The sequence below is a fragment of the Cyprinodon tularosa genome, unplaced genomic scaffold (genome assembly GCF_016077235.1).
Source record: "Cyprinodon tularosa strain WSP-4 unplaced genomic scaffold, ASM1607723v1 ctg17, whole genome shotgun sequence".
Lineage (NCBI taxonomy): Eukaryota > Metazoa > Chordata > Actinopteri > Cyprinodontiformes > Cyprinodontidae > Cyprinodon > Cyprinodon tularosa.
In genome coordinates this window covers 4,800,680-5,089,037 of record NW_024038531.1, presented here as the reverse complement: position 1 = coordinate 5,089,037, position 288,358 = coordinate 4,800,680, and the positions used below count along the sequence as shown (strand labels likewise).

Here is a 288,358-nt window from a genome sequence, read left to right as displayed (position 1 = left end):
CACAAATAAAAGGGAATCCTACAGCAACTTCAGACGCGCCTCAGACTTTATTTCCATCTAATTTGTCTCTAATTAGACGTCCAGGATTCGTCCTGCTGAGTGATTAATTACTCACAAAAGAAGATGAGAGCCCTTGCACTCTACAACTCTGCCCACAAGGCAGTAACCATGGTAACGAGAATAGAGCAAGCACTCATCTAAACGAGAAGATGTTGCATATAACCCTGCACTCTAAATCAAACGAACATCTGATCCTCTTCATCTGATGCAAAGAATAGGAAAAACAAGATACCCGTTCAGACTTATTTTGGTTATACTGTTTTTAACACTTCAAAACAAATATCAAAACAGTGGAAAGGTAAAGTTATATTTTGAAGTTCTGACAGCAGTTGAATCAGATAGCTTTGTTATATCAAAGAAACAGTTTCAAGTATTTAAAAACCTGTTGAATAGAAAAGAATATCTAAAGATAGACAAGCCCACATAAATGCATGACTTTTCTTAATATAATGCAATATATTGGCAATAAACATACCAAGGAGGCTTTATTATTCATACTTGGACAAAAGGTCTGAGGTCATATTAGCTATGCGACGCTCAGATTCTTCTTATAGACAGAACAACAAATTAAAAGAAACAAAAGAGAAAAAGCATGAAGGAAGGAAGAAGCATAATGACTAAAAGTTTTTTCCATTAAACCCAGGTAACGGTTATTCCACAATAAAAGCTACAAATGTTTATGGTAGCACCTTATGCTGAGATTATTGCGCATATTTAGTACAATCAGAGATCTAATGACAGCATTACAGTACTGAGCGCCGTCGGAGTGTCTGATATCTAGTGAGTTAAAGGTTTGACATTAGTCTAACTTTAGCAGAGAAGAAGAAAAAAAACACATGGGTAGAATAATAACATCTTAAACTGTTATTTTTTTCCCCCCAGTTTGCTTTTATTCCTTCAAATTTCATTGATATTATTCATTCTGTCACAGATTTTATTAAGAATTCTGAAATTTCATAAATTTTTTTCGTAATAATTAAGGCAAAGGCTATAGAAATAAACAATATGAAGCCACAGCAACAAAAAAAAAAAAAAAAAAAAAACATCAAAAGCCAAATATATAAAGAATTCACAGGAGACGCAAGAATCTGTGACAAACTCCAGCGAGTGCATGTTGGAAACTTCCTTTCTCCAATGTGGAGCAGCAGGTCACTAATGTCATATTTCCAGTGATAATATAATTAAATGTTAGTTTTTGTTGTTTTTCTTTTTAAGGAAACTTTGGGTTTAGGAGTAATACAGTGGCTCAGTTTATCTACTTATGAAACATTGTCTTTGTATTATTGAATTTTATGGGGCCCTAAGTTCCTGGGGCCCCATAACATACAATGTATGGTTAATACAGCTATTAATTACTTGTGCACATTAATTATTTTGCTAAAATCCCATCAGAACACTTATAATATTAAGTGTCTCAGCCCCCCCTCCTTCAGTGTCCACCATATTGGATCAGTCCATTTGCTGAACATGTTCAGAAAGGTCCAAACAGACAGCAGCAAACCATTTAAAAATAAACGATGCAAAGAGCAGTGTTGTTAACTTAGCGCTTTTGGCGCTATATTTAGCAACTTTTCAGACCCCTCTACCACTTTGATTTAAAAAAAAAGAACCCAGTGCCAAATCTAGTCAATTTTTTCTGCTACTGGAGACTTTGGCATCAACATATATAAGCAGAGAACTCTGCTCTCCAGAGCAAGTAGATTTTTAACCCCGCCCCCTGCTCTCCTCTATCTTGTCTGCTGTCATGATTCATGCAGCTATTATTTCATCCAAAGGAAAAATGGAGAACAGATAAGCAGATCATGGCTTGTCTACAGTGAAAAGAAGGACTGGGTTATTTACTTTTGCCGTCGCCTTTTTGGAAACAGGAAGGAGCAATCAGCTAAGTGAGCTTAGTGCTTGGAAAACATTTTTTATTCCTTTTGAGACAGCATGAAAAGTCAGCTGAGTACAAAACAGAGAGGAAAACAAAAAAAGGGACAAGACGAGAGGGACAAAAGGTAGAACAACTAATTTATGTCTATTCTATTAAAATTTCTCTATCTGTAGAATGGGTCTGTTTTATTTGTTGTCTTCTCAATTAAGAGGGCCCCCTGCCTGTCTTTGCTTAGGGCCCCAAATTTCCTAAAGTTAATCAAACTTACTTTTTGTACACTAATTTTCATCTGCATGGTCTTACTTGATTCAAAGATTATTGTAAAGTAAAATGTTAAATTTGTCACTCAAATCCCCCCAAAAAGATTTTTTTAATGTGTATGCAAATGAAAACATCTGGAGAACTCCGACGTCTTACAAACCGATAACAGTCCGACATATTTGAGAGGCAACTTGTCACAACACTGCAGGAAATGGCTTATGCAGTTAAGAAGTGTCTTATCACTTCTAACCCCTCGCAGCTTGAACAGATAAAGTGCAGATAGATACACAGACATGCTGACACCCAGAAGCCTGAAGATTATGGAAATGAATGGGTAGGGCTGACCATGCTGTACGCACAGGCAGAGCGTTAAACATTATACATTCAGATTGGAAAGCTTCAGGGGAGCCCACACTGTTAAAAAAGTAAATGGCAATTGTTGTTCTAACACACAATTGTATTGTAATCCGACTCAGAAATATAAATTTGACATCTAACAAATAAATACACGTTTGCCCAACTCAAATTCTCAGAAGTTGGTTTAACAAGGAGTTTTAAATCGCCTATACAAGATTTTTTGAGTTCCCTCAACTGTAAACTCATGGGCATGCGCACTGCTTATGTTCATGGACACGCCCACTACGGTACGGGGTTTCCTATCCCTTTCTTCAAGTGCACAGCCTTTTTCCCTCGTGTTTGAGAAGATTGGCGGACATTGTGATTTTATGCATCTGGAGAACCACGGAGGAACGACCCTGGGACCTACCAGTTTTCTGAATCTTTTCTTTTCCCGGTGAGTGCTGCAAAGTACAGACAGTTAGCGGTTAGCTCCGTGAGTTAGCATTCCCTTGTGGTGTATTGCCACCGAGTTGAAGCATGAGTTTGCCTGTTATTTTCATGGATTCTGGATTCTCTCCTTAAATGGAGATGGCGAGCCAACCGTGCGAACATCTGGATTTGGACTGAAGAGAAGGATTTGGACTGAAGAGGACTTTCTTTTTTTGCATTCATCGTCCTGTCGGAGTGGTAGGACTAAAAAGAAAAACTCAGAGATAAAAAGGGAAAACCTTTTTCTTTTTCCGTTGGGAAACAAGACATTTTATTTCATTTTATTTTTTTTAAAGGATGCACCCAATTTAAAGAGACTACAATTGAAAAAAACAAACTGAAGGCCGTCCAAATTTGTAAAACTGTTATTTTTTCATATATGTTAATACACTTACTTCACAAAAAATTACCTGTGTGTTTTCCTCTTACTAAATCGGGGTCTTACTGTTTTTTCCCTCATCATCACTCCCTCTTACGACTCTAGAACATTCTGGTCCAGTGTCAGGTTACTTTGATCTGTGCAGTTAAGATTATGTTGTTGAACATGGTTTTATACTGTATCTATTGATGCAATGTTTGGCTTGAAGCAATAAAAATGTTGTATTAACATAATTTTTTGTGTGTTGAATGATTGGTAGTGAAGACGATTGGTAGGACTAAAAAAACTGAGTTGATAGAACTCAACTTGCAGATAACACTACAAAATCTGAGTTTGTAGAACTCAAAATCTATATGTCAAACTCATAAAACAAAGTTGATAGAACTCAGAACTTAAAGGTGAAATTCAAAAACCTAAGTTGGTAGAACTCAAAATTTCTATGTAACACTCCAAAAACCTAAGTTGGCAGAACTCAAAAATCTTTGTAAACTCAACCACAGTGAATTTAAGTAAGGAAAACTCAAAAAACCAAATGCATCACGTTGCCTAGAAAATTTAAGTTCTGTCAACCTCTATTTTTTTTTCAGTGCAGGGGAGCAGTTACTGACTGAGTGCAAAGTAAATATTGAAGAGTTGGGTTGGCAACAAAATATTACATCTGATTTCATAGCATTTAACAGATGAACATCCTTATGAGTGGCTGGTTTGAAATTCTGATGGAGGAATAGCTTCAAGCAAACAAGCTTTTAGTGGGGAACGTCAATACTAGGCTTGTTCTCTCCACTGCACCTAAACACTGGATCTGGGATGGAGGTGAGCGCTCATGAATAACCAGAAGAAAGTGCTGAAGGACTTTGACTGGGAAAGAAAAGTTCTGCCCATTACATTTGATCCAAAAGCTCAACCAAACACAAAGAGAATCAAATTAATAATTATGAATGAAGCAGGTATGGAAGGAAAAAAGGGGCCATCAATTATATGGAATTAATATTTTGTTGTTTTCGCAATAAAATAAACTATATTGTATACATAAACAATAATTAAACTATCAGGGAATTGTAATATATATATTTTACTATGTGTTAAAATTGTTAACAATATATATTTTTTTCTCTTCCATACATATCAAAGTGATTTTGCTACAGGTCAGTCATAATGATTCCGATTTATACAGAATACACTTCAGTCTTTTCTTATAGTGTGCTTTAGCACAGTAAGCAAGAAATTCATTTATAAACATACATTTTTTATAAATCTTTGCCATATATCATGTTTAGATTTTGATGTGATTGCCTGATTTATTTACTGCATTGATTAATGAATAAAGATCATAAAAAAACATTGAAATGAAATGTGAAATGATTCGATAGATATTTCAAATTAAATCAAAGTCACGGTCTACAACACTTCTATGTGCAGATTATCAAGCTAATCTAACAAAATGCAGATTAATTGGCAACAGATTTTTCCTTAAAAAATTCTTTAAAAAAAAGGTTAAATAAACCTCCGAAACAGAAAGTCAACACAGAAGGTTCTGCAGGGAAAAGATTGCTGTATAAAATAAAATAGAAAAAGTAAAAAAATGCAACTTGTTTAATGTTCCAGATGAACAAAATAATTATTTTGCTATTTTTATTCACATTACACCAAGAGTCTGCTGAGAAAAGAGTGCCTTGAAAAAGATGGTGAAGGGAGCCAAGAAGAGTTTTTATACCCTCCCTCAGACAGGGGCTACAGCAGCACAGACAGGAAGCAGTTCCAGGTCAGACTGAAACGGAGCGAACTCAATAGTAAATGTGAAATCTGATCTAATCACAGCTAACATGTAGAATAAATTAAATCGCAGCTGGTAGAAATTCATGAGGGACCTCTAAGGCAGAGTTGCAAACCGTGCTCATGTGTTTGCCAACTGCTTTCTGCCACACAGCAATCTAACAGGCTCCTGAAGAATGAGAAAGTTAGTAATGCTTCTTTTACAGTACAGCATTAACCATGTAATAACATAGCAAGTTACACATTACTTGGTAATGATAAACATTATGGAGAATTTTGGTCAGACTTCTTAGATTTCAAACTGTTGTTACCAGCTAACTCTTATTCATTTCACCAACAGCTACAAATAAATATATTATCATCTAGTAAAATGCAGTTTATTACTTGACAAATAACAGAAAACAAAACCTAGAAGACAACAAGCCAATTTTCTTACACCTGCTTGCTTCTGATGATTTCCTTTAGCTAACCAATGAGTGTTTGCGTTATATGACTCATCCAATTACGTTCGTTTTCACTAGATGTGGATGGAGAAAATGATTTGCATTGGATGGAGCACATGATGTGAAATAAATAGTGATGCACGATATTGGGATTTTGGCCGATATCCGATATGCCGATATTTTCAAACTCATGTAGCCGATAACCGATATCGATACTGATGTTAAAGCTGGACAAAAATAAGCACTCATTGAAAATAGCAGTTTTGTTATCCATTTCTGACACTTTGAAAAATAAAATACTCAAATATATTTTCATATGCTGATATCAAATTGATTTTTAAAAACGCGGTATCGATCTATTTTACTTTCAAAATCTTGTGAAATGTCATCGGTCTGTTACAAACTCTCGTGATATTTTGCAAATTCTTGTGAGATTTTGTTAGTAAAATAGATCGATATCGCGTCAATATATCAACATATAAAAATATGGAAAAATTTCGTGAATTTTCGGGGGATTTCGTAGCATAACGATGACATATAGCAATATTTCATTAGTAAAAGAGATTGATATGGTGTTTTTAAATGGCAATATATCAGCATATGAAGATATTGGGATATTTTAATGTATCAATATTTTTTCCCTCGTCTTTAGAAGTTTATAAGTCTGTAAAAAAGAAGTTTTTGAGGAAGAAGAAGAAGTATTTTTTTTTTAGACTTTAGAAACTCAGAAGCTGATCAAATATCGGGTTAAATATCGGTGGGGTGGCCGATGTCCGATATTCAGTTTTAAGGCCGATACCGATAGGGGGGCGATTATATCGTGCATCCCTAAAAAATAAAAATTTATAAACATTAAACCGAAGCCAAGAGTAACCAGTAACGTTTGTTTTAAAAATGTAAGGAATAGAAAGTACAGACACTTGTGTGAAAATGTAATGAGAAATCAGAAATAGGAAGAAAAATAAGTAATGGAGTCAAGTATAGATAGTATCAGCATATATAGCATTAATCCTGCAAAGGATTAAATGCAATTAACAATGGCTAGCTAGTATATTCCAAACAGCATAGGTTCATGCTTTTCTTGCCAATATTATATTCTGCAGGGTAGATTGAGTCCAATCATTAAAAAAAAGTGATATTTTTGTGGTAGAGCTGCCAAAGTTCCATTTTTTAAGAACTACTATGCCTCTTTAACACACCTGAATGAAATGCTCCCTTATAAAAGCTCACGTTTTTAACCTCACTACTGTGCTTTCTTGTAAAAACTGGACACTAACAGAAGTTCATGATGTGTGAACAAGCGTGGCTGAGATTCTCATGGGGTCTGCATGTTTTTTTACCTAACGGTAGTGAAAGCAAAGCAGTGTGTCCCCATCTTAAGACATAACATGAAATCCAATGGTATCAACAACAATAGAAGTATTTAAAGTGCTCTTTCTAAAGTATATCTAACCCTTATTGGTTTATCTAAGCATTTATAGTTATTGTGACCTTTCTTAATTGTCCGGTCTGGCACATCTTGGAACTTTACTAATAAATATTTTGCACAAATTTGTTTTGAAACATTGAGCTGTGGCTCTCAGTAAGGCTCCTTTTATCATGAAAAGCAAATGATGCATATGAACATTCATACAGAAACAAGGTTCATCAAAACGTTTTCTGTTTATGCAAATTAATGTACAAACAACCAAGTGAGAAAACACATCTGTGTCTCGGTTTAACCAGAGATTTGGCTTCAAGAAAATATGTTCCTAAATCTTGGCAAATGATTTTCATTAACATAACATTTTTTAGAAAGTAAAATGCCATGCTGATGGACTATTAAGGAAATTAGCATGCTGTTAATTTCTAATTAGCATTAAGACAAGCTAAATGAGAGGCGGAGAACTACTATATAAACATGCCTCATCGCACTTAATTTCTGCTGCAGACTCTTAATGCAAGATTCACTGTTTTTCTAGTTCAGCTACAGTAATTTTCTCTATGGCTCCCCTGTCAATGCAGTGCTTTGGCAGCATGTAGAGATTGTGTAAAAACCTGCTGATATCAGCATAAAATTTAAATTTCTCCCACAGCCTTAATAAGTGTAAAGATAAGGAAAAGAAGAAAAGATTGAGATGACAGGAGAACATGCAGCACCAGAAAACCAAGAGCTCTTCTGGGAACACTCCTGATTTAAAGCAGAAAATAAAATCCCAGAGCTCTTACTGCTTAGCAGCATTGCAATTAGCTCTGCTAAGCATGCTGCAAGGTGAAGGAAAAGTAAAATACTTTTAGGCAACGCTCAAATGGTAAGTCATGAAATTTGAAGATGACAAACTTCAAAAGAAATCTTAATTTTACTTTTTTTTTTGGTTGCAAATGTTAAATAAGTGATGAAAGAGTAGAAGTTTAAATAAGGAAAGCAGTTCATATAAATAAATAAGAGGACAACAAGAAAACAGATAAAAAATAAACCTATCCCACATTATTTTTACTCCCAGGAGTTCCAATGTCAACATTTCTGCACATTGCTGGGCAGTTAGAGCCATTTTCTGCTTTCTGTCGATATAACAGACATATGCTGGTGAAGATTTTCAGTCCTCCAGGTCACAGTCATTTCAAAGAAGTTTAAAAACAACCCACTGGACTTGGTTTTCAAATTGAAAGACGTTTCACTTCCCATCCAGGAAGCTTTTTCAATTAAAAATCTCAGAATTAGCATCAACTGGCTCCTCTCGATGTGGAGGAGCAGCGGCTCTACTCTGAGTCCTACCCGGATGACTGAGCTCCTCACCCTATCTCTAAGGGAGAGCGCGGACACACTATGGAGAAAACTCATTTCAGCCGCTTGTATCCGGGATCTCATTCTTTCAGTACTCTTACTAGTACTTGTACTCTCGTACTCGTCGTCTCCGTCTTTATCCGGAACCGGGTCGCGGGGGCAGTAGACTAAGCAGAGACTCCCAGACTTCCCTCTCCGCAGACACCTCCTCCAGCTCTGTTGGGGTAAGCCCTAGGCGCTCCCAGGCCAGTCGAGAGACATAGTCTCTCCAGCGTGTCCTCGGTCGTCCCCTAGGCCTCCTCCCGGTGGGACATGCCTGGAACACCTCCCAAGGGAGGCGTCCAGTGGGAATCCGAAGAAGATGTCCGAGCCACCTCAACTGACTCCTCTCGATGTGGAGGAGAACTGGCTCTACACTGAGCCTCTCCTGAATGACCGAGCTCCTCACCCTTCATTCTTTCAGTCGTGACCCAGAGCACATGAAGATAGATGAGAGTAGAAACGTGGATTGACCAGCTTTTTGGCTAAGCTCTCTCTTCACCACAACAGACCAATACAGCGCCCGCTTCACAGCAGACGCCGCACCAATCCGCCTATCGATCTCCCGCTCCATCTTCCCCTCATTCGTGAACAAGCTCCTCCACTAGGGGCAGTACATCCTCCCCAACCCAGATAAGGTATTGTACCCTTTTCTAGCTCAAGACCATGGTCTCTGATTTGGAGGCACTGATCTTCATCCCGGCCGCTTCACACTCTGCTGTGGACATTATACACCAATCTTTTGCTTTGGCAGCATTTTATCATTTTGTGTTAAGTCAAACAAATTGTTCACTTCACTGTAACAGGACTTAATTCCTTCCCTTTAAAACTATTTGATCAATGAAAAGTCAGGGATGAGGTTAGAGGCATCATAAGACTTGCGACCTGTGACTCTAAAGCAGTGGTCCCCAACCAACGCGCCGTGGACCGGTACGTCGGTCATTTGGTACCGGGCCGCGCAGAGAAAAGTGTATATATATATAATTTATCGACGATCAGAGTCTGACTGATGTTTTATTTTGAAAAATATAAAAAAATAGCAGTATTCTCTCCCATTACATCAGTCGGTGCATCTGTGCCTCTTAACTACAGTAAAAAAAAAAATCTGACTTACTAGATGTCAGCATTGTTTATCCCAACCTTTAAAGAGTTAATAGATAAATTGATTTGCTAAATCGTAAAGAACAAATAGAACAAATACATCTTCAGTCTGACTTTGTTGCCACTTTATTGCAACTGTGAGCCCATCTGGGCCAAAGGAAAACTCAACCATACCAAAAGTTGAGCCTACATGGCCACCTTCATCATTCTCTAACTTCTGTCGCCATCAGTGAGGTCTAATGGGTTATTTTGGCTATGCTGACTGGATACAATGACTAAATACATGCGTTTAAAACTGCTAGCATAGATTCAAATAATTCCAACAAGAATAGAAAAACTAAAACTCACTAAACATTTGTCTAAACCACACAGAACAATGTTTTGCACTTGAAAACTCAGAATTGGTTTATGATCATTATCATAGATGAGGCAACGATCGTCTCCAACACCTGATTTCAAAGTTTTAAATCAGCTGCAGGAGCAGAAAGGATAAACTTCCTCTTTTGTCTGAACAGATCCTTTCTTCAAATACTGAACAATCGCCGTTTAACCTCAAGAAATCTTTGCTTCCAGCACTTGCAGCTCCAGTGCTCAGATGTAAACGCTTGTGTGACCAGTTCTTTGAAAAGATGAGAAACGGTTCACAGCATGAGTGGTTCACTGGATGGTTTCAGAGGAGGTTGCAAATCTGTCATAAGCACTTACTTTCTATTGTTGTTGTTTCAGTCGCATTCTTTACATTCCACCAACCGTTACTCCCTCCAACTCCACTGAGGACAGAGGAGTAGAAACACTTTTGCTAAGATTATTTTAAATGGCAGTCCAGCTACCACAATACTGTGAGATGAGATTTTAAGAAAAACATTTCTTTGTTGTATTATAAGAGTTTATTCCTAATCATAAAAAAGTTTGAATAGAAGAAATGTTTTTTCAATTCCATTGCAGAATTTTCCTTCAAAGTTTGCAGGTGATACAAAAAAAGTCAAATGCACTCAATTAGAGTAAATGCATCAAATACAAGCAGCTTCAGTTTTAAACTGTGAGGGAAAGTCTTTGCCTGATAACTACACAAAATGTTTTCATCTCAGAAATCCCAAAAAAAAAAGAAATCCCAAAAATGACAGTCAGCTCTATACAAACAACACTTCTGGTTGGAAGTTTAGATAAACTGATCAGCTTCACTCAACATCATCATTTTTTTATTATTTAACTGTTCTTTTTCAAGTAATTTAGATTTAATGAAATATAAATCTAAAAGAGAAAATAAAGTTTTTTTTTTAACTCTTATGCATTTCTTCAACAAGTTGTTGCTAATAGTTGTAGGGAGGTTCTACAATAAAATTCTGCCTTAAACTCAGTTTTTTGAATCCTTAGACTGAAGACAACGTTGTTGCACAACAGTTCAAAACAACTTGAAATACAAATTTAAGACCAAATTCACAAGAAACAAGAAAAACCTGCTTGCGACAACTTAACCCAAAGGTTTATTTTGACATAAACCACTGCACTAATGTTTCAAATTTTGAAAAACTTCCCATACAGGAAGAAAGCTAAAAACACACAAATGACAGATATATTTTAACAATTATTTAACTGAATTCACAAACTTTGTTTTAGCACAAAACAAATGAGTTTTAAAGCCACAACATAACCAGTGCTAAGTCTTTTTTGCAGCTTTTTTTCTTTGTATGGTTTTCTTAGTATGTTTGATTTGGTGATAAGTGGAGGCGTTGCAGAGACAAGGGTGGAACTAAACTGAGAAATACCAGCTGTTTCTCGGTAACTCCATTTTGACGCTTTGTGTTTCGTGCTTCGCATGTGCGACTCCACTGCCTTAATTCCCATCGTTCTGAGCTTGAGTGACTTCTTGCACAAAATCCACTGAGCCTCATGTATGTTCCCTGGTTTTAGCCATGGAGAAAACTCTTGGCTGGAGACAATTTTGGTTACATTTACACTTGCTCATATTTTCCAGACAAAAAGTAAAAGGCGCATCTCCCAAATGTTGGCCACAACAACGCTTTTATTGGTTCCGCTATCGGGACGGAACCAATAATGGCGAGCCGTTATTTAAAAAAGGTCAATTTTAATGTTTTTTTTAGATTACAAAAATAAATCATAATAAAAATAATCCTTTTTATGAGGTTTTAAAAATTAAGACCTACGAAAGACTGATTTAAGACATTTTAATACCAATTAAGGCCTTAGTTTTATTTTGAAGAATTCAATGCCTTTTAAGACTTTTTAAGGACCCGCAGGAACCCTGCAAGTACAGAGCAACAAAAGAAACTCTCTGAGGCACCCAGGGAGCAGTGTGGGAATTAAGGGTCTTTGCTCAGGGACCCAGAGTAGCAGTCCGTGGGAGTGGGGCTTGAACTCATAGAATCAGGATTCCAATCACGATGCACTAACCACTAGGCCGCCACTCCCCACAGCAGGCATTAGTGTGAAGGGTCTTACTTAAAGGCTAGTTTATACTCAGAAAACCAGGTTGTCTGCGTGTGTCGTAGTGAATGCAAACATGTCCCCGCCCCTTCTGTAGTTGTAGGTGACCGACAACTACAGACAGTACTGCAGACAGGAGGCCTCTAATCGGTCAAATCTACATCCGCTCTACACTATGCATATTTCCTCTTCGGTACCTTACCTGCTTTTTTTGGTTTGTATGATCGCCATTGTGGAAAATGACTTTTGAAGTTTGACAAGCTAGTAGAGCGAGGTGCGCGAGAACACTGGGACCCTTTTTCCACCTGGATCCCTCTCTTGTCGCGCAAACTTGCCCCCACTTCCTCACCACCTGGGCCGTATCCAGACCCACAGCTAGTTCCTGATTGTCCCCCTTGCATTGTAATGTGGAATAACAATGCTCACCATGCTTCAATATTGGGCATAAATCTAAAATATCTGCTACAAGCTCACTGTGACACACTGCTGCTGGAGGATAACCAGCCCTTAAGGACCCACACTGGCAGCTAATCCCCCCCCCCAGCTGGGATATGAACTCAGGCTTCCAGGTGACTTAAAACTTGAGAAGAGATCAACAGACCTTTAGATATATGGCATCTTGCTGCAAACACTGATGAAACAAAACTCCTGCAAAAAATAAGGTCTGTTCAGTCCCTTCTTATAGACAGCTTCTCCGCTGCATCTCAAGTCGTCTGTTGTCCAGTTAAATGCCAGGGTGATCATAGTCTACCACCTCCCTAATGCTGCTCCTAATATGGTAACCGCCATGGTCATCCGCTTTTAAGTCCATACAACCAATTACAAGTATTTCTGCCAATCTTGTCTTGTTCTAATATGGGGTGTAATGACAGAAAAGTAATGGTATGTGTACTGCTCCCTGTGGTGTTCCTGTGCTCTGAAACAGCAACACTACAAGCTTTACATTTTTCTGCGGTTAAAGAACTGTTCATTAAGAAAGTGGTATTAATCTGGTATGGTAATTTTTACTCACTTAGGGTAGCAAGACTACGTCTTAAATGTTAAAAGCCAATTAAAGAAAGTCTTTACTGCAACAATGTCAAAAGGAGAAATATCTCTACATGCCTTAAGCCAAGCGGCTATGATTATTTGCTGAACCACAGTAAACAGCTTCCTCCAACAAACAAATGTCTGCAGGCTGTGGAGAAGCTTCAGTGGAATGCTTTGGACAGCTCTTCTTTGGGAGCTCTGAATATCTGTTTGACCTCATTAGTGCAAAGGCCAGGGAAGTACAGTCCACCGCCAAGTACGCACCATCCTCCCTCCTTTATACACACACAAAAGAACAAACCTTTGCTGCACAAAGTAGTAAGAGAGAGGGGGGATTTGTGTTGTGTTCATTTATGCAGAGAAATGGTGTGATACCTGGTTGGAACATGAGGATTCTCCTTAATGTTGTAATAATATCAACTGTAGCCGTTTTTCATTTGTTGTACATATGATAAAGTACCTGCTATGCTATGTTCAGTCCGCACCCGCTAGAGGCAGCAGAAGCAGCTAGTTTGCATGCAAAGTCAACGGTTGACGTGCATGTTGGGTTCAAAAATGTAGGTTTTGTAAAAGAAGAACTGAAATACACAGTAAGGGCTTTTCATACAGCTCCTGCAGGAGGAGAGACAGTTGAACCCCAGACTCAAACACACTGTCTCCCACCAGACCTCTTCTGCAGAGTGTTTTATTAACAGAACATAACACATGGTTACAAACAGAGTATTGTTCTGACAGAACGATTGATCAGTTCATAAAGACAGGATGCTCCACTACAATGACAAGACAAGATGGTCTCACGCACAAATGTTTCATAAGCATACCTACATTCATTTTATAATCATCATTAAATAAACCTAACAGTGCATCAAGGTCATGAAGCGCATCATGAGCTTCTGAGCATCTGATGCACCGCGAAAGCAGCAGCTGCTGGAGTTGGAAAAATTTAACTTTTGCTGCTCGACGCGCCACATCAACCAATCAGCTGGCAGGGAGACGGACACAGCACCGCTGATGCAGAGAGCTATCATCACTCCTCTGAAACAGTTTAATAACGCCTACATTAACTTAGAATTTAGAAAACTGCTGGCAAAATATGTTCGACTTTATTATACTGGTGCCTGCAGTTTAGATTTAGCCTCGTGAGACCATCCTGATCTCGCGAGCTTTCAAGGTTTCACTCGCAAATCAGTCTGGCTACTTTCCTTTAAAGAAAATTTGGAGCCGTTCACCAAACGAACGTCCAATCAGCGTTGGCTTTGAGGTGGGTTGAGGTGTGACGCAACGAGAAGCGCGACAGTTCAGTCTAAAGAACATGGCGGCTTCAGCCGATGAAACTAGCGTTAGCGTGGCTATTGAGCAAGTTTTATCGGAATTACAGAGTATTTCTTCACTGAAAGAAGAGCAAAACACTGCTCTGGAGGCTTTTCTCAGAGGAAAAGATATTTTTGCTCTTCTCCCGACTGGTTTCGGCAAGAGTTTGATCTATCAATTGGCTTGTGTCTGGCTTGTGGTTGTGTTTTCGTCGTCGCTCTGTTAGTACGTCATATGCTTCGTTGATCTGATTGGTTTATTTGGCCCGTCTATCACCAACATAGGCCAATCAGCTAAACAGTATTTTCGCCCCTTCCCAAAATTACTTCAACGGAAGGTTTACAGATGGATATGCAGAGCAAATCCAGCAAATCCATCTGGCGGAGTCAGGTTAGTTTGGTTTACGTAAGTGAAAAATGCCTTCTAGTCGTGAACAGTAGCGGAACACTCCGGGCCAGAGGCTGCTCTTTAATAGGGTGTCCAGGGACAGAGCACCACTGGTGTACGGGGGTCTGAGCAGCTCCGACAGGGAAGTAATATTCAAAGGCAGGATCGTAATGCTGATGAATTGACTGCAGAGATGATGTTTTAGGTGGACGTATTTAACTTACTTTTTACCAATTAATCACAGCAAATATAGTAAAAGCCGTTCTCTGGCATTGAACCCAGGAGCAGCAGAAGCATCAGATGCATCTGGACACACGTTACTGGAGGTGCTTTAGGAGCGTCAAAGATGCTCTTGACACACGTCTGACATTAAAGTGTACAAGCATAAAAAATAAAGCTTTTTTGCAGCACTTGCTGTCTGAAGGTTGCATAAGACATGAAATATGCGAAAATATCTCAAATTCATAACATTATAAAATTATATGACAGAAAGGTCATGAAGAAGAGTCTCTTCTGGTTGACAACCGAACAGAGGAAGAGGAAGTTTTTTTTATCTGTGTGATGCATCTCCTCACCTCCCCTGTTAGCTGCTTTGCACCTTCAGTCAGCTGTCCCCTCATCTTTCAATTATTGTAAAAAGATGCAAATGTTATTCATTATTATTTTTTATTTTTTTTGTAACATAGTCCACTTTTGGTGTTGCTAGGTTACCAGATGTGGGGAAAAACTGAACATTTTCCCACTAGGAACACCACGTGTCTTTTTTTAAGGTAAGTGTGCAGAAAAGTGAAAAGCCGGTTTGTTTAAGAGTAAAGACGTTCATAAGGCTGTTATGGAAAGTTACCAACAGTATATAAATATGCATATTCTTTGTCATAAAGATGGTTTCCTGACAAAAAAGGAACAAAATAATCAGATTATCCTAAGTTATGCATCACATCAAATATCCCTAACAGTTACTTAATACCAATTTTTTCATTATTTAACCTTAAGATTAGCAATTATATATTTTTGGAATTTTGTCTGCCAATCAGCAGCAGATGTGTAATAAAGGATGTTTGAGACTAATTGATATACCAATTACACCAAAATAAAACAAAGCTTTTTAAACCGCTTAAGATGGAGGGTAATGTTTTACATGCCCTGGGATTGCTCTAGTAAATACGCTTCATTCTCGAAATCCAGACTTTGAAGATTTGTACCTACTGCGTCATGCACTTCTCTAAATCACATTCACCTCAAATCCCTAGTATCTTAGTAGTGGCAGAAACTATTACAAAGTACATTTATTTGATTACTGTACTTTAGTTTTTTTTTCAGTATCTTTACTTGAGTATTTTTTTGGGTTGTAGTTATAACTTTCACTTTACTACATTTCAAAGTCAAATATTTACTTTTTTTTTATCCTACTCCATTTCCAGGAATCTACTAAATGTTCTGTTTGTCTCAGCTTAGTCTTGCAAACTGCTCTTGCTGTTTTCTTAAAAAATTTTATTTCAACATGGCAGATAGTGGCGTCCAGATTCAGTCCTAAAGGCTGCTTTTTTAGAGATTTTAATAATATTCCACAAATGTGAGAAACTCAGTGCTGATATTATTTGTAGTTTATACTTTAAATTAGGGCGTCAGTTGTTTTTCATGTGACCAAGTTGTTCAATAGGATGAGTTGCAGTTTCCTTGGGGTACAGTAGCAACCATTCAAAATGGCCCTTCCCAGTCAAAAGCCAGCCAAATGGCAGCAAAATCCCCTCCAAATTCCAGCTAATGGCCTTCTCCTGGGCGTGCATATTTTTTCTGACTCCATCCTCACTGAATTACAGGGTCTGACCAGGAGATGATGCTTCTCTTTAGATCATAATGCCCACAAGTCATGAAATAATATATTAGATGTTCAAAAAAGGAATTGTAGGGGACCAGCCAAGGGCCAATCAGGGAAAGTAGGGACATTTAGAATGACTACTACTGTAATATATTCAACCAAAAACCTAATTTCATAATAAAAGTATGAATCAAGTAAATCCTGTTTTGTTTTGTTTTGCTTTAATTTTTAACCCCTTAAGCCCGGAGGGCCCGTTCTATTCATAAAAATAGCCAAAACACAGTCACATGGTGTTTCATCCACACACCTTTCAAATGGGACTTTAAAATTTCCAAAACAGGTTTCAAAATAATTTTTTTCACAAATACTTTTTTCCTTAGCTTTGTAAACAAATAAAATCAGAGTTAAAATTCCACCTGACATGAGTGACTCTGCGGGAGTAATACAACACCAGGTATTTATTTTTAGCCACACCCCCTAATGTAATTGTCCGACCATGTCAGGTGATGTGACTGGCATGCATAACAGAAGGATGCTCTGTGATTCTTATTTTCTATTCAATTCGGGGATATTATTGTGTGTTCAATGGTAAATTTCATGACACAACAGCTAAAGGCTTGTCTTGTGCATACGGTCTTCAATAATGTAAATCTGCATATTTGTCTTAACAGATTCAGTTTCATGAGTGAAAAAAATGCATTTTTGCATAATTTTGCCACTATTGGCAAATTGTTTTGCAGTGTTTATTTTTTTATTTTATTTTTTGGCGAGGCTTATTATTCTTTTTATTTCTTTGATTGATCACCTATAAATCAGACATAGTGACATTTAATGCTTTTCTGTTATACAAATACAAACAATTGTATTTTCAATTTATAGTTTGGAAGCTGTACTTGCTTTAATTCACATATGTAATTTAAGGCAGAACTTGCTCCTTAGACCCTCTGGGCTTAAATAATAACCATAAATAGTTTTCCTGAATTTTCTGTGGCATTTTGATGCTGAAGTTCTTTAGAAGTTTTTTTTAGAATCTGTATTAGATTGGTTCTAAGCATCAATAGATCAGGTAGTTTCTGAAAGTTACAGTCTAGTGTTTTCAAAAGTGAGTACTTCAATGCTTTAACTTGAGTAGATTTTTGACCACGTAATGGGCGGATTATACTTCCGCCCATTACGGAAGTATAATCCGTAATGGATTATAAACACATCAAATTTCGCTTGCGTCTGGTCGCGCACCAGTTTTGCTTGTATGCTTCTGCAATGTCAGTCTGGAATTTCAAAGGACGCACAGCAGATTCCCGCCAAAAGCGCTAGGGGGAGCCTATTCGAGAACCTGCAAGAACGTCAGCAGATGATCACGAGAACTTATTCCGCAGCGCCAGTAGGAGTGTTTACTTTCCGAAAAACAACATGTCTGAGGCATCGTACAAGTTGTTGTACTTCCGAACCTCCTCGATCAACCTTTCATTGTAGTTATCCATTGTTATTACTCCTCTGTTTTTAAAAATGGCGTGCCCCGGCACCAAATTGAGAAGGACGACAACACAGACAGCCGGAAAGGCAAACCAAGGACCAGTCACAGCTGATTTTTGTCTGCGCACTTCCGCTTGAGGTCTGCGTGGGTTTGGGACCGTCTGACGTGTAGTCAGGATTTTTTTTTGAGGTGCGCGGCAAAGGTTGAAGAGCCTTTGCACGAGGGCATGGTCGTGCACAGAGACAGATTTGACAGTTGCAGAGGCTATGCGTCAGAAGTTTAAATTGGCCTTAACTTTTTGTTGTAGTTGGGAAAGATTTGAATGAGTATTAATAGTTTTACTCAAGTACTACTGTTGAGTACTTTACACACTGTATCTCAGTGACTTTTATATATATGAGCAATTACAACTACCCATGTGCACAGGAAGCTTTTAGAAAGGGTTCCCTCTTCAAAATGTCCTTCGAATTCAATTAAATTTTAATGACCGGTTTCAGCTGCAGTTCTAACCTAAACTAACCAAGTAACAAAGAGTACTAGCTAAAAAAAAAAAAAAAAAAAAAAAAAAAAAAAAACACCCCACAAATGCTGAAACTCAAATACTTAAAAAGAAAAATGCAGATTGGGATCAGTTTTGCTCCATGACGTTCTGTCGCAATATTCTACATAGATTGAAGGAAAGCTGCCAGTTTAAATATGTCTAAACACTTTTAATATTAATGTTACCCTATAGAAGATCTTCCCCATCAACACCAATGAATACATGTTCTCGTGATTTCAAGCCGAAGCGCCACTGTACACCATTCAAAGGTACACTATATTGCCAAAAGTATTTGCTCACCTGCCTTGACTCACATATGAGCTTAAGTGACATCCCGTTCCTAATCCATAGGGTTCAATATGACGTCGGTCCACCCTTTGCAGCTAGAACAGCTTCAACTCTTCTGGGAAGGCTGTCCACAAGGTTTAGGAGTGTGTTTATGGGAATTTTTGACCATTCTTCCAGAAGCGCATTTGTGAGGTCGCACACTGATGTTGGACGAGAAGGCCTGGCTCTCAGTCTCCGCTCTAATTCATCCCAAAGGTGTTCTATCGGGTTGAGGTCAGGACTCTGTGCAGGCCAGTCAAGTTCATCCACACCAGACTCTGTCATCCATGTCTTTATGGACCTTGCTTTGTGCACTGGTGCACAGTCATGTTGGAAGAGGAAGGGGCCAGCTCCAAACTGTTCCCACAAAGTTGGGAGCATGGAATTGTCCAAAATGTCTTGGTATGCTGAAGCATTCAGAGTTCCTTTCACTGGAACTAAGGGGCCAAGCCCAGCTCCTGAAAAACAACCCCACACCATAATCCCCCCTCCACCAAACTTTACACTTGGCACAATGCAGTCAGACAAGTACCGTTCTCCTGGCAACCGCCAAACCCAGACCCGTCCATCAGATTGCCAGATGGAGAAGCGCGATTCGTCACTCCAGAGAACGCGTCTCCACTGCTCTAGAGTCCAGTGGCGGCGTGCTTTACACCACCGCATCCGACGCTTTGCATTGCACTTGGTGATGTATGGCTTGGATGCAGCTGCTCGACCATGGAAACCCATTCCATGAAGCTCTCTGCGCACTGTTCTTGAGCTAATCTGAAGGCCACATGAAGTTTGGAGGTCTGTAGTGATTGACTCTGCAGAAAGTTGGCGACCTCTTCGCACTATGCGCGTCAGCATCCGCTGACCCCGCTCCGTCAGTTTACGTGGCCTACCACTTCGTGGCTGAGTTGCTGTCGTTCCCAAACACTTCCATTTTCTTATAATACAGCTGACAGTTGACTGTGGAATATTTAGGAGCGAGGAAATTTCACGACTGGATTTGTTGCACAGGTGGCATCCTATCACAGTTCCACGCTGGAATTCACTGAGCTCCTGAGAGCGACCCATTCTTTCACAAATGTTTGTAAAAACAGTCTGCATGCCTAGGTGCTTGAATTTATACACCTGTGGCCATGGAAGTGATTGGAACACCTGATTCCAATAATTTGGATGGGTGAGCAAATACTTTTGGCAATATAGTGTATGTAAAAAACAACTACTGTCTGCATGGGGTCTGGGTGTTGTAGCCAAAGGACAACATTTAGATACAGACTGGCACAGGAATTGAGGCGAGGAAGGAAATGAGTGGGTAGGGAAGCAGAGGGGAGATTAGGTGGAAACAACGGGTGGAGATAGAAAGGAAGCTTAGCAATGCAGCCCTCATTGGCTACGCCTAATTAGAATAACAACTGAAGCTTTCATGTTGGAATAACTGGGACACATTTCTCACCATGATGGCAAAAAAAAAAAAAAACTGGACTGGGCAGAGCTAAACTCAAACAATCTGCCCTAAGAACCAAGGGAGGTTTACAGATAGGCCAGCCAATGGATTAAAGAAATGCCTCGTAGCATTGATCCCATCCAGATTACGAAAACTCATGTCAACTGGGCAATCTACAAAAGATAACATTAGGGTTAAGAACGAAGGTTTAAAAGACAGGGATCATGAGCAATTAAGACTAATAGATAAATGAAATGCACCTAAAGACATTTTAAAGGATTCTTGGTATACGTACCAAATATGGCTTAGAAAATCTCAGCCATTCACCATGTTTAACAGGTTAAAGGGAATCGTTGATTCTCATAACACCATTTTCAAGCTGCTTTAACTTTAGTATATAGGGAGCAAAACTCATAACTGCTGAAAGACTAAGCTTTACCAAAAGGGCAGTGTCAATGTCAGCTTTATTTACATAGCACATTAATAAAGACACTAATGTTGTACTGTATACACAAAAATATGTATAAAATATTGATAAAAGAATCTGCTCATCATGGGCCAGTGCCAACAGGGGGGATTTTAACAAGACTTAATAGGGTGTTTATATTAAGACTAGTTTTCAGCCGTGATCTTTGCACAAAAGTTACCCGAGTAGCTAACCTTGATCGAACTGGAACACGGACAGTTTGAAAAGATGGAACGGAGCCAACCTATTCAGGCATTTAAAAACCGTCATCATAATCTTAAAACAGATCGTCTGGCTAACTGGGAGCCAGAGCAGGGAAGCCAACAAAGCCACACTTTTTGCACGAAAGAAAAGAAGCTGCAGGGTTCTGAACCAAGGTCTGATCAAGCCCACATTATAAGGAGCTACAAGAATCAAAGCAACACATAATGAAGACATGAATGGCCCACCCTAGAGTATGAATCAATCTGTCTTTATTGTCAACTACACTTTGCATTGTAATCAATTTCAGTTTCAGTACAACTGTCGTCACATACATGGGGGGCTCTCTGGACAGGGGAATGATTGACTGAGGCCAAAATGTGCCAAAGAACGCTGCTGTTAGGCGTATTCTTTTGGCTGCCAGTTTTAGGAATCCAGTTTGTGTGGGTTGTTTTTGTGTTTTCTTTTTCCACCACTAGATGGTGCCCTGTCCTCGTTTTGGCCTCCTCGCACACCTGCGGCCCGTTGAGTCATCACCAGAGGAGTATTTGAGCAGTGGGCTGTCACTACCTCGACACCAGAGTGTTTGCCAGTATTAGGTACTCTAGCCAAACTGAGATTAGCTGAGTCTAACCTTTAGCCTTGTCTTTCTTAGTCTAAGCTTGCTTTGTCTTTGTTCTCTTGCAGGAAGCCTTCCTGATCCACTGGATAAGCCTGGATAAGCCCCCCCCCCCCGGAAGGATAAACTGAGTCACAATTGAGCAAGGGGAAACCTCCACATGATCCGTTCAAGTCCACTTCAGGAAAACCCGGTGACAGTCTGCTCCATTGCTCCTCTTGACCCAACGTTAGTCTGCCTGTCCGCCCTTCAACAAGTTCTTTCATCTCTGGATAAGACCCCACAAACTGGATCCAAAGATTAACCAAGAGTTCCCCAAACATGAGTGCCTCTCCTGCAAATTACAAGCCTCAGTCATTTTTCCTACGGTCCCTGAACTGATCATTGTGATCTCCCCTTCAGAGGTTCCGGTTCAGCAGTCCACTGAGGTCCAACAGTGTTACCTAGCTGTATATCTCTAAGTCTGTGTTTTTTTTAAACCACAATAAACCTGTTAACTTTTTCCCTTGGCTTCTGATTGTGTTTAGGTGGCCAACTAGCTGGAGTAGAGCTCCAACTAAAGTTTGATTTGCAAATCAATTCTCTTGACTGTTTTTTTTTTTTTTGATTAATCAATTAATAACTGGACAGCAAAAGTTCCTGAAAGATTTTTTTACAGAATAAAACCAAGTGGAACTGAAACTTTTCCACTTGTGGAGTTCCCGACAGAGCATATTGACAGACAAAAACCTTTTTTCCATTTTAAATGGTATAATTACTGCTCTAAATGGGTCGCTCTGTTAGCTGAAGGCATGTGTTAGAATCTCTATATTCCAGTTAACATTTAGCTTATTTGCCTATTAAATTTAAGAGCAACGACAGGTACATACTCAGAACGCCAAAGGCAGCAACGTCAAAAGGATTTTGAAACACTGCAATTTTTGTTTTAGAGTTCAGTCCTTTATTTTTGTAAGACATTCAAACAAAATAGGCACATCACCTGTATTTAAATGCAGATAAATATCCAGATTATCTGACGAACAATAAAACAAAATGTTGTAGTTTCTAGAAATTGACACGAGGGCAGCATATACGGTAAAGGGCCCTAGATTGAACCCTGTGGTTCCCCTCAACCGAGTTGAGCAAGTTCAGAGTTGAAGCGAACAAGATGCACAGAAAAAGACCAACCTGAAAAACATAACTTAAACCAACATGGTTCTCAATATGTGAATGCAATAATTTGTATTTGACTGTATTAAAAGATGTTCTTAAACCTAAGATTGGACTAAACAATAGATCAGCCAGAATCGACAGTTAAAAGAAGATGATTAATAGCTCTTAAAGTGTGTTTCAGTGTTTTGACGCAGCTTCAAACCAGAGGCAATGCCTGTCCCTTAACATTCATTTCTCTTCCTCTCCATCTGTTTCTGTCTTTTTTACAGTACGAGAACACGATGAACGGTCGATGGAAAGAACAGGCTGAGACAGACATAAAAAATTTATATTGTTCATGATTAAAAGCAAACGTTAAAGCAGCAGAGAATTGACCGAAGAACCAGGGTGTTTTTGTAAATGTTGGGGGGGTGGGGGTGTCTGGCAACACTTGACATCCAACTCCTTCAAATATGTTGCTTTAGAAAGCAGATAGGTGGCACATACTCCCCTGACCTCATTCTTAATTACTGCATTCCTTCTGGGAAATACCTGCAACTGTACGCAGTCTGTTGAAGAAGTAAAGAGGATGAGATGCCAGACGGCTGCCTTATTCCCTTCAGACCTCCCTGTGGTTCAAAAACAGCTTTGCTGCCTTTGGGCAATGAGAACTTGAGCTGTATGCATCTGCAAGAAAGTTTGCCAGCCAGTGTTACACTCTCCAAAGATCCTAATTATTCCTTAAAAAAAAAGGTTCTTTTCCTCCAGAAATATACACAAGGTATAAAAAGAAGAGATTTTTATGACTGAATATCAAATGTACAAGATTCTATTTTAATGACTGTAAGTCAACACGCAATTTAATATTTATTAAGACAACCAAGTCCTCATTAGAAGCTCTTATACCAAGTGCGCCCTTTAGAATCTGCTTTTAATCTCTACCCTGAGACATTTGCTGTATCCTCCTTTAAAGTTTGCAGTATTGGCTGAAATGTACAACCGCCATAAAATAAATAAGCTATGGCTTTTGTCTAATATATCTTCTTCTCTAGGAGGAAATGGGTTTGCATTAATCAAATATTTACGGTTTTTGATCGTTTGCCTAATTGTTAATGGAAATATCTGAAGGTGACCTTTTCTTTATGACAGACTGCATATGGCGGCAAGTTGCCGGTTAAATACTTTAAAGCGTTTGTGAGGACTATAAGTCACAGGTGTGGTAGCTGAAGCACTGGTGCTGAAGGGGAGCATGCAGCTGCAGCCATTTGCCTACCGAATCCGAAAAGAAACCTTCATTGCCGACTTTGGATTACTTCAAATGGAGAAATGTTTCAGATTTCATAACTTTAAGGAGAGTGGTGCTTGTAGCCCCAGTCTCTCAGAGCCCGGATTACACCTCCAGGACTAAATCAAAACAGACAGAACAACAATCGAGCATTTGGGGCTGGAGGTCAATAGCATTCAGCTAATAATTTGGCATTTTCTGTCTCTTATTTCGTTGTCGGTTTCAAGTTTGGTTTAAACTTGACCCATTGAACATAAAAATAAGGGTTTGCCATTAGTGACACAATTCAATCTACCAGTTTTTGTAACTTGGTACAAACTGCGCATTCTGCTCCACAGTGGACAGATTTGAGCGTGGTCTGGAAAATCAGATTTGTATGTACTAATATTTTTAATGCCGGTGACATAAAGTTTTTCTTTTTTAAACTAGAGTGGAACAATTTTACTGAACTAACGTCGGCGTCAAGTTCAACTAAAAGTGATCTTTATCTCCATTTGGAAGCTTTTCGGTTATAAAGAGATTAAAATACTGCAGAGTGGTGGAGTTACTACTGCATTGTATATCTAACATGGATTTTCTTCAGTTCTGTCTTTAAAAGTGTTTCAACAAGTGAGCTTACTGGAGCTTGTTGCTCATCTCAATAGAAAAAACAAACAAAACAATAAAAAAGATCAAACTGAATGATTTCTGAACGAGAACACAAGTTCCCATTAATCCAAGTTGTCCAATAATGCAGTTGATTTTATTATAGATGGATTATTCAAGTTTTCCGAAATTGCATTAAGTCATTGACTTAGCACAAATAGCTCCTCCTGGAGAAGCATTCTGTAAGAATGCAAGGCTGCATGCATTATGTTGCGACTTTGTAGCAATCCCTCATACCAAGCATGCATGCAAGCAACAGCAGGAAGGAAAACTCAACAGAAAAAAGAACAACCATGCTGGGTGTGAATGACCATATGAGAAGATAGAGAAAACAATAAAAATACCAGAAGAACTAATCCAGAAGTACTTCCTACATTAGAGAAAGAAAAAACAAGCTACTTGCAGTCGTAACTCCTACAGCTGCTACATCAGAAAGATGTTTAAGCAGATACGTTTAGAAATAGCGTTCATGTCCATCGGATAAAAGCACAGACAGTCAGGCACAGCAAAAACTCAGCAAAAAGCTACATCTATGAAAGTTAGGGCCCACTGCATCAAGGTCAGAGTTCCATAAAAAATGCATTAATTCCTCCCATTGATGGCAATATAATCTCATAAATATGGCTGAATCAATTAGTCGTGATTAATTGATGATTGAAATAATTGTAAAGCAATTTAATAATCCATTCATCCTTAGCTGGAGTATAGAGACTCTAAAATATACTTTTAGCCGACAGAACGACTCACTTAGAGCTCAAATTATATCAAAACTGTAAAAAAAAATTATGAACATTTTGCATTTATGATTAAAAAAAACATTGCCTGTCAATATGCTCTATCCAGAACCCCTCAAGTGGAAAAGCTCTATTTTCACATGGTTTAATTTTGTAAAAAATCTACTTTAAGGAACCTTTTACTATCCACTTAATCAAAAAAAATAATTGATTGCAAAATAATCATTAGTTGCAGCGCTAGTGTTAAATATGCCAAAATACATGATAAAAAACATGATAGCAAATTAAAAACGGTGCTTGAAAAAGCTCACATACAGTACACATACGTTTAAGATTAATCTCAGTTCTAGAGATCCACCAACAGTACAGATTATCTGAAAATCTGTCTAAATGATCCCTGATATTTGCTGCAGATTTTTTGGGACCAATTTTCTCAGCCAATTAAACTTTTCTTACATCATTTATATGATGATATGAATGGAGGAAGATCAATTATGATAAATTACATTATGGTAACTGTTGAAATAATTATATATAAGATGCTTAATTTTTGTTCTTATGATGTATAATGTGTGACATATTACTGTTCCAGAGAGGTGCTGCACAAGCAGTATAGGTCAACTCTCAGGAAGTATTGCTCCAGCTTAACGAAACCAGGAGTTTCTCGGACCATTTGACCACAAGATATTTAAATGCACATTGACCTTCTCACTGAGGCTGCAAATTGAATTTTATTTCTTGTTTTCTTATTCCTTTAGCGCAACCTCAGCTTGTGTAACTAGGGACCCCCCCTCTGACTTTAATAAATAACGAGGAGAAAGCTGAAGACCGGCAGAGTGGGGTGGAGATGTACCTGCACGTCTCTTCCAACTCTCCTCGCGAGTAAAAGGAATTCTGACTCTGTGCCTTTCTTTCCTTGTTTTAAAGTGTTTTAGGTGTTAGACCTGACAGTAACATGTTAAAAAAAAGTCTTAATATAAGCATAAAATAATGTTTTGCTTGACATGTTAATACATTTTAACAATTTATAACAGAGGGGGCGGCTATGCATTAGCTTTACATGTCAAGACATGGCTGCTGAATGCACAAATCAGGGAACACAGATGCAAAAAAGAAAATAAAGACGCAGCAGTCCATCTCTAGTCAATACTGTCATCGATCAATCCATCTATCATCCGTCTGTCCTTCCATTTACTCATCCTTTCAGTTTTGCAATTTCAATTTAGTCCAATTGTGTCAGAAACCTCTGCAAGAAAAGTTCAATTTTGAAAAGAAGAAAAGAAAATTACATTCTAGGAAATTGTCATCTTAAAAAAGCCCTCACAGCCGAGACTCTGCAACATTATCAGTGCCTGCAGAATCTGGTTTTAGTATGAATAAACACTATAATCTTATTTTGGAGTAGATCTTGCTTAAGCTTGCTTACTTGAATTAACTCTACAAAACCTTTCTAGAAAGAAACTTTCACTTTACTGAGCTAAATAACATTCATCTTACCTGCCATTAATCTACAATTAGGGATGACCGACAAAATCAAATATATTAACCATTCAGTACCAATTATTAAACAATTCTTCCTTGATAAACACAAAAAAAAAACCTTTTTTAAATATGGGGTCATTATTGTCACATTATATAAAAATCCAACAAGGTGTTCTACATAAATACAGAAAACTACTGAAGTCTATTAGACTAAGAGTAGGAGAAAATCACTTGTTTTCAATCAGACCTCCGAGTTTTCTGTTCCTCCATCGAGCATCAGGTGTTTCTCTCTCAGGGGCAGCCTGGCTTTCAAAAGGACCCCCTCTCTTTTGCTGACAGTCAGACAGGTTGAAAAATGCCTACAGGCACAGGCCAAGGTGCGCAGCCCGTCTCTTCATCTACCAAACTTATTTAAAACCTGCATCTATTTCAGCTCCCACCAGGCAGAGGGATCAAATGAAAGTGTGCACAGAGTGGAGGGAAAGCGGGTTAGAAAAGCAAGAAAGTGTTGTATATGTTAAAATCTCCCAGGAGTGATTATGTGAGCTGATTTAAAGCAGCTGGAGGTGACCTCGCCCTCGGGTAAGCCAACACGCTCAGACGCAGAGAGAACTCTGCTGAAACACTGGCCTACGATCACCAATCAGTACAACAAGACGGATATGCACAGTGCATAAAGCTGTTATTGCATGAATTGTTACAAAGAGACAGTTATTGAATGCACATGCTAATGATGCGTCTAGTAGCTCCCTGTAGAATCTATACAGCTGGGCGGAAAATCGATGCCCTTTTTACGATCTTATTGCACACCCTTTAAGTTGTCTGAAAATGCTGCTTGGTCAGTTCTGGACTGCACAGTGAACACACTATCAATCGATAAATCAGGTTAACGTCATCCTTCTGCTCTCTGTGTGTTGCATGTAATCCACTGCTCCTCTAATTGCCAGAGCATGAGCTGCTGACCAGTCGCCAGCAATCAATAATCTCAATTTCAAGGAGTTTGAAGATCTTAATTCTCTGTAGAGGTATTTATTTTTGTTAATGATTCTATTAGGGGGATTATTAAACATTTGTTTCTTTTTTTTTCTATATTTACATGCCTAAAAATACCTGTATTTGTCATTTGTAGAAGTTAGAAGCAGCGAAAAGGCAGCTACCACCAGCTTTCACCAGAGTTCAATTATCTTGTATTTTTTATTTCCTTATATACACACTCCTGTTTAACATAAAAACCCATTTCCTTTACAATCAGAATTTTTCTAGCTCAGTTATGATTACCGATTTATCCACATCCACATCACAAAATAATTTAATGTTCCCAACTTTTTCCTTATTGCTGACAGCCAGTCCTAATATTTTACTACGTTCTTCCTAATCCAGACTATAACAGATTAGGCTGTATAAGAAGGAACATTATCATTGTTCGATATTTCTATGGTGTTTCTACTTATGTGTATTGTTTTTTTATATATAAATGGGGTCCTTTTAGGCATATGGAAGGATGAGATTGAGGATTTATGTAACAATTGTAATAGTGGATTTGTTTTGCAATAATTTACTTGGTTGATTGGTTATGATGATTTATTTATGATCTTAATCCTCATTTTCTGCCATTAAAACTGATAAACACTGATTGTTTGTACAAATATTTCAACACCTGTTCTGGTCTATATACCCGTGAATGTACCTCAATTACCTCCTATTACCACTATGCTTTATTAAAGAGTTTATATAAACTTAAATTCAATAAATAAATCTGAACTATAACTCGATGCATTGCTAACGAATAAGCAAAATTATTCAAACAATCTTTGGATCTCATCTGATGAGTTATTTCCGTAGCTTCCTTCACGCGGTGGTGAAAGGCACTGGGATTTTGGGACGACTAGATCACCAGTCAGCATGTCGTTTTACAACAATGCAATTACAAACACACATACCCCATTTACACTACCCTTGAAAAACCGTGCCGAGACCAGTCCGAGCTCAGTAACTGCGATGGCTTATCGTGTGTAAATGGAAAGCAAACTGAAGTGAACCGAGCTAGACACAACCGAACCGAGCTAACTAGAACAGTTCCAGAGGTGGGCTCGGCTCGGTTTTTCCCTGGCTCGGTTCTCTGATAACAAGGGCGCATGAGCAGAACGCGTCATCTCCGTCTGGCTGCACATCGCGATTCACACTCCATTCCAGTAGTTGGCGGTAATGCCCCTCCGGAAGTTGCTTGCCAACTAACACAAAACGGAAGAACAACAACTATAAGTAACAATAGAAATCTTCTTCTTGTGTTTTATGGCGGTTGGCAAACAACTTTTGGTGCATTACCGCCACCAACTGCTTGATTTCCTCCTTCAATACTGGCAGTAATACCGCAGATCGTCACTAGGAGGCGAGGAACAGAGATAGCGTGATGTGTAAACGGTCGTCAGAACCGAGCTCGGCCTGGATAACTGATCCGAGCTCGGACCGGTCTCGGCATGGATCGGTTTTTCAAGGGTAGTGTAAAAAATACCAAGCAGGTATTTCAGGTTTACACAGCTACATTCTTACGAAAAAAAAAAAAAATTATTATTTATATATATAGATATTTTTTTTCCAAAGTGAACTTTGTGTCAAAAAAAGGGAACTTGTCGTGCTCTTCTTTCAACCATTATGGCTATATATCGCAATAAACCCTGGGAAGGGGTGGGCAAGGTTCACCAGGCATGCGGAAGCTGTACTGCCCTCTGCAGCCACCATGGTGAACTGCATGTGAAACAAAGGGCCTACCACCAAATGAAAATATAAGGGCGCAGTAATATTCAAGCTTATTTAAATTAGGGCTGCAACTAATGATTATTTTGCAAATCAATTAAAATGAAATGATTATTAATCTGATAGCAAAAGAAGATCTTTATCTTTAATGGAAAATATTTTCTGAAATTAAACCAGCTAAAACTAAAACCTTTCCATTTGAGGAGTTCTGGATAGAGCATATTAACAGAATTTTTTTTTTAATCTTAAATGCAAAATGTTTATATATTTTTTTTCTATTGTGGTAGAATTACTGCTATAATTGAGTTGCTCTGTCAGCTAAAAGCATGTTTTACAGTCTCTACACTCCAGTTTACGATCCATCGATTACTTTATTAGCTGATGATTAGTTGATCAAAAGATTAATCTTGATTAATCTGATTAATCGTTTCAGCCATACTTAAAATAATGTGTCAATGAATTAAATTTTGTGTAACCATGTTAACGTAACATGTATGTATGTGTGCGATCGTTGCAGGCCTCGTTTAAAAGCCTATTTTTTTCGGTTTCCAAACATTTTACAGAACAAAAAATGCACAATCTAAACATGAACATTTTGACACCTAATCAGATTTAAACACTTAAAATGAAAATGTTCTGCTTGATAAAAGGCGAGTAAAGAAAGACACCGATCCTACAGTTTCAGTCACAACATATTGATCTTTGCCTTTCTGGTGAGTCAGCAAAAACTACTGTCGGGTGTATAGCTCATTTTCCCTTCTGCCTGCAAGCAAGGCGACCAATTTCACCTTCACCAATGCCTTCCCTCTAAAAACTCCATTTACAGCTCATTTTTATTCATACCACAAGGAGCTGGAGGCCATTTAAGTTGACGATCTTCACCAAAAAAAAAAAAGAAGGTAAAACAGGCTCACCACAGCTGGTTCAGAATCTACCAGCATGTTAAATAACAAACCCTCATGTAAATAATTTTGACGGCAGGGATTTGTTGCTTATGTGAGAGCAGGCAACTTATTTCTGAAGTAAAGCGATTACTAAGATCTGACAGCTAGGAAGGAGGCTGGATGGCAAACAAGTGTTCTTGTTCAACAAATGGCCTAAATAGCGACAGTCAGCGCAACATTACCTGCATATGGAGCATGATATGAAAGAGTCTGTCACTGTCTAAATCTCAAAATAGAATAAGAGTTGCTCCGACCGCTTAAGTGTCAAAAAATCTGCTAACAGGAAACTGTACGAGCTCAACCTTAAAGGTTTTGCTAGTATTCATTAAAACTCAGACTCTTACTGCAAAAATGACCCGGAAACATTACGAATGTCAGCTTTAATAGTTTTCTGGTATCAAGAAATGGATGCATACGTTTTACCAAAAATACTTTTTTTTATGCAAAGACTGAATGAGAAAAAATAAAGTGGAAATAGCTCATTTTATGATGATCAAATGCTTTTTGGTGTTTTTTGTGTAGGCATAAAATGCACCTTTCAAACTCAATGCTCTGACTAATGTTTCTTCTTTGCATCCTGTTATGCTCAAAACTGAGCATACTGAGTTTATTGGTCAAGGTTGAAATACTGCAGTAGCTGACTTATGCACCCTTTAATCATGAAATATTGTACTTTTCAACTACAGCTACCATCAGATAGGAGATCATTGACTTCAGGAAGAACCGGCCTAACCACGCTCCACTGGTCATCAACAGCTCAGCTTTAGAGGTGGTCAACAGCACCAACTTCCTGGGTGTGCACATCATAGAAACCCTCACCTGGACTGTAAACGTCACCTCATTGGTGAAAAGGGATCAGAAGCGCATGAACTTCCTGCAGAGGATGAGGAGAGCCCACCCGCCCTTACCCATTCTCATCACCTTCTCCAGAAGCACCACAGAGAGCGTTCTGACCAGCTGTCTCACTGTGTGATGTGGAGGCTGCAGCGCCTCAGACTGGAAGAAGGTGAGAACAGCAGAGAGGATCATGGGGGCTCCTCTTCCCTCCTTAAAAGACATTTCATCGCAGCGCTGCATGTCCCGGGCCCGTAACATTATTATGAGCCTATTAGGGGTGGGAATTGCCAAAGAAGTCCCGATTCGATTAGAATTAAGGTTCACATGCCACAATGCCATTCTATCACGATGCATCATGATACTTAAAATATTGCGATGCATCGCAATATTTTCACTGAACACGGTTAGAATAAATACAGCCATTACCAGTGGCTGACTGGCTGGGTGTGATCTGGATTGTGTCTTCAATTGATACATAACTGAAAGCAACTGAATTCATACATAGTTGTATTTATTGAAACAACTTTTGGAGGTGTTGCCATGAAAACAAATACTGGACACAACTATTACTATAACTGGAGTGGACACACTGACAAAAAGTGCTTAGGATTTATAAAACTTGAAATACAAAATAAGGATAATCAGTGCTGTTTACATGGCCTCAGTGGTCCTTTAAACCACTTAAATGAAAAAATGTAAATGTATGACATTTCCCCCTTTTTAAATTCAAATTACGTGCATCATATCAAATCCGTTTTTACCTTCTTTGTTTTTAAAGCCAAAATACACCCAAACATCTGGCTTGAAATGTGATGGAGCCGGGCCAATTTTCTCTGTCTCCTCCATGTTTTGTTTATGAATGACTCATCGAAGTATCCCTCTGACTGAAATGCTTGTGACACAAAGCAGCGGGCATCAACACATCCGCAGCGACATCTGCTAACTGGAAGCTGTATTCCACTTGTTTTTGGCGGATGTGCACCAACCGTTTATGTGTTTTATTTATTCCTTTTTTTAAATTAAGAATCGATACTTCGCGTCAAGAATCGATGCAGTAGATCACAACAATTAGAATTGCGATGCATCGTCATGACTAGGGATGCACGATATTGGGATTTTGGCCGATATCCGATATGCCGATATTTTAAAACTCATGTAGCCGATAACCGATATCAATACTGATGTTAAAGCTGGAAAAAATAAGTAGTCATTGAAAATAGCAGTTTTGTTATCCATTTCTGACACTTTGAAAAATAATATACTCAAATATATTTTCATATGCTGATATCAAATACATTTTTAAAAACGCGGTATCGATCTATTTTACTTTCAAAATCTTGTGAAATTTCATAGTTCTGTTACAAACTCTTGTGATATTTTGCAAATTATTGTGAGATTTTGTTAGTAAAATAGATCGATACCGCGTCAATATATCAACATATAAAAATATGGCAAAATGTCGTGAATTTTCGGGGGATTTCGTAGCATAACGATGACATATAGCAATATTTCATTAGTAAAAGAGATTGATATGGTGTTTTTAAATGGCAATATATCAGCATATGAAGATATTGGGATATTTTAATGTATCAATATTTTTTCCCTCGTCTTTAGAAGTTTTTAAGTTTGTAAAAAAGAAGTTTTTGAGTTTTTTTTTTTTTTTTTTTTTAGACTTTAGAAACTCAGAAGCTGATCAAATATCGGGTTAAATATCGGTGGGGTGGCCGATGTCCGATATTCAGTTTTAAGGCGTGAGGGGCGCATCCCTAGTCATGACGATTGTTTTGCAAACGCCTAGACCCTATACAACCCCACCATGGACTGTTCTCCCTTATGCTTCGAAGCATCCGATGCAGGTCCTGCAGATTCCAGAACAGCTTCTTCCCCATTGCAATTAGACTGCTGAATGTTGTATAAAATGGGGTTTAAAAAAAAATATTTTTTAAAAAGCGCTGAATGTTGGAAACTGTAAATCATATTGCCATGTTTACATTTTATTACTGCTGCACTTTAGAAATGGAAATGTCTTGAACGTACTGAACTGAACGAACGAGTCTGTTTAAGTCTAAAGGAGGACAATCACGAACTAGCTGTAGGTCTAGATACGGCCGAGGCGGTGAAGAAGTGAAAAAACACAAGCAGCATGTTTGTGTGACAACGGAGGGATATGAGGGTGAAAAAGAGCGGGGATCCAGGTGGAAAAGGACACCTCGCTCTTCTAGTTGGTCCAACTTCACAAGTCGTTTTCCACAATGGCGGTCATGCAAACCAAACAAGCCAGTAGGGTTCCAAACATGAAATACGCATAGTGTAGAGCGGATGTAGATTTGACCAATCAGAGGCCTCCTGTCTGCAGTCATTTACAATTTGGGAGAGGTGCAGCAGAGTGTCTGGGGAAGGGGCATCTTTACTTTCACTGCGCCACACACAGACGACTTGGTTTCTGAGTTTAAACAAGCCTAAGATTTTAGTCCATTTTCATATAACTTTTAATGGAAATGTAGAAAATGTTTTCATCATCATAAGGATCTACTTTAATCAGTGAGATATAAAGATGGACAAACAGTGTAAAATGTCTGCAACATGCCGAGAAAAGTTTACAACCTCTGACAGCTTAGTCTGCTGTAGACTTCAGCTCTGCTAAAACAGCTGGTTGATGTTGACAAGAGAAGAAAAACTGTTCCATGTGTGCAAGCTGGTGGGTACTGTATGTGCATACCTGTCCCCAGAGGTCAGCCTGGTGGAGAGACAACCACCAAATCTCTGTCAAGCATGATTGAACAGGATGTGGTAAGTGGAACGATGGCTCCAGGGATGCAAACACACCAACACGCAAACACACACCTGAGGACAGCCTCTTTGTGTGTCTTCGTCTGTGTAACACTGCGAGTTGCACTCGATGGTGCAACTTTACACCCTCGGTGGGACCACGACAAGATGACAGATGAGTCTGACTGCAGGAATCATTACTGCAACTGCCGACAGCAGCACGTGTGTCAAACTCCACACAACTTTTCAGGGATTACCCCGTCCCATGTTTCAAATGGCCGGTCCGAACCCATCATCACCCACATCAATCAAGGCATTACTTGGACACACGTTATTAAACACCACTGTCCCCCCCCCCTCCCAGCGTGTCATGTGCCTTGTTGTCATGGTGAAGAGTCTGGTCTCATGAACAACTTCATCTGAGCTTAAACTGAGCTGCTTCAACACAGTGATTTCTATTGGAGATTTGACTCTCCATTATGCCAAATAATGAACTAGTAGTCTTTGAGATGTACACAACCACAGCAAGCAAGGAAATATAAAAAAATATATATGAAACAATTATGTATATATTTAACTAAAGAACATTTGCTCAATCAGACCATCGTGAGCAGAGATTTATTTTACCAGCTGAGTGTTTCCGTTTTAACCAAATTCAAACAAGGACAATATTTTGCTCAAATGAGGCACAAAACTGACCGAGGGCATGTTTTTCATTGCTGTAAGTAAATTCTATTAGTGCAAGTGACTGTATCAGGCTGTGAGTCATACCAAAACACTTGTGCTGCAACATAATCATAGTTGCTCAGCAGAGTATCAGCTAGAGAGTGGAAAGCCTGGGGTGCACATTTATAAAGCTGGCTGTGCACTCAAGCTCAGGCTCAAGAAGATACATCCAGTTTATTTTTATAGAAAAATGTGCTAAATAAAGAAAGTTACACTTGTATAGAAACCAGTCATTCAACATCTTCCTCAAAAGCAAAAAAAACAAAACATTTACTGATCAGAAATGAGGTTTCGTCCATCTTTTAAAGTTATAGGGAAGTCATATTCAATTTTCAAATCATTCTGACTTAAACATGTATATAAATGTACTCTTTATCAGACCATATTGTCCCAAAAGTCAGAAAATTTCTATTTTTAAAATCTGTGGGGTTTTTTTTTTTATTTTATTCAGGCCAGTTAATTCTACGTCAGCCTGAACACCTAAATTTGTCCAATCATATATCAATGGTCATCTGTCAATCAATTTTTTTTCGGTCATAGCATCTTGATTCATATGTCGCAGCTAAAATACGCAACGGTTGAAATGAGAATCCTTTCCTTTCCCATTGAGTTGCGTCCCAGTGTTCACGGGGATGGACGTCTGTGTCTTCAGCAGGCGTAGAGCTAACAGAACTGGCAGCGTTGCGAGGCAAGGGCTCAAACATGTACGGCTGGAAGCCTTCTACACCAAACCAAGCTTCTGCCGCCCTGGCGTCCTCTTCCACAACATCTTCGTCCCCGCTTTCCTCCTCTAAATAAAAAATGATGGAGGAGACTCATCCACGACCTCCGACACTAAACTCTCCTCCTCTTGCATGTTTCCTCTGTCCATAGCGTTCCTTGACAGCGTAGTTTCTAAGTCACCAATTTAGTGCTACTTGGTCCCAATGGAATTTCACATTGGGAACCTACTACCACTAACTTGCTAACTGGTTAGCAAGATGCTTCCAAGACACCGGCCACAACCAAACTTGCTTGCGAACATTCCGCCACAACAATCCCGCCCCTTGATAATCAACCAATCACAATCACTTTATTCACTTGTGTAAAGTCGGGCACCACTCGAAAGAGTTCGGAAATTCAACGGGTGGAACAGCAGCTTCCCTACGACTTTAAGCATGGAGTTCCACAGGGTTCTGTTCTTGGTCCTTTTATAGTTATGCTTTATATCATATTTTACAATCGATAAATTTCGTTCGTAATCAGCATTGTTGATGATGTTCAGCTCTTTGTCGTTTCTAAATTAGATTTGGTTTATTTCTAAAATGCCATCTTCTAACACATTTCTTTAAGGAATATTCTAACAAATGCTTAACATTAATGAATGCAAGTTCATCCAAAGCTTCAATAAAATTTCTGTGCTGAATAACTCCAACCCAGATTGAGTAGATGGCTTCAACTCCTACATAAAACTATTAAAGCTAAAGCAAGTTTTAGAGTTTCTACACTCCAGTTAACAAATAATGGATTAATAAATTAGTTGGTGATTATTTCAGTAAGCGTTTAATGACGATTAATCCAATCGTTTAATTCCTAGACGCAGCACAACACAGGTAGCCTCGTGAGACCATCCTGATCTTGCGAGCTTTCAAGGTTTCACTCGCAGATCAGTCTGGACACTCTCCGTTAAAGAACATTTGGAGCCGTTCACCAAACGAACGTCCAATCAGCATTGGCTTTGAGGCGGGTTGAGGTGTGACGCAACGAGAAGCGCGACAGTTCAGTCTAGAGAACATGGTGGCTTCGGTCGATGAAACTATTGTTAGCGTGGCTATCGAGCAAGTTTTATCGGATGTTTTTGCTCTTTTCCCGACTGGTTTCGGCAAGAGTAGCCTGGCTTGTGGTTGTGTTTTCGTCGTCGCTCTGTTAGTACGTCATATGATTCGTTGATCTGGTTGGTTTATTTGGCCCGTCTATCACCAATATAGGCCAATCAGCTAACCAGTATTTTTGCCCCTTCCCAAAATTACTTCAACGGAAGTTTTCCAGATGGATATGCGGAGAAAATCCATCTGGCAGAGTCAGGTTACAACAAAGGTGCTGGCCTTCCATGACATGGCAATCCAACAGGTCAGGCCAGAACATCATTCTTTTAGAAAAAACACACAGGAGGCCAATGCTAACTGAATGAATCCAGGATCTGCACAGCCTTGTTGGAAAAATCTACCAAGATAAAGAGCCTTGTACAACCTAAATACACAAACCCAAAGGTAACGCATGGGTGTAGCAGCATCAAGCTGTAGGATCCCTTTATTCAAGAAGAAGGGGATCTGGTCAGAGGATGCATGGATCTAAAAACATGGCCGTTCCATTACTATTAGATAGTGGCAATGACACTAAAGGACTTTCTGCTCCATCATTGTCTTTGCTTTGAGAACAAATTTGTTGTTATCTACTTTTGTGGCAACATTTTCTTCCCAAATATATTCCACAGAGAACGCCAAGTACAGAGCAGTGACCAGGAAGGCTGTCAGTTAGCTGGAAAACAGGCTTTTAAAACTCAAGAGGTGCTGCCATTCCTGGCTACCGCTGCTCAGGCAGCTGTAATGACTTTCTCCCAACTCCTGCCAAACACTGAGTGGGCATCCAGCAAGCACACCGATTGCCTTCGGCCAACCTGGAAACGTCTGCTCTTACCTGCTGCACTCTAACACCACTTAGCGAGAAGCTTCAATGGAGACATGGGTCTGAGCCATACAGCAGAGAGCGGCAACGCTGAGAGCTTCTCAGTGGAGTACTGCTCAAAGATGCGGCGACAGCCTCCACAGCTGGCTGCGTTAATCCACAGCTGAATTATAATAATAAAACATTTATTAAAAAACAGGGACATTTTTTAGACGATTGAGGAAAAACGTACAGTATTTGGAATGGAACAGAAACGTCTTTATCTGATGTTTTAGTAGCTGCATTTTTAATTGCCAATGAGGTTTTTTTATAAAAAAATTTTATGTCAAAGATTACTCAAGGGAAAAAAAGATGTTCCATGTTATAAAAGACTTCCTTTTTTTTTATTCTGTAGCATGCTGTGCCGGTCTTTACTGTCGTGCTGGTTGGTTTGTGAAAACCTGGGAAGAATGGAGGCATCATCAGGAGAAAAATTGATCGGTGGAATATTCCTTTCATGTCATCCGTTATAATTTTAATGCAAACGGACTTTAAGTGAAATATTAAGGATTTACTTTAAAAGATTAGATTATTCAGAACCTATTTTCAGAAAGCATGACAGTATGCAGGGTTCCTACAGCATAAGGCAAGACTTTTTAATGCCAGTTGAAATAAAAATTTAAGACCAAATTCACAAGAAACAAGAAAAACCTGCTTGCGACAACTTAACCCAAAGGTTTATTTCAACATAAACCACTGCACTAATGTTTCAAATTTTGAAAAGCTTTTATCAGGGAACAAAACAAATCAGTTTTAAAGCCACAACATAACCAGTGCTAAGTCTTTTTGCAGCTATTTTTCTTTGTATGGTTTTCTTAGCATGTTTGATTTGGTGATAAGTGGAGGCGTTGCAGAGAAAAGGGTGGAACAAAACTGAGAAATACCGGCTGTTTCTCGGTAACTCCATTTTGACGCTTTGTGTTTCGTGCTTCCCGTGTGACTCCACTGCCTTAATTCCCATCGTTCCGAGCTTGAATCGCTTCTTGCACAAAATCCACTGAGCCTCATGTATGTTCCCTGGTTTTAGCCATGGAGAAAACTCTTGGCTGGAGACAATTTTGGTTACATTTACACTTGCTCATATTTTCCAAACAAAAAGTTAATGGTGCATCTCCCAAATGTCCCGGCCGCAACAACGCTTTTATTGGTTTCGCTATCGGGACGGAACCAATAATGGCGAGCCATTTTTTTTTTTTTTTTTTTATAAAAAGAAAAAATTGTCAATTTTAATGTTTTATTTAGATTACAAAAATAAATCGTAATAAAAATAATCCTATTTATGATCTTTTAAAAATTAAGACCTACGAAAGACTGATTTAAGACATTTTAAAACCAATTAAGGCCTTAATCTTATTTTGAAGAATTCAATGCTTTTTAAGACTTTTTAAGCACCTGCGGGAACCCTGTGTATGATAATTTATCACTGTGGTTTTCTTGAGAAAACTAGTTAATTTTCTCATTATCTAAACATAGCATAAACCGCCGTCATAACGAGATGATTGGTGTGTGTTAAAACTGATTACATCTTTCAATACCACACCAACGTGAGAGGATTTAGAAGTAAAAGTCATGGCAGACTATGTGTTCTTCTGTAAATAATCCAGTACTGTGGTACCTTGACTGAAAAACTATGGGCACCACAGGCATGGATGGACTGGGAATCCAGAAAAATCAAACAGTTTTTTCATAATAACGAAAAAATTGTCTTGTTATCCCAAGAATATTGGGCATATCTTGGGTTTTAAGTGCTTTTTTTTAAGTGTTATTTTCCCAGGTGGTTTGGTTACACAGTAAACAACCTCAAATCTTTGTACTAATTAATAATCGGATAGCAAAAGGTGCCTTAAAGAAGACTTTTTACTAAATTAAACCAGGGAATACTAAAAACTTTTCCACTTGAGTTCTTGATAAGGCATATTGACAGCAGAAAAAGTTTTCTTATCTTAAGTGCAAAATGTGTATAGATTTTTTTTAGTATTTTGTTATAATTGCTGCTCAAGGTGGGTCGCTCTGTCAGCTAAATGCATGTTTTAGAGTCTCTATATTCCAGTTAAAGATTCATTGATTACTAAATTACCAGACAATGATTTTTTATTAATCATGCTTAATCCGATTAATTGTCGGATTAAGCAACCAATCTAAATGAATTCCATTGGTTCGCAGAAGACGAGTGAAAAATATGCATCCAGAATTGATTACAAAGTTCTATGATGATTGTTACAAAACCTAGTTAAGCTGCAAATAGCTAAAGACATTTTTCAGAAAAAATAAAAAGGAGTCACTGCATCCAAGCTGGGATGAGAAACTTTCATTTTTACAAGAAGCTTTATGGTTACTACTTTTTCTCTCTTATCATGTTTACTGGATGTACTTAACAGCCTGACAAATGAACATCAGCAGAGATGCAGGAGAACATCTTACTTCTGTAGCTGTTGGAATATGCAACTATTTTATGGAAGGAAAACATTTGATATGGGCTTCGGCTGCATTTTAAATAAATCTAAACACCCACACAAGCTGACACTCTGATCCAAAACCTCTTAGAGGGCTTTGAAAGATTTTCGCCCCAAAATGAGATCCCTCAGATGCTCCTGGCTGCAGCACACAATGCAAGTATCATCAGCAGCTGAGATCAAAGTCACAGCTTAACCTCACGTCCAGGTTAATGTCGGCCATTCCAGAGTTACATGAGGGGGAGAATCAGGAATCTGTGGAAAACCCAAATTTACCAGGTCTTCCCCTTTACGCAGTGGATTCAAAACCCAGCCTGGGTGAAACTCAGTCATCCTTTATGGTGTTTATTTTTCTGTACCACCGCCATAATGGAGAAAAAACAACAAACAGATTTCCTCCGATATTCAGACAACATCCCTCCAAATCTAATTTCTAGCACCCAGTGCAGCGTAAATTGGATTATGGGTATTGCACACTTCGGTTCCCGCTCTGCAAAGAATTACACGAAGGTTAAACCGAAAACGCGGTGCAGTTTCATGATAATTCAATAAAAATTCTACTCCTTGGAATTATTGACTATGACAGCCTCCTTCAAGATTCTTCTGCAAAGTCTGTTTCAGATGGAGAAAAGGAACTTACCGGAACCCGACTTTTTTTTTACACCCCATTTATGGACTTTTAATCAAAATAATCCTTTTCTGCTTTAGATCAGTAGATTACCAAATTAATTTCGAAAAAAAAAAACAGAAGAAAAGCGCAACGAGAGACAGCATAGCAATACTCAGCTTTTATAGATTTACCCCAAAGTACTAAATGCTCCTTTAGAAAAAGATTAATTTTCCAGATTATCAACTTAAGGAGAATTAAAGCTGAGTTCTTGCAAGATTTGCAAGAGTTGAAATAGAATCGGTAATAATGTGCAAACATCTCAGCATAACAGGAAAACACTGCAAATTACTATTCAGAGTAACTGAAGCAAGTTGATCAGAATTTATCATGACTGCATGAATCTATCCTCCCTTGGTCCGATAGAGAGCGGATATTTTCTATTTACACTTATTTGGATTTTATTGCGATTCTTTTTTTCTCTTTGGGTTTTATTTTGCTGTATAGTATGTGCAGTTTTACGGAGGATTAGGGCCACTGGAAAAAAATAAAAAATAAAATGATTTTTAAATTTTATTTTAGTTTAGTATGGGAGAATTCTCAGAATTCGGACTTTAATCTCAGAATTCAGACTTTAATCTCAGAATTCAGACTTTAATCTCAGAATTCAGACTTTAATCTCAGAATTCAGACTTTAATCTCAGAATTCAGACTTTAATCTCAGAATTCAGACTTTAATCTCAGAATTCAGACTTTAATCTCAGAATTCAGACTTTAATCTCAGAATTCTGACTTTAATCTCAGAATTCTGACTTTAATCTCAGAATTCTGACTTTAATCTCAGAATTCTGACTTTTTTCTCAGAATTCTGACTTTTTTCTCAGAATTCTGACTTTAATCTCAGAATTCTGACTTTAATCTCAGAATTCTGACTTTTTTCTCAGAATTCTGAATTTTTTCTCAGAATTCTGACTTTAATCTCAGAATTCTGACTTTAATCTCAGAATTCTGATTTTTTTTCAGAATTCTGACAGCTAACAAACATGTTAGCATCAAGCCATAGTCATGTCTGTTTTAGAGACTAGCTCTCTTGTTTTAATGACCTTCTGCTCCTCCATTAATGAGGGAACCCCTCGGACACGTAAAAAGTTGCCTAATTCTGTCATTTTCCACCAATGTGTCACTGGCCACCTCAAACAACTCACATCTTTGTCAGGGAAGCTGAGTGCTCCACATCTCTTCCTTCATGGTGCCCATCTACATTAAAATCCAAAATTCTGATTTTAAAGTCCGAATTCTGAGATTAAAGTCCGAATTCTGAGGAAAAAAGTCCGAATTCTAAGAAAAAAGTCAAAATTCTGACTTTTTTCCCATACTAAATTGAAATAAAATTTTAAAATCAGTAAACTTTTTTTTTTTTCCCTGTGGCCCTAATCCTCTTCCGTACAGTTTTAAATGCTACTATACTGAATAGTTTTGGTTCTTTGTATGAAGTTTATTTCAAATCCATTCGAACTTTCAGACTGGTTTAAAGGTATTGTTGAGGATTTTTGCAAATATTTTAGAAGCCCGAGAGCGTGCACGATCCCATTTCTCCTCTTACACGCTCTGTTTAAAAGTTGCTGTTCTCATAGCAATCCCATAATGCTTTGCAAGGAGAGCTCTCCATGCAAAGCATTCTGGGATATATCTGCCTCTTCTGAGGCCTTTCTTTTCCCCTCATGCACTTCGTAGCCATTTCTTCTCGTACGACCCTAGTTTATTTTCAAAGAACCACTGTGAGAAAGGTGAGCTTCAATGACTGTCTGAACCCGTAGCTCACCAAAGACATATGCCTGAACGTGCGCAGAAAAATATAGCTAACGGGGCGGGCACATAGGACGCCCTTACGTAAAAATATCACCAGTATATTTTGACAATTAGGAGGACCATTTATTGAGCTGATCCATCTGGATCTAAAAGATTGTCCTCTAATGTCAGTCACTTGTTTAGATGTGGGTGGGGCTAATTGGCACCAAACTGTCAGGCAATGAAAGCTAGTGGAGCAGTTCTAAAGGTGCAACCCCCTCAAAACGTAAAAAAAAAAACACTTACTCAGATATTTTTTTCATTTTTACAGAATACATGTCAGGTTAAATAATACTACTTATACTTCAGCTATAGTATCAAGGTGTTACTTTATTGTATCTCTTATACTATATCCATTGGTTGTGCTGTTCCTTTTTACATCTCTTTACATGTAATGAAGCAGACTGAAGACTTTATCATCGTCTCCCTTTTATCTCCTCTTTCTTTCATCTTTTCTCCTATTTCCTGTTTTTCCTTTCCTGTTCTACTTACATTGCAGTTTCCATATAATCTGTAATAATCCCTGCATAAATTATAATAAAGCTATGGCGAAAGCCGTACTGCTCCACTTTTGAAAGTAAAATCTGTTGGGCTCCTTTTGGCATCAAGACAATTCTTCTTATTGCCACATCACCAGACAGGACACTGTAAAAAGATAAATAAAAATAAAACATTTTTGAAAAATGCAACGAAAATACAAAGTAGTCGGAGCAAAGAGCCTCAGAGGGGCAGGACTGAGGGAGGGGATGTGCAGTGGAGGTTTAATGAGTCAGGAGGCTGCAGGAAGCATGAGGAAACTGGGATTTACGCCATGAATGGATCATTTTCAAGATCCTTCAAATGGCCTGTATGGGTGGCGTAGGTGTTTAACAGCAAGAACAGTTTGAACCAATCAGGGTCGGAGGTCTCAGAACCTGAGCTCTGTTTCCAGTCTTCGAGAACCTCCATCTTTGTCTCATTTTGTCAGGCGTAAACAAATTGTATCTAGGATGGTTTGAGATGTTAAAAAAAAAAATTTAATAAAGAAAAATTAAATATTAGTAGCAGCAATGATAACACAAAACGTAACTCTCCTGCAGACGTACATCACACTGCATGTGAATTAAAAACGTCAGTGATCAGAGCACGGCTGGATCGAGCCATCTCTGACTTAAAATGTTATTGCCCAAATTGACCATGAAATATGGGAATCTTTTACAATACTCTGGCATTCAGTTCTTTATTACTTAGATCACACCTGCTGTCTCATGACTGAACACTCAGTTTTAAAAGTTATTAAAAACGCTTCTGAAAAGCATTAAGAGCATCAAGAAAAAGGTAAAAATCCCCGGGCAACATTTATAGCGCCTAATTTACTTCTACCTTTGGGCAAATGTGATACTCTAGGTTAATAATGGACAAGTAATTATTTAATTCAGTAGGAGGCATTTAACACATCAGCCAACGATATGAAACAGCTAATGAACAAGTTTAGGAAGCCAAAAACATAAATTCTGTCTTTTTCTTTGCTGGTTTCGGGTCATAATGCTTGTGAGATTAAATATTTCCACATGGCTTCTGTAAACGATGATTTTGAGGTTATTTTTGAGCAGTAAGCTTTGCGGTATCCATGGTTATGTGTTATGAGGACACAAAGTATAGCAAAAAGTTGAGAAAAACCAGCTTGCACTTTTACAGCTCGCACCAAGTCAGATATTTAGCAGTAATACTGGCAATAACTCATTCTTCTAGAGCGGGAGGTCACCAATTAAAATCAGCGGGATCCGAATAAAGTAAAGGACCGGGGAAATTTTTAATTATAATCTCTTACTTTAAACAGCATTTAACACTGAAATAAAATGCAGTTGTTTATGCATCAATGTTATACGCTGAATTTTTAAATTAAAAAAAAAAAGGGTTCAAGGTGCTCATTTTAAGCCTGGATCCAGATTTATTGTTGATTCTGTTCATGGTGGAGAATCCTGCTTCACAGCAGCAGGTTGAGCCAAACATCCTCTAAATGTGCAGGGTCATCTTTGAGCACGCCATTTCACTTTTCTTTCACCAGTTCACCTCAGTTCTTCCAGCAGTCCACACTTTCTCTGCTCTCTTTTTCTCATGGTCTTCTCCTTCTTTCCCATCGCCCGGCTTGCCACAGGTTTGCCTGCTGTGTCTAAAAGTAGCAGCAGCAGCAACCCAGACTGACAGCTCATTGGCTCATTTGGATCACGTGCAGCCTGGAGCCGGACGCTCCCCAGGGCTTTACCGTATTAACAGGAGAAGCGGCGCAAGTGAAATTAGACACTGCCGTCAGAAAAAAGGCGGTAATTTATAAATGTTTTAAATCAGGTGGGTCCGAATACGGACCGCGGTCCCCAAATCCATGACCTCTGATCTAGTTAGGTAAAAATATAACCTTTAAAAATTAAATATAAACAAAGATTTATTATTTATACTGTTTTCTAAAATTCATTATTTAAATACTGTGCAAAGAAAAGCAATAAAGTGTAGAGAATGTGTTGCTTTTTTTTTTACTTAAAAAGTTTAAATTTATTAGTTTAATGAAAGAAAGTAGTTTTAATAGAGGAAATAACCGTTGTTCCGGTTATTTTGCATTTTAAAGTGAAATAATTCATCTTGGTCTTTGTCTTCACTTCATTCCTGAGGATAATTTTACTGCAACAGCCACCATTTAGCCACTCTGAGAAGGATTTAAGACCAGTTAGAGAGACAACTGCTGCAGACTCTGGATGCTTCCCCTTTTTTTTTATATTGTCTTTGATTATTTTATCTTTTCTTTTATTTCTCATGCTATCCATGTAAGGCTTTTTATTTAGCACTTACCTGTTTTACTATGTAGCACTTTGGGATTTGTTTAAATATAAAGTACATTACAAGTCCAAAGTAGTATTATTATTATTATTATCTGCCAAATCAAACATTAAAATAGAAAAAAAAGGGGGGTAACCTTGAAATAGCCCCCCCATAGGCCTTCTTTATATGCAAAAGGTGGATTTAGGGGCAAGTTACACTTTAAATATGCAAGACTGTAGAAGGAAGAAGCAGAAAGCAAAGGGGGAATGTAAGGAGGACCCAGAGGCCCAGCAGAAGGAACGACAGCATGTTCCAGCAGCAAAGTGGCTTATGTGACGTGGTGTCCATCCCCAACACTGAATCAGCAAAGCGTGGAAAGCAATGAGTGCTGACCACCGCAGGGCAGGAGTCTGCTGCGAAGCTCGAACGGAGACGGCTAGATTTCACTTTACACACTTTTACCAATCAGCAGTTCAGACCGGTAGTGGTGCATTAGTATGGGGGATATATTCATGGCATATTTTTGGCCCCTTTGCATCAATTTTAAATGGGAAAAACCAACTGAAGACTTAGACTCAACTTTATTTATCCCTTTGGGATTACTCCTTCCGGAAAATTCTGGTTCCAGTCGCTTATATAGAGTAAAAAGAGTTAAAGCAAGATGCCACTAAAGTTAAAAATACAACAAACAATATAAAAAGAGTGTATATAGTACAAAAAACATAAGTTGTAATGTCCTGGAATATGTTTCCTTTAGGTATAAAAATATCTGTGCAGTAGAGAGCTAAGGGAAGACTACTGGTTAGGTCACCGAGCTTGGATGCCTGAGGGTCTGAGTTATAGCCCCACTCCCACAGACTGCCACTCTGGGTCCCTGAGCAAAGACCCTTAACCCCCAAAACAGTCCCAGGGCGCCACACAATGGCAGCCCAATGCTCCCTAGGGGGACAGCAGTGTCAAGTAACGAAGCACAAATACCTTGTTACTAGGGGTGTAAATAATGATCGTTTTGTACCGATGCATCGATCCAACAGCCGACCATCCGATGCATCGACACGTCGCAAGAGTATTGAATCATGTTTTTCTTTTTCCTCCGGTCTATTTTTATCCATTTGCTCCTGGATGTAATTCCCCTCCCGTGCTGCGGTGGCGCTAAACCTATTTTGCCCTCCTACCTGCAGCGGAGCATCTGTGGAGGGGGCGGGGACGAATGGAGCCGAGGTATTGCATTGAACTCATTGCACTGATTTTGTGCAGTATTGTATTTTTTCATGCAAGGCCTTTCAGAATCTATAATGCAGGGGTATTATTATTTTTCAGTGAATGAGGTTTTAATAGGAATAAGTGGAATGCAACTTCTCTACTTCTGTTACGGAACAAGATGGGTAGCCTGGTCAGCAAGGACCTGAGGAAGAGCGGCTGCTGACGTCACTCTGCTACGCCCGCCGCTCAGAATGCGTTATCGCTTTTCAGTTATGGACAGTTTGCAGGCAGACAACGAAAACGAAAAAGCAATGTCCGCTGTGTTTTCTCTTTGATTATGGCATTATATGTGCATTCTTAAAGAAGAAAATGCAAATAGGATGATTGATTACTAAGTTTATTTATGAGTAAGTAAGTAAGTCATGCAGCCACATTCCTAAAATGAAAACGCATTTGTGAAAATGCGTTTTCATTTTAAATATGATAATGATTTGCTTCTATACTTTTCAGAATTAGTGTTCTATGGGGTAAAGAGAAAAATATGTGTCTCTGCAAATCATCTGGGAGTCTTCAGTGAAATCATAGATTAATAACTATTTAAATAAAACTTATCAAATAATCAATGTATGTAGTTATCAGTGCTTGTAAATATCAAATTTATGCAGAATGTTTATTGATACAAGTAGGTAAAACTGAGTTTTATCCTCAATACCTTTTATCCAGAAATTACGGATGTTTAAATATATGCGTCTATTTGTTAGCAAAGGCTGTAGGAAAGTACAGTTTGTCTTTATTTAGAAAATATGGATGTTTTTCCTGTTAATTTTCCTGTTGGAACAGAGTAGATTAACCCTGAATTTCTGGTGCCAATCCGCTTTCGCCCCCCCCCTGCCTGGCCACCATTATAAGAAAATTCTAGCTACGCCTCTGGGGAAGAGTTTCCTTTCTAGAAATGATGCAAAATGAGAAAAGTCTGCAGGAGTTACAGTTTTTAGGGGAAACAATAAGAGAGCTGTCAAGGGAAGCAAAGACTCACCTAAAGTTGGAGAGAAAGAATGGAAATAAATTAAATTAAAAAAATAAAAACCTCACCTTGTTTGACACACTTGAGCCGAACTGGGTCTCTACTGTGTTTGATCACAGCGTGGACATCCCTGGTGGTCAATCCAGCCACGGGAGTGTCGTTGACTTCCAGCAGCAGGTCCTCCGGGAGGAGTTTACCGCTGTGGCAGACGGATCTGCCCGGGAGGAGCGCGCCGATGACCGGGAACTGTCCGCGCTCCGCGCCGCCCTGCAGCTCCAGCCCCAGCGCCCCCTCCTCATTCCTGCAAAGGAAACTCTCATGGACTCTGTTGGTCCAGTGGTTCTTCCTCTTCTTCAGGCTCTTAGACATGGTGAGTTTACATGAGTGCAGCCGTGCAAGAAAACAACAACAACAAGCAGAAGTTTTCCAGTGGCCGTTTAGCGTCCCCGCGGTGCCACGGTCCACGCAGGAATGCGCCGCGCTTCAGTGGAAAGGCGCAGTTGTTTCCATGTCAGCGCGCAGCAGCTGGATCATCAGGCCGGAGCTGCTCAACTTCAGAGGCGTTCACTGTCATCCGGAAATCTCAGAGACGATAAGAACACGACGCGCTGTCCAATTATCTTAGAGATAAACAAGATAATTGCAAAGCGGTGACATTTTTCCAGGCTTCCATGAACTGATGTTACTAAAAACTATTTATTTTACATTTAATAGATAATCTACTGTAAATGATTATAAATATGCATCCAAAAATATCCGTTACTCTTGAATAGCTTTGAGTTTATTTATATTTTAATCATTGTCTGCTATAATTTGAGCATAAAGTTTAGAGTTAAGAACTTTTAATTAATTAATGATGTTAAAATGACGAAATACCAACTTTAAAATAACAAAAATACCAGGTTACGCTGGCACTTGAATGCAGCATCAAACTCCAACCAACGCAACTAACCCGGATGTCGAGGCTTGGGTAGGAGGAGAGAAGAAAGGGTTTTCCCAAATCCAGATTTCCATTGGAAAAAAGAAAAAAGAAAAAAAGCAAGTAGGAAGTTGGTCCATACTAGCTCAGCTTAAATATGCATTTTCCACACAAACAAATTCCCTTTGTTTCCCCAAATATATATTTAGTCAATTGGGTATTGCAGACATCCCAAGTTATCAAAACTCATTTTAGGAAAATTATGCTTACCCCCCACCCAAAAAATAAAAAATAAAAATCCCCCAAAGCCTCCCAAATTCCAATGATGATCTGCGCTGGAACAGACATGGTTACTGATAGGTCTTTTGGATGTATTTTATTCTTTTTCTTTACAAATTCTATTTTGCTAATTATTCAAAAACAAATTAAAAAATGCTCTAATTTTTACAGATGAATTTAACAGTTTTTCTTGAGTTCTAATTCAAATTTTATTGAAAACCGTAATTTTAACTTAAATTAAGTCAATAATATGTAAAATTCCTAAATTATAAATGTATATTGACCTCATAATATAATTTTTACTGAACCTAATTGAAAATAAATTTCACTTCATGCAGCTCTCTTAATATATTTGAATCCCTTGCCCTGATTATTTCATGCTTTTCTGGGCCCCCATGAAAACACACTGGCCCCCTCCTGGCCCCCTGGTACATTTGGTCTAGATCCGCCACTGTTCCTCCCCTTCACTAGACATGGATATACTTTAGTATATTGTGCTGTAAAATTACTCCTATATTTTTGTTTTTTCAACCTCTGCCGTTTCACAGGATGCACAGCTTTGAGTGGTGCCTGCCAGAGAGGAACCCCAAACTTATTGGGCTGATCCAATCAGCTTTCCAATAACCAGTCGCCTGGAACGCTGGTTGAACAGAGCATCACTTTGGACAGATACGCTGCACAGGTTTCATAAGCAACCTCCTCCCCACACCCCACTCTTATTGTGTTTGCGCAATCGAAGTAGTTCTAATCCGCACATGATGCACAAGTTATTATATTGCCTGCCCGATCTCACTCGCATTAAAAAAACACCACCTGGCATAGTCTAAAATCTGGGATAATTTATCCGATCGCGGGCATCCGTGAACAACTATCTATATTAGGGAGATTCCCAGAACTTCCAGGAGACTTGGGATGTCTGGTATTTGTTGTAACAAGGCTCATTGAAAATAAATCATATCCCATAGGAATGCTGTTTAAATTCAAACTGTACCACAGTAGTGGTAAGACTGCATTGTTGTGATGCACCCATTAAAAACCTGCTTAATCCTCCATCAAATAGGGTTTGGTGTAGGGAGTGTGATGTTGTGGGGTGGCTTAGCTTAGTTGTGGGGTGGCGATGGGACCCCTATTTCATCGTTCTATCTCTATTCTCCTACTCTGCAGAATCTGTTAGTTCAATCTCTAACGTTCTGCTCTCTCTGCTTTTTCTCATAGTAGCTTCATCTGGTCTGTTCCTGTTTGGCTGTGACTCCATCCTGGAGAGAAATATCAGCTGTGCTGCTGCCATCAACACCTTTGTTTCTAGATGTTCGAGATCTGCCTTTTTTCCAGTGTAGTCCTGTTTCTCTGACTGTGACTGGTTGGATGTGCTCTCTCCATCCTCTGCCTGGCTGTGTGTTTCCTGGACTGGGCCGCCTTTTACAGTTGTTTTTTGTATCTCTGCTTCTGTCTCCTTGAACCCCAGTCGGCCTCTGCAGATGGCCGCTCACACTGAGCCTGGTTCTGCTGGAGGTTTCTTCCTGTTAAAAGGGAGTTTTTCCTCTCCACTGTCACTACAAGCATGCTTGGTGTGAGGGATTCCATTCGAGACAATGAGTCGATGCGATCATCTCATTTTCCTTAGATAGAAAACTTTGAATCAATTTGACTCTATGATCTGGTTGAACTGTAAAGTGCCTTTAGATGACATGTGTTGTGAATTGGTGCTATAGACATAAATGAATTAAATTGGCGTCAGGTGTAGGAGTTTGCCCTGAATTCGAAGGGTTGACGGTTCAAGCCCTGGCCTCGGCTTTCAGTGTCGTTCTGTCCTTGGGTAAGACATTTCACCTACATTTTCTACTGATGGTGGTCAGAGGGCCCAGTGGTGCCAAAGTATGGAACCCTCGCATCTATCAGCGAGCCCCAGGACAGCTGTGGGTACAATGTAGCCTACAACCATCAGTGTGTGAGTGAATAACTGAATATGGTTTAAAGAGCTTTGGTTAAGTCAACTGATTTGAAAAAGCGCTATATAAGTACAGTCCATTTACAATTTAGATTGCTTACTTTGCTCTCCTTATGGCTGCAGTGCATGAATGTCTAATGTTATGGATTATTTGATTCTGAAGATTTCGATCCCAATGAAAGGATGTTTAAAATGCGGACGAGTCAACATTAAGCTTCCATATTAAGCTGCTCTGCATCTCCAAGGATTTAGAATCTCAGTTTGGAACCTTTTAGGGGAGATGCAATTTAAGGGGACATAACCGTCTAAACAACGTTATACAAGTTCTTACAAAAAACAACATGTTTCATCAGAGAATTAATTTACCAATCACACATATCCTGACTTATTAACTACATTTAATGGGTCGACAAAAATCCATTTTTTATAGCATCACCCATATGCTAGTTACTGCAACAGTAGCTTTGGAGGAGTTGCAGAGAACCAGAGCTCAAGTAGGAGGATATGTTTTCAAAGAATGAGAAAAAAAAGCATAAAAAGTGTATTTATGTGCAAAACTGAGACACATACTCAAAAAGTGCTGCAGCTGTAATTACAGTGAAGGTGGTTCTAAAAAGAGTTGAATCGGGGAAGCTGAATACGATTTGTTTATGATTAAGAAAAATAAATACTTTCCATAGGCTTGTTCATTACACATTAAGCATTGCTCAAATGCTTGATTGCTTAATGATAATATAGGAAAGTCAACAGGAATGCACAGCTTAGCTAAGGCAATAGAAACCCATTTCAAACAGCTTTACAAAGGTACCCGCTTTTGCAGGAATATTTTAATTGATTCTCCGGGGATTCAACCCAATTCAAAGCATCAGACTTTCAGCGAGAGCTTTATTAAGTGCCAAAAAAGTGGTTCTGAAGATGCAACTCCACAGTGTTTATCTCAGACCAGACAGGAGCAACATGAAGCACATTCTGAACATGATCCTCCTTCAAACAAGTGTGAGTTCTGGGTTTTTCCTCCAATTTTATGTCTTGTAAAATGTGCTCTAAAATCTGTAACGGCTGCCAAGTTTGTTTTTACGATAAATTCAGCAGACAGAGCTGTAGATGCAGAGCAATAGTCTCCCAAATCACGATGTATAACCTTAACACTGACTCCTGGCCTGTATGTGCATCCTCAGAGTGGAAGTCATGGCATCCATTGTGCTACTTTGTGCTCTCACACCACAATTATGCTTATGTTGGTTTTCTTATTAAAAGAATAATGTTTACTGCCCTGATTTTTTTTAAGTATCTTGTAATGCATTACAGTTTTGTCCCCAGTTTTCTTCTCTTCCTACTTCCTATAGAGCGGAGGTCTTCAACAGGAGGTCCGCAACCCCTAGGGGGTCCACAGAGGTACTGCATGGAGGTCACAAAAGTTTTGGTTGATTAGACTTTTTTTTTATATTCCCCCCTGCAATTTTTTCTATTTAAAATGTCTTTAAATCCACATTAACATGAATTTACCAGACTGTGGTAAACAGATAAATGGAGGCAGAAGATGTCTTTCAGTCATCAATGCACACATTCAGCGATGCACAGGAGCTCCTTCAAGCTGGGCACCCTTTCATTCACAACACCTGTCCTATTAACCAAGAATCAGAATCGGAAATACTTTAATAGTCCCAGGGAGAAATTACTTTAGTTACATTACTCCATCTGTAACAGAGTGACTATAGGACCAGTTTGATATAACACTATTTCATACCATTTATATAATTATAGGGTCCCCGCTCCATCTCGCCATCAGTTTGGGGGTCCTTGGATTGGAAAACATTGAAGACCCCTGCTATAGAGCTCTACTCTATGGGCCTGCTTGACGTTAAGGAATGTAAATGTATTTATATTTCTAAAGCCATAAATTACCATGTGAATTTCTAGAATTAAAATAAAATTTTTTTGAAGTTATAGTGCAAGTAGTCCAGTCAGATGGTTTGCCTCTGGAAAACAGTATGATTCCTGAATTTGATTGATTAAATGCAGGGGGGAAAGGAGTATTATTGCAGAGGAGTCCTTGGTAAAGTTTCCTTTTAAAGCATGATCTCATCCAGACAGTCGTAGCCAGAAAATATTTTTATGGATGGCCAGGCAATAACCACTGTACACTGAGGGGTGGCAGAAAGTGGATAGGCGCCAGAACCTCAGGGTCAATCTATTCTGTTCCAACAGCAAAATTAACGAGCAAAACATCCATATTTTCTAAATAAAGACAAACTATACTTTCCTGCAGCCTTTCCTAACAAATAGATGCATATATTTCAACATCCGTGCTTTCTAGATTAAAGGTATATTGGAAATAATTCTTTAAGGGTTTGAGTTTTGGGCGAACATCTTTTCCTTTGTCATTACTTAACTACCTTTATCAATAATCATTATGCATAAAATTGATATTTACAAGTACTAATATCTACATAAATTTAATATATTAATGAATATGTATAATATATAGAATTAATACATTACTAAAATAGTTATTTATCTATGATTTTACTGAAGACTCTTAAATGACTTGCAGAGACACATCATTTTCTCTTTACCCCATATAACAAAAAATCGAGTTCTGAAAAGAGCATGAATTCTGTACTTATCTTTAATATTAGTACATTCATGTGCATAATTTATAATATAATTGTTAATGTATGATAAATTAAAATGTTTTGACTATACCACCTAAGAGTATTACTGCTGCCAACATCCGTATTAGAAGGGGAAAAATGGTAGGGGTGGCCACAGGGGGGGCCAATGATTAACCCATCTAGCTCCGCCCCTGCATCCAGAATCAACTTGGTATAAATGACACGAGCTGTCACCATCCAGTAAGTCGTTCACCATTATGGCACACATGATAAACCAATAAAGGTGTTAAAAGAAACAGAGGTAATAAGAACAAATCATGAGTTTCGGGGATCTGGTCTGAAATGGATGAAAAAATGCTATTAAAGCCATAATATGTAGAAAATATTCAGACATCCACAGCAGCAAAGGATGAAGCAAAACAATCTTAATGTTTTTCAAAAATTATCCACATGGAGTTTGATTTTTAAAGTTGATATGAGAAAAAATAAACTAGTTACTTGCATAAACTATGAAAAATGCAGCCAGTTCAGCATTGAATCTGAAAAACAACATTTTGTAGTTCATTTTTAATGACCACATTTTACACATTTAGCTTATTTCTGTGTTGTTAATACTTCCACATCATCTTCATTCCCTATGTTCCCATTTATTTGAAGTGCAACAGTACTGCATTACAAATGCGTGTCTAACTATGTCATTAATTTTGTGATTCTGAAGATTAAAATTTTTGCAATTGCAGTATTTTCATTAAATTAGAAAAATAATCAAAATTTTCACATGAATTTTTGCTCATGCTATAACTCCAACATGGTAGCAGTAGCTATAAACTTGGAACTAAATGTATTCATCCTGTTGCTACTTCTGCTCTTCTGTGTGTTTCTACAAGGCAACAACGTCCAGCTTTGGATCTTATGACTCGTGTGACACGAAAAGTGTTTCTGTTGCAGTTTTGCACAATATATTAATTTTAATTGGACTGAAAAACATTTTAATTGAAAAACATCTGTTTGTTTGAAACTGTGTTTCCACTTAGCACATTTATACTCTTATGTTAGGAATGCAGTTTGTGTGGATTGTGTTTTTGTATTTTCTCCCAACACCACCAGGTGGCACCCGGTTCTCGTTGGCCCTTGCACATACCTGCGGATGGTTGCCTCATTACCTGGGGACTCTTAAGCTGCTGACTGCCACTGCCTCGACGCCAGAGTGTTTGCCAGTTTTGGGTACTCTAGCCAAACTGAGTTTTTTTGTCTCCCCAAGTCTTAACCTTGTTGTTTTTGTCTTTGCCTCTCGGCAGGTAGTAATCCTGCAAAGTGGATATTTGGGCCTTCTCCCCCTGGAAGGATCGTCTTGAGCTTCATACTGAGCAGGGGATGCAAACAGGAGGTTTGGACCTTCTCCTCCCCGAAAGGATTGTTTGAGCTTCACACTGAGCAGGGGATTCATCTCCACACGAACCGTTCAAGTACCTCAGGAAATCTAAGTAGCAGTCAGCTCCACCGCTCCTCTAGGAACCAACTTAACTTGGGTAAACCCTGTCCGCCCTCCAACGAGTCAACCAATTTCTGGAACAACCCACACTGACTGGATTCTTGGAAAGACACCTTTTCTGGAAACGTGAGTCCAGTTGCCGTTACTTCTTTTGCAAATCGTAGCTCAAATTTCCCACTGAGCCTGAACTAAACACTGAACTTGTCTTCTCACTTCCAGTGCCGGTTCACCAGCGTTCAGAGTAACACTGGACCCATCTCAACTTGTTTTCAATAAAACCTTTTAAACCTTCCCCTGGTTTCTCTGAGTGGTTTCCTGCATGTGGGTCAGATCGCTGAAAAAGATTGTGACAAATTACAATTTGACGGTTAATGAAAAAGCAGCTAGTTTTGAAAGATGCTGTTAAACCCGTCCTTCACAGTTCAGATTTCGTTTGTTGCTAACAAACTTGTTCCATTCTTCCAAATACAGCGTTATCCTCCAACACTTGAGTTTTGGTTTATTTACAACATAGTATAGACATATTTTTCAAACACTGCAATCTTTTTTTTTATACTGTTCAAGTCACAGCTTATTCCTCTCTGAGCGGCTTTTTAGCGGAATCCATTCACTGTTACAGAAAGTGTAATATAAATAGATTTGCCTTGTGGAAACTTTCCAATTTGGGGTCAGGAGACAGATCCAACGTCGAAAGATGGCAGAATCCAGCAAGAGTCCGGAGACAGGTCAGGGAAACAGATCAGAACAGGGACAGGCAAGCTCAGAGGTCCAAGGGCAGAAACTAGTCAGGATCAGGTTATCAGAACAAACAAACTGGGTATGCTAGGGTACGCTCACCTACAGCTCAAATAATCTGGCACTGATGGCTGGGAGCAAACAGCTTAAATAGAGGCTGGAACAGGTGAATATGATGAGTGGTAATAAGAAACTCGGCAGAGCTAGGCAGGTGGATGTAATGAACCATTAGTCCAACCTTCAGTACCAAGATCGTGACAATTTCAGGCATCTGCGAATTACTTATGTCACATAATAAATGAATATGTGAGGAGCTGCCTTAATTTTTCATCAATAATTGTGGAATATTGCAAATGAGTAAATGTTTAAATTCTTCTCTCAGACCAGAAATGTAAAGTTTTTAGTCTAATGCAATGCAACGTTTATATAGTGCAAGTAAATATATGAATTGTAAAAGTATTTATTAATTTATTAAGCCTCCTCCTCTTTAACCTTGGTAAGGTTGGAGGAAAAAAGACGAACTGCTGCTGTACTTCCATCCTTTTCTTGGAAAAAGAGAAACAGGACAAAAGTGAGAATGGGAGTATATTCACGAAGGGTAGGAATTCAGGAGGCAGTGTTTGAACAAGAAGAGGAATGCTTTGCACACAGCAGAATAAGTGTTGAGGAGGAGAGAAAAACAAAGCAGCAGCAGCTCAGAATGAAAAAGCCTGAACGACTGTTGGCTTAATCTCTGAGATGTGATGGGTGGACCACAGTGAGGCTTGAGAAGAGTGGGTCTCACAATAAACAACCGTCTTAAAAATCCTCCCTAAGAAACAGAACTCTGAATATAGTAGCCATTGTTTTTTTTTGTTTTTTTTTGTTTTTTTTTTACATTTCACATTTGAAATAATCAGGCAGGATCTAAATGAGCAGATGGGAAATCGCTGGCTCAGTCTGTGGTGCTGCTTCTGGGAGTGCAACATCTCTCCACTACATAATGTAATAGTTATGACAGAGCTCTTTAAAACCTAATTAAACTTGGTCTGGAATAAAAGAATATTGCTTCATGATGGCTTGCAGTGCCAGTGAAAAAGTAATATTCAGTCTGTTTGAGTGATTTATGCCAGTCCAGCTCCAGCAGAGTCATTTTTTGGCTATTTGGCTGCTTTTTTTTTTTAACACTTTCACGCCTCATATACAAGATTAAATGACTGAATGGAAAGCTGTTCTTTCTGAGCCACTGGTGTGGGCTGGTTAGTCTTATTCAGACAGATTGCATCTGACCCGTTTGTTCAGCTACCATCTGTTTAATGTCGCAGCTCAGCACAGGCTCGGCCCAAACGTGCCCGCTGTCCAGGTGCTTGATCCGTAGAGATCGAGAGATGTGCAGGACGATCTCCGGCAGTGAGATCGCTGGCAAAGAAACGGGGGAGAAGCGGTGAACTTTGTCAAGTGAAATGATCTGAGGGAAAGAGAAATCCTGCATTAAAACATGTATGACATCTGTAATAGAACCATCACAGGGTTCAACGAGATGGGGACATGGCAGCATGGATATATTTAGCCAAACAACACCAGAGTGTCACTGTCCGGCAGCTTTTGCATGCATCCCTTCTTCAACACATCTGAAACAAATTAATTGTTACTAACCTGGCCTCTACTAAACCTAATGACATACCAATAAAGGTGATTTGGCTTTTTGTTTCAGGTGTGTTGGATAGATAAAACATCCTGAGCTGATGAAACCACAATGAGAAAAATTTGGCCAAACATGGTGGTTGCAGCAACATGATGGGTGACTGGTTTGAGTAAAGGTTCATCATATTTTTAAGAGTGTATTCTGTGACTCAGACTGGCACTGATTCATCTTCCAAGATGACTCGAAAGCAGTCAGTCCAGATAACAAGAACGCGCCTTCAGAAACAGTCAGTGTCCTTGAGCAGCTGAGCCATAGCCAGGCCTAAAACCCGATCGACTCCCTTCGAAAAAAGAAACAGATGCTGCCAATCCAGTCTGAGTTTTAGAGGATCTGGAAGGTCAGAAGCCAAGAAACATAACCCCAAAACAGATGTGCAAAGCTTGGAGCGACATTCCATAGAGGCTGTAATTGATTCCGAAGGTGTTTCGCCAAAACATTAAACCTTCTAAAAAGCTTTTTGATTCAGTTACTGGTTAGTGTAGATCTTTAAGACAGGACACATGGCCCCCATGTAACATGCCAGAGAATAAAAAGCTGGACTGACCACATTTTCCAAATTAGGGATAGGCTTGCAGACTGAAAGTAAATTGAGCCAAAGTGTAAAAAGTACTTATTACACCATAAAACAAGAAGCATCGACATCATTGCTTCTAATGAGGAGCAGGATGAGGAAAACCACAAGCAACAGCTGAGGTTTGAGCCTGGATGTGATTGTTTCACAGTCATTAAAATAAACACAGATTTTCTGGTTTGTGTGGCTGATTCACTCCAACTGCAGTTATTAGGGTTAAATTTACAGGACCTCAGTGGTCGTCTGCAACTCAGACTTGTTGCTTCTAATACCTCCTTATCAGAGGAAGAAAAGGATCAAGTTTTGTGTTATTTTAGTGTGATTTATAGTGCAAACGTCTATGGAGATCATGGAAAGCAATATTCCTTCTTTTATTCGTGTCTTTTTCTCCTGAAAATCCTAGCAGGCTACCGCTCAATTATGGAGGATTTTGCCTGTCAAAATACAAGAGCGTACAGTTTCAATTTGAGAGCAGGATTTCACTCTGCTTGCACACCAACTCCTTTTTCTTTTAAATATACCCTCTCTTCCTTAATACGAAAGAGGATTAGGGCCACTGGAAAAAAGAAATCGCAGAATTCTGACTGGATTCTGACAATAGAAAAGTCAGAATTCTGAGAAAAAAGTCAGAATTCTGAGATTAAAGTCAGAATTCTGAGAAAAATGTCAGAATTCTGAGAAAAATGTCAGAATTCTGAGATTAAAGTCAGAATTCTGAGATTAAAGTCAGAATTCTGAGAAAAAAGTCAGAATTCTGAGAAAAAAGTCAGAATTCTGAGATTAAAGTCAGAATTCTGAGATTAAAGTCAGAATTCTGAGAAAAAAGTCAGAATTCTGAGATTAAAGTCAGAATTCTGAGAAAAAAGTCAGAATTCTGAGATTAAAGTCAGAATTCTGAGATTAAAGTCAGAATTCTGAGAAAAAAGTCAGAATTCTGAGATTAAAGTCAGAATTCTGAGATTAAAGTCAGAATTCTGAGAAAAAAGTCAGAATTCTGAGAAAAAAGTCAGAATTCTGAGATTAAAGTCAGAATTCTGAGATTAAAGTCAGAATTCCGAGATTAAAGTCAGAATTCTGAGATTAAAGTCAGAATTCTGAGAAAAAAGTCAGAATTCTGAGAAAAAAGTCAGGATTCTGAGATTAAAGTCAGAATTCTGAGAGAAAAGTCAGAATTCTGAGATTAAAGTCAGAATTCTGAGATTAAAGTCAGAATTCTGAGAAAAAAGTCAGAAGTCTGAGAAAAAAGTCAGAATTCTGAGATTAAAGTCAGAATTCTGAGAAAAAAGTCAGAATTCTGAGATTAAAGCCAGAATTCTGAGATTAAAGTCAGAATTCTGAGAAAAAAGTCAGAATTCTGAGATTAAAGTCAGAATTCTGAGATTAAAGTCAGAATTCTGAGAAAAAAGTCAGAATTCTGAGATTAAAGTCAGAATTCTGAGATTAAAGTCAGAATTCTGAGAAAAAAGTCAGAATTCTGAGAAAAAAGTCAGAATTCTGAGATTAAAGTCAGAATTCTGAGATTAAAGTCAGAATTCTGAGATTAAAGTCAGAATTCTGAGAAAAAAGTCAGAATTCTGAGATTAAAGTCAGAATTCTGAGATTAAAGTCAGAATTCTGAGAAAAAAGTCAGAACTCTGAGATTAAAGTCAGAACTCTGAGAGAAAAGTCAGCATTCTGAGAAAAAAGTCAGAATTCTGAGATTAAAGTCAGAATTCTTAGAAAAAAGTCAGAATTCTGAGAAAAAAAAGTCAGAATTCTGAGATTAAAGTCAGAATTCTGAGAAAAAAGTCAGAACTCTGAGATTAAAGTCAGAATTTTGACTTTTTTCTTAGAATTTTGACTTTTTTCTCAGAATTCTGATTTTAATCTCAGAATTCTGACTGAATTCTGACAATAAAAAAAGTCTGAATTCTGAGATTAAAGTCAGAATTCTGAGATTAAAGTCAGAATTCTGAGATTAAAGTCAGAATTCTGACTTTTTTCCCCCCATACTAAACTGAAATAAAATGTAAAAATCAATTAACTTTTTTTTTTTCCCACTGGCCCTAATCCTCTTCCGTACCTTAATGTCTTTGTTTCCTAACCCAGATTTAATGCACCTTTAACTTGTTTTTTTCTCTGCAGCCGTTTGTCTCCTCCTTGCATGCTTTTTCTCAGAATTAGAAATGCATTTGCAAAACTGTTGTCCTTGCTTGTGTTTTTTTTTTTATTTCCTTTTTATCCGACTTGGTCTGGTTTAGTCTTAGTTCTACTTGGTCAAATCCTTGCCTAGCAACAGTCCCAGCCAATAGAACGACTGCGTTGGACTGTGAGGAGAATGTGCTCCCTAACTTTCTTTCCCCGTTTGCAAACTGTTTACTCTCTCTCTCAGATTGGATTGCATCATTGTCTAGCAACCATTCCAGCCAATAAAACGTCAGTAGAAAGGAACAAGCGCTTCCTTTCTAAAGTTGGGTCTGTTATTAAAACAGACGTTTTAAATGCAGGCACAACCATTTTTGAGTGCTACTCAAATTGAAAATATGGAGCGAAAAATTCTCTATACAAATCTTCCATTCTGAAGTCCATTCCTAATTTATGCAATTATAATCTAAGTAACTTTAATCCAAACAAAACTTTCATTTTCATCAACTGTTACTCCACACTGCTGTATTTATTCTACACAACATGCAGACAAAACGTGAAAAGAAGAAAATTAGAAAGCCTATGTGGTTCTATTTCAGCATTCAGAGCTGTGGAATCAGTTTAAAAGTTGCATTTGAAAACCACCAAATCCAAAGTAATGATTACGCCAAGATCAATAACCAACTCCAAAATAAAAGATTTTAATGAGATATACAGGTGCTGGTCATAAAATTAGAATATCAGGAAAAAGTAGATTGATTTCAGTAATTCCATTTAAAAAGTGAAACTTGTATATTATATTCATACATTACATACAAACTCATATATTTCAGATGTTTATTTTGTTTAATTTTGATGATTACAAATGACAACAAATGAAAATCTCAAATTCATCACATCAGAAAATTAGAATATTGTGAAAAGGTTCAAAATTGATGGCCCCTGGTGCCACACTCTAATCAGCTAATTAACTCAAACCAACTGCAAAAGCCTTTAAATGGTCTTTCAGTCTAGTTCTATAGGCTACACAATCATGGGGAAGACTGCTGACTTGACAGTTGTCCAAAAGACGACCATCGACACCTTGCACAAGGAGGGCAAGACACAAAAGGTCATCGCTAAAGAGGCTGGCTGTTCACAGAGCTCAGTGTCCAAGCACATTTATAGAGAGGCGAAGGGAAGGAAAAGATGTGGTCGAAAAAAGTGTACAAGCAAGAGAGATAACCGCACCCTGGAGAGGATTGTGAAACAAAACCCATTCAAAAATGTGGGGGAGATTCACAAAGAGTGGACTGCAGCTGGAGTGAGTGCTTCAAGAACCACCACACACAGACGTATGAAAGACATGGGTTTCTGCTGTCGCATTCCTTGTGTCAAGCCACTCTTGAACCACAGACAGCGTCAGAAGCGTCTAAAGAGAAACAGGACTGGACTGCTGGTGAGTGGTCCAAAGTCATGTTCTCTGATGAAAGTAAATTTTGCATTTCCTTTGGAAATCAAGGTCCCAGAGTCTGGAGGAAAAGAAGAGAGGCACTTCATCCACGTTGCTTGAAGTCCAGTGTAAAGTTTCCACAGTCAGTGATGGTTTGGGGTGCCATGTCATCTGCTGGTGTTGGTCCATTGTGTTTTCTGAGGTCCAGGGTCAACGCAGCCACATACCAGGAAGTTTTAGAGCACTTCATGCTTCCTGCAGCTGACCAACTTTTTGGAGATGCAGATTTCATTTTCCAACAGGACTTGGCACCTGCACACAGTGCCAAAGCTACCAGTACCTGGTTGAAGGACCATGGTATCCCTGTTCTTAATTGGCCAGCAAACTCTCCTGACCTTAACCCCATAGAAAATCTATGGGGTATTGTGAAGAAGAAGATGCAATACACCAGACCCAACAATTCAGAAGAGCTAAAAGCCACTATTAGAGCAACCTGGGCTATCATAACACCTGAGCAGTGCCACAGACTGATCGACTCCATGCCACGCCGCATTGCTGCAGTAATACAGGCCAAAGGAGGCCCAACTAAATACTGAGTGCTGTACATGCTCATACTTTTCATGTTCATACTTTTCAGTTGGCCAACATTTCTATAAATCCTTTGTTTTTATTGGTCTTCAGTAATATTCTAATTTTCTGATATGATGAATTTGAGATTTTCATTTGTTGTCATTTGTAATCATCAAAATTAAACAAAATAAACATCTGAAATATATGAGTTTGTATGTAATGTATGAATATAATATACAAGTTTCACTTTTTAAATGGAATTACTGAAATCAATCTACTTTTTCATGATATTCTAATTTTATGACCAGCACCTGTATTTAGCAGTATTTCTTAACATGTTAAAATACACAGTACAGTAACTATTTGTTGATACCTTCCTTGGATATGCTCACGGAGTTCTTGTTTACCATGCAAACAGAAGACCATTAAACATCTTTTCTGCTGCTGAAACATTAAGTATTAAAGTTGGTGCACTTTAACACGGGGTCACTTTTCACCTGCAGGCAAAGGCACCGGAGCAAACAGAAGCATCTCTTCTGAAAACAAGAGAGGCAAAGTGCTGAAAATGCCCACATAGCTATTCAGAAGGTCTGCTGGCGCTTAGATTGCACTCATTTATATTCAGACCTTTTAGCAATACAAGTCAGAGTCCTATTTGTCCAGTTTTTGCCTACAGATGATTTTTTTTTTTCCGCCTGTGGCTAACTGACTCACAGATCTTGCCAATGACTGACTCGATGACCCCGAGTTGAGCTTTCCCCAGCGGCCTTTTCGGTATTCAAGTCACAAAAACCCTGTTTAAAGACCTTCATTGATCAGGGGTTGCTTAAAGATCCTTCCTCTGGTGTAGTGAGGAGTAACTGTTACATCACTGTCAGAGAAAATGGATAAGGGCTTTCTGATTTACGAGGCAGCGCTCACATCGTGTATTCTCATCTCTCTGTATTGGGGAAGATTTTGAAAAAGGTAGTGAGGAAAAAACAGGAATACTTTCTGCGAGTAAAGCTCACAGTTGCCTTTGCTTTTTCTCCTATTTCTTTAGCTGCGTTTGTTTAAATCAAGCCACATACTGTGAAGTTTAGTTTGATTTTGTTTCAAACAAATACAAAACTTTGCATATTATTAGGGATTTTATGTTGGAATATCTAGAAAAGGGAAAAAAGCTTTTAGGTCAGCTTGGATGGAGTGTCTAATCAGCAGTTTTAAAGCTCAAAGCTACAACTTTTTAATAAAAATTATTCATCTACAGAACGTTTAGACTAGCGCAGAATAGAAAAATTATTTAACATTTAAAAAAAACTTATAAAAATGTTTTTAAAATGTATGGTTATGCCAATGTAGATACCAAATGATTCTGCACCAACAGCAATAGAGGGTTAAAGTCATATTAGATGGAGCTCAGATCATAGTAGCTCTGAGGATAGCTGGCATTTTCTACTATTTACATTTCTCTGATTTATGCCAAATAATAAATAAAACAAATCTGAATATTTATGAATTTTTGGAGCATTTGTGTCGAATTAGGCTGGAATAAAGGGACTCAGAGGAGCTAGGAAGAGGTTGCAGCTTTTCTTCAGTCCAAACAAGTTAAATGTTGGTTTACGCAAACCCAATTTTAGCCTTAGTTGGCCTGGCAACGTATATGAGAAGAGCAGGCAGGCAAAGTGAGCAATTGTTTGACCCTAAATATTAAACCTAAAGTCTATATTGTTGACAGAGATTCTCATTAATTGGGCCGAGACTTTAGGAAATTAAGCATGAACTTAAACTAAACTAAAGCATGAACTTAAAGAAAACATCTGGTCAAATTCGGAATACAAACTTCTGAAAGTACTTTAAGTATGAAATTATTACATACTGTTCTATAAATAAGTGTTTTAAATTAAGAGTAATTTTTATTTGAATGTGCTTTACTGGAGGCATCCATGTTTGTCAAAGAACACTACTGCCACCTACTGGTTAGTGACGTCACGGTGCGGTATCGGCTGTTGATCAAGTCCCAGTGCTGTATCTGGTGTTTGTCACAACGCGCTTTTATCCAAGTCATCTTGAAAACAGTCTTCTTCCAAATGTTGGCTACATATTACGGGGTTTTTCTCTGGCCAGAAGTTCGATGGCAAATCCTCCCTCTTCAAGTTGGCGATCCAACGACAAAAAGGTGAAGTTATTTTTAGTTTTGTTTACTCTTACCCGATGTATTCCAACATCCAGCTGCCATGCACATGGGCATTGTCAGTTTCACTATAGCTCTGGTGAATTATTATTCTTATTTTTTTACTGATTAAGGCTAAATTCATTAAATCAGAGCGAACGTATTCGTTTTTGGTATAAATAATCATCCATTGACCATTCCTTGCTGACCGGACTTTTGTTTTAAAAACAATGGTTTAAAAAAGTGCTCTGAGGAAAGTTCAAAGCTTGGCGGGTTATTTTTCAATCCAACGCTGTTTTAAGCTCCTTGGTCTTCATGATGTTTTGTTCACTAGTGTTCTCTACCTGGCTACTAACAGAACAGCTAGATTTATACTCTGGTAAACTTGACCTAAGGTGATTGTACTAAATTGTATTTGGAGCACCAGAGTAAAGGCTGTATGCAAATAGATTAACTTTTCAGATCGGTATTATTTCTTTAAAAAAAATCAATGTTAACCCATGTATTATTTTCCATCCAGTTCACATTTATACTCCACATTGTTTGTCTATTTAAAATGCTGATTAAAAAGAGCAAATAATTTAATGAGTGGCTAAAATTTGCCTTAAAGGGCACCAGCTACATGTCTTCATGCTTCTTCTACAGTTTTCCAGTCCAATTTCCTAGAAAGATGAATGGATAGATTCTATTTAAATTTCATGAACAAAATAATCCCGCATTACTATGCAGAAAGAAAATCTTTCAGGATTGCACCTGAGGCCGTTTCTTTTACATGAATGAAATTTTAAGCTTTAAATCAGAGCCCATGCGTGGCTAAACGCCAAACTAAAGCATCCCTCAGGCATGTCTCATTTAAGCAAAGGAGATATATATTTATTTTTTTATCAATCTTGTTTCTCTTATTGCTTAGTGTTTTACAGAACAAAACCTCAGTCTCTGCTTTGTTGTTGCGCCCTGCTGAACAAACTCGACCAAAATTTGAATTGCTGATCCCAGTTGAACGGATACCTCTAACTTGCAACGACGGCTCTAGTAAGATGAACCAATTTTTCACGAGATACAAAAACCAGGTCATTTTTGCACCTTTGTTGTGCAGATTTTTCAAATGCAGTGGAAAGAGGTGATGCTGGGAGACTGGCCGTCTAACCGACTGCTTCAGTTGAACAGTGACCCCTGCTGTAGAAAGCCCATCACATTTCTTTCCTTCCTATTCTCTCAAGCCAAAACAAATCCTGAAGTATAATAAGTATGAGTTTCTGCAGACTTTTAATAAAAAGGTTAAGTCATATTTTACAGAGTAGCTGAATAAAAAAATGTGTAAAAACCAAAAGCTTGTGACTCCAGTATGATCTGTAAGTCTTATTTGGATTCCTTTGAATGAAGCAATTTATTTTAATGAAAAAGATTAACAAAAATGTCAATTTTATTTAGACAGATTTATAATCAACTATTATGTTTTTAGTAAATGTATCGGCTAGCTGCATGTTCAATAATGTGCTTTGTTTTTAAGTGAAAATAAAACTAAAACCTTTCCACATTTTCTCATGTTTAGAATTTACCAAACTCTACGGCCTAAAGTTGAAACGCTGTATTGCAAAAAAAAAAAAAAAACGAACAGTGAACATCAGTAAAAGACACGATCATCTTAGAGTGAAACTGTCAGGTATCCAGTTTGTGTGGTCTGTTTTGTGTCTGTCCCTCCCTCCACCACCAGGCGGCGCCCTGTCCTTGTTAGTCCTCCCTGCACACCTGCGGCTCTTTGGATCATTTACTGGAGGAGTATATAAGCTGTGGACTGTCACTACCTTGACTTGTGACGAGTGTTTGCCAGTTTCGGGTACTCTAGCTATGCTTAGATTAGCTGAGTCTAACCTGAGCCTTTGTCTCTCTGAGTCTAACCTTGTTTTTTGTCTTTGCCTTTGGCAGAAAGTCCTCCTGCAAACTGGATGTTTGGCCTTCTTCTCCTGGAAGGATTGTTTTTCTGAGTTCACACTGAGCAGGGGAGAAACCTCCACATGTGCCGTTCAAGTCCCTCATAAAAATCCAAGTGACAGTCCGCTCCAGTGCTCCTCCTAATCCAAAGAAAGTCTACCTGTCCACTCTTCAACAATCATCCAAATAAACCTGTTAAACATTTTTTCTGAGTGGTTCTCTGCAGCTTTGGATCAGACCTTTAAAACACAAGAAACAAGGCAGTGCTGCAGATGCCGTTTCTTTTAATTCAGGGAAAGCAACAGAGCTACTGCATCCTGTAGATATTTAATGCTTCTGTTGTTCACCTCTACTAGCTTTTCAGCTATAATTGCATTAAAATAAACCCATCACAAATTTGGACATACTTTTGTAATGTAATATAGTTACACCCCCCTCAAAATACCTAACAAGTCTTCAAGTAGTAGTCGAAAGTTTGAAATAACCTTACTATTTAAATGCCCATAAGACAGCCTCCCTCATTGCTACAAGGTAACCAGTCTGTAACATTGAGCTGAATTCTGCTTCTTGCCAAGTAACAGAGCAAATAATACATTTACAATATTTAAAGAAATAAAAATAACATGAAGAGAGACATTTATATTAATATCCCTGTGATTATTCCTGCATTCTTACTCTGACTGCATCAGCTAAACTTCCTAATCCAAGGCACTTTGCGCTTGGCCACCTTTTCAGAGGGACAGGTCTAATGTTTGGATGAACATGAGGAAATCAACGGACCAAGCCTGTTTGTCTGCGATCATGTCGATGTGAACACTGCATTTCATCCCCTTCTCCCGTAGGCAGAAATGCTGCAGCAATGAAAACATAGCTGTTGTCAAACTGTAAGCCTGAGCAGTCAGTAAGTAAGTAAAGCAGCTGCTGGGAGGTTGTCACTGCTAACATCCCGTTATGCTGCCAACCAACTGTCATGTTTTCTATATTAAATCAGAGAATGTAAGGAAGGCGTTTATTGAAAGCAATTAAAACATGTCTAGATTTTCATTTTAGAAAGAGATAAAAAAAACAATTCTCATTACAATATATATGTTTTGATAGAGGTACATTGATTCACTTCTAAAGATTTTAGCTTAAAGACACCTGCAGGGCTTCTAGGCAGACATGGTTGCAGGTGAAAGCTGAAATGAGCTAAATAATTCACCAACTGCTGCAGGCTACATCTTGTTAAAACGCAAACATTGATAAGACTCTCATAACTGAAAGATAACGCACCCAACTCAGTTTATAAAATAAATTGAACTCCCAACCCCCAGAATGGTCTAATTATATGATGATAACTGAAAAACAGTTAAAAGCTCAAGAAATTGTTCATTATTAGCGAATTAATTCAATGGAGATGATTATACAGTCTTCATAAATAAAAGGCAGATGAATACAATGCCTTGACCATTGTGATAAAACAGCTGTACATGTATAAAGGATAAATAAAAATGCTTGTTCTTCTGCTGTAGCTGGTGTAAATATTTACACCTGCAAAGTTCATTCTTAGATGTTTATGTGAGAATGCTGGAAACCAGCCATCTTTGGTAAGTCATGCTTTAGTTTCATTTATGAAAAAAAAGTTGTGAGAATCCATAGAGAAAAAAAAAATGAAAACAATCTGATATTCAGACCTAATGAGAAAAAGAGATTCTGTATCTTTCAGCAGTTCATGTGCATACAGATGTGCTTGGAAGTTTACATAACCCTCCATTAAAGAAAAAAAAAAAGAATTTGCCTGTGAAAAATATTAATATTAACAAAAGTAATAAATAAAAATGAGAAAAATGAACACCATGACATGGATTTTGAACATGTATATAAGAAAATTCTTTTTTTGTTTTTTCCCCTCCAAGCTGTGGTCCTCTTCCAGAGGCCTGGGAACTTGAGGGTTCTGCCAGTATCTAGAACTGCACTCTTCTGGACCGAGATGTCTGATGTGTTTCCAGAGATCTTCTGTAACTCCTCCTCCAGTTTCGGGGTCACTTCCCCCGAATGTCCCAATGACCACGGGTACCACTGATGCTTTGACCTTCCCGGTTTCCTCCAGCTCTTCTCTGAGCCCCTGGTATTTCTCAAGTTTCTCATGTTCCTTTTCCCTGATGTTGGAGTCATTTGGTATTGCCATGTCAACCATTATGGCTTTCCTCTGTTTTTTGTCCACCAACACAATGTCCGGTTGGTTTGCCAATACCATTCGGTTCCTCTGTATCTGGAAGTCCCACAGGATGTTGGCTCGGTCATTCTCTAACATCTTTGTAGTTGTTTCCCACTTTGACCTTGGGGTTTCCAGCCCAAGGTCTCTCTCTAACATGAAAAACTAGAGAAATACCAGGGGCTCAGAGGGAATAGGCATCAGCGGTACCCATGGTCATTGGGGCTGCTGGGGCAGTGACCCCCCCAGTTCACAGTGAGGCAGTAGGTAGCACTGGTGCCTTGCAGCAACAGCACAGGGTTTTTCTGCATGGAGTTTGCATGTTCTCCCTGTGCATGCACGAGTTCTCTCCAGGTGCTCCAGCTTCCTTCCGCAGTTCAAAAACACAACTGTTAGGTTAATTCTGTAAATTGTCTCTCTAAATTGTCCTTAGGTGTGTGTGTGTGCACGGTTGTGTGTTGCCCAGCGACTGACTGCCGACCTGTCCAGGGTGTACCCCGTGCCTCTCCCATAGACTCATGGCATAGGAGGACCTTTCATTTACCTAAATTCATTCTATATGGCTTAATTTAGACCCTATTACCAACACATACCTAACCCTAACCTAAACTGAAGTCACACCTTAGTCCTAAACCTAACTAGCCTCGTGAGACCATCCTGATCTCACGAGCTTTCAAGGTTTCACTCGCAGATCAGTCTGGCTACTTTCCATTAAAGAAAATTTGGAGCCGTTCACCAAACGAACGTCCAATCAGCGTTGGCTTTGAGGCGGGTTGAGGTGTGACGCAACGAGAAGCGCGACTGTTCAGTCCAAAGAACATGGCGGCTTCAGCCGATGAAACTAGCGTGGCTATCGAGCAAGTTTTATCGGAATTACAGAGTATTTCTTCACTGGAAGAAGAGCAAAACACTGCTCTGGAGGCTTTTCTCAGAGGAAAAGATGTTTTTGCTCTTCTCCCGACTGGTTTCGGCAAGAGTTTGATCTATCAATTGGCTTGTGCCTGGCTTGTGGTTGTGTTTTTGTCGTCGCTCTGTTAGTACGTCATATGCTTCGTTGATCTGATTGGTTTATTTGGCCCGTATATCATCAACATAGGCCAATCAGCTAACCAGTATTTTTGACCCTTCCTAAAATTACTTCAACGGAAAGTTTCCAGATAGATATGCGGAGCAAATCCAGCAAATCCATCTGGCAGAGTCAAGTTAAAACCTAACCCATCCTCAAAGTACAGAACTTTACCAAATAGGGACCAGTTAAATGTCTCCATATGCACCTGTACGTCTCTACATGTAGGATATTTTACAAAACACTGCCCCCACATTGTAGGTGAAACAAGACCACAACCATGTGCACACACACACACTGAACACTGAAGTCAGGTGTTTGCTATAATGTTCAGAAAATGTTCAGACTTCTGCACCCTCTGATGGATATGTTGGGTCACATTAGTTTACATTAGTTTGTTTCATAGATTAATTTTTTTAAACAACAAAATATATTTTCTTTTACTGAATTGTAATATTACCAATTTTGTGTTATTTGAATTTATAATTTTCTTATATGGGAAGGTATGTAAACTTTAAAACACAACTGTATCTGGTTTATACCACAAATGCAGCCTATTTAAAGCAGGTTGCACATTTTAATAAAAAACATTCCCAGCCCTAAAATAAAGTACATTGTCCAATTTCATGCCATCAATTTTAGGCTTAAAAGATTAAAATTTAATTCAGTGAAGAATCAAAGTTATTGAGGCTTACTAACAGTGATTACATAATGTGTTTTGGTCTCCAAAGCGTATTTAACAGAAGGCGCTGTATTCCAGCTGAATAAAAATCAGCTTTGAAACTTTTTCTTTCAGCTATGACTGTTCATTTTCATAAAAACATCTATGGCTGAAGCTTTAGGGTGAATTCGCAGTTTGTCCAAAATTCTTAGATGTCAAAATGTGTTCCTGCTCCGTCAGGATCCGCTTTTATTCAGCGGCCATGTTCTTCCATAGAAAACATAGACAGCCTCTCGCATTTCCTTTGAGCTGCTGTCGGTCCTTTGCTGGATAACAATGATGGTGTCAGTCACGGCTTGGAGAAATGGGATTTCAGCTAGAAGCCTCTCAACTTGATTCTTTGTCCTTTTTTCTACTGTCAAGAACCTTGAAGACACCCCAAGATTAGAACCAGTTGCTTTTTTTCCCCCTCCTTATTTTCAACCATTCATCTGGACGGCCATTTTGACTCAGAGCCCACATAAGGCAGGATAATACTGCTGTTCTGTTTGCCTCTCAGTTATGTTAGGGAGCAATAATGGACAAATGGGAACAAATGGGAAGACATTTAATGCAGGGTTGGGTTATACAAACTACAACTCAAAAATTTGAAATAAGAAATTACTTTTACCTGAAGTGAAGGACTCAGCAAGGAGATAATTATTCTGTGACTTTAGAGGAACTGCAGAGATCCACAACTCAGGTGGATGAATCAGTCCATCCTGTAGTGGAGTCTGGGAAAAACTACCAGAAGCCTAAAACTACCCTCAGTAGACCATTATATTACTGACTGCATTTAAAAGAAACAATCTAAATGTTTTATTTGATATCAGTTTTCCTAAGAAGAGTCAATCTGGAACAATTTTAACAGCCAGGAGCTTTAATTCTTGGCTCCAATCGGGGCCCAAATAAACTCTAATCCTGTCAAAAGCCAACTACCTGAAATCTAGGAGCATCTAGGACATGACAGAGCAGTAAAACAGTTCAAGCAAGATCCAAATTTCAGTAAAATCTAATAGGATTGCACTTTTAAACAAAAAGAATACATGTCGACTAAAGCAATAACGAAATGATGGATCATTTTAAGTTTTTTTTAAATCAGCAAATCAAGCAGCTCAGGAACCAGAGATGGCAAAAGTACTCACTTTCCGTACTTGAGTAAAAGTACAGATACTTGTGTTAAAAAAATACTCTGGTAAAAGTGGAAGTAATGATTAAACTTCTTTACTCAAGTAAAAGTAACAAAGTACAGGCTTGTAAATTTACTTAAAGTATAAAAGTAAAAGTAGAAACCACTTTTTTCATGCCGTTGCCTACATTTTAAATGGATGTCTGCCAATAGGACTAGATCTCCGTTGTGTTCATTTTCAATCATCTAGTCGTCCATGCTACTATGCTAACGCCACCGCCACCAAGCTGCAATGATTTGCCGCGAATGAATAACACCGAATCTGTCGATTCATCTTGTAGTGGTGCGTCAAATGCAACGTAGATTCCCATCCAATTAGATTGAATTTGGTATTGATGAGGTGAAAAATAATAACGGTAACTCCATTGAAATGATTCAAAACTAAAGTAACGAGCCAATTTTTTAAAATGTAAGGAGTAGAAAGTACAGATATTTGTGTAAAAATGTAAGGAGTAGAAGTAAAAAGTAAAAAAATAAGTAGTAAAGTAAAGTAAAAATATCAGAAAAATCTACTTGAGTACAGTAACGAAGTATTTGTACTTCGTTACTTCCCATCTCTGTCTGGAACCATTTGAGTTTTGTATGCAGGGAGAACCTTACAGTTGAATTCCTGTGTATTTGTGTTAAACAGAATAATATAAGACATGAGATTTCATAGCTATTTAAAGTTATGACCGGTTAAATAAAGTTTTCTGTATTTCTAAATAATTAAAATAGGTTCATTCATGGGGCAGATGTATTTACAAGCATCCAAATAAATTATGGTTATGACTGCATAGCAAGCTCTTAAATTAGATTAACAAAATCCCTTCATTAAACCTTCCTGGATGCTCTCTATGTACGATTGTTTATTTTTCAGGTAGTGGCAGAAGATCCCCAGAAGATTCCTAAGGCATAAAATGGAAAAGATGACCGGCATCTTTGTTTTTGTTGATCATAATTGTTTTTCAGCCTCCATCTGTCATCTTTGATTTCTAATAAGTGTTTTTTCTCTTTTGTTTTATTGCTCATTTTAAATGAGTCCATTTGGAGGTTTTCCTGGATGCCTTCCATAGTAGGAGACCCTGGAGCTGAATTAAAATATGACAAAGGGAATATATTGACTCAATAGCCACTTTAATATGTGGATCTAATAAAAAGAGGCCGATCTCAATTCCTGGTATCATAGATTCAAAGGGTTCTGCCTAGAATCTGAGATTTAGGTCAATATCAACAACAAGATTTTAGCATATAAACACTCATCTTGATATTTGATAATTGATGGATAGATGGCTGGATGGAAGGAGGGATGGATGGAGGGAGGAATTGAAGGAGCAATGGATGGATGGAAGGAGGGAGGGGTGGACGGATGGATGGAAGGAGGGATGGATGGATAGTTGCATGGAAGGAAGGAAGGAAGGAAGGAATTGAAGGAGCAATGGATGGATGGAAGGAGGGAGGGATGGACGGATGGATGGAAGGAGGGATGGATGGATAGTTGCATGGAAGGAAGGAAGGAAGGAAGGAGGGATGCATGGATAGTTGCATGGAAGGAAGGAAGGAAGGAAGGAAGGAGGGATGGAAGGAGGGATGCATGGATAGTTGCATGGAAGGAAGGAAGGAAGGAAGGAAGGAAGGATGGAAGGAGGGATGGAAGGAGGGATGCATGGATAGTTGCATGGAAGGAAGGAAGGAAGGAAGGAAGGAAGGAAGGAAGGAAGGAAGGAAGGAAGGAAGGAAGGAAGGAAGGAGGGATGGATGGAGGGATGGATGGATGGATGGATGGATGGATGGATGGATGGATGGAAGGACGGACGGACGGAAGGACGGATGGAGGGATGGATGGATAGTTGCATGGAAGGAAGGAAGGAAGGAGAGATGGAAGGAGGGATGGAAGGAGGGATGCATGGATAGTTGCATGGAAGGAAGGAAGGAAGGAAGGAAGGAGAGATGGAAGGAGGGATGGAAGGAGGGATGGAAGGATACTTGCATGGAAGGAAGGAAGGAAGGAAGGAAGGAAGGAAGGAAGGAAGGAAGGAAGGAAGGAAGGAGAGATGGAAGGAGGGATGGAAGGAGGGATGGAAGGATACTTGCATGGAAGGAAGGAAGGAAGGAAGGAAGGAAGGAAGGATGGATGGAAGGAGGGAAGGACGGATGGATGGAAGGAGGGATGGATGGATAGTTGCATGGAAGGAAGGAAGGAAGGAAGGAAGGAGAGATGGAAGGAGGGATGGTGTGAACAGTACCCCCCCCTCAAGGGCGGATACCAGACGCCCAAAAACAAATAACCAGAAAACAAAAACAACCCACCCAGGGCGAGCGGAGGGGGAAACAGGCAAGGAGGGCCAGGCACAGAAACAAAAACAGGGTCTAGAACTCAAAACAACCCACCCAGGGTGGGCGAGGACAGGGAAAGTCTCAGGTGGCCTGCCGTGGGGCCGGCAGCAAGGCAGGGTTCCAGGTGGCCGGCCGTGGGGCCGGCAGCAGGGCAGAGTTTCAGGTGGCCGGCCATGGGACCGTAGTCTCAGAAGCTGCAGGGGCCTTGGAGGAGGACGCCACCTCCACTTCAGCAGGAAGCACCGAGGAAGACGCCGTCTCTGCTGCTGCAGGGAGCTCCGAGGAGGACGCCGTCTCTGCTGCTGCAGGGAGCTCCGAGGAGGACGCCATCTCTGCTGCTGCAGGGAGCTCCGAGGAGGATGCCGTCTCTGCTGCTGCAGCTCAGCAACAGGCTCAGACTGGGTCACCCACTGTGGCTCTGGATCAGGAACTGAGGAGGCCGTCGATTGCGGCTCCGCATCAGAAACTGAGGAGGCCGTCGGTTGCGGCTCCGCATCAGGAACTGAGGAGGCCGTCGGTTGCGGCTCCGCATCAGGAACTGAGGAGGCCGTCGGTTGCGGCTCCGCATCAGGAACTGAGGAGGCCGTCGGTTGCGGCTCTGCATCAGGAACTGAGGAGGCCGTCGGTTGCGGCTCCGCATCAGGAACACCGGAAGCCACCGACTGTGGCTCCAAATCAGGAGGACCGGAAGCCGCCGACTGCAGTTCCGAATCTGGAGCACCGGAAGCCACCGACTGTGGCTCCGAATCAGGAGCACCGGAAGCCGCCGATTGCGGTTCCGAATCACACGAATTCACACCAGGAACAGAGGAAACCACCGATTGTGGCTCCACAGGGACAGAGGAGACCACCGATTGTGGCTCCACAGGAACACAGGAGGCCGCCGATTGCGGCTCCGGATCAGGAAGTGAAGAGGCTGCCGATTCAGGAGTCTCTGGATGACACAGAGCAGGCTCAGGGGTCCCCCAACGGTTCCAACCGGGCCAAGGGGTCCTTAGACGGCTAAGAGTTTCCTGCCATTTGCGATCCAACTCCTCATTTTGTCGAAGCCGCTCCATCTCCCATTGGCGATTCCGCTCCTCATTACGCCGGCGCCACTCCTCCCACCAGGATGATGGAGGACGACTCTGAGCGGGCTTAGAGGTCTCCAGACGGCTCAGAGCGGACGGAAAGGTCTCTAGACGGCTCAGAGCGGCCTCAGGGGTCTCTAGACGGCTCAGAGCGGCCTCAGGGGTCTCTAGACGGCTCAGAGCGGCCTCAGGGGTCTCTAGACGGCTCAGAGCGGCCTCAGGGGTCTCTAGACGGCTCAGAGCGGCCTCAGGGGTCTCTAGACGGCTCAGAGCGGCCTCAGGGGTCTCTAGACGGCTCAGAGCGGCCTCAGGGGTCTCTAGACGGCTCAGAGCGGGCTCAGGAGCTAAGGAGGCCACTAACTCATCATAATGTCGACTCCATGCCACCTGCCAGGGTGGTGGCGGACGTTTAAGAGCGGGCCTCTCCAGGAGCGCGTAGAAGGAGTCTGCTGGGCTAGTCTGTCGGCCGGATTGTTCTGTCATGATGTGGGAGGTTTGCTAGCCCAAATGCAGAACTCACAGAGACACAGGCAGGATTAAAGTCCAATATTTATTTGAGAAACACAGGGTTCTGCCCTGGAAGGCAGAGAGGACAAACAGGTTAGGTTCAGGTTACAGGTTACAGGCTCAAACTCACTGGTTTGCAGGTTCAGACAGGCTGGGTTAAACAGGCACAGATTAACAGATTCAGGCAGGCAGGGTGGCTCAGGTTTGCTTCCACGGCAAAGACAACAATCCGGCTCAGATAGTAGCTATCACTCAGCTTAAATAGGGAGAGGTTAATCATGAGCTGATGGGAATCAGCTGAGCGCTGAGAACCAGCTCCCAGGAGAGGATGCACGGCGCCCTCTGGTGGGCAAACCTCTGGATCCCAACAGAAACAGAAGCCCACAGGAAGGGATCCACACCGCACTCTGGAGGGCAAAACTTTGGATCCCAACAGATGGAAAGAGGGATGGAAGGAGGGATGGAAGGATAGATGGAGGGAGGGATGGATAGATGGATGGAAGGAGGGATGAATGGATAGTTGCATGGAAGGAAGGAAGGAGAGATGGAAGGATAGTTGCATGGAAGTAAGGAAGGAAGGATTGAAGGAGAAATGGAAGGAGGGATGGATAGATGGATTGAAGGAGGGATGGATAGATGGACTGAAGGAGGGATGGATGGATAGTTGCATGGAAGGAAGGAAGGAAGGAAGGAAGGAAGGAGAGATGGAGGGAGGGATGGATAGATGGATGGAAGAAAGGAAGGATGGATGGATACTCTGTCAATCTTAAACATAAACACATTCTGAAGTCAAATAAAATTCCCCTGAGATTTGAACAGTTAATGAGAACATGGCTAAAAAGAGCTCAGGTTCCTCATTAGGACATTTGGCTGAGATGAAGCAAATCTCTTAAAGAGGCTCACCATGAAAGTTAAGGAGAATCATTAAGCTCTAATTATACCCACACTTTCCGCACACCCCTTGTGTTTTTTTATCGCCGTCACGTTTCATCCCATACATTTTCCAGAATAAACTGCCATGGTGAAAATGCATGACTGAAATTGAATCTAAAGATAAAAGATTTATCTGCCTGTACACCCACTCACCCACTGTATACATTTTCTTTGCTTCAGCTTCATTTCCTGACTTGTGATGCATTTCCCCTCTGGCTTTTCCATCATGGCTTCTCACTTCAGTTTTATTAATGTAAATATTCTGAGGGCTTCTAACTTTTGAGCATCAGCTCACAGGAAGACATCCATCATTGCTGTAGAGCATATGTTTAAGCAAACATGATTAATAATTAAACTAGATTTGGATAAGAAGTTTATGATTAAAAACAAACTGACAGCAGATAGGCTGCAAGTGCATAAAACACAAGTGAGAGGAGAAATCGTAGGGACCGAAATGAGTGCCCTGGGGAACAGCTTACTGATTTTTAAGTGTTCTGAGAAAAAACCCCAAAAAACAAAGGAAATCCCTTTTGGTTGAAGCAGAAGGGTCTTATTTTGTTGAGTGTTTTTAAGGCAGAATCAGAAACTTCCTCAATGCTTCTGAATTTGGACTGTTATGAAATTCAGAAGTGGGACTGATGCCAAAACATGTTTCCAAAGCATCCCTTCTAGATGAGCTCCAATGTTTCTGTTTAGTGTGGTAATAAGACGTTCTAATTAAGAGTGATGCCGAGAGACACCGGTCTGCAGTGCAGCACAACAAAAAATGCCTTTTAAAAAATAAGAAAAAATATAGTGTTTTACGTGAATAATTGCTTATTTTGAGCAAAATAATCTGCCAGTGCAGCAAGCAAATGAGACTTGGTAATTTTTCTTAAAACAAGAACATAATATCCGAGTAGTAAGCATCCAAAAAAACTTAAATCAAGTAGAAATTTTTTTTCTCTTATTTTAAGCAATTTATTCTCATTTATTAGTCATTATTGCTTAGAATTAAATAACCCCCCCCCCGCCAAAAAACTCACAAAGCTGAGGGCTGCACAGGCCAAACAATGAAGAGATGGTGATGTAGCAGTATCGCTACGTTCTACCCCTTCTGGGCAATTAATTGCATCTGCAATATAACCATAATATAAAAAAACAAAGAATTTTCCAAATCACAGAAACATTGATTTTTAATCACACTATGGTGAAAAAAAGTAGGACACTAAATTTCTCCTTCCAGCAATTTAGCCGGTGGTTAAATGCTTGAAGAGGATTTGTCGCCACACAGAAAGGTAGAGTGTTGCAGCTAGCATGCAGAGCCATGCATGTAAGCAGAGGTAAACACTTTTTTACACAATGGTGGAAAAACGTTGAACTCTGGTCAAGCAAGCTGTCACAAACCGAACACCTTGAGTGAAACATCTACAAGCCTGGGGTTAGTGCAAAGAAAAATCTATTAATGAGCTCATGTTGGAATCAGGTGTGTTCAATCAGAGACCCTCCGGGACTAAAACCCCAGACCCCTGTATCATAATGTTATTAACAGTAAACACAGAATACGTAATTTCAATGCTTGTCTGACTAATTAAAAACATTGCTGCAAGGCAACATTTCCTAAAAATAAAACGTTCTTTTTTTAAAACCTTACAACAGCCCAGAGAAGTCTTGCTTTATTGCTCCCTGGCACTTTCCTGCTCCATCTTCATGGCTGTAAGCCAGATATTGATTTTTATTGCATATTTAAAAAGCGATGTCTCGAACTCCTGCAGTCACCAGCGGTAGAAAAATCCCAATTTTATCAGATGCATGTTTAGAATAAATGTATTGTTACACAAAATGATCCATCAGAATTTCCTCTTGTTTGTCAGTGTGAGAGGCTCCAATTAAAAAAAGATAACATGAAACCAAAATGACCTGGTTACCAGGGAGCAAGCATGCATCAGGTGCATCTTTGGAAATTACACTGTAAAAAAATAAAAATCTAGACAAGTAATTTTTTCTTAAAATAAGTGCCTTTGTTCTTGGATTGAGGAGGCAAATGAGGTTGCCAATGGAACAAGACAATTTACACTTAAAGGCACACTATGCAACATTTCTCAGTTAATTAATGTGTTCCATAACGTTTTGGATGATTAAATGAGTCATTTCAGGTCGAACAAAGGTTTTCTCGGCCGCCCTGGTGGTCTGTAGGGGAAATACAGTACTTGCAATTGCAGGAGCCCTCGGCCCGCACCCACAGGCTCAGAAGTCTCGCGAGAGTCGGTCTTGCTTTACGGCGAGAACTGCTACACGCCCCCAGCGAAAGGCATGCTCGTTGCTAGCGCAGTGGCGATATTTGTGCAGTTATCATGACGGAAGCAGCGAGAAAACAGCGAAAGCACATGTCGGAAACATGCTAAATCTTCAAACTCGAAAATTGGAACAAAATAGTCACTTACCGCAGTAGACATGGTGATTCGTTACGTCGCCTGTCTGCTAAGCTCAAAACAACAGCGCCTGGCTTGACGGAGAAACCAGGAGAACAGCTGAGCATATTTACGACAGTGTACTTTTACTTTCGCCCTCTGGGGGGAGCCTCGCTGGAAAATCAACACCGGTTGCATAGTATACCTTTAAAATAAGAAAACACAATTGAATCGTCTTAATTTGAGTGCATATGATCTAATTATCTTATTTTAAGAGTAAAAAACTCATTCCATTTGCAAACTATCTCATTTATCTACTCAAAGTAAGGGTAAAAACACTTAATTTCAGACATTTTTAATACATTCTAGATTGTTTTTCCCAGTGTATGGTTTTGGACCAACAACCTAAATTTAACATTACAGTGTTAAGAAAGTGAATGTGATTCGGTATATTTCATTCCTCACATCGCTGGTTTTAAAATGAGGTTAAGGACCTTCTATATACTCGAATGATCTGCAGTTTATCTGAGGTAAAGTTTATGTGGAGCTTAAAAAGGCCAAAAAAGCAGCCCGGCATTTTAGGACTCGTCACCAGACTGGAAAAGGTCTACTGGAGCGTTGACCGTAAAGCTATTCTGCATGAGGCAGCGGGCTCGGGCACAGAGTGCAAATCGGAGTGACAGTCTTCCAGGATGTACTGATTGCCAGCAGGCTTTGTTCTGAAACAGGGAGGGAGGGTGAAGCAACAAGCATGCATTAAAGATGAGTCATAAAAAAAAAACTGCTTATGAATAAATGCACACCTCTGAGGAAATGTGCCTGGACCGTTCTCCAGGGAACAAAACACATTCTGGCCCAGCTCCTGCAGGGATCGGGTTCTGCACCTGCTCCGAAAAGCAGTGAGGTTTTCCTTTATTCATTAAAAGACACGGCTAAAAATAAACCAAGATTTATGGGCAAAGTTTGCTCCTCAGAGGGGACTTTAGGTGAAAGAGCAAAGAAGGTGAAGAGGAGATGAGTTATGGTAGCTTCTGAAGCACCACAGAGGGTGGACTGTCCTCTGCAAGTGTGTGCAGATGATTAGGGATCTCTTCGTGCCACAGAGGAGAGGATGACAGATTTCCCCCCCCCACACACACACACACACCGTCAGTGTTTTCTGACTCTGTGTGCGGCGATAACAGGAGCTCGCCAATTAATTACCTGCTGATGCACTTATCGTCCTGAGTGAGCATTCATAACAGGGAACAGCAGTCGTTGTAAGGGTGCAGGATGGCGATACCCTGTAGCGCCAAGGAACAAAGTCTGACTTCCTGCAACAAGGACGATGTAGAAAATACTACGTAGTAAAGCTGTTAGATTAAGAACCACGGGCTAACTTTGTCGTTTCTGGAAGGAAGTTACTACATTTTTAAAAATGCATGAGTTTTCATTGCAATGATGGCTGGTAATGAACCATTTCTTTGATTCAGGTGTTGGTGTAATGATCTTGGTTCTGTTGGTTTTTCTCTAAGTTTTCAGTTTCAATTTCATCCAGGTTTTTCCTTGTTTTTTTAGCTTTATTGGTGTGTTCTAGATTAATTTAAGTTTCTTAGGTTTTTCTTTGTCCTCTGTCGCCCCCTTGTGTTCTTTTCCCTTGGCTTCCTCATCAGCTCCAGTCACACCTGCTCCTCATCAGCTCATTAGTCCTACCTTTGTTCAGTCAGCCATAAATACACTCCCTCTGCAGTCCCTCTTTGCTGGTTCCTCGTCTTACTTTTTCTCATCCTGGCTCCTTGATGGTTTTTCCCTGATGTCTCCATGGTTCTGCTTTGTGTTTGATTTTTATGTTGGATTTTTGGATACCTGTTTTTGCTGCCTGTTCTTTCATTAAACCTTTTAAGAACTCACCCCCACCTGTCAGCCTCTGCATTTGGGTCCTCACAAAAACCTCCAAACAAATCGTGACAGTTGGAGCCGGCATGCGTCTGTGGCTCTGTTCGAAAACCTAGGCTGCATCCTCCAAGGACGCGGTCTACCTAGACTGGATCCTTCGAAGTCCTTGAAAATAAGGCGACCCGAAGAGTTTTGGCTGTTAATTCGAACAGGTCTACTCTTCGGCGGGTTTTACCGCCGTATGCTCTGTTGCTTATCAACCGTGAAAGTTGACACACAAAGCAGGAAAAGAATGGAATAAAGGTTCCAACCAGCGGGAGCAGGAACAAATATAAGCAAATGCAATGCTAGAAACCTTAGTCAGTTAAATAACCTGCTGCTGTCATTTTGCACATCTCTGATGTTGCTGCTATTTTCAAATATCCATTACTGTAAAAAATGTCCATAGCTGCATATTGGTTATTTATTTTATATTGTTAAAACACTTTACAGAATTGTATTGTTTATATTTTAACTCTTCCCTATTATGTTATTCTTATAAATTTTTCTAAGGTCCTCATTTGTGTGACCATTTTCAATAATCTTTCTGCTGCTGTAAATCTGCCCATCGTGGGACAATAAAGGGATTTTCTATACTATAAAAGAGGTAGAAAGATATAAGTAAATCTAAACGATGTATGTATAAAAATATATCTGCAAAATCTCTAATATTCAACAACAAAAAATATTTAACTAAGCATATTGTGCAAAACAGCAATAAAAAATTTAACTATCAGATTTACAGTCCCCACACTGCAGATATATTAGAATCTGTCCTTAAATTACAGCCAAACCCATTTAATCAGTAACAGATAAAAACCTTTAGATAAATCAAACTTAACTGCCACATATCTGACTCAATAACCATTAAAACAACAATTTTCATTCATTTCAGACGGAACTATTAAATGACTTGTATTATATCAAACTGAACTTCCAATTTTCACCACTGTTCGGCGCCAAGTAACCTTTCCTCTGATCACGGCTTGCTTGGTCTCGCAATGAATCCTGGGTAAACCAAGGATACCGAGGATACATCGACACCCGTCCTTCAGGAGGGAGGAAGTTTATCTTTGTATTTGAAACATGTATGAACTATGAATAAATTTGAATAAGGCAGAAAATTTATGGAACAATGGGCTCAAAGTAATAAAAGAAAATATTACAGAAATACTAGAAACCTAATCAGAGACGAGTAATTTAGAGACACCGGCCCCCCCCCTCAAAGGAATAGTACACCCAAAACATGATTAGCCTTCATTTTCTACTCACCCCCATGCTGAACAACACTCTGGAGTACTTTTTTGATATCTCAAATGCATCTGGAGATCTGGGAGGCTTCTTGCTGTCTGCTGACATTCAAATAATAAAGGTCTATGGCGCCCGAGGAAGAAAGGTCCATAAAAGTTCACAAAAAACGTGTCAATATTCCTCCATACTGCTCGTCCAATGTATTCCAAGTGTCCTGAGTGGGTAGCATCCAGAATTTACTCGAAACGAAGTCATTTAGAATGTTTTTAGAGCATAAACAGTAGTGTATAGGATTTCCTGAAAGCGCGTTCACGACGCTATGGAAACCGCGGCAGACCAAACCAGATGAAAGTGCGCATCTGTAAAGTAATTTCTCCTGATGTGTTTTTAAAAAGCCAAAAAGTTAAGACTCCTCTATTTATCTCAGAGGTCTTCCCTAATTTACTCTGTTTAACACAAATCCTTTAAGACGCAGAGCTATTCAGTGTTTATCAGAGGTACTTCTACATTCTGTTTTAGTGATTTCAAAGCCTGTTTTGAAAACTTTTTGCCAATATTCCAGGAGCAAAGCACAGCTGAAAGCGAGCAGAGGAGCCTCAAGGGTCCTTGTAAGAGAAATTAAGAAATCTGTGCATTTTGTTTATGAGCTGATTCATTCGAGCTTAAATGTAAACCGACTGAAGCCGTTCTACTTGCATAGATTTGAACAACTCAAAGGAAGAAAGCCCACTTATAAGAGCGGGTCCTACAGAAAGTATTTTATTATTTTCAGTCCGACATTGTGCTTTCACAGGAGGCCATATTATCCAATTTTAATGAGTCATGACTCAGATTGAGATCTTCCCAGTTCTGACCGGTACGGATGGATAAAAAGACTCCGACAGCTGAATGGTTGCAAACTGAGACAGATGCATTAATTTGGCTCCACTTCTCTGCACTCTGTCCTAGCATGAATCTAATCATGATCAGCCGTTAGGCTTTCTTTGGACAACAGCTGCTGATTTCGGGGACTGGAATATTTCAGCAGCAATTTGACTGATAGAGAAACTCATTTTCCATCTTATACTACCGAACAGTCCATTTATCTGCTTTAGGAAAGTACCTAAAATAAATTATTTAATTCGATTTGTGACAAAGTTCTTTAATTCAAGAAAATCAGAATTGATTTTAATTGCTAGTTTGTTCTCGTAGACAAAGACGTTATCATAAATTCCTCCGTTACACACATAAAGCGTTTAAACATAAATATGATCCCAAAAGCATGTTTAAAGGGTTTAAGAAAAGAAAAATAATTTATAGTGGTATGCAAAAATAAGCTTTTATTAAATGATATAAAGAGAAATTTGGGTTAGAAATTTGGGGGGCGGGGGGGGGGGGGGGGGGGGGGGGGCGGATGAAAGGCACTTCATTTTAGCCATTACACTGCAAAAACGATCTAGAAATAAGTAAACATTTCCTAAATTAAGTGTATTCACTCTTAATTTGAGTAGGTAAACGAGAGTTTGCCAATGGAATGAGAAATTTTACTCTTAAAATAAGATAAAATGCACTTGAAATAAGAGAATGCAATTGTGTTTTCTTATTTTAAGTGTAAATTGCCTTGTTCCATTGGCAGAATTGTCTCTTTTACTTCCTCAATTCGAGAACAAATGCACTTATTTTAATACAAAAATGACTTATCTAGATTTAGATTTTTTGCAGTGTAGCCTTTTGGAGGCGGTACGGTAATAATTAACAGCCTTTGACCAGGAACTGTGGGTTCAGCAGCAATGTTTAGACCTCCTGTCCTGTTTTGTTTATCAGGCAAACCAATAAGAGATGAATGTTCAACTTGGCCTGTTTTTCAATGTAGTCCTGTTTCTCTGACTGTGACTAACTGGATTTGCTCTCTTCATCCTCTGACATGGGAGCTGGCTTGGAGCTCGTCTGCCTGGCTTTTCCTGGACGGGGCCAACTGTGGAGCTGGTTGACAGTTGCCTTTTTGTATCTGCTTCTTTTTCTATGTCTGCTTCTGTCTCCTTGAACCCCAGTCGGCCTCAGCAGATGGCCGCTCACACTGAGCCTGGTTCTGCTGGAGGTTTCTTCCTGTTCAAAGGGAGTTCTTCCTCTGCACTGTCGCTACAAGCATGCTTAGTGTGAGGGATTACCTTCGAGTCAGTTGATGCAATCAACTGGTTTTCCTTAGAAAACTCTGAATCAATTTGACTGGATGATCTGGTTGAACTGTAAAGTGCCCGGAAATGACATGAGTTTGTGAATTGGCGTAATAGAAAAAAAAAATTTGAATTGAGTTGTATGATGGTGGCATTGAAGATGAAAAACCAGCTCATGTGGAAGGTTTTACCTCCAGAGTTGCTACAGGATGCACCATCTCTTCTGGGCTGCCCTCTCAACAGGGTCTATAATTCTGTTGCTACAAAGTGGGGTTCCTACACCGGAAAAACGTTCTTAAATTAAGTGTATTTACCCTTAATTTCAGTAGGTAAATGGGATGATTTGCCAATGGAATGAGGATTCTTACTCTTAAAATTAGATATTTAGATGAAATGCACTTAAAATAAGACAATGCAATTGTGTTTTCTTATTTTAAGTGTAAATTGTCTTGTTCCATTGGCAAAATGTCTCTTTTACCTCCTCAATTCAAGAACAAATTCACTTATTTTAAGAAAAAATGACTTGTCTAGATTTAAATTTTTTCCAGTGTAGAAACCAGTAGGGGTCCACAGGTGACAATGATGTAGCAGGGGTGGATTCCAAACATTCAAATGGACCAGGAAAACCACCTCTTATTTGTATGTGGATTTACTATTATTCTGGATCAGTAACTGCATTCAAATGTAACGGAAAAACATTTGAATTAATACTAGTTATAAGCATTGTCTCCATTTTGAGGTCATTTTTTTGTTTGCGTTTAGTCCTAACTGCTGCATCTCTGATTCACTCTAAAATTTTTGCACATTGTGCCAATTTTGTTGGATCGGTTGTGATTCAGTGTGCAAATAAAGAAACAAGATCCTTTTATATCTGTTCAAAGGACGAATGCATTAAGCATGAGACAAAAAACAAATTAGGTCAGGTGATTTGGATAGAATTACTAGAACAATTTGCAAGGCAAAAAACTATGGAGTCTCATCTATAAAGGACGGCCTAAAACCAGAAACACAATGCAAACAGTTCTAATCCTGGCATGCAAATGGGACACCATAACTGAAACATGCATGAAGCTCCAGTTATGGGCCTTTTGGTGACGCATGGAGAACATACTGGAAACTGGTCAGTTTGATTACTGCACAAAAAAAAGCAATATTTGTCTCTGATAAAATGTGCAACAACAAAATTCATGCAACTGCAGAACAGGATAAGAAAGCGAAGGTAAGGTGGTGCAGAAAAATGCATGGCCGCCAAGGATTTAGCCGTACAAGAGAACTTTACAAACAGCACAGTGCAGAAAGCATATTTGGACAGGAAAAGGATTTTCTGACCCGAGGTGATTACAGATCTATCAGGCACTTTAGGTTTCCAAGGGTAATCCTGCTGAGACTATGGTCTTGGACCATGACAAGTTTTATAAAGAAGCTTTTCTTGGAAATATCAGGGCTTTTTTGTTTTGGCTCAAAGGCATTATGGGAACTGCCTTCATAAAAAGAAGCATGGCAGAGATGTAGACAGCAATGAGGAAATAAAGATAATTTTCTCTTTGCTTTACCATCATTGCTGATGCTAGTAACTGGTTTGGTTAAAGCTCCTATAAAACAACAAAACTCTGAATCAACTTCTTTGCCAATTGGCTACATATGGATGTCTTTTAGTGCCATTTACAGATCCTTGCTATTATTTGCGGCGCTTTCTTTGCAATCTTATTTCTGAGCTCCTTGTTCTGTCCCCCTTCTCATATTTATAGAGTCTATATATGAATTTTGAATCAGTATTGGCTCAAAATATTTGTTTTAACATCACCCAGAAAAACTAATATCAGCAGCTCTGCTGCTGTGAACAATAAAAGCGCCTCAGTTTCCTGCATGCCTGGAACAGTGAGCTTTATGATCCTTCCATCGGTTTTCAGGTTAGGGATTAATTAGCTTAGCATTCAGTTAATCTAGGATTTATTTCACACCCAGGCCAGGCACCATCTGCTTTAGGTGCATTTCGCATATATTAAATGAGAGCAGAGGGTGCAGGGGTTCATTCGCCTTTAAACATCCTGATCTCTGGCAAATCTTTACATTTATGCATCTATTTAAACAGTGGATATCTAATAGGGTTGATGCTAGTTGATCCTTAGTCAGCATTTTTCAGTTTTACCAAAGATTTATCCCTTTTGCTCACATTAGGGATGCTCATCAGACATCTGAACTGTTGAGAAAACTCTAAATCATGTCACAGACTCTGCATCACACTGATAACACCAAATCAAAACACTGCATATTTGCACCGCATATATTTGATGCTCTGAACTTCCATATCAATGCATTTTTTTGCACCATTTTTTTTTCTCCCACACCGTTTCAATTTGATCACTGTAAGGTAGTTTGGTCGAGGGTCAATAAGGTGAACCAAAAAAAACAGCTTCAGCCACCGGTTCCAGTTTCTCTGTTGTCTTTTATTCCTTTTCTCTAAAAAATTTTTCCTCGAGCTTCCAAGAGCTCAGGGCTTATATAATCAAGTGGCAACACACCTGCACTTGAGTGGACCGAGCCTCAATTAAACAGGTAAAAAAAAAAATAAAGTCCAAACAGAAAAACAAGAATAAACTTAATCTAATTTACAAAGTCATCTACATAAAGAGTCTGCAAAATAAACAGTGTGAAACAAGATAACGAAATAAGTAACTGTTAGGTTTATTCAATGATGATTATAAAGTTAATGTGTGCATATGAAACATTGAAGAAATAAGATGCTATATTCTGACCTGTGATTCAATCAGGAGGGTCATTCTAGACTTGCCTTCAGGCAGAAGGCATTTACACACTGGAAAAAAATCTAAATCTAGATAAGTAATTTTTTCTTAAAATAAAGTGCATTTGTTCTTGAATTGAGGAAGTACAGGTGCTGGTCATAAAATTACACTGCAAAAAATAGAAATCTCAATAAGTTATTCTTTTCTTAAAATAAGTGCGTTTTTCCTTGATTTGAGGAGGTAAGTAAGACACTTTGCCAATGGAACAAGACAATTTCCTTTCAAAATTAGAAAAAACAATTTTATCGTCTTATTTCAAGTAAATATTATCTAACTATCTTATTTTAAGAGTGAAAATACTCATTCCATTGGCAAATCATCTTATTTACCTGCTCAAATTAAGGCTAAATATACTTAATTTAAGCCATTTTTTACTTATTTCTGGATTGTTTTTGCAGTGTAGAATATCATGAAAAAGTAGATTGATTTCAGTAATTCCATTTAAAAAGTGAAACTTGTATATTATATTCATACATTACATACAAACTCATATATTTCAGATGTTTATTTTGTTTAATTTTGATGATTACAAATGACAAATGAAAATCTCAAATTCATCATATCAGAAAATTAGAATATTACTGAAGACCAATAAAAACAAAGGATTTATAGAAATGTTGGCCAACTGAAAAGTATGAACATGAAAAGTATGAGCATGTACAGCACTCAGTATTTAGTTGGGCCTCCTTTGGCCTGTATTACTGCAGCAATGCGGCGTGGCATGGAGTCGATCAGTCTGTGGCACTGCTCAGGTGTTATGATAGCCCAGGTTGCTCTAATAGTGGCTTTTAGCTCTTCTGAATTGTTGGGTCTGGTGTATTGCATCCTCTTCTTCACAATACCCCATAGATTTTCTATGGGGTTAAGGTCAGGAGAGTTTGCTGGCCAATTAAGAACAGGGATACCATGGTCCTTCAACCAGGTACTGGTAGCTTTGGCACTGTGTGCAGGTGCCAAGTCCTGTTGGAAAATGAAATCTGCATCTCCAAAAAGTTGGTCAGCTGCAGGAAGCATGAAGTGCTCTAAAACTTCCTGGTATGTGGCTGCGTTGACCCTGGACCTCAGAAAACACAATGGACCAACACCAGCAGATGACATGGCACCCCAAACCATCACTGACTGTGGAAACTTTACACTGGACTTCAAGCAACGTGGATGAAGTGCCTCTCTTCTTTTCCTCCAGACTCTGGGACCTTGATTTCCAAAGGAAATGCAAAATTTACTTTCATCAGAGAACATGACTTTGGACCACTCACCAGCAGTCCAGTCCTGTTTCTCTTTAGCCCAGGCAAGACGCTTCTGACGCTGTCTGTGGTTCAAGAGTGGCTTGACACAAGGAATGCGACAGCAGAAACCCATGTCTTTCATACGTCTGTGTGTGGTGGTTCTTGAAGCACTCACTCCAGCTGCAGTCCACTCTTTGTGAATCTCCCCCACATTTTTGAATGGGTTTTGTTTCACAATCCTCTCCAGGGTGCGGTTATCTCTCTTGCTTGTACACTTTTTTCGACCACATCTTTTCCTTCCCTTCGCCTCTCTATAAATGTGCTTGGACACTGAGCTCTGTGAACAGCCAGCCTCTTTAGCGATGACCTTTTGTGTCTTGCCCTCCTTGTGCAAGGTGTCGATGGTCGTCTTTTGGACAACTGTCAAGTCAGCAGTCTTCCCCATGATTGTGTAGCCTATAGAACTAGACTGAAAGACCATTTAAAGGCTTTTGCAGGTGGTTTGAGTTAATTAGCTGATTAGAGTGTGGCACCAGGGGCCATCAATTTTGAACCTTTTCACAATATTCTAATTTTCTGATATGATGAATTTGAGATTTTCATTTGTTGTCATTTGTAATCATCAAAATTAAACAAAATAAACATCTGAAATATATGAGTTTGTATGTAATGTATGAATATAATATACAAGTTTCACTTTTTAAATGGAATTACTGAAATCAATCTACTTTTTCATGATATTCTAATTTTATGACCAGCACCTGTAAAACAGACATTTTGCCAATGAAACAAGAAAATTTACATTTAAAATAAGAAAACACAATTGCATTGTCTTAGTTCAAGTGCATTTTATTTAAATATCTTATTTTAAGAGTAAAAATACTCATTCCATTGGCAAATCATCTCATTTACCTACTCAAATTAAGGGTAAAAACGCTTAATTTAAGAAATTTTTACTTATTTCTAGATAGTTTTTCCAGTGCAGGGTCATTTCACTTTATGACCTGCCTCCAGCCAGTTGGTCATAAAGCAGGGTCATGCTAGATAATCATTGCAGGGTCTTCTGCCCTAAGACCCACCCATTTGTTTGTGTTCTGTTAATAAAAGACTCTGCTGTTCTGTTGGGGGCCAGAAAAGGTGCTGAACTGTGAGCAGCTAGCCTTTCTCATCCTGCAGGAAAAGCTCTGTTGAAAATCCCTTTGTGCGTCAGATTCATTTTTGTACTATATGAAATATGAATGAACTCACAATATTTCAACCCAACAGTAACTTTAAAGAAAAACAAACAAAGCATAACTCAAAAGGAAACCCTCTAAATGGTAGAACCCAACAAAGTAATGGAAGACATCATTTAGTCAATTTAGTAGGAAAACAAAAAAGGAAAACAAATACCATGAATATAATTTAAAACAAAATAAACAATTTCATCCAATAATCCTGAAGTAATAGCTTTAACCTAAACATAATGCTAACACAAACAAACCCTGGATAGTAAGTGAAAGTCAAAGTTGCAAACTAATGTTTAAATTTAAGCATTACAAAGATTCAAAAGAATGAATAAGGGACAAGTGGTAAACACAAACTAAACCGCTTTGTCACAATCACTGCTACACTTTATGGAATGCACATGTCATAAAAGCTGTACAAAACTACATTTCTTTTTGTACAAAATCACAATAAAAGTTGTCCAAGTATTTAATTTCCAAGAACTCAAATATAAAAAATTTAGCACCATCATGTAAACATTTATGCTGACAAAGCGCTTTTATTCAACAAGAAAAAGGTGTAAAACCAAACATTTGTTCTACTAACACTTCATTCATCTTAGGATGGATGGATTTTTTTCTCTTTTATGAAATAAAAATAAAAGTTTACCATAAAGTCCACTTGTCCTACCGCATCTAAATTCCTGCAGACCCTTTAGTTCCAAGGTGACATAAACCAAGTCAAAAGCTTTTAAGCTATGCAAGTAAACTTTTGCAAGTTGAAAGATTTATGATGTTGGTCGTATGAGATTTGAATTTCTTATAAATCTCTTTCTTGATTTTATTAAACATCCTCATTGAGAGGCATAAAGCTTACTAAGTTTTAAGACATGCCTCCGGGAAATTATGTCACACTCTTTTAGTGAAGCAGTCATCAGGAACTGTTTAGAGTTTAATACCCTCTACCTGTTGGGGGAGATGATTATTCATTCTTAATCACTCAGTTCTGGCAGTCGAACTGCAAACCAACACATTAGCCGACACCGTCGGCAGCAGCGCAACAGAACCAATGCAGTGTGTAAATTGCTTCTGCAGGGCAATCCATATTGCTTTACACAAGTGACTCTAGCTCATCACAAAGTCATTCCAGCCTGAGGTTAATAATAAATTCCAACTCTTTCCAAACAAAAGTTGGAGCAGCAGTGAGGCATTTGACATGTTAGGAAGTTGTACATGTGTTAATGTTTGTGTGTGGATGCATTTTTCATGCACTGAAAAATGAAAGACATGGAAAAGGAGCAGAGTTTAAACATAAAGAAAAGGTGGCTAATTAACTTTGTCTTTTTAAAAATCAGTTGTTTCATTTACTGTAGTTGTATTTTCATTTAAACTGTGGGTTTGTATCGTCACCAGGTTTAAATCGAGGGTTAGAGTAAAATGGCAAAAAAATAAATAAAACATTGAAAGTGATGTAATTCAGGGAGCTTTGTAATGAAGAAATAATCTAAAACTGACTCACAGGTCTCCACAGTGAGTTTAATATGTGATTTTGTATCAAAAAATCCACGTATTAACATCACTGTGGAGACCTGTGAGTCAGTTTAGAGAGGAAAACCATTTAAGTCTGTCCAAGGAGAAATATCTCATTCACAGAAAATTCGATTTCATTAATAACAAAAGAAAAGTAAATATAAATCATTACAGTGCGTTTTTCTCAAGGCTGATGGCTGCAGGCGGGAAGAACCTCTTGTAGTTCTCCGTCTAAGTGGATTTGGCTCCAGCAGCTGTAGGAGTCTGACTGAAGACCCTGTTATATGCTGTAGTGATAGAGGATGCTCAGGGTGGTCAATTATGTTCCTCATTAAAGGAGCAATCAACCAAAAAATAAAAATAAGACAAAAAGCCATTGTTTCTTTAAAAGTTAATTCACTTCTAAAGAAATAGTGAATTTTACCATCTTGTATTGGTTCACAGCTCCTTTAACAAATCAAAGTGACTTCTTCTGGGTGTTTGAGAGCTAAATTAAGATTCTCCTAGAGGTAGCCTCAGTCCCATCCCTCTGTGTTGGGAACCTGCAGATTGATAAAGCTTTAAAAGAAAAAAAATCTCTGAGGCAGGAATTCTTTGTGTGATTATTAATGCATCACTCTGACTGTTCCAAGTCTGGATTAAAAGCCGACAGCCTGCAAATTAAAACAGATGCATCATTTTGGAGATTAAATAAACAAACTGATACCTTTTTAGTTTTACCTACCAAAATGACTCAAGTTTTAAACTCAAATTTACATCAAATAAGAGTTTTTGAATAAAGATATCAGTTCTTTAAATTGTTGTTGACATGCTGCAGAAATGCTCTGCTTAGCTTATGTTCTGAAAATAACATTTTCAAAGCTTCAAAGGTAAATGTTTGCATGTTATGAAGGGAAATGCTGCTTTGACAGCAGAAAACATACAGCAGCCATGCTGCCATCTGCTGGTGGAAATATGCCATTTCAATTGAAGCAATAGAAGCAATTTAAGGAAATTAGTGATGACAGTAAAAGGTATTCAATTAAGATGGCATCATTTTATAGAATCTTAAAAGTTATAACTGAATTGATGTTGGAATAGAGGCTCTGTTTCCTTTCCTGGTAATTTTCTAATGTTCCTACAGAAACATGCTGGATTTGTCAGTCTCTAAACACAGGGCTTAAAGCTGTAAACGAGAATGTCGTATTGATTCAGAGACTTCTCACTTCTAGCAGCGAATCACGGCTCAGTTTCTGCCATCGATCCCAGTCCTCTCAGCTGCAGAGGAGATCGATCGTCTAAATGATTGAAAATAAATTTCAAGGCAATAATCCCCTCGGTGGTCCATAGCTTAATCCACTTATGTTTTCTGAAATTGCTGCAGTGTGTCACAAAATGAGAGCTGGTATAGTTTAAAAAAAAAAAATTGTATGACATGTTCTCAGCAGGGGGAAACGCCACAGATGCATCCCATCGCCCAGCTCCATGGCAGCTGTCAGCCAGCGCCCCTGTGATGAGACTCCAAATGAGTTTCTGTCAGAGGAGAGGCAGCTACCATGGACCTGCTTCTATGGAAAGACATGATTCCTTTACTGCATGAAAATCATAACAAAGAGGGTGAAACAAAGAGGTCTAATGGCAGTAAATTGATCCATGCACAAAGAAGCTCAGGGGGAACCTGGAGACAAGCTTCATTAACAAAGGAAGGCCTAAATGTTCCAACTGTTGACTATTAGATATCAGTCAATCAATAATCATTTATTAATACTAGAGGGAAATTCAGTGAATCTGATCATTTGATACACTCCACCTTCATCACGTGCTGAGAAACAGGATTCTTTATTGTCCAATGTGGAAGTGGGTCACAATGAACTTCCTTTAAAAAAAAAACCCGGTGACCTTAATAGGACACGATTCATCAAACCAAGCCTAAGATTCATAGATAAAACAAAAGAGAGAAACAAGCTGTTAAAATGACCGGTTTTCAGCTTTTTTCCCCCTCATTTCAGCCACAACACGAGGATGTTAGGAGGTAAAATTGCGTTGTTAAATCAAAAACTGGAAAACAGAAAATAGAAATGAAATATTGAACTGCAAATCTACTAAAGCTGACACAAAAGGCAAAAATACTATAATTAAAAGTAGCCTAAAGTAGCTCTGCAATGATCCACAGCCTAGGTGAAAAAAATAAAATAAAATCAATTGACAGGACTGTTACATTAAAGGCAGCTAAAATTGTCTTTATATTAAAGAGTTTGGAGGAAAAAAAATGAATAAAAAACACAGAACCTTTAGACTTTCATGCACATTGTGAAACAAGGAAGAGGCAGTATCATGCTGTGGGGCTACCGTTCTACATCAGATTTAGGACAGAATGTACAATTGTTTAAAGAATAAAGCTTTATTTGAAAGAAAATCTGTTTAGAGGCTGCAAAACATTCCAGCCCCCATAAGATGCCGTCTATTCAACACAGTTAGCTTCAGCTAATTAGCAATCAGTGAGTTTAAAGCCCTGCGATGCACAGAGACAAATAGCAGTTTTTGCATTTCCTCTAAAATGAAGCGTTAAATTCATGCCTGACAATTAAAATCTGAAGCTGTCAATAAAAAAACTCAAATTAAAGAAACAGATCCTCTAGAGATCATCATACATATAAAACTGTAACTGGAGCGTGTAACAAAAGTAATTTCCCTCTGGGATTATTAAATTACACTTCAAAAAAGTAATGCAACCTTTTTGTTTTTTTTGCATTAACTTTATTATATCCAGTTACTTTAACGCAATTGTTTCATACTAGCAGGGTAGGACATAAAACAATTGAATTAAAGTAACTAAATATGATTAAGTAAATGCCAAAGGCGGCTGCATTATTTTTTTCAGTGTATTTCTGATTCTGATAGAGTTCAGGATCTGCCTGTCATCACTCTAAGATTAGACAAAAGGAAATCTGCAAACAGCCAAATAAAAAAAAAGCAACTTCACCTTCCATAATGAAAAAGCGGAAAGAAAAAGCTTATTTAAAATTGGTAAAGAAATAAGTCAGAAATCTTCAGATAATCTGTATAACAAACTAAGGCTTACTGCATTTAGAAACCTTCTATTACACCTTAATCATGACCAGTTAGGGGATAATTGCCCGTTTTCCGCCCCCAAAATAAAGAAAAACTGTTTATTTTACAATTGCTGTCTCATTAATGTTCTTTAGACATTTTTATTTTCAGTGCTGAGATTTTGAGATTTGCCAGGTATTCAAACATTTGACTAAAAAGATGAAAAAAACCAATCAGCCTATTGTGGCAAATAATTTTATGGACGTGTGTCTGAGCAAATATGAAGAGAAATCCAATTTTATATTTTTCACTTTGAGGGGAAAAACAAAAAGGAGCATAGAGACAGGCCTGGATGAGATGATCTGTATTGTGGGCGGCTTGTGACTCATGTGAGGAACATCACTCCGAGCTTTGTCACAGATAAACTGTTGTGACATCAGCTGTTTCTTCCAGCAACTGGAAACCAACAGGAGTGACAGCAGCAGCAGGGGTAATCTGATAGCAGCCACACAACCACAGCTGATATTACAGCTCAGGAAATTTGCAGTTGGTGGAAACTGCAGCTTGACTTGTTGCTTTGCAGAAATGCTATACTACTGAATGGTCGCCAGGGGGAGCCACCAGTAAGCAATGATGCCACAAGCTGTTCTTTTGGAAAGAGTGATATTATAGCATCCCAGAGACAAAAGCTACTAAATAAATAATTTCTACTTTACAGCAGTTGCTATAAAAAAATAAATAAATCTATATTTCAAGGGAGGGTTGGCATTCTAAATCAAGGTAAAGATGTTAAAATACAAGCTCAAAATCACCAATAAAACTATTAACACTAGAAGTCCCAAAATGCAGACTTTAGTCTGCACCTAGTTTGTATCAAGTATCCCCCCAAAGGTGTTAACGGCTCTCCTCTGGTGCTCCATTTTCAAATCAAATGCAAATGTAGGAATGTGGTTTGGTGACTTCAGCTGGTGTGCTGGGGTTTCTTTGTTAAAGTTGCTTCCCTTTGTGTTTTAAATGAGCTTTTTCAAGGAGTTGAGTAATTTACAGAATTTCTGTGGGGATAAATAAAGCAGGCACAGCACACAGACTCAGAATTCACCCGGAATTCACCATGGCACAACCAAGGCGACCAAGAAGGATGAACGCTCAAGAGGCTTTAGCCATGCTTCAGAGCATGCCAGACTACGAATCTGATGGTGGATCTGTTGGAGACTTAGCATTTCAGAATGAAAACGGCGCAACCGATTCTTCAAGTGAAGAGGATGATTCATATGAGAATGCGACTGCTTTCGAACCAGCAAATCCTCCCCTCCAAAGACGCACCAGGGGCCGAGTGGTCAATTATATGATTGAGCGGGACAGTTCAAACACTGAGGCTACATCAGATGAAGAGGAAGACACAGTGCGCGGCAACTCCCCTCCTTGCAAAGAACAAAAAACTGCTGATGTTGGCACAATGCCTGGATCCATAGAGAAGGCGAAAGATGGCACTGTTTGGTCCCACTGGAAAGTTGAAGACTTTTCTGTTCCTGAAACCCCACAGACTGCCTTCAATGGATCAGGAGGGCCAACAGATTATGCGAAACGCAAAATCACAAGCCGCCTTCGCAGCTTCCTGTGTTTGTTGGATATGAACATGTTGCTGACCATCAGAGACTGCACAGTCCACGAGGCCCTCAGAACAAACCCCAGCTGGCAGATGAGTGTCTACGAGCTGATGGCTTTCCTTGCAATCCTTTTTCGAAGGGCTGCCATGGGTTACATTGGTCCCATGCCACACATGTGGGCCAATAAATTCGGAAACGCAGATATCAAACCCATAATGCCTCGTAACCGTTTTTTTGAAATAAGACGGTACCTTCGTTTTGACAACAAGGACACCCGCAAGGAACGCATACACAATGACAAATTTGCAGCAATTTCTGACATCTGGATGTGGTTTGTTCAGAACTGTGTGTCGTCCTACAGTCCAGGACAGCATGTTACTGTGGATGAGCAGCTGTTTCCGTCCGAGGTTCGGTGCCCCTTTTTGCAGTACATTGCATCCAAGCCTGACAAGTTTGGAATCAAGTTTTGGATTGCAGCAGATCTGGACACAAAATACATGTGTAATGCCTGAGTACCATGCATCACAGAGTGGAAATTGTGGACATTCAAAAACAAAAACCAAACACTGTGGTTGATTACAACCATCTCAAATGTGGTGTTGATATTATGGACCAGAAACTGTGCAACTACTCTGTGCGTGCAGGAACACGGAGGTGGCCTATGGCTGTGTTTTATAACCTGCTTGACATGGCCGCCACAAATGCACTTGTTTTGTACACAGCGTGTACAGGATCCAAAGAAAGTCGTCGACTGTTCATGCTGGAGCTTTCAGAGGAACTCAAAAACAGGCTCCTGCAGGAAAAGACACAAGAGGAAGAGCAAAAACAGCTACGTCGTGAGATGAGAGTTTCCCAGCAGAAAAAGACTCAATGCCAGGTGCGCATACTCTGCAATAACAACAGAAGTACTGAACATTGTGTCCACTGCGGCAAATTTACCTGTGGCAAATGTAGGAAAGGTTTGCCATGGGAATGTGGAAACTGCTAGATGGGACAATTGCATTTTACATTTTTCCACATTATATTTAGTGCTTTATCCATATGTAGACTGTTTTTCTTTATCTGAAAAAAAAAAAAAACTTTCTGAGCGTATACCTTTTGTCTGTTGTTTTTCAAAACTGAGCTGTTTGGGGTGGGAATTGGGCTCCAGTCCCCCCAACTGATCTGTACAATGAAAACATCTCTATCAGCTGACAAGAATATTTATACAACAATGACCATCTGCCCTATTTACTAAAGGGCAAACAAGCAAACATCATCCGCTCATGATTTCCAGCGGAAAGCCGGTTTTGTGCTGGAAACCCGTTTCCAGCTCAAATTCCAATCTGGCGGCAGGGGGAAATGTAAAGGTTGTGGGTGGGAAGTCTAGCTCCCAGAATAAATAGGCCCAGCAGATCGACTCAGAGTTATTGAGATTTCAAGCTTGGCTTGGCTTGGCGTACAACCTTGGCTGCAACAGACGAGCATGTGTTGTACAAGCCGTGCACAGGGACCAAAGAGAGTCCACCAAAGTTAATTCTGCTACTTGCAAATGAACTTCGTAACATTTGTATGCAAGAAAAGGCAATAAAGGAAGAACACATGAGACAGCATTGTGAGATGAAGAGACTAGGGCTGTTCCTTTTGTGACATAAATGTTACTCCAATACTAAAGGCATACTGTTTGTCATTCTCTAAGATTAAATTTTGAATGACATAAAAAGGCGAGACAAGACAAAATACAATTATTCTTTCTTTCATATAGTGAGCTTTGCAATATGAATGAGTCTGTTGGTGAATGGACAATAGAAATAGGCTCTGCCTTGCCTTGTTGGAAAAGCATGGTTATGACTTGTTCTCAGCTCAGGAACTAGGACCACTATGATATCTGGTTGTTCAATTGGTTTGCCTAAATAAAAGATTTAGATATGACATATAAATATATTCCTGCAAAAAGGTATGATGTTGCAGGGGCATGTACTGAAAAGTGCTTGGAACATGGTCTTGATGCCAGTTTGTTTCAGCCTTTATCCAGTCTTAATGTAGAAGGGCTGGTCATATCACAGGTTATTTGCATTACAATAGGGACAGTTAGCAAGGCAGAGTGAATACACAAACTTGCAGAGGGGAGGGGGGCTTGCAGGAAAACTGAAAATCTCTGGGACATCTAGTGTTAAGGCATGTCTAAAGCTTCCTGCCCCTCCCACTGTTTGATCACACTCTGCCTTTGCAGGATGATAAATTATTAAAGCTGGTTTTATAGCTCCAAGTGGGCAGGAGTGGAAATGATCTAAGGAGGGGAAAAAAGAAGATTGGGAGTGGCTGATAATTACGGTTCCCATTGATTATGTGCTTGGCCTCTGGAAGAGTTTTTCTACTGGTAATTGGGTGTCAAATTCCACTGGAAGTGCTTCTGAACAACCGTTTAGTGGATTAAATATACATGAGTGGTGGGCCGATCCCAGTGTGGAACACTCACTTCACCATTATCCATGTTGTGCCGCATGAGCTAAGAAATGCTGATGAAAACATTCAGGAGAGTTCTCAGCATAAACATTTCCACCTTAAGATCTTAAGTAGGCTTTAGTACCACTGACTAGTCCGATTTAGACATGTGGACCATCATAAATGAAGACATGAACCTTAAGCTTTTTTTCCTCCCAGATAAGCTATGACTGGAAGTCTTGCTTTCCATTATTAAAACAAATATAAGACACAAAAACATTGTTTAGAACCACATCCATGCAATTTCATTACCAGATAAATGTTAATTAAAGGGGAAAATTTTACCTAAAAAAACAAACAAATATGACTGAACAGAACATGGAGGTATTTGAGTTATGTTTCATAAATACAGAAAGGAAATTTGTAATTGGAAGACATAAAAAAAAAGAAAGATTGTTTCATCTTTTGGGAAAAAAGAAAGGATGCGATGGATAAATTCGATATTCAAACCAAAAAGAAAATGCAGTTGCATGAATTAAGGGAGACTTGATTTCTCCTCACACACACAAAAAATAAATATTTAAAATGGATTTTGCTCTAGAATCTTTTAGCTTTGAATTTTTAGGGAAAATAAAATGTACAACTCATCCCCCAGTGCAGACAGGCGGCTCATGTTAATAAGTGCTATACCATTATTCAGAGATGGTTCTATATTTTGGGTTCTGCTTTTATTCTTGTTAGTCAGTACAAAATATTAGCAGACATCGAAAGATGGGTTTACAAAATAAACATCCTCCTTAACAGTTAATCTTAACTAGCTGCAGCACTGACTGCTCCTTAGTGTCTTAACTAATAGTATATATCGTAATTTAAAGGGATCTTAGCTAACTTTTACCAAACCAATACAATACAATAAAAAACATTTTAAGAAATCCACAGAACATCTAGTGTGGAATGAAAGTATTTTAATGGGGGGGGGGAAGGGAGATGAATAATTGCTGTATGAATTTTAATGGGTCCAACATTTATAAATACTACTCCCTGTTACAATGCAAGTTTAGACAAAAGGAATCTGCAGCAATATGAAGAGTGGGATGAAATCATGGAGCTCAGGAACGTTCCCAGTAGAGCTGATAGTTCTGAGATATGATCCCTTAAATTCAAACAGAAGCAAAAAAAGGCTGAAAATCTGTTTCAGTTTAAGGAAGCAAAGGGGTCCAGGAGCCCCTCAGAAGCTCCGGCTTTTCTTCTAAACAATTAAATTAAATGTTTGCTAACCAAACGTTAGCATTAGCAGCTCTGGACAGTAAAAAAAATGAAATCTATTGAGTCTATGTGTGCCATTTGGTGGCCATGAGGAATAAATATCGTAGCTCTCCACTTTAAGGTCCATTTTAAAGCCCCCGTCACACAGAGAGTCCTAGAATGTTCTAAAACGCTGACATATGCTGAACTTTCTATAAATTTTTTCAATTTTGGGCATATACATAGAGTACTTATGAGTCCAGAGCGTATGTCCAACCACAGCCTAGATTATGCATAATGCACAGCAGCGTGATGCTCATGAAATGTCACAAGCCGGTTTCCTGACGGGGGCAGCGATGCGCCCAGAGGCTCCTGGCTTGCATAAAAAGATTTTATATTCCGGTATTAACCTAGCTGCCGTTTACCACCTGCCAAAAGAAAAAATAATAATAAATAAAAAGAAAAGCAAAGGTTTGCAGTCGCAGAAGATTCAGCGTCATGTCCGCTAGGAAGTTTGCCGGTCGTAGCCGTTGACGTGAACGCAGGGAGGATCCATCATCCTCACTTTCTCGCTCACCCTACAACTGGAACAGTCAAACTGATGAGATCAAGCTGATGCTGAAGGACAGCAAGCATGTTTTCCCATCTCAGCCTTGCCGGCTCCCCCATCTGTGTGGAGTGGCAGCCTAGTGGTTAGGGCATTGTGCTTGGAATCCTGAGGTTGAGCTCCACTCCCACAGACGGCCACCGCCTCTGAGCAAAGACCCTTAACCCCACACTGCTCCCCAGGCGCCGCACAATGGCAGCAAACTGCTCCCTAAGGGGATGGGTTAAATACAGAGGTCAATTTTTCCAAATGCAAGATCAATAAGTTCAATTATTATTTATTATCATCTCTTGTGGAGCGTCTGCTCACCATGAAGTCTGGAGGAGAACTGAATGTTTCCACATGTGAACCCCCTTTATACAAAAATGCCGCCAATACGCCGTTATACAGCAGCTGGAAGTTAGAAACACGTTCAGCGCTCGTCTGGAACACGTCAGATACGCTGATATGGGTTGGAGAGAAGTTCTAGATAAGTTATGCATCAGTTATGCACAAGTTACTCAAAGGTTTTGGATGAGCCACACACCATGACTTATGAGTAAATTACACTTAACGTGTAAACGATCAGCTCACTTACCTGTAAGTTGCTCAATAAGTTTCAATAAGCTGATAAAAGGTCTAGGCGTACTTGCCGTATGTCGACATGCTTCAGCGTCGTAACTTATACAAAACTTAGCAATAACGTATCCACCGTATGCCAGCGTTTCTGCCATATTCAGGCAAACGCTGGTTTAAATCGTCAAGGTGTGACAGCGGCTCAACTGATTTGTAGCTTTAGGCTAATTAGACGTTTTAATGCTGAAAAACAATCTTGCTGGGAGACAACGAACAATAGATGGACTTAAATCAGAACATACAGGGATTTATAACATTTTAAAGTGCAGTTTTACCTCCAAAAATAGGAAACTTATGATAATAAAATAAGTAAATAAATAAAAGAAGCTGGTTTCATCACAGAGTGCTCTTAAATGGCAGAGTTGTGTGCCGGTTTGATGGGGCTCGGCTCCACATTGATCTGCCTTCTCAGCCAAATATTCCTAGTTTTTCTTCATGCTTCTTTACATTTTTTTTTTCAATTTAAAGTTAACAATGTTCATAACTGTTCCTTTTTAGCTGTGATCATAGTTGTTGCTGATGAGAGGAGCCCCAGGTAACAGCAGAAGGAGAAAATCCTGGGCTGTGAGGACATGTTAATTTATGCAGGAGTGTTTCTCTTAATTGCAAAGAACAGAAAACAGTAATTGCGAGCCATGATCTTATGAATAAGGAGTGATTCATTCACAGTAAGTGCAGCAGAAGGCTGCAGCCCACGATAGCGGAGGCTGGGGTCCAGTTGGAAGAGGATTATCCAACGATATCACAGTTAAATGCATCGTCTGTTAAGATTCCAGGTAATTTATCTTATACAGCATTTAACACAAGGGGATTTAAAGCAGTGTTGTGCTCAAGCTCAATCACGCTGTGTTTATGACAAGAGCTAAAACTCCAGTTAAGTGTAAATAATTCAAATTCAGGCTATCGGACAGAGATTGGCAGCACAGGCGCTCTATTTTTGGCCATGTAACGTGATATTTGAAGTTGTCTGGAACGTAAATGCCAACTTGTTGATAGATGGCGTCAAAAAATAAAAATCCCATGAGTCCAGCTAGGACGTAATGTTCCTCAGCTGTGGGCGAGAAGGAATGTTAAGAGGGTGGAAATGCAGTTTAATCCCAAACATCCTTAACTGAAGGCTGTTCTCACTGGACTATTGTTCCGCCTGAGAGAAAGGAGCAAGGCCAACCTGCTTTAAAACTCATCTGTTGTTTGGATTAGGTTAAGACGGATTATAAACCAGGATGATTCAACCAATGTGACTGGAAACTATCCCTCATTATCCCTTAAATTTAGATGTCACATCAAGCTATTGCCTTCATGTTCATTGTTTTATAGATTTTATCTTAAAAGTTATAATAAGCTAAAGTTTTGTGAAGATAGATTTTAAAAAGAGTTGAAGAAGAAACAGACTATTACACTGCAAAATATGGAAATCTAGGAGTCATTTTTGCTTAAATTAAGTGAATTTGTTCTTGAATTGAGGAGATAAGTGAGACATCTTGCCAATGGAAAAAGACAATTTACATTTAAAATAAGAAAAAAAAAAACAATTGCCTTGTCTTATTTCAAGTGAATATTATCTAATTATCTAATTTTAAGAGTAGAAATGCTAATTTCATTGGCAAATCTTATTTACCTACTAAAGTTAAGGGTAAATACACTTATTTTAATACATTTTGTACTTATTTCTAGATGGTTTTTGCAGTGTATTAGCCTTTATATTATAAAATCTGCAGTAAATTTCTGCAGCTAGCTTGGTAAGGAGTTTTGGTTCTTGATGGTTTTAAGTCAGGGTTAATATTCAGGGTCACTTTATAAATGCTCAACAGTTGGATTTTCTATAATCATGCTGGCTTCTTTAGACATTTTCAGTTCTTATTTAGGCAAGTAAGCATTTAGAATGCATCAGTAAAATTCTCTATTCCAGGTTAACGGTTGTAAAACCGTTTTGTAAACCTTTTTTGCCATAATTCCTATTATAGATGGCGCCAAGAGCATTTCAGGTCTTTTCCAACTCCTAGTCTTTACTAGGCAAGGCAGGCAAGGCAAGGCAGCTTTATTTGTATAGCACAGAGGTCTTCAACAGGGGGTCCGTGACCCCTAGGGGCTCCACAGAGGTACAGCATGGGGGTCACGAAAGTTTTGGTTGATTTAACTATTTATTTTATTCGCCCCTGCAATTTTTTCCACTAATTGAAATGTCTTTAAATCCACATTAACATGGATTTAACACACTGTAGTAAACAGATAAATGGAGGCAGAAGATGTCTTTCAGTCATCAATGCCAGGGGCAGTTCTAGACCAAATGTACCAGGGGGCCAGCGTGTTTTCATGGAGTAACAGAAAAGCATGAACTAAATAAAAAGCAAGGTATATATTAAAAGAGCTGCATAATGTAACATTTCTATTCAATTAGGTTTCATTGAAATTCTATGTCTTAAAGGAATAGTACACCCAAAACATGATTAGCCTTCATCTTCTACTCACCCCCATGCTGAACAACACTCTGGAGTACTTTTTTGATATCTCAAATTCATCTGGAGATCTGGGAGGCTTGTTGCTGTCTGCTGACATTCAAATAATGGAGGTCTATGGCGCCCGAGACAGAAAGGTCCATAAAAGTCCACAAAAAACGTGTCAATATTCCTCCATACTGCTCATCCAATGTATTCCAAGTGTCCTGAGTGGGTAGCGTCCATAATTTACTCGAAACGAAGTCATTTAGAATGTTTTTAGAGCATAAACAGTAGTGTATAGGACTTCCTAAACGCACGCGCATGCGAGTTCACGAGTCTACGGAAACCGTGTCAGACCAAACCAGATGAAAGTGCGCATTCAGCTCGGCAGAGAACTCATGCTCTTCCTCAACAATGAAGTCCTCAGACATTTTTCTTCCGTTGTTTCTTTCTTTGCACAGGTAAACAGCACATTTCTTCTTCTACGCTTGCATTATCGGCAGAGCAGACGCTGAATGCGCACATTCATCTGGTTTGGTCTGCCGCGGTTTCCGTAGACTCGTGAACGCGCTTTTAGGAAATCCTATACACTACTGTTTAGGCTCTAAAAACATTCTAAATGACTTCGTTTCGAGTAAATTCTGGATGCTACCCACTCAGGACACTTGGAATACATTGGACGAGCAGTATGGAGCAATATTGACACGTTTTTTGTGGACTTTTATGGACCTATCTCGGGCACCATAGACCTCCATTATTTGAATGTCAGCAGACAGCAAGAAGCCTCCCAGATCTCCAGATGCATTTGAGATATCAAAAAAGTACTCCAGAGTGTTGTTCAGCATGGGGGTGAGTAGAAAATGAAGGCTAATCATGTTTTGGGTGTACCATTCCTTTAATATACATTCAGAATTTAGGAATTTTACATATTTTTGACTTAATTTAAGTTCGAATGAACTTTTTCTATAAAATCTGAATTAGAACTCAAGAAAAATTGATAAATTCAGCCCTAAAAATTAGAGCAATTTGTTTTGAAACAAAAAAAAAAACAAACAAAAAAAAATATCTACCAGATGAAAACTGGGATCCTATCTCAACTGCAGCCATCACCTTATTGTTTTATAGATAATTAGTAAAACTTAATTTGTAAAGTACTACGGCTTCAGTACAGGGACCAGGACATGATCTACAGGGACACTGGCCCCCGTTGGCCCCTGTCTAGAACTGCCCATGATCAATGGACACACAGGAGCTCTTTCAAGCTGGGCACCGTTTCATTCACAACACCTGTCCCATCAACCGGGAATCAGAAATACTTTAATAATCCCAGGGAGGGATTACTTTAGTTACATTACTGCATCTGTAATAGAGTGACTATAGGACCACATTATATATAATTAGGGGGTCCCTGCTCCGTCTCGCCATCAGTTTGGGGGTCCTTGGCCAGGAAATGGTTGAAGACCCCTGGTACAGCACATTTCAGCAACAAAGCAATTCAAAGTGCTTTACATAAATGTCGGGCTCATAAATAGGTTTTTTTCTTAAGAACTGAAATACAGACTTATCAATACAATTCCTGCAGGAAGGAGAGACAGTTGAACCCCAGACTCAAACATACTGTCTCCCATTGGACCTCCTCTGCAGAGCGTTTATTAACAGAACATGACGCATGGTTACAAACAGAGTATTATTCTGACAGAACAATTGATCAGTTCATGAAGACAGAATGCTCCATCAGAATAACAAGGCAGGATGATCTCCTGACTGGATCATGAGACAGGAGTGGAGCATCCCCTTGCATAAATGTTTCATAAGCACACATTAATTTTATAATCATCACTGAATAAACCGAACAATACAAATCTGTTAAAAAAATAAAACACAGAGGAAACAGTTAAAAATAAAAACAGAATAAAAATCACAGTGCAGTATAAGAGATTAAACAGTAAAGAAATGAGCACAATTTAGAGAAAGGCAACATCAAACAGAAAGGTCTTCAGCATTGATTTAAAGGAATAGTACACCCAAAACATGATTAGCCTTCATTTTCTACTCACCTCCATGCTGAACAACACTCTGGAGTACTTTTTTGATATCTCAAATGCATCTGGAGATCTGGGAGGCTTCTTGCTGTCTGCTGACATTCAAATAATGGAGGTCCATGGCGCCCGAGACAGAAAGGTCCATAAAAGTCCACAAAAACGTGTCAATATTCCTCCATACTGCTCGTCCAATGTAATCCAAGTGTCCTGAGTGGGTAGCATCCAGAATTTACTCGAAACGAAGTCATTTAGAATGTTTTTAGAGCATAAACAGTAGTGTATAGGATTTCCTAATAGCGCCCCCATGCGCGCTCACGATTCTACGGAAGCCGGCAGACCAAACCGGAAGAAAGTGCGCATTCAGCGTCTGGTCTGCCGATAATGCAAGCGTAGAAGAAGAAATGTGCTGTTTACCTGTGCAAAGAAAGAAACAACGAAAGAAAAATGTCTGAGGACTTCAGTGTTGAGGAAGAGCATGAGTTCTTTGCCGAGCTGAATGCGCTGGTTTGGTCTGCCGGCTTCCGTAGAATCGTGAGCGCGCATGGGGGCGCTATTAGGAAATCCTATACACTACTGTTTATGCTCTAAAAACATTCTAAATGACTTCGTTTCGAGTAAATTCTGGATGCTACCCACTCAGGACACTTGGATTACATTGGACGAGCAGTATGGAGGAATATTGACACGTTTTTGTGGACTTTTATGGACCTTTCTGTCTCGGGCGCCATGGACCTCCATTATTTGAATGTCAGCAGACAGCAAGAAGCCTCCCAGATCTCCAGATGCATTTGAGATATCAAAAAAGTACTCCAGAGTGTTGTTCAGCATGGAGGTGAGTAGAAAATGAAGGCTAATCATGTTTTGGGTGTACTATTCCTTTAAAAGAACTGAGAGAAGCAGCAGACCTACAGGTTTCTGGGAGTTTATTCCAGGTGTGAGGACCATAGAAACTGAAAGCTGCTTCCCCCTGTTTAGTTCTGACCCTAGGAACAGAAAGTAGACCTGACCCAGATGACCTTAGAGGTCTGGGGGGGTCATGGTGTACTAGCAGGTCAGAAATGTATTTTGGCCCTAAACTGTTTAGTGATTTATAAACAAGCAAAAAAAACTACTAATTTCTCAAGAGCTCCAACCTAAAAGTTACAAAAACTGCCATGTGTCCAAGTTTTATATTTCTACTTTTAATGTCACACACACACACACACACACACACACACACACACACACACACACACACACACACACACACACACACACACACACACTGCCCTAACAGCCAGTTTTTCCACATCGGCAAAGGGGTTACACTGCAAAAAATTTAAATCTAAATAAGTTTATTTTTCTTTTAAAAAAAGAGCCTTTCTTTCTTGAATTAAGCAGTTAAGTGATACACTTTGCCAATGGAATAAGGCAATTTACATCTAAAATATGAAAAAACAATTGCGTTGTCTTGTTCCAAGTGGATATTATCTAATTATCTCATTTTAAAAGTAAAAATACTAATTCCATTGGCAAATCTTATTATTTACTTGCTGGAATTATGCTAAATACACAAATTTTTACTTGTTTCCAGATCTTTTTTGCAGTGTAAATTCTGTGACTAATTCAGATTAGGTAAATAAAATGTATTTAGCACTACTGTAATGCCTTTATGTCTACATTTATGTTTCTGTTAGACTAAAGATCAAATGATGACCAAGAGGCTGACATACAAATTCAGTGGTTAATATATGCAAATGGCAGTCCAGATGCAACAGTTACTAAAAACAATGACGGAGCAGATTAGTCATCTTATAGCGGCAGAAAATGAAGGCTTTTTACAAAGATGCTTCGTGCATCTTTACTAGAACGTCAATCATTAAGAGTTTTTATAAAGATCTGCATGTATCCAACCAAAGAGGAAAAAAAGGTGAATTTTTGACAGATTAAATAAGTCGTTTATGGGCAAAGGGAAGATATTTAGACATGATCAGTGAGAAAATAGAAGAGTTTAACACCTCAAGTTGATAGAGTACACTGCAAAAACAATCCACTTCTTAAGTGAAGTGTATTTACTCTTCATTTAAGTAGGTAAATAAGAGGATTTGCTAATAGAATGAGTATTTTTACTCTTAAAACAATTAGATAATATGTGCTCGAAATAAGAAAATGCAATTATTTTTCTCTTGTTTTAAATGTAAATTGTCTTGTTCCATTGGCAAAGTGTCTCACTTACATCTTCAATTCAAGACAAAATACACTTAAAGAAAAAATGATTTATCTAGATTTACATTTTTTCCAGCGTACCATTAGAACATAATGTATAGGTGGCTTAAACACAATCCATTTAAATTTGTTTCTTTAGAAATCCCCATACTTTATTAATTTCCATCATTGTTCCGATTCTATAACAAAGTACCAAATGAAATATTCTAAAAACAAATGGTGAAACTTGGGCTTCTACATATTTTGATGTCAGAATTCAATACATCCAAATTGAAAATTCTTGATCTTTAAGTTTTTTAAATTCTGGGTATTTGATATCAACCTTGAGTGAGAATAGAATTAGTTTTTTTTTCCCGCAAGTCCTTAAACAAAATCTGGATTTATTCTGATGTTAAGGTGGGATAAAATGCATTTAGGAACAGATATTGGAAAAACGATCTAGAAATAATTAAAAATTTCGTAAATGAAGTGTATTTACCCTTAATTTGAGTAGGTAAATGAGGTAGTTTGCCAATGGAATGAGCATATTTACTCTTAAAATAAGATAATTTGATAACATGCACTTGAAATAAGACAATCTAATTGAGTTTCCTTATTCTAAATGTAAATTGTGTCACGGGTTCATTCCAAAAATAAAAACAAAACTTATGGCCCAGCCGAAAAATATCGTTTGTGCTTTTCTTTTATTGCTCCCCAGGTGAAAACCGTGAAACAGTGACGATATTTACAGTGAAGCGAGAAAACAAAAACAAGTATTTACAGGACTATTTACTCGGACATCTAACACGACCATCAGATCCAGCACTCTCTCTCTACCGCAAATGAGCTCAGCTCCCCTTTAAATACCCCTTTAGCCCCTCCCCCGGCTAAACCAAAATACAAATTTAGGGGTTTTAAAGACAAAAACAAAATAACAAAACTCAAAACCCCAGTTTTCTGCATAGAAACTCAAAAATGAACCAAAATGACTCGATACAGTCTTCAAAACTGTAACAGGTACTGAAGGTTGGACCCAATATTCAGCAGACAAACAGAAAGCTTCAAAACAGGTTTATTTAAAAAAAAAAATAACTGAAAGAGGACGATGGAAACTCCTCAGAGAGGGTTCTCTGATTCTCTGCTGAGACAGGAAACTCAGGTCAGTGACAAGAATGAAGAGTGGAGAGGACAACAAAAAAAAAAAATCACTGACCTGGTTGAGAGTTCAGTCCGAAACTCAGAGAGGAGAAACCCGGGGGGAGACAGTCCACCGCTTGCGGTCGTTGCCGCTTCAGAGAACAGAGTGTGGGGGAGCCGGCGCCAGCCGATGCAGAGCAAGATACAGTGTCCGTGAGGGATTATGCAAAGCCGAAATCCAGTCCAGTGCAGTGTCAGAAACCAGGAGATCTGAGAGCCGAAGAGGTATCCAGGGAAAAGCCAAGCCGAGGTCAGAAAAACAGTCCAAGTTCGATAACAGGCAAAATCAAGGCAGTCAGGCCAAAAACCAAACTAAGCAGGGCAGACAGGGAAAAAGGCAAAAACACATGGGCAAAAAACTGAGAAGAATTCCAGAGAACAAAACACTTACTTTGATAGCTTGAGTAACTCACACTGAGACAGGTTGAATAATCCGACGCTGATGGCAGGAAAGCAAACAGCCTAAATACCCGCAGGGACCAGGTGAATCGGATTGGTAGTAATCAGCCACAGGGCCAATTAGGCAGGTGGGCAGGAGCAGAGGAAAAAACCCAACCATCAGCGCCAAAACATCAGGCGCCAAAACATCAGGAACATAAACAATATAAAAATACAAAACACCCAAAATGGTTAAGTCCTTTGTCACGTGACTGGCAAAGCGCGCCACTCTGCGCCATTTCCAGCGTGATGCGGAAGTGCTCTGGTTTGGCCCCCGTGCGCGCGCTCCTGGCACTGCGCTTCCCTGGGCCAGAGGGAGCACGGACACGTAGAGTCTGGGATGGCTCCATCACAAATTGTCTTGTTCAATCGGCAACATTTCTCGTTTACCTCCTCAATTCAAGACGAAATGCACTTATTTTAAGAAAAAAATTACTTATCTAGATTTCAATTTTTTCCAGTAGGACTAAGTTTCACATCAATGTAAAATAATCACTTTGTAAAATCTGGAAAGATCTCTCTTCAAAGTACTTCAGTATTTCCAACCCTTAGTTACAGGAAATAGTTCATACCAAAGCACATTTCTAAATTCAGAGGCTTCATATTAAGGAGGGAGAAGAAAATATTGTGTTTCAAGTCCTTAGAAAGAAACAGTCTTTGTAGCATGAATCACCAGCTAAAACGTCCCTTTCCGGGCTGTATGTTAATCTGCCTCAGTGTTGTCATGGCGAGATGACACACATTCACAAGGCTGTCTACATTATTGTTGCTCAGTTGATTTGGCAACAAGGGAAGCGTCTGTCATTGTGGCAGAAGGCTTAAATAGCAGAGGAAACCAAATGCTGCCATCAAGTTAAAAAACAAAACACATTTTACACGCAAGATACAGATCCAGAATACAAAGAATCAGCTCCCCCCAATAAAAAGGCAGTTCTTAGATACGATACCCCTGTAATGACTTTAATAGGAAATAATTGTCATTTTCTTCTACATTTGTGGCGTTATTTTTAAAGTTAGTTGAAGCAGACTAACTTCAGACACACGAATATGAATCACTGAAGGCATCCGGTTGAGGGGGTGGCCAAGCAGAAAGACCCGAGTGTCTTCAAGCGCGATGCAAAGCATCCTCAGAGGGTGGGCAGTGATAAAGAGCCATGCATATCTTGGTTGCAGTTTAACAGCCCGTCCAGGTGAGACGCAGAAACTTTTCAGACATGCATCCAAATGAAAACAGATACACATTTTCCTGAACTCACTATCCCCATGGAGACGGCAACAGGATGTGGGAATGCATCCCTAATCAGGAAAGATGATCACACCAGATTGGGAGATGGATGAAGCCAAACACAGGGCAATGGTGTCAGAAAGCCTTTTAGAGGCTGTAAAAGACTCGACATGCCAGCAGATGATCACCTTACGCACATTTACAGCCGCTTTACTCAGAACTAAAGGTTCCCTTTGGTCTCTAAAGGAGATAACTGGACATAATGACAGATGGCTGTAGAAGATGGGGGGGTTCTGACGGGTGATGGCATAACTGGGCTGATTGAGCCAAGTTAATAAGGGTAAAGGGGTAAAGTAACAGAGACCTGGTATAAAAGCTGATCCACTGGCAAAACTATTCCATGGTTTTATTCCTTGGATAACAGCAGAGGTTACCTGGAGCTGCAGGAACATGCAGCATGTAAAAAAGGTGAAAGTAATTTTTGCATTCATCGTGGTGCCTTCAAGAGCATAGGATATGGAAGGTAGTGAGCAAAACGTGTTAAACTTGATGGGCTCAGGAAAAATGGACCAAAGCACAAGATGGAGCAAGTTTGACAAAAGGACATAACCTCTGCTTTTATCTGAGGTTTTAATGCGAGGACTGGGGTCCTCTAACCTGACTCCGCCAGATGGAAACCTTCCGTTGAAGTAATTTTGGGAAGGGGCGAAAATACTGGTTAGCTCATTGGTCTATGTTGGTGATAGACGGGCCAAATAAACCAATCAGATCAACGAAGCATATGACATACTAACAGCCAGGCTACTCTTGCCGAAACCAGTCGGGAGAAGAGCAAAAACATCTTTTCCTCTGAGAAAAGCCTCCAGAGCAGTGTTTTGCTCTTCTTTCAGTGAACAAATATTCTAATTCCGATAAAACTTGCTGGATAGCCACGCTAACGCTAGTTTCATCGGCTGAAGCCGCCATGTTCTTTAGACTGAACTGTCGCGCTTCTCGATGCGTCACACCTCAACCCGCCTCAAAGCCAACACTGATTGGACGTTCGTTTGGTGAACGGCTCCAAATTTTCTTTAACGGAGAGTCTCCAGACTGATCTGCGAGTGAAACCTTGAAAACTCGCGAGATCAGGATGGTCTCACAAGGCTAGGGGTCCTCTAAGGTGAAAGGGAACAGTGGGGAACCAGCAATATGTCAGGCCTGGGTCAAACTTACCGAACACAGTATCTCTGAAGATGTCATGCTGGTTTTGTTAGAAACAAAATTTACAAAGCATCTGCTTTTTTTTGCCTGTAAGTTGATACAAGTGTTGCTAAGCCAGAATGCTGATTGAACCTACAAATAACCCAAAGAATCAGCAGTGGGTGACCATCAGAAGAAAGGCTTCTTCCGGGGATTTTCTTTACTTGCATCATGCATGCACCTGTGGAACACATAGCACCAGGGTGAACTATGGAAAGAAGGCACTCTGATGATGCGGTAAAACTATAGCCTTAACCCGCAGAAAAATGCATTGTCTCACAAATCAGGAGCAGCTCAGAAATGATCAATTAAAAAGGTTTGTTGATCAGGACCCCAGAGTCTTCACATCTTCACAGTTCATCTGCAGAAAAAAGCCTTTTTGCATTGAAAGCCAACAGTTAAACAGATGTGTTGCTAAAATCTTGGGGCCAGATGTAACAGCAGGCTTTCAGGAGTCATAGAATCGGCTCTTCCAATATTTCAGGGCCATTTTTGGCAGCAAATGGTAGCCCAGGGCATACTTACTCTGTTGTGTTAGCCATCTTTTTTTTTTTTCTTTTTTTTTTTTATACACACTGCAAGAAATGTAATTCTCAATAAGTCATTTTTTCTTAAAGTAAGTCCTTTTTCTCTTGAATTGAGGTGGTAACTGCCAATCAAACAAGACAATTTACATTTAAAATAAGAACAATTGGATTGTCTTATTTCAAGTGCATATTATCCTATTATCTTATTTTAATAGTAAAAATGCTCATTCCATAGGCAAATTATCTCATTAACCTACTGAAATCATGGCTAAACACACTTAATTTCAGACATTTTTACTTATTTCTTGATTGTTTTTGTAGTGCATGATTAATTAGGGGGAAAAAAATGCAGCAATACACTGCAAAAAATCTAAATCTGGATAAGTCATTTTTTCATAAAATAAGTTCATTTGTTCTTGAATTGAGGAGGTAAGAGATACATTTTGCCAATGGAACAAGACAATTTACACTTAAAATAAGAAAACACAGTTGAATTCTCTTATTTGAAGTGCATATTATCTAATTATCTTATTTTAAGAGTCAAAATCCTCATTCCATTGGCAAATTATCTAATTTACCTACTCAAATTAAGGGTGAACTCACTTAATTTAAGAAATTTGTACTTATTTCTAGCTTGTTTTTGCAGTGTAGACTAGGAAACTCATTGAGACTCCCCTAAATAGATTAAAATCAATGTCATAGTCTAAGTTTATAAAGCAACAGACGCTCAAAGACACACGATCATGCAACAATTTACAGATTGGTCAGCAGCTAGGGGCTCAGCTGTCATTTTAATTAATTGGTTTACATTGTACACTGGATTAAACTACTAACTCATGTCACATTTTTAAACTCAATAAGAGCAAAAGTATTTGTTTTAGTTTGGACTCAAACATCCATCAAGTTTAAAGACATTTTAGTGGGAAAATGAAGGCAAGAAAAGAGAAATAACAAAAGATCAATAACATTTAAGAAACAAATAACTAAGAGTTATCCTTGGCTGCTATGAGTCACATTTAGTCTATTCAGCTCAGTGCTTTGCGCTTCATTTATCACTTTGATAAAACCCAGAAATAACCTGCATTTTTATTTCTTCCTGACAAGAAGTTTCTCCCAAAGGCCACGGACGACTGGCGTCACTCCGAAAATTACCACCTGACAACGGCAGCGTCTCCATTAAACCGCCTCTGCATTACAAGTCACCCCAAGAAGCAGCCACCCCCACCAGTGGACACGTGGAAACATCAGGAGCTATTTATAACATCTTCATCCCCTCGTATGACGGAATATCTGTTCCCCCCTATTTTCCTCTCCCCTCTTGCTTTTTTTGCTCACTGTTGCCATGGAGCTTGAATCAATGACATCACAGGAAAAGGGGAGAGACGTGTCCACAGTGTGTGTGTGTGTGTGGAGATGAAAAGCCGGAGTCTGCAGACAGAGCGAACATGGCCTGAACATATCAGGTGACAGCAGCACAAGCTGCAGAGCACACGCACAGCATCGTGCAGGCTTCCAGCAGCCCACACAGACAAGCAGGCCGTCCCATTCTCTGCTGCACACATGCATCATAAACAGCCATCAGGGTTAATGATATTACATCTTTTTTTCTCTCCAAAACAGTTCCCTCTTTAAGTCATTCCGCATTTCTAGTTGCGGAAACTATGCAAAGTTTTACTATTTAACTCAGAAGCTCATATAGAGTCATTTCCATCATCTATTTTGAGCTCTTATACATTTTTAAAGCATAGGATGATTATATAAACACACTTCAACTTGGTACAAGCTTGAATTTGTTCATTTATTCATTTGTTTTTTTTAAAACCTCTTCTGCTCAAACTTGGAACGCTTAAACTGGAAGCGCATGAGACAAGTCTGTCTTTCCTAATCTTTAATAAAAAACACATATTCCAAGTTACCCAATTTAATGTAAAATAAAAATTTCATGATTTCAAATCCACCTTGAAACATGAGGTTCATCACAAACATTTAAAGCAGGTTTATCCATTTTTGAATTGACATTAAAACCAAAGTAAGGACGGTAGCCGCCTCATCGAGTTTGTGCCTTTGGGGTTTATTCTCATCCCTTTAGCCTGGAGTGATTGCTCTTTAAAATAACGCTTCTTATAGAAAATGACTGATTAATTTATGTTAAAGTTTAAGACAAGTTTCAAAGTTTAGAATAGATTAGATGAGCTTTATTGATCTCACAGCAGAGAAATGAACTGGTCACATATTGGCATAGTAATTAAAGAAGGTGCAAACGAGGAGGAAAAAGGTGCATTAAGAATAAACAATATATATACAGTATATCAAGATAAATAAGGATTAAGGCGCAGTGTACATGTACACACAATGAAAAACAAAATAAAAATAAGAGATAAAAAAAAAGAAAAAATACAATGGAGTAATGCAGAGATTTGAGGTGTCATATGTTAGCAGAGAAACAATACATATTTAGAATAGTGGGCTCATTGCCTGAAAGTCAAAGAGTTCGATTTGAAAGGCTGCATCCTCCAAAGACCCGGTCTACCTGGACTGGATGCGTTTAGGATAGTGAAAATAAGGAGTCCAGAAGACTTTGGCTGTGAATGCAAACAGGTCCAGCCTTCCACAGCATCCACCGCTGTACGCTCCATCGCCTAGCAACCATGAGAGTTGACAAAGCAGGAAAAGAATGAATACTGAACTTCTCACTGCTGTTTATTTTTTTAATATTTCCAGGAACTTCAACAGCAGTACTGTATCAACTTTATTGTTCCTACACTGCAGATATATTTGAATCTGTCATTTAATAACAGATCCCATTTACAAAGGGATATATAAAAACTTTCAATAAATCAAATATTATCCACCTTATATCCGACTCAATAACCATTAAAACAACTATTCTCATTCATTTCAGATGGAACTGTTCACACACTTGCGTTATAATAAACTGCACTTCCAATATTCACCACTGCTCAGCGCCATGTACCTTTTTCCTCTAATCACAGAGAAGCCAGCTTGCTTGGACTTTTAATGAATCATGGGATATCCAAGGCTAGCAGGATACACCGGACCCGTCCTTCAAATGGGGTAAAAAGGAGGACGCATTTATCGGCCGCATAACGAGGAGTCTTCCAATCCGAAAACGCCTCTGCGCCGAATAATTGGCCTACGAATCTGGCCTTCTTATACCTCTAATCTCATAAACCACACGTCACACCAAGTAGGTGTGGTTTGTCATCATTTGGCGTCCATCTCCACAGCGATAGACATCAAATTTGGCCTTTAAGAGTAGCGGATTATGACCGCCATCTTCTCTATAACGGCTGCCCTGCATCTTCCCAATCTTTAGGTTTTTTTTTTTAGGTTTGACCAGTAATTTAATGAATGATAATTATAAACAAAACTTTGAAAAAGAGAAAGTTTCAGATATACTATCGCTTTACTTTCTGTCCTGCAATCCATCGTGACCACAACAACAAGATTAATGTCCAAGTTGTAACCACTTTAATTTTACTGGTTGATTACAAAGATGTTTGTCCTCCATTTAAATGATGGTGCTTCTAATCTTACAGGCCTTTCAGGTCTATTTGAAAGCTTCAGCAGCATCCAAATTCACCAGATCAGTGATGATTCCTAAGTCATGGCAGAAGCGAGTCAGAATTTGCCATGTTTATGTCCAAATAGTGCTGCCAGTAAGAAAGGCCTGCATGTTTACACTCTAAATTCCTTCTCTAAATGGCTTTAAGGTGCTAAAAGGATTCCCACAACCATTTGCATGCAGAAAAAAAGTCCACCTGAGAAAAATGAAAGAAATGTATAATGTCTTACCCTGCAGTTTGCAGAGGTGGTTAGAAAACCCAAACATTTTACTTTAGTATCATGTTTTCACTCCAGTAAAACCAATGTTTTAAAACGACCTCTAACAGTATATTTCTTTTAAAACGTGTACTGAGGTATATGTAATGGACTAAATGTAAGTATTTACTACCCGCCTCTGACTGTGTGACATTTAATTACAAACCTTTTGGTTTGCATAATATGCAGCTTCAGCTGGTTGCTTCCATTTTGAAAGGCTGTAATGGTTGCATCATCCATGCGAGCTTTTGACGTAATGACTCATGGAAGACTAAAAACTGTCCTGATTCAGCACAGCAGGCCGCAGGTCCATTTCTACCCAAGAGGGATTTTTCCTGATGACCCCATTAATGGACAGCAGGTGCAATTTGGATCGAGCCCTCGGCTGCTTCTGAATGCAGTAAAAGGATAAGGACACTTAAGTCATAGTGGGCGTTTGTCGGTGGGGTCGCCATGATACGTCTGAATAGTGCTGCAGTGAGGAAGTAGGTAGAAAGGAAGCAGCAGGAGGCTTTATAGCAACAGCTTATTTAGCAAAAGTGACTCGACGTTCCCATTCGCTACATAGGAGCTACAGTATAAGGTTTCCAACAATCTGTCATGGGACAGGAAGTTCAGGCACAGTCCACCTCATGGAAAATAAAATGTTTTCTCTATGACACATGCAAAGTATAAATCAACATATGTTTTGGGTTTTATTTGTTTCTGTTCTTCTCTGGGAGCACAGTTACAATTGGCTTTATGCAAAACTCCTTTACTTTCTGAACGATGATATTTTAAGTGGTTCTCCTAACTGTCAATCATTCTGGTGATATGTTTACGTAAGGCCGTCCTACGAGCTCACTCCGTTCACAATCTTTTTCTGTGCACTTTCAGGCGTATATCTGTGGTGAGCTACGGTTTTAGACGGTCATCGGAGCTCACTTTTCTCACCGTGATTCTTTGAAAATGGCCGAGGGGCGTAAAAGAAAAAGTGTCTATGAAGTGTATAAGAAGAAAAGGCCTCGGAAGAGCCAGATAAATCCCAGAATGCTTTGCGCTGAGACCCCTTCTCACAAAGCATTATTAGATTACATTCAACTTTATTGTCATTAGACATGTACAGGTAGAAGGCAACGAAATGCAGTTCAGGTCTAACCAGAATGCAATAGCAGCAAGTGCAGGATAAATACTGGTTCCATAAATACAGGACATGGGTTCTACTGAATGAGTATAGAGATGAATACCATTATGAATAAAATATATAAATCACTAGTGTTATGAACTAAATTTACAGCTGGATATGTACCGCATACACTGCAAAAAGTCTAAATCTAGATAAGTCATTTTTTCTTAAAATAAGTGCATTTGTTCTTGGATTGAGGAGGTAAAAGAGACACTTTACCAATGGAACAAGACAATTTACACTTAAAATAAGAAAACACAATCGCATTGTCTTATTTCAAGTGCATATTATCTTTAAGAGTGAAATTACTCATTCCATTGGCAAACTAGCTCATTTACCTACTCAAATTAAGGGTAAATACACTCAATTTAAGACATTTTTATTTATTTCTAGATCGTTTTTGTTGTGTATAATATACAGATGGATATTACTATTAAAAAAAGGTTTTTACAGTTATGTACAATAGCATAACTGGGACTGTCAGTTAACTGAGTTTGCTATAAAGTCCACTATATAGTTCCCGCTGTATGTGGACACAGTAAGCTTGTATGAACTATTAGAACAACACGTTTTCAACAGAGCGTGCATGAGGAGAAAAGAGCTTGCGCATACACTTTTTTTTTTTTAAAGCAGAAGTCCAGCCAGCAAGGAATAATCAATGGGTCATTATCTATACCTGAAACTAATACGTCCATGAATTTAGCGTTAATCATTAAAAAAATTATTTTTGTCAACATCACTGCAACCAGGAGCGGCCATTTTTGCCCAAATATAGTAACCCCTCCCTCCTGCCATCTTCCGGCAGTGACGTCACGGTGCGGTAAGCCTAGCGTCATTCTCCCCGCTTTACAAGCAAAATCAATGGGAACTACTAGACGCATCTGCAATCAACAACAATTATTGAAGATTTCCAGCGGACTTCACCATTGAAATTCACCAGAGCTATAGTGAAACTGACAATGCCCACGTGCATGGCAGCTGGATGTCTGAATACATCGGGAAAAGGTGAAAAAAAAAAAAAATTATTTCCGTTTTCCGATTCCTGATCCTCCACGGACGGGTTTGTCGTTGGATTGCCAACTTGAAGAGGGAGGATTTGCCATCGAACTTCTGGCCAGAGAAAAAACACTTAATATGTAGCCAACATTTGGAAGAAGAATGTTTTCAAGGTGACTTGGATAATAGCGCGTTGTGACAAACACCAGATACAGCACTGGGACTTGATCAACACCGCACCGTGACGTCACAAACCAGTAGCTGGCAGTAGTGTTCTTTGACAAACATGGATGCTTCCAGTAAAGAACATTCACATGAAAATTACTCTGAATTTAAAAACAATTATTTATTCAATAGTATGTAATAATTTAGTACTTTCAGAAGTTTGAATTCTGAGTTCCGGACTTTTCCTTTAAAGTGGAGAGGGCGGATCTTTCAATACCTTTAAGGCAGCCCCTTTGTTTCCTGTCCTTCTCTGTTGGAGGACCATTTATCCAGGTGGACCTCGGTATCAATCAATACATTGGCCAAACACACCTGGATCAGTCTGTCCAGTGATCAAAGACAGGAAAGGAGCTGCCGTAACATCAGGAAGCAGTGAAGTTGTGCATGAGGCCCATTTAGCCACAATCCTTCACACGCGTTTGTCAGGCAATGACGTCCGTAAGGCTAGAGGCTGTCTGGATTCACACAGCAGTCTGCTCCTTTCCTACCCTGGATAGAGTTCTTAACATGTTAAAGGTTAGGGATAGGAACAGGAGGTAGAAGCTATAATTTAGAGTTCTGACAAACCTTTACCTCCGTTTTAATGGTCCTTTTTTCCTCCCTGCTTTTTGTTTTTGCTTCCAACAACATTTTAAAAACAGCAATTCTGCAAATTTGCTTTTATACAGGATTGAAATCATACAGATGAAGTTATATGCTGTATAAAATCCTCCTACTTGACAAATTCTCATTTCAAGTAGATTTTTAAAACAAAAATCATAATTTAAAAAATGTAGACAAATTAAACAATATCTTTCTTGCATTGTGGTCAACTAAATCATTTAAATATTCTGCTGTATTCTCAGTATATTTTGTGTTTCCTCATTTTTGTCTCATCTACAGATTTGACACTCTTACTGTTCTGTACTATACGAATGCAAGAGTTGGCTTTTAAAAAGTCAAATTGACTATTTATGAGGCAATTGCTTTGATCTACGTCCGTCATAAAGTTGCTATTAAAGAAGGGGGCTCTAATAGATGTTAAGAGCTCTAACCTAGCCTTATATATTGTAAAACAAATTGCCTTCTTGTCAGACGCATGGCTTTTTGTATCAGCCTATGCATTTGTAACATTTTCTGCAAATCAAAACAATTCTGTAATTATCTTCACTAGATTCTCCTCAATGCTGATTTGGTTAGCTCATTGGCTAGCTTGCTGTGCTGTTTTTGCTCAGAAACAAGGGAGGAGAATTATAGCAGAGATTTGCATTGATGCACATTACATTAAAGTGGACGTGCACTTTTAAATCCTTCCTTTTCCATCTAAATAAATCAATTGTGGTCTCTATGAAGTAGAACTGTAATGCCTTGAGTCTGAATTTCGTGCCATTTCAGAATTGTGACAACAGATTTGATTAGTTTGCTGTGTAGAATCTGGGGGGATGTTGTGTAAATTATGTGGGTTAACCCACTCAGCCAAACATTTTGCCTTTCACTTTTTTTTTTTTTTTTTTAAATACTCTATGGGAACAACAGCAGAGATATTTGGTTGCTACCCCCACTGTTTTCTTTTAGCCACTTTATAACCAACTGGGCCATTTGCTCAGGGTCCCTTTCAATTTGGTAGGTCACTTTGTACTTCCTGGATGCAGTTCGTTGTGCTTTATGTAAATTATAAGATTTACTATCTTGCATGCAAAGTTTAATACAAAAAAAAACCCCTATATAATTACATTGACCATACATATGTAGTTTTTAACTTCTTTGGAAAAAAAAAAAAAAAAAAAAAGCGAACTACTGCTGCATAGAACTGTACCCAAATTCAACCTTGATGGATACATTGCAAAAACAATCTAGAAACAAGTAAAACTTTCTTAAATCAAGTGTATTTACCCTTAATTTGAGTAGATAAATGAGATGATTTGCCAATAGAATATTAGAGTATTGTTACTCTTAAAATAAATAGATAATATGCATTGGAACTAAGACAATGAGATTGTTTTTTCTTATTTTTAAATGTAAATTGTCTTGTTACATTGGCAAAGTATCTCACCTGAATTCAAGAAAATAAATGCATTTACTTAAAAACTTATTTAGATTCCAATTTGTTGCCGTGTACAAATCACTGCCTTATGTCTTTCAATGGTTATTTTAAAAGATTTTCTCAAGTTATAATTGGATTTTTTCTTCTCTCATAGTTGACAAGATGGGATAAGAATACAGTGAGGAAGCAGAAATTTGTCCACCATGTTTTCTGTCCTAGGCTGCACTCTGGACTCACTGGAGGAAGTAGCTGAGAGGAGGGAGCTGTCCAAGCTTCCATCCATCATGGACACCACCTTCCACCCCCTGCAGCAGACTGTAGAGGAGCAGAGCAGCACCTTTAGTCAAAGATTTTTAACACCCAGTTTGTAAAAAGGAGCGCTACTTCAGGTCATTCATCCTTGCTGCAACCAGACTCTACAATGCCACACTATAACATGTACAATTACTATTAGATACCCTGTGCAATAACCCGTTTCTCTATATTTGACACCCAGTGCCATATATATATATAAAAATACTAGGGATGCACGATATTGGGATTTTGGCCGATATCCGATATGCCGATATTTTAAAACTCATGTAGCCGATAACCGATATCGATACCGATGTTAAAGCTGGACAAAAATAAGTAGTCATTGAAAATAGCAGTTTTGTTATCCATTTCTGACACTTTGAAAAATAATATACTCAAATATATTTTCATATGCTGATATCAAATTGATTTTTCTTGACGTGGTATCGATCTATTTTACTTTCAAAATCTCGTGAAATTTCATCGTTCTGTTACAAACTCTCGTGATATTTAGCAAATTCTGTTAGATTTTGTTAGTAAAACAGATCGATACCGCGTCAATCAACATATAAAAATATGGCAAAATTTTGTGAATTTTCGGGGGATTTCGTAGCATAACGATGACATATAGCAATATTTCATTAGTAAAAGAGATTGATATGGTGTTTTTAAATGGCAATATATCAGCATATGAAGATATTGTGATATTTTAATGTATCAATATTTTTTCCCTCGTCTTAAGAAGTTTTCAAGTCTGTAAAAAAGCCGTTTTTGAGGAAGTTATTTATTTTAAATTTTATTTTTATTTATTTTTTTTTTATACTTTAGAAACTCAGAAGCTGATCAAATATCGGGTTAATTATCGGTGGGGTGGCCGATGTCCGATATCCAGTTTTAAGGCCGATACCAATAGGGGGACGATTATATCATTTATCCCTAATAAATACCCCTATAAACACCCTGTGCAATGACCCTACTATAAAAAAAAGCTGTCATATATGGATGCACTGTATATACTGTGTATGTCCTGAGCACCTTTTTCTTCCTTTGGCACATTTTTCTTTTACTATTTGAGCTGATCTAACAATGAATTTCTCCACTGCGAGATCAATAAAGTCAATCAATTTACATGTTCGATAAAACAGATGAGGTAAACCTTTTTATTTTCCAATGCCATCACATAAGAAAATAACCTGAAGGGGCGAAAATACTGGTTAGCTGATTGGCCTATGTTGGTGATAGACGGGCCAAATAAACCAATCAGATCACCCAAGCATATGACGTACTAACAGAGCGACGACGAAGAGGAGCCAATTGATAGATCAAACTCTTGCCGAAATCAGTCGGGAGAAGAGCAAAAACATCTTTTCCTCTGAGAAAAGCCTCCAGAGCAGTGTTTTGCTCTTCTTTCAGTGAAGAAATACTCTGTAATTCTGATAAAACTTGCTCGATAGCCACGCTAACGCTAGTTTCATCGGCTGAAGCCGCCATGTTCTTTAGACTGAACTGTCGCGCTTCTCGTTGCGTCACACCTCAACCCGCCTCAAAGCCAACGCTGATTGGACGTTCGTTTGGTGAAGTGCTCCAAATTTTCTTTAACGGAGAGTCTCCAGACTGATTAGCGAGTGAAACCTTGAAAGCTCGCGAGATCAGGATGGTCTTGAGGCTAATGAGAAAGCAGTGTGTCAAAAAAAATAAAAAAATAATAATCAGCCACAGCGTTTCCTGCAGATACATGTCAAAAATCAAAGGTAAATGAATAAAAAAAACAAAAACTAATTAATTTTTATTGTAAAACAGACAGTCCTAAAAGGGGAGGAGGTTCAGTAGGTTGGTCAGTGATGTTTTGCACAGTGCATATTAAAATAAAAATCCGACATATTGTTTAATACTTGGACAATAAGCTTTGCTTTTCAGAGTATTTCGGAATGCCTACTTCTATGGGAAAACTAGTGATCTGATCCTGCAGGCATCTTTGGCAGCATAAAACCCGACTCCCTCTTTACTATTCGAGAGGCCACTTCAGCATGCATGGCAAAGCAGCAGAAAATAGAAATTGCCTGGAAGATAGAGGCCTTGTGTGATAAAAGAGTCAACCATGAATAATCTGTATACAATGAAGCAGAGGTGGCGCTCTGAACAAACCAGGGCGTTAAAGAATGTGCAGCACTGACTAACAGGGAGTCTTATGTGGCGGTACAATGCATCCTGTCCAACATGGCTGCAGAGACGATAAGCCTGCCTTATCTCTGTTACCAACTGCTGTCCCAAGAGAAAGTGAGTGAGCGAAGAGCGGTCGGCAAACACAGCAATGAAACGGTGCTCAAATAATGCCTCTATTGTTCCATCCATTTACATCCTCCTGCTCTGCCTCACAAAAACACACTTCAAATGTTCCCCACTGGCTGTTTATTGGTGGGGAGGAACAAATAAAAAAAAAAAAAAACCTCAGCATCACCCTTATACTCTGCTGCATCATGGCCGCCCCCTTGTTCTTTCAATCTTCTCCCTCAGTCATATATAAAAAAAAAAAGCATATGCATCCTCACACAAACACACTTCAACTCCTCCAACTGGTGGCCCCCATGGGAGCGCCCCCCCCCCTCCCCATTTGCCTTTTCCAGACTTGTTCTGTAAACTTGCAACAGGAGTTCAAACATCGAGACGATTTACTCCCAAGGAGCAGACATGCAAATGAGAGACTCTGGTGAATGTATGGTTAAAGGGAACATGCAAAGTGTGGCAATTGCTTAAAATGCACATTAAAAAGACATTGCTACAATAAACACAGCAAAGGGGGGCAAATATTCAGTTTTAAAACCATTCCTACTATGATTCAGAGATAATTGATTCACAGGGCTGCTATGATTGTATTCTATATGTATTTTATGCCTTATATTGTAAAGCACTGTGTGACGCTTGTCTGAGAAATGCTATATAAATGAACCTTATATTGCATAAATACAAACATGTTTTTCTTTTTCCAAGATCACAAAGGTGAAACAAAGAAGTACAAATTAACATTTAAATTAGATATCCAAAAATAAAATCTAAAGAAATTAGTCACTTTAAAAAGCCTCCCATGTCGCACCTCTGTGTGATTTCACTTTAATGCAAGTTGCGAAAGAAAGAAAGAAGGTTACTGAGAAGTTTAAATCAGGTTTTAAACATTTCACAGATCTCCATCCAATTATCACTCAAAACAACCCAGCTATCAAACATGGTGTGGGAAGCATCATGCTGTGGGGATTCCTCTTTTCAAACGGGAAAGCTGGTCAAAATGTATGAGTTAGATTGAGCAAACAGAGAAATCAGAGTGATTGGAGAACATTAAAAGGGAGCGATGGGTGTACGGTTCAGTAGAGCATCTAAAACCCGATAACCATCACTCACTATATGTCTCCCCTCTCTTTAAAGTGTGCAGGGAAGGAGAATGTAGTGAAATTTAAAAATTCCCACCTGAGCTGCAGATTGGAACGTGTTCACAGCAGATATTCAGAGCCATGAAGGCAGGAAAGGGCAGGGATGTAGAACTCCAGTCCTTCACAGGTCGGTTTTCTGCAGCTTTTTAAGAAGTCTCTCATCTCCCAAGTGAAAAGATCACAAACGTCTAAAGAATATCTAATAGATTATTGATATCTAGATCAAACTTAGTATATTTATTAAAATAAGAAGCTTTTTAGCATCTAGAATTTGATCTAATCTACTATCTTCCTGCTGCAGCACAGCTGGCCTTAATGAATGGGTGATTAACAGGCTTGAGCAACCGGGAAGGTGATGCAATCATCTGGATCAGGTGTGCTGAAGCAGAGACCCATTGAAAACATGGAGGGCAGGAGGACCCTGAAGACACCAGGGCTGAGAAACGCTGGACCAGTGCAGAAAAAAGGCTTTTTATCAGCCATGTTCCCTGACTGCATTAAACACGTTCCCATCTTTATATAGTGCATATTATGGGTTATCATGTTCACTATCATCCCAAATGTTTGCACTTCAGTAAAAAAGAAAAGAAAAAAAAAGTATATTTTCTTTAGAGTAAATTTATGAAAAAATGAAAATGAGCCTTGGTGTTACATCCTAATACTGTATATATAAAAATTTCCATTTAATACAAAATTTACTAGATTGACTTTATTGATCTCACAGTGAAGAAATTTACTAGTTATAAAGCTTAATCCGTTTTCAAAATATTAAATGAAAATAAATCCTAACAGATTCTGTTCAACCTGTCGTGTATCTCTGCAAGATTTTTATTTTTTACACCTAATTTGGATGTAAATAAAAAAAGCATTGCTTAAAAAACTCAACATTATTTTTCCCTTTAAATATTTTCTTTTGAGACAATAAAGTAATAATTAAAAAATTTCAAACTGTAATATGTTGCTAAATGTCAGAAGTATTGTCACAGATTGCTAACTACTTCAATTTACTGAATATTAATTAAAAGCCATATGGATTGCCCATATATTATAACTCACTTTTTTTGCCATTTAAATGCTGTGCATAAGAATTAAACCCTTTTATAACGTTGCAAGATGTGATGGCCGCATGTGCAACCACACAACAAATGGTCTGGTAATTCTTTCATTAAATCTTCTATTTTATTATACTGTATTTCATTTTTGGCATTGCTTAACTATTTGGGTGCACACATTTAGTTTACTCATTTTAGTCATGTTTGGTTTCTGTACATTAATATATTTTTCATTTGAGTTGCAAGTTCCTGAGGCTGTCATGAGTGAAGCCAGTAAAAGAAAGGAGGCCCCAGCTGCGAAGTATCTCTTCATTGACATGGAGGCCTAGTTGGACTCTTCCACTTACTTTTAGAAGGGGTGTAGAAAGGGTTTAGGTTTCTGTATTTGGTTTTGTTTTCTGTAATAACATTTGGAAAGTTTAATATTTAAGTCATTTACCTTATAGGTTGCTGATTTAGTATGATGCAGATTAGTTTGTTTTTTTTTGTTGCAGTTTTGTTTAGGAAAATGTATTTTTAGTTTCCCTCTTGTTTCAAAATGGTCTGATCAACCAGTATATACACTCACCGGCCACTTTATTAAGTTCCCCATGCTAGTAACGGGTTGGACCCCCTTTTGCCTTCAGAACTGCCTCAATTCTTGGTGGCATAGATTCAACAAGGTGCTGGAAGCATTCCTCAGGGAGTTTGGTCCATATTGACATGATGGCATCACACAGTTGCCGCAGATTTGTCGGCTGCACATCCATGATGCGAATCTCCCGTTCCACCACATCCCAAAGATGCTCTATTGGATTGAGATCTGGTGACTGTGGAGGCCATTTGAGTACAGTGAACTCATTGTCATGTTCAAGAAACCAGTCTGAGATGATTCCAGCTTTATGACATGGCGCATTATCCTGCTGAAAGTAGCCATCAGAAGTTGGGTACATTGTGGTCATAAAGGGATGGACATGGTCAGCAACAATACTCAGGTAGGCTGTGGCGTTGCAACGATGCTCAATTGGTACCAAGGGGCCCAAAGAGTGCCAAGAAAATATTCCCCACACCATGACACCACCACCACCAGCCTGAACCGTTGATACAAGGCAGGATGGATCCATGCTTTTATGTTGTAGATGCCAAATTCTGACCCTACCATCCGAATGTCGTAGCAGAAATCGAGACTCATCAGACCAGGCAACGTTTTTCCAATCTTCTATTGTCCAATTTCGATGAGCTTGTGCAAATTGTAGCCTCAGTTTCCTGTTCTTAGCTGAAAGGAGTGGCACCCGGTGTGGTCTTCTGCTGCTGTAGCCCATCTGCCTCAAAGTTCGACGTACTGTGCGTTCAGAGATGCTCTTCTGCCCACCTTGGTTGTAACGGGTGGTTATTTGAGTCACTGTTGCCCTTCTATCAGCTCCAACCAGTCTGGCCATTCTCCTCTGACCTCTGGCATCAACAAGGCATTTCCGCCCACAGAACTGCCGCTCACTGGATGTTTTTTCTTTTTCGGACCATTCTCTGTAAACCCTAGAGATGGTTGTGCGTGAAAATCCCAGTAGATCAGCAGTTTCTGAAATACTCAGACCAGCCCTTCTGGCACCAACAATCATGCCACGTTCAAAGTCACTCAAATCACCTTTCTTCCCCATACTGATGCTCGCTTTGAACTGCAGGAGATTGTCTTGACCATGTTGCCGCCGTGTGATTGGCTGCTTAGAAATTAAGTGTTAACGAGCAGTTGGACAGGTGTACCTAATAAAGTGACCGGTGAGTGTATATGTTTCCCTTGTGTGTCAGTTAGGTAGGTCTTTTCCTGTGTCAGGTTTGGATTATGCTGATTTTTGTCATTTGTTTTCCTTGATGGTCCCAGTGTTGTTTGAACTTTATTTTTGCTAAATAAATTTGTTATCATTTTTTCATCAATGACTTCCCTGTGCTTCTCTGATTTTTTTTGGCTCGGTCCCTCACACAAGAAATAAAGGGAAGGATATTCCAAAGTAGGAGCTATGGGGAAAATGAAGTTTTTGCAGCAATTTGTGCTGTTTTGAAGTGATTTATTGTAAAACAAACTCCCAACTATTCTGTATACCACCAACTATTTTTGGTTATAAACAGCAGAAGATGTAGTGAAGCCCTGTGAGTATCAGGCGCTTTAACCTCACTTTAAGGTGAGAGCTGCTGCTTCTGATGAGCTGAGCACATCTGAATGGGCCTCGTGAGACCATCCTGATCTCGCGAGTTTTCAAGGTTTCACTCGCAGATCAGTCTGGAGACTCTCCGTTAAAGAAAATTTGAAGCCGTTCACCAAACGAACGTCCAATCAGCGTTGGCTTTGAGGCGGGTTGAGGTGTGACGCAACGAGAAGCGCGACAGTTCAGTCTAAAGAACATGGCGGCTTCAGCCGATGAAACTAGCGTTAGCGTGGCTATCGAGCAAGTTTTATCGGAATTACAGAGTATTTCTTCACTGAAAGAAGAGCAAAACACTGCTCTGGAGGCTTTTCTCAGAGGAAAAGATGTTTTTGCTCTTCTCCCGACTGGTTTCGGCAAGAGTAGCCTGGCTTGTGGTTGTGTTTTCGTCGTCACTCTGTTAGTACGTCATATGCTTCGTTGATCTGATTGGTTTATTTGGCCCGTCTATCACCAACATAGGCCAATCAGCTAACCAGTATTTTCGCCCCTTCCCAAAATTACTTCAACGGAAGGTTTCCAGATGGATATGCGGAGAAAATCCATCTGGCGGAGTCAGGTTACATCTGGATGGGCCTCCAGCGAATCCTGACTCACTTGACTTAAAGTCCCCTCAGACAGACAGAAGGGACTGTATGGAGAAAAAACATGGACGGTGAAAACGGTAAATTTGATTTGTGGTGAAATTCGATCAAGCTGATCATTACAAAAGTCAGACATGCCTGTTGACATCCTGTTCATGCTATGAACACAAAACAGACATGCAAAATTTTAAGATTTTATAACATTTTAAACAATTTCAGTTTGGAAACAAAGCAAATTTCTATTCTGCACAGATATAATAAAAACCTTCACTTTTATTGTAGGATATTTGAGTATCTGGCAAGAGGAGACACAATGTCCCATTAAAGTTAGGAAAATCCAAAAGCCAGCAGACGCCGAGCTATTTTCATCCGAGAATACGCATTGCATGATGCAAATCTTTTTCTGCAAAGTGGTTCTGTGGGAGCAGGAACACTGGTGCCATTCAGGAGCGATGGCACAGCACATTTACAATGCAAAGATGCACGGGCGAGACGTGCATTCTCACTGCTTTACATCACAGGAATAGGCAAACAGGAGAGTAGGTTCAAGGTAGATACCATCTCAGCATGAACATGTCAGTCATTTAAAAAAATGTTTCATGTTGAGGCATGATCCAGTTTCGTGCCCGCGAGTCTCACAGAGAACGCGACGCAGCAGTGAGGGATCTCTGTAGTAAAAAGGGTGGAAAGAAATGCAGGGCTTTCTTTAAACGAAGCATCTAAAAACTGGCAGGAAAAAAAAAAAATAAAGACTTGTTTTTACTAGGTAATCATTTCCTTCAGTTTAGTGTTCCTCAGAGGATGCGATTGCTGCACGACATCTATGAAAGATGAGAGCAGATTAGAAACATGTTTCACCAAGTAAAAAGTAAAACCAGAGAAAGGAAGGATTTAGAACACATCAGATGTGACTTTAGGCATCCAAGAAGTGCTTCTATTTGAATATTTCAAAATGTCAGATCTGGACCATTTCATTATACGGAAGAGGATTAGGGCCACTGGAAAAAAAAAAAAAAGTAAACAGATTTTTAAATTTTATTTAAGTTTAGTATGGGAAAAAAGTCAGAATTCTGATTTTTTTCTCAGAATTTCGACTTTAATCTTAAAATTCTGACTTTTTCATCAGAATTTCGACTTTAATCTTAAAATTCTGTCTTTTTTCTAAGAATACTGACTTTAATCTCAGAATTCTGACTTTTCTCAGAATTCTGACTTTTTTCATCAGAGTTCTGACTTTAATCTAGGAGTTCTGACTTATTTATACTGACTTTAATCTTAGAATTTTGACTTTAATCTTAAAATTCTGACTTTTTACTCAGAGTTCTGACTTTAATCTCAGAGTTGTGACTTTTTTAATCAGAATTCTGACTCTTTTCTCAGAATTTCAACTTTAATCTTAAAATTCTGACTTTTTCATCAGAATTTCGACTTTAATCTTAAAATTCTGTCTTTTTTCTAAGAATTCTGACTTTAATCTCAGAATTCTGACTTTTCTCAGAATTCTGACTTTTTTCATCAGAGTTCTGACTTTAATCTAGGAGTTCTGACTTATTTATACTGACCTTAATCTTAGAATTTTGACTTTAATCTTAAAATTCTGTCTTTTTTCGAAAAAAAGACAGAATTTTAAGATTAAAGTCGAAATTCTGAGAAAAAAGTCAGAATCGGACTTTTTTCCCCATACTAAACTGAAATAAAATGTAAAAAAATTTTTCCAGTGGCCCTAATCCTCTTCCATATCATTAGAACCAAAAATCCCTCATTAAACACAGATGTTTTCCTGAAGCCTCAAAATTTACATTTTATGACCCAAAACGTTTAGCTTAAATACTCCATTTTTGTTACTATGGGTTTTATTATTAATTAACTTGTAATTTGCAATAACTTAACAGCCGACTGTCGATTCTATGAAACGATTAAATCTTTGTAAAATCAGTAAACATCAGCTTTAGTAATTATTCTCTAAAGAGCATCGTTTTTAAAATAAGGGTTTCAATTTGATTTGCAATCTTATGTGACACATTTGATTGGCTGATCATGCTGTAATGTTGACTCCTGTGGGAGTAAAGCCCGGAATCTAAAAATACACCTTTATTTCTGTGATGGCCACACCTTAAGTCAGGACTATACATGCACCTTTATTTAATCCATACACATACTTTAGTTTGCAATAAAACTTTCTTAGTTCAAATGAATGTGTTCTATTTGTAAGCACACACATTTAGTTCACTGTATTTGTTTGCACTCATTTATATTTCTGTTTTTGTCACTAATGTTTCTTAGCTATGGTGCCTAGGAGTTTGGCCAGACAAAGATGGCAGCCAGGGTTCAGATCTGCTAAATGCAGGAGCGGAAATTGGAGTGTTCCATCAGCTGCAGCTTAAAGGGGGGAATTTTAATTTTCCTTTTCTAATTTTTTGCATCTTTCACTTAGGATTTGTTTTGCGGTTGGTGTTTTCATTTTTTTTGCCAAACCTAACTGTACTGCCAATGTTTGTAATTTGTGGTTGTTTAGTTTGAATTACCCCTATTGTGTTAACAGTGTGTATATATACCCTTGTGTGTCATTTCTTTGTTAGGTCAGTTTGCCTGAGTTAAATTTTCTCTTTTTTGGTTGGCCACTTTTATGACTTGAGCCCATGTATTTTTTGTAAGCTTCTTTTTTGGGTTAAAAATAAAAAACCCTATTTTTGAATTACCGGTAATTCCTGTGACTCCTCTTGCTTTTCATCTCGGTCCCTCACAATTTCTAAACTGACCGACAAAGTCGGATTAAATTTGCTCTTTAACAGGTTAATCTAACCTGGAGTCAAATGTTTGGAGGATTTCAAATTATCCTGTTTATGGATAACCAACCGTTTAGAATACATTTCTGTTATTAACATGGCTACTAAAAAGCTACGACAGACGCACATAATGGCAACACTTAATGGTTTGTAAATGGTTTTTATTAGCAAAATAAGGGAGATGAGTCTACAAAGATTCTCTTTACATGGAGAACAAACACATACACCGACAGTTGTGGCAGTTTCTTTCCAGGAAAACATCCAGGCCTGTTCGCGTGTGCGTCGTCGCTCCTCTGGATTCGCGTGTCGACCAGAAACGCGTCGACCGCCGCGCTTCTCGTCGCGGCACGACGAACCGAGACAGCTTACGTAGTTTTTTTACCCTCAACTTTACAGCGATCCGTCCTGCTTTCATATCCAACACAAAAAAATCTTACATCTCTTCCAAATATGTTAAAATATACAATAAAATGTGACAAATCTGGTCTCTGTACGTAAAATACTTGAGTATATTAGACGCTCAGTGCTTCGACTAACCGCTTTCTGAATGACTGGAAAAATTGGATGTTTTTTTTGTACAGTTTAAAAACCAGAGCCCCCAGATTCGTGGGCTAAATGTAACAATATACATATCAGGGTTGAACTCTGATTGGGCGACGGGCCTTTGAAGTCATGGCAGGTGGAATGCATGGGGGCGGGGCGGGGGATTGTGGAGGCTACATGTTGACCGCCATGGACCTATAGAGAGATTTCCACCTGACAGCTCAGTGTTGCGCACAAAGGAGATAACGTAGACACTAATGTATGAAAACAGTTTACGTCTGTGTGTATAGAACGACTTCAGCAGGCAACAGAACAAGCGTCGAGAATACGGCTGCAGTAAAAGGCATGCGAAGGCACAGGTACCAACAGACTGGACTCGGAACTGTTCCCCTTCTCTCCATCTTGTTTTTTTTTTGTGTGTGTTTTAGGAAAAGAAGGAAAAATGAGCATTTCCAACCAACAGCAAGGTTTCCGTTTCCAGATATGGCGGCAAGAAAAAAAAAAGGTGATAAACAAAAAAATCTTAACCTCCTACACCTCGAAAATTAAAAACAGATAAAAAAAAAAAGAAAATAAAAAGTACGGTGATGCTTTAACATTGATACAAACAGCCTACACAAATGGAATAACGCTAATTCAGAATGTTCGCAGACGGAAACATAAATAAAGCTGTTAAAAGTGGCGTATAGTACAGCACTGGTCCATCACTGATCCTCTTCTCATCCTCTCTGCAAAAGATGCACAATGAGCTGACTCCGCCGCCTGAGGAGAGAGCAGACATGAAAGAATGATGGATGGAGACGCAGACCTCCACTCCTCTCTGCACCGCATGGAGCAAAACAAAGGAAGACAAATTAGAGCCTTGAGATTTACAAAAAACAAATAAAGGGTTTCAATTCTTACCAAAAGCAGGTTATCTTCGCTGGCGTGGTGCTCAGAAAAGACCGCAGTCTTTCAGGTTGTTCTTTATGATGACGTCGGTGACGGCGTCGAAGACGAACTGCACGTTCTTGGTGTCTGTGGCGCAGGTGAAGTGGGTGTAAATCTCCTTGGTGTCCTTCCTCTTGTTCAGGTCCTCGAACTGACACTGGATGTAGGCAGCGGCTTCCTCGTACGTGTTGGAGCCTGACGAGTGATGAAATCATGTTAGGAATATGGAAACCCGTGGCGTAAACACAGGGAAGGGAAAAATGCACACAGCGCAAAATATGGAAATATTTAGACAGCCTGAAATGTTCAACTTTTCATCATCAAGAGTTTTTATTATCTGCATATTGGACCCTTTAAAGGGACTTTCTTAACAGTGACAAAATAAAGAAAAAAAGCCACAGGAAATTAGGTTTACTCTCACTAGAGATATTTGAAATGTTTTGTGGTAATTTGATGATTCCAAATATACTATAATAAAATAGTTTAGATAGTCGGTGGTCTAGTCAAAGTCCAGACCAAAATAGTTGAGAATCAGTGGTAACATTTACAAATTTGCTCTTCAGAATCTTTCCATTCAAACTAGGGGTGTAAATAATAAAAGTTTTGTATCGATGCATCGATCCAACAGCCGACGATCCGATGCATCGACACGTCCGCAAGAGAATCGATTCATGTTTTTTTTTTTTCCTCCGGTCTATTTTTATCCATTTGCTCCTGGGCGTAATTCTCCTCCCGTGCTGCGGTGGCGCTAAACCTATTTTGCCCTCCTACCTCGCTTCCTGGTTATACTCTTACAGCAGTGTGTTGCAGTGAGCTTGACGCAGACATTTCTGATTTATGCTCAATATTGAAGCGTGGTCTGTGCTACACGCTGTGGGTCTAGATACGGCCGAGGCGGCGAGGAAGTGGGGGCGAATTTAGTCCGACGACGGAGGGACATGAGGGCCAAAAAGAGCGGAGATCCAGGTGGAAAAAGGGTCCCAGCGTTCTCGTGCACCTCGCTCTTCTAGGGGGTCAAACTTCACGAGTTGTTTTCCGCAATTTCGGTCATAAAAACAAAACAAGCCGGCCTCCTGTCTGCGGTCAGCTAAAATTTAGGAGAGGAGCAGCGCAGCGTCTTTGGAGGGGGCGGGACGTCTGGAGCCGAGGTATTGCATTGCACTGATTTTCTGCAGTATTTTTTGATGCAACTTTTCTTCTTCTGTTATTTGCTGTTGATTTATTTCAAACTTGAAACTTTGTTTAGCTTGTAAGGTGTAAAAAAATAAAAAAAATAAAAAATTAATGGATTAATCGAATTGAATCGTGGTGTATTCTTGAGTATCGAAAATAATCGAATCGTTGGGTCAGGAAATCAATACTGAATCGAATCGCCACGATAAAACATGAGGTTTTAAAATAGAAACTATTTCAGTATCTAGATGTGCAAAAACATAACCTCCAAAAATGGATCTGCTGCTGCAGCAAAAGGCATTTCTAGAAAAATAGATTAATGAGGCAGAACACAAATTTTTCACTCCACTCTATTATTATTATCACTACTTTGTGTTGAGAAGGAGCTCCAACATATGATCCCCAAAAAGCTGATTTAAAATGTGGAAATGTTCTAGAAGGTATCATGATGTCTTCAGCCTTACCTGCGTATTCAGGGTAGCAGATGGTAAGAGGGCTCTTCTTGATCTTCTCCTCAAACAGGTCCTTTTTGTTGAGGAACAGGATGATGGACGTGTCTGTGAACCACTTGTTGTTGCAGATGCTGTCAAACAGCTTCATGCTCTCATGCATTCGGTTCTAAAAGCCAAACACAGGAAGGAAGCCATTAGCTCGGCGATCCATAAACGCAGAGATCCTGATATGATCCATCTCCGTTTCTCCATCTATCACCATTTCTGTTTGCAAAGGAAAACCAAAGCAACCACTGACCATCTCCTCATCCTCGGCCAGCACCAGGTCGTAATCGCTCAGCGCCACGCAGAAGATGATGGCCGTCACGCCCTCAAAGCAGTGGATCCACTTCTTCCTCTCGGATCGCTGACCGCCGACGTCGAACATTCTGATGGGCAGACAGCAGCGTTAGCACAGTTCTCATCCTGAAATAATCACATCTGGAAACTCTTTCTGCTTAAATAAATTCACACTCAGACGTTAATGAAACGACTTAAGAAGTTAGAATAAAGAAAGGCAAATATCCCGTCTTTTACTGGTTACCGATTGCTCCGTATCTAGGCGCTAACACACAATGCTAACAGTTTGGTTTTCTTTATTACTTGTGAAAAACTAAGGAGTAAAATATTCAGCGTCAGAAAATATTTTAAAAGGAAACCGTTTTAAGCTGCAGCTTAAACAGTAAACAAATTTAACAGATTATGGGAGATCTGGATATGCTAACTACTAACATAAGGTATCGATCACAGCTTAGAAAGCATTTGTTTAAAAATATCAGTTAACCCTGCATTTACTGCACATGAACATTTGATCAAATGTGCTAATAAATTAGCAATCTGACATGTTATAGTATACCCCCAAAAGGTAAGCAGGATATAAAGCTTTTATAAGTCATTTATTTAGGCTAAATCTTGCAGAACAAAAACCCAAACATGGAGTGATATGGTCCATATTTAGTTTATTGGGGTAAACTAATAAAAGTGATCTTTAATTAGTCCTGTTCCCGTAAAAATGAGTAAATATTAGCAATGATACAGAGAGAGATTGGTTCAAATGTTTGTCTGTAAAGACGATAAAACTCCTCAAGTAAATCAAGAGTTTGCATCTTTAAATGCAAATCAAACAGTAACGAACCCGGCAGTTGCTGGAACATTTACTAAATGCTAAAAGTCTTGATCGTCAAAAACAACACATGGTTTTATGCAAGTGGATAAAACAACTAAATAAGCCTAAACTGCAAAGATTAAAAAAGATCCTTTAATCTTATCTGAGAATCTAACGTGTTTACAGCCTTACTGTTGGATTCATTCTGCACTCAGCAGCATTTAGCAATTTTGTTCTTTTCTATTAAACCTTAAAGTTCTGTTTTTAAACAGCCTCATAGTGAATTTATTAGAGAATACTTGCAACACTGCAACTAATGATTCTTTTGCAAATCGATTAATCCATCGATAATTTTTTTATAGAAGTATCAATAAAAAATCGGATAGCAAAAGGTCTCTTAACCCTCTAATGCCAAATGTATCATATTTGATACATACGGTTTCTGAAATGTTTTGCATCTGACACCTTTTGCATAATTTAATGGTAAAAACTTTGCTCAAAATCCTATTGTACACAATAAGATATACCTGATAACAGCCAGTAGAAGACTACACAAAAAATAATCTTGACTTATCGCATAGTAAAAAATTATTAATATAAAAAATGTATTTCTGTTTTTTCTTTTTACATATTTTGTTAAAAGGCCAAATTAGGACTTGAAACCCAAAAAAAAAAGTGATTTTCTGTTTTGTTTTATTCTTGAATCGGGCTTTAAAGGGTTAAAGACGACTTTTAATGAAATTAAATCAGGCGAAACTAAAACTTTTCCAGTTAAGGAGTTCTGGATAGAGAATATTGACATAAATAGTTCTTTTTATCTGAAATGCAAAATGATTTTACAATCTTGGTATAATTCCTGCTCTAAGTGGGTCGCTCTGTCAGATAAAGGCATGTTTTAGAGTCTCTACACTCCAGTTAATGATTAATAGATTAATAAATCAGTTGACGACTATTTCAATAATCCATTAGTCACGATTCATCTGTTTAATTGTTTAAGCCCAAGATCACACATTAGCTCAGACTTGAAATCTGCATTTCTGAGGACAATTTTCAGCAGTTTTAAATTTTTTTTGTTTTGCTAAAATGATCAGACTGTCTTCATTATTTGCCTGGCATTTTTTTTTTTATATATATATCAAGTCTATTGTCTAACAAGTCGATCATGACTCCTGGTAGCTGAGGTCCAATTTTACATATAATAAAATGTGAGGAGTCAGTAAAAGCCGCCCAGTGTCTGAAAACTCTGCATAAATGACGTTTTTACAGCTGTGAGCTTTTTATTGTTGTGGGTTCAGTGGAATTTCTGCTGTAACAGCACTGATGCTGAAATCGCCAACAACCTCCGCTAACGTGACATCACCACAGCACTGCTGCTGCCCCCCCCGCTTCCTGTCTGTGTCGCTAACAAAGAGCCCCGACTGAGTCACGGCTGAAGTGCGCAACACCCTCAGACTGTGTCACAAACTTACAGCTGTGAGCGTTAGCAGGGAGTTTCTATGGGAGGGGATGAGTCAGTGACAGAAAGAAAAATAAATAAAAAGAAGCTCATTGAGTTGCTGCGTTGCTGAGAGGTTCTCACTTGAAGTGGAGATCTTTAAAGGTGAAGTGCGTCTCTACGATGCCCGTGGTTTTGACTCGGGTCCTCAGCACATCCTGCTGGGTCGGGATGTAAGTGGACTGGGATATCCTGTCCAAATCGTTCAAGTAGCTGAAAGAGGGACACAAGGAAAAAGAATGTAAACAAACCGAAAAAGAGGAGTGGGAAAGGAAGTGTTTCTGTTCCTGCACCATCTGTGAACCATCTCCCAACACATACAATCACATTTTTAGGTTAATGTAGAAAAAAAAAACATGATTTCAGCCCAACTCTAAGTTTAAACAACACTCCAACAGGACCTGAGGTTAAATCTAATCTCTACTCTTTTGAGTTTGGGAGGTAGTGGCGGGGGGGGTCATTCCCAGTGGGTGCGCTCCAGCCCCCGCCCCAATAAAGGACAATGTGCAGCTCTGCTGGAAACTCCCAAAGTGTGAGGCCGGTAATGGAGCGACCATCTGTCTGGGGATCCTGCAGAACCCAGGACCTGCAGCTCAGCGGCGGCTGCTGCTCTCAGACAGCGGGAGGCTCAATGGAGGTAATTAAATCCAAAAGTCACATATTGCATAAGAAGTGTTGAAACACATAAAACACATCACTACAACGGGTGAAAATAGCTACTGTGACAAGAAACCACAGGCCACAGTTCCTCACAAGACGACCAACTGATCACTTTTCGCTGTCGACTTGTGAGGAAAACCTCCTTCCCCGTCACTGGAAGATCCTTTGGTAAATTTTCCAATCAGGATCGAGCATCAATCTTCATGACCGGCCCCTGATCCATAGACCCTAAGAGGATGAGCCTCACTGGAAGTCACGTATTTTGATGTTATCCAATCAGAACTCTACTGCTCAAACCACAACAGGGATTTCTTTAGGGCTTTAACTAACAATCATTTTACAAATAAATTAATCTGTTGATTTTTTTCAATTACTTTTTTCAATTACTTAATAATCGGATCGGATTGGATGTTTTACAGTCTCTGTGCTTAAGTAAATGATTAAATGATTGCTAAATTAGTTGACAATTATATCAAAAATCGATTAATCTGATTAGTTTTAGCCCTGGACTCCTAGATGCCAGGGCTCGATGTTAACCATCGCCCGAGGCAAGCAGTTTTTATTGTCGGGAGAGTACAAATTTCTTTGCATTTGCAAATTGCAAGTGCAATGATCGCAAAATTTTTTTTTTATTTATCACTCAAAATTACTTTAAAATCACAGACATTTGATGAAAACGACCCAGAAGCGTTGCCGGCAACATTTTTGTTGTTTTGTACACATTGTCGCGTTAATTGGAAAATCCGCGTGATTTAAAAAAGCTGCGTGATTTTCCGCCAGATGGCGGAAATTTTGTCCGGGAATTGGGGTGAATCAGAAATTTTTTTCACTCCACCCATTTCACCCGCCACCCAGATAACCCTAGATTAAAAATGATCGGTCAGGGATTAGGAAAATCGGCATAATTGTATGCCATGCGCACAGTGTAAATATGGCTATCATATGGCAGTCTTCTGTACAGTGATGCAGGTCATACATTAAAAAATGTTCATTACATTTTTCCTCTTAGACATTGGAGAGGTGCATGTAAATGTTATAGAGCTAAACATGTTAATTTGGTGACCTGTTATATTATTATTGTCTTGTTGCTGCATTTATTTTGTCAGGGAAAACTAATCCCGAGTCAATTAAAAGTCAGGGAATTCTGAAATGATGTCAGACTGTGGAAACCCTGAATAAAATAACTATGTATGATGATTCTCTAGAAAAGTCACATTATATTAATAGTATTATCTTGTATAAACATACCGTGACTATAAAATAAAAGTTATTCATTTGTGACATTGACTTCTGTCTTGTGATTTATCTTAAGTTTTTAACCTGTCACGTTTTTCTTTAGATTTTTAACATTACAATTTATATTTTTCCAAGCACACAACAGTTTAAAGCAAAGTTTAGTTTGAAAAGAATGTGCAGGAAGGATTGAAAAGCATGTTAACACGGTAATGTAGGCTTGAGTTCATTATCTGACGCATGCATATACACACCAGGAACCTGGAAACTTAAAAAATACTGAATTACAAAAAACATTTAGAAAACAAACATGTTTCATTGATATATATACAAAAATGAATATTAGGAACTATATTTATCAAATATTATACTGGGCAAGTAAAAACTGTTTCTGGGCAAATGAAATGTGAAAGTAAAAATCCTTAACGTCAACCCCTGGATGCTGATGACAGCGTCCAGCTGCTCCAGAGGGGATTACGCGTCAGAGAGCGGAATAAACAGCTGATTAATGAACAACATACTCATGAAATCAGCCGAATTTAAGCGCTTATTTAAAGACTACATTTATGAAGTTTGACAATGCATATTTTGTCAATAATTTTATGAAATCTAAAGCGGAGGTTTAGCCTCCCTTGTACTGAATGAGAAGTAGCCATTGCTGCAGCCTCCCTCAGGGTCCAAAGCACAAAGCTGCTAAAGCGGATGGTTGAAGTCGGGTTACACTAGGGATGGGAATCGAAAACCGATTCCTGTTAAGAACCGGTTCCGTATTTTCCGATTCCATGGCATCGTTTGGCAGCTCGCTGAATGATTCTTTTTTCGATTCCCGCAGCACCAGAGGCTAGAGCGCCGGCTCTGGGGAGCACGACTTACGTCACGTTTTCTACGTAAGTTACGCAAGTTGGAAGAACTATTCGAGGAGGAAGACAACGTGCTGCGGTCACTTTGTGAATCAAAGCCCCGTCTTTCCTTAGCCCAGAGGGTAGATCAGGAAATCCAGCTCTGTAAAAGCTTGCCCTCCATCCCCTGCAGGGATAGCGCCACACTGTGGTGGTGGAACAAGCAAGATACGCTGCCCTTGCTATCTGGACTGGCTGAAAACGACCTCTATGTGCAGGCTTCCTCCACGGCTGGAGACACCTTAAGCCCTGAAAGATCCCGTATCCTTCCAGAAAAAGCAGATATGCTCATCTTTCTGCAAAAGAACTGTTAATTTTCCCTACTACTGTTTTATAATTTGTATTTTTTGTTATTTAAAATAGGTTATTATCCCATCATTTGTTATTAGACATTGTTGGTTATTAAGTTTGTTCTTGTATTCATTTTTCATTTAAACACAGATGTTACTCCATTTTCACATTTCCTGTGGACATCTTGATCTTGTTGAATTTGTAAGATTGTGCAATAGTTAAGTAAACAAAGTTGATTCTGATAATCAAACTGTTTGTTCTCCTTTTCCCCCCAAATTGGAATCGATAAAGAATCGAATCGTTTCATAGAATCGAAAAGGGAATCGGAATCGTGAAAATCTTTTCAATTCCCAACCCTAGGTTACACCGCGCTGATAAACATCGAAACCAGACCTAATGTTTAAGGCTTGTTTTTACGTTTTGGTCACCTTCCACATATAGACTCACATATACTTCATTTGGGATTTTAACCGATAGAAGTGGAAGGATAACAAATGGCTTTTAGTTTTTAGAAACTTGGCCCGGGCAATATGGACTAAAAATAAAATCACAGATTCTTTTATTTTTAATTCCCCCCTACTCATTACAGCGGTTAAACTTTAACCAATATAAACATGTTATACATCCTTTGAAAGCCTTCGATTCTCCACTATTCAACCACCAACTTCATTATATGGACACCGTGAGCACCAAAGCACAATTAATTAAGATATAGCAGAAAGTTAAATTAGAATTCTTTTAAATAAAAGCTTTGACTTCTTGCCTTTGAAGCGTTCCTGAGGCCGAATTATAAATCCAGTCTTAGATTATTTATATTCCATTAGTCCGTGAGGGTCCACAGATAAACAGTAATCCAGCTTATTCGTCATAAAAATATTCCATGATGAGAAAAACACCAGCTTTGGTGGAGCAGTGGTTAGCGTGCACGACCCATGTATCTCGACGCCTACTGTTCATAAAAAACGAGCAACTAGTGCCGTAAAAACTCAAAGAAAATCGCCACAGAAAGCAATTTTTTTTTAACCAACAGAGAAGTTTCATCCTTACAGTAAATGCTTACCGTAGCTTCCACAAACATCTCCAGATGATATGTGATATTTCTGTTTTCCTCACCAGCCAAGCCTTCTAGCTGAGGTTTGATGTTTTGTTTCAGGGGTTGTGAAAGTGGAGAACATTGATATTCATCCTACTTTAATCTGATACGTCCAAATACTGTCCAGTTTATCCAATTACCTTCTTGATGACACAAGAGAAGGTTTCAACCTACATGTAAAACATTGTGTATCAGCTCCTCCTTCCACTGTCAAGCATGATGGTGGCAGCATCATGATTTGGTTTTAGTATTAATAAACAGGAATCTGCTCATGGTTGATGAGCTAAACGCCTGGAAGTAAACCTCTTGGTTCATCTTCTCACAGGATAACAAACATTAATATAGACCCAGAGCTACAGTAGCAGTCATTCAAAAATGGCCTCCCAGTCAAACACCTTAATGTCCACAAATCATGACAGAAAGAATATTTTGGTACAAAGATCGATGTTTAAAAAGGAATTGTAGGAGACCAGTCAATAAAAACCAATTTTTTTAATAGCTACTACTCTACTGTATAGGAGTCCCTGCTTTGATACAGAGAGCAACATGCTAATTTATACCTGCAACAATGTTTGAAATCAGCCCTTTCTTTCAGTTTCAGGACTGAATGAGTCGAGCTGCTGTAGTAAATAAGAAATAAACGCGTAAATCTTTTGTCTTCCAACATTAATGTAAATAGGAACCAGAGGTCCCAATGATCTAGCAGTGACCTGCAACAGAACAGCTTCTGTTTGCCCTGCAGCATCAAAACAAAGCTGTTCTTCTAAAACATATAAAAGCTGTTTTGTTATGATATTTATTCTACAATCACAGGCTTTTGTACAATATTATAATTTAAGGCTTCAAATTCAGAGGGAAAAAAAAATAGGTCAGCAGTTTAGCTACAGAGAGAATTACTGTGTTTTTTTTAAAAGCATGTGGCAAATGTTGCTGCATTGAAGTGTAAGGTCAAAGATTAAACAGCATTTCAAAGCTCCGCTCTTTTAGCTCGACAGAGAAGGGCAAATATTGACAGAGTAAAAGTCCAGACAGATGCTGCAGCTCTGCTGCCTGAGCGTCACCTGAAGCTTTGCTTCGTGTTTGCTAGGTTGCTGCAGCACCTTTCTGTTTGTTTGCACTGAAAAGGCAGCAATTTCACATAAACTGTGTGGATCACTGCGTTCTGGCTGCGAGTGACTAACGGATCTGCTCAGCCCGCTAATTATGGAGTCGCTTGTTTTGTGTGGCAGCGTGTGACTCACTATGCCGCCGAGTCGTTGAGCTGATACTCGCGCGAGCGGCTGAAGCACGCCTGAACCCCTCGATCCACCCAGAGCCGCTTGATGACCCCGGCCAGCTCCGCCGTCATGAAGCCTTCTTCTGCCGAGCCGGCAAGAACAAACAGCTGCCGCGCGTCGTCCTGAGAAGAGGGGACACAATTTTCCACCATCATTAAAAAGCAGTCAAGGAATAAAGAAAAATGACTTTAAACTCTAGAGCATTCCTCAACTTCTCTTTAAAGACACAATTAAAATCAGTAAACATAAAGTTATCTAACGGGAAACTCGCTCCAATCACTCACGGCTCTTGCTGCTTCTCCAAAGTCGATCTTCAGGCGTCCCATGGCTCTGATGATGGCGATGATGGACTGGATCGTGTTGCTGTAGACCACAGCCTTGTACTGCTTACACTCCTCTTCTGAGTAGCCCGCCTCATGGATAATTCTGCAAAAGTGGGAAAAAGGAAGATAATTTCCTTTAAAACTGACCTGAAAAAAAATTCATATTTATTAATTTCCAAGAGTTTTGTTTTACGCTCTCATCGTAAAACCCCTTAAATATTTGTTGCTTTATTTCAGGCTGCTAGAATTATTATGTTTAGGGAGTTTTTTGTTCATAGATTCACTCATTTCCATCTGATCAAGAGAAAAAGCTTTCAAAGAAAACTACCGTAATTTTCGGGCTATTAGCCGCACCTGAATATAAGCCGCAGAAGCTAAATTGCATAATTGTACATATACAAGCTGCACCGGACTATAATCCGCAGGTTTTTTATGTTTAATGTTCGTCTTTCTCCCTGTCGTTCTGTCTTATACCACTCGCGGTAGAAGTCTGCTTCCGGAGGACCTCCGCATTCCTGCGCGCGCGGTTACCGTACTTGTGTGTTGAAGCAAATGTGACGTCAACATGGTGGATGGTAAAATCCATAGATTTAGGTATTATCCATAGATAAGCCGCATTGTTATATAAGCTGCAAGGTCGAAAAATGGGGAAAAAAGTTGCGGCTTATAGTCCGAAAATTTAGGTATATGAGCTCATAACCTTGAAGGTCCTGATATTTTGTATAATAGTTAAATTCTCCTCTAAGACAGACCGTTATTTTTAACATTAGCAGCGAGTTATTGGAAGTTATATTTTAACTTTCCCCCTGTCTTCTTAGCGTAGAAGACAAGCTGGATGGATGAATGGAAAAATATAGATGAACACATAGAAACAGAAAGATTGACAAATGTTTTGATATATAGAAAAAGAGATGGATAGATAATCCAACCTCCATTGTTTTGGCCATTTGTCTCCACAACTCAAAAGCTAACTGTAAATAAATGACTAACCCAAAACCACAGATCTAAGTCTTTACAACCCAGAACAAGTGGACTCTCTGCTCCCTGATCCGTGTTTCGTTCTCAATGAAAAAGGACCTCCTGTGAAAACCGCAGACAGAATGAGTCTCAAGCTGGCAGGCCAGCAGCAAAATGCTATCTCCACCTGTTTGTTCACATAGTTTTTTTTAATAGAAACCATCTAGCGTTGCCGTATGCGTCTCCTTCAGCTCGCTGCTTTGGAAGATAAGAGAAAAGCTTTCCATAAAAAGTGCCTTTGACTCATTTTAGTAGCTGCCAATGACATTTTAAAGACAGCTGTTTTGTTTAATATGGCAAAAAATTAAAGAGAAGAGAAATACTGAATCTAACTAAAACAGTATAAGAAAACAAAATGAAACTCACTTCATCTGCTTGACGATTGTGCTTTTCCCCGATTCCCCGGCACCTAAAAAAACAAAACAAGAGAAAGAACGTTTATTAGAAGGTCTGTATAAAAGCTGTTGGATAGTTTTTTTTAAAGTTCAGGTCCAGGCGGTTGCAGCTTGTTTACACAGCTCCACTCTAAAAGGATCACTCCATGGGTGTTTTTTTTTTTTTTTTTTGCCATCAAGCTCGCTCTTGTTTCATGTTGCTGGAACTTTAACTGTACACGCCAACTCAGTGCGTGGTAGGAATTTTATCAGCAAAGACGCGTCATGCTGTCTGGAAATGAAAGCTCTTGGTTAACAACGAAGGGTAAAATAGATTGTTATTGACGTGTCAGAAAAATATAAAGAAAACACGCCGTCGCTTGAGGGGCGGAGAGGCCTTGTGTGCTTGTCGACTAATCTGACCGACCGCAGTTAAGTTGACTGATGAGCAGCTGAGGAGGCCTTGCAGATCACTCACAGTGTCATGGCAACTGCTTTGGCTGCTTTCAGGATGGCTTTAGGGTAAAGCCAGAGCCACCCAGGGAGTGGGAGTGGATATGCCCCCATGCTAACGGCTTTACCATCAACTACAGTAGTCCTACTCAGCTTTACAGATTACACCAGAGGAGCCTCATTTTTCTCTAACGATGCAGGGAAAATTCCTCAAACTGTTTTCAGAGTGGATCCAGTCTGAGGAAAACCCCCACAGCTTCCATTTACTCTAGAAGCGGTCGTATGGGGAAGTGGAGTCCTACTGTGACTTTTCTGTCACCTGCTGATTCAGTCACAGGCAGAACTTCTGACGCCTTGCATCATATCGATGCTCTTCTACTTCCACTTATTCGGTAGGTGTAAAATAAAAGCGAGGCATAATGCCCTTTAAATGGTTTCGGTTAAACGGGAAACGGCTTCATGACGGCTGCACACAGGAAACTACAGAAATAAAGAGTCTTGCAAAATATTTATGCCTCTAAAAGGAGTCGTCATCCGGTAATTTGATGTTTTGCCCTTTAATTGTGCGTTGGTGTTAAAATTTGCTGGTATGAGTTTGAATGGTTTGTTTCTTTAAGGGCTCCAAGAAGCTAACAAGAACACGCTGTTTACAAAGTGCCATTTTGGCTCCAGGTATTTATGCTATCAGGGGAAGGATGCTAACATTAACAGCATTACTATTCCATTAAAAGGGGTAATCCTACCAATCCGGGAGTTTGTAAGTGTTGCAGTTTAACATTTGACCTATTTTGTAAGAAACCAAGAAAAGATTGTGATGGAAACATGGCAAACGTCGCTAACGCAAGATCTAGGGTTGAAACAATTAAATGTGATTAATTGATTATTGAAATAATCGTCAACTAACTTAGTAATCGATTAATCATTAACTGGATTATAGCGATTATAAAACATGCCTTTAGCTGACAGAGTGACCCGCTTAGAGCAAGAATTATACCAAAAGTGTAAAATATATATAAATATTTTGCATTTAAGATTATAGGAAACTCCTCAAGTGGAAAATTTTTAGCTTCACCTGGTTTATTTTGATAAAAATTCTTATTTAAGGGAACCTTAGGCTATCCGATTATATTCATATAATCTAAAAAAAAATATATATATATCAATGGAGGAATCCAATTGTAAAATAATGGTTAGTTGCAGCCCTAACCAGATCCACTTTGTGAGAAAAAAGAAGCAGAATGAAATAAGGTGAATAAACTTTGTTTTTCCTCACCAAAAAATTACTAACAAATCTAAAAAAACAAAACAAAAAGCCCTTCGGTAGCACCTAAAGGGGTCTAGACTGATCAAATTCTGTTCTAGCCAACATGATGCTGCTAACGCCACCTTAGTCTGTTAGGATGGTATGTTCAGGGTGCCGTTTTCACTTCCACCTCACAAAATCATTCCTCCACCTATTGCTTTCCTATCCCAAATTGATTTGTGATAAAGATAAATCACCAACACACACAAATCATCTTAATTCTCATACATCAGAGCATTGCTGTGGTAGCGGAGGTGCGACGCCGCCGCGGTACCAGCTAACCCGTCCTCTCAGGCCAAACGCATTGCTGTGAACAGTAGCAGCAGCAGCAACAGTTGACTGGTTAGCTGGCACATGTCACCGCCTGCCTGGGAGCCACTCTCGACGCCAGAGACACTTTGCATACCGCAACAGCCCCTCTGTGTGCGTGCAGGATTAAAATCAACATCAAAGAGGATGGGAAGTCACGCTGCAGTTTTAAACCTCTTCATAAAGCATCTTAAAGCCAACTGCAACCGATTCCACCACCCCTGCTTTAATGGAGTACATCCCTGTAAATCATAAAGAAACTGCTGACACATGTTGAACGAGCCCAGCTCTCCAAACTCAACTATTCTTCCATCAACGACTCTTGGCAGAGACAAACATTACAAAGTAAGACGCATGCCTGTCGTCTCTCAGCTGTTCCACAGTTAAATAGGGACTAATCCCATCTGATTTGCATCCAAGTCAGTTTGCATTATCATACTAACAGAGATGTAAACCATGTTCTGATGATCTCATCTCCAAAAGCCACTGATGGCACCGAAAGGGTGTGAACTTCTCTGTAACCAGGACAGTTTTTTCCCCCCACCTTTCAAGGCTTAAGGCTTCCAGGCCTGACCTATCGCTCCTGGCGTAGTCATGTTACAGAGCCGCAGCTTTGATACACCCACCTAAAGGCTGCTGCCGAACCACAACCTCTGGAGCAGCTGCTTTCTGTTTCTGGCGGTCGAGGTTATTTTAGAGACGAACTTCCAAACCCCTTTCAGGGGGAGGGAGGCGCTTGTTTCAGAGAGAAACAGAGCCGTTTCTGTGCAGCCCACCGCAAACGCATTTCATCGTTTTTTTTTTTGGAACTCCCCTGAGCAAAGCAGGGAGAGGAGGGGATTTAACCACAAAAATGCTCTAAAAAACAAAAGCACACTTGGAGAAATGTTAACGAGTGAACATTCTCCTTTTTTTCGTAGCATCAAGATAAATTTGCACTTATGAAGGCTAAGCTGCCTCCACTCCACTGCTGTTTTCAGACAACCCAAGGACTCAGGGAGGGTCTCTAGAGTTTGGCACAATGTGCTCGACACATTAGTGATGCCACATTAGCAGCATGGCACTCCAGCGCCATTGACCTCCTCCCCCTGCTTAGATTTCCACTCTTTCGCAGCGTCACGCGTCTCTTTTCCTCTTTTTACATTCTTTCAGTCCCCTAAAGTTATTTTTTTCTATCTGACTGATTGTTCCTCTTGCGCTCTATCCGATTCCTCTTTTTTTTGTTGCCTACATCTCCCTCTGGACGGATTAAGCATGAGTCACTCCTGAAGGTTTCCAGAAGCTGGCGAGTGGTGCTTCCCGACGGGGACAAATGACCACAGTTAATCACAGACTGGGAGCTGCCAAAAGATTAAAGAAAAGACAGCTGCAAGACCAACCCAGCAGAAACAAAGTTGTTGGTAATGACAACTCCTCTGGTTGAATACATTTCTACATTTTTAAGGGAGAACAATGGAAAAGAGTAAAGCCAGGGTTTATTAATACACTCTACCCACAGTTGCATAACAGTTATAGAAAGAGTAATTAGGCTGAGGAGATTTTAATCTATTTTAGCGTGTAGATATTAATAGCAGGATAATTGGGTCCTGGAGAGGATGGGAACACAGTGAGAACAAAAAGAGGATGAGAAGTCAAAACGTTCGGTTTTTAGAAATACACACAGGTAAAAATTCAAACATTTGGTCTTTCCGTTAGATTTTTAAATAGAAATTTTACTTTTAATGCTGCAGGATCAGAACCAAAACACATGCTGACCGAATATAGAAGGTAAATTTATTCACTTAACAGTTAGGCAAAATTACTACAAATGTCTTCATCAGAGAAACAACCAAATGATGAAGCTGAATCTCATTGGTCGTGGTGTTAAAGCTGCTGGAAAAAACGACCAAAGCTTCTCAGCATGAGAAGAGGGATGGACGGAAAGTTAAACAGCTGTTTTTATGGAAATCAGGAAAAAAAGGGAAGTTTTCATGACAGGCTTGTTTTTGATGAGAGCACCAGTTAAAGGTCTCTCCCCAGTAATGGAAGCTTCCGCTTTTTTCCTGAACTTTACCTTTTCTGTTTTTTTCTCATGATCATTTAAAGGAATAGTACACCCAAAACATGATTAGCCTTCATTTTCTACTCACCCCCCATGCTGAACAACACTCTGGAGTACTTTTTTGATATCTCAAATGCATCTGGAGATCTGGGAGGCTTCTTGCTGTCTGCTGACATTCAAATAATGGAGGTCTACTGTGCCCGAGACAGAAAGGTCCATAAAAGTCCACAAAAAACGTGTCAATATTCCTCCATACTGCTCGTCCAATGTATTCCAAGTGTCCTGAGTGGGTAGCATCCAGAATTTACTCGAAACGAAGTCATTTAGAATGTTTTTAGAGCATAAACAGTAGTGTATAGTAGGGTTGTCAAAAGTATCGAAACTCAAAAAAGTATCGATACTGAAATGTTGTATCCGGATACAATACTCGTTTTTAAAAGTATCGATACAGCGCCGTCACCAGTGGCACCTAAGCAGTCATTCATCTAAAGTGCAGAATAGAGGACAATGCACTTTCTGAACACCGTGTGATTGAATAATTCTGTGCACTTTTCAGTTTCAGACTTTTTTTTGTAAGAGGTGCAGCTGCTGAGAATTATTTTTGTTTTTTAACTGGTTTGACTATTGTCATTGTTATGTGTGCAAAGCATAGCCAAGGAAGGAACACTTAACTTTAATTTTATAAGTTTTTTATCAAGCTTGCTTAATATTATGCACAGCATACAACCTTTATTGTGTTTATTTATTGTATTTTATTTATTAATGAAAATATTTCTGCAGACTTTTGGAGTTTTTGTTTTTATCCTTGTGGTATCGAAAATGGTATCATGTATCGAATATTTTCCTTAGTATCGGTATCGAGTTGAAAAGTTTAGTATCGTGACAACCCTAGTGTATAGGATTTCCTGAAAGCGCGCACATGCGCGATCACGACGCTACAGAAGCCGGCAGACCAAACCAGATGAAAGTGCGCATTCACCGTCTGCTCTGCCAATAATGCAAGCGTAGAAGAAGAAATGTGCTATTTACCTGTGCAAAGAAAGAAACAACGAAAGAAAAATGTCTGAGGACTTCAGTGTTGAGGAAGAGCATGAGTTCTTTGCCGAGCTGAATGCGCTGGTTTGGTCTGCCGGTTTCCGTAGCGTCGTGATCGCGCATGTGCGCGCTTTCAGGAAATCCTATGCACTACTGTTTATGCTCTAAAAACATTCTAAATGACTTTGTTTTGAGTAAATTCTGGATGCTACCCACTCAGGACACTTGGAATACATTGGACGAGCAGTATGGAGGAATATTGACACGTTTTTTGTGGACTTTTATGGACCTTTCTGCCTCGGGCGCCATAGACCTCCATTATTTGAATGTCAGCAGACAGCAAGAAGCCTCCCAGATCTCCAGATGCATTTGAGATATCAAAAAAGTACTCCAGAGTGTTGTTCAGCATGGGGGTGAGTAGAAAATGAAGGCTAATCATGTTTTGGGTGTACTATTCCTTTAAAAATATTCAAATAAACACACAAAAATCCACTTACTATTTGACTTTCAGAAATTCTGGTGTTTCAGCAGAACATTACATGCTTTTGGAAGGCATTTAAAATTATGTATTTATAGAACAAAAAGCGAACTAAAAGGTACAAAGGTTATTTAGAGTTGAACTTGATGCTTTATAAGAAAACTTAAAACCCAAAAACTTTGTCCACACATGCCAATTAAAAATTATTCATGCTTACTTTGATTTCTTTCTAATATCAGATATATTCATACAATTTTAACCTGTCTTTTCCAGGCAGGTGTAGCTTAATGCTGAAGGGTTTGGAGGCGCTTAGCTTGCGTTAGCTTCTCTCCCTGTATCTGATGTGACTCAGCAAGTGGTCAACATTGTGGTCGATTTTTTGCTGACAAAACTTGCTCTCTAGGTTCATAAAATAAAAATGCTCACTAAATTTTGCACTACAGTAGTAGCCATTCCAAGTTTCCTCACTTTCCTTAAAGGGCCCTTGGCTGGTCCCCTTCAATTCATTTGTAAACAACAATATTTGCACTAAAATATTCTTTGTCATGATTTGTGGACTTTAGGATGTAAAGATAATTGTATCTACTGGTCAGACCCTGTAATTCAGTAAAAGGGTGGAGACTAAAAATATATGCAAGAGCGGGTCACTCCAATGGCTGGAAGTTGGAGGGGATTTCGCTGGGAGTTGGAGGGAATCCTACGGAAGAGGATTAGGGCCACTGAAAAAAAAAAGTTAACAGATTTTTTTATTTTATTTCAGTATAGTATGGGACAAAAGTCAGAAGTCTGAGAAAAAAGTCAGAATTCTGACTTTTTCCCCCATACTAATTTATATAAATAATAATAATCTTTTTTTCACTGGCCCTAATCCTCTTCTGTAGAATCCTGCTAGCGTTTGACTGAGAAGAATTATTTTTTATATCTGCTACTGTGTGTTTATTTTTTTTAAACATTACAGAGCAGATTTGGAAGTGGACAGAATACCTCACAGACTTCCACCTCGTTATATATACTGTCATATTTCACCAGCGTTAACCAACCCCAAAGCAGATAATGGGTACCCTATAAACCTAAAAGGGACATTTATGACATTTTGGGTAACTTTTTATTCATGTAAATAACATGAACCAGTGCTTAGTTGTTTTTTTTATCTCTTATTTTTAATTTTTTCTTGCACCTTAATACCATTTATCTTGATATACTGTATATACCTGGATATACTGTATATATATTGCTTATTCTTAATGCACCTTTTTCCTCCCTGTTTGCACCTTCTGTAACTTCTATGCCAATATGTGACGAGTAAATTTCTCCGCTGTGAGATCAATAAAGCTCATCTAATCTAATCTAATATAAAATAGTTCCCCAACACTAAACGGAAGAAGAAATGATGGTAAAAACAAATGGAGGTACATAACAGCAGTCAGAGCGCTGCTGTCAGTATCAGCACATGTACTAAAGATGGAATAATGTGCACTTAATCCTACCAGGCAGACTTATTTACAGCTTGGTTTGAATAAGTTGAAAAGACGCAAAAAAAGTATTAATATAGGCTGAAGAAACTGTGATGGAGCTGGTGGCATTAGAGTTTAGTTTTACTGTTCATCATATTCTGATTCAAAACTGGCAGTTTGCCTGCAGAATCAGAGCCGGAGTTAAAAAGAAAAATGTGTAAATACAAATAAATAATTGCCCTTTAAAAGTGATGATTGTTTTAATGAGCAGAGATGATATATTGGCTATTTTTTATTGACCCTAAACACATTTCTTCCTCCTGCTGCTTCAGATAGAAACATTAATAATCTGACTGTCCTGTTGAGTGGAAACAGATCTTTAATATTTCCGTAAGCCTTAAATTCCCACAGTTATGAAGTCGTACAGGCAGCTGGGAAACTTTAGGTTACAGATTCACTGAGTGTATTCTGAGTCTGAGATGATCAGTTTGGACACAAAAATAATAAAGATTCTCATTTTTATCTTAACCTTACAGAATCAGTTAATTTACCACAAACCCTGGTTAAAAAATGTTATCTTAAGGTTTTTAAGAAAAAGCAATAAACCATAAAACCGCTCAACAGCGTCAGGATTAGATGTTCTCTTTGAAACTTAGACCACTGTTAGACAAATGGGTGTCACAGCAGTTCCACTTTATTTCCATGTGCAACGTTTTTTTTTGTGTGTGCCTCCTTTCAGCCATTCCACTCATTTGCAGTCGATCCACGAGCTTTTGTTGACCTTTTTATCTGTGTCGACAGGATGTGCTTGGAGTAAAACACGCCTGAGCTGCTTGCGAAGCAGGAACCTCCACAATAATGTATTTTTTGCCGACTGTTTATGTGCAAGATAAGCAGCGCTGACGTCTCGCTCCGGTTTTCTGGTTCTTTCATTTACTATTCATTAGCTGTGCTCTCATCTTACAGCCGTTCCTTTCTGCTGCCTCCGTCCGGGCCTTTTCTGTTTCTTCTGCATGTCACTTCAGGCCGTAACCCGAAGAGGCCGAGTGGCTTACCTGGTTACCACGGCATTCGGATCGAACGCAAACGACAGGCTACGGCGCCGCCACACTACCTGTTCCCTTGACCGTCACCGCAGGCTGTTCTATCATTAACTTGGACAGCAACGTCACCGTTTGTGTGAAAGCAATGGTTGGTGAAAGCTGGAGCTTTCTGGAGCGTTAACCAAAACCTGACCTAACTTGCTTACTTTCAGTCAGCAAGTCTTGTCAGGTTCCAGGGCGCATGAGGAATGTGTTTACCCTCAATGCAAAAAAAACCTGCTTTCTACCTAAAACAAGGCAAACCACACACTTCAATTTCACCAACCTTCAATAAACCATTGAGCATTTTAAAGCAAGATACAGAGGCTGAAGTTAATTTAGGAGTTTTTGCATTTTAGCTGATCTGTGCTAAAAAAACCAAGTCAAACTGTTAGTCTTGCTCTGTCCCACAATCAGATACAAAAATAATGCGGAGAGCTCATACTATTGAGCCCCTGTAAGGTGTTTTTCAGGCCTTAAGCTGGGCATAAAGTATGATTTTTGCCCCTTTTTGGGGCAATTTTCCAGTCCTGGGAGAATTTTTCCACCTGGTCGACTTTCAGCCTGATTGTAGTAGTGTACACGGGGTCACGAGGGGGCAATTAGCCTCTCACGACCAGCTCCCAATCAGGAATTGTAAGGTCGGGAGAAAACGAAACATGTTTGAAAGGAAGTTGCCCAAGGTAAAGTCGCATCCGAGCGTTGGGTCTAGGGCTGCAAAAACGAATCGATAAAATCGATAAAAATCGACTTTTAAAAGCGTTGGCAACGAATTTAATCATCGATTAGTTGTGTCGCGCGATTAATGCGTCATCCGCCGCCGCCGTCATCCGGGGGAAGAAAAAAAATATATGGCGGAGCGAGTCAGCGCCGCAGTTGCAGTGTTGCCAACTCAGCGACTTTTCAGACCCCTCCAGCGACTATTTTTCAAAAAAGCGACTGGCGACAAATCTGGCGACTTTTTACGGTGTCACTGGCGGCTTTTGCCTGCCGTGGGGCGCCTCCCCCATCCCAACCCCTTTCTCCCTCTCCCACAGGAATCCCTCTCAGCGCGGCAGTCAGAGTCAGAGCCGCAGGATTTTAGTGAGGAGTTTACCCTCAGCGTCCAGACTGCAAATGAAGCGCGCATGCCCCGGGATTGACGGCGCAAATTGATCACAATAATTAAAATAGCCTGCGCTTTGTAAAGTGAAAAAAGTCGTAACATGCAACTTTTGTAAAAACAAATGACCATGGCACGGAAGCACCACTGTTATGACGCAGCACCTGAAAAGAAAACACGTTGGAGCCTTCAATGGCAGTGAAGAGAGCTGATCAGCAGGATGAGTAACCATGTTTGTTTCATTTTAAGAAGGGGAAACGTAACGTTAGTTTCTCAGGTAGCTCATCTGATGCTTTCCTTACCTTGTTAGTAGGTTACAGACAGTGATAAGGTTGGCTACTTATTTTACTTTTAATTTCATTTAAATTTGTTTAAGCAGCGTTTATATTTTCTTTATAAATAAATTAACTTGCAAATTATGAGGGCAGGGCTTTTAAAGTTTAAATCTTCTGGCAAAGATAAAGAAAAGAAGATCCTGCAATTTATGGAAGTAAAGCAGAACAAAATCCAGCAAGATCAGTAATATGTCAATTAATTATCTGCCACATTCCCATGTAAATATCAATGCAACGTTCATAAGTTACATACAGCTTATGAACGTTGCATTGATATTTGAAATATCAATGCAACGTTCATAAGCTGTATGTAACGCAATTTAGTTCTGTATGCACCCTGTGCATACAAAATGACAAATAAAGAAGTCTAAGTCTAAGTCTAAATATCTGTCTTTGGAGGATGTGTTTTTTAGCACCCCTAGTTCTCTCATTTTTATTCCAAATACAATTTATAATTAGAATCACAGGGCTATTTTTATCTCTATGGTTCAGTATTTTCTCAAGTAGCAACTTTAACTGCTATACTTTCCTGTCTTAAAAGGCAGAACTCTTCTAGTCTAAAAAAACTCATTTGTTGAAATGGGGGGACCTATTGTTTGAACCCCTTAGGGGCTTTAAAAAACAAAAATGCCTGTCTCTTTTTGCGCTTTATGAAACAAAGTACCCTATATTTTGTGGATGTACAGCTACATTTCTCATGTAAGTTTGCGTAGTTTTTACACAAACATTTATTTTTTCATATTGCACCAGTACAGTTAATGAGCAACCTGTACTTGTGTGCTTGTTTGTTCTGTCTAAAATGTTTATTTTGGAATAAAGAGGTTAATATAAAAATTTTTTTGTCCGATTCATCGATTAATCGAAAAAATAATCGGCCGATTCATCGATTTTTAAAATAATCGTTAGTTGCAGCCCTAGTTGGGTCGCTGTGAACTTTTAAACCCTGCAGTTTCATCGTATAGTTTGAGCTAGAGCGACGTGCGACGATTGAAAATATCACACTGTGTATGCCCGGCTTTAAACTTTGTGTCCTGCTAACCCACATACCAATATGTGTGCATGTCAACACTTCCCCAAGCGAGCCACCTATGGCGCCCGTGGAAAAACCTCCCACCTGCAGCCATTTTACAGACAGGGAAAGCGAATGTTTCCACTGCTACCATCAACGGCACACAGGCCTGCATTAAATGCATTAAATGATAACAGTAACATGCAGATGGAGTCTGCAGGGTGTGGTGCCCTGTTTAAATAGCATGTGTGAGGGTGTTTATATAAAGCAAAATAATAGTGCTGCACTGTGTGGTTTGGAAGATCTTTTGGATGCACAAAGGCCAGTAAAAATTTGTTATTGCCAGAACGATGGTGATGACAGGGAAACGAGGAGAGGCCTGGCTATTTAAGGTGAACAGTAACAGTGCGTCTGAATGCTGATGTTTATGTGGCTTCTGGTTAAAACAAACTTAGTTCCACAACAACAGATGTGATTTGCTGAATCCACCCTCCAATTCAGAGATTTCAGTTTAGATCTTTTGGAACTTGAACCCCAAAACAAGCATCTAAATGTGACCTCCTGGTTTAGAAAGAAAGAGGACTCTATTGAAAGCTTAAAGGGATTCCCTGATGGGGGTGGTAATTTATGACAGGGTGGCCCAAAAACAGACTTGAGTAAGTTAATCTTAGGTGGTGGTAAGCCTATGTGTCCACAGAAAGGAAAGTAAAAGGTAATAAACAAAAATATTACACAAACACACAAAAAAAAGATTTGCTAAACTTAACTTTCTGTGCAAATAGCAAATAGTTAAGTATGGAAAATCAACTCAATTCCAGTTGTTGTGTTTTTAATATGGTGTAGTGCTTAAAAGATTTTGCCAAAAATCAAAATTACAACTATTTTTAAGCAAAATTGCATTTTTATTTCGCTTTTCCTCTTCCCTAACCCCCAACTTGTAGTTTTCTTTAACCCCCGTCTTTCAATTTTTGAAAGCCTCCTTGCCCAGCATCCATTGTTGTAGGACTTTACTGTCATCTTTGAGCGAAAAAGTGCTTACTTCTACTTTCATAGATGGACCTGCACGCTAGCCGCAAAACTACCTACCTTTCTGTGTGGCGACAAACCCACTTAGAGTGTTTTACCGCCGCCTAAAAAACTGGGGTGGGAAATGTCTGACTCTTGTTACATCTAGTTGGATTAAAACGTAAAATATTAAATTGAGACTATATTGCAAATGCAATTAACTACCAAGCCCTTATACAGCATGGCGTAAAGCATACAATCGGATTCTGTCCAACATTGCAATTTTTTATTGGATAATATTGGAATAAAATTGAAATATGGCCAAAATGGACCTAAAATGTGAAACAGCTGTTATAGACAAACATCAATTTACTGATATACAACATTTAAAACAAGCCACTAGTTGGCAGCGCACCATCAAAGATCCTATTATTCAGTGGCGCAGCAGAGCAACAACCAAAGGTATGTTATACAAATCCTAGTATATCTTTTTCTTACTGTGTCAGGATAAATAACGACTAGTTATTCACTAGACATATTTTATCTAAGGGGTTTTATTACTTATTAAGAGTCTCTTCAAACCATTACAATGATATTCCCATTAAAAGAGGACAGCCTTTATCGGCCACAGCTTCCGCTTTTAGTTTTACAGCTTAAAAACAAATATTTAAATTGAAGAAACAGAATTTCGAAGAAAGAAAATCCTCATTATATACAGTTTAACAACAACTAAATCCATTTAACCAGAAAAAAACAACAAAAGAAGGAACAGATTTAAGTAACAGAATATGAAATTTAGAATCTGATGGAAATTTGCATAAATCAAAGACTAAAACTAAAGTCAACCAACTCTAAAATATGCCATTTGTTGACAGGGCAGTGAATCAGCCCAAACGGTACATAAAAATAAATACACTCTTATACTGAAAACCCTTTTAGCTTGGACATATAAAGGCCAATTTATGCTTCTGACGCATAGCCTCTGCAACCATCAAATCTGTCTCTGTCTAAAAAAAACGAGGAACATCTACAATGGACAACTACGACGAAAGAACCACTTGTACGATGCCTCAGACAAATTATACAAAGATGCCAAGGTCTCTGCCAAAACAAAGTTTTCCTGACCATCCGGCGAAGTTCTCGCGAGTTCGTGAAAAGGCTCCCCCTTGCGCTTTGGCAGGAAACTGCTGTGCGTCCCTCCAAATTCCAGACCGACTGTGCAGAAGCATACCAGCAAAACTGGTTTGCGTCCAGATCCAAGCCACATGTGACACGTGCGGTTGCAGAAGTCTAATCTGCCCTTAACCATTTATAGGGCACCCAGTGAAATACTTTGAAAATCTAAATTTCAAGCCAATAGTGTTATTGGAATCCAGGACAAGACCTTATTACCTTTGTAACATTTAAAAAATATGGATGTTTTGATGGGAAAAAAAATGAATGTCAATGTAAAAGGAAGAAATGCCAACTTGCCCGAATATATTAAGAAATATACAAAAGTGCTTCTATAAGAAATTCAAGAAAAACACTCAGAGTGAAAGAGGCATTAATACTGACACTGGCACATTTTCTTTTATTCATACACCTAAATATGATTGTTAACTAAGCTTATTAACTTTTTAACTTCACTTTTTGCATTTTATTTACTTAACTTTTTTCATCTAATTGCTCATCTAATTGGTCAAATGCCAAAATAAGATGTACAGCCATGTAGAAGTATCTCTGCTGGGTATAGATCTTGTGCTTCTAGACCTCACTGAGCACTAGAAGCCTTGCATACCCCTAACTCCATTTGTTAGGGTTATGCAAGTGATCAAAAACGGTAACCTGAGCTATAAAGGGTTAAGAAAGAATTCCAAATGGAATAAATTTGGTAAAAATCTTATATAAAAACAAACTATTCTAAAGCACATTTACTAACTTTATAAACAAAGTCAGATTTTGATCTTTTATTCCTTTTTTTTTTTTTTTTTTTTTTTTTTACTTCAAATATGCTAAATTTGAATCACACTGAATTACACATGTGGGCTCAGCCCCCTTTGGCCCCCCATTTGGGTGCACCACTGATCACATATGGGGGAAAAAAACAGTTCAACCCTTCTGGTACTCAGGCTTGTGTGCTACGCAGCTAAACAAGGAGCTAAAAGACATTAATAAGTTACAATAAAAAGGCCTCTACTGAATATTAGGCTGATTTTAGCTTCTGCTCTGAAGCAGCCTGAGAAAATGCACCAATGTTTGGTCAGAAACAGGAGGAGGCCAACAAAACTAAGAACTAAGAAAAACTTTTAAAGGGTTAAAGTCAGAACCTCACATTATAAATGGATGTATTGCGTCAAAAGGAGTAAAAAATAAGTAAAACTAGCTTAAAATCCGTATTTCGCACGAGGAGGTGAAGAAACAGTTAGCTAAAAAAGGTGCGGTACTAACGGTGCGGAAGGAAAGACATTTTTTTTTCCTGAAATATCAAAAAGCTAATTGGGAATTAGAGCTTTTTCTTCTCTTTTCGTTTTTTAGTGCTTTTTAAACAGACAAAGAAGTTAGCGGAGTCCCTCCCCAGCCCGGCCTCCCCCCTCCTCCTCACCCAGCAGCAGCAGCTTGACCTCCCTCGCCGCCTTCTCGCCGTCGTCCCGCAGATTCCTGTCGATCATTTTACTGCGCTCCACCGCCGCCTTGTCTTCGGTACTCAACGTGCACCCCATCCTCTACCACGTCCTTCAGACCAAATGGTTTCAATTTATATATATATAAAAAAAAAAAATCTCTAACACACCAGATATAGCCACATGAAATCTTCAACAAACTACCCCTCACCCCGAACACACGCCCTTTTTCAAACGACGGGCGATCGATCTGAGTGTGTTTTTGGGGGGGAAGAAAATGGAAGCGATTTAAAAAGAAAAAAAAGAAGGGATTTTTCTTTTCCCGCCACTCAGATGAAACGTCTTCAGGTTGAAAAATGTCGATACATCCAACAGACGGCTAACTGCTCGGTGAAACGGTCCCCCGTTGATGTCTCTCCCCGCTGTTCGCGTCCATCCGTTGCAGCAGCGACTGCGAGAACTGAGAGGCGACGGCAGAAGACTTCCGCAAGCAGACACAGTCACATCCGGTGCGGCGTTTCAAAATAAAGTTACCAAATTTCGCAGAGAGAAATATCAGCTGTGCTGCTGCCATCAACACATTTGTTTATAAATGTTGGAGATCAGTCTGTTTTTTCCAGTGTAGACTGACTGAGCTCGTCTGCCTGGCTGTGTATTTCCTGGACGGGGCCGCCTTTTAAAGCTGCTTTCTGTATCTCTGCTTCTCTCTCCTTGAACCCCAGTCGGCTTCGGCAGATGGCCGCTCACATTGATCCTGCTTCTGCTGGAGTTTTCTTCATGTTAAAAGGGAGTTTTTCCTCTCCACTGTCGCTACAAGCATGCTTAGTGTGAGGGATTGCCTTGGAGTCAATGAGTTGATGCAATCAACTGGTTTTCCTTAGATAGAAAACTTTGAATCAATCTGACTGGATTATCTGGTTAAACTATAAAGTGCCTTGAGATGACATGTGTTGTGAATTGGTGCTATAGAAATAAACTGAATTGAAATTGAACTGAATTTGTTGTTGGGTTTTATACACGGTAATAAGGGGCTGTGCATCAATCCTTATTTAGCTCTTAAATGTGCTTTACTCAATCACTGGTATGGTTTGAAAACAAAAACGTACTAAGTTTTTCATATATCTACCTTTATTTTTTATTTTTTTTTATTGTTATTCTTTTTTTTTCTTCTTTTGTGCTGTGTTTATAATCTGGATTATTTACCTTAATATGAATTTCAATATTACTGATAAAAGGAGGCCACATTTATCATCTATGACAGTGTTTTGCAACCAATTATCCCAGCCCACCTTAAGGCAGTACTTGCATAAAATGTATAAATATCCAAATCTCAGGTTATTTTGTCCGTTGGGGTTTATATTATGATCTCTATTCGGTCATCATCATGATTTTATTTATTCTGTTACCTTTATTTTGAAATTAAATGCCCAAACCGGAAATACATTGATAGTCAATACTTTGGGTTACATGCAAAGATACAAATTGAGCAATTCGAAAAGCTTTTATATTCTGTTTTCAAATATATTTTTAAAGATTATGTTAACCGCTTATGTAGATTTGTACACCAGGGGTTACAGTTATAAGACATGTGACACATCACATGAATCAATAAAGAGGTAGTTCTCTGGATCCTACAGCTTATGTTTGCCTAAATGTAAATTATTATCCAACATTTCCATCTTGCAGTCTTCCCATGGGAACCGCACATCTAACCAGTTATATCAGGCTGATTGTAAATGCATTCAGCTGGGAAACAAGTTTTGGTTTAGATTTCAGATATTTAACCTGCTAAAATGTGAATAATTGCTGTTAAAATCCTTAAAAATCAGGATTTAAAAAAGAAAATACATTAAAAGGTGATCAGATAAAAAGAAAAATGCCCTTTTTGACATGTTTGACCTTTTTGTTTGAGGTTTTTATGCTGGTTTAGAGTTTCCCCTTTGTTATATGTGCACACACAGCTCCTCCAGGGTGGCGGCAGGAAAACAAAACACAGCTGTAGGTTGAACAATGTCATTTATCTATTGTATTAACACAAGACACACAAATCTGGTTTTGTATTCAGTTATGTTTACAGAAAAACCTTAACAACTTTTTAAACTACAACAACACTTTGTAATACTTTCTTATATACTTAATTTGCAGAGGAAAAATAGAATTTCTCTCAATTTACAGAAATTCATGTTTTCTGTTGCAAAACTCCTGATCAGAGAGAGGCCTTCTGACAAAAGGCTAAATACTGTATGATAGGCTGAAAAGATTAACCAACCCACTTAAAACCTCTTTCTATCATCGTTAAGAAGTGAGACTTGCTCAACCTTTGAGATTTAGTTGCAAAAATGTTTTTTGTTTGCACTAACTGCAAGGCTGGGCTTGTTTGTTTTGTGTAAAGCTATTTAAGATTCCAGTTTTCTTCCGTCTTCCATGGATGCATGATTCCGACTATTGATAGCCTATCAGTTCAAAAAAGGAAAAGGGGGAAAAACCCAGACTGGATTTGAAAAACACCAAAGCACCTTTTCTAGTTCTCATGTGGTTGTTCTGGTGCTGAAAACTGTTGCATCTAAGCTTGTTTGGAACTTTGGTTTTCTTTATTCTTCTTCCCTCTTTCAGATTAAAGTAAATAATATAACTCAGGCTGTAAAACTTGTTCCTTATGGGTTATGAGAAACAGATCAACTCTATTATTAAATAAGTAAAAATGTCTTAAATGAATGTATTTACCCTTAATTTCAGTAGGTAAATGAGATAGTTTGCCAAAGGAATGAGTGTTTTTATTCTTATAATAAGATAATTATATAATATGTACTTGAAATAAGACAATGCATTTGTGTTTTCTTATTTTAAGTGTAAATTTGTTCCATGGCAAAATGTTTCTTTTACCTCCTCAATCCGAGAACAAATGCACTTATTTTAAGAAAAAATAACTTCTCTAGATTTTGATTTTTTCCAGTGTACTGTTGTGTGTAAAATCTTTGTTTTTGTTGTTTTGAACCAATTAATTAGATATTGACTTGATTAATGATAGATTTAACTACAGAGTTTAGATTTAGACTTAATTTTCTTAGTTTTATAACCAATGTTAAAGATGTGAAATTTAATCTTGAAAAACTATTTATTTTGGTATTTGGTAAGCAACAAGTTGGGGCAGCACCGAGTCCAAACAACAAAAAAAATTGATTGTCTGAAAGAAAATTTTTTTATTTTATAGATGTTAAATTTCTGTTTAATATCGGTGCTCTTGTGTGTAAAATCTTTGTTTTTGTTGTTTTGAACCAATTAATTATTGGTGAGTAGATCTTACCTTGATTAATAATGGATTTAACTCTAGATCTTATTAAATATTTGCTCTCGTTGATTCTTCTTCTAATCTCAAATTGGTATTAAATTGATCAATTCTGCTGAATCCTTATCCTGATCAGAGGCGTCAAAAAAGTTTATTTCTCAAGGAGAATAATAAATCCTACTCTTTAAAAACTCCTTCATAGAAGTTAGAGAATCAACCTAGCTTTTTTACTAAAGTAAAAGTAGCATTTTAAAAACTACTTAAAGTATAAAAGTAAAATTAATGCAGGATTAAATGTTAAGGACTGATGCTTTACTGCTCTTTCCTATTAAAGGAACATTTTCCTACAATTCTGGATGATAACTTCCTTAGACTTCATTTTCTTAGTTTTATACCTAATATTAAAGGTGTGAAATGTAATTTTGAAAAACTATTTATTTTGGTATGTGGTGAGCAACAAGTTGGGGCAGCACCGAGTCCAACCACCAAAAAATTGTCTAGATGAAACAATTTTTATTTTACAAATATTACATTTCTGTTTTATTATCTGTACTGTTGTGTTTAACATCTTTGTTTATGTTGTTTTGAACCAATTAATTATTGGTGAGTAGATCTTACCTTGATTAATGATGGATTTAACTCTATCTTATTAAATATTTGCACTCATTGATGAAGGGTGATAATTATGGGTATTAAATTGATCAAATTCAGCTGAATCATTATCCTGATCAGAGGCGTCAAAAAAGTTTATTTCTCAAGTAGAATAATAAATCCTACTCTTTAAAAACTCCCTTGTAGTTACACTGCAAAAAATCTAAATCTAGATAAGTCATTTTTTCTTCAAATAAGTGCATTTGTTCTTGAATTGAGGAGGTAAAAGAGACATTTTGCCAATAGAACAAGACAATTTACACTTAAAATAAGAAAACACAATTGCATTGTCTTATTTTAAGTGCATATTATCTAATTATCTTATTGTAAGAGTAAAATTACTCATTCCATTGGCAAACTATCTAATTTACCCACTCAAATTGAGGGTGAATACACTTAATTTAGGACATTTTTACTTATTTCTAGATCGTTTTTGCAGTGTAGAGAATCAACTTAGCTTTTTTACTAAAGTAAAAGTAGCATTTTAAAAACTACTTAAAGTATAAATGTAAAAGTAATGCAGGACAAAATGTTAAGGACTGATGCTTTACTGCTCTTCCCTATTAAAGGAACATTTTCCTACAACTCTGGATGATAACTTCCTTAGACTTCATTTTCTTAGTTTTATAACTAATGGTAAAGATGTGAAATTTAACTTTGAATCCTCTCGAAAAAAAAATGTATTTTTGGTATGTGGTGAACCGAGTCCAACCACCAAAAAATTAATTGTCTGGATGAAAAAGTATTTATTTTTTTTAAATACCAACATGCTGTAATGAAAATGAGCTTAAATGAAACAAAACTAACAAGTCAATTTTTTTTTTTTTTTTTTTTTAACAGTGCCCTGTCTGGAAATGTGGCAATAAGAATAACTGTCTTGATGCCAAAAAAAGAGCCCAACAGATTTTATTTTCACAAGTGGAGCAGTACGGCTATCGCCATATTGTCCCGCTTGATTTATGCATATAAATAGCTTTATTATAATTCATGTAGGGAGTTTTACAGATTATATGGACTCTGCAATGTAAGTAAACAGGAAAGGAAAAACAGAAAAAAAGGAGAAAAGATGAAAGAAAGAGGAGATTAAAGTGATACAATGATAAAACATCTTCATTCTGCTTGATCACATGCAAAGAGATGTAAAAAGAACAGCACAACCAAGAGATATAGTATAACAGATACAATAAAGTAACACCTTGATACTATCGCTGAAATATAAGTAGTATTATAAGTAAGTATAAGCAGTATTATCTAATCTGACAGTAGAAGTAAACAGTAGAAGTAAAAACGTTGTCTAAAAATAATGACTGCAGTAAAGTATATAGAACCAACATTTCTACTTAAGTAAGGTAACAAAGTAGTTGTACTTTGGTACTTCACACCTTTGTTGCTGATAAATTTACATTTTCTTTCCTCTCCTTTAAAATGTGTCATTAAAAATAATCAAATAATAAATAGTTAATCAAATCTGATTGATTTAAATAGATAACTTGATTGATTGGTTTATAAGTCAGTGTAGTCGCCTTGATAATGAATGAAACAGTCCATTGCACTGAAAAAACAATTTAGAAATAAGAAAAAATGTCTTAAATTAATGTATTTACCCTTAATTTCAGTAGGTAAATGAGATAGTTTGCCAAAGGAATGAGTGTTTTTACTCTTATAATAAGATAATTATATAATATGTACTTGAAATAAGACAATGCATTTGTGTTTTCTTGTCTTGTTCCATTGGCAAAATGTTTCTTTTACCTTCTCAATCCGAGAACAAATGCACTTATTTTAAGAAAAAATAACTTCTCTAGATTTAGATTTTTTCCAGTGTGGAGACAAACTGAATCTGGCAAAGACAAAGCTTCACTGGCAAATAAGGGAGTCACTCAGGTGAGATTCACACTGTTTAACAGGCTGTGTGTTTGAGCAAACTGAGATCTCAGCTCCACCAGCAACACTCACCATGATGCAATGAAAAAAAAAAAAAGCAAAGGTGGTGCTGCCCTCTTGTGGAGATATTCAGTCACTTCTCAGATCTCCTTCTTAAAAGAAGCTTTAAAACTCTTAAAGTTTAAGTAATTTTTTTTTTTTACATTTTTTTGTCCAGAAGTATAAATTAACAAGACATGCATCTGGTTATGTTAGTTGTCCTTTGCGTTAAAATAGAGTTTTGGTTTTGAAGTGTAAAAAAAAAGTCAGAATAGTGCTGGAAACTCATTTAAACCTTCTTAACGCTCGGCCATTTAAAGTAATATAATATATTTGGTGGATGTCGCTTCATTTTATATGATAGAACTTAAAAATTTCCTTCAGTAAAATAGACAAAAAGAAATGCATTTTATCTATGTGCAAATCTTAAATAAAACTGTTAAAATTGCTCACAGTTATGGAAAACAAGTATCCTTAACATGAAAAGGGATTGTTTTTAAAGTTTGTAAAAATGAGATATTTTAAGGATTATTCTACTTTTTCTCAACATGTTTTGCAGATGGGTTAATATATTCTAAAGTATCTTTTAATTTAAGAGGTAATAAAAATTCACTGATTGATTTTAATTAAGAGATTGCAGTATGATCTAATTTATTGCTGTAATTATGCTAAACGTTATCTTTAAAACACAATGATATCAATTTGCCATCTGAACCTTTACAATTCTTTTACAGGAACCTTATTTGAAGCTGTGAAAAGTGAATGTTTAATTTAATTGAATTGGATCGAGGTAATTTGACTCATCAAAGCATCATTTGGTCCAATTTTTGGTTCATTTGATTTAAAATCAAATCAATCATCAAATTTACTTCAACTTACTTGAGTTCAAAGTTTAATTCAATCTAAATGAATTCATTGTTTATTTAAAGCAGATCAAGTCCAATTTTCTGTTTAACTCGTGTAAGCTGAAATTGTATTGCTTTGCAATAATTTAATTTCTATTTTGTTCACATCAGCTACATTTTTGATCCAGCTACTTTCTGTTAAGCTCAACACAGTTTTGATTTTCTTTAGCTTAATTTAACCCTGTAATGCCAAATGTATCGTATTTGATACATACGGTTTCTGAAATGTTTTGCATCTGACACCTTTTGCATAATTTAATGGTAAAAACTTCTGACTTTAATCTTGAATTCTGACTTTAATCTCAGAATTCTGACTGAATTCTGACAATAAAAAAAGCCAGAATTTTGAGAAAAAAAGTCAGAATTCTGAGATTAAAGTCAGAATTCTGAGAAAAAAGTCAGAATTCTGACTTTTTTCCCATACTATACTGAAATAAAATAAAAAAAAATCAGTTAACATTTTTTTTTTTTTCAGTGGCCCTAATCCTATTCCGTAGAAAACAGTCTCACACTCTGGTTAAATTGAATTTATTTACAGGTTTCCTGCGGAATGGAATAGTTTGGAAGTTAATTTAAGAATTTCCCATTCTGAACAAGTGTAAAGAAAAATGAAGTTCATCCAATCATGAGAAAAAAAACACATCTTGCATGAAAAAAACTGTAGAAAATATTGAAATATTTTAACCATTTTGACGTCAGAGGATCTTTAGTTTGTACTTGAGAAGTAAAGACAATCCTATTCACAGGTTTTTGCAAAGAGAATATAATAATATAGTCCAGGGATTTCTTTTTACTATTAAATATTCAATGATGATACAAAAACCTTCCAACAAAAACATTTATTTTGTTCTGTACAGAATTTCACGAAATGCAAAGATGTTTTAAAATGGGTTGAGGACAAAAAGAAGGGAGACCAAACTGATCAGCTGGCATAAGTTACAGTAGATGTTACGGTGGATGAGGGAGTTTAACCCTGTAATGCCAAATGTATCATATTTGATACATACGGTTTCTGAAATGTTTTGCGTCTGACACCTTTTGCATAATTTAATGGTAAAAGTGGAAGACTACACAAGAATTTTTTTTTGACTTATCGCATAGTAATGAATTATTAATATCAAAAATGTATTTCTGTTTTTTCCTTTTACACATTTTGTTAAAAGGGCAAATAAGGAATTCAAACCAAAAAAAATTAATTTTCTGTTTTGTTTTATTCTTGGATCAGGCTTTAAAGGGTTAACAGAAATTCATTTTCTACTAAGACATTAAAATAGAATTTAATCTAGGTCTTTAACATATATTTCCTGTTTTTGTTTAATATTAGAAGCGCTCTGAGATGGCTGACATTTCATCCTATAGTATCTAATTCTATCAAAAGTCAATGTCCATTTAATCCAATTAGTTTTAAAAAACAGTGCAAACATAGAGTAAGATTGAAAAGAACTGCACATGGCCTAAATAAAGGTACTTTTATTTACACATGAATGAGCTTTTGCTCAATTTAACTGAGCAACTTAGCTGACAGCAACCTCTCCTGCCAACAAAAACATGTAGTAACAGGGAGGAGAAATTACTGCTGAATAGGAAGAACCTTCCTGCCAAACCAGGTTTAGCAGAACCGACAATCTGCAGAGATTGGCTGGCAGATAAGAGGACAGCAAGATGCCAGAATTACTTTACTTAAATAAGAAAGACAAGAAAATGAGAGCATAGTTTTGAACAATGTGGGGAAAGAGAGAGAAGTAGAGACCACAAAGTTAATGGCTCTAAAGGTTGCAGATAATGCAGATAATATCGATGGATGATTAACTTGCAGTTGAATGATAGATAAGTCTAACATCAGTTGTGCATTTGAATTTTTATCATGACAATAATAAAAGTTTTGTTTATTAGAAAATAAACACGCTTTTCAGGGGCCAACTTGTGACAGTTGGAAGCCATAGAACTGAGGAAAGGGGCCATAAAATAAACTGAACAAGAGAACAAACTGAAACCAAGAGAGAGAAAAATCCTCTTTGTCAGTTTGACCAGAAAACCTTCAGTTCAGCAGAGGTTTAGTTTTCAGGGTAAACAACAGAGTTTGTTCAAGTGGTATTTAATTAGATTTCAAGTATGGGGGTAGTGGGCGGTGCTGCCCTCTAGTGGTGGTTCAGTGATCTTGGAGCCATTTTAAAGGGAGAAACCTGCTGTTAAAGGGAAGTCTGCTCCAATGGCTCCAATGGCAGAGCTGCATTAAATTACTTATTACTAATTAAAAAAACAACCTATAATGTGGGTAAATTCACATTCTTAAAATTGTGCTCAAGTAAGAGTTTTATTATTTCACTGTATTTTTACTCAAATAAAAGTGCTAACGGTAGAAATTTAGCCATCCAAAAAATATTCAAGTAAGAGTAGAACAGTACTTGGTAAAAAGGCTTATTTACTATTCATATAATAGCATCTGGTTTGATAATTAAAAAATAAATATGTCAGGTTACACAACGTATGAAGTTACTCGCAAATTCTGGTGCTTCAAAGATAAAAATAAAAGGAAAATAAACATTCAACATATATCAATTATGCTATAAAAAATCAAGTGGAAGAAACACTTTTCAAAATATATTCTTTGTTTTGTTTTTTTTTTTTGTCATAAAACATGGATTTAAGACATATTGCATATAATGTCCATAGGTTACAATAGAGTAAGTTACTGCCACATGATAAAGCTTACAGCATGTTGTATTTTCTCTTTTAAATGACGCATTCGGATAAGCAGATAGAAAATAACATTAAATCAATAAAAAAATACCTTTTACTATAACAAAAATTGCCGGTTTGTGTCTCTGGTGCACATTTTTGTAAAAACATCCTTGTTTTCCTAAAGTTACTCACAATGAATAGAGTAGGCTGAAACTTTACTCAGTTTAAGAGTAGTGATTGTTTATTATATTTTTTTTACACAAGAAAACACAAGTAAAACTAGTCAAAGAAGTATTTTTTTTTTCAAAAACTGAAATAAATGTAACTGATTGAATGTAAATAGTTACAAACCACCTCTGGGTAAATTTATTGAGTGGGTAAAATTTAAAAGCAAATATGTTCATAAAGAAAATCAAAACTGGGTGCCAAAATTATTAGAAAACCTAACAATTGTTATAAATCTATGAAAAATGACTTCTGTAATCAATATGTTGCTTTTCAGGGTTGACTTTCTGGTTATTTATGAACAGGAGGTAAAACAACTGCACATTTATTTCTAGAACTGCGCTAACAGTGATGTGAAGAGGCAACTGGAGAGATTTAATCGCAGTTAGTCACCCCTGATGATGTCGTCCTATATCCAGACAAGAGTTAGAGTTTACAATGATTAATACCGCATTAATATAAAAGGGGAACCGTGCCAAGCCTGGATAAAGACATAAGTTTATCCCCAGTTAACCCCAGATATCAATAAAGGTGGAAGAAAATCTTGAAAGCTTACAGTTAGAGAACTGCAGCAAAGTGGGACATCAATCTAAGCTGTAAAGACTTCATCTACACTCACCGGCCACTTTATTAGGTACCCCATGCTAGTAACGGGTTGGACCCCCTTTTGCCTTCAGAACTGCCTCAATTCTTGGTGGCATAGATTCAACAAGGTGCTGGAAGCATTCCTCAGGGAGTTTGGTCCATATTGACATGATGGCATCACACAGTTGCCGCAGATTTGTCGGCTGCACATCCATGATGCGAATCTCCCGTTCCACCACATCCCAAATATGCTCTATTGGATTGAGATCTGGTGACTGTGGAGGCCATTTGAGTACAGTGAACTCATTGTCATGTTCAAGAAACCAGTCTGAGATGATTCCAGCTTTATGACATGGCGCATTATCCTGCTGAAAGTAGCCATCAGAAGTTGGGTACATTGTGGTCATAAAGGGATGGACATGGTCAGCAACAATACTCAGGTAGGCTGTAGCGTTGCAACGATGCTCAATTGGTACCAAGGGGCCCAAAGAGTGCCAAGAAAATATTCCCCACACCATGACACCACCACCACCAGCCTGAACCGCTGATACAAGGCAGGATGGATCCATGCTTTCATGTTGTAGACGCCAAATTCTGACCCTACCATCCGAATGTCGCAGCAGAAATCGAGACTCATCAGACCAGGCAACGTTTTTCCAATCTGCCACGTTCAAAGTCACTCAAATCACCTTTCTTCCCCATACTGATGCTCGCTTTGAACTGCAGGAGATTGTCTTGACCATGTCTATATGCCTAAATTCACTGAGTTGCCGCCATGTGATTGGCTGCTTAGAAATTACGTGTTAACGAGCAGTTGGACAGGTGTACCTAATAAAGTGGCCGGTGAGTGTATATCCATTTAAAAAACATTCCATCACCAATGTGACAAAAACAATCTAATTAGGTTTGTTGTAGACTAAAAAAGGGACTATTTCTAAAAGAATATCAAGCCTGCTGTTTGGTACGGAGGAGGATCTGTGATGATATGGGCTTTTTAGGGAGAACATTCGGGAACGTAAAGAACATTATTAGAGAATTTCTGATCTTAAAGTAAAAAATAAACATCAGGTGATGAGTTGGTCAATGCATCTCTGTCAGCAAGGGATTTACAAGATTCAATTTATCAATTTTTTATCCATTTCTCGCCTCTAATTCCCAGATAAATATAATGTATTTTAAATTCTCTCTAAAACAAGTCCTCCATCATGCAGATGCATGACAGGAAGAAGAGAATCAAGTGTTTTGTTTAATTAGGTAAATAAAATGATAGGTTGGCTAAAAAAAGAGCTGAAAAAAATATCCATTAACTTTTAAATAGTCAACCAGGTATTGCATTTTAACAGAAGCAGAAGACAGCAATAATGCACAACAAGTCATCGTTTAATAGAAGGCAAGAAAAAAACAGCTGAATCAAGTTAAAGTAGAATTACATGAAAATCCATTTAAACTTTATTGGCCAATTTGGTGCAAACAAACGAGCACTGTCATTACTTCTTATCAGGCCCCCAAAACTCATGTGCAATCATCATTTATCAGTAGACCGATTCTCGATAAGGATGGGGAGGCAACTTATTACAATGAGAAACGCTTTGCTAATCACTTGATTGTGATCATATTTAAAGGTCTTGTGTTGTAAAATAAGGCAGGAGACAAGAGGACAAAGGTCAGCAGATAGGAGGAATAAAAACAAAACAAAAAACATAACAAAACAAGGCTCTCCTACCAGAGCTGTTGATATCTGCAGCTCCTCCAGAGTCTCTATGGCTGCTTCTCTAATTAGTCCTGTCAGTTTAGGCAGACAGGAGGGGATAGGGGACAATGTCTATTGGAAAGCCTTTATTATGGAATAAAATGATTCTTTAAGAGGGATTAAATTAATCTGGATATTAATTCGAATAAAAATGCAAACTTTTGCCTTTTAGAAATATTGCAAAATCTGTAATAATCCAAATGGGTCGTCGGTTCGCAGCATTCACTTCACATTAAACACATCTAGGCTGATAAAACAGATGGATACTTCTATTGGCGACATGGGTCCCATTTTTCAAGCTTGGGTGCATTACTACTTCCGATTGGATAAAAATAAAAACTCATTAACCCTTTATAGGGCAAGTTACCATTTTTGATCACTTGCATACCCCTTACAAATGGAGTGCCATTTCTTTTACTCTCAGAGTGTTTTTCATGAATTTCTTACAGAAGCACCTTTGTTATTTTTCTTAATATAAACGGACATGTTGGCGTTTCTTGTAATTACATTGACATTCATTTATGCCATCAAAATATACATATTTTTGAACGTTATAAAGGTAATAAGTTCTTGTCCTGGATTCCAAAAACACACACTGCAAAAAATGTAAATCTAAATAAGTCATTTTTTCTTAAAATAAGTGCATTTTATCCTGAATTGAGGAGATAAATGAGACACTTTGCCAATGGAGCAAGACAATTTACATTTGAAATAATAAAAATCAGTTGCATTGTCTTATTTCAAGTGCATGTTATCTAATTAACTTATTTTAAGTGTAAAAATACTCATTCCATTGGCAAACTATCTTATTTACCTGCTCAAATTAAGGGTAAATACACTTGATTTAAGAAATTTTTACTTGATTTCATATTGTTTTTGCAGTGCACTGCAAAAAATGTAAATCTAAATAAGTCATTTTTTCTTAAAATAAGTGCATTTTTTCTTGAATTGAGGGGGTAAGTGCGACACTTTGCTAATGGAACAAGACAATTTATATTTGAAATAAGAAAAAACTATTGCTTTGTCTTATTTTAAGTGCATATTTTCTAATTATCTTATTTTAAGTGTAAAAATACTCATTCCATTGGCAAACAAATCTTATTTTCCTGCTCAAATTAAGGGTAAATATACTTGATTTAATAAATTTTTTACTAAATTTCAGATCGTTTTTGCAGTGCACTACAAAAATGATGTTTAAATTTGTGAAAATGTCTTAAAATAAATGTATTTACCCTTAATTTGAGTTGGTAAATAAGAAAATCTCCCAGCTGAAGGAGCATTTTTATCCTTAAAATCTAATTATTTGATATTATGCTCTTGAAATATGCTTATTTTAAATGGACATTTTCTTATTCCATTTGCAAAGTATCTTACTTACCTTCTCAGTTCAAGAAAAAATGCACTTATTTTAAGAAAACCTGACTTACTTAGATTTCAGTTTTTTGCAGTGTAATCTTTGCTTGAAATGTAGATGTTTAAAGTGAATGCCCTATAAAGGGTTAATCTAATATTTGGTTATAAATAAAGCAACAAACCAAACTTCCTTTCTGAATCTTTCTACAAACCCTGATGTCGCTTTTATCGTCTCGTCTGAGAGTCCTAACTAATACCCGGAGTGACCCTTGAACCCACCTCTCCATTAGATAATGTAAATGACCAGCTTTCCTGGGCCTCAGCCAGCGGGTGTGTGCACCTTTACCTGGCCTCAGCTGTTCTGTCGGTCCCTCTGATGGCATAGCCCTGCCTGTGCTGCTTTTTTCCTGCTGCCGGCAACACAAACGCAGTCGAGCTGCAGCACACGCCGCAGATACAGAGACGGGAGAACAGGCAGCCAAGAGACAGGCACACTCAGAGGAAGGAGGGAGACAAACACCGCCATGGGCTGCTGTAACAGAAGGTGCGGGTTGATAGCTGGAGCTCTGGTTGGGGTTTTGGTGGCCATCCTTGGAGGCATCCTCATTCCTGTGGGCGACAACATCATCAAGGGAACTGTGAAGCAGGTATGGAGTTCAGTTTCACCCTGACTTAGAGGGTAGGGAGTGACAGGGCGTCTCAGTGTGTGACTGAGTGTGAGCGTGGAGATCAAGGTGAATCAGGAGAAAACAGAGAGACGAGGCGTATGCTTTTGTTAAAAGCTGCTTGAAACTGCAAAAAATGAGCGATAAGTATGACTCATTTGATCCGTCAAAAGATCCCCCATCTGTGAGTCTTTCACGGGAAATTTCTTTATATGAGAGCTCTCCGATTTCCTTTAAAAGAGAGCATCCACCTTCTTTAATGTGTCAGAGATGCTGGCCTGCTGGCAGCCTTGAGTCCCGTTAAAAATAGCTTGTCTGTGTGTCTGCGGGGTGTAGGAAGCCGTCATTGAGCCAGGGACGACAGCTTACGAGAACTGGGCGGCTGCAGGGGTAAAGGTGTATCGGCAGTTCTGGCTCTTCGAGGTGATGAATCCACAGGAGGTTTTGGATTACGGTGCAGCTCCAGTGGTGATAGAGAGAGGACCTTACACCTACATGTGAGCTTTATTTATCGTCTCTCTATCTTTGAAACTGATTTGATCTAAAACTAACGGAAGAAAAACATTGTTCCCTTTACTTTTTAATCAGTTTCTTGAAGCATCTTGTCATTTCCTTCTTTTAGGACAAGATATCTTGCAAAAGACAACGTCACGTTCCACGAGAATGACACCGTCTCCTTCCTGCTCCCCAACGGTGCCATCTTTGAGCCCTCCATGTCAGTGGGAACAGAAGAAGACAACATCACCTCTCTGAACCTGGCAGTGGCTGTATGTATCACAGCCGACGTGTTTTTATTTCTAATTTCATGCAGCTCTGCCGCTAATATGCAATGAGACTTTGATTTCAAAGTCTGTCAGAAGAAACACGAAAATAATCTCTGCTTAGTTGCAGCAAGCTGCTTTTGTTTGTCATTTCTGACATCTGATGGAGTATTTACAGAGGATTAAAAAAAAAAATTTCTTCTTGGTTTATCTCTAAAATGTTGGAAACATCCAAGATAGAGAAAAAAAAATACCACACACAAATGAATCAAATGAAACGTGTCATTTTTATAAATATTGTGATGCTTGAGTCTGTCTAGTTTATAGAAAAGAAGATAAATAGGATGCATGCTTTAAAAAAAAAAACCCCAGTCGAGTTTGATTAAGGAAAATGGTCGGGTTAAAAAAAGAAAACCCAAAACAGCAGTCAGAAATAACAAGGAAAATGTTTTAAGGCAAATGAAAATGAGAAAAATGTGGATCCAATTTTAGCTCGTTACCATGCACACTGTAGGTGAGTCATTTGTGAAATAAATGTAAAAAATAAAACACTGAAGCTCCTAGTCAGTAGCTAAGCACGGAGGAGGGTGTATCATGAGGAGGGTCTGATTGTCTCCCTAAAACCACAATAAAGTACATGGAATTTGTTGCTCTTTAAAACGGGACTATAATCCAAAAATCATTACCAAGTCAACACAGAAATGGCTTCATGGACATAAAAAAGCTTTTTTTCTTGGACAACTCAGTCAACAGACTTAAATCCTGTGGGAAACCTGGTTGGTTCAGAGACTTTGCTAAAAGAAAAACAGTTGAAAATCCCTCCACCCATTTTAGAGGTATAGGAGTAGACTGGAATATTTGCAATACAATAAAGTCACATGCTTACTGAGTAATTATTGTGGATTATAAGTGCATTTGTTACATGTGCAAATATAACTTTATGGCTTTAAGTCTTAGTAATAATTGATTTTTTTTACAGTACAGTGTTCATTTTTTTTGTTTTTTGCTGCTTAGAGTTATAATACATGTATGAGGCTGGGGCTATAAACTTTAATTAACAAGCCTGACAGATATATAAGCTTTCCACTGATCTCAAATAAGTGCAGCTTGCAGAACACTGGAAAAACGATCTAGAAATAAGTAGAATCTTCTTAAATTAAGTGTATTTACCCTTAATTTGAGTAAGTAAATTACGTAGTTTGCCAATGGAATGAGTATTTTTACTCTTAAAATAAGATAATTAGATAAAATGCACTTGAAATAAGACAATGCAGTTGTGTGTTCCTATTTTAAATGTAAATTGTCTTGTTCCATTGGCAAAATGTCACTTTAACTCCTCAATCCAAGAACAAATGCATTTATTTAAAGAAAAAATGAATTCTTTAGATTTGGATTTTTTCCAGTGAATAACACGTTTTAAAACAAACTTTGTTAGTTGGGTGACTTTTTTTATACACTGAAAAAAAATGAAATCTAAGTAAGTTTATTTTTCTTTAAAAAACTGCATTTCTTTCTTGAATTAAGCAGTTAAGTGATACAGTTTGCCAATGGAATAAGGCAATTTACATCTAAAATAAGAAAAAACAATTGCGTTGTCTTATTCCAAGTGGATATTATCTAATTATCTTATTTTAAGAGTAAAAATACTAATTCCATTGGCAAATCTTATTATTTACTTGCTTGAATTATGCTAAATACACTACTTTTAAGACATTTTTAATCGTTTCCGGGTCGTTTTTGCAGTGTACAAATGTTAGATTTGAATTGAAATCATATAAGTCTTGAGGGGAATTTAAAAAGTTGAGGATCAGTTGCCGAAGCGCTAAAACAAAACAATGACAGAAGGTGTTTACAACAGTGAAAGGATCGATTTTACTCCTTTATCTTTGCCAGCTGTCTCTAGTGAACACACCTTCCGCAGAGCAGAGAGAGGCTGGACAAAAATATGAATCTAAGAGCGTATTTAAACTTGTTATCCAGCTGCTCTTTGACCTATTTATCTACTGCATCTCACAGGATGGACTTTGTAGCTTTTTATTCCACCTCATCTTTTGCCAACAATAAAGCTCGCTGCAAGAAAAGCTTTCTGGCTGGTCCCCGTTTGGCTAATTTTCCTCCTCACTGCTCCCTTTGGTTTGGTCCAAAGCAAAAAACTGCATTAAAATGTGTTTTAATGGCGTCCAGAACTAGTTTTAAAGCTTGATATTCTGCATTGTGATTACAGCGGTTCATTGGTCCAGCTTTGAAGTAAAAAAAAAACAAAACAGACTCATATCTCCTAATTGAACACAGTCTCTGTTTTTATTGACAGAGCGCAGATTTCCTTCAAACTTTGATAAGAGGAAAACAATAAGTGGGCGTCTCTGCTCTAATTGTCGAGATATCAGATCCATATAAGAAGATTATTTTTCAAATGTATCAAAAAGGCAACTACCTCTTTGGATTAATTTCCTTTACTTTATTAAAACTGCTTGTTTTTGCTTGTCTTTCAGGGAGCTTATTCTGTGGTACCACCAGGATTACATGTATTTATAGAGAGAATGATAAATTCCACCAATTCCTCCCTGTTCCAGCGCCGAACAGTGAAAGAGCTGCTTTGGGGCTACAACGATCCCATCCTGAAAGAATTTGTGGGCTTCTTCCCAGATGTGAGTAAAGTCTCCCAAAATAGGGAAAAAAAATGGTAAAAGATCCAAAGAGAGTTTCTAGAAAGACTCGATTGTTAGTTTACCAAACCTGTTTGGTATTTTCTAGAAAGTTCCAAATGGCTTTCCCATAACTTATCAGGTATTCCAAGAACTTACTTGGAATACCTAAAATTTTATTCTGTAAGTTTAAGGAAATCTTTTGAATTTAACCTTGCAACTTTCAGAAGAGAACCTGGTCAGATCAAGTAAAGTTTAAGAAAAAAGTTTCGGAAAGTATTTTGTAAATTTTTTTAAAAACTTGCTAGGTTCTGAGAAAGTAACTAATAATTTCTTAGAATTGTTTTGTAAGCTTTCATGAAGCTGCATATCATCACTTAGAAAGAATCTGATGAGTTAATAAACTAGTAAGTTTTAGCAATGGCGTAACGACACAACAATAGTCCCGTAAGCAACATTATCTGCGTGGGCCCCATATGAAGTACAACACTCTGGATTACCCATAATTCCAAGTAGTAGTGCAAAAAATAAAATACTCAAATCTATATTCCAGTTTGAAATTTGATATTTTTCACCAACTGTCTAATGAAATGTACACAGTTATTAACATAGTAATTAAAAGCAGTGTTGGGCACGTTAGTTTGAAAAAGTAATTAGTTATAGTTACTAGTTACTTCTCCCAAAAAGTATTTGAGTTAGTAACTGAGTTACTATACAATAAAAGTAACTAGTTACTAGTAAAAGTAACTATTGCTTTACTTTTTTGTATGAAATTAATAAGTGGGGATGTGTAATTCTGAAATCCTGTGTTTGGGTTGTTATAGATACTGCAACATGTAGCTATATCTATCTATCTATCTATTCCATCCATCCATCCATCCATCCATCCATCCATTCATCCATCCATCCATCCATCCATCCATCCATCCATCCATCCATCATCCATCCAACCATCCATCCATCCATCCATCCATCAATCCATCATCCATCCATCCATCCATCCATCCATCCATCCATCCATCCATCCATCCATCATCCTTCCAACCATCAATCCATCATCCATCCATCCATCCATCCATCCATCCATCATCCATCCATCCATCCATCCATCCATCCATCATCCTTCCAACCATCAATCCATCATCCATCCATCCATCCATCCATCATCCATCCATCCATCCATCCATCCATCCATCCATCCATCCATCCATCCATCCATCCATCCATCCATCATCCTTCCAACCATCAATCCATCATACATCCATCCATCCATCCATCATCCATCCAACCATCAATCCATCATCCATCCATCCATCCATCCAACCATCAATCCATCCATCCATCATCCATCCATCCATCATCCATCCATCCATCCATCCATCCATCGATCCATCATCCATCCATCCATCATCCATCCATCCATCCATCCATCCATCCATCCATCCATCCATCCATCCATCCATCCATCATCCTTCCAACCATCAATCCATCCATCCATCCATCCATCCATCCATCCATCCATCCATCCATCCATCCATCCATCCATCCATCCATCCATCCATCCATCCATCCATCCATCCATCTTTCTCCCTTTCTCCATATAGGCTAATGATCTTTCAAGCTCTCCGTAGTTCCCCTGTGGCGCGAGCACAGGGCGACTGTTGCGCACCTTTAGAGAGCATGCGCGTTTTCTGTCGCTTGCGCGGTGAATCGTGCCTCCGCGCTGTGCGGAGATGCAGGGGAAACCGTATCTGATGGGGAAACGCAGCTCGACGTAACACCAGAATTTCCATCTGGAAAGCGCTGTTTTGCCGCTGGAGTCCTCCTCACTCTCCATCCTCCCCTCTCTCATGACGCGCGCACGAGTCCTATCATGAAAAAAGGTTAATTGTGCGACCTGAGTAACGTGCAGTAACGGGGTGTCGGCAATTGTAACTGCGTCATAGTTACAGTAAGAGTAATCATTTTCATTACTCGTTACTAACAAAAGGTAGCGGCGTTAGTAACGCCGTTACTTTCAACGCCGTTACGCCCATCACTGTTTAAAAGTACCACTGTCTGCTTTGCGATTGGTGTAAACGGCTCACCATCATGTTGAAATCTGGCATGTCGTGGGGTATAAAGAAGGACCGGTCAGTAATCTTAAAATCTGGTGGTTTTAAGAGGAATTTTTCACACTATTACGTCTACAATACGATGTGCTACTCAACAACTGTGAAGGGGGCCAACCAGGTGTCAGTGATGGGGCCCCTAAGAGGTCGGGGGCCCCTAAGCATCTGTAGTCTCTACTACCAGTATTTACGCCATTGAGTTTTAGAAAGAGCTGCAAGTCTTGAGACAGTTTCAGTAAAGAATCCAATACGTTACGATAAAGTGCTGAGAAGTAAAGGCAAGTTCTTGAAATAAAAAAATAGAGCAAGGAATTTTCCAGTTCTTAGAAATTACAGGCCGTATTATTCAGTTCCAACAAAAAAATCTAATCACTTTTTCTTCTTAGTACAACAAAACATACGATGGCTACTACAATGTCTTTACTGGCAAAGATGACATCACTAAAGTCGGTCAGATCGACATGTGGAGACAAAGCAGGTCAGTCTATTCCTGTAACTTATATATAAAAATGTAAAATCTCATCATTTAAACAATCATGATCTGATAACCTGTTTGATCCTTTATGTGCCACATCTATTCTATTCAGTGTTGGTTATTTTGCATGCAGAATTTAAGAAACGCGTGAAGTAAAAACTATAAAACAAACACACTTTGCATAAATTCTAATGTGATACCATCAATAGATGCCTAATATACACACAAAACCTCATAGAAATTTCCAGTGCTTATACTACACCCAGTTTATGTCACACATATGTTTCAGCAGACATTGTCCACTTTTTCCCAAAAATAAGATGAAAATATATATAAAGATAAAATATTGAAAATTCAAATATATGCTTCATATATTTGCTTTGTGCCATAGGAGCTTGGGTTTTTGGAATGACACATACTGTGACATGATTAATGGGACAGGTATGGTACCCAAGTCTTATGTTAAAAAAGAAAAAGAACAACTACATACTCTCTTGAATCTGTAAGCCAAATTTTCTTCTGTTATTCTTTAGATGCTTCTTCCTTCGCTCCCTTTGTGGACAAAGAGGAGCCCCTCTTTTTCTTCTCATCAGACATCTGCAGGTGATGAAAATTTTCCTGGAAATGAACATTCAGGCTAAACTTTGGACCTTTTTCTCTCACACTAATCTAATGGACAGACCTTTAAAAGGAAACTGTAACTGTGTTTTTCCTGATTCCAGATCTGTGTCGGCCAGCTATGAGCAGACTCTAAATCTGAAAGGAATCGATGTGTACAGATACTCTCTTCTCCCATCTACTTTGGCCTCCCCTGTGGATAATCCAGACAACAAATGTTTCTGCTCAAACATGAAGGTCACCAAAAATTGCACCCTTGCCGGTGTGCTAGATGTCAGCACCTGTCAACAAGGTTATTTACATTAAAAAATGCTAAAAAAGGTAGGCCATCTCATTTCGTTTCATTCTTCCATTTATGACTTAACTTTATATTTCTGAACAGGGCAACCTATTTATATCTCTCTGCCCCACTTCCTGCATGGCAGTGAATCACTAGTGAAGGATGTGTTGGGCTTGAACCCCAATGAAGAGCACCATAAAACCTTCTTGGATGTCGAACCTGTAAGTGAACGTCACTGATTGAATTTATTGATCTTGCCTTTGAATTTCAGTGGTTGCATTTAAGACTGATTTGTAAAAGTTTTTTTTTCTTTTTTCAAATTAGACCACTGGGTTTACTCTAAATTTTGCCAAGAGAATTCAAGTGAACATGATGTACGGACCATCAGACGTCATTACGTGAGTTGTGCTATCATTTTTCTTTTTTAGTTTAGTCGTGTAAGGGAAGTGTAATCCCTTAATTTGTTGCGAAGCTGCAAAGTCCAAATAAAGATATCAAATAAGTTTGTGTGCCAACCTTATCAGCTTTCACGCAAGGTCATCACCATAAAAAAGAAAAATGTTGTGTGATGCCGTATTTGCATCAAAAGTATCTTACTGCAGGTATCATTTCAGGTCCCACCATTCCAAAAGTTTCACCATTTCCAGTCATTTTCTTTGGATCATGCTGAACATAAATGTAATGTTACCCCCTCCCCCCCATCTCTTACGTAACATGAATAAGTCATTAAATTTATAATGTTTATTATCGTTCAGAGAGTGACGAACTGGAAAAAGCTTTTATACACTACTCTAAAAAACAAAGGGAACATGTAAACAACACACAATATAACTTCAGTTACATCAAACTTTTTTGAAATCAAACTGTCCACTCAGGAAGCAAGAAAGATTGGCAATCAATTTCACATGCTGCTGTATAAATGGAATAGACAAGGCCGTAGCAGGGCAACAGCCCAGCAGCAAGACCGCTACCTCCATGTTTGTGCAAGGAGGAACAGGAGGAGCACTGCCACAGCCCTGCAAAAATACTTATAGAAGGCCAAAAATGTGCATGTGTCTGCTTAAAGGGAATAAACTGACTCCATGAGGATGGTATGAGGGCCCGATTTCTCAATCCATCCACCAACGTCAGGCTGCATCAGACTGTCTAAAAGTTGCCAAATGCTTTAGTCCAGGTGTTTTAGGGAGGTCAAACAGGCACATGGAGGCCACATACAACACTGAGCCTCAATTTGACCCATTACAGGACATTACATCGAGGTTGGATCAGCCTGTAGCGTTTTCCACTTCGATTTCACGTGTGGCTCCAAATCCGGGCCTCCATTGGTCAATAAATATGATTTCCATTGATGATTTTTGATTTTGTTCTCACCAAATTCAATGTTGTTCAGAAAAAAATGTTCAATGAGAATATTTAAATCATTCAGATCCAATTATTTGAGTGATCCCTTTTTCAAGTGTATTTACAAAAGAAAGAAATTAAGTCCAAAAATTTAAAATGACTGTGAAATGTGAGGCTCAGAGTCTTTAGCTATGAACTATTGCTTTATAATCAATCTTTCCTTCTTTTAGTCGTCTTCCACTTATGCAGATCCCAGACAACACTCTCTTAAAGAACACTCATTAAATATTTCAGGGACATCCCAAGGTTCTTCATGGCATAGAGGGAATATTTTTCATTTTCATTGAACATTTCTTCTTCTTAAAAACTCCAAACAGGGGCTCTAAGGTAAGGAGCTGTTCTTAGCAGAAGTCTCCATGAGCACAGCTCATTTTATACCGGCTCCTCTATTCCTCTCCTTATCTCTAATGGTATTACTTGGCATTCAAGAGAGGAAGCTAATTTCAGATACCATATCACTGTAAAAGAAAATGTTAGCAATTTGGGTTGCCAAATTGGACCTTAGCAATGCCAGTATATTGGCTAATCCTCCGATGATCACTTGTGTAAAACAAAGTAATTGAAAATCTAACCTTGATACAAAGACTGGGCTCAGACCTAGGGGGAATCAGTATTGTCTTTTTCTGGTTTAAAACCCTGCATCAGACTTGAAAGGACTAACTTGTCAAAAGCAGAGTGGCACAACAAGACAATTTTCATAGGGGTTGTCAGGCAGGGACCAATGTTCCCGTTACACACCGTTGCTTTAAGCAGGCTCAGAGGTCTTACACTTTAGAATATAAGAGTAACTGCAGCAGGTTTCAGTCTAATAAAGACCTGAATTAATAATTCATACCTTAATCAATACCCATGCACTTAAAAATGTAGATTTTTTTACACAATATTTTACACAGGATATGAACTGATAAACTTTTTACTTGCAGGGTACTCAAGAACGTGAAGGACTTTACCATATTGCCTCTGGTTTGGCTGAATGAGGTAAGAGAAAAAAGGAAACTTATATGCATAGCATAAATCTCCAACTCTTCAACTTTTTCATATTTTCTCACAATACAACCTAAAAACGTCAAAAGATTTTGATAGGATAGTACGCTACCGTTCAAAAGTTATGGGTCACATTGAAATGTCCTTATTGTTGAAGAAAAAGCGCTGTACTTTTCAATGAAGATAAATTTAAACTAGTCTGAACTATAAAGAAATACACTATATACATTGCTAATGTGGTAAAGGACTATTCTAGCTGCAAATGTCTGGTTTTTGGTGCAATATCTACATAGGTGTATAGAGGCCCATTTCCAGCAACTATCACTCCAGTGTTCTAATGGTACAATGTGTTTGCTCATTGGCTCAGAAGGCTAATTGATGATTAGAAAACGCTTGTGCAATCATGTTCACACATCTGAAAACAGTTTAGCTCGTTACAGAAGCTACTAAACTGACCTTCCTTGAGCAGATTGAGTTTCTGGAGCATCACATTTGTGGGGTCAATTAAACGCTCAAAATGGCCAGAAAAAGAGAACTTTCATCTGAAACTCGAAAGTCTATTCCTGTTCTTAGAAATGGAGGCTATTCCATGCGAGAAATTGCTAAGAAATTGAAGATTTCCTACAACGGTGTGTACTACTCCCTTCAGAGGACAGCACAAACAGGCTCAAACCAGAGTAGAAAAAGAAGTGGGAGGCCGCGTTGCACAACTGAGCAAGAAGATAAGTACATTAGAGTCTCTAGTTTGAGAAACAGACGCCTCACAGGTCCCCAACTGGCATCTTCATTAAATAGTACCTGCAAAACACCAGTGTCAACATCTACAGTGAAGAGGCGGCTGCGGCAAAGAAAAAGCCATATCTGAGACTAGCCAACAAAAGAAAAAGATTAAGATGGGCAAAAGAATACAGACATTGGACAGAGAAAGACTGGAAAAAAGTGTTGTGGACGGATGAATTGAAGTTTGAGGTGTTTGGATCACAAAGAAGAACGTTTGTGAGACGCAGAACAAATGAAACGATGCTGGAAGAATGCCTGACGCCATCTGTTAAGCATGGTGGAGGTAATGTGATGGTCTGGGGTTGTTGTGGTGCTGATAAGGTGGGAGATTTGTACCGGGTAAAAGGGATTCTGAATAAGGAAGGCTATCACTCCATTTAGCAACGCCATGCCATACCCAGTGGACAGCGCTTGATTGGAGCAAATTTCATCCTACAACAGGACAATGACCCTAAACACACCTCCAAATTGTGCAAGAACTATTTAGAGTAGAAGCAGGCAGCTGGTATTCTATCGCTAATGGAGTGGCCAGCGCAGTCACCAGATCTGAACCCCAGTGAGCTGTTGTGGGAGCAGCTTGACCGTATGGTACGCAAGAAGTGCCCATCCAACCAATCCAACTTGTGGGAGCTGCTTCTGGAAACTGTGGGGTGCAATTTCTCCAGATTACCTCAACAAATGAACTGCTAGAATGCCAAAGGTCTGCAATGCTGGAATTGCTGCAAATGGAGGATTCTTTGACGAAAGCAAAGTTTTATGTAAAAAAAAATCTTATTTCAAATGCAAATCATTATTTCTAACCTTGTCAATGTCTTGACTCTATTTTCTATTCATTTCACAACGTATGGTGGTGAATAAGTGTGACTTGCAGGAAAACACAAAATTGTTTGGGTGACCCCAAACTTTTGAATTGTAGTGTATATGGTGGACCATTAGTTGTGTATGAATAAGGTAGAAGGAAAATCAGTTTTTGAAAACTAGATAAAAAAATGTGGCTTATGCACCACAGTTTTAAGACATCCACACTGAAAACCGGCTAAATATCTTTAAGAACCCAACGACAAAAATTTCCCAACATACTGTAAAATTTGAAGGCGTAAATTAGTAATGTCTGTCTTATTTTTCCTCCCCTTTTTTACCAGACGGCGACGTTGGATGATGAAACAGCAGACATGTTTAAGAAAGAGCTCCTATCTCGTATCCAGATGTTGGAGACAGCAGAGTATTCGCTCATAGGTGTTGGGGCTGCAATCTTTCTCATGTGTATTATTGCTTACCTGATAGTGCGGAAGAGCCATAACCAAAGCAAGGTTGCATAGTAAACAACTGACTCAGCTGTTTGTCGTGGGTCAGAGCACATTCCAGGCAACATCATCAGTTTTTTTATATAGACTTGCAAATATTTGCAATCACGTCTTATTTGTCAGCTCTCCTTTTATTCCAAAAGAGAGGAATACTGTGATTTTTTTTAACCGCTCAGTAGAGCTGATTTTCTTTGCCAGTCATTGTTTTGATTTTAAACACTGTAACATGAACTCAATCAGGGATTTCTTGAGGGACAGCGAATATAAACTCATCTGAACTTTGCCTCAAAGGAGAGAAGGGGGTTTATTTGACACCCTATGAAAGGAATGTAGAAGCGCAAATGTTCATAAACTTTGCTAAACTAGTGTGATGAAAATGAATAAAAGCTACAAAAATGTTTTAATCACTTTGTGGTTCATTTAACAATGTGATGAGTATGATAAGAGGGAAAAAAAGCCAAATCTTTGGCCAGTGGAGCCGCTTTTCCTGCTTTTAACCTCTTACACCCTAAGGGGATATAAATAAATTTCTGCCTGACAAAAACACACAAAAGTAAATAACTTATAGCCTCACAGCTATTAGATTTAAGAAGAAACTTTTGGTACGTCTGTAAAGGTAAGATGTCATAGAATGGTTTTCTGGTGTCAGCACCATTGTAGCTTTGACCCTGCCTGAAATATTAGGGACAAAATACAAAATATTTTGCAATTTTTGAACCTCACCAAAATTTTCTTTGAAATAAACATTGCAAAACACTACCAAAATATTATTTATAGCACAAATAGGTAGTACAGACTTTCAAATCTAAATGTTGTGTAAAAATATACAAAATGTGGACTCAATCAGATGAATCATATTTATTTTAGAATGGTATTAGTGAGAAATTTCTTAGGCGGAGAGGCCATTTTGGCACATTTATCCATAAATGTCACCAAACTGTGCCAAATATGTTTTTTACATCAAAACTGGGGGTTTGGTAAAACTACAAGGTCATGTAGCAGCTGGACCCGCCGGTGGGTCCGTAGGGTTCAAGGGGTTAAGGGGTCTTTAGTTCACCACAGAAAACAACATGTTATGATTATTCCTCATATGATACACTAGTAAAAGTTTATTTTCTGTAATAGTTCCACTAAACATTTACTGATTTAGATAGAGAGGTAAAAAAGAAACTATTTGTAAAATATTGGAATATTTTTCTTTAGAGGAGATGCGTAACTATTTAAAATACCAATATCATGAAAAGGCATTGGATGATATTGATTGAAAATACGGAATAAATAGGAAATCACAATTTTTATAACCAAACATCTGTTTCATTTTATTAATTTTATATATACACTTAAAAGCCTAGCAGCTAGATGGTGGTGCATCACTCAAGCGCCTATTTTTGAGCTGTTCTGAGCCACCTGCAGCTGAGGAACAACATCTCGTTAAGTTTTAAAGAGCTATATTTTTATAAAAATATGTCCTCTTTGTTACTGTATCATGATATATCGGGATAAATCGTACAGCAATATTGTGATTGTATGGTATCGCCAAAAAACTGCTAGTTCACAGCACTAGGTTTGGAATTCTAAAAGCACGACCGTTTTTTAAATTAATTCTTAGATAGCGGAATACGTGATTTATTTCTTATTTTTTTCTTGAGTACATGTTTTTTTTTTTATTTAAGAATGAATGGAGCTTGTAAATGTCTAATGGATCCTTTATGCTTATTCACAGCAGAAAGTCATGGGTAAAATCCAGAGATGGGAAGTAACAGAGTACAAATACTTCGTTACTGTACTCAAGTAGATTTTTCTGATATTTTTACTTTACTACTTATTTTTATGGCGACTTTTTACTTCTACTCCTTACATTTTTACGCAAATATCTGTACTTTCTACTCCTTACATTTTAAAAAATTAGCTCGTTACTTTAGTTTTGAATCATTTCAATGGAGTTACCGTTATTATTTTTCACGTCATCAATACCAAATTCAATCTAATTGGATGGGAATCTACGTTGCATTTGACGCACCACTACAAGATGAATCGACAGATTCGGCGGTATTCATTTGCGGCAAATCATTGCAGCTTGGTGGCGGTGGCGTTAGCATAGTAGTATGGACGACAAGATGATTGAAAAGGAACACAACGGATATCTAGTCCTATTGGCAGACATCCATTTAAAATGTAGGCAACGGCATGAAAAAAGTGGTTTCTACTTTTACTTTTATACTTTAAGTAAATTTACAAGCCTGTACTTTGTTACTTTTACTTGAGTAAAGAAGTTTAAGCAGTACTTTTACTTTTACCAGAGTATTTTTTAACACAAGTATCTGTACTTTTACTCAAGTACGGAAAGTGAGTACTTTTGCCATCTATGGTAAGATCATGGATGAAGTTTTGATTTCAGAAGTGGGGGGGGGGGGCGCAAGTACTTTTGAATATAACTAACTTCAGGATGTTTGACGATTCAATCACAGACTTCATTCATCGGCACATCAGATGTTTGTAAAGTGAGCTTCTCAGGAGTGACAGCTGTGACAGCCAATCACACAAGAGAAGACAGAGATCCAATCAGGAGCTAGGGGCGGTCTAATCAGGGAAGTGGGCTTCAGCTTGACCTGCGGTTTTCCCCTTGGTCCTAGTGCAATGAATGTCTGTGTACTGCTGCGTAATATCGGTTTTGGACTGTAAAAAGTCCCCCTGTCCTCCCCTAAAAATTACTTCCATGGGTAAGATCATCCCTGCACTTTTTCAGCAATTTTTATAGCAGTTCTCTTGGCTGAGCTGCTTCTACTACATTTATGTTGTCTATATATTTTTTGGCCAATCAGATTTCGAGCGTTTGTGCGTTACGTCAATCAAATCTCCCCAGGGCCTTCAGAATCAGCAATATTGGCTGAATTTAACAATATTAATGAAGAATATTTTCTTCAACCAATCAGATTTCAGATTTGCCCCACTTTGCCACTTAGCGGTGTCACCCATACATCAGCATTTTCTGTCCTCTGATTGGTCTGTTAGAGCAAAATTTTTACAAATGGTAACCTAGTGACAATCTATAAGATGAGTTTTGTTCCCTTTTTGACAAGTTAGCTCAACTGATCTCAGTTTTATTTAATATCTGACACCAATGTTATATTTTGTGTGCAGATTTTAAAGAGGTGTTAATTATCGGATTAACAACACCGCCTCAAATCCGACAGTAGATGTAATAATAAATGTGGAAACTGATGATAATCTTTTTGATTTAAAAAAAAACATCATCACTTAAACATATTTATTCAGGCTAAGACATTAATAAATACAAATACATAGACTCAATGACAATAAAATTATTCAGAATTGAAATAAAACATTGACATGTAACTTGACTTTAGTTACATGTGCAGCAGAGATCTGTATGAGGGAAAATGCATGCTTAAAATCAAAAATATTAACCAATATGTCTTCAAATTGCAGATGCAGTCCTTGCTGGTAGATAACACTCAAGTTATGTACAAAAAGTAACAATTGTCACCAAATTTGAAGAATATTAACTTAACTAAAATACATTTAAAACAGTTTGTACATAAACAATTCCTATCTACATCACCTATGGGTTGCAAAAAATGACTTTTCACATATGCAAAAGGTCTAAAGGGCTGGTTATACTCTGACTACCTCACTAAGTCTGACAAAGTGTAACTGAAGGCTTTGGAAAATGCGATGACACTGAATTGATCATGAAATGTCTGAGTTTAGTTGCTCGAGTAAAATCCATGCATGGATCCAGAGACGACTGGATTATTTATAGCTGGAACATTTCTCTGACAAAAGCAGGAAAGAAATGAAGCAAAGTGCAGCTTGATGACATCGATGGACCTTCTTTTACAGATTCTAAGCAACCATGAGCTGCAAAATACAAATATATCTTTAGAGAGAAAAAAACAGAACAGAAACAGACACGGATGTAACATCTGCATCTATTTAGATTTAGAGATTCATATTCTTAACATCTCACTTCTGCAGCACATTACTGGCACAGCTGTTAAAGTTAAATAAGGAGCTGGAATTAAAAGCATATTTTATTGCACAACCATAATTAAAAGATGTAATTACATTTTTGAGAAAAACTTATGGTTTATAATATCTAACCATTCCTATGAAATAAGTTTAACTGAAGGTTTATTTTAACTTTTTAATTCACTTTTTATGTATTGCTGCACTGATTTACAGTGGAGCAATATTTCTCAACAAAGACATTTTTCAGGTTTTGAAGTATTTCAGTGTAATATCTGCCTAGAGGCAGGGGCGGATTTAGGAAATGTGGGGCCCTAGGCAAAGACAGGTAGGGGGCCCTCTGGAGTCAGAAGACAACTCATAAAACAGCCCCATTCTACAGATAGAGAAATGTTAATAGAATAGACATCCATTATCTGTTCTAGGTTGTGTCCCTCTCTTCTTGTCCCTTTTCTTCTTGTTTTCCTCTCTATGTTTTGTACTCAGCTGACTTTTCATGCTGTCTCTAAAGGAATGAAAGATTTTTTCCAAGCACTAAGCTCACTTAGCTGATTGCTCCTTCCTGTGTTTCCAAAAAGGCCAAAGTAAATAACCCAGTCCTTCTTTTCACTGTAGACCAGCCATGATCTGCTTATCTGTTCTCCATTTTTCATTTGGATGAAATAATAGCTGCATGAATCATGACAGCAGACAAGATAGAGGAGAGCAGGAGGCGGGGTTACCAATCTACTCGCTCTGGAGAGCAGAGTTCGCTGCTTTTAGATGTTGTCTCCAAAGTCTCCAGTAGCAGAAAAAAAGTCTCTAGATTTGGCGCTAGGAGCTTTTTAGAAATCAAAGTGTTAGAGGGGTCTGAAAAGTGGCTAAATATAGCGACTAAAGTGCTAAGTTGGCAACACTGCTCTATGCATCGTTTGTTTTCAAATGGTTTGCTGCTGTCTGTTTGGACCTTTCTGAACATGTGCAGCAAATGGACTGATCCAATATGGTGGACGCTGAAGGGGGGGCTGAGACACACTTAATATTATCAGCGCTCTGATGGCATTTTAGCCAAAGGATTTTGATCAAAAACATAATTAATGTGCAGAAATACATGTTAAACGAGTTTTATGGGGGCCCCCCAGGAACTTGTGGCCCCAGGCAACTGCTTAGTTTTGCCCAAGGATTAATCTCCCCTACCTAGAGGTTTCATATAAAAATGACTCCTTACTTCATATTTATTCTTGCTATAATTTAAAATAAAAAAATTGTGAAAATTTGCACTTCTAACCATGAAATAAACCAATATTATTCAACAGGTGTTTAATATCTCCAAAGATTGATGAGGGTTTTGCAGCTCTGGCCAAATGAAGTCAGTCAGCATGAAGGTGAAAATGGCTTTCTGGGTCGTTGTTATCCTGTGAGACGCCTGTTTCCTTTAGGCACTGGCTACTAGCTGGCAGGTTTATATTGACGGCATGCACAGAAGATGAATAAGGGATGTAAAGACATCTAATAAGCTCCCTTTATTAGACTTGATGTTAAAAAGTCTCCACCATTATAGGCTATACACATGCTTTTGTGGAAGAATTATTTTCTGTCCTTCAATCACAAATGTAAACTTTTTGAGTTTCCAAAATGCTTTCATTGCAATAATATAATCCTTTTTTGGGAGCAAACACTAAAGATGGTTCTTACTTAAAACAAATTATGATCAAGAGTAACAAAAAAAAAAAAAATCACCTTATACTGTTAAGTACGGTAGAGGATCTGTAATGATCTGGGCTCGTTTCTCTTCCAAAAACTCATGATTTTTCTTATTTAAGTTTTGTTTTTTAAGAGAGGAGGACAATTTCACGTCTCCGAAGTAGAACTAATCAGGATTAAACCTCGTAACAACTCAGCCGGTGTTTGTTGAAATGGGATTATTTGTACTACTTAACAAATGTAGAGTTTTTCATGTATTTTGCTGCATAAAAGATGATTCTTAACAACCAAAGAAGGGGTTATAAATACGATGCTTTTGTCACAATATGTAGATTTATGTTCCACTATCAGGTCTGTAGCACAAAGAGAAATGTCAGCAGAGGAGTAGAGATTCAAATTACAGGAAAGTCTGATCCCATAAAGATCTCATAAAGGCCTTTGTGTTTCTTCAGTCCCCATTTCCATCAGAAGTATGTGATGGAAAGAAATAAAAATCCATTAGAAGAAACACATTTAAATGTTTCCCTCAGACATCAAAGCGTGACACGATAGCTGAAATTCAAAGCGTTATCCTCTGAGGGAAGAGTTTGTCAGAGGAAGTCAGGACATGTCCGCCTCATATCGTGTTGTGACGATCAAAGCGAAGGAAAAACTCGTGGTTGAAAAATTACAGCCATCTGGTCGCATTATTTCATGTGAGACAACAAGATTTTGTGGGATTAAATCTCCCCACACCAACCTTCTGGTGTTAAGGTACATCTGCAGCTCAGTGGTTGAGATGAGAGGAGCAGTGAGTGCTTTGAAGGGCACAGGACCAGAGGACGCTGTGCGTGTCAGTTTCTGCTGCTTGCGTCGTGCATCACACATCAGGGAGGTTATTGCGTCTATTGCGGCTCTTCCTCCGGTCCAGTAGGGGTTTTAGTTTGGCCAAGTCCCCCCTGAGGGGTCCAGGTGGCTGCGGCTGCTGCTGCTGCCTCTGTTGAAGCTTCTTGAAGTCTTTTCTCTCTTTACAGTACTGCTGTACAGCCAGATTCTCTGCAGGGCTGAAGGTTTCCAGTAGGGCCTTCGGGTTTAGGGAGCTGGCCCATGCCCAGGGGGACTGCTGCTTGTCTGTCAGAACCTTCACCACGGCTTCACTCAGCACATTCAGACGGACTTTGGCGACGGTGCGTTTGAAGCCATTTTCTGTGGTCAGGCAGTAGTACAGACCCTGGTCGGACTGCTGGACGGAGCGGATCAGAAGGCCGAGCTCCGTGGAGAGGATGCGATCGTTCAGCTTAACCTGCACAAACGAATAGATTGAATGATTTTTACAGTTTTTAACCTTTTTCTAATAAAGTCTAGCTGACGTTTCTGCCAAAGATAAATAAAGAAAACTACGGAAGAGGATTAGGGCCACTGAAAAAAAAAAAGTTAACTGATTTTTAAATTTTATTTCAGTTTAACATGGGAAAAAAGTCAGAATTCTGACTTTAATCTCAGAATTCTGACTTTTTTCTCAGAATTCTGACTTTCTTCTCAGAATTCTGACTTTAATTTCAGAATTCTGACTGAATTCTGACAATAAAAAAGTCAGAATTCTGAGAAAAAAAGTCAGAATTCTGAGATTAAAGTCAGAATTCTGAGATTAAAGTCAGAATTCGGAGATTAATCTCTGAGTTCTGACTTTTTTCTCAGAATTCTGACTACTTTCTCAGAATTCTGACTGAATTCTGACAATAAAAAAGTCAGAATTCTGAGAAAAAAAGTCAGAATTCTGAGATTAAAGTCAGAATTCTAAAGAAAAAAGTCAGAATTCTGAGATTAAAGTCAGAATTCTAAAGAAAAAAGTCAGAATTCTGAGATTAAAGTCAGAATTCTGAGAAAAAAGTCAGAAGTCTGAGATTAAAGTCAGAATTCTGAGAAAAAAGTCAGAATTCTGAGATTAAATTCAGAATTCTGACTTTTTTCCCATTTATATACTGAAATAAAATAAAAAAAAATCAGTTAAAATTGTTTTTTTCAGTGGCCCTAATCCTCTCCCATAGAAAACAGTCTCAAACTCTGGTTAAATTGAATTTATTTACAGGTTTCCTGCAGAATGGAATAGTTTGGAAGTTAATTTAAGAATTTCCCATTCTGAACAAGTGTAAAGAAAAATGAAGTTCATCCAATCATGAGAAAAAAAACATCTTGCATGAAAAAAACTGTAGAAAATATTGAAATATTTTAACCATTTTGACGTCAGAGGCTCTTTAGTTTGTACTTGAGTAGTAAAAACAATTCTATTTACAGGTTTTTGCAGAGAGAATCTAATAATACCATCCAGGGATTTCTTTCTACTATAAAAAATTTAATGACGATACAAAAACCTTCCAGCTAAAGACATTTATTTTGTTCTGTACAGAATTTCACGAAATGCAAAGATGTTTTAATATGGGTTGAGGACAAAAGGCAGAAAGACCAAACTGATCAGCTGGCATAAGTTACGATAGATGTTATGGTGGATGAGGGAGTTTAAAACAACTTGATAAAAAGCTTAAATCACCAAAGCTGCGTTCACACTGCAGCAGTTCAGCCTGTTTGACTCGGACAGACCAGTGATCCATAAGGATTCATCTGCAGTACTTCTAACTGATCTTCATGCATGTATGCAGTGAATCAAATGAGAAAAAAAAGGTTTATTATAATGCAACTATTATCTTAAATAGATGCATCCCTTAGCAGACAACAGGTCTGCATGAAGCATTAGATTTAGATTTATTTGTCATTTTGTTTACACAAAAGAAATTTAGTTTAGAACAGCTCTCTGGACAATTTCTTTTTTTTTAAGTGCAGCCTTTAAAAATAGTAAAATAAATATATAAAAACAGTAATATAAACATATGACTGTAAAAATCAACTAATAAAGCTTCAGCAAAACCACTTCTAGTTCTAAGCTCTGAAATTAAGGATCATATTCTTACATTTTCTACACTGATTGTGCATCGCAACTGATTTATTGGTTGGTAGGTAGGTGCACATATGGCCTTTACATATAATCACTTTAGTCTATGCTTATTTAAATGTATCAAATTGAATGTATATATTTTTTTGATTAATAAATTGTCATTAATTAATCAATCATTTTTAATTGGAAATTAAATAGTTTTTCTTTTTTAAATTAAGTATATTTAATATTTTAATCATGTAGTGCTAGTAAGGAGTGCTGGTCTCCATCTCCAGCTGTCTACGGGCGAGAGGCGGGGGTCATGATCAGGTCGCCAGTCCATCGTAGGGCTATATTAAACTAATAAATATTAAATTACTTATTTCATAGAATATTTATATTTAGGTATTTTCAGATATTTTTACCCTCCATGTACTTTAGGATCACATCAAATTGATTGTAAAAGCCATACTGCCAACCGCCGGGGTCTGGTGACCCTCATGGGGCCCTGATCCCTGTTTAGGGAAACCCTGTATGCATGGTGGGGCTAACTTATGGGGAGCTGCAGGAAATAGGTTTAAAAATTATTTTAAATGAAAAACATCAACCAGACCATGCATTTTTTTAAATATACCTTAACATGTATGAAGAAGCAATTTGGTCGCTTCCATTTGTCATTTTTTTTTATTTTTGCCAAGACTTCCTGAAACACTCTGACGTTCTTGGCTCAAATATTAGTTGAAGAATTTCAGGATAATATAAAAATATTAAAAAAAAGGAAATAATTAAAATAAAGATTTAATTCGATAACAATATTCAAAGTAAGCTTGATGAACTTTACAGATAATAGGAGCTATATTTTTTTTTGGTATCTTGGTAACTAGTCTAGTCAGAATTTTTTCACCTGGCTGAACTTGTGAGATTTATCAGCATGTAGAATTTATTAAAAGAAAAACAAATAATATAGATTATTGTTTTCTAAAACTTTCAATTGTCTGCTATGAAATATACCATACCATTAGGAAAACAGTGACTGTTATAACTGGTTTATGTCACTAAGGAACTGAGCCATATTTTATAAGCATGAGCAGAATTGAGTGTATTATAGTTATAAATGTTCTGCCAGCTCATGTTGTAACCTCAGCTTCAACACTGTGTATAATTTATTCCTAATCTTTTCTGCCATGCATCTAATACATATGCAGAATGAATTCATATGATTTTAGGTTCTGATGGCCAAAATGAAATGCCCTCTAATTAGGCTAAGGGACTTCTAACTTTCAGAATGACGCAGAAACAGGCACAAAAATAAACGTACAGATGGACACTTGGGTGTGAAAGTAGGGTATCGTGTCGCTCTCTGCTGCTCTGATGTAAAAAAGTCGAGCTTCTTCTTCAGGCTAAAAGTCGGATTAATCAATGAGGAGAAAGAGCTTTTTCATATCAGAGTGGAGGTACATGCAATTTTTAGTTTGGTGAAAAGAAAAACATTATATTGAAAGCAGGACTTTGTAAAACCTTAAACAAAAGCTTTTGGTTCATAAGGCTGAGATATTTTTTTAAGAATGTTGTCTTTGGTTTTGAGGAGAAGTTCAGAGATTTTTAAGAGTGTGTTAAAGACAAAATGTGTCCCAGTACAAAAGTACGGTGTTTAATTTCTACACATTTCCGACTTTAAAGTTACAATGCTTTTTTTTTTTTCCAGAATGGAAATCTACGGAGCCCTTAAAGGGACATGGAGGGAAAAAAATAAACTTTTGTACGGGATCTCGCAAAAGTATTGCGAGATCCTGCAAAAGTATTGCGGGATCTCTCAAAAGTATTGCGGAATCTCGCAAAAGTATTGTGGGGTCTCGCAAAAGTATTGCGAGATCTCACAAAAAATAAACTTTTGCGAGATCTCGCAAAAGTATTGCGGGATCGCAAAAGTATTGCAGGATCTCGCAAAAGTTTTGCGGGATCTCGCAAAAGTTTTGCGGGATCTCGCAAAAGTATTGCGGGATCTCGCAAAAGTATTGCAGGATCTCGCAAAAGTATTGCGAGATCTCGCAAAAGTATTGCGAGATCTCGCAAAAGTATTGCTTGATCTCGCAAAAGTATTGTGAGATCTCACAAAAAATAAACTTTTGCGAGATCCCCTCCATGTCCCTTTTAGGGGCTCCGTAAAAATCAAACAAAAATCAAAAACTCATATGGAAAAAGCTGGACACTAATGTAGAAAATAGTAAAGATTTGACATTATTCCAAAAAAAGAAATTTAAAAACAATCCACTGGACTTTGTTTCCAAGTTTGAAGACGTTTAGCTTCCCATCAAGGAAGCTTTTTCAATTCCAAATGTCAGAAATAGCGTCGAGTTCGAGGGTTTAAAAAGTAGCCCAACAAAGCTTCGTTTTTGTTTTGAAAACATGCAAATTGGAACAGACGAAGGGGTCCACCCCTTAAGAATGGGGGTCGTTTGGCTTCTTTTGTTAGCCTGCAATGCCCTGACGCGAAACGTCTTCAAATTTGGAAACAAAGTCCAGTGGATTGTTTTTTATTTTCTTTTTCTTTGGAATAACTATGACCTGAATGACTGAGAACCTTCACCAGCATTTCATATTATTGCACCAATAATAAAATCCAGTGGAATAGGCAATTATGATATAATTAGGCTTTAAAAACTCTTTAAGTCTCGTAAATATGTAAATTTGTAGCTAATGGGTGAAAAAGGGAAATTGGTTTTCCAATCATGTTTTATCTAACTCTGTCTTGTCTGTTTATACTCTCCTAAATATCCTAAAAATAAACTTGTTTAAATTTTTCGAAACCAAATTACCACTGTCATTTTCAGACAGGAATAATATTAATTTGCAAGATATAATGAGTCTAATAATTAACCGTGATTACAAATACATGAATTATATAAGTTATACACTGAAAATTAATTGGTTTCTTCATAAGGAAAAGAATTAAAAGCGTTAGATGATATATCTTGTTTAGGAGTTAAATTCTTATTCTATGTGTCCAGCTTTACTTTTATATTCATAATTCAATCTCTGCATGGAGAGAAAATTTCACTCGTTCTGCAGACGCTTTCACTCAGATTTAGTTAGTTTCCTTTTTTAGGTATAAAATCAAATGGAACATCCAACCGGAGATGTCATTAGTTAAAGGGAAATTCAAAGGGGGAACGGGGTTGAATGTCCACAGCAGGGTCAGCAGGTTATCTGTTTTAAAGCTCTAATTGAGCACAAAAACAAACCTCTGTTCATAAAGCTGAGTGCTGAAGTGCTGTTGTAAGTATAAGGAAGAAAAAGAGAAAAGAATATTAACTTCCAAAGAGCTCCAAAGGACCTCAGGTGGACTATATCCCACATTTTTAAAGAGCAGCAGAGAACAGCGCCGATAAACTAGATGATTTATGTCACTCCATCAGTCAGTTTAGACGCCAACGTTTCATCATCTCTTGCACAATTATGCAGATTTTATTGCAATATTGAATTGATAAATCCTTTATAACACAATTCTAGGAATCCTCAGAGCTTTTTATTCTGAACACCATAAAAATGCTATATCATGTAAATAATCTATGCATTAATCAGCTACATGTTAACAGCCTTTTAGGGCCCTGAGGCTGATCATAAATCACTGACGACTTTTGACATCTTCTGATGTCAGACTGACCTCTTTCCTCCTGTCGTTCTCTCTCTGAATGAGCCAGCGAATGGACGCCTGAGGAGACTTTGGAACGCACTCCAGGAAGGTGGTGTTGTTTTTCACGCTGTACTGCGTTATCTCAGCAGCGTTCCTGTAGGCTGATGAGCAGACATATTCTCAGTCATATGAAAAGGCACATCAGACGTCACTGAGCTGACAGACAGGGAGCCTACAGAATGGCTCTTATAGGAGCGACTGTGAGACGTTGACATGAAGCTTAGCTTCACTCTTTAGTGGCTCATCGAAAGCAAACATGTTTTACACAAAATAATCGCTTCAAACCAACTCTGCTTCCATCCTGTTGTTCTGCTGGAGTTGAAATTCCTCAGTAAATCAGCTGGATGCATGAAGAGATAAGGACTAAATAGTGGCAATGCTAATATGGCATTGCTAATATACAGTGCTGTGGTGGAAAACAGGCAGGCAAATAAAAAAAAAATTAACTAAGAACCAAATTGAAGAGCAAGAATTTGTCAATTTAAGGATAACTAGCAATTAGGTTACATCTCTCTGTTTGTGCCTAAATGTGTGTAGAAAACCTTTAAATTTGAATACAACTGTTATTGGAGTAAGATGAATTCAAACTGGAGAGTCACGCCGAGAAAAGTTGCAATTAGAAAATATTTAATTTATTTATACAGGTAACAGAATCATATTACTCAAAATGTTTCTATCTGAGGAAAACCAGCTGACTGTATCGACTCATTGACTTTCTGCAATCCCTCACACTGAGCATGCTTGTAGCGACAGTGGAGAGAAAAACTCCCTTTTAACAAGAAGAAACCTCCAGCAGAACCAGGCTCAGTGTGAGCGGCCATCTGCTAAAACCGACTGGCGTTCAAGGAGACAGATGCAGATTAAGACATGAATTAAATAAGGTCTTTGGCGCTCGGGCCCTGGCAGAAGATTTTGATGCTGTGAATCAACACACATTTGGATGAGTAACCTAGGAAATTATTAGAGTAGTCTTCCCCAGGGGCATGGTTATTTGTGGTGGAAAAAGCCAGAGGATGAGCGGGACTGAGAATAATCTGAGGGAGATGGGGGGGTGGGGGTGGGTAAATGTTTGTTTGTGTGCAAAAGAGAGAAGCTAGAACAGGAGCTAAATGAAGGGGGTATTGTAAGATGATTGGCTTTGGAGACGGTATGACCACCGAGCTGATTGGCTGGAGCTGAACAAGGGATATTGCAGGTGGTTCAGGTGAAGCTGAACCACCTATCTTCCAGATTGAATTTACATTTAAGCTCCATCTCCCAGATCTTGTACATCCTCACCTAAAATCCTGTAGAGTCCTGATATCTATAAATTAAATCTCTCAGATGTGCAGTTTTCTCCTAATTTATAGTCCATACGTTTCCTTTTCCATTTAGGCCAAATATAAAATGGTTCACGTAGAAGTTTCGTTGCTTTGATCTTTTAAATTTGGGTCATCTTCTGTGGAAAAATTAACTTCAAGTTTGTTTATTTCAGACATACAAGTATATAATAAAGACAGTATATGTCCATATAACATAAATTAAAACAATCTGAAAAGGGTGTATTGGCAGAAGCAAGAAACTTTACAAAACTTACATTGGACTAGAAATCAAAGAAAAAAATAAATAGATGGCTACCGTTTATAATACATACCAATGTATGATTTTAGAAAAAAAATATTATTCTACAATAACTTTTTTTGTTTTTAACAAACCCAATGTCTTACTGATCTTAATTGACTTCACATATTTCATAATCTTTTATTAAATTTTTTTAAAATATGTTTTTAAACTGTGTTAAAGGAATAGTACACTCAAAACATGATTAGCCTTCATTTTCTACTCACCTCCATGCTGAACAACACTCTGGAGTACTTTTTTGATATCTCAAATGCATCTGGAGATCTGGGAGGCTTCTTGCTGTCTGCTGACATTCAAATAATGGAGGTCTATGGCGCCCGAGGCAGAAAGGTCCATAAAAGTTCACAAAAAACGTGTCAATATTCCTCCATACTGCTCGTCCAATGTATTCCAAGTGTCCTGAGTGGGTAGCGTCCAGAATCTACTCGAAACGAAGTCATTTAGAATGTTTTTAGAGCATAAACAGTAGTGTATAGGATTTCCTGAAAACGCGTTCATGACGCTACGGAAACCGCGGCAGACCAAACCAGATGAAAGTGCGCATTCAGCTCGGCAAAGAACTTATGCTCTTCCTCAACACTGAAGTCCTCAGACATTTTTTTTTCGTTGTTTCATTCTTTGCACAGGTAAACAGCACATTTCTTCTTCTACACTTGCATTATCGGCAGAGCAGACGCTGAATGCGCACTTTCATCTGGTTTGGTCTGCCGCGGTTTCCGTAGACTCGTGAACGCGCTTTTAGGAAATCCTATATACTACTGTTTATGCTCTAAAAACATTCTAAATGACTTCGTTTCGAGTAAATTATGGACGCTACCCATTCAGGACACTTGGAATACATTGGATGAGCAGTATGGAGGAATATTGACACGTTTTTTGTGGACTTTTATGGACCTTTCTGCCTCGGGCGCCATAGACCTCCATTATTTGAATGTCAGCAGACAGCAAGAAGCCTCCCAGATCTCCAGATGCATTTGAGATATCAAAAAAGTACTCCAGAGTGTTGTTCAGCATGGGGGTGAGTAGAAAATGAAGGCTAATCATGTTTTGGGTGTACTATTCCTTTAATGTTATACAATCATTTAGCTCCTGATCTAATTTGTTCCATACATCAACCCCAATAAAACTAAACATTTTATACCCTCTCAGATCATAAGCACTTTTAACTTTGACTGCCACAGTTAATCAGCTTAGAATTTAAAATATCCTAGTTTAGAGAGTTGATGGTGCAATGAAAACCATCCACATCCATTTGAACATTAGCAGACCCACGGCATCATGGATGCCTACCCTACATAAAGGTTCTGACGTGCTTTTAATCATTTATCTTTTGTTTGAACCTGGACACGTTTGGATCGCTCACCTTGTTTTATTTTTTCCTTAAAAATAAAACAAGGTTAAATCTCCTTAAATCTCAGCCTCATATGACCAAACCCCACAGTTGGAGTTCATTTCCCTTCAGAATACAGTAAACTCTTGACTTTTAAGCTTGTTGAGGTAGAACCAAACATATGGAGCAAATTTTGCTGCATTCTTTTTGAAATAAATATTTGAAAAAAATGCTATTTGGGAAAACAGCAGAGTTACTCTGAAAACCTTTTTTTCTTCAAAGATTAATTTATGGAATGCATTTTTTTCAACCAAATTTCCTTTTACAAAACATGTTTGTAACAATAATGGAACAAAATGTCCTCCATATAAAGTTTTAAAGTTTCACAAAGTGAATTTTCGATTTCCAAGATAAGCAATACACTGGAAAAATTATCTAGAAATAAGTAAACGTTTCTTAAATTAAGTGTATTTACCCTTATTTTGAGTAGGTAAATGAGGTAGTTTGCCAGTGGAATGAGTATTTTTACTCTTAAAATAAAAATATTTATATAAAATGCACTTGAAAAAAGACAATGCAATTGCGTTTTCTTATTATAAATGTAAATTGCCTTGTTCTATTGGCAAAATGTCTCTTTTAGCTCCTCAATCCAAGTACAAATGCACTTATTGAAAAAAAAGACTTGTCTAGATTTTGATTTTTTTCCAGTGTAGCAATCACCCAGAAGGTTTTTCACAGATCTAGTTACTATAAACTTTATTTTGCCCTTATTGTAGATTAAAGGAACTTTATCTTTACAAATTGATGATTAAACTTCGTCATCTAGAAGTAAATAATCACTCGTCTGTCCAATTTTGAACAGGAGCTTTGAAGAATAGATCTATATGATCCTGCCTCTAACATATTCTTAAGAAAATGGAGGTAATGAATTTATAGATCAAATATTTTTAGCATAAAGACTTTTATTTTAGATAAACTGCTGGGAGCTAATAGGTGTGGCACAAGATTTTTCTTCTGTAATCAATAATTAAACACTACATCTAATAAAAATGTATATTTATGTAATATTACAGATCATTTTCAACATAAATAGTAGTATTTTTTTACTGGAGGTACCAATAATAATGCAATGATTATTTATAAATGAGCAAAGACTTTTTATGAGTTGATTTTGTTCTTTTTAATTAGCAGCAACAGAATTAAGATGTAATCCATGTTTTAAAGTGACTTTAGATCAACTGCTTTAATACCTTTTAAATTGAAACCTCTGCATTGAGTGAGTGGATTTCCGTGCATTATATCCTGCCTCCTGCTTCTCCTTAAAAAAAAAAAAAGAAAACAGAAAAAACACAGTAAGAATAAAGCACATAAATCCATGACAAAATACACAGTAATAAGAATCCTTCCGTTCTGTTTAAGACGGTTTTGGTGCGAAAGCCGTGTGCACTCATATGCAACAGCTTGGAGGAAGGGGCATGTAAACAGCTGACACATTTCAGAGCAGTTTGAGCCGAAAAACAGAAATTCTGCCTTTTGTTCTGGGACCAAACTAAACTTAACCCGCCTCCGACCCAATCATCTGGAGACCAGCAGCCGGAGCTCAAAGAGACTGCAGACGTTTCCGTTTAAAGGAGAGGTGTCGTTCATTTCTGCTCGTCTGAGTTTTGTTTTGATGGGAAAGGAGGGGAAACAAATGGAATTTGTGACATGGCTCACACTCAAATGGATCCCAGTCATGTGGACAGCTTGTTCCATTCTCTGCTGAATGGAGCATGCATCAGCTGCTGAACCCAATCTGGTCTGCTCCTTGATTTAATTAATGTTGTAACTTATTAATTACGACACTCAAATAGGAGAAAGACAAAAAAAATAAAATAAAAACACTTTGCAGGACTATTCACTGCAAAAACGATCTAGAAATAAGTAAAAATTTCTTAAATTAAGTGTATTTACCCTTAATTTGAGTAGGTAAATGAGATAGTTTGCCAATGGAATGAGTAATTTTACTCTTAAAATAAGATAATTAGATCATATGCACTTGAATAAGACAATGCAATTGTGTTTTCTTATTTTAAGTGTAAATTGTCTTGTTCCATTGGCAAAATGTTTCTTTTACCTCCTCAATTCAAGAACAAATGCACCTATTTTAAGAAAAAATTACTTATATAGATTTAGATTTTTTGCAGTGTTCACACCACTTAATCTATAGATAAAATCACAGACTTTTTCTTTTTCTTTTATTAAGATGAGTTAAAACCTTAATCAAAAAGACACCCTGATTGTTGCTTAGCAGCATTATGCTGTGGGGGTTATTTTGGTTTCAGCAAGGGTAGTAAAAATAGAGTTGATGGGAAAACTGCGGGTCTCTACACTGCAAAAAAATTAACACCTTGATAAGTCATTCTTTCTTAAAATAAGTGCATTTGTTCTTGAATTGAGGAGATAAAAAGATACATCTTGCCAATGGAACAAGACAATTTAGATTTAAAATAAGAAAACACAATTGCATTGTTTATTTCAAGTGAATATTATCTAATTATCTTATTTTAAGAGTAAAAATACTGATTCAATTGGCAAACTATCTCATTTACCTACTCAATTTAAGGGCAAATACACTTAATTTAAGAAATTTGCACTCATTTCTAGATCGTTTTTTGGATTTGATCAGAAAATGGACTTAACTGGAAAAAATCGAAATCTAGATAAGTCATATTTTCTTAAAATAAGTGCATTTGTTCTTGAATTGAGGAGGTAAAAGAGACATTTTGCCAATGGAACAAGACAATTTACACTTAAAATAAGAAAACACAATTGCATTGCCTTAGTTCAAGTGCATTTGATCTAATTATCTTATTTTAAGAGTAAAAATACTGATTCCATTGGCAAACTATCTCATTTACCTACTCAAATCAAGGGTTTGCACTTATTTCTAGATTGTTTTTTGGATTCAATCAGAAAATGGGCTGAAATTATGTCACAAATTCATGTGTAGTTAGAAAAAAACCCACATCAAAAGCATTTACTAATTTCTTTCTTCAGAATTTTGCAGGAAATTGCATCACTCTAACCCAGCTGGGAACAAAATATAGAAAAGAGGAAGGAGTGTATTTGGAAGGAATTTTCTTCACTGGAAAAACAATCTAGAAATGTGTGATAATTTCTTAAGTTAAGTGTATTTACCCTTAATTTGAGTAGGTAAATGAGGTAGTTTGCCAAGGGAATGATTATTTTTACTCTTAAAATAAGATGTTTAGATAAAATGCACTTGAAATAAGACAATTCAATTGTGTTTTCTTATTTTAAATGTAAACTGTCTTGTTCCATTTGCAAAATGTCTCTTATACCTCCTCAATCCAAGAACAAAGGCACTTATTGTAAGAAAAAATTACTTATCTAGATTTAGATTTTTTCCAGTGTTGCATTAATGCAAGGTGCTATGAGCCAGAAATTTCAAATAAAGAAACAGTAAAATCATATGTGCAAAAATATGGAGACAAAAATATTGCGATAACTTTAAATGTTCCAAAGCGAATCTCGGTGCAGAAGAAATGCTCCATCTTCAACTAGACGCTTACACAGCTAAAGTTCAGCCTCCATCTGCCTCTGCATCATCAGCTTCCTGACAGCAGCAGCAGCAGCTGGTAAGGCTGGAGGAGCATCACCATCTCATCTCAAGTCAGAAAATATGAAAAGTGTCTCTTTTTTGACATATTTTTAGATTTCTTTCATGGGTAGATCATATAAACCTGCAGACCCTAAAGCTTGAATAGCCGTCTACCTTTTCCCGGTGGGATAGAAGCGAGAGCAACTGAGTCCATCCCAGGCGCAGTAGGGGTCTCTGGCGAGGCAGCAATCGGCGCAGGCCGAGCCGTAGGCGTCACAACGGTGCAGGGAGACCTGCGAGACCCCGAAGTCCGAGCTGACGTACAGCTGTTGCTGCAAAAGCAAACAGTTCAAATGTCAGTCCCTTGTTTGTCTTAATAAGTGGTCGGCTGACAGGAAAAATGAGGCGTAGTGCCCAAAAAGTTACTTCCTCTGCCTCTGGGATCTCCCCAGGAGATTTTATTTTTTTTTTTTTCCTCATTACACATGTCTTTAGACAACAAATAATGTTTCAACCAATGTAACTTGTCCAGTAATGAAAGGAGAAACGGTTCAGGATGCTTACTTTTTTTGGAGAGATTCTCAAATTTGTAACAGGAGCTTGATTCTGGAAGAAGAGCAAACAGCAGAGAAGTGAAATTTGCTGGAAAACATTAATCTTAATGTCTTTTAACAAACCTGCTGCTGCACTGGAAAGAATTGACATCTAGATAATACATTTTTTCTTAAAATAAGTGCATTTTTTCTTGAATTGAGGAGATAAAAGAGACATTTTGCCAATGGAACAAGACAATTTACACTTAAAATAAGAAAACACAATTGCATTTTTGTATTTTAAGTGTATATTATCTCATTATCTTATTTTAAGAGTAAAAATGCCGATTCCATTGGCAAACTATCTCATTTACCTACTCAAATTAAGGGTAAATACACTTATATTAAGACATTTTTACTTATTTCTAGATCGTTTTTCCAGTGTGCACATTATTTGGCTCTTATCAAAATTAAAAAGTTACATTGCAAAAAATGTAAATCTAATTAAGTCACTTTTTCTTAAAATAAGTCAATTTTTTCTTGAATTGAGGGGGTAAGTGAGACATTTTGCCAATGAAACAAGATAATTTCCACTTGAAATAAGAAAAAAGAACTGCATTGTCTTATTTCAAGTGCATATTATCTAATTAACGTATTCCAAGAGTAAAAATACTTATTTTATTGGCATACGATCTTAATTTCCTGCTTTAAATTAAGAGTAAATTCACTTAATTTAAGACATTTTCACTTATTTCTAGATCATTTTTGCAGTGTATATTAAAAAATTTTAAATAATGCATATTGTTTTAAGACATTATTTCTAATCTTCAGAGTTCAGCATGCTCATTTCAAGATTTAAAACTTTTAAATCAAATAAAATGATTGCATGGACAGATGATTTCAGTTGGTTTCAGTAGTTTTTACTGTGTTTTAGTTTAGTTCTTTTTTATTTTAGACACCTATTTTTTTGCAGTGTGTTGCTTTAAACTATTAGCAGTCCTTGGAAAAATACATTTCCACTGCTAAGATCATTTTAGTATAACAACAGAAGTGGAAACTTCCTCTAAAATAAACTTCTCCACGCCTCTTTAAAGAAATATTGATCATTGAGGATTCCACAGACTGCTGCCGTCCAGGTGCTGTTTGGGAATCAAAGGAGCTGGGAGCGCCTGGATGTGATCAGATCAGACAGCGATCGGAATTTAAGAGATTTCAATAAAACATGTAAAAAAAAAAAAGGTCACGCAGGGTAACAGCCAGACTTCTACATCTGCCGGTCTGTTCTGCATCAGCCTCAGTGTCAAACTGTTTCTGTATCTGCACATTTTTTTAGATTTTCACAAGAGACACAAAAAAAGGAGGAATTCAGACCTTAAACACTTCCAGCTCCTCCAGGATCAGATCTTCATGCAGCGATTGGTTACTTGGCAGCACAATCACCTTCTGTATTGTCCCTTTGTCTGACAGCGGAGAGAGAAGCAATTAGATGCATCGAAATGTAAATCAAGGATTTTAACAAGTAGGAACCCTGAAAATAAGAAAGAAATCTCATAATCTGGCTTCAGAGGTAAAGGACAACATATATGCATCAGCCCAATACCAGGGGTGGAAAGAAACGAATTACATTTACTCATGTTACTGTAATTGAGTACTTTTTATGAGTAATTTGTAATTTTCTGAGTAGTTTTGGAAATATGTACTTTTTACTTTTACTTGAGTAAATTTTAACCTAAGTAGTTTTACTTTCGCTACATTTAAAACCCCCTCACGTTACTGAGTAAAAAAAAATAATAAAAAAAAAATACTGATGGTGACAAAATTAAATGCGGCCAGTAATTTAAACCCCTGTGTTACGGATCCGACACTTAATCGCCATTAAAAAATAGAAGAAGACTTTTGACCTTTAACAGCACTTTATTTACACAATTCAAACATATAAACAATTGATGTAAAAACAAGTGTCAGTTAAAAATCACTATTAAAGTAAAACAAGTTTCAGTTAAAATCATTAAATGAGAAGCTTGTTAATAACAGTGGCATCCTGTAGCGTTTTAGTTTGATTTCTGGTATCTTTTGGGCATTTTGAAAACTTTAAAATGTAGTTTAAATTTCTTTTTTCCTATCATGGTGTTGTCTGTTAGACAGTATGACTGAAAATTGTTTGCACTTTATGGTACATGTTGTGACTGTCCTTGTGCTGTGAGGAAGTATGTTCTTTAGCCCAGCTGATCTTTTGCAAGTGTGGATGTCCACTGAAATACGCCTTGAAATCGATTAAAACACCTTGTGCTCAATTCGATTCATGACTCATCGTTTTTTTATGGTGGCCCTGAAGTGCAAACTGCAACTACAAATCTAAAAGCGCAACTACATTAAGGAAATCGCAACTACATAAAGCAAAGCGCAACTACATTAAGGAAAACACAATTACATTAACCTACCGGAAAAGGTAGGTACCAGTGGGAAACATGAGACATCGCTGATTGGACGACGGGGCCGTTTGACCCTTGAACCGGAAGTCATTCTGCCTGCTGCGACTTTTGAAAACATGGATATTGTCGGCGCCCCAAACATAGCTGCCGTTATCCAGGAATATTTTGAATCAGGACATACGTACGAGGTGATACTGGATATGCTCAAGACTAATCATGAAATTTCAGTTAGTTTGCGTACACTGAAGACACACTTAAAAGAAGCTGGACTGTTCAGACGACGCAACTTCCGGTTCAAGGGTCAAACGGCGCCGCTGTCCAATCACCGATGTCTCATGTTTCCCACTGGTACCTACCTTTTCCGGTAGGTTAATGTAATTGTGTTTTCCTTAATGTAGTTGCGCTTTGCTTTATGTAGTTTTGTTTTTCTTAATTTAGTTGCGCTTTGCTTTATGTAGTTGCGATGTTGCGATTTCCTTAATGTAGTTGGGCTTTGCTTTATGTAGTTGCGATTTCCTTAATGTAGTTGGGCTTTGCTTTTATGTAGTTTTGTTTTTCTTAATGTAGTTGCGATTTCCTTAATGTAGTTGCGGTTTGCTTCATGTAGTTGCGATTTCCTTAATGTAGTTGCGCTTTGCTTCATGTAGTTGCGATTTCCTTAATGTAGTTGCGCTTTGCTTTATGTAGTTTTGTTTTTCTCAATGTAGTTGCGCTTTGCTTCATGTAGTTGCGATTTTCTTAATGTAGTTGCGCTTTGCTTTATGTAGTTTTGTTTTTCTTAATGTAGTTGCGCTTTGCTTTATGTAGTTTTGTTTTTCTTAATGTAGTTGCACTTTTAGATTTGTAGTTGCAGTTTGCACTTCAGGGCCACCGTATTTTTTGCATTAAATAACTCAAAGTAACTAAGTAACTTTTACTCAAATTACATTTTAAATGAAGTAATTTTGTACTTTTACTTGAGTAAATTTTGATGGGTAATTTTACTTTTACTCTGAGTAGAATTTAGGCAAAGTATAGATACTTTTACTCAATTACAATTTTTTAGTACTCTTTCCACCTCTGCTCAATACTCCCAGCACTGCCGCCATCTTTATAATCATCTGTGGTGTCAGGATCTGGAACAAGAAGGCGAGGAGGAGTAAAAGAAACAGCTCTTGCTAACAGCTGATAAGAACATCTCCCACATCCCTGAGTCAGAGCGCGGCTCCAGGAGCAGATAAGGTTACATGATGCTGGCTTCTCCTCAGGAATCCAAGCAGGAGCAACAAACAGGAGGGAGGAGGCGCTGGATAAACACCAGCAGCTGCATGTTTAATCCAAACCTGCACATCCTGAAACCCTCAGAAATAAACCAACCATATGTACCGCATGTAAATACAAGTGAGGTACTTGAGGAATCATAATAGTCTCTACATTACACTGGAAAAAAATCGAAATCTAGATGAGTAATTATTACTTAAATTAAGTGCATTTGTTCCTTGATAGAGGAGGTAAAAGTGACATTTTGCCAATGGAACAAGACAATTTAATCTAATTATCTTATTTTAAGAGAAAAAAAATACTCATTCCATTGGCAAACTATCTCATTTACCTACTCAAATTTAGGGTAAATATACTTAATTTAAGGAACTTTTTACTTATTTCTAGATTGTTTTTCCAGTGTAGTAAAGACCTCCACTGCAAAAAAATTTAATCTCAATAAGTAACTTTCTTAAAATAAGTGGATTTTTTCTTGAATTGAGGAGGTAAGTGAGACACTTTGCCAATAGAACAAGACAATTTACATTTAAAATAAGAAAAAACAATTGCTTTGTCTTATTCCAAGTGCATATTGTCTAACTATGTTATTTTAAGAGTAAAAATACTCATTCCATTGGCAAACAGTCTTATTTACCTGCTCAAATTAAGGCTAAATACACTTAATTTAAGAAATTTGTACGTATTTCTAGATTGTTTTTGCAGTGTCATAATCATTTGCTTGTGGTCCTTTGGGCCCACGCACTGCTGCAGAGCACCTGAGATAAAAGACCTGAGGGGATTTATCATTTTCTTCATGTCTCGTTTTCTTTTTTTATTCTGAGCTTCATCTATTTCATCTTTTTTCCCTTAAGCTTGTGTCACTTTACATTTTCTATGCAGCCTTTTGAGTCATCTCAGCCCTCTCAATAATGACTCATTATGAATCATTTTGAATATTGATGTGTTCACCAATAGTGATCTTCACAATCTGGAAGGTTTCTGAGCCATCTACACTTTTTCTACTCATCTGCCATGTAAGTAATATGTAAATCTGAAGCTTTTATTCATTTGCTTTTGCAAAATACTTATATGATCTATTGAAACCGTTATGAAATGATTAAGTTTACCCTTTGTAAATATGTGCATGATAAAAACCTTACTGAAGTCTATAAAGTTTAGTACATCTTTATCTTTTTGTGAAACCACACAGAAACATGTGTCCAGATGAACTGCACTGGAAAAAATCAAAATCTAGACGAGTCATTTTTTTCTTAAAATAAGTGCATTTGCTCTTGGATTAAGGTAGTAAAAGAGACATCTTGCCAATGGAACAAGACAATTTACACTTAGAATAAGAAAACAGAATAGCATTGTTTAATTTCAAGTGCATATTATCTAATTATCTTATTTATCAGAGTGAAAATACTAATTTCATTGACAAACTATTTCATTTACCTACTCAAATTAAGGGGAAATACACTTAATTTAAGACATTTTTACTTATTTCTAGATCGTTTTTCCAGTGTGGAGGTCATTCACCAAATTCTTTTCATGTTTGCATCGACTGTAGATTGAAGGATGTTTATGCACTGCAAAAAATTGAGATCTAAGTAAGTTTATTTTTCTTTAAAAAAAATAGCATTTCTTTCTTGAATTAAGCAGTTAAGTGATACACTTTGCCAATGGGATAAGGCAATTTACATCTAAAATAAGAAAAAACAATTGCGTCGTCTTATTCCAAGTGGATATTATCTAGTTATCTTATTTTAAGAGTAAAAATTCTCATTCCATTGGCAAATCTTATTATTTACTTGCTTGAATTATGCTAAATACACTAATTTTTAGACATTTTTACTGGTTTCCAGATCGTTTTTGCAGTGTATGATCTATTGAAACTGTTATGAATTTGTCTTTAAATGATTAAGTTTACCCTTTGTAAATATGTGCATGCTAAAAACCTTACTGAAGTCTATAAAGTTTAGTACATCTTTATCTTTTTGTGAAACCACACAGAACCATATGTCCAGATGAACTGGAGGTCATTCACCAAATTCTTTTCATGTTTGCATCGACTGTAGATTGAAGGATCTTTATGCACTGCAAAAAATTGAAATCTAAGTAAGTTCATTTTTCTTTAAAAAAAGAGCATTTCTTTCTTGAATTAAGCAGTTAAGTGATACACTTTGCCAATGGAATAAGGCAATTTACATCTAAAATAAAGTGGATATTATCTAATTATCTTATTTTAAGAGTAAAAATACTAATTCCATTGGCAAATCTTATTATTTACTTGCTTGAATTATGCTAAATACACTAATTATAAGACATTTTTACTCGTTTCCAGATCGTTTTTGCAGTGTGTGAACATTTACTTCGCTGCAGCCAATCAAAGTGGTTTAATATGTGTATTTTGTGCCTTTCTTTAGGTGATGGAGTTTGGTTAAAAGTTGAAAATAAATGTAAATTTTTTTCTTTAATTTGTGAGAAAACCCTTTTATTCTGAGCCAGCAAAGCTAATCTTTCAGTATAGGAGACAGCATCCTTATTAGAATCCTTGCAAAAAAAAAAAAAAAAAAAATCTTAATTTAGACTTTTCTCACTCTTTTCAATATAAATCAAAGGTTTACAACATGTTTAATGTAAAGTAAAGTTAGGTAAAAAAAAAAAAAAGCATTTTACTATTTAGATATAGAATCCCTCTTCAGATATCTTTTTGTTTCTAAAATGTTTACTTTAATAAATATTATGTAATTATCTCATTTTAAGAGTAAAAATACTAATTAAAATGGCAAATCTTATTTATTTGCTTGAATTATGCTAAATACACTAATTTTAAGACATTTTTACTCGTTTCCAGATCGTTTTTTGCAGTGTGTGAACATTTACTTCGCTGCAGCCGTTTCATATTTGAAGAAAATCTACATCATTGACGCTGATAGTCACATGTTCTCTTGTTCTTCCTTTCCTTAGATATGAGAGTGAGAAATTCATCTCCACTGAGGCGTATTCATCCCCTCGAGAAACAAGAAATCACACACTTATGATGAATAATTCCTAGAAATCGTTTTTTTCCCCCATGTTCAGTAAAATCTGAGATTCTGCTGCTAATATAATCTTAAATCAGAAGGGTGTGAAGGAAGATGGAAGGGGTTCATCCTATAGCTACATTAATAAAAGGTTTATTTGCACAAGTTTTATTCACTTTTAATCTAACCAATCTGGACCTTTCTGCTCTGGGCTGTTTTATGTCTATTTATGAGGTCATGCAATGTGCACTTTGAGCAAAATTAAGAACAGGTACAGGTAATCAGTTTACATCACATATTCCTCAAATGGATGCAGTGATTTGAGCTTTCGTCCTTGTGTTATCAGTTTCGCTGCAACACCCTCTGCATGCAATAATCTGTGATATCCGCTTATCTGATAACCGTCTGTTGCAACAGGACTCTACTTAGAAACCATAAAACATCTTAGAGATAGGAGAATAAAAGCTGCTGCATCACTCTTAGTTGCCCAGTTATATGGGTATAAAGTTGAAGGAAAATGCTTTAGTTACAAATTCAGGAATAAAAGAAAGGAAAAAAAGTTTTACTTATTAATGATTCCACTTATAAATTATTTGCAGGTAGGATTTTTTTAAAGCTTTAATCAGTGGGATTCAGAGCACATGCTTTTTTTAGATGCATAAGAGTCCAAATTTAAGATTTATTCATTATTTATAACAACTTTTGAATAAACCGTATGTTAAAACAAAGTGTGTTTAGTATAGAATAGAATTCAACTTTATTTTCATTGCACTGTTACGAGTACCAAGCAAAGAAATGTGGTTTGCATCTATCCAGAAGTGCTATACAGGATATACATATTATTACAGGTGTATGTACAAGAAGTAATAGTTAGGGACTGTAAAAAGTTATTTTCTAAGTATAAATATGAATATGGGAGCTACATGCACAGATTATATAGATTATACAAATTTTTAATGGGGAAGAAATTCATTTTTTTATGCTAGAGGGAGTTCAGTAGATTTATTGGCAGAAGAAAGACAACTGAGTGTTTTTAAATTTGAAAACAATATATTTTCTTTCAGGTTTGCCGTAAACTAGATGATTTTTAATGAACTGAGTTTTATTTAAGTATCCAAGCTGGATATTTTTTTTTATTTAATCTGGATTTTAGAGAAATATTCGTAGGAATATAATCTTGGTTTAATCAAAAGATGGTTACAGATATGTCAGCATCTGTTCCATCTGCGGGTCACCCGTACCTGTGCCCAGGAACAGCACCTGGTAGTTGCCGTCTGCAGCCATGACCTGGTCCACGGCCACAGAGGTGTATCTGTAGGCAGCTCCGGTACGAACCACCAGGGGTCTCCTTCCCACCGGGTAGATGGCGTTAAACATGACAGGATGATTTCGTACAAAGTTCACCACATCATCTGGGAATTCCTTTGTTGTGTGTATGTCAGGTGTAAAGGCTCCTCCGGGACACTAGAGAGGCAGAGATAACATCCTGCTCAGGTTCAAAGCTCTTAAAGATCAAACTCTGTCACCGTCATAACTGATGGTTAGAAAGCAAATCTTCCAATATATGGTTTAGTTTCCCTCTAATATGCACATCATAATTTTCTCCACTCTATAAGGATATTATTTCAGTTTGATTAATTGACAGCTTCAGTAAACCACCTTTCTATAATCTCTTTACTGTAATGCTGCAAGATTGATTTGATTTCTTATACGAGGAGAGGGAAACCCTCTGAAAAAGGCATAAAAGTTAAATCCTTACATAACTTCCTCATTTTGAATTTTTTAAAAGCTAACAGAACCCCACCTTTAAAGTCTTATATGGGTTTTAAGAAAAAGTTATCCTTAGTTGATTTGACATCTGACTGGCTTTATTATTTTAATTATGTAAAATTTTTCCTCACAATATGATTATGATTAACTTTGTTTTAACAACAAAAACTCCTTTTATAAAACTAGACACACCAATTCCATAAAGTGGATCTAATTAGCAACGTTCCCCCCCAACCGACTGTTTTTTTAATAATTGTTCATAAGAAAACTATTAAAAATCTGCGAAAGTAATAGGTTGAAATCATAAGTGTAATTGAGTTATTTGATCATGTCTATACTGTATACATTTGTGTTTTATTTTACATTACAAAGTCCTCCTTCACTCCTACGCTGGAAAAACTATCTAGAAATAAGTAAAATTTTTTTAGATTAAGTGTATTTACCCATAATTTGAGTAGGTCAATGAGATAGTTTGCCAATGGAATGAGTATTTTTACTCTTAAAATAAGATAATTAGATAATATGCACTTGAAATAAGACAATTCAATTATGTTTTCTTATTTTAAATGTAAATTATCTTGTTCCATTGGCAAAATGTCTCTTTTAGCTCCTCAGTCCAAGAACAAATACACTTATTTTAAGAAAAAATGACTTATCTAGATTTAGATTTTTCCAGTGTAAAGCTTTAAATTATCAAGTAATTAAACTTTTTTCTTAATTGCACCAACAATATGTTTTAGAGCAAAGAAAAAGAGACGAAGACTAACTTACTGTTCCTGGTCTCGGGTAGGGAATGCGCCCCTGGAAGGCCACCCACTGGTAGTTGGGCCCCTCTCTGTGAGCGAAGGGCCCGTTGAACACGGTGAGGATGTCTGCCATGCTGTATACGCACACAGCCGACCCTCTGAACACGGAGCTGGGGGAGTAAAATGCACGTATGAAATTAAAACTCCACAGCAGGAACTTCGACTGATGTCTCGGGGACCCTTTTGGTAAAGAAATCTCCCGCTGTTCTTCATTTAAGAACGCCGTCTCTGAGGATGCGTGAGCTAAAAAAACATCTGAAAGGAAGAGTTGTCAAACGCCATTGAGGCAGGTCGTCTAGTTCCCCTTAAATGTATGATGTGGTTTGGCTCAGGCATTTTAAAAAAGCACAGAATAAAACATAAAAGATGTTTTTGTTGGGCAAAGAAACGAAATCTCACTGTGCAAAGCAGAGACGGAGGGAGAAGCACTAGAAGCTATACTGGGTTCAGACAGACTAATTGAGCACAGTTTGGTTTTTTTCACTACTTTAAACTTTCAATGATCCTGAAGTAACAAATGAAAACGAGGTAATGTAACACAGGGCTAAGACGACAATGAGAAATACGGATCTGGACAAGTAGATCGAACTGACTTTTGAGGCTGAATCAAAGTGGTTTAATGTGTGTATTTTGTGTCTTTCTTTAGGTGATGGAGTTTGGTTAAAAGTTGAAAAAAAAGAGAAAAATTTTGTCTTTAATTTGTCTGTAATTGCATGAGAAAACCCTTTTATTCTGAGCCAGCAAAGCTAATCTTTCAGTATAGGAGACAGCATCCTTATTAGACTCCTTGCAAAAAAAATAATCTTAATTTTGACTATGCTGATGAAGATTCTCAGTCATCCAGGTCATAGTAATTCCGTAAAAAATTCAAAAATAACCACTGGACTTGGTTTCCAAGATTTGAAGACGTTTCACCACCTCTCCAGGAAGCTTTCTCAATACAAATGTCAAATAAATTTGACTTTTCTCCCTCTTTTCAAAATGAATTAAAAGTTTACAAAATGTTTAGTGTAAAGTAAAGTTAGGTTAAAAAAAAAAAGAACATTCTACCATATCTTTTTGTTTCTAAACTGTAAAAGTCGTAGTCAAATGTTAGTCTTGTTCCAAAATAAAACAAAGTTTTTCTCCATGAAGAATCATAGAGGATTGTAAATGACATATTTTCTGCCACATTCTGCTAAAAGGTAAAACAGGGCGATTAAATGTCATGTTTTTCAATAAAACTAACGTTCATCTTGTTATCCATACCAAAATAACAGAACCACAGAGGCCTGCAGTGATGCTCACATGGCTTTGCCAGACTCACCTTGTGGATGTGAAGACTCCAAACACCAGCAAGCCTTTGGGCTGATCCGTTTCCAGCAAAAACACATTCTCTGTAAGGGAAAACAGATGCACATTTCCAAATTCAACTCCTGCAGCATGTTTCCCTCCTCGCCCTTCAAGTCACCAACCAGGTCTGAATGCAGCCAGCGAACGCTTTCATGATTTGACATGCAGTGAACAGCCAATATGCTCAGATAAAAAAAGCAAAAGGTCAGCAAAGAAAAATGTTTTTCCAATATCTGACTGTATTAAACCACAATCCAGATTAAATACTGAATATTCTGTGGGGTGTTTATGGAAAAAAGAAATCTCTTGGAAACCTTAAAACATTCAAGTCAAGCTTTTCAAAGCAGTTCTTGGCGGAAAACTTTCCAAACTATGAAGGATGTCTGAGCTTTTCCTGCAGCCTGTGTATGAAAACACGAAGCTGGGAGAGCAACAAAACTAATAAAGAACATGAAGTGCGTCCTTTTTACCCACCAAGTTCATCAAAGTGTGTTTCCGTGCCGTCCTCCTCCAGGACTGAACACACCATTCTGGCTTTCAGGAAGGTGGTCCACTTGTTCACGAGGCTGCGCTGCCCTCCAGTGTCGTTCTGAACACCAAAAGCTACATTTGAAAACTCAGAGCCATAAATCAGAGCATCGATTGAAGCAGGTAGAAATGCAAAGGCACTTACAGGACACACTCGGGCAACCATGGTGTGGATGTTTTTGGTGTTTCCATCATTATCTGTCAACCTCTCACGGAAGAAAAAATACAATTTGGCATCATTTGGGTCAGTTCCGTCTGGGATAAGATGAGCATCAATGAAAATGGGTTCTGAAAGAAAAAAAAAGAAGAATTAGAGAGATTTGGATCATTTTACACGACTAAAAGGAAGAAAAACACTTCAGTTCTCACCACTAAGCCACTTGGAGTTGTGCTGATCTGTTCGAACTGCATTTCTCTTGGTCAGGCTCCTGAAGATGGCAGCATCTGTCCCCATAAAGTCGATGTACATGCCTGAGAACAGCTCCTGATCTGCAGAAATCCACACAGGCACCAGGTTATTCTGACCCATTTTGAAAGGTAGAATACAAAGAAAAAAGAGATATGCAGAATAAAATATACTAAACTGCAAAAAATGGAAATCAAAGTAAGTCATTTTTTCTCCAATTGAGGATGAAAGTGAGACACTTTGCCAATGGAACAAGACAATTTACATTTAAAATAAGAAAAAACAATCGCATTGTCTTAGTTCAAGTTCATATTATCTAATTATCTTATTTTAAGAGTAAAGATACTAATTTCATTGGCACATCATTGTATTTACCTACTCAAATTAAGGGTAAATACACTTAATTTAAGACATCTTTACTTATTTCTAGATCGTTTTTGCAGAGTAATATTAGTGTCTATAAATAAAAAAATTAACATTTAACAGGAAGTTTATGCACCTGAATGAGATCAAGTGCAACTGATGAATGTTTTTTAAGAATAAATTCTAACGTTCACATTTTCTAAAGGATTTAAGTGAAGAAAAAGCATCCAGGACCAAAAGAAACATATCAAACAGGTCAAAGAGCAGGATATTAAACATTACCCGAAGCTTTAAATTATTTGTCTTAAAAGGAAAGTAATAAGATTGATTGTTTAATTGATTGACTTTAATGACTTTATTGATCTCACAGTGGAGAAATTTACTTGTTACATCAGCTCAAGAAGTCAAAAAATTAATAACAATGTGCCAAAGGGAAAAAAGGTGCATGGGATTTATACAGCATATAAAGTGCGTCCACATATGACAGATTTTTTTTTTTTTTGGCAGGATTTTTATACAGGGTTATTGCACAGGGTGTTTACATCTGTATATATATATAAATTGTCACAGTCTTGGTTTTGTTATGTTTATTTAGAGTATTCAGTTTTACTTTGCTCCTTGTTTTAGTGTTTAATTATTATTTTGTTGTTTTCTTGTTAGTTCCTGTCTTCCAGGTTTTCCATTTGTTGTCCTCTGCTGCCCTCTTGTGTCCTCTTTCCCTAGCTCTGTTTTCTGCTCTGTCCTCACCTGTTTCCAATCCTCTTGTTAGCCCTCTCTTTGTCTCTGTCCCCTTTAAAAGCCTCCCTCTTCAGTTCTTGTTTGCTGGATCCTCGTCTAACGTCTCTCTGCTTACCTCGTCTCTCCCTGGCTCCTAGAGTTTGGTTTCCCCTGATGTCTCCTTGGTTCTGGTTTGTTTGTTATTTTTTGTTGGATTTTTTGATTCCTGCCTCTGTACCTGTGGACCTTATTAAACCCACCTAAATTCACCTCTGCCTACTTGCCTCTGCTTTTGGGTCCTCAATCCAACACCAGATTGTGACAGAAATTGATATTTATATATATAGCTATTGCACTGGGTATCAAATATAAAGAAACAGGTTATTGCACAGGGTTTCAAATAGTAATTGCACATTATTGCAATAGGTCAGTTAAAATCAAAGTCATAGTTGAAATAAATCTGTTAAACTTTGTCAAGCAATAGGTAAGGAAGGTGTTCTAATCCAGTCTTTAAGGGCTGCTGTTATACAACTTCAGATGTCTCTCTGGTCCGACACAACTGAATTAAACGCCTAAACTACATCCTAGTCATGTCGTCCAGTTCTTTAGAGTCCTATGAATGACCTTATAATGTGATCCAGGGATGCAAAAGCTGAGAAACTCCTTAAAGTCCATAAGGACTGAAGTTTGGCACCAGTGATGTATGGCAGTGGTTTTCAAACTCAGTGATCAGTATCTACTGTCCTGCATGTATAGGTTTTCTTCACTTCCACACACGTGACTGAAGTAAATTGTTGATTAATAGGCGTCTGCAGCCCGTCATGGCTGCTAAAGAGGAAATGCAATCATTTGATGTAGGTGTTCTGGGTCAAAAACAAATCTAAAACATGGAGGATAGTGTACCGAAGAGGATTACGGCCACTGAAAAAAAAAAAAAAAGTTAACTGATTTTTAAATTTTATTTCAGTTTAACATGGGAAAAAAGTCAGAATTCTGACTTCTTTCCCATGTTAAACTGAAATAAAATTTAAAAATCAGTTAACTTTTTTTTTTTTCCAGTGGCCCTAATCCTCTTCCGTAATAGTGATCCTGAGGACAGAGCTTAAAACCTTATGATGTAAGAGAAACAAAGGCCATGAGAGAAATGTCTTGCGGTCTGGTGAGACTTTTTGGCCAACATGCCAAAAAGAAAACCAACAGAAAGCATCATTCTGAATACACACTTCCACACAGTAAACATGGTGGTAGAAGCATCATGCTGCGGGGATGTGTTTACTCAGCGGAGACACACTGCAAAAAATCGAAATCTAGATAAGTCGTTTTTTTTCTTAAAATAAGTGCATTTGTTCTTGAATTCAGGAGGTAAAAGAGACATTCTGCCAATAGAAGAAGACCGTTTACACTTAAAATAAGAAAACAATATTGCATTGTCTTATTACAATTGCATATTATCTAATCATCTTATTTTAAGAGTAAAATTACACATTCCATTGTAAAACTTTCTCATTTACCTACTCAAATTAAGGGTGTTTACCCTAAATTAAGGACATTTTTACTTATTTCTAGATCTTATTTGCAGTGCAGAGATGAGTAGATTTACATATAGAGAAAATATAGAAGAAGAAATACATTAAAATTAAGATATAGTTCCTTATAAGAATGGTCCTGTCCAAGTTTAGACATAAATAAAGCAGAGAAAGCAGGGTGAGGGATTGCTGAAGAGTCAACAAGTCGATGCAATCAACTGGTTTTCCTTAGATAAAAAACTTTTAATCAATTTGACTGTATGATCTTGTGAACTGTAAGGTGCCTTGAGATGACATGTGTTATAGAAATAAACTGAATTGAATAGAATCTTGGGAAGGACCTAAAAATAACGGTTAATAAATATTAATCCAAATTACAAATGAAAAGCAATCTCTGGAACTGCACAGCTGGTAGGAACACTCACTGAAAAGCCTTAGAGAAAATGCTGGTTTTATAAAGTTTAATATAGCAGATCTTAACAGAAGTGAAAGTCTAGGAGGTCTTTGGTTATAAAGTGACAAAATGTGAAAAAAACTAGTTTATACTTTGGCAAAGAACTGAATAAGCATCAAATATAAGCTAGCTTTACTTTAAACGTATATGCCGAGAGCACTCAGAGACAGAGGGACTAAATCCTGCTGATGAGCAGATTAAAAAGTGATTTAATTAAGCCCAGAGGTTTGATTGCATCCTGTGAGGCAGTGAAATCTGTATCATAGCTCCGAGTTTGAGCTAAGCTACATGTTGCAGCCTGACTTCCTTTCTACCCCCTACAGGTTCTTCTACACAGACCTCATGCAAGGCTGCTCAGCTGGCCCAAAAGCTGCTGGCACGGCAATGCTCGGGTGTCTGAAAGCCGAGCTGAGGTTGCAGTGTGTCGTCTAAAAAGCAACTCAATACCCCCGGACCAATCAGATCAAAGGGCTGGTTGAGTTTAAGTTAAAGAAGATATCACTGCAAGGACTGTTTGGAAGTGGAACTTCAGGTTAAGGAAGTACAATTCACTAACAACAGATCTAAAAACATGCAATATGAACGTAAAAGCAGAATCAATTGTAGATTTTAGATCTTTAAATGTCCAGCTTAAAGTCTGAAGGCAAACATGAATTAATTGATTTAAACTGTTAAATTGAATTGCCTTATTAAAGAGAAATGTAAAAAAACTGTTTTGTCGCTCTGCAAAACAAGGTTGTGTCCAAAAGCTCTAACACCTTAGAGAACAGCATTTACAAACTTAAATACTTAATCCTTAATAACTTGAAATTTTCTCTGCAAACCACTAAACTACTGCACCAATAATATATGACAGGGCTGAAAACGAACAACATTATCTTAAATGTCAGAAGCTGTTTTTTAAATTAACGTGTCTGTAGATTAAACAAGAATTCAATCAGCATGGTGCAATATAGATAAGCTTAAGTAGCTGATCTATACTCAACATTTAACTGTTTAGATTTTTGGTTAATCCCTTCATTTATGTTTTTTAAGAATTAAAACCTTGATTTTTTTGTGCCTGCTTTCAGATCCTAGATTAACATCCATCTGAGTGTTTGCTATGCCTGCAAACAAATCAGTTAAATCAGTTAATGATTGTCAAATCTCTGTTACTCCCTTGTATTTTTTATTTATTTATTTTTTTTATTTCTTATTTTTATTCTTATTTTTTTATTGATATTTATTTTATTTTTATTAATTTTTATTCCTAATGCACCTTTTCCTCCTTGTTTGCACCTTCTTAAGTACTATGCCAATATGTGACCAGTGAAGTTCTCCGCTGTGAGATCAATAAAGTTCATCTAATCTAATCTAATCTAATCTAATCTAATCTAATCTAAACATGAATGTGAAAATGTATAAATGAACAATTAATGAGAAGAAACCAGATATTGACATACAGTCTATAGAAGGAAAAGCTAAACATTATTTTCCTGTTTTTGGACATTAAGGATAAAAAAAAGTTTCCATGTTCAAAATGCATAGAGCATCTGTTAAGATGCAACACAGGCTTGAACAACCAGGGAGTTTCCATCCAGTCCCCTGTCCTGAACAGAGACGTTCTCAATGTCAAGGAGATGAAAACTTTTCTCTGCAAAATGTGCAAAATCTGCAGAAGAAAAGCAGTAGGCCTTACAACGACGCCTGTGAGACAAGTTCTGGACCAAAATGTCCAGAAAAGAGACTCATTGAGGATGACACTGCATTTAAAATCTTGTATCATAATGACCATGGTTATATTTAAAAGAAAAAAGTAGATACGCATGAAAGCCTGAGAATGTGAAGTCTTTTAAAGGGAAGCATAGAGGTGGCAGCATGATGCTGTGGGAGTATTATGCCTCATAAAGAAAAAAACTTCAATTAGATTTATTAGAGTAGCTTTTTCAGACATGAAACGGGCAATAAAAATCATTTTTTCCTCCGTAACTGGTCAAAAATATTCTCTAAAAGTATCTGAAAGTTGTTATTCTGGCATTTTATATACAGATGCTGGTCATAAAATTAGAATATCATGAAAAAGTAGATTGATTTCAGTAATTCCATTTAAAAAGTGAAACTTGTATATTATATTCATACATTACATACAAACTCATATATTTCAGATGTTTATTTTGTTTAATTTTGATGATTACAAATGACAACAAATGAAAATCTCAAATTCATCACATCAGAAAATTAGAATATTGTGAAAAGGTTCAAAATTGATGGCCCCTGGTGCCACACTCTAATCAGCTAATTAACTCAAACCACCTGCACAAGCCTTTAAATGGTCTTTCAGTCTAGTTCTATAGGCTACACAATCATGGGGAAGACTGCTGACTTGACAGTTGTCCAAAAGACGACCATCGACACCTTGCACAAGGAGGGCAAGACACAAAAGGTCATCGCTAAAGAGGCTGGCTGTTCACAGAGCTCAGTGTCCAAGCACATTAATAGAGAGGCGAAGGGAAGGAAAAGATGTGGTCGAAAAAAGTGTACAAGCAAGAGAGATAACCGCACCCTGGAGAGGATTGTGAAACAAAACCCATTCAAAAATGTGGGGGAGATTCACAAAGAGTGGACTGCAGCTGGAGTGAGTGCTTCAAGAACCACCACACACAGACGTATGAAAGACATGGGTTTCTGCTGTCGCATTCCTTGTGTCAAGCCACTCTTGAACCACAGACAGCGTCAGAAGCGTCTTGCCTGGGCTAAAGAGAAACAGGACTGGACTGCTGGTGAGTGGTCCAAAGTCATGTTCTCTGATGAAAGTAAATTTTGCATTTCCTTTGGAAATCAAGGTCCCAGAGTCTGGAGGAAAAGAAGAGAGGCACTTCATCCACGTTGCTTGAAGTCCAGTGTAAAGTTTCCACAGTCAGTGATGGTTTGGGGTGCCATGTCATCTGCTGGTGTTGGTCCATTGTGTTTTCTGAGGTCCAGGGTCAACGCAGCCACATACCAGGAAGTTTTAGAGCACTTCATGCTTCCTGCAGCTGACCAACTTTTTGGAGATGCAGATTTCATTTTCCAACAGGACTTGGCACCTGCACACAGTGCCAAAGCTACCAGTACCTGGTTGAAGGACCATGGTATCCCTGTTCTTAATTGGCCAGCAAACTCTCCTGACCTTAACCCCATAGAAAATCTATGGGGTATTGTGAAGAAGAAGATGCAATACACCAGACCCAACAATTCAGAAGAGCTAAAAGCCACTATTAGAGCAACCTGGGCTATCATAACACCTGAGCAGTGCCACAGACTGATCGACTCCATGCCACGCCGCATTGCTGCAGTAATACAGGCCAAAGGAGGCCCAACTAAATACTGAGTGCTGTACATGCTCATACTTTTCATGTTCATACTTTTCAGTTGGCCAACATTTCTATAAATCCTTTGTTTTTATTGGTCTTCAGTAATATTCTAATTTTCTGATATGATGAATTTGAGATTTTCATTTGTTGTCATTTGTAATCATCAAAATTAAACAAAATAAACATCTGAAATATATGAGTTTGTATGTAATGTATGAATATAATATACAAGTTTCACTTTTTAAATGGAATTACTGAAATCAATCTACTTTTTCATGATATTCTAATTTTATGACCAGCACCTGTAAATATAAAGGATTTCTGTTTTAATTCAAGCCTCGTGTCTGTGTAATATGTCATTTAGTTTCTTGTTTCAGTCTTTATTTAAACCCATTAATAGCTTAGTGGTGAATAAACAGGACTTTTCATACAGTTTAGATTTGTTTCAGTGATCCAAACATTTTGCTTATTTAGAAATCTCAAACAAATGAAGATAGATTTCGGAGAAGCTGGAATCTTCTATGAAGCGACGTCTGAAATTCCCTTTGATGTCTGAACTTAGACATCTCAGCATTTCTCCTATCTATCCCATCTGGTCTAAGAGCAGCACAAGCAAATTCCTGACAACATCCATCCAAGCCTGTTACTGTAACTGCCTGGAGGCAAAACGGATATCTGCAAGAAAGAAAAAGAGTATAGAAAAATAGCAGAGAGAGCTGAAGGCACCTACTGATCATGACGGAGACCGTGTTTACTTCAGGATTGAAGGAGCACCTCCCTTTTCCTGATTCCATTCTTGAGTCAATATAAAACACTTGCTCCTGCGACACAGAAAAGGACAGTCAGATTTGACAACCTTCTAAGAACACTTCTTCTTTGCACAAAAAGATTCCTTATAAGTAAAACAAGTGTCTCTGAAAGAAGCCAGGTTTTCCCTCTATTTAATTTAAATTAATCTTTCAGACACAGACTCGCTTCGGTTTACCTTAACCGGCCCCTAAAGGCCACTAAAATAACATTTCCTTTAAGCAGAGACAGGGAATTTTCCTGCTGATGTGTTGGACAGCGATCTTTCCAACTCAGGCCGAAATGCTGCCAAAGTGCAACACCCTCCCTGTGGCAGACTTAACAGGCCAAGAGTAACCTGTGTAAATTATAGCACTTCCTGTCCCATCCATTAGGATGTGGCATGTTGGATGACATCAGTGAGGAAGCATTAACCCAGGAAAACATTTCTGTTTGCCAAAGTCTTTTGGAGATGGACACAGTACAGCTGGCAGGTTCCAGGAACAAGCCTCTTCATGTTGTAAAGGACCCAGAATATGTCCCCAGCTAAATATTTTAGTCATCTACCAGGACTTGACCTGAATGTTTGATGGCTATGGAAGATATTGAATGATTTTAGAGGTAAACATGTCTTTTTTTTATGTGTTTTTGTTATATTACAGCCAAATAGCCCAACTAAATATCCATTTGATAGCATTCTATAGCATTTATTCTTCAATACGCATCCATATTATTGCAACAATATTATTGTTGCACCGATACCGGTACCAGTATCGGGCGGGGCCCCGATCCAGCACTAAACTGGTGAAGAGGACCGACAAATAGGGCACCGATAACATTTTGAGAGCCAAGAGTTTATTCAACTATTGTCATGCATCCCAGGTAGGCAATAAAAAGTTCTACTGGATTCACTTTCTATTAGTCTTTTTCCTGCTTCACAAAAGTAGGCAGCAGCTTGACAAAGCATGACGGCAATTATTTTACATCCAAGTAGTATGCAGTTCTTCTTATATACACACACATATCAATTTCAAACGGATCAGAATCAGAATCAAGTTTATTGCCAAGTAGGTTTGCACTTACAAGGAATTTGACTTGGTGTTGTTGGTGCAGACAAAAAACAAAATAAGATAGAATATATATATATATACACAGAAGCTATATACACACAGTAGACTGTGCGTTAATGTAACGCAGAAGTCCTGAATGGGGGAGAGAAACATTGTGCAGTGTCACAGGCGGCTCTTGGCCTTGTTGATAAGGCCGGTAGCAGATGGGAAAAAACTGTTTTTGTGACGGGAGGTTCTGGTCTTGATGGACCGCAGCCTCCTGCCAGAGGGTAGTAACTGAAATAGTTTGTGACTGGGGTGCGAGGGATCAGCCACAATCTTCCCTGCACGCCTCAGAGTCCTGGAGGCGTGCAGCTCCTGGAGAGATGGGAGATTGCAGCCAATCACCTTCTCTGCAGACCGGATGACACGCTGCAGTCTGCTCTTGTCCTTAGCAGTGGCTAGTGTTGCACCGATACCGATACCAGTATCGGACGGGGCCCTGATCCAGCACTAAACTGGTGGTATCGGTATCGGTGAGTACCAACAAATAGGGCACCGATACCATTTTGAGAGCCATAAGTTTATTCAACTATTGTCACCCACTCCTGGTAGGCAATAAAAAGTTCCACTGGATTCACTTTGTATTTGATTTTTTCCTGCTTCACAAAGGTAGGCAGCAGCTTGACAAAGCCATGATGGCAATTATTTTACATTATTATGGTATCGGTATCGGCCGATACGGCACAGCCAGGTTTCGGGGCCAAAAAATGGCATCGGCGCAACACTAGCGTTGGCACCAGCGTACCAGATGGTGATGGAGGAAGTGAGGATGGACTCAATGATCGAGGAGTAGAACTGCACCATCATTGTCCTGGGCAGGTTGAATTTCTTCAGCTGCCGCAGGAAGTACATCCTCTGCTGGGCTTTTTTTGGTGAGGGAGTCGATGTTCAGCTCCCACTTTAGGTCCTGGGAGATGATAGTTCCCAGGAAGCGGAAAGACTCCACAGTGTCAATGGTATCGGTATCGACCGATACTGCACAGCCAGGTATCGGGTATCGGTATCGGGGCCAATAAATGGCATTGGCGCAACACTAAACAATATTATATAACCATGAGGTAAAATTTGCATTACTATCAAAACACCATGATCAGAGAAATACTTTCCTTACCTATTGGGATTTGTCCTCATTTAAATGAGGTGACAAAAAGATAATGACAGATAAGACCAGATAATATGAGGTTTTTGGAAAATTACAATAATAATAATAGTATAATAAATCAAATTTTTATTGCTATTAAAAGCCCCACAGTAATAACAGAGCTGCATATCTCCCACAGTGAGCCGTGGAGTTTTCTTTGCCTCTCCCTTTTTACCATAAAGCGACTTATGAAAATCAAAACTGCTCCCTTAGAAAAATCCCTTTTATGACTCAGAGAAACAGGAAGTTGGAGATCGCCAATTAGAATTTCTTTAAGTTATTTTAATCTGGGAATTACACAAAGATAGATTTTGGATTTTTTTGTGAACTTTGAAGCTTATGTGCTACATGTGGTGGAAACATCTTGATATACTTTTTAAATTTTCTCTACAATATGATTTCTTAAGAACTGAATTAATAAGACGCCATGTGATATTTTATTATTTAAATGATCATAATCTTGTTTAGATTGAAAGAAAATTTTAAAGTTGTTGAACATTTGGGGTTATTGCCAATAATTGGATCAATCTTTGCTAACTTTATACATCCTCTGTTGGGATAAAACTTCCCTTTTTCATTAGAATTATAGCAAAAACAAAATTATCTTATACATATGTGGACAACCGAAATCTAGGGGTAAGTTACGGATACGTTTACGCTAATTTGATTTAGACTTAAAGGTGAAATGGATTATTAGATGTCACTATTTCTCAATAGTATGAAGCAGAAAAGCTGTTAAATAGTTTACCCTCTCCATTATATTGCATTTCAAAACACCACGACCAGGCTAGAGGATCTGAAAGCCCAAATGTCCTAAAGGAGAGCTCCAAACGTTCCCCTTCAGCAACTTTTTATGCTTACCAGATCTCTTTTCACGAGGCAGCGCTATGATTGAGCTCAGCGCTTGCAAACAGAGCAGTCTGCCTTTCAAACAAAAACCTCAAATGACAAAAGGCTCTGCAGAGAGGAAAGAGCCTGGTTTTCTCTGCTTATTAACGTTTGGCAGAGCTCCGGGGGATAAATGTTGTTCACTCAGCGAGCTCTTTTCTCTTGGAGGGCTTCCCTGCTTGTTCTTCCAAGGCTGCGTGGCCGGATATGAGAGCCCAGAAAAGAGCAGGCCTCCACTCTCCTCTCCCTTATCACATGAGGCATCAAACTAACATGAAAACTTGGCTTGCATAAAGTTAAAGAATCTAATACCTTGTTGAAAACATACAACAATCCTTACATAGCAATTTAGAATGGACTGACAGTCAAACAATTCATACATTTCCAGATGTAGCTTCATTCAACAGCCAGAAGTCTGCAAGAGCACTTCTAATAGCTCATCCAAAGTGGTTTTTACTCTCCGCTGTGGTTAACCAGTTTATTTCTATAATGAAGAGAATCAATCACTGTGAACCCACCTCAGGTCTTCGGCCTCTGTTGATGTACACACAGACGGGGCTGTAGGCTCCACTGCCACACATAAACAGATGAGTTCTGTTATAGGGCTGCACCACACGCACAAAGTTCCCACAGCCATGCTGGAAAGTGACAGAAACAAAACAAGCAGAAAAACCTGAAAAGTTTGGCATCTGATTATATTTCTAATAACTTTTACTGTTGAAAAAAGGGATAAAAACAAAAAACTGTCATAATTTACCAAAAACTCCAAGAAACTAAACAAGACTTCCTCTCGTACATCAAACTCTGCATTTAAATGTCAACGCTTAACTTCTGTTTTAGCATTTTGGCCCAACTTTGCACATAAATCAAAGAAATTAACAGAAACCGTTTTTTACCCCCTAATTCCACGTTTTAGAGTTCTTGCTTCTTTTTAGAGAAATTTGACAAAGACTTTCTTTAGTGTTTTTCGTCTTAGTGTTAAATCTATTCAGCTTAAAAGTAAATTAGAAAGAAAACTGATTAAGAAAGGGCTTGTTGGGCTACTGTATAAAGCTTAGAACTCAAAGCAATTCCAAAAATTTTGAATTGAAAAAGCTTCCTGGATGGGAAGTGAAATGTCTTCGAACTTGGAAACAAATTCCAGTGGATTGTTTTTTTACTTTTTTGAAATGACTGTGACATGGATGATTGAGTATCTTCCCCAGCGTATCTGCAAACTGATCCTCTATCAGAATACTTGTTTTTTCCCCCCATCATTTCTGAATATCCAGCAGACATCTCGGTTTTTTAAACACCAAATAATCTAATTAAAACATATCAGGGTTGAAAATATCTCCTTTATGTAAACAAGGCATTTTCCAAGCTTCGTGAGACTAAATCACACATAATGTAATATCCCTATGGGTAATATGGTATTGTTCATGTTTTCCTTTGTGAAAACTACGGTGGCCCTGAGGTAATGAATTCCATTATCAGATAGTCTCCAACAACTTTCAACTTTATCATCATGCATTATTTCATCAAGGCCTTTTTACAAAGCTAACATTGCTCAAAAGCAACACAGTTTTTTTTTTTCTTACAAAAGGCAAAAATAAATCTATTTCGCTGACATTTGTTTCAGGTACAAACATGAAGTGAACACCAGTTCATGAACCTTATTTCTTGGAAAAGATTCAACACGAGGCAGTATTTAAACCTTATCTCAGTCATGACTCTGTTATGAATGTTAATAATAATGGAATCCAGTTCTAACTGGTGAGTAAGATCTTAATACAGAATGTGTTGCGTTATTATCTTTCATAATGCAATGTATGATATTTCAAAGAAATAACAGGGACAACCAGTTATTATAGACATGGTTATTGCACCAGTTAACTAGTCTCTAATGGATGGAAACTTTTCCACTTTTGTCATGGTTTTGGTTCTGTTCAAGTTTTATATCTGAGATTTCATTGGTCTCGTTTCCATTTTTGTGTTCTAGTTGTTTTTGATTACTTGAGTTCTTAGATATTTCTTGTTTGCCCTCATGTGTCAGTTTCCTTTTCCCTAGGTCCCTTCTTGCCTCCTCTGTTCACGCCTGATTCCAATCTGCTAATTAGCCTGATCTTTGTTTGTCTCTCCCATATATTCTCCTCCTGTTCCGTCTGTTAGGAATCCAGTTTGTGTGGGTTGTGTATTGTTTGTGTATTCTCCCTCCACCACCAGGTGGCGCCCGGTTCTCGTTGGCCCTTCCACACACCTGCGGATGGTTGGCTCATTATCTGAGGACTCTTAAGCGGCTGACTGCCACTACCTTGACGCCAGAGTGTTTGCCAATTTTGGGTACTCTAGCCAAGCTGAGTTTAGCTGAGTCTAACTGAGTCTTTTGTTTCTCTGAGTCTAACATTGTTTTGGTCTTTGCCTCTCGGCAGGAAGTCATCCTGCAAACTGGATGTTTTGGCCTTCTACCCCTGGAAGGATCGTTTGAGCTTCACACTGAGCAGGGGATGCAAACTGGATGTTTCGACCATCTCCCCCTGAAAGGATTGTTTGAGCTTCACACTGAGCAGGGGATAAATCTCCACACGTGCCGTTCAAGTTCTCCTGGAAATCTAAGCGGCAGTCAGCTCCATTTCTCCTCAGGGAACCAACCTAAGCTAAAGTAAAACCTGTCCGCCCGCCAACGAGTCAACTAAATTCTGGAATAACCCACACCGACTGGATTCTGGGAAGGACACCTTTTTCTGGAAACGTGAGTCCCTTTCCAGTCTTTGTTTTTTTTAAGTCATCCAAGTTTCCTACAGAACCTGAACTAAACTCTGAACTTCCCTTCTCACTTCCAGTTCCGCTTCACCAGCGTTCTGAGTAACTCTGGATCCATGCATCGTGCTCTCAATAAACCTGTTAAACCTTTTCTCTGGTTCTCTGAGTGGTTTCCTGCATGTGGGTCAGATCCCTTAAAAGAAACATGACACCGTCACTCTTTGCTGGTTTGTCATAATTTCTTTGGCCCTGTGAGTATTCCTGGTTCTCAGTTTTTGTGGATTTATGTTTTTGGATTTTTGCTTCTGTCACCCTTTTTGTTATTAAATCTTCAAGAACCTATGTCACCTTTAGTATCTGCATCTGGGTCCTGTCAAACCTCTACCCCACCGTGACAACTTTCTTCTTTTAAGTCACACCAAAGCTTCTAAATGAGATAAACATTGATTCTACTTAACTTGGTCGATGACTCAAGTCGTTGTAATGTTACAGGGTCTAGTTCTGCTGTGACTTTGTAGATGGTCTCACATTTCCACCATGCTGTATGCAGGATGAGATTCATGGATGATTCTGGGCTGCTCCAGCACAGCGTCCCCAAACATGGCACTCTTGTTATTGTGTAAGATTCTTTTCCTGGAATTCTCTACCAGCGTTATACCAAACGCATCTGTCCAAATATTATTACACAGATGTAATTTTTTCTCTGTCTATACACTGACTTGGTAAGTGAGTAAAGGTTTCCTCCTTTCACATCGTCCTTGAAAGCTGAACTTTTCTGTTTCATCTCTGGCATTTCTTCTTCCTTTAACCTTCAGAGGTTGTAACATACGATATAAGTTTCTTTTGTGGTCCGCTTTCAGGCTGAGCTTACTTTGACGGTGAGAATTAAGAAGACTGGAAATTTTTATACTCCCAATTTGCTTGTGGACCATTTTCTATGCGTGGAAAGGCTGATTGAATTGAAAGACGTTTGAATCCTCTGTAGGACAGTTAAAGTGCTACAGTCTTTATTGAAAAACAGCTGTTTTTTATCCCACTGTGCTGTTCACTGTCACTTTCACATTCAGGATCATGAGGCTTAAAGAGGGAAAACCAGCCCTAAAATGCAGAGTAATGATGGTCCGGACATGTAGACTTAATGGAATTCATATTAGGTGTAAATGTGTGGGTGTCCTAATGTAATCAGAGAAACACAGCCTTTAATTTAATGGGTTTACATTTCTTTTGCATTTATGTTGCCATTTGTAAACCAAGAATTAGGCAATCCTATGCATAACTTGGATTAGATCAAAACCACTGCAAACCGGGGTGCTTCTACCGAACCTACCTCGGTAGCAGTTTGAGTGAATGACTTTGTAATTGAGCCTATAGCAGAAAAAAAAAAGCAGAGAAAGGAGGGGGAGGACCAGAACGTCTATCTGGGGAGCCGTCAGGAACTTGGACATGACTTCAGAATCAGCAGCTGCTGCACATCATGGTCGGCGTGCAAACGTCCACCGAGAGCCATCAGCGAACAGCAACTGAATATTTTACCCGCTCACACCCATTTCTGTTATTTATCCTGGTTTGCTTTATCGCCGTCTGTCTTTCCTGCTTTACATTTCCACAGAACCACGAGGCCTGTGATCATAACTGATCAGTCTTACAAAGCCACATTTATGTGTTCAACCTTATCGTATTTTACTTTGCTCTCGTGTTTCCCGCAGAACCTCAAGTTCCTTCACTCTGAACTCAATGTGATCATAAATGCTTATGAGAAAAAAAAATCTGTGCAACTGTGCAAATGGTTTCGATTCTACTTCTGCTGCATACAAATCACTCTCGAGACCTTGTTTCAATAAGTTAGATGTGGATCTAAAGGAGGAACAATGAAAAAATATTTTAACCCAGATTTTTTTTAAATGTTGGAATTCACTGTATTTGACTTCATTTTACAATAAAGTGATTTATGTTGGACCTCTAGAGTAAAACAAAAGAAGCTGAAACAAAGTATATCTGACAACACTATTAGTCTAAATTATAGCCAGATCCAAGCTATGGAAATTGAAGAACAGATGACAAGAAACTGCCAAACTTCTATCAATCGGGAGAAGGTTACAAGTATTTTTCTAAGATTTTGGGACTTTGGTGAATCACACATTAGCCACAAACAATAAAAAAGGAACAGGATAAACCTTCCTCGGACTGGTAAGGCCTCCAAGATTACTCCAAGAGCATCAATGACTCACAATTAGCACTGCAGTCCTCCGCCCTTTTATATCCAAGTAACATTAAATTAAAAACAGTTTGAATTGATTCCTATTTTACATCTTAGAAAGAAATCTTTGTACTGACATCTGTGTCTGTTGTTTCAGCGAAAGATGTATAATTTGCATAATGTGGAAGTAGATAGTGACTGTCAAGGTTCGTTGTGGTTTGGAGGACCCAAATGCAGAGGCAGAGGTGAATACTTGTAGTTTTAATGAAAAAGGTTAACAAAGGCAGTCCAAAAATCCAACTAAAAATGTAACAGACCAGAACAATGGAGACATCAAGGGAAAACACGTAGAAGAAGCCAGGGAGAGACGAGGGGAGACAACTACAGCAAAGACAGGACCAGCAACAACAAGGAACCAACAAAGAGTGAGAGCAGAGGGAGAGCATAAATAGCTGACAGATACAAAGGGAGGGCTAATGAGCTGACAAGGAGCAGGTGTGAGAGGAGACAACGAGGGAGCCAAGGGGAAAGGAACACACACACACAAGAGGGCAACAGAGGAAAACATGAGAATTAACAAATTTAGAAATTACAACAAAATAGGAATTAAACCATTAAAAACTAGAAAACAAGGAGCAAAGTAAAGCATAACATAACCAAAACCATGACAGCGACAGCATAAAAAAAAAAAGCTCCAATTAAATTCATAATGAGCTCTTCAGTAGGATTGTATCTGACAGGAGTTACATTTTATCAGGGAATTTATTTTGGTAAACACATATAAGGAGCAGGGAGGTTTAGGTCAGTGTTTATTACTCAAGAAAACAGAAGAGATGGAATAAAAATTGTATTTTTTGGAGAGTTAGAATGTGAAAACTGTCAGGACTCCCGTTTTTGTGTCTGTGTTTTTGTGTTTGTCTCCCTTCCTCCACCAGGAGGCGCCTGGTTCTGGGCCGCCTCCTCACACACCTGCTGATGGTTTCCTCGTTCAATGGAGTGTTCTTAAGCTGCTGACTGCCACTACTTCGAAGCCAGAGTGTTTGCCAGTTTAGGGTACCCTAGTCAAGCTGAGTTTGCTGAGTCAAGCTGAGTTTTTGTCAACCTGAGTTTAACTTTGTTTTTGTCTTTGCCTCTTGGCAGGAAGTTGTCCTGCTAACTGGATCTCTCGGACCTTCACACCCTGGAAGGATCAACTGAGCTTCAAACTGAGCGGGGATTCAAACAGGAGGTTTGGATCCACTTTCCCCAAGAGATCGTTTGAGTTTTCCACTGAGAAAGGGATTATTCTCCACTGCGACCCGTTCAAGTACAGCAGGAAATCTGAGTGGCAGTCAATTTCTCTGTTCTCCAACTATCAGCCGCATTGTGGGTAAAACACTGGAACCACGGCGCACAGACATTAGTCAAGGATTCAACAACTTCTCTGGAAAAGTGAGTCGGCAACCTAAACCTCTTCTCCAAGTTTCACGAGTCAAATTCCCCACTAAGCCTGAACTAACCGCTGTGTCTTCCCCTCACTTTACAGTTCCTGTTGAGCAGTGTTCAGAGCAACACTTCTACCCCTGTTTACTTCTTCAATAAAACCTGTTAAACCTTTTCCCTGGTCTCTCTGTTGGGTTTTCTGCATTTTTGGGTCAGAACTTTGTAACATCATGACAAAAAAATACCACTAATTGGTCTCTAATTTGTCTAAAAACATACTGATGGTCCACATTCTGTGTATTGGAAGGGAAAAACTGTAACATAAAGAAATAATGAATCCCTTTGACATCTGACTTAAAACTGACAGCATCTCAGAAAAGGAACAATCTCGTAGATTATCCAGCCATCAGGTCCTGACCCGGATTATGAAGCAGGACAACGATCCAATGCACATTACAAAATCCAACTCTGAATGGCTGAAAAAACAAGTTTTAGGATGGTTGTGGAAAAGTATGAGCTTAAAATCATAAAAAAATAGGTTCCTGTTATCACCAACTCTTAAAAGCCATTTTTACTACCAGGAGAACACAAGCAGTTCTTAGTGGTGTAATAAGAACACCTCTTTATCACGACTCGTGTTATCTTTGTCCTTACATCTTTTGACAAGCTGAGACAATAGGAAGGGGAAAAAAGAAAAGAAATATGGAAACAGTATTTCTCAGCTTGTAGAGAGGGGAAGTGTAAACCTCCAAGACGTGGGAGAGATTTAAGAACAAAGAAAATAAGCTGAGTGGCTGAGATAAAATAAAAGATACAGCAGAGAAAAAGAAACTAAAAACTGTGGCAGACAAAATCGGGAATTATCGTCCAATAAAAGCAGAAAGCAGTAAGACTAAAGGATGACAGAGGAAACAGGGGCTCCTTAGTGGCTCCGGGTTGAGATGGCTCACCCAAATATTTGAGGGAGCGTGTCAGCAGCACACATGATTACTCAGAGCTACAAAAATGGCTCAGTTACTGGAAACAGTTCGTCTATTTTTGAAGCGGCAAACTAGCTCTGTTAAACCAAGCATCCATTTGGTTTATTTAATCACTACAAAATCTGTTAATGCTGTTTTTTTTCCTTTTGGTTAAATCACCGTCTCCCTCATTCTCTTTGTTTAACGCTCCACATTTAATTGTTTATAAGCCGGAAACACTCTCAGTAGAACTCAATCCAATTAAAGGAGAACAGATGCAGAGGTGGAATCAGTCTGGCTGTTTCGTTTCATTAGACGTCTTGTTTTAGCAAACGAGTCCTACTCTGAACCCGAGTGCCTAATGAAATCTCTACAACAGTCTGCCATTCCTTATTTGCAACCCTTGATATATGTACACCCATTTTCCAACAATCTTCAGCTTCCAGTTTATACCCATCGCACTCATGAAAAGATGAACCAACAGCGGACAGTTGGCTGCAAACGTAGTTGGAGTTGGGACAAGCGAACAGATGCTCGGGGAAAGTCCCAAGAGGAACTTTATTCTGGGAGAACAGATTGGGGAACAGGTGAAAAAAAAAAAGCTTTGATTTAGATCTTGACCATCATGCCAGAGATTTATAAGCACTTTCCAATCAGTCTTGGAAGATAAGACATCATTAATATTCTTATGGTAACCTCAGTGTTCGCTAAGATTTATGGCCCCACAGCAATATAAGGTTGCATTGAAAGAGAAATGCTTAGTTTAATAAAAAGTAAATTGAAAAGGAATCCTGTTCTCATATGCTGGTGAAGATTCTCAGTCATCCAGGTCATAGTCATAGTTCCAAAAAAATAAAATTAAAAACAATCCACTGGACTTTGTTTCCAAGTTTGAAGATGTTTCGCTTCCCATCCAAGAAGCTTTTTCAATTCAAAATGAGGTTTTATACAGTAGCCCATCAAAGCCTCGTTTTTGCTTTGAAAACATGCAAATTATAATGGACGAAGGAGTTCACCCCTTTGGAATGGGGGTCGTTTGGCTTCTTTTGTTAGCCTGCAATGCCCCATACCTGTCTAAGTGTCTGACGGGGGGTCGTTAAAGGGAATTGTTGGCCTGGCTTAATAGGCGAGGTCTTCTGTTCCCCTGTAAATGGGGGGAAGTTGCGATGATAGCAGGAAGGAATGTAGGTTTTTGAAAGCTGAAATCTGAGTCCCCCCCATTTTGTTTAAGGTTGTTTTTTTCTTTCTTAACATGGCTTACTTTACACCCCTTCATTATAACTGGCTGTCACTACCCGATCTGTCCCGGAAGCACGATCCATCCTGTGCATGTAGGAACAGAATGATATGATCTGGATCACCGAAAAACTGTGTAATAATAACGGTACTGAAAATACTTATTTATATACTTAAAACATTAAAGAATGCTAAACTACACTGTAAAGAAAATATTGAAGACATTTCTGGAAGAAATCGATACGTTTTACATTCTCTCCATTGTCTTGCGTGTCGTCATCATCGGACATGCTCATAGCAGACATAGTAACGTCCTAAAGGCTATTTAAGTGTATAGCTTTTTTTTTCATTTTTATAATATGCTGTATTTATGTAAATACAAAAATCTTCAAAAGTTTGGAATTGAAAGAATAAGGAGCTAATTTTTATTTCGCACAAAAACATGCTAGCAGCAGTAACTGCGGAGGACAAATGTCCCAAATTCACACATTTGGACATTTATTTCTCCTATTAAAGCTGCTGAACAAATGCAAGCTTAAGAAAACTATAATGTGTTAAAGGTTAAAAATGTATTAGAATGTATGAGAAAATAAAAGCCTTAAAATCCTTTGGCTAACTTTTTCAGCTTTGGATTTAAAACATAAATCTGGTCTTTTTGAGTTTGATGTTTTCCTTTCATTTTAACCTTATGGTATATAATGTGTATATAAAAAAAGAAACAACAAAAAAAGACAGTTTTATCATATTTTCTTTTCCAGACTACTCTGAAAAGTAGACTTTTCTATGGGAGAATTATCCTGCCATAATGCAAGAGCACATCATTTCAATTTGAGAAAATTTCATCTTCTTGCACTCAAAACTTATAATGCTCACACTCAAAACATGCGCTCTCTCTCAAATATTTTCTCTTCTCTCTCAAAACTTTGTTTCTTCTCTCAGATTTAATGCTTCTTGCACAGATATTTTCTCCTCTCGCTTGCCTCCTTCTCTTCGCGCACAAACCGCGCACTGCTCGAGTCTCAGATACGCTCGCAAACCCGTAGGCTCTGCTTGCAGATTTTTTTTGCTCTCTCAGATTGGATCGGATCGTCGCCTAGCAACCTTTCCAGCCAATAGAACGACAGACTCAGAAAGGGTGCGCTTGTCTAACTCTACTGAGTGTGCCTGTGATAAACCTTACCGACAATAAAATGGCTTTTTAATTTAAAAGCTATTAAAATAAGAAGCATTTTCCATTTTCAGACGTGACGTGATGTGAACAGAAAACTCCCGCCTCAGAGTTGCTCGTCAGAAAAAAAAAATTATAATAATTTTGCTAGTCAGGGCAGGTGCTAATTCTGCCTCCAGCATAAATTAAATGACTTTTCATTGGCGATTCTTGAATCGCCCTTTATTATTTCCTTTTTTTATTTTCCTGATTGTTGTTGTTTTTCAGCTTCTTATTTTAATAGCTTTTAAATTAAAAAGCCATTTTATTGTCGGTAAGATTTATCACAGGCACACTCAGTAGAGTTAGACAAGCGCACCCTTTCTGAGGCTGTCGTTCTATTGGCTGGAAAGGTTGCTAGGCGACTATCCGATCCAATCTGAGAGACAGCAAAAAAAAATCCGCAAGCAGAGCCTACGGGTTTGCGAGCGTATCTGAGACTCGAGCAGAGCGTGGTTTGTGCGAGAAGAGAAGGAGGCAAGCGAGAGGAGAAAATATCTGTGGAAGAAGCATTAAATCTGAGAGAAGAAACAAAGATTTGAGAGAGAAGAGAAAATATTTGAGAGAGAGTGCATGTTTTGAGTGTGAGCATTATAAGTTTTGAGTGCAAGAAGATGAAATTCTTTTCTCAAATTGAAATGATGTGCTCTTGCATTATGGCAGGATAATTCTCCCATATTTTTCTCAGAAAAGTCATACAAATGTTTTAAAGATGTGCATTAGAATTAGTTGGTGATTTAAGGCAAAAATAAGTACCATTAGTACCATAATTACATTATTTATGGTGATCTGGATGAATATGTGCTTGCACATGGGCAAATGAGCTGATGGTACGGATTGTGCTTCCGGTATGGATTCTTCTTCTTTTTTTGTCCCTACTCCAGGGGCCATAGGTAGAGCTCCCCCTACAGGTTTGGTCGGAGACAGTTCAGTAGATATCAGCAGCCTATAGCCCGGTTTGGCTTATATATGTAAGTTTCCATGTTGCTTAATGAATGAAATGAACGGTGCAGTGGGTAGCACTGCTTACTTTCAGCAAGGAGGTTGCAGGTTTGATTCCCGGTCCGGGGTCTTTCTGCATGGAGTTTGCATGTTCTCCCTGAGCATGCATGGGTTTTCTCCGGGTACTCTGGCTTCCTCCCACAGTCCAAAAAAATGACTGTTAGGTTAATTGGCTTCTTTAAATTCTCCTTAGGTGTGAGTGTGTGTTTGAATGGTTGTTTGTCCTGTTTGTCTCTGTGTTCCCCTGGCGACCTGTCCAAGATGGACCCCGCCTCTCGCCCGTAGACAGAGCTCACTTGGGATTAACCGTGTCAGAAAATGGATAAATGAAATAATATCCGAAGAGCACTTGATGATCTGGATGCTCCCTGCCAGTAGATAAAATCTAAAGGTTGGTTCCCTGGAAATGACTTATTGTCACCAAGTTAGCTCTACTCAAACTGATTAAGTTAGTTAAGTTGTAAAAAATAAGGTGTATAACTTGTTCTATTAACTCAAACATTTTTGTACAATGTATTGCATTTGTTATAATTTTGCAATGTAGAGAATGAAAACAAAAAGTAGAAAATGATGCAAAAGGAGGAGTATTTCTCTTACTGTGGGGTCCTTTCCTGCCATTTGGCACTCTTCTATCTTGCTTGTAGATGCAGGCCAAAACAGCTGTAGACCAAAAAAAAAAAAAAAAGAAATATGCATTACGTTTGTTTGTGATATAAAGATACAATAGATGGCTTTCAAATATGCTTTTTCATGGCTCAGAGGAAATAATTATTTTCATCTGTGGAAAATGTGTCTAGAACCCACGAAGGGGGTTTAAAGGTCTAGAAAAAATGAATATATGTCATGCAATTTACTGGGGGAAAGAAGTGGATGCAGTGTGGGGCTCCCAGGGGAAAACTAAATGCTTTCCCATCTGTTTATCCACTTCACGCCTGTCAATTAAATGAATGATAATTCCTTCACTGCGTTCAGAAATAGTTAATGCTTTTCCCAAATAAACCTAAAATTGCAGTGATTATGAGAAATGTAGGGTTACTTGCATGTAAGTGCACAATTATCATGCTCTATGAAGCTATTATAGGATAATTTGTTTTTTGTTTCATTATTTTTATTTTGGGTTATAAGCAAGATGGGACTAAAGAAGCCAAAACTACATAAGAAGAAGGTGTTTTCTGAACTCAAACCATATGCTGACCTTAAGCGTGCCATGAGTGATGTTGTTAAGGTCCATGGAGAGAATGTGGTTCTTACACCCCACATACATCCGATCCTGGTCCTCATCCATGAGCAGGATCCTGTAGTCCATAGGCTTATCAGATAGGCTGAAGTGTTCAAATGACTGTGAGGCCATTAGGTCTGCGAAGAACATTAAGAAGAAAATGCAAAGCAAGAGGTTATATAAGTTGTTTCCACGCTGATAGAGGACATTTTTTCTCCACGTTTAGGCAAAAAAATTCTAATAAAAGATAGAAACAGAAAATCTGAAAAGAAAACTTAATGTAGATCTTAGGATTTGGCAGCCGCTCTTTAAACACGCCTCAGACAGGAGAAGCTACAGCTGCCACCAGATATTGACTTGGAGCAAAGACAAGATGTAACTAAAGCACCAACTTAATCTGCTATGTAGAACCAGAAAGCCAGTAAAGATATAAAAGAAAGCTTTTCTGTTCCGTCAAGCTTGAGTAGCAACCTAATCTGTTGCGAATACAAGAGACGCATGAATTCTTGAAACAGACAAGGCTGTAGTCATGACCGCTTAAGGTGATCTCTAGATGAGATATAAATATATATGACTGGAGATAAAGTCAAGACCAAACCCAAACAAGTTCAAAGCCAAGTCAAATTTGAGCAGAAAGCAACAAAACGGCAGCTTCATTATTCCTTAAGCTGCTGCTGAGAGTGAAAACTTCTCATGTCTTTAGAGTTTAGGAGAGTTTCCAGTGTGAAAGAAAACCAAAAACTCTAAATAGGCAACAGAGAGGTTATATTTGAAACCTTGACATAATGACATGACTATCTCGTTAAACCATTAATTGTTTTCTCGAGAAAGCAAGATAACTATCTCAAAAACAGTTATTGATATCTTGGGATAATGAGATTATTAACCTACACTATATTGCCAAAAGTATTTGCTCACCCATCCAAATTATTGGAATCAGGTGTTCCAATCACTTCCATGGCCACAGGTGTATAAATTCAAGCACCTAGGCATGCAGACTGTTTTTACAAACATTTGTGAAAGAATGGGTCGCTCTCAGGAGCTCAGTGAATTCCAGCGTGGAACTGTGATAGGATGCCACCTGTGCAAAAAATCCAGTCGTGAAATTTCCTCGCTCCTAAATATTCCACAGTCAACTGTCAGCTGTATTATAAGAAAATGGAAGTGTTTGGGAACGACAGCAACTCAGCCACGAAGTGGTAGGCCACGTAAACTGACGGAGCGGGGTCAGCGGATGCTGAAGCGCATAGTGCGAAGAGGTCGCCAACTTTCTGCAGAGTCAATCACTACAGACCTCCAAACTTCATGTGGCCTTCAGATTAGCTCAAGAACAGTGCGCAGAGAGCTTCATGGAATGGGTTTCCATGGTCGAGCAGCTGCATCCAAGCCATACATCACCAAGTGCAATGCAAAGCGTCGGATGCGGTGGTGTAAAGCACGCCGCCACTGGACTCTAGAGCAGTGGAGACGCGTTCTCTGGAGTGACGAATCGCGCTTCTCCATCTGGCAATCTGATGGACGGGTCTGGGTTTGGCGGTTGCCAGGAGAACGGTACTTGTCTGACTGCATTGTGCCAAGTGTAAAGTTTGGTGGAGGGGGGATTATGGTGTGGGGTTGTTTTTCAGGAGCTGGGCTTGGCCCCTTAGTTCCAGTGAAAGGAACTCTGAATGCTTCAGCATACCAAGACATTTTGGACAATTCCATGCTCCCAACTTTGTGGAAACAGTTTGGAGCTGGCCCCTTCCTCTTCCAACATGACTGTGCACCAGTGCACAAAGCAAGGTCCATAAAGACATGGATGACAGAGTCTGGTGTGGATGAACTTGACTGGCCTGCACAGAGTCCTGACCTCAACCCGATAGAACACCTTTGGGATGAATTAGAGCGGAGACTGAGAGCCAGGCCTTCTCGTCCAACATCAGTGTGCGACCTCACAAATGCGCTTCTGGAAGAATGGTCAAAAATTCCCATAAACACACTCCTAAACCTTGTGGACAGCCTTCCCAGAAGAGTTGAAGCTGTTCTAGCTGCAAAGGGTGGACCAACGTCATATTGAACCCTATGGATTAGGAACGGGATGTCACTTAAGCTCATATGTGAGTCAAGGCAGGTGAGCAAATACTTTTGGCAATATAGTGTATATGAGTATTGATGAGGCTGGCCAACAGCCCTGGATTCCCAATCCATCCATGCCTGCAGTGCCCATAGTTGTGCATTCGCGGTACCGCTTGTGCACAAATAATCAGTTTTTTTGTTTCCTTTTTTCTTTTCACTCATTGTCAGGTGGATTATTGGATTGCATGAAATGCAGTAGAAACAAATCTGACTTTTTTAATTAAAATCCTTAATCTGGACTCATTTTGGGGGTTAATTCATCTTATACCTGTTCCAGACGTTAAACCGGGGCTGTTCAGAAAACAGGCTCCGGAGGCATAGGGCTAATTGCTTATGAATCAGAAGTGGAAGTAAATCATCAAACAAACAATATTGTCTCGTTACCTTTAAAGTTACACACAGGATTATTTACAGAATTACACATAGGCTACCATGACTTATACTTATAAATCCTATCCTGCTGTAGTGGTATTGAAGGATGTAATCAGTTTTAACACACATCAATCATCTCGTTATGACGAGAAAAAGGTTTTCTCATGAGAAAATTATCATCTCTTATCACAAGAAAACTGCTATCTTTAGATAATGTGAAAATATACTAATTTTCTCGAGAAAACCACCATGAAAATGTATCGCAGAGAAACGACTGCTCTCGGCCTCCGTACTTTTTAAAGCAAATACTAACTATTATTTTTTAATTCCAAGTGGACTTTAATTTACTCATCCATCGTTTCTTTTATGAATACTTCAGATTATTTCATGGGGGTTTGGAAGGAAAGCCAACATTTTTCTATTATTATATTATATCAGGTACATAGAAGGCCTGGGTTTACCCTGTGCTCTCATCCCAGTGAAAAACACCAGAAAAGCTTCCAATGGGAGGTGTCCAGATTTGATTCTGATTAGATACCTCAAGCTCATCTAAATTACAACATGTCCCAAAACCTTAACAAGTCGTTTGCTGCATCCACTTAGTCCTATCCCCCCCGTCCCCATTTATCTCAGCAGTCAGCATAAGATGAGTGGTTGCAGGTCTTTAACTTATTACAGAGGTAATTTATTTGAAGAGTTAACCCAACAACCTATTGCTTGCAGGCAAATCCTTATTCCATACAAACCTAAGACTGATCAAAAATAGATTTATATCAGCCAAGGGTGTAATTCGCATCTACTCTGACACCAACTATATAAAACAGCCCTCTCTGTGTTGCTCATACTCTGTGGCAATAGAATGTGGTTTGATGAATCGATTAGGCACCATCAACAAGCAAAAGGTCACCTAGAGTTGGTCTGATTAGATCAGGGGTCCTAATCTATCATAATTCACAAGCCTCAGCTGTCACCAATGAGCCTGTAATAGATTAAATGGAATAACGAAGAGAAAAATCAGATAGCAGCGTTAAATTAACATGAGACCATTGCAAATTGTATAGATCACTCCATAAAATTATTAATCTAATTTACAACTAAAAACAATGAACTGATGGATGATGGTTTAGTTATGTTAAAATGACATGGCGTGTTTATGAAATGGCAGCAGGAAGGGAAGAAGTGGCCAAGTGTGGGTAGAGACGGGGCAGATGTGTGAGGCAATGGCGCCGGACGCATTGTACTTTGCATCAACAGAAATAAAAAAGGGACCAAATTAAGGTTTCCTCCATCAACCCGTCATTTTTCTGTCAGGCTTACCCCAAGCTGGGTCGCGAGGGGTGCTGGTTCCTATCTTCAGCTGTCTATGGACGAGAGGCACAGTCCATCACAGGGTAACTCAGAGACAAACAACAATTCACACACACTCACACCTAAGGAGAATTTAGAGGAGCCAATTAACCTAACACTCATGTTTTTGACTGTGAGAGGAAGCCAGAGTACCCGGAGAGAACCTACGCATGCACAGGGAAACTATGCAAACTCCATGCAGAAAACCCCGGGCCAGGAATCAAACCCGAAACCTTTTTGCTGCTAGGCAGCAGTGCTACCCATTGCTCCACTGAGCAGCCCATGTAGGTTTAAGTATACCAAAATAAAAAAAGACGTTAAAAAACTCAATTTTAATAACAGCCAAACATTATTTAATCCCTCTTCATGTAATCAGGGCTGGTGATGCACCAGAAAAGCAAACCCTTACCTCCTCCATGAACATAAATGAGTAGATTTGTTTTCTTTCTAAGCAACACTGAACTGTTTGACATCTTCCTTAAAATTAAATCCCCAAATGCAGACATAAATTCCCATCTAGTGATGAATCAGAAATAACCAGATAGAAGAGGATCATTAGAGCTGCATCTCATTGCCGTCTGAAAATATTAATTGAGCTATTCACTAATAAACAAGGTTTGATCCATTAGAAAGAAATGATTGCATAGTGTGTAAAAAAAAAAAACGGGTTCCTCTTGGCTTTTCACCCACTCATGGTAAACAGTCCCAGACAGTTATTTCCAGCCCGTTTTCTCCACAGATAGCAAATTCCTACCCATGCCATCAAAGGCCTTACTATTGAAGCCAAACTCATGCATATTTATCACTTTTCCAATCTGCACTGAGAGGAGTGGCTGGGGGGGCGGCAAATAATGTACAGCTACACCCTCTGTTTCCTCTCCTGTATTGACCCTGTCTAAGCTCTCTTTGTATTCCCTCCTCTAATCAACACAACAGGTTTGCTTTGCTTTGCTGCAATCCCTTGGGCTAAAGTCACATTTTCATGATTGGGTGGCATATGCTTTTGAGGTTTCCTTTTATCTTTTATTAAAGTGGCTTTCTTCAAGCACCCCACACCCCCCACCCCTACTGCGGAGTGTTGTTTGGCGTGGTCGCAACGTAAGGCTTGAAGTGTTTAACTTTAAATAACTGCAAGTTAACCTCTTCAGGAAAAAGCAAGTTTCCCACAGCTATTCAGTCCCCTCTTCAGCTGTGTTTAGGTAAATTGCCTCATCTTGAGTTGAAAGCAGTGTTACTTTGAACACTGCCTCGTCCAGTATGTGCACATGGCCCAGTGCCTAGGATTGCATAAAGAAATCCTATTTTCAATGACAAAATAAAAATAAAAATCAAGACACTAGAGTAAGTATGGAAGCTAGCTTTGTTTTTAATATTAATCTATGACAGTCTTTCTAGCGATTAAGTTTTTACTATGAATTGTGCCCTGGATGAGCTTCTCTGTGTGTGTTTATCCCCTGCATGCTACAGCCTCAGTCTGTCTCTAAATAAATCAAGTCACCTTATGATAGATGTTTCCATCATTTTCTGAAAAAAAAAAGAGGTTGTTTATGCAAACTTGTCATCCTGTTTATAATGCTATAAAGGATTAAAGGTATACTATGCAACCGGTGTTGATTTTCCAGCGAGGCTCCCCCCAGAGGTCGAAAGTAAAAGTGCACTGTCGTAAATATGCTCAGCTGTTCTCCTGGTTACTGCGGTAAGTGACTATTTTGTTCCAATTTTCGAGTTTTAAAATTTTGCATGTTTTCATACATTATTTGTTATGCATGTGTCTAAATAACAAAGATTGTAGTTAGGCAAGTTCTCGCCGCAAAGCAAGACCGACTCTCGCGATGCACGAGACTTCTGAGCCTGTGGGTGCGGGCCGAGGGCTCCTGCATTTGCAAGTACGGTATTTCCCCTACAGACCACCAGGGCGGCCGAGAAAACCTTTGTTCGACCTGAAAAGACTCATTTAATCAACCAAAACATTATGGAACACATTAATTAACTGAAAAATGTTGCATAGTATGCTTTTAACTGTTTATTTTCCTTTTTTTGGAAGAAGAATCAGTTTATTACTTTAGCCCTATTGTTGTCTGCATTCCATTCCCCTGAAGAATGCCCAATCCTAGTATGTTACAAATCTAAATAAAAAGTAAAATAACTTATTTTAGTGATAAAAACCATGAGCGTTTCAAGACTGGGACCAACAGAGGCCAGTGCTTTGGCGCCTGTATTGAGGACAGTAGTAAATTAATTTCTTATGATTTTATGAATTTGTCCTAAAAACGGTAGCTGACTGCTCACTTTTAGGGTCAATCATTTGAAGATGTAGTCAGAATGTTCAGAGGGGTCTGCAAACTGCAGTTTTAAAATCTCAAGAGAGATTTAGCTTTGTCGCGCACTTAATATTTTTAAAGAATAAATATACAGTAGCTTTAGCTTTTTATTCTATACATCAGTGCCCCCCTTGCAAAAATCGCCCCACCTTTGCCTCTCTGGTAAATTTGATCTAGAACAACCATTAATCAAAAAAGATTATGAGATTAAAATGAAAGAGCTAGCATAATTGATTTCTTTGACAAAAGATGGCTACTTTGTAGAATATGAAGTTTTTTTTATACTTAGACAAACTTAATTGTCATTTTGTATATACAGATTATATACTAAAAATTAAATTTCGATGCAGCTTTTCAACAGTGAATGAGCAGCTTAGCAGTGAAATGAACATTTCCATTTAAAAAGTGCAGCAGTGATCAAAATGTAAACAGTGTAGGAGTTTAAAGACATGATGCAAAAGGCAGTAATATGAGAAGTTCAGAGCAGTGCAACATAAATACATAAATAAATATGGTGCAAAATGCAGTAGAACACTGTGTTGTATAGAAGAGGATTAGGGCCACTGAAAAAAGAAGTTAACTGATTTATTTCAGTTTAGTATGGGGAAAAAAGTCAGAATTCTGACTTTAATCTCAGAATTCTGACTTTTTTCTGAGAATAAAGTTAGAATTCTGAGATTAAAGTTAGAAATCTGACGTTATTCTGAGACAAAAGTCAGAATTTTGAGATTAAACTTAGAATTCTGAGATTAAAGTCAGAATTCTGAGAAAATAGTCAGAAACTGAAATAAAATAAAAAAAATCAGTTACGTCTTTTTTCTTTTTCTTTTTTACAGTGGCCCTAATCCTCTTCCGTAGAGTTGAGCTCTATTTAAAGGTATGTGAAAATTCGTCTTGTAGGGGAAATATGATCTAATGCAGAATAATAAAATGTTATTATTAAAAAAAAAAAGTGTCCAAAAACAAAAAACAAAACTGAAATTCACATTTTTGCCTTAAATAGTTCCTGAATTTGGAAAGATTTCTCTATTTCACAATGCAGGATCTTATAATCATTTTTAATTCCATATTATGAACTCGTGGCAAGACCAAAACAGCAGAAGGAATAACAGGCTTAAGGAAAAAACCAAAACAAACAATCCAGTAAAATCTCACCAGGAAAAACACTAGCAGAAAAAAAAGAAGAAAAATAACATCAAGAAGTTAAAAGATACAAATGAACTCCAAACCATGACATCTATATTTTACAGATTTAAAAACAATGTCCAACCTATGAAAATGAACAATATTATTGCTTAAATACCAGTTAAAACCTGAACAAACGCTGACATTTTATGGTAACAGTTTTAGAGACACCTTTAGGGTCTGCTACAACCAAGTCTGCCGCTGAACACTGCTGGTCAGCTGTCCAGGTGGATGTTAACATCTATATTCTGCAGAATTTTATATGAAATATTGCATTTCTTCTATAAAAGATGAGATGCCTCAATGAATTAAGATAATGGGATTAGAATCCCTCCAGAACTTTCCAAGAGGGAAACAAATTTTTCCCTATAGGGGTGGGGTCAAGAAATACGACTACTCAATGTTATGAGAATTGTTTTCACGTTGGGGAAACTGGAGACTTTCCCTTCTCCCATGTGAGGTTGGAAGGCCAGTTAAGCCTAACGCTGGGATGGGATGCAGCAGGGGTGTGTAGATCCAGCATGCTCAATAAGAGCCAAACGGAAAGCCTCCGGAGTCTGCATACCATTGGATCTGGTATCTTTCTCAGTGTGCTGCTCTCAGCCTCGTGCAAACACTTGAGTCACTCCTGCACTGTTGCAGCATTGTACACCAGCCCCGAAAGTTCAGCTTGCCAGATGGAGCACCTGCTGTAGCGGAGAGAAAGGGGGCCGCTGTAAACAACCAAGAGTTTCCAGAGTCACACAGTGAACCCATTCCATGTGTTTACACAATATCTGCCAGCTCATAACGTCATTCTGAGTTTGACTAATCTGGCCAGGTGTTGGGGTCCAAATGCCGTCCGCGACATTATTGTAGCAGTTTTATAAAACGGCACAAATGTACACATTACTCAAATGTGACGTCATATTTTATAAAGAGAGAGAAATAAAAAGCTGTGGTGTGGACTTTTGTTTAAGCTGTATATTTGGGAATAAAAGGAGCTTTTAGAGGCACATGTAGATCATTATTTCAGTTTATATGCATTTCTCAATGTTGAGGTCACCTTTTGTTTGAGTAAAGGACGTCAAACCTGAGGCATCATTACAAAGGCATTGCTTTAAATCTGCTTTTTGGTTAACTGAGAGCAGTGACAACAAAATTACAGGCCTGAGCTGATGTCCTGTTAAGAAAACATTTATGGAGAATCTTGTTTTCAAGTCTTTAACCTTGTTGAAAGTGGAGCGAGATGAGAGGAAAAGAGAAAATAATAGAAAAAACAGGGCTTAAGGTTGACAGCTGGTGGGTTTTGTATTATGCATGCTAGCAGGTGGGCCTTGCACCTCCCTGCGGACCTCACAGCAATCTCCTGTGTCCTGCCTTTGATTATAAGCTTTGACCCATAATATCCTATTGGCTCCATGGCGCACTGCTTGTGATGCAATCCACTCTGGTGGACAGTGGAGTTAGCAGAAAAGGGCAAGGTGGCGACGGGAGAGTTTGACTGAGCAGAATTTGCACAAAAGCCTTTTGTCCAGCCAAGTTACAGCGGAGGTCATCCAATATTAAACAACAGATTGCTTCTTCAGCTGCAGATGAGATCAGAATTCACGGGTCACTTGTTGGTAGACATCAACAAATCAGAACCGTGGTAGACTGCCGTTGCATTTACTGTACAGAAACGATAAAAGAGGTTTCACTTCAAGAATTTTAATCTTTAATATTTACAGCGAGGGATGTTCAAAGCTCATTTTACTGAGTCAAACATCAAAGATATGTCAGACAAGTTGAGTCTGAGGTCTTTTAGGGGAGACTCCAAGAAAAGTATTGAGTCTTTGAGAGAGACATCCAGATCACACCTTTCTTAGGAAGAAGGCAAGTCTCAAGTATATAAAGTCAAATCTCAGTTTTGAGGGGATGATTTAAAGGTATACTATGCAACTGGTGTTGATTTTCCAGCGAGGCTCCCCCCAGAGGGCGAAAGTACTGTCGTAAATATGCTCAGCTGTTCTCCTGGTTTCTCCGTCAAGCCAGGCGCGGTTGTTTTGAGCTTAGCAGACAGGCGAACGCAACGAATCACCATGTCTACTGCGGTAAGTGACTATTTTGTTCCAATTTTCGAGTTTGAAAATTTAGCATGTTTCCGACATGGGCTTTCGCTGTTTTCTCGCTGGTTCCGCCATGATAACTGCACAAATATCGCCACTGCGCTAGCAACGAGCATGCCTTTCACTGGGGGCGTGTAGCAGTTCTCGCCGTAAAGCAAGACTGACTGTCGCGATGCACGAGACTTCTGAGTCTGTGGGTGCGGGCTGAGGGCTCCTGCAATTGCAAGTACGGTATTTCCCCTACAGACCACCAGGGCGGCCGAGAAAACCTTTGTTCGACCTGAAATGACTCATTTAATCATCCAAAACGTTATGGAACACATTAACTGAAAAATGTTGCATAGTATGCCTTTAAGTTGGCTTTGACGTCTAAACTTTAAATGAAGTCTCAAGACTTTAAGGGAGACATCCAGGGCTCAAGTTTCCCCCCTGAATCAGGTGCAGTTGATTGTTCAACTGAGAACCTTTCCAGGGTGTACCCCGCCTTTTACCGATAGACTGCTGGAGATAAGCACCAGCCCCACCGTAATACTGATGAATTAAATGAGAGAAGGTGGATCGAAGTCCCAATGAAGTTTTTAAGTCCTTTCTTCCAGGTCCAGCCCAAATGTTTTGAGGTAAAGCCTTGGATCTTTAAGGACAGAGTCAAATAATCATTAAAGGGAGCGACTCAAGTAAAATCTCAAGTCCTGAACTCCACTGAGTGCAAGACTGAAATGATTAATTTCCTCGTTAACCTATTCTTCCAGTTACACTGTACTGCTAAAGTTTAAGGATTTGAACCATTTCTGTTTGACCTTATGCCTACTTTAAATCCCCAACATTAATCAAGTATCTTCTATAATTTTTTATCAAGAGGCAGCTGGTTAGAGCCTGATTATAAGATATAAAACTGATAAAATCAGGTAAAAAAATAAAAATTAATTTACAGTCTAATGAAGCTAAATGTTGGCCTTTATTGTTAAAAATCTGAATAATCAAATATGTGTTTTGCATATTTTATGCAATAGGTTTATTTTTGAGAATCCCCATAAATTAAAGTTGTGCTTCTTAAGTTTTTATTTTTTTAGCCTGGAAGTAAGACGATCTGAAGCAACTCCCAGCTGCAGGAATCAAGTCATCTTCCTGTAAACTCTGAGGAAACAGCCTCTGAGTTGAATTAACCATGAGAGGAGACAAGCTTTGAGTTAAAAAGGAACAATCTTTTCTTTTTGTTAAATGTCTGTGGTAAAAAAAAAAGCATTGGAAGCAAAAGCCAAAACATGTGGCAGTAACAAAGAGGGGACCTGTCATTATGTGCCTGTTGTATGGCAACAATTAGGTGCAGAGAAGACTTCAGCACTCACTTCTCAGCTTTTTCCCCTTTGTGATTATACACTATATCCAAGTGAGGAAATCCACCAGCCACAAAAAGGCTCCTTTCAGCCTTTCAGTCTATTCGGTCAGGCTTGGCCCCAAAAGTTGCTTGCGTGATCAAATAACTAAATTCAACAGCGATGCTTCCAGCAGTAAACAAGGCTGCCATGGTTCTGGTTTGGGATGACCACACAAACAGTGGTTTGTTGTAGGGAAGCATTGTCAAATATTAGAGATCTGCAGCGGCTGGAAAATATGTGGGATCCTCATGAGGGATGCAAACGTGGGTCTGGAAAATTTATTAACCAGTGCTAGCTGAATGAGTTTGTGTCACAAGAGCATTGAAGGATTCTCACTTTGCTTTTCTGAAAGGGGACAATTCTCGATGTAAAGTTAAATGTTACAATATTTTATATTAAGGAAACAGATTAAGAATAGTACATTAAGAGTTTTTTTTAAGTGTTTTTGGGCTGATATAAGTTGAATGTTTCAGATCATTAAACACATTTTTGATATTATACGATGCAGTAAATACAAAATGCTGGTTGTAGTTCATTAGCCTCGTGAGACCATCCTGATCTCGCGAGCTTTCAAGGTTTCACTCGCAGATCAGTCTGGAGACTCTCCGTTAAAGAAAATGTTGAGCCGTTCACCAAACGAACGTCCAATCAGCGTTGGCATTGAGGCGGGTTAAGGTGTGACGCAACGAGAAGCGTCAAACATCAAAGATATGTCAGACAAGTTGAGTCTGAGGTCTTTTAGGGGAGACTCCAAGAAAAGTATTGAGTCTTTGAGAGAGACATCCAGATCACACCTTTCTTAGGAAGAAGGCAAGTCTCAAGTATATTAAGTCAAATCTCAGTTTTGAGGGGATGATTTAAAGGTATACTATGCAACCGGTGTTGATTTTCCAGCGAGGCTCCCCCCAGAGGGCGAAAGTAAAAGTGCACTGTTGTAAATCCATGGCGCACTGCTTGTGATCCAATCCACTCTGGTGGACAGTGGAGTTAGCAGAAAAGGGCAAGGTGGCGACGGGAGAGTTTGACTGAGCAGAATTTGCACAAAAGCCTTTTGTCCAGCCAAGTTACAGCGGAGGTCATCCAATATTAAACAACAGATTGCTTCTTCAGCTGCAGATGAGATCAGAATTCACGGGTCACTTGTTGGTAGACATCAACAAATCAGAACCGTGGTAGACTGCCGTTGCATTTACTGTACAGAAACGATAAAAGAGGTTTCACTTCAAGAATTTTAATCTTTAATATTTACAGCGAGGGATGTTCACAGCTCATTTTACTGAGTCAAACATCAAAGATATGTCAAACAAGTTGAGTCTGAGGTCTTTTAGGGGAGACTCCAAGAAAAGTATTGAGTCTTTGAGAGAGACATCCAGATCACACCTTTCTTAGGAAGAAGGCAAGTCTCAAGTATATTAAGTCAAATCTCAGTTTTGAGGGGATGATTTAAAGGTATACTATGCAACTGGTGTTGATTTTCCAGCGAGGCTCCCCCCAGAGGGCGAAAGTAAAAGTGCACTGTCGTAAATATGCTCAGCTGTTCTCCTGGTTTCTCCGTCAAGCCAGGCGCGGTTGTTTTGAGCTTAGCAGACAGGCGAACGCAACGAATCACCATGTCTACTGCGGTAAGTGACTATTTTGTTCCAATTTTCGAGTTTGAAAATTTAGCATGTTTCCGACATGGGCTTTCGCTGTTTTCTCGCTGGTTCCGCCATGATAACTGCACAAATATCGCCACTGCACTAGCAACGAGCATGCCTCTCACTGGGGGCGTGTAGCAGTTCTCGCCGTAAAGCAAGACTGACTGTCGCGATGCACGAGACTTCTGAGTCTGTGGGTGCGGGCTGAGGGCTCCTGCAATTGCAAGTACGGTATTTCCCCTACAGACCACCAGGGGGGCCGAGAAAACCTTTGTTCGACCTGAAATGACTCATTTAATCATCCAAAACGTTATGGAACACATTAACTGAAAAATGTTGCATAGTATGCCTTTAAGTCGGCTTTGACGTCTAAACTTTAAATGAAGTCTCAAGACTTTAAAGGAATAGTACACTCAAAACATGATTAGCGACAGTTCAGTCTAAAGAACATGGCGGCTTCAGCCGATGAAACTAGCGTTAGCGGGGCTATCGAGCAAGTTTTATCGGAATTCCAGAGTATTTTCACTGAAAGGAGAGCAAAACACTGCTCTGGAGGCTTTTCTCAGAGGAAAAGATGTTTTTGCTCTTCTCCCGACTGGTTTCGGCAAGAGTAGCCTGGCTTGTGGTTGTGTTTTCGTCGTCGCTCTGTTAGTACGTCATATGCTTTATTGATCTGATTGGTTTATTTGGCCCGTCTATCACCAACATAGGCCAATCAGCTAACCAGTATTTTCGCCCCTTTCCAAAATTACTTCAATGGAAGGTTGCCAGATGGGTATGCGGAGCAAATCCATCTGGCAGAGTCAGGTTACAAAAAGTAGACGAAAAAAACAAAACAAAAAAAACCTTAAAATGATAAAGAAAAAAAATCCGAAGAAATTTTAAAATGTAGAAATAAAGAGATTCACTTCCATACAGAAAGCCCACATTCATATCTTCAGGTAACACAGAGTACATGTCAGACTTAACAATATTACTTTAGCGATAGTTTAAAGGTGTTGCTTTATTGTATATCTCGTACCATGTCTTTCGGTTGTGCTGTTCTTTTTTCATCTCATTGCAGGTGATGAAGCAGACTGAAAATGTTTTGTCATTGTCTCCTTTCTATCTCTTCTTTCTTGCATCTTTTCTCTTTTTTTTTCTTTTTTTCCTTTTCTTCTTCTGTTTTTCTGCACTATTTACATTGCAGTGTCCATATAAACTGTAAAACTCCCTGCATAATGATAATAAAGTTATAAATTTAAAATACTGCTCCACTTGTGAAAGTAAAATCTGTTGGGCACTTTTTGGCATCAAGACAATTATTCTTATTACCACATTGCCAGACAGGACACTGTAAAAAAAAAAAAAAATGTAGAAAAAAAGATTTAATGTGAAACAGTCCATGAAGTCATTTCCAAGGGTTGTTATTCCACTGAACCACAGTAAGATCCATTTCCAAAACAAATGTTAAAGAAATGGAACTGGTGAACTCTTTAACAGCACTATGTAAATGCTTTGATAATTACAAAAACTTTGTTTTTAAAGATTAATGGTAGCTGAGAATCTTTTCAAAAACTGATGCCAGTTGTTTATGTAAACTGAGGAAAAGCTTTATTAGTCTGTCTCCCAGCCACCTGATAAACAGTCTGTAGTAACAGGGGGAGGAACTTTGCTTCATTTTGAAACTCCAGTCATTCCAGCACTTTCTCCAACACAACTTTCTCCACTTAGACATTGCCTATTGCTATGTCTACGTGTCAAGACAAGATAGCTGTTGAGACATTTTTCTTTTTTGATGAAACGTCTAAGTGCTAGCCAGCAGATCTGCGGCTAGTTGCAAACAGTTCAGGATTCTTTTGCGGGTCACTTTAAAACTAACATAAGTGTCGCCAGTAAATTTGGTCTTCATTAGTTGCTTTTCTGCATCAAAGGCCAGCATGCATACATTAACTCCAAGCTAATTAGGGTTGTTCTTCATATACTCGAAGGGGGTACCTGTTATGTGGTTGTTAGGGGCAGCTGGTGGGAGAATCCCATTCACTCAACGTTAAAGGAGCTTAGACCGCCCCCTTGCAATTCTTCTTTCCACACAAGACAATAAGAGCTTCATCCCTGAGGCCTTACATCAAACTTTGTTCCAAATACTGTTGCTCTTTGTCTGACCTGCTGGGTTAAGAGCCCTCCAGTTCACTTCTGGATGGCTGCACTTATGGAAAAGAAGTGCGGACCACTACACCTACGGTGCCAATAAAACCTTGTGTCCAGGCAACAGAGGAGCAGCTTGTAAAGATGAAAAATTAGTGCAGCCAGAACCTTTTACCGTGATCCCTTGTTTGGGACTTGCCCTAGTGATGCACTTTAATAACTGGTGGGGAATCTTTGCAGCATATAGGGAAATCTGCGGTGTCCATCCAGGGGAAAACGACCACCCAAGTTGTCTGACAGAGTCGTCCGATTGTCTGTCCAACTGGCATATTGTACATTCCCAGGCAAGCAACTCTTAAAATTCAAAACAGAGTGCATGATTGTACTTTTATGCAGCTACATGTCAGAAGCCAGAGCTTGCTCAGACGGCATGAGCTCTTTATCCACTGTCTCTATCACTTTCATGGCTGTTGTCTGTTGACAATTATTTATATGCAAGCATTCATAATGGGAATCATATGTCTGCACAAATTCTTTGCTTCTGACATCCTCGTTTCCAAAAGCAGACAATAAATCCATATATGAGACTGGAAAGCACTGTGTCTCCTGGTTGTGTGGAGTGAGAGTGACGATATCCAGCCCTAACCTCAGCAACAGGTATTACTGCTGGTCAGACCTGTTGAGGACGAGGCTATTACTCGCTGTAAGCTTTGAAACATGAGAGGACAAACAACCCAAGATGCTGCCCAAGCAGCTAGTTTGCATTCCTGATGCTCCAATTAGCACCCGGTTTCCCCTTTACATGCCACTGGCAGTCTGGGTAACTCATTCTGGCCACCACAGGGCCTTTCGAGCCGGCGACCTCTCCCCTACACGTCAGGAGCTTCTGGTTTCTTTGCTCACCCAGCAGACAGTAAATCTCAGGGATTTCAGCGTCATGGAGGCTCTTGTGGAGACCGTCACAGCAAGGGAACACTTGTAGGAGACACGGGTCAGAGGATTTTCATTGCTGATGTATTTATTACTCAACAAGGACAACCAAAGGAAAATGGAAATGCTCAAACAGTTGGAAATGGATTCTTGGGGCATTTTTCTCAGTGGAACATCATGTTATTTTATTTATTTTATTAAGCAAAACAGTGCAACCTCTATTCGGTTGTCTTTAAAGGAGAAGTTCGGTTTTTTACACTTTAAGCCCATTTTCTGTAGTGTCCAGGATGAAATCGAATGATCGACACCAAAATTTTGACAATTGGTCCTGTCTCTGCTATTTGGCTCATTTAGAATCACCCCCTGGCTGCTTTAGAATGGCTTGCATAGAGCATGTCAGATAATGTCCTTAAAACAACCTTAAACGTTCTTTTTTTAAAATAAGCTACTCACCGGGTCGTCAGCGCTGTTCAATGACGTTCCAAAAAAAGTTTCGTAAAGAAAAAACGTTCCTGTAGTGTTTTATTTAGCATTTTGTAAATCCCATTGAGTTCTGTTGGAATAGTCAATATTCCACTGCCACCAGAAACGGAAATGGGGCCCGTTTACGCAGTTGTAGTCTTTTCGCTTCACTCTGTGTACTCCGACGTCGGGAATCAAGAATCCACCTTTCGTATTCCATTTTCAGAGTTTTTTAAAGTGTTTAACAGAGACGTTAGCACCTCAACGTCGGAGTACACAGAGTGAAGCGAAAAGACTACAAATGTGTAAACAGGCCCCATTTCCGTTTCCGGTGGCAGCGGAATATTGACTATTCCTACAGAACTCAATGGGATTTACAAAATGCTAAATAAAACACTACAGGAACGTTTTTTCTTTACGAAACTTTTTTTGGAACGTCATTGAACAGCGCTGACGACCCGGTGAGTAGCATATTTTAAAAAAAGAACGTTTAAGGTTGTTTTAAGGACATTATCGGACATGCTCTATGCAAGCCATTCTAAAGCAGCCAGGGGGGGATTCTGCATGAGCCAAATAGCAGAGACAGGAGCAATTGTCAAAATTTTGGTGTCGATCATTCGATTTCATCCTGGACACTACAGAAAATGGGCTTAAAGTGTAAAAAACCGAACTTCTCCTTTAAGGAATAAGGTATTTCGAAAAAGACTGCTAATGTTTTATTTGTTTTTATATATATATATATATAGAACTAATTTAAGCCTTAATATATAGACTTACTGTAAACACAGAAAAGAAAATCAGCAAAAAGGGTAAAATGGTTGAAGGTTGGAATGAGATTCAATGACAGCTTCAGAAAAGAATAAAGTATAACTGCATCAATGTTTGAAAACAAACAAAAACATTTAAAACTTAATTCATATGTAAAAGAAACCGAAAGAGTTTTTATTTGCTTTGTACTTCGATGCCAAAGAATATGGATAAACATGAAAAATTTTCAAAATAGTATTGTTTAGGTTAACTTTCAGATCGTTTCATTCTCTATTTCCTTTTAGCTGTTGTAAAAAACATTGTTATATGAGAGATGGCACCAGGCTGTCAGGACTCCTGTCTGTGTGTTTGTGTTCTGTGTTTGTCTAACTTCCTCCACCAGGAGGCGCCTGGTTGTGGTCCGCCTCCTCACACACCTGCTGATGGTTTCCTCGTTAACGGAGTGTTCTGCTGATTGCCACTACCTCAACGCCAGAACCAAGTCAAACTGAGTTCTTGTCAACCTGAGTTTTAACATTGTTTTGTCTTTGCCTCTCGGCAGGAAGTCATCCTGCAAACTGGATTTTTCGGACCTTCTCTCCCTGGAAGGATCAACAGAGCTTCAAGCTGAGCTGGGGTTACAAACAGGAGGTTTGGATCCACTTTCCCCAAGAGATCTTTTGAGCTTCACACTGAGAAAGGGATTCACCTCCACTACGACCCTTTCAAGTACCGCAGGAAATCTGAGTGGCAGTCAGCTTCTCCGTTCACCTACAAACAACCACATTCTGAGTAAACCCGGTTCCGCCCTCCACCGAATCAGTGGAACAACAGCATACAGACTGGAGTCAAGGATTCAACAACAACTCTGGAAATGTGAGTCAGCAACCAGATCCTCTTCTCCAAGTTCACGAATCAAATTTCCCAGTGAGTGTGAACTAACCGCTGTGTCTTCCCGTCACTTTTCAGTTCCACTTGAGCAGCGTTCAGAGCAACACTTCTCTCAGCATTATCTTTTCAATAAAACCTGTTAAACCTTTTCTCCTGGTCTCCCTGTTTGGTCTTCTACATTTGGGTCTGAACTTTAGTAAAATCATGACACAGACAGAGAGATGGCACCACTTCCAATTTGATCAACCATATAATGTCCGTTATTAGGGGCTATCAGTCCCATTAGATGCCTTCAGACTGCGCCTCCTCTACCTTCAAGAAGGTTTCTTACGGCTGATAATATGCAGTTGTTCATAATAGCCGCTTCAGCAATGTCTAAAACCTTAAGTTTTATTTAATATTCACCTACTTTATACTTTTTATCTTCTTCATTTTCAGCCTACCTTTTTTTTTTTTTTTAAAGTATTTCAAAGCTTTTTACTTCGAGTGAATTCCACATCTTTTAGTCACACGGATTTAATGTGGTATTTAAAAACAATTCAGTTGACTGGATATGAGATTTTCTTTTTTCTTTTTTAACAATAGGCTAGTTAATTCTGTGGGTTAAAAAAAGGAATTACCTTAAACCGGGCATACACTGTACGATATTTTCAATTGCTGCCACGTAGCTATAGCACATACTGTATGATTAAACTGCAGGGTTTAAACGTTCAAAGCTCACAATGTATGTTCTCACACTGTGCGACCCGATGCTCTGATACAATCTACCTGCTCACACTGTACGTCTAAAAACCAGGTCGGACTAAGCTTCACAGTGAAATGTTGCTACTCTGACTCGTCTATCCGGAAGCCAAACAAGTAGAAGAGTAATATGAAGTTAACTAGAGTGAAACGCGCTGCCTTGGCAATTTTTGCAATTTTGTGCTGAAAGCCCTAAAAAGAAAAGTCAACAACGTATTCGGACAAAGACATGGCTGAGAAAACGTGGCTACTACTGTCTGTCAATTTTACAGAAAGAACTCCATTTAAATTGAATCCCCGCTATGATTGTTTGTTTCCTTCTGAGAGGAAGAACAATCCTTGTTTGTCCACTGATCAATTTGCCCACGACCACCTTACGACGGCCGACTGAATTTCATGCATGTGTGATTTTCTCACAACCTTACGATTCCTAATCGGTAGGTGGTCGAGAGTGGCTGATCCCCCCCTCTTTACCCCCTGTACAGTACACAACCCACGATCAGGCTGAAAGTTGGCCCGATCGAAAAACTCTCGCATGACTAGGAAGTCAGCCTGAAAAGGGCAAAACAATCGTACAGTGTTAACCCGGCATTAGGGCTAGGATTAGGATGCATTTGGTGATAAAAACCTACTAGTAGGTAGGAGGCAAAATTTGAAGCTATTCTATGGGACTAATAACAGCTAATAATAGAATAATAACATGGGCCCCCTTTGGTTTCTTCGCCATGACCGTTCATATTTTTTAAATGACAATGAAAGCTTTAAAGCTCAGATTTTAAGCTCAGTTTTTAAGCACAGACAGAAGGCAAGGCAAGGCAAGGCAAATTTATTTGTATAGCACAATTCAGTCTGTTGGGATCTGGAGGTCTGTCCACTTTTCTCCACCAGAGGGCGTACTAGATCTCCTGGAGCCGGAGCTGATTGCTACCACCTGTCACTCATCTGCTCATCAGGAGATCTGTATTTAAGGAGGCAGAGGACGTCTCTCCAGTGCCAGAGTGTTTGCCAGTAACGGTTAGCAAGCCTGAGCCAACCAGCCTGTCTGAATCTCTGACTCCCTGAAAACCTGAACCTGATCCAATTTCTCCTTTCCGCTTCCCAGGTTGAACCTGCCTGAAACCTGAAACCCTGAAGAGTTTCTCTGTTGGAAATCTGCCTGCCTGATCTCTGAAGAACCCTGGAGAATCATTCCTGTCAAACACCTGCCTGCCCGCTCTGAAGAATCTAGAAGGGAAACTCAAATCTGTGATCTGCAAACACTCAAACCAAGCTCTGCCTCCGCCAAGCCCTCAGCCTGCCGACAGCCTCTGGACCCTCAAGGTTCCCCCCCTCAGCCGCTAAGCTCAAACTCCAGAACAGGTACTGTCCTGCTCACTCACATCCTGCAAATAACCTGGACATCCACTAACTCCTCTGTCCCCCTCTGCAGTGAACCCACTCGTGACCAGTCCTGGATCTGATTAACCCCTGGATCTGTTTAATTATTGTACAGAGTTATTTCAATAAACCTTTGAACTTTTCTCCTGCTTCAGTGTGTTCTGCATGTGGGTTAGGAACCTTAAGCCAAACATGACACAGTGCAACGACAATGCAAAGTGCTTTACATGATTAAAATATAGGAAAATAAAACAGAATCAAAGCAAGAAGGAATAAAAATAAAATAAAATAAATTAGAAAATGCAGAAACAAAAAAGAATATTAAAAACAGTTGGACTAAAGAAACTAAAGTTTAACTAATGAGGTTTTAGTTGAACTGTTTAACTAGAACAGTCAAAGGCAATCCTAAACAAATGTGTTTTTAGCCTTGATTTAAAGGAACTCAGGCTTTCCGCACTTTTGCAGTTTTCTGGAAGTTTGTTCCAGATAAGTTGAGCTTTGGGGCAGTACTTTATCTAAAATGCAGGTACATCTTGATGAATTTTGGTTTTCTTAAAAAAAGTTTGCAAGAAGTTGGTAAGTCCATAAAACAGTCAGTGAAGAAACTATCCATGGCAGTTGTTGCATTAAATCTCGTGACGGACTAACTAGACAGACCCCTGCACCAACGCAACATTACACCATTGTGTCTAAAAGCTTTTCAAAGTTCACCCTTACACCATTGTCCCTACCTTTGACTGCCACCCCAGTCGCCACCATGCTAAATCAGACCTTTTCAGAAAACGCACAGAGACGCCCAGTGGGCATCAAAATCCTCGCTGCGGGGGAAAAAAAGGATAGAAACAGATTTGTGTTTGTAGACTGTTACAAACACACAGGCGGCATACCTTATTCAGTTATAAAGACATCTTTAGACATGAGCAGAGGGGGACAAACGGTCACGCACCACTAAACTTCAAGGTATTTGTTTTCCAGACTCTGTATGTTAATGCCATCAGCTTGGCAAGGCCAGAAATTCCTTGTAATCACAGAGCATAACTGATTTTACTTCACAGGCTTCATTAAGTCGGAAAACAGAAGGGGAAGAAGCTATTGGGAAGCAAAGGCAGTTAGCCATCTTTTGCAACACACCAAAGATGGAGATTGTTTTGTTAAACCAGATACTAAATTAGAAAAAACAAAAATTTCTAAAGATTAAGAGGACCGTTTTCCATCTTTTTGTTATCAGACTGAGGATTATGTCCCGTCATGCACATTCTTCTTCAGATTTATTCCGTGCCTTGCATGTCTATAAGAAGGCAAGCCTGAGACCAGACTTGACAGCCTACTGTGTGTGGATTATGAGCGATAACTAGGGGTAGTAATGAGTCATGAAAGGGAAACCGGTGTATCCGCTCCAAAGAGCCTGGCCTTTTCAAACCCATGTGGTTCACACCAGACTGAATGAGCACTCATTAAACCACGAAGATCATTTCAATCAATCACTCCTAAAGGCTCTGCATGCTAAAATCAACATTTACCACGGAAACGGTTGGACAGACCAGCTTTTGTCTTTAACTGGGTGGGTTTTATTGGTTAGCTCAATCACTGTATACATTTCCTGCTTCATTTTCTATTGAATTCGGGGTTTTGCCAGAAGTGAGACTGTTGATGAGGTTAAATGATCCCGATCGTAAACAGAGACCAATGAACAATCTGTCAATGTGAGGGAAAGATGAGAGAAGGTTCTAGACTCAGCTTTGCTCCTGGCAACAAATTAGTTGACTTCTTATACAGTAGCAAAAAAAGAGGGAACAAATGAAATGTCTCATTGTTTAAAAGGTTTTTCTCTCACATTTTTGGGCACATTGAAATACTGAGTTATGATTTATTATTGTATACACATGAAATAACTGTTTAAGAGTCGCACCATTCTCATGTTTCACCCAACTCTTATTTTTCTAAGAACCAGACTTTGTTGTAGTTTTAATCGATTGTACATCAGTGCCTGGAGTTTTTTTTTTTTTTTAATAAATTTTCTCTTTTCCTGTTTTTTTACAATTCATCCCTGAACATTTTTTTTTTTTTTTTATAGTTTTTAAATGGTCAAATGGGGGAGAAATATTAAATTTTAGTGTCTTCCTTTAGGGCTGCTCAGTGGCGCAGTGGGTAGCACTCAGATGGTAAAAGTACTCACTTTCCGTACTTGAGTAAAAGTACAGATACTTGTGTTAAAAAATACTCTGGTAAAAGTGGAAGTACTGATTAAACTTCTTTACTCAAGTAAAAGTAACAAAGTACAGGCTTGTAAATTTACTTAAAGTATAAAAGTAAAAGTAGAAACCACTTTTTTCATGCCATTGCCTACATTTTAAATGTAAATAGGACTAGATCTCCGTTGTGTTCATTTTCAATTATGTCGTCGTCCATACTGCTATGCTAACGCCGCCGCCACCAAGCTGCAATGATTTGCCGCGAATGAATACCGCCGAATCTGTCGATTCATCTTGTAGTGGTGCGTCAAATGCAACGTAGATTCCCATCCATTTAGATTGAATTTGGTATTGATGACGTGAAAAATAATAACGGTAACTCCATTGAAATGATTCAAAACTAAAGTAACGAGACAATTTTTTTAAATGTAGGGAGTAGAAAGTACAAATATTTGTGTAAAAATGTAAGAAGTAGAAGTAAAATGTCTCCATAAAATAAGTAGTAAAGTAAAAATATCTGAAAAATCTACTTGAGTACAGTAACAAAGTATTTGTACTTTGTTACTTCCCATCTCTGGTAGCACTGCTGCCCTGCAGCAAGAAGGTTCTGGTTTAGATTCCCGGCCCGGGGTTTTTCTGCATGGAGTTTGCATGTTCTCCCTGAGCATGCGTGGGTTCTCTCTGGGTACTCCAGCTTCCTCCCACAGTCCAAAAACATGACTATTAAGGTTAATTGGCTTTTCTAAATTCTTGTTAGAAAAACCTAAAAACCTGATTTAAAAATGAGTCTCTCCCCCCTACCTGTCAAACTGATGGTATCTAAAATATGGTATGTTATTTATTTGGCAGGCTGGCTATTACAAAAACTCAGAGATTAGAAATGTTATTGTGTCTAGATACACTTGGTTAACCTAGTTGGTTAGATTTCATACAGTTTCTAGGTGGATAAATCCATTTAGTTGATCAGATGGAATAAAAAAAACAAAAAATAAAAACAGAAAAGGCTTCAAAGACTTTTTCTCTTGGTCTAAAACTAAAGTAAAATCTGTTGATTTTATCCTTAGAAAATGATTAATGATTAATGATGATGCAAGACTTTTACAGTGTCCATCCATTCCTTTAAATCAACACAAATCCTGTCTATTCACACTTTGTGCTTTCAGGCTGACAATAAAAGATATATTCTAATTAGTAAAACTGTTGGATCATGTTAAAGAACCAATGATCTTTATTATAATTATGGACGTATAATAAAAATGTTGTTCTATACTCTTGGCGCAGAAGAGCACATAAATATGAAGGATGAAATTGTGGCAAAAGCACAAAAACAAACAAAGTCAAGAGTGTCTAAGTGTGTTAAGAATGAACTATGTACTTGGAAATGCAGCAGGATATGAAATCAGAATGTAAAGCTTTTCCAGAGCGGCATATAAATGGACATTGGTCATGAAATTGACTATTCAGTGTCTACGTAAGGGACACTTGCCTTCAAATCACTAGGAAAGAAACCTTTTTTAAATCTGTTTGTTCTGAATTTGCAGCAGCTGAACCAACTTCCCGATGGACGAGGGAGAAACAGCTAACAGCCTAGGTGGGCGGGAACTGTGCCATTATGTCTGGGCCCATTCTGGACTAAAGTTGCATCAACCAATTCCACATATGATTGCATCCCACAATCCCCAGAGTGGTTGGGCCTTTTACCCCAGTTAGGAGAAGTTCTCAGATTAGGGGAGGTCATAATTTAAGTCATCAATGAGAATTGATGAAGCTTAAATTTGCAAACCTGCAATAAAGCTTAAGAATGATTAAATGTGAACCATTAAGAGACAGGTGTTCTTTAAATAATAAGACAACAACAAAAAAAAAACAGGTACAAGGATACAACTTCTTCCAAAGCTTAGAGTGAAACTGAACCAAAGGCACTGCAAAAAATGGAACTCTAAATAAGTCATTTTTACTCAAATTAAGTGCATTTTTTCTTGAATTCAGGTGGTAAGTGAGACACTTTGCCAATGGAACAAGACAATTTACGCTTAAAATAAGAAAAAACAATTGCTTTGTCTTATTTCAAGTGTATATTATCTAATTATCTTATTTTAGGAGTAAAAATACTAATTCCATTGGCAAATCATCTTGTTTGCCTGCTCAAATTAAGGGTAAATACACTTAATTTAAGACATTTTTTACTTATTTCCAGATGTTTTTTGCAGTGGGTTTGCTGCAAAAACAATCTCGAAATAAGTCAAAATGTCTTAAATTAAGTGTATTTACTCTTAATTTGAGTAAGTAAATAAGATGATCTGCCAATGGAATGAGAATTTTTACTCTTAAAATAAGGTAATTACATAATATACACTTGAAATAAGACAATGAAATATTTTTTTTTCTTGTTTTAAATGTAAATCGTCTTATTCCATTGGCAAAGTTTCTCACTTACCGCCTCAATTCAAGAATTAATGCACTTATTTTAAGAAATAATTACTGATCTAGATTTTGATTTTTTCCAGTGTTGTCCTACACTGAAAAAAATTGAATTCTAGATATGTAATTTTTTCTTAAAATAAGTGCATTTTTTTGGATTGAGGAGGTACACTGCAAAAACCTTCTAGAAATAAGTAAAAATTTGTTAAATTAAGTGTATTTACCCTTAATTTGAGGAAGTAAATGAACAAGTTTGCCAATGGAATAAGTATTTTTACTCTTAAAATAAGATAATTAGATAAAATGCACTTAAAATAAGACAATGCAATTGTGTTTTCTTATTTTAAGTGTAAATTGTCTTGTTCCATTGGCAAAATGTCTCTTTTACCTCCTCAATTCAAGAACAAATGCACTTATTTTAAGAAAAAATGACTTATCTAGATTTTGATTTTTTCCAGTGTTGTCCTAATTTCCTTGAAGTTTAACTTTCTATTTAAACCAGTCATTCTACTTTAAACCAAAAGGCAGATTCATGTCAACGCTGCTGAAAAGCTCTCATTGGGTTCATTTAAAAAAAAACTCTGCAATTACAGTTCTCTCTAAGATGACCACATTCTTACCATTATATGCTCATTATGACTTAGAAAAGCTTCAAATTGCCATAAAACAAACCAGAATAGTTGCTAAGAAAAATAAAAAAAGACACTTAAAGCCACTGATAAAGGGGTAATTATCTTTTATCACACTGGGCAGGTTAGTTTTTAAGACAGGTCTGAGTTTATTTTCCAGGGAATGGCATAGAAAGGCATCATTTTACAGTTTATTATTCGGGTTTTTGCACTGTTTATTATGTGGTTTTAATTGCGGTTTGGCGACTTTTTGCAGAGATGCACAGGAGTGAGGGGAAGAGGAATGCCAAAGGCTGCAAATTCCCCGCTCGATGTGGAGGGTACGCTGGGAGTCTGGGTGAACTGCTTCTAACCCTGGATTGAGTTTCAGCAGTGACAGAGGAACATTTAGGGTCATCTGGGATCGCAGTATACATTTAGGCTACTTGCTTAGATTAGTTTTTTCCGGCTAAAAAAAAAAAAAAGGAAAAATGTGGGATTTAGGGAATCCTGTAAAAGTGTTGACCCTTTAAACTCCCAGCAAGTGCCAAGCCACCTGTACCTCCAACCAAACACTTTCCCAGCTCTAAATTCAAAATCTCACTGAATTACTCCCTCAGTGAGCGCCTCCAATGTTTGTGTAAGAAACGAGCCTCCACCTTTATCCCCGGGGGTCTCGCTACAGATGGTGCTCCACCTTGCCAAACTCCTCTCTTTGCCTCTACAAAGATTTCTTACTTGCAAACCAAAGTTAAACCTCTGCATCGCTCCCTGATGTGCTCAATCAAAGCTGGAATGTAAACTCACACCTGATGTCGGCTTTTAAAGAAACATCTTCACTTTCTCTCTGTTGCTCTCTTATGATAAATTCCCCTCAATTTGAAAAAACAAAAACAAAATACTTTACGATGCAGATATGAAGCCATTAGAACAGAGTGAAAGCTTGTTGATTAGTCAATGGGTCCAAATGCTAATGCTGGTCTCCCTTTAGGGAGTTAAGCTTTAGTAAAGGGGGATAAATGTAATTTAATCCTCAGTCAGAAAAGGAACTGCGCCTCTTAAACCACCTTTGACATTTTAAAAGGCTGATCAGGGAATTAAAGGGTACAGAGCTCAACTATTACACATCTTTTCAACATTACAACATCTAACTTATTTGGATATTGGTGATAAATCAATAGAAAATATGATAATTGTGTTTTTTTTTAACAGAGATCTGAAAAATGCTGCATGTTTTTGTATTTAGTTCTCTTTATAATGATGCCACTTATGATCAAGTTCATTGCACAATTAATAAGTGAGTCTGCCTGTTTTTCAGTTGATCTCAGTACAAATCAAGCTGCTCTGTGAAGGCTTCAGAGGCTTGTTAGAAAACATGAAGGAATAAACATCTTAATTAAAAGCAGGTAAAAACCGATTTAATGAGGGAAAATAAATAAATCAGGGTTTGGTTATAAAGGGACCAACCTTGGTTTGAGCATCTAATAAGGCGGTGTTTGATCCACCTAAAATGACTAAACACACAATCATCCACCTACTAAAACAAATTTAAAAGCCTAAATTTACAGCTTGCCTCAAACATGAGACAAAACCAGCATTTGAAAGGATGTGCGCAAAACAAAAACAACTTAAAAAAAAACATATATTTTGAGACAGTGGCCTTTACCAACAGTATCCAGACAGGAAATAAGCAGTCAGACTGAGGAAAGCAAGCAGCAGAACGCCTCAATACAGGAACTATATACCAGACGTTTGCTTTTACACTGGAAAAAATCGAAATCTATGTAAGTCATTTTTTCTTAATGTAAGTGCATTTGTTCTTAGATTGAGGAGGTAAAACAGACATTTCGCCAGTGGAACAAGACAATTTACACTTCAAATAAATAAACACAATTGTATTGTCTTATTTCAAGTGCATATTATCTAATTATCCCTTTTTAAGAGTAAAAATACTCATTTTATTGGCAAACTATCTCCTTTACCCACTTAAATTAAGAGTAAATACACTTAATTTAAGAAATTTTTACTTATTTCTAGGTCGTTTTTCCAGTGTAGGACTATGATCTCTACTGTTAGTCACCACACTTAAATTAAGTGTATTTACCCTTAATTTGAGTTGGTAAATGAGGTAGTTTGCCAATGGAATCAGTATTTTTACTCTTAAAATAAGATAATTAGATAATATGCACTTGAAATAAAACAAACCAATTGTGTTTTCTTATTATTAGTCTAAATAGTCTTGTTCCATTGGCAAAATGTCTCTTTTACCTCTTCAATCCAAGAACAAATGCACTTATTTTAAGAAAAAATGACTTATCTAGATGTCGATTTTTTTCCCAGTGTACCTCCTCTATCAAGGAACAAATGCACTTAATTTAAGAAATAATTACTCATCTAGATTTTGATTTTTTCCAGTGCATGCTCACTGAAATGAGCTGAAATTTCATCCTGAAAGTTCATTTTTAATGTCAACACTATGCACTGAAACCATTTGGACATTTTTGTAATCCCCATGGTGTTACAAGGAAGTGGCTGCATCGTGTTGCGGGATGCTTTCAACCAGCAAACCCAAGGATGCTGGTCAAGTTTAATGGAAATGTGAATAGAGCCATTAAGGGGAAACGCAGTTTACAAAAGATTTGAGACGCGGACTGAGGCTCAATTTCCAGCAGGATAACAACCCTAAAGATTTGGATAATGAGCATAATGAGCTCATTCATGGGTTTGAATAGCAAGAGCCATGCTGGAATAAAGAGAGGGCAAAGTGCCAATCTATAGATATACAAAGCTGATAGTATCATAGCTAAAAATACGGCTGAAACTACAACAAAAGGGGGTTTGACAAAGTTTTGATACTTTGGAGCAAATATGCAGCACAGACTTTTGGAGAATTGTATTTTTAAAATATACTGAAGACTGACTTTGACCCTCATGTGTGACTTTGTGTTGGTATGAAGCTTAGAAAATAGATTGAACTGGTCATAAAATAAGAGATATAAGAAGTGTTGCAGTGCTCATTATAACCCTTCGCTTCAGACATTTTGGTTTGATTGTAAAGCAGAATCCTACTGGTGTTACATCTAAGGCTGGCTTCCATTTGGAATAAAAAAATAAGCAGAGGAACATGAAGGCGTGGAGGTAACAGAGAGGAGAGAAGGTCAGCGGGGTTGTACATGGAGGAACCGCTGCATGCATTCTATCCAGGTCCAGAGAAAGAAAACACTCCCTTTGACTGCAGACAGGAGAGCTGAAACCTCACTGACAGCCTCAGCTTCTTTTGGTTGGATTATCCACCGTGGAAAGCAGTGAAAGCTAATCAAACATCTACTTCCTCGCTACCAAAAGGGCAGTGGGTGTTAGGATCCTTTAATCTGGCCTGATTCAAACTCCTTCAGCATTCTTATTTTTCAAGGGAAAATATTTCAAGTAAAGAATCTTGTGTCAAAACGAAAGAATCAAAACCAGAGACCGCAACAATACCCAGAGGCCCACCACAGTAAAGCGTGCTGTGATTAAAGCTTAACTAGGAACAGATTCAGGGCGGTTCTGACGAGCACTGCCACTTCCTGCAGGGGTCTCACTGCTGGCCGTCACAAAAAGACAAAAGGAAGGGCAGGGATTGCCTCTAAATGACAAGCAAGTTTCCAAATTATGATTTTGCTCAGAAAAACAAAACTACACCTAATGACTCAAGCACACTGGAAAAAAATTGAAATCTAGATAAGTAATTTTTTCTTAAAATAAGTGAATTTTTCTTGGATTTAGGAGGTAAAAGAGACATTTTGCCAATGGAACAGTACAATTTACACTTAAAATAAGAAAAAAAAACAATTGCATTGTCTTATTCCAAGTGCATAATATCTAATTATCTTATTTTAAGAGTAAAAATAATCATTCCACTGGCAAACCATTACATTTACCTACTCAAATAAAAGATAAATACACTATAATTAGGATATTTTTACTTATTTCTAGATCATTTTTCCAGTGCAACTGTAAAAGCTGACATTAAATGTTCCTTTTCTTATCTTAACAACAAAAAAATATTGTTGAATTAATCATGGATTGGTTTATTTTTCTTACCTTCAAATGAAAGCAAAACTCTTGGCACAGGTTGAGGTAGGCTGGAGACCGTGATGATGAGGAACAAAAGAGCAGGGAGGGAAAACGCCATCGCTGACCCCCCCGGCCCGCCCATGCCTTCCTCTTTCAGGGCAAACGATCAGTCTGTGGGAGACGTTACACAGAAAGGAAAAAAAAAAAATCAGGTCTGACCAAATGTTTTATGTGTCAATTGCATATATAGTTCTGAATAAATTCAGTTATTTTTATTCATAAAGCACACGTTGAATGCAAATCTGTTCTAAAGAGGTTATACATAATAAAACTATGCAATTATTCAGTTTTAAATACGGATAATTTCTTTCTTTTATCATATACCTCGCTTAGCAGAAAAAAACTTTTATAATTTCTTTTTTATTTTAAGAAATTATGGAGAAAAACAATGCAATCAAAATATAAATTCCTATGAATAATTCTATTAAAACCTGAAAAAAAGACTTCCAGATTTTTAACACTGGAAAAACGATCTAGAAATAAGTAAAAATTTCTTAAATTTAGTGTATTTACCCTTAATTAGAGTAGGTAAATTAGATAGTTTGCCAATGGAATGAGTATTTTTACTCTTAAAATAAGATAATTAGATAATATGCACTTAAAATAAGACAATGCAATTGTGTTTTCTTATTTTAAGTGTAAATTGTCTTGGCCTATTGGCAAAATGTCTCTTTTACCTCCTCAATCTAAGAAAAATGCACGTATTTTAAGAAAAAATAACTCTTCTAGATTTTGTTTTTTTCCAGTGAACAAAGTAGCAGTTTTCAAACATCATATATTAAAAGAAAAATGTGTGATTTTTTCAGCTGCGTAGGCCAGAATTTAACAATAAAATAAACAAAAGGCTGAGCAAAAATGAAATGCAAGAGCCCAAACTCTCCTGGCCAAAGTTAAATAAACACACAAATGATTGATCCTTTTAGGAAAATATTAAACGGACTGGCAACACAGTATTTAACATTCTGGAAGGTGTTTCCTCTTGTGATATGAAGCACAATATTTCAGAACAAAACATCATGTCCATAGTTAAACATGGTGGCGGTAGTTTGATGGTCTGCTGCACAACTTGGAAAGCTAGTTATGACCAAAGGGAACTTTAACTCTGCTCTCTATTAGCAAATCCTGCAGAATGGCATGGCATTCCGTTTTAATTAAAGCTCAGGTGCAGCTGCTCAGGTCCTTATAAAGAAAAATATACCTTCCTCCAAAGGATTGGCCAAAATAAACTGTCGTCGCAGCATGAACTGAAACAGTTTGCTTAAAAATATCACAAATTTGTCTCAATACTAAAATATCTGCGAACCGGTAAAACATCACATCCAACCAATCTTTAAAACCTCTTAACATCCACCTCATTTTGGGAATTTTTTAGGAATTTTACCCCAAAAAACTTAGGAACTGTAAACCCAAATTACATGTGTGATAGATTATTTTACTGGAAAAACGATCTAGACAAATTAAGTGTATTTACCCTTTTTTTAAGTAGGTAAATGAGATGATTTGCCAATGGAATGAGTATTTTTACTCCTTAAAATAAGAAATTTAGATAAAATGCATTTGAAATAAGACAATGCAATAGCTTTTTCTTATTTTAAATATAGATTGTCTTGTTCCATTGGCAAAATGTCTCTTTTACCTTCTCAATTCTAGAACAAATGCACTTATTTTAAGAAAAAATTACTTATCTAGGTTTTGACTTTTTCCAGTGTTGAAAGCTACACTGGAAAAACGATCTTGAAATTAGTAAAAATTTCTTAAATTAAGTGTATTTATCCTTAATTTGAGTTGGTAAATGAGATAGTTTGCCAATGGATTTAGTGTTTTTACTCTTAAAATAAGATAATTAGATCATATGCACTTGGAGTAAGACAATGCAATTATGTTGTCTTATTTTAAGTATAAATTGTCTTGTTCCATTGGAAAGATGTATATTTTATCTCCTCAATCCAAGCACAAATGCATTTATTTCAAGAAAAAAATTACTTATCTGGATTTAGATTTTTTTCCAGTGTAAGACCTTCTAGTTTCTGAATATATAAACTGCAAAAACGTTCTGAAAATTAGTAAAAATGTCTTTAAACAAGTGTATTTACCTTAAATTTGAGGAGGAAAATAAGATGATCTGCCAATGGACAATTATGCACTTGAAGTAAGAGACTATAGTTGTTTTTTCTTATTTTAAATGGAAACTGTCTTATTCCATTGGCAAAGAGTCTTACTTACCTGCTCAATTCAAGAATAAATGCACTTTTTTTAGGAAAAATTTACTTACTTAGATTTACATTTTTTGCAGTGTACATACAAATTGGGTGAGTAAGACACAGCCCAAGCTGCATCAGTTCAAACACGACTTAAAGTTGTTTTAAAAGACCTGCTTGCTTGTTGTGGCTGCTTTGTGTTGGTACATTGTGACATGCTGCTATATCTGTGTTAATTGTGCTTTGGGGGTCACTTTGTCCATAAAATGAACTTTGTACACTGCAAAAACAATCTAGAAATAAGTAAAATTTCCTTAAATCAAGTGTATTTTACCTTAATTTTAGCAGGTAAATGGGAATGCCAATGGAATGAGTATTTTTATTCTTAAAATAAGATAATTAGATAAAATGCACTTGAAACAAGACAATGCAGTTGCTTTTTCTTATTTTTTAATGTAAATTGTCTTGTTCCATTGGCAAAGTTTCTCACTTACCTCCTCAATTCAAGAACAAATGTACTTAGTTTAGGAACAAATTAAATTATGAAGAATCTAAGCTTTCCAACAATGTCTATATTGGTAAACATTTTACCAGTGTTATTTTCATGCATTCTGAGTTATTAGTTGTAAACGCTTTAAAACGGGTCACTGGCGACCCGGGGGTTTTTGAGAGGATAAAGAAATTTCACAGCATTTAGAACTTCTGCACTGGAAAAAAATCGAAATCTAGATAAGTTTTTTCTTAAAATAAAGTGTATTTGTTCTTGGATTTAGTAGGTAAAAGAGAGATTTTGCCAATAGAACAAGACAATTTACACTTACAATAAGAAAAATCAATTGCATTGTCTTATTTCAGGTGCATTTTATCTAATCGTCTTATTTTAAGAGCAAAAATACTCATTCCATTGGCAAACTATCTCATTTACATACTCATATTAAGGGTAAATACACTTAATTTAAGACAAAAACTGAAAAATGTTCTGCATAAAGTTAACTGCGTACAGGGGGGCAATTCTGAAGAAATTATGATGAAGCTAAGGCGGAAATTCAACTGAAGAAACTCTGATTACTTCCATTCAATCTGAGGCTGATCCGCCTCCGATGCAGCCAACCTGCTTCAAGCTACATTCCTCGATGCCCAGTCATCTTCCAGCACTCTACCTAAAAGCCTCTCCAAATCATCTCTAGGCCTGCCTTTCAACAAGCGCAAGATCCGTCGCTCCCATGTCGGACAGCGTTTATGTTTCCTGCCGAGGCCTCAGCGCCAAAGTTCAAACTATTGTATCAAACTCTAATTGCATCTCTCTCTCTCTGTGAGTTTTTCAGATTGAAATATAGAAGCTGCACGCAGAAGAGAAGATCTTAGAAATTGAATGACTGTTGACCTCTGGCTCACCAACAGCATAGAGGAACAGCACTGAATCTAAACTTGGTAAAATCTAATGAATATAAACTCAATAACTGATCAACACAGCAGCCTAGAAAACCCAATGATATGATTTTTTTTTACAATAAGCGTATCAGAGTTCCAGGTATGTAGATTTATACTGGATAGACCTCAACAAACTCAACCAAAAACTCAAGCAAAACAACACCTCCCATCACTGGCTGTACAGTACCCCTTCCAGATGCAGCTCCCTTAAATATGCATGAGGTGGTTGTTCACAAAACAAGTGCTGAAGAAGTGCTCCCTCTATCACTTGTTCCTTTTCTATAACTGGACAAGAGCAGCTCAATTATTGATGGATGCAGGTACTGCGCTGAGCTGTGGGGCGTCATCTCCTGCAACACACTTGGATTTTTTAACCACTCAGACTAGCTGCTACAGCACCTGTGTTGTACAGAACCCCACTACACCAGAGACGGATGCAAAAATAAGATGTATTATTTACAGGAGTCCAAACCCTCATGATTTATACATGTGTAATAAAAAAATTATGACACAAGAAAAGAAAAGTACATGATTGCCATTAAAATGTTACTTTAGAGGGTTGTATACAAATAGGTGGAGGCGTGCTTTTGTTCGGCGAATCATGATTGATAGACTGCTGAAGTGGATTTCAACTGTTTAGGTCTGACATATGGAAAACTGATGAGGAACGAGATGTTTTGGCTGCACTTGAGAGCAGTTAAGCAGCAGAGGGGGCAATAAAAACTGCCCCGGGCCGTGAGCTGCAGCATCGCCTCCACACCCACACAGAGCACCTATCCTGATCCACGGCTTAGCCCTGTCCTCAAGCAGAGCACTAAATCATCTCTGTTTATAGATGCATATAAGAGACTTAGGACTGTGAAATGTGAACAGCCCTGGTTGTTTTTTCTTTAAGCAACATGCATACCATCTGCAACCCGCTAATTTGTCCAAATATTTACCATGAAATCAGATTTTAAAACCTACCTTAGAAGTTTACCTTGTTCTCCACCATCTAAGGCTGTAAAATTAGATTAAAAACACGTTACACTGGAAAAAAATCAAAATCTAGAAAAGTTATTTTTTCTTAAAATAAGTGCATTTTTTCTTAGATTGAGGAGGTAAAAGAGACATTTTGCCAATGGAACAAGACAATTTACACTTAAAATAAGAAAACACAATTGCATTGTCTTATTTTAGGTGCATATTATCCAATTATCTTATTTTAAGTGTAAAAATACTCATTCTGTTGGCAAACTATCTCATTTACCTACTCTAATTAAGGGTAAATACACTTAATTTAAGAAGTTTTTATTTATTTCTAGATAATTTTTCCAGTCTAAGGTTAATTATTCTAAAGGTCCAGATGTCTGATTCTGAATGTACACTGCAAAAATAAGTTAAAATTTCTTAAATTAAGTGCATTCACCCTTAATTTGAGCAGGTAAATGAGATAGTTTGCCAACAGAATGAGTATTTTTACACTTAAAATAAGATAATTAGATAATATGCACTTGAAATAAAACACTGCAATTGTGTTTTCTTATTTTAAGTGTAAAATTTCTTGTTCCATTGGCAAAATGTCTCTTTTACCTCCTCAATTCAAGAACAAATGCACTTACTTTAAGAAAAAATGACTTATCTAGATTTAGATTTTTTGCAGTGTAAGGATTCGATCAATCATGAATAGTAAAACTTTTCTTTAATGACATCTTTTGTTTTATGAAATGTTATTTTTATATTGAAATTTTACAAAATTTTAGGTCTATATTTTTGAAAATAACAAAATGCATTTTCATACTTTTATAGATTACTGTACATTTGCTCCCAACTGTACATATAATGAATGTGGGATATCCAAACCAACAGTCTCTATAGGATTTAGGATTATTTCTGCAGGAAACAAGAAGCAAATTTTTTAATTGGTGATGAATTCCAAACACACTACCAGTATTCGTCTAAAGATAAATGTGGCTATGGAAAGTTACTTTCTTTGTAAAGGCTAAAACAAAAGTGTTGTCACCTGATCATAGAAAAAGCCACCTTAGAATCCCACTTTCCAATATCTTATATTCCATATTGTATACTTTATCATTTATTTGTAAAATTATAATCATGATTCAAGCCAAACATTGATGAAGACATTGCAGAACAGCAGCATCATGAAACATTAAATACAGACTCGATATATTGTTGTGAATTAAAATGCAACAACCAAAACTAAAGACAGCAGAAATTTTATTGAAAGGCAGGACAAAAGCGGAAACAAAGCAAAGAGGGACAAATACCGAAATAAGTCATTACACTGCAAAAAATTTAAATCTCAATAAGTCATTTTTTCTTAAAATAAGGAGGTAAGTGAGACACTTTGCCAATGGAACAAGCCAATTTCCATTTGAAATAAGAAAAAACTATTGCATGGTCTTATTTTAAGTGTATAATATCTATCTATCTTATTTTAAGAGTTAAAATACTCATTCCATTGGCAAATCATCGTATTTACCTATTCAAATTAAGGGCAAATACACGTACTTTTAGAATTTTTTACTCATTTTTAGATAATTTTTGCAGTGTACAAAAGATTCTGACAGGGAGAAAAACTCATACACTGCAAAAACGAGCTAGAAATAAGTACAAATTTCTTAAATTAAGTGTATTCACCCTTAATTGGAGTAGGTAAATTAGATAATAGTCTTAAAATAAGATAATTAGATAATATGCACTTCAAATAAGAGAATTCAACTGTGTTTTCTTATTTTAAGTGTAAAATTTCTTGTTCCATTGGCAAAATGTATCTTTTACCTACTCAATTCAAGAACAAATGCACTTATTTTAAGAAAAAATGACTTATCTAGATTTAGATTTTTTGCAGTGTATGTCTTCCACACTGCAAAAACAATCTAGAAATAAGTATAAATTCCTTAAATCAAGTGTATTTTACCTTAATTTTAGCAGGTAAATGGGATGATTTGCCGATGGAATTAGTATTTTTACTCTTAAAATAAGATAATTAGATAAAATGCACTTGAAATAAGACAATGCAGTTGCTTTTTCTTATTATAAATGTAAATTGTCTTGTTGGCAAACCCATTGGCAAAGTGTCTCACTTACCTCCTCAATTCAAGAACAAATGTACTTAGTTTAGGAACAAATTACTTATTTAGATTTCAATTTTTTGCAGTGCATTTCCTCTTAAAGCATCTAAACAATGCATCAGCTCTCGCCCTGAACAGAACCCACCTGGTTAGAACAACCAACACCTTCACACAGATATTATCCAGCAACTGATCTTTCAGGTAGCAGAGCTTTGATAATAATGGCATACAGCCTTTTTTTTAAATATATATATTTAATGTAATGTGATCCTCTGAACTGTCGAGTCTGACACCTACCACACCCCACTTGCTCAGAGAGACAGTGATCTCCCCTGGAGAGCGTCTGACATTGAAATGCTGGTCTCAGCTGCTAAACTCATCATAGTGGGAGTTCATCTCCAGAGCGTTCTTTGACTCGGGTTTGGACACTTTGCTTCACCCCACATTAACAGCCACCATCCTGCAGCACTCTGGCATGAAAGGGGCCTTCAGATAAAAGCTGCATCACTGTTTGAGCAAAAATAATAAATACTCAAATAAATTTTTTTCGAGCCCTTCAGCCAAAAAGAATCCCAGAGTTAAGTGCCAGGAATCTCAGCAGGACCAATTAGACGGCTCTGCACGAAGGAGGCTGGTGCCCGGCGATGAGCGGTGAGCTTTATTTTCACAAGAGTGTGATGATAATTATGTTTATTATCTTCCATTCTTGGCTTTCAGCCCAATGAGTTTTCCTTCAGAAGCATTGCTCATAAACCAATACTCTTAAAAGTGAAAAACTGCATAGCTGGGGAAGCAAACCATCTCTCTGAAATAAATCTACATTTACAGGACTCCCATCTGCTCCCAGTAATGGCTTTAACACAGTTCAGCTCATCTCCATCTGGACGATGGCTTTTGTGCTTTAAGAATTAAACCTTAGTGGTAAACAAGTTGCTCAGTGTCCCGGCTCCAGCAGCACAGCGTGCGTTCATACCACACCCCACCGGTCAGTTGTCAACGGGTTTGCTGCAGCCACACACGCCTTTAAACGCATGACTCTAAGGAGCACCTAAGATCATGTGCTCAACCTTCTTTAAACCAACATATGAAGTTATAGAAGCATTTATAGAAACTCTAATGAGAGAATCAAATGTCTAATGTCTTTAGAAGGCCTTTAAACTCTTTTAGTCTGTGACTCAGTCTGGAATATCTCACTATTTAAAAGTTGTTAAGTGTGAAACAAGATTCTGATATCTGTTATTTAAAAGAAGCATTAAGTGATTGTTTGTCAGATTAAGTTTTGTTTCCCAGTTGTGGGACTTTGCACCTGTTCTCTCAACTTCTCCCTGCATCCAGATCTGCGTCATTAGAGGAAACTCTACAGCACAGAGCAGCAGGCTGCATCAGTCAACATTAAGGGTCCATGAAGAGGGACTCACCTTACAGGAGCTTCCAGTAGAGCCTGTCCCAACTGGAGAGTGAAGATCCACCCAGCAGGAGCTGATCTTATTCCGTCCTTGTTGAAACTCCCCGTTTCCAGTCTCCTCCAGTGACACCAGAGAGGAGGAAATCCATCCAGTGTTTCACGGAGCAGGTTTGACTGAGACAGAGCAGGACAGAGGAGAGGAAAGAGGGAGGAGGAAAAGGAAGAGACAAGCGAGTCAGCTGGTGTTCTATTACACACTCTTCGCTCATGTCCCCCTCCTCTTTCCTCCCCCCCCACTCCTCCCTCCTCGCTCTGTTAACTAGACAGCAAACAGATCACTTTAACAGCCCAAAACATCAGAGAGCTGGAGGACGTCTACCTCACATGGTGGGATGGTGAAGCATGAAAGGTCAGACAGATTCATTACTCTCCCTGCCTTGGATTTGCTGACTGGGAAAAAAACAAAACACTTTAGCACTTATGATTTGAATAATATCAGATTTTTACCCTTTTCTTGTTTCCAGACTAAAGTTGCAACATGCAGCAGCTCAAATGATTATATGCAAGTATAAATGTCCAGGGATAGCACAGTTCAACAGGTTTTTCCCAGAGGTAAAGCGATTTGGTCTGAAAAGTTTGCAACAACTGCAGAACAAAAGCAAAAATGTCCTAATTAAAGACAAATCTGGTCATAATTAGTGTTACATTTGAAGGAAAAGGCTTGCTGGTCAAACAACCCCATCTAAGCTGTAAAGTAAGGGAGCGGCGGCATGATGAGGTGTTTAACTGGGGCTGGAACAGTACAAAAAAAAACAAAAACATAAGAACATCTAGACATCAAAGACTGGACAAAAATTGGTTTTTAAAATGGACAACAACCTTAAATACACCACCTGATAATTTACAAAAAGGCTTAAGTACCATAAAGTGTGTATTTTTGGAGAGCGATTGTGAAAGGATCCCAATTACAGAGAAAATTAAGCTGCAGGCGTCTAAGGTGTGTTTTAAAAACCTTTACAGCCTATAAACGTTTCACACCTGTTCCGTCAGGAAGACTGAAGCACAATTCCTACAAACTCTTGCAAAAACCTTGAGGAACTTTTCCTAAAGTGTTAGAGCCAAAAAAAAAAAAAAAAGGTTAAAACAGTGCATTTCCAGATTAAAGGTAAAAAATATATATATCTTTCAATCTCTCATTCTAGAAGCCGATTCCTGAAAACGTGTCTGATTCAACGTCAGATGATTACAACACAGTTTTGGTGTTTTTTTGTTTTTTTTAAAGCACATGTCAAAAACTGCTGCAGATGTAGAAACACGTCATTATTGTTCCCGTTTGTAACATAAACCTGTAACATGATTTGAAGCGAAAGGCAGAGAAACAAGCCCACATAAATAGGTCTGCTGGGCAGTAAATAGAAGGTGCACATGGCTCTTTGTTTATGAGAAGTTTGCAATGAAAATACCCCAAAAAAACAAAAACGAAGGTTGGATTTTACTGCATTATGTTGTGTCTAGTTTTCCTCAGCTAGTTTTACTTAGGCTGAGCTCAAAATGTTCACTTTTTCACTTCTTGACTCAGTTTTACCTCAACTAAAAACAACCCTATGTGTCATATGTAAACTGTACGGGTAGACAGGTGTCCTTTCAATTGTAATTTTACAAGTTTTGCAAAAAAAAAACAACTAACAGTTTAAGATAAATGATTTCCAAACACTAATAGAACCCAAATGAATGTCTATCCATTTGAACTATATCCACTCTCAGAATTAGGAATAATACAACAACTGATAAAATAAATGAACAAAAAAAAAAAAAAAAAAAGAAACAAGCCGTTAAATATTTTATTAGTCATTGTACCACTTATCCATTTTTAGAGTTTTAGTATGAGTGCAATCAGTTCAAATATGGGCTTTACTATATATTGCAGTTTCCTATTTAAGTTCAGATTTTAAAATGATCTTCAAGATCTTTTGTTTTGACATGACAAAAAGATTTAGAATAATCATTTAAAAAAAGTTTAAAAAGATACCAGAGAGTCCTAAATTCAATTTCTAAGAATTAGACATAATCAATACAACATCATTGGAAGCATGAATACAGATCAGCAACCAGAAAGTCTAAGAAAGTTTTTGCAGATTTCTTATTGAAAAAGTAAAGATTCTCAAACCTACTCCTCAGGGCCAACTGTCCTTCATGTTTTTGATGCATCTCTGCACAAATGGCTCCTTTACCTCCTCAGCCTGTTATCACCAATTTAAACCAGGTGTGCAGTTGCAGGGAAACACCTAAAACATGCAATGGGTCCTGAGAACCAGACTGAGAACTGCTGGTATGATTCTTTTTGATGAGGCCATTTGCAAAAAAGAAAAACAAACTTCCTTTTTGAAATTCTGCCTCTTCTCTTGAGACACATAGTTTAGTTTGCTGATAATTTATCCGGTATTAATAAAGTCTATCACCCAGTTAGGATGCAGCATTAAGATATCCTTTTTTGGAGAAAAAAAAATGGCCCCAGCTCTTCTAAAAAATAAATAACTAAATAAAAGATGTCTCAGCTGTTATCCAAACTGAGCGACTTTATTAATTCCAGAAAACGATAAAGTGACAGCATCACTTGTTGTGTTTTTATGAGATTAGCTAACGTATTTGCATTTTAGTTCACTGTTATCCATGAAACCATTATGCACATACTGATGGGATGCTCATTTTATCATATCAATGGAAAAATAATCTGGTTAAAAGATGGTTTCATTTAGAAAATATTTAAGCAAACTTTTCTGATGAAACATGTGTCTTTGTTTTAACAGAAAAGTTTAGGCAGCTTTCTAGAAGTGCACAGAAGAAAAAAAAAATCAGAAAATGTGGAGCTGAAAAACTCAATTTACATAATATCAACACTTTGTCATTAAATTGACCTTGAACTGTAGGAATGATATGAAGGGAACTATTTTAAAACATAACCTTTAAAACCTTAAACTGAGTAGAATTCAGCTCATTAGAGGAGTTTTTATTTTTTTTAGGGTACCTCCTCGAAACTTTCGTGTGATACAAAAAAAAAAATGCATTTTAAGAAAGAAGCTTGAACTCATAAATCACTGTGGATAAAAAAAACATTAAATAACAGAGACATTATGCGTCATTTGTGCTTTCTTCCTTTCACCAAGGTCTGGATTTGACAGCTTTAGCCTCAGAAAAGGATCCATTTCATAACTGTAAATAATAAAATGAATATTTGTGCTCTATTATGATCTTCATATGATACGCTTTTGGTTGAGAATTGTTGCTGAAACAGGGAGAATGCATCTTAGGAGATATCATTTATGATCACAAGAAAAACAAAAGCGGTAGAATGAATTCACTGCTAGGAGTTACAGTAGCTCACCAATGAGATCTTATTCAGCAAAACAGAAATATGCAACTGTGTTTAACTAAACCGGACCAAAAACTGCAGCAGCATTAGTCTTTAGAGAGATTTTGTGAATTTATTGAAGCAAAAACTTAGAAGTAAAGAGTCTACTGAATGGGTAGTGCAGCAGTATGTTTTACTAACAAAATACCCTGCATCTATATTTCTATTAAAACCTTTCTGTGCAGATTTTCCCCATTGATATTAACTCTATTCATATGTGACACATGCCATTTGACTGTGGGTATAGACCAGTATTCCTTTTAAACCTGATGCCAATTAGTTTTCAGAAGAAATTGATGCATTTGTGGAAAATGACAAAGCAGTAAAGAGCAAAAGAAGGGGAATGTGAGAGTCAGGTCTCTAATGAAAATGTCTGACAGAGAGAAAAAATAAAGCTGAATGAGGATGAAAAAAGGGGATCACTGGTGGCTCAGACAGGAGGAAATAATTACCCCTCTCCAGTACAATGGAGCCAGATTTACGCCTCTCCAATTAAAGTGTCAGGATGGGACCACTAGAGCGATGTAGGTTTTTCATTGGTACGTGAAACCTCAATTGCTTCGTCCTCATAGGTGGAATAAGAGAAGAAAGGAAAGAGTGGGCGAGTGTAAAATTGAGATCAAGCGTATCCTTTACAGCCCCCATGACAGAAACAGGGCTGTAAGCTAATTTAATGAGCACTGAGGTAATGGACTCAGGTGACATAAAACACATTTACTTGGAAATACGTGATACCACAATATCTTCATTTAGGTTCAAAACGTTAAGGTTTTAATCTGAAATGATGCTTTCAGCAGGTCAGTTTGCTTCAGACTGCACGGCTTGACAAGCTGCAGGTGGCATAGATTTCAGGGCCTCTGCTTTTGAGTTCACCAGGCATGAAATGCTGTTCCCACTTAATCTCCTGCCCATGAACACACGCCCCTTTGAACAAGCTGCCCCTCGTTAGCACTGCAGATGTTACGCATTTGTTACACAGAAAATCATAAGTCAGGAGAAGGTCTCCTGCAGAGATGACCATTTAACATGCAGCTAAATATTAAAGGAATAGTACACCCAAAACATGATTAGCCTTCATTTTCTACTCACCCCCATGCTGAACAACACTCTGGAGTACTTTTTTGATATTTCAAATGCATCTGGAGATCTGGGAGGCTTCTTGCTGTCTGCTGACATTCAAATAATGGAGGTCTATGGCGCCCGAGGCAGAAAGGTCCATAAAAGTCCACAAAAAACATGTCAATATTCCTCCATACTGCTCGTCCAATGTATTCCAAGTGTCCTGAGTGGATAGCGTCCATAATTTACTCGAAACGAAGTCATTTAGAATGTTTTTAGAGCATAAACAGTAGTGTAAAGGATTTCCTGAAAGCGCGTTCACGAGTCTACGGAAACCGCGGCAGACCAAACCAGATGAAAGTGCGCATTCAGCTCGGCAAAGAACTCATGCTCTTCCTCAATACTGAAGTTCTCAGACATTTTTCTTTCGTTGTTTCTTTCTTTGCACAGCTAAAAAGCACATTTCTTCTTCTACGCTTGCATTATCGGCAGAGCAGACGCTGAATGCGCACTTTCATCTGGTTTGGTCTGCCGCGGTTTCCGTAGGCTCGTGAACGCGCTTTTAGGAAATCCTATACACTACTGTTTATGCTCTAAAAACATTCTAAATGACTTTGTTTTGAGTTAATTCTGGACGCCACCCACTCAGGACACTTGGAATACATTGGACGAGCAGTATGGAGGAATATTGACACGTTTTTTGTGGACTTTTATGGACCTTTCTGTCTCGGTCACCATAGACCTCCATTATTTGAATGTCAGCAGACAGCAAGAAGCCTCCCAGATCTCCAGATGCATTTGAGATATCAAAAAAGTACTCCAGAGTGTTGTTCAGCATGGGGGGTGAGTAGAAAATGAAGGCTAATCATGTTTTGGGTGTACTATTCCTTTAAGCAGAGATGGTAGTTCATGGAAATGCGCTGTCGCCATTGCTGACACACGTTTTGCTCTTGGGAGACGCTTGTTTGGAGCTTATGCACCAAGTTTCCTGAACAGATTACCATTTCCTTGCATTTATCAAAGACAGAGGTAAAAGACAAACCCTACATTTAAAATTTGCTGGGGTTTTTTCTTGGATTATGCAAACAAAGAAGCTTGAAACAAAATCTAAAGCCTACATGGGGAAACATGCAAACGACCACAAAGACAGAAGGTTTTAAAGACTGGTATCGCCAACAGAGCCACTATGGAATTGAATCATAAAAGGTTCAAGTGGGAATCATAGACACTTCTCTACCCAGTGGTACTTAATGCCTCACTGAGGATCTGACAGCTTTCTCTGGGCATCTAGAGTTATAGCCCATTGAACATGAGCTGGGCTTTTCCTTTTTTTTCTGTTTTGGGGAACGCTTGGAAAACCTCCAAAAAGGAGGATCTTTTAATTTGCTTTATTTTCAAACATCCCCTGCAGATAAAGACAATTATTGGCTTTACTATTCCTTCCCCTCATCGATTGAGCTGCCTTTATACAAGATGTCATTCTTAAGGGTCCTAATCCATATTTCATTGCCAAAGGTCAGGGCCAGGATTGATGAACGGGCTCAGCTATTTCCTCAACCACAAAAAGATTGAAGTCGTTATCAAACAAGAGGACACAATCGATTCAGTCTCCAGCTCCGTCCCACCAAGCTTTTTAAACAGGATACCAAAACAATTTAACTCTTTTATTCGAGTAAAAAAATAAAACTCTTTGCTAACCCAGGGGGAGCACTGAGGCCTTTTGTCAGTTAAGATCTACGGTGCTGGGCTCAATCAGCGAATATGATTGCCTTTTAATAAGAAATGAACTAAACAATTAATGGGCCATCATCGCAGGATAAAATCTTTTAATGTTCTGTGGTTTCCTCCCCAAGTCTGATGAGTAGGAGCTAAAATCAGTCGGTAAGTTTTATTCATATTATTAAGCACTCTCCACAGCGAGATGGTAGAAAAGTCTGCATAGTACGGTGGCCCTGAAGTGCAAACTTCAACTACAAATCTAAAAGCGCAACTACATTAAGAAAAACAAAACTACATAAAGCAAAGCGCAACTGCATTAAGGAAAACACAATTACATTAACCTACCGGAAAAGGTAGGTACCAGTAGGAAACATGAGACATCACTGATTGGACGACGGCGCCGTTTGACCCTTGAACCGGAAGTTGCGTCGTCTGAACAGTCCAGCTTCTTTTAAGTGTGTCTTCAGTGAACGCAAACTAACTGAAATTTGGTGATTAGTCTTGAGCATATCCAGTATCACCTCGTACGTATGTCCTGATTCAAAATATTCCTGGATAACGGCAGCTATGTTTGGGGCGCCGACAATATCCATGTTTTCAAAAGCTGCAGCAGGCAGAATGACTTCCGGTTCAAGAAACAAAGCAAGAGAATATTTAGATGAATCAATGGTTTTGAAACAAAATTAGATAGAAACCCTTAAAAAATATTGGTTTAGATGTCTGTTGCCTTTGGTGGTTTTATAAAATAATTGGAAAATAAATTATAAATTGAGTAAAGTGAGTATTAATTAAGATCTCCTTCAATGTAAAAAAAGAAGCAGTGGATTCACTGCAAAAAATCTAAATCTAGATAAGTCATTTTTTTCTTATAATAAGTCCATTTGTTCTTGAATTGAGGAGGTAAAAGAGACATTTTGCCAATGGAACAAGACAATTTACACTTAAAATAAGAAAACACAATTGCATTGTCTTATTTCAAGTGCATTTTATCCAATTATCTTATTTTAAGAGTAAAAATACTCATTCCATTGGCAAACTATTTCATTTACCTGCTAAAATTAAGGGTGAATACACTTAATTTAAGACATTTTGACTTATTTTTATATCGTTTTTGCAGTGTTGTTTACTGCGCTGCAAAAAATTAAAATCTAAATAAGTCCTGTTTTCTTAAAATAAGTGTATTTTGCCTTGAATTGAGGAGGTAAATGAGACACTCTGCCAATGGAACAAGACAATTTACATTTTAAATAAGAAAAAACTATTTTATTGTCTTATTTCAAGTGCATATAATCTAATTATCCTATATTAAGAGTAAAAATACTCATCCCATTGGCAAATCATCTTAAATTAAGGGTAAATACACTTATTTTAAGAAGTTTTGACTTATTTCTAGAAGGTTTTTCCAGTGTGGAAAATACAAAAAATTCAATAAAAAATTCAGTATTCAGTTTTTTTCCCCATCCTTCTCATGCAGCGGGTCACTGAACCTCTAGATTATTAGTTTGACATGTTTTCTGCTAGTGTGGAATAAAGCCTCATTATTTCTCCCCGTCCAGGCAGCTGTCTGGAGTTTACACTCATTCCATCTGAGCAGCCAGAGTTTATTCTTGCTGACGTCTCTGTAAGCTTTTAAAAGTGTAGAAAAGAAAAAAAAATACAACAAAAGACAGAGATGTGAATAATGCGATCACTAATTAGCTGCCAAGCCCCAAAGAGCAGATCTGATAAATGCTAAACAGGAATAGGCAGCATCCTTCAAGTCCTGCAGTCCTTTCTGAGAGATTAAGCATGAGGGCTTTTACCACCCTGCAACGAGAGAGGTGAGAAATTCTGCTAGAGTCACGCTTGCTGTCAAAACAGGTCAGGAGAAATTTCCCTGCCTTTCTTCTCCATTCCCTCCCTCTTTCTTAGTGTCTGAAGTCATCAACCAGAGCCTGGATGAGACCGTAGAAAGCAAGCAATCTGAAGTGAGTGTAGGGTGGTCCTGTGGGGAAATAAGGGCATCAGGCATGATCTCACATTGCAGATGAAACAAGTCTGTTACTCAAAGACAGAAGTGAGAAAACCAAACTAGGGAAGGAAATAATTGGTGAGCCTTTTATAGTTCATCCACATGTTCACACTCACATTCACTTAGATGTTTTTTGATGAAGTTTTTAAGCTTTTCTTTTTAACCGCTTCACCACAAGAGTACAATTGAAAGAATAGGAAGGCTGCATGTTTTACGACTGTAAGGCATTTATTGAACACTGGAAAAACAATCTAGAAATAAGTAAAAAGTTCCGTAAATTAAGTATTTTTACCCTTAATTTGAGTAGGTAAATGAGATAGTTTGCCAATGGAATGTGTATTTTTTTCTCTTAAAATAACATACCGGTAATATGAACTTTAAATAAGACAATGCAATTGTGTTTTCTAATTTTAAGTGTAAATTGTCTTGTTCCATTGGCAAAATGTCACTTTTACCTCCTCTATCAAGGAACAAATGCACTTAATTTAAGAAATAATTACTCATCTAGATTTCGATTTTTTCCAGTGAAGCAGAAGGTGATCATAAAATACTGACAGCAAGCACTGGAAACAAAAAAATCAAAATATAAATAAGTATTTTTTCTTAAAATAGGTGATTTTTTTTTCTTGAATTGAGGAAGTAAAGGAAACACTTTGCCACTGAAAAGACAGTTTACATTTCAAATAAGAAAAAAAAAAACAATTGCATTGTCTTATTTTACCTGCCTATGAATAATAATAATTATCTTATCTTAGGAGTTAAAACACAAATTCCAATGGCAAATCATCTTATTTACCTGCTCCAATTTAGTGCAAATACAATTTATTTAAGAAAATTTGACTTATTTCTAGATCATTTTTGCAGTGAGTGGGTTTTACACTGGAAAAATGATCTAGAAAGTAAAAATGTCTTAAATTAAGCGTATTTACCATTAATTTGAGAAGGTAAATGCTATATTTTGCCAATGGAATGAGTATTTTTACTCTTAAAATATGATAATTAGATAATATGAACTTGAAATAAGACAATGCAATTGTGTTTTCTTATTTTAAATATAAATTGTCTTGTTCCATTGGCAAAATGCATCTTTTTCCTCCTCAATCCAAGAACAAATGTACTTATTTTAAGAAAAAATGACTTATTTAGATTTGGATTTTTTTTCCAGTGTAATAGTTTTAATATCTGTTTCATTTTTAAATTTTGTCTGTTCCATTTTTAACCATGTTAGTTATTTAAATCTCTATCTAATTTTCATTTTTCAGCACATTAATTATTGACTGTCTCCAGTCAGCACTGCATAAACTCACCGACATGTTCCAGAAAGAAGATTAAATGTTTTACGCTTTGCGACGCGGCAAGTGAGGCTGCTGAAATTAGCCGTCAGAAGATGGCCACGCTTTGGTCATAAAGGGGACGGGTATGGTTCGCAATTCTTGGGTAGGCTGTGCTGTTTGAAAGGTGGTAAAATTGGTAAAGGGCGTCAGAAGCAATCCCCTGTACTCCATATTGCATCAACACACTGCAAAAAATAGAAATCTAGATTATTAATTTTTTTCTTTAAAAAAGAAGTGCATTTTTTCTTGCATTGAGGAGATAAGTGAGACACTTTGCCAATTGAACAACCAATTATTTTTGAAATAAGAAAAAAACCACGTTATTGTCATATTTCAAATGCATTTTATCTAATTATCTTATTTTAAGAGTAAAAATACTCTTTCCATTGGCAGACCCTCTTATTTACCTGCTCAAATTAAGGATAAATACACTTAATTTAAGAATTTTTTTTATATTTCTATATCGTTTTTGCAGTGTACCAGCAGATGGAAGCGTTGAGACCATCTGAAGCTGCTGTGGTACAAAAAAGAAGCTAATCTTCACACCAGGCTGTATTTATTCATTTTTTTTTTTTATCTTTTGCATTCCAATTGTTGGTGCTACAAGCAATTTTCCTGAAACCATGTAGGTCTTCTGCTTCTGTGGTAAATCTGCTTCATGGTTTAACATGGTGTCTGTTGAGAGATGGTGTTCTGCATGATCTGGTTTCATCAAGAAATTTTTCCCACCATCACCTTTTTATCCCACTAAAGCAGCCTGAATATATTGTTAGATTTCTGACATTAACAAGGTCCACATCTGGTACCCAACGGATGTTTAAACCAAGGAGACGTTTGTGGAAAAAATAATCAGAACAGTAGAAATCTCAGCCCTACCCACCTGGCAGGAACAACCACACCAGATTCAAAATTACTTAAACATCCTTTCCTCCATTTTCCAGTGCTTTATGTGTTTTTTTTCTCACGCACTGTGATTTGAATAGCTACTATGTTATATGTTTTAAAAAATTATTGAAAAAAAAGGAAACTTTTAGCCATGTTAGTATAAGCTCAGTTTTTCTGCAATCAAGTTCTCTATATGCTTTTTGGTCACGCTGGTACTGCATTCTGTCCCGAGCATATCCCGCATCTTGCCTATTCATTGCACACTGAACTGAATCAAAGGTTGAACATTTATTGGAAATTTCCTGCTTTAGTTGCTTTAGTAGAAAAAACAAACAGATCATTGCCAGACTCACTGCAAAAAAGGAAAATCTATACACTTAATTCTGTGACATTTCTACGGAGCCCCTCTGATGACATGGTCAAAAAAAAAATTGTTATTGTGGCCACGAAGTAGTATTTCGTGGCCACGCAATAAGTATAACGTGCGCACGAAATACTACTTCGTGGCCACGCAATAAGTTTATCGTGCGCACGAAATACTATTTCGTGGCCACGCAATAAGTTTAACGTGCGCACGAAATACTTATTAATAATATTAACATCATTCCTGGACAACTGGGTAAGCAAATCGAGCGCGCCTTCTCTAAGGTCTAAGGCGCGCTCGATTTGCTTACCCAGTCGGTCTCCGCCAGTCACGTGACATTTGTTGCTAAGACGCTATTTTAGCTGGAAAAGGCGTAGTGTAAACAACCGCAACATAGCTAAACGAAGGACTAAAGGCCCGTTTACATAGCAGCCTGTCCAAGATAAGTAATTACAGTTAACATAAGCCTGAAAACAGGGGCGGATTTATGGATATCATTAATAAGTATTTTGTGCGCACGTTAAACTTATTGCGTGGCCACGAAATAATATTTCGTGCGCACGTTAAACTTATTGCGTGGCCACGAAGTAGTATTTCGTGCGCACGTTATACTTATTGCGTGGCCGCGAAATACTACTTCGTGCGCACGAAATACTACTTCGTGGCCACAATAAAAAATTTTTTTTGACCATGTCATAAGAGGGGCTCCGTACATTTCTGCTAAAATATTAATAAAAAAAACGTTTTGAAGTTTTTGTCAAGTGTATTTTTTCCCATACACACTGGAAAAATGATCTAGAAATAAGTAAAAACTTCTTAAATTAAGTGTATTTACCCTTAATTAGAGTAGGTAAATGAGATAGTTTGCCAATGGAATTAATTTTTTTACTCTTAAAATAAGATAATTAGATAATATGCACCTAAAATAAGACAATGCAATTGTGTTTTCTTATTTTAAGTGTAAATTGTCTTGGTCTATTGGCAAAATGTCTCTTTTACCTCCTCAATCTAAGAAAAAATGCACTTATTTAAAGAAAAAAAAAAAAACTTTTCTAGATTTTGATTTTTTCCAGTGCATTCACCTAAATAATGAAATTAATTCTAGCTAAGAAAAACAGACTGGTTTTAAGCCTTTAACTGAACTGGTATCAAGTACTTTTTCCTTGTTTTTAAGCCTGTTGTATGCTTGTTTTGAGCAATAATTGGTTAGAGGACATTTAATTCTAAGCAATAATGACTAACAAATGAGAGTAAATTGCTTAAAATAAGAGAAAAAAATCTTAACAAGTAAAAGAAAAAATAGATTTTCTACTTGATTTAAGTTTTTTTGGATGCTTACTACTTGGATATTATGTTCTTATTTTTGGAAATCTTACCAAGTCTCATTTGCTTGCTGCACTGGCAGATTATTTTGCTCAAAATAAGCAATTATTCACTTAAAACACCATATTTTTTTTAGAAGGCATTTTTTGTTGTGCTCAATGTAGAATCTGGTTATGATTTGGACCAGTTTCCTTCCCTTACAGCAGATTATAACATATGAAACACAGTAGAATGAGGTGAAAGCCTGACATCTTATGGTTTTTATGGCTAATCAAATGTATGACTTTATTTGAGCAATAAACCTAATTTACTAAATTTCACCAGGTGTTGTTCCAGTAATTGTGGTTTTCAGTGGCAGTTTTTACAAGCTTGCAGTTTGCTGGTTTCTGCGTTAGTTTCCAGAACATTAGAAATGAAGATAGAAGATTTCACCATGATGGTTGCCAGCTACATTTCTCCAGAGCTCAACCTTTAAGCTTTTATTTATATTTGACCAAATCATTGTAGCCCAAAGTCTTACCTTAAAAGGCTGGAGACTTTGAATGCTGTCAAATGATGCAGCATGTCTGCAGTTAAAAGGTTGGTTTAAGAGATCTGTATAAGGAACTCCCCGATGTGAAATGTTGGAGAGGACTTGGTTTGAATAAAGGGAGCTTTATCTGCAGCATAAATCACTGAAGGAAAGCTGCAAGAGGTGTTAAAAGGGGTTTTCTAATTCCTTTAATTTCTCCAACCCCACCTTGTTCCTTCATCATTCTTTCTGTCATCTATTAATCATCAACATGCTTTCCTGAAGGCTTTTTCAATTACTAAAATCCATCCGAAGACAGAAGGGCTTGCAATAAAATGGTACGGCACATAAAGTCAAAGAGGGGGTTCAATTCAAAGTAAATATATCGCCTGTCAACGACATGGTTGTCAGCGTAAAAAACATCGTCAGATTTTAACGAATCAAGAAATAAGTCAAGCAGGTCAACATTTTTCACACATGGCCTTTTAAGCTGGCAGCTTTGGGATAAAGGTCTCCCATTTTCTTGCCTGGAAGCACTTCACTTACTCCCATTTCATGATGAAGGGTACCAAGTTACTCTGGAAATATTAACAACCTACTGATTTGATCATGTTGAGTAATATGCATGCAATCAGTCTTTGTGATTGCAATGAGTAAAAGACTCAGGTTGCATATATTCCCATTTATCTTTAAGGTCTTGTTAATGCAAGACTAAGGCAGCAACATCACATTAAACATTAGCAGCAAGATTGTGTTTGCAGACATTTTCTTGGAGTGATCAAGAATGCAGTTCAACTCCCCAATAAACCTTCATGGTGTACAAAGTTGGTTCATTATCCTTCTTTTTGGGCCTCAACAGTTTATCCGTGGCTCACCAGACTACACTGCAAAAAATGGAAATCTAAATAAGTCATTTTCGCTCAAATTATGTGCATTTTTTTTTTTTATCGAGGAGGTAAGTGAGACACTTTGCCAATGGAACAAGACAATTTACATTTAAAATAAGAAAAAAACTATTGCTTTTTCTTATTTGAAGTGTATATTATCTGATTATCTTATTTTAGGAGTAAAAATACTCATTCCATTGGCAGATCATCTTATTTGGCTGGTCAAATTAAGGGTAAATACACTTAATTTAAGACTTCTTTTACTTATTTCTAGATGTTTTTTGCAGTGTAGCAGTACTCCAAGTTATATTTTAATGGCACTATGGACGTAAGGCTACATAATGCTGTATGTGCATTGCCTCAATCAGCCATCTCCATGACAATAAATAAAGGGCCTTGATAAGGGCCATTCCTTAAGACAATCTAAACAATAACGCTTCAGATGAAGTTTGGCTTGCAGCTTTAGAACTAAACTTACATCTACATTATAAATTCTACGTAAAAGCAGGATTCAGAGATAAAGCAGGTGAGGAAAGCGAGAGCAACTTTAAAAAAAATAAAACCATCGCCTATAATTTCATAACAGTCAGAATGAAAAAAAAAAAAAAATGAAGATGATAATTCAGATATGGGACTCATAATGCATACACTTAAAAAAAATTGAAATCTGAATAAACCATTTTGCCTTAAATTAAGTTAATTTTTTCTTGAATTGAGGAGGTAAGTGAGACACTTTGCCAACTGAATGAGACAATTTACATTTAAAACAAGAAAAAAACTATTGCATTGTATTACTTCAAGTGCATATTATTGAATCATCTTAATTCAAGAGTAAAAATACTCATTCCATTGGCAAATCATGTTTTTACCTGCTCAAATTAAGCATAAATACAGTTAATTTAAGAACCGTTTACTTATTTCTAGATTATTTTTGCAGCGTACCCTAGAGATAACACTGCAAAAAATCTAAATCTTGATAAGTCATTTTTACTTAAAATAAGTGCATTTGTACTTGAATTGAGGAGATAAAAGAGACATCTTGCCAATGGAACAAGACGATTTAGATTTAAAATAAGAAAACACTATTGCATTCTCTTATTTCAAGTGAATACTATCTAATTATCTTATTTTAAGAGTAAAAATACTGATTCCATTGGCAAACTATCTCATTTACCTACTCAAATCAAGGGTAAATACACTTAATTTAAGAAATTTTTACTTATTTCTAGATCGTTTTTCCAGTGAAAGCCCTATACACACTGCTAAAACCATGGTCTATAAATTTATAACAGTCAAAATCACAGACTGATGATAATTCAAAAATGGGACTCATAATGCATGAATCTCCACTTCAAAGAAATTGAAATCTGAATTAGCCATTTTGCCTTAAATTAAGTTAATTTTTTCTTGAATTGAGGAGGTAAGTGAGACACTTTGCCAACTGAACAAGACTATTAACATTTAAAACAAGAAAAAACTATTGCATTGTATTACTTCAAGTGCATATTATTGAATCCTTTTAATTTAAGAGTAAAAATACTAATTCCCTTGGCAGGTCATGTTTTTTACCTGCTCAAATTAGGTTTGAGCAATTATAAATACAGTTAATTTAAGAAACGTTTACTTATTTCTAGATTATTTTTTCAGCGTACTCTAGAGATAAAGCCCTATACACACTGCAAAAACAATCTAGAAGTAAGTCAAAATGTCTTAAATTAAGTGTATTTACCCTTAATTTGATTAGGTAAATAAGATGATCTGCCAGTGGAATGATGATTTTTACTATTGAAATAAGGTAATTAGATAATATACACTTGAAATAAGGCAATGAAATAGTTTTTTTTCTTATTTTAAATGTAAATTGTCTTGTTCCATTGGCCAAGTGTCTCACTTACCTCCTCAATTCAAGAAAAAATGCACTTACTTTAAGAAAAAATTAATTATCTAGATTTCGATATTTTTTAACTGGAAAACATAATATATCCCAGTCAGCCACAGCTCTTTAAACTGACAAATCAGATTAGGCACAATGTTCAGTAATAATGCAAAATATACAACGTTCAGCAGAGTGCATATAATAGAAAGCAAACTAACGACACACAAGCCTTGTATTTATTAAAAATACAAGGCTTCTCCTGTCAAAAAAAAGATGCTTTTCTAATTTTCTCAGTGACCAGAAACTTTGGTAAAATCCATGAT

At 38.0% G+C, this 288,358-nt stretch overlaps 4 protein-coding genes across 5 annotated transcripts in view; 1 reads left to right on the top strand and 3 right to left on the bottom strand.

The window, feature by feature from the left end:
* Positions 1 to 48,060, bottom strand: part of LOC119781002 (membrane-associated guanylate kinase, WW and PDZ domain-containing protein 2-like) — a 195,755-nt gene extending 147,695 nt beyond the window's left edge. The window contains exon 1 of the mRNA XM_038281288.1: positions 47,582 to 48,060. Coding sequence (XP_038137216.1) covers positions 47,582 to 47,882 — 301 coding nt within the window. The 5' untranslated portion in view covers positions 47,883 to 48,060. The remainder of the gene's footprint in view (positions 1 to 47,581) is intronic.
* An 81,879-nt stretch (positions 48,061 to 129,939) lies between these two features.
* Positions 129,940 to 157,379, bottom strand: gnai1 (guanine nucleotide binding protein (G protein), alpha inhibiting activity polypeptide 1). Of its 2 annotated transcripts, XM_038281350.1 has the most exons (10): positions 157,121 to 157,379; positions 156,891 to 157,021; positions 142,693 to 142,735; positions 141,271 to 141,412; positions 140,951 to 141,108; positions 135,618 to 135,746; positions 133,193 to 133,322; positions 132,907 to 133,060; positions 131,243 to 131,464; positions 129,940 to 131,101 (listed from the first exon to the last, which is right to left on the bottom strand). In XM_038281350.1, exons 2-9 carry the CDS (start codon positions 157,006 to 157,008, stop codon positions 131,274 to 131,276), a joined length of 1,065 nt encoding a protein of 354 aa, XP_038137278.1. In that variant the 5' UTR covers positions 157,009 to 157,021; positions 157,121 to 157,379; the 3' UTR covers positions 129,940 to 131,101; positions 131,243 to 131,273. The 2 variants fall into 2 exon arrangements, with proteins under 2 accessions (XP_038137278.1, XP_038137277.1); XM_038281349.1 differs by having other exon boundaries at positions 129,940 to 131,159; positions 156,891 to 157,379.
* A 13,189-nt stretch (positions 157,380 to 170,568) lies between these two features.
* On the top strand, positions 170,569 to 182,697 carry cd36 (CD36 molecule (thrombospondin receptor)). Its single transcript, XM_038281282.1, has 12 exons — positions 170,569 to 170,916; positions 171,271 to 171,431; positions 171,557 to 171,701; positions 174,188 to 174,343; positions 176,838 to 176,929; positions 177,318 to 177,367; positions 177,460 to 177,529; positions 177,649 to 177,836; positions 177,927 to 178,045; positions 178,149 to 178,222; positions 180,149 to 180,203; positions 182,132 to 182,697. The coding sequence occupies exons 1-12, from the start codon at positions 170,794 to 170,796 to the stop codon at positions 182,306 to 182,308; spliced, it is 1,410 nt and encodes a 469-aa protein (XP_038137210.1). The 5' UTR covers positions 170,569 to 170,793; the 3' UTR covers positions 182,309 to 182,697.
* Positions 182,698 to 188,394: 5,697 nt separating this feature from the next.
* On the bottom strand, positions 188,395 to 272,898 carry sema3c (sema domain, immunoglobulin domain (Ig), short basic domain, secreted, (semaphorin) 3C). The gene is made up of 18 exons (XM_038281360.1): positions 272,671 to 272,898; positions 264,517 to 264,660; positions 235,474 to 235,634; positions 234,876 to 234,938; positions 224,032 to 224,151; positions 220,317 to 220,407; positions 213,158 to 213,277; positions 212,934 to 213,076; positions 212,735 to 212,849; positions 212,235 to 212,304; positions 210,894 to 211,038; positions 209,594 to 209,816; positions 203,027 to 203,115; positions 201,687 to 201,728; positions 201,297 to 201,454; positions 198,769 to 198,836; positions 194,539 to 194,669; positions 188,395 to 189,248 (listed from the first exon to the last, which is right to left on the bottom strand). The coding sequence occupies exons 2-18, from the start codon at positions 264,629 to 264,631 to the stop codon at positions 188,826 to 188,828; spliced, it is 2,277 nt and encodes a 758-aa protein (XP_038137288.1). The 5' UTR covers positions 264,632 to 264,660; positions 272,671 to 272,898; the 3' UTR covers positions 188,395 to 188,825.
* Between the last annotated feature and the right edge of the window lie 15,460 nt (positions 272,899 to 288,358).

Coding starts and splice junctions, on each gene's coding strand:
- gnai1 (XM_038281349.1), bottom strand. CDS start 157,008: ATGGGGTGCACGTTGAGTACCGAAGACAAGGCGGCGGTGGAGCGCAGT. Junction 141,413..142,692: donor ACAATCGTCAAGCAGATGAA/GTGAGTTTCATT, acceptor CCACTTTTGCAG/AATTATCCATGAGGCGGGCT. Junction 133,061..133,192: donor TGGCCGAGGATGAGGAGATG/GTCAGTGGTTGC, acceptor TTTGGCTTTTAG/AACCGAATGCATGAGAGCAT.
- cd36 (XM_038281282.1), top strand. CDS start 170,794: ATGGGCTGCTGTAACAGAAGGTGCGGGTTGATAGCTGGAGCTCTGGTT. Junction 177,368..177,459: donor TGACATGATTAATGGGACAG/GTATGGTACCCA, acceptor GTTATTCTTTAG/ATGCTTCTTCCTTCGCTCCC. Junction 177,530..177,648: donor TTCTCATCAGACATCTGCAG/GTGATGAAAATT, acceptor TCCTGATTCCAG/ATCTGTGTCGGCCAGCTATG.
- sema3c (XM_038281360.1), bottom strand. CDS start 264,631: ATGGGCGGGCCGGGGGGGTCAGCGATGGCGTTTTCCCTCCCTGCTCTT. Junction 235,635..264,516: donor AGTTTTGCTTTCATTTGAAG/GTAAGAAAAATA, acceptor TGTTCTTCGCAG/ACCTAATGGCCTCACAGTCA. Junction 224,152..234,875: donor TGGCAGGAAAGGACCCCACA/GTAAGAGAAATA, acceptor GTCACTTTCCAG/CATGGCTGTGGGAACTTTGT.